We start from the raw sequence: 245,320 nt of genomic DNA on the forward strand, positions 1-245,320 counted from the left end.
GCGAACTGCTCGCCATCCGGTTAGCCCTAGGCGAATGGCGACAGTGGTTGGAGGGGGCGACCGTTCCTTTTGTCGTTTGGACTGACCATAGGAACCTTGAGTACATCCGTTCTGCCAAACGACTTAATGCGCGTCAGGCGCGTTGGGCGCTGTTTTTCGCTCGTTTCGAGTTCGTGATTTCTTATCGCCCGGGCTCTAAGAACACCAAGCCTGATGCTTTATCTCGTCTCTTCAGTTCTTCAGTAGCCTCCACTGACCCCGAGGGGATTCTCCCTGAGGGGCGTGTTGTCGGGTTGACTGTCTGGGGAATTGAGAGGCAGGTAAAGCAAGCGCTCACTCACACTCCGTCGCCGCGCGCTTGTCCTAGGAACCTTCTTTTCGTTCCCGTTCCTACTCGTCTGGCCGTTCTTCAGTGGGCTCACTCTGCCAAGTTAGCCGGCCACCCTGGCGTTCGGGGTACGCTTGCTTCCATTCGCCAGCGTTTTTGGTGGCCCACCCGGGAGCATGACACGCGTCGTTTCGTGGCTGCTTGTTCGGTCTGCGCGCAGACTAAGTCCGGTAACTCCCCTCCTGCCGGCCGTCTCAGGCCGCTTCCCATTCCCTCTCGACCGTGGTCTCACATCGCCTTAGATTTTGTCACCGGACTGCCTTCGTCAGCGGGGAAGACTGTTATTCTTACGGTTGTCGATAGGTTCTCTAAGGCGGCTCATTTCATTCCCCTTGCTAAGCTTCCTTCTGCTAAAGAGACGGCACAAATCATCATCGAGAATGTTTTCAGAATTCATGGCCTTCCGTCAGACGTCGTTTCGGACAGAGGTCCGCAATTCACGTCTCAATTTTGGAGGGAGTTTTGCCGTTTGATTGGGGCTTCCGTCAGTCTCTCTTCCGGCTTTCACCCCCAGTCTAACGGTCAAGCAGAACGGGCCAATCAGACTATTGGTCGCATCTTACGCAGTCTTTCTTTTCGCAACCCTGCGTCTTGGTCAGAACAGCTCCCCTGGGCAGAATACGCCCACAACTCGCTTCCTTCGTCTGCGACCGGGCTATCTCCTTTTCAGAGTAGCCTCGGGTACCAGCCTCCGCTGTTCTCATCTCAGTTCGCCGAGTCCAGCGTCCCCTCCGCTCAGGCTTTTGTCCAACGTTGCGAGCGCACCTGGAAGAGGGTCAGGTCTGCACTTTGCCGTTATAGGACGCAGACTGTGAGGGCTGCTAATAAGCGTAGAACTAAGAGTCCTAGATATTGTCGCGGTCAGAGAGTTTGGCTCTCCACTCAGAACCTTCCCCTTAAGACGGCTTCTCGCAAGTTGACCCCGCGGTTCATTGGTCCGTTCCGTATTTCTCGGGTCATTAATCCTGTCGCAGTTCGACTTCTTCTTCCACGATACCTTCGTCGCGTCCACCCGGTCTTCCATGTCTCCTGTATCAAGCCCGTTCTTCGCGCCCCCGCTCGTCTTCCCCCCCCCCCCCCCCCATCCTTGTCGAGGGCGCACCCATCTACAGGGTCCGTAGGATTTTGGACATGCGTCCTCGGGGCCGTGGTCACCAGTACCTCGTAGATTGGGAGGGGTACGGTCCTGAGGAGAGGAGTTGGGTTCCCTCTCGGGACGTGCTGGACCGTGCGCTGATCGATGATTTCCTCCGTTGCCGCCAGGCTTCCTCCTCGAGTGCGCCAGGAGGCGCTCGGTGAGTGGGGGGGTACTGTCATGTACTGTCATGTTGTGTCTTGTTTCTGTCCTTTCCTTTCACCCTGTCTCCCTCTGCTGGTCGTACTAGGTTACCGTTTCTGTCCCTCTTTCCCCCAGCTGTTCCTTGTCTTCTCTGACTACCTCATTCACCCCTTTTCCCACCTGTTCCCTTTTTCCCTCTGATTAGGTCCCTATATCTCTCTCTGTTTCTGCTCCTGTCTTTGTCGGATTCTTGTTTGTGTTGTTCATGCCTGAACCAGACTATCGTCATGTTTGCTGCAACCTTGTCCTGTCCTGTCGGAACCTGCCGGTCCATCTGAGCCTACGTTTTGTTTTGTTATTAAAGAAGCTCTGTTTACGTTAATTCGCTTTTGGGTCCTCATTCACGCACCGTAACACCCAGCCTCTTCTGCATGCGTCTCATGGCTCCCTGCACTTTGACCTCAATTTCCCCCACTGGCGCTTGTACTCTCACCTTGTCTACGGTCTTTATGTGGGCACGCAAAGCTCTTATGCCCCAAATGTCCACACTCAAAGCATTGTAGACTATCTGTGCTGGCAAATCCTGCGTAGAGCCCGTCCCCATGCCTCACTTTAAATGTGTCACATTGTGATGGAAATTCTACCTTTAACTAATAATGAGGAGAGTCAAAGTCAATAATCAATCAAGGTATCATTTTTATTAAAAACGTATTATAATAAGGAGGCTGGTCGCACCACCCACGCAGGTGAAATGGAGTGAGAGCCTCCTGTACAAAGATAACCCAAAGCCTTATATAGTCATGCTACCCCATGCAAGCATCTGCAAAACACGTGACCTTATATGTGTGTGTGTGTGTGTGTGTGTATGTGTGTGTGTGTGTGTGTGTGTGTGTGTGTGTGTGTGTGTGTGTGTGTGTGTGTGTGTGTGTGTGTGTGTGTGTGTGTGTGCGTGTGTGAGGGGAGACAACAGGATGAAAAGGTTACCTCAGTCTGTCTCAACTGAGTGAGCACAATAGGGGCCAGAATGACAGGAAGTCACTCTAGACATACTTCCTCTAACAATAGCTCAACGGTTCCCCCAAGTTGGGCAAGCAAGTGCCTTTGACTGTCGGTCCAGATGATGTATGGTCGTACTGGTCACACACACACACACACACACACACACACACACACACACACACACAAAACATTAATCTTTCACCCAGAAACAGGCTCCAAACAGAACGATAGCTCTATCATTGGTGTGCAGGATATAACCTTTACTATGTCTCCAGTTAACTTAAGAAGAACCAGTCTGTTTCTGTCAAGTCTTGGCTGAGTGCCTAGACATCATGGGGTCATTCTACACACACAGAACACTAAGAACAGACCTCTATTAATGCACACACACACTTTTCTATCTTATATGCGTTTGTTTATTTAACAAACTCAAGCCCAATGCCTAGGCTTAAAGACGGGTATTTTAGTGCAAAAGCATTAGTAAGGTTTAACAGTGCAGTCAAAATGATTCACTGGCCTACACACAATACTCCACAATGTCAAAGGGGAATTATGCTTTTTGTATTATTTTTTATTTTTTACCAATGACTTAAATTAAAATCTGAAATGTCTTGAGTCAAGTATTCAACCCCTTTCTTATGGCTATTTTAATTATGTTCAGGAGTAAAAATTGTGCACACATAAGTTGCATGGACTAACACTGTGTGCAATAATAGTGTTGAACATGAATGACTACTACTATTTATTTACCCCACACATACAATTATCTGTAAGGTCCCTCAGTCGAGCAGTGAATTTCAAACATTGATTCAACCATAAAGACCAGGGAGGTTTTCCAATGCCTCGCAAAGAAGGGCACCTATTGGTAGATGGGTAAAATGTTTACAAATCAGACGTTGAATATCCCTTTGAGCATGGTGAAGTTATTAATTACACTTTGGATGGTGTATCAATACACCCAGTCACTACAAAGATACAGGAGTCATTCCTAACTCAGAGGAAGAAGAACCTCTCAGGGATTTCACCATCAGGCCAATGGTGACTTTTAAAAAAAGTTAGAGTTTAATGGCTGTGATAGGAAAAAACTGAGGATGGATCAGCAACACTGTAGTTACTCCACAATACTAGCAGAATTGACGGAGTGAAAAGAAGGAAGCCTGTAAATAATACAAATACTTGTCTTATATAAAAGTGTTATGTTCAGGGCAAATGCAACACATTGCTGAGTATGGGTATGCTTGTAATCATTAAGGATTGGGGAGTTTTTTAGGATAAAAAATGGAATGGAATGGCACAGGCAAAATCCTGGAGGAAAAGCTGGTTCTGATGTTTTCCACATTGACACTGGGAGATGAATTCACCTTTCAGCAGGACAATAACCTAAAACTCAAGGCCAAATATACACTGGAGTTGCTTACCAAGAAGACCGTGAATGTTCCTGAGTGACTGAGTTACAGTTTGACTTAAATATACTTGAAAATCTATGACAAGACTTTAATGGTTGTGTAGCAATGGTCAAGAACCAATATGACAGAGCTTGAAAAATTTTGAAAATAATAATGGGTAGATGTTGCACAATCCAGGTGTGGAAAGCTCTTACAGACTTACCCGGAAAGACTCACAGCTCTAATTGCTGCCAAAGGTGCTTTGACAAAGTACTGACTCAGGGATGTGAATACACATGTAAATGAGATGTTTTTCATTTTCAATACTACATTTACAAAAATGTCTAAACATGTATTCATGAAAAAATATGGGGTATTGTGTGTAGATGGGGGGGGTACATTTAATCCATTTTGAGTTCTGGCTGTAACACAACAAAATGTGAAACAAGTCAAGGGGTATGAATACTTTCTGAAGGCACTGTAGAGTTGAAATATATTCCATTTTGAGTTTCCATCCCAATATTACACTTCGTATCCAGTTGAAGTCGGAAGTTTACATACACTTAGGTTGGAGTCATTGAAACTCGTTTTTAAACCACTCCACAAATTTCTTGTTAACAAACTATAGTTTTGGCAAGTCGGTTATGTCACGCCCTGGCCATAGAGAGGCCTTTATTCTCTATTTTTGTTAGGCCAAGGTGCGACTAGGGTGGGCATTCTATGTTCATTTTCTATGTTTTGGATTTCTTTGTTGTTTGGCCGGTGTGGTTCTCAATCAGAGGCAGCTGTCTATCGTTGTTTCTGATTGAGAACCATACTTAGGTAGCCTTTTCCCACCTGGGTTTTGTGGGTAGTTGCTTTTTGTTTTTGTGTCTGTACCAGACAGAACTGTTTCGGTTGTTCTCTTTGTTGTTTTACTATTCAGTGTGCAGTTCAGTGTTCAATTCAACTAATAAAGGATGAACACGTACCACGCTGCACCTTGGTCCTCACCTTCTTCCACCAACGGCTGTTACTGGTTAGGACATCTACTTTGGCAATGACACAAGTAATTTTTCCAACAATTACATAGACAGATTATTTCACTTATAATTCACTGTATCACAATTCCAGTGGTCAAAAGTTTACATACAGTGCCTTGCGAAAGTATTCGGCCCCCTTGAACTTTGCGACCTTTTGCCACATTTCAGGCTTCAAACATAAAGATATAAAACTGTATTTTTTTGTGAAGAATCAACAACAAGTGGGACACAATCATGAAGTGGAACGACATTTATTGGATATTTCAAATGTTTTTAACAAATCAAAAACTGAAAAATTGGGCGTGCAAAATTATTCAGCCCCTTTACTTTCAGTGCAGCAAACTCTCTCCAGAAGTTCAGTGAGGATCTCTGAATGATCCAATGTTGACCTAAATGACTAATGATGATAAATACAATCCACCTGTGTGTAATCAAGTCTCCGTATAAATGCACCTGCACTGTGATAGTCTCAGAGGTCCGTCAAAAGCGCAGAGAGCATCATGAAGAACAAGGAACACACCAGGCAGGTCCGAGATACTGTTGTGAAGAAGTTTAAAGCCGGATTTGGATACAAAAAGATTTCCCAAGCTTTAAACATCCCAATGAGCACTGTGCAAGCGATAATATTGAAATGGAAGGAGTATCAGACCACTGCAAATCTACCAAGACCTGGCCGTCCCTCTAAACTTTCAGCTCATACAAGGAGAAGACTGATCAGAGATGCAGCCAAGAGGCCCATGATCACTCTGGATGAACTGCAGAGATCTACAGCTGAGGTGGGAGACTCTGTCCATAGGACAACAATCAGTCGTATATTGCACAAATCTGGCCTTTATGGAAGAGTGGCAAGAAGAAAGCCATTTCTTAAAGATATCCATAAAAAGTGTCGTTTAAAGTTTGCCACAAGCCATCTGGGAGACACACCAAACATGTGGAAGAAGGTGCTCTGGTCAGATGAAACCAAAATTGAACTTTTTGGCAACAATGCAAAACGTTATGTTTGGCGTAAAAGCAACACAGCTCATCACCCTGAACACACGATACCCACTGTCAAACATGGTGGTGGCAGCATCATGGTTTGGGCCTGCTTTTCTTCAGCAGGGACAGGGAAGATGGTTAAAATTGATGGGAAGATGGATGGAGCCAAATACAGGACCATTCTGGAAGAATACCTGATGGAGTCTGCAAAAGACCTGAGACTGGGACGGAGATTTGTCTTCCAACAAGACAATGATCCAAAACATAAAGCAAAATCTACAATGGAATAGTTCAAAAATAAACATATCCAGGTGTTAGAATGGCCAAGTCAAAGTCCAGACCTGAATCCAATCGAGAATCTGTGGAAAGAACTGAAAACTGCTGTTCACAAATGCTCTCCATCCAACCTCACTGAGCTCGAGCTGTTTTGCAAGGAGGAATGGGAAAAAATGTCAGTCTCTCAATGTGCAAAACTGATAGAGACATACCCCAAGCGACTTACAGCTGTAATCGCAGCAAAAGGTGGCGCTACAAAGTATTAACTTAAGGGGGCTGAATAATTTTGCACGCCCAATTTTTCAGTTTTTGGTTTGTTAAAAAAGTTTGAAATATCCAATAAATGTCGTTCCACTTCATGATTGTGTCCCACTTGTTGTTGATTCTTCACAAAAAAATACAGTTTTATATCTTTATGTTTGAAGCCTGAAATGTGGCAAAAGGTCGCAAAGTTCAAGGGGGCCGAATACTTTCGCAAGGCACTGTACACTAAGTTGACAGTGCTTTTAAACAGCTTGGAAAATTCCAGAAAATTATGTCATGGCTCTGAATGATTCTGATAGGCTAATTGACATAATTTGAGTTAATTGGAGGTGTACCTGTGGATGTATTTCAAAGCCTACCTTCAAACTCAGTGCCTCTTTGCTTGACATCATGGGAAAATCTAAATAAATAAAAATTGGTTCATCCTTGGGAGCAATTTCCAAATGCCTGAAGGTACCATGTTCATCTGTACAAACAATAGTACGCAAGAATAAACACCATGGGACCACGCAGCCGTCATACCGCTCAGGAAGGAGACGCGTTCTGTCTCCCAGAGATGAACGTACTTTGGTGCGAAAAGTGCAACTCAATCCCAGAACAACAGCAAAGGACCTTGTGAAGATGCTGGAGGAAACAGGCACAAAAGTATCTATATCCACAGTAAAACGAGTCCTAAATCGACATAACCTGAAAGGTCGCTCAGCAAGGAAGAAGCCACTGCTCCAAAACCGCCATTAAAAAAGCCAGACTACAGTTTGCAACTGCACATGGGGACAAAGATTGTACTTTTTAGAGAAATGTCCTCTGGTCTGATGAAATAAAAATAGATCTGTTTGGCCATAATGACCATCGTTATGTTTGGAGGAAAAAGGGGCATGCTTGCAAGCCGAAGAACACCATCCCAACCGTGAAACACAGGGGTGGCAGCATCATGTTGTGGGGGTGCTTTGCTGCAGGAGGGACTGGTGCACTTCACAAAATAGATGGCATCATGAGGATGGAAAATTATGTGGATATATTGAAGCAATATCTCAAGACATCAGTCAGGAAGTGAAAGCTTGGTCGCAAATGGGTCTTCCAAATGACCCCAAGCGTACTTCCAAAGTTATGGCAAAATGGCTTAATGACAACAAAGTCAAGGTTTTGGAGTGGCCATCACAAAGCCCTGACCTCAATCCCATAGAAAATGTGTGGGCAGAACTGAAAAAGCGTGTGCGAGCAAGGAGGCCTACAAACCTGACTCAGTTACAACAGCTCTGTCAGGAGGAATGTGCCAAAATTCACACTTTGGCCATAATGACCATCGTTATGTTTGGAGGAAAAAGGGGCATGCTTGCAAGCCGAAGAACACCATCCCAACCGTGAAACACAGGGGTGGCAGCATCATGTTGTGGGGGTGCTTTGCTGCAGGAGGGACTGGTGCACTTCACAAAATAGATGGCATCATGAGGATGGAAAATTATGTGGATATATTGAAGCAATATCTCAAGACATCAGTCAGGAAGTGAAAGCTTGGTCGCAAATGGGTCTTCCAAGTGACCCCAAGCGTACTTCCAAAGTTGTGGCAAAATGGCTTAATGACAACAAAGTCAAGGTTTTGGAGTGGCCATCACAAAGCCCTGACCTCAATCCCATAGAAAATGTGTGGGCAGAACTGAAAAAGTGTGTGCGAGCAAGGAGGCCTACAAACCTGACTCAGTTACACCAGCTCTGTCAGGAGGAATGGGCCAAAATTCACACAACTTATTTTGGGACGCTTGTGGAAGCCTACCTGAAACGTTTGACCCAAGTTCAACAATTTAAAGGCAATGCTACCAAGTACTAATTGAGTGTATGTAAACTTCTGACCCACTGGGAATGTGATGAAAGAAATAAAAGCTCAAATAAATAATTCTCTCTACTATTATTCTTAAATTTTACATTCTTAAAATAAAGTGGTGATCCGAACTGACCTAAGAATGACCTAAGGGCATTTTTACTTAAATTAAATGTCAGGAATTGTGAAAAACTGAGTTTAAATGTATTTGGCTAAGGTGTATGTAAACTTCCGACTTCAACTGTTCATCACAGAAGACTGAAATATGTGACCCGTTTCAAGAAGCTACAGTATGCGTGTGTCGCATGTCACTACTTCACCAGGGACGCATTCTCTTTTTATGCGTTTTGGGGCAGAAATGCCTTCGGGTACATGTGAACTTTCATGTGACATAATAACAAATGTGTGTGCAATCATTTAAATTATGAATACAATTGTTAAGTTTCAAGCCTTGTTGGTTTAGCCACGGAAAAAGTAAGGAACCTTCCCGCTAGCCATAATTAGCTGAGATAATGGATGGGCTGGACATGCTGAGAGATAAGTTCGGATTGGTCTGCCATGTAGCGCGATTCTGTCTTTAACATGAGCTGCTCAGTATGCGTCGATAATCCTGGTTACCGCTTTAAAAAAAATAGACTTAACCTTAGTATGGAGAACTGCAAAAGTGTTGCAACTGCTCTTAACAACATTGCAGCCCAGAATTTAGCAGGCGCTATCGTCAAAGATCAGTATGAAAAAGTTGTGATGGACTATTTTCTGCACAAGGTCAGTGTGAACCCGATTGACTTGACACAACAACGGGCCAAACAAGATGTAGCTAGCAACAAAAACCAAATGGAAAAGGCACGCTGCCGTGAAGCTCATTAGGTAGAGCATGGAGCAAGCACCAGGGTTGTGGGTTCGATTCTAATGGGGGACCAATATGAGAAAAGTACTCAAATGTATGCACTCAGTCGCTCTGGGTAAGAGCGTCTGCTAAATGACAAAGAGTCTAGCTACATTTTCAGATACTATTGATTTCTAATTTTGTCAGTCATTTTCATTGCAAGTTAAAGTGTACGGTTAGCTAGCAAACGATAGCTTGCTGGCTCACTAGCTAATGTTAAGTGTATGGTCTGTGTATTAATATTATTAGCATCTCAGAAACACATGTGCATTGCTAGTTATAAGTTCATGTTAGCTAGCTAGCCAATGTTGAACCTAGTTGCTTAGCTTTAGCTACCTGCAGATTCATACTCCAGCATTTCATGCATGGTAGCTAACTACACATGTACACATGCATGGTAGCTAACTACACATGTACACATGCATGGTAGCTAACTACATTTGTACTGTAGCTATGGGTTGGGATTATGGTTAATTATTTATCTAGCTAGCTAGATGTCTACTCCAATTTGCAAGATAATGATTACATGACCCATCAAGTTAGCCAGGTGTATCTGGGGGTGATTACAGCCATCTATTGTATTTTATGAACATGTACATGTCTAGACAACAGTGACCCATCCACTTAGCTAGATGTGGTTGGGGCGTGGTTATAGCATTTCCTTCACATGACCCATCAATTTAGACAAGTGTCTGGGTAAGCATCATTTAATAATTATAAAATATTTATAAAATATTTTTATCTGGACACTTTCAAAGCCAGATTAGCATATAGGCCAAGGACTAGATAAAGTGTAGAGTTTTTCGTTATTGTAGGCTACTACTTAAACTCCTTTTAGTGTTGAAATCTTTGGTTGTTAACTACACTACCTTATTCACTCTGTTAAGCACATGGCCTCACATGTAAATCCTTAAAGAGATAGGTGGGGCAAGGCTTAAGAGGATGTGAATGATGCTGAATAGGTGTAGACAAAGAAGAGCTCTCCAGTAGGTGTACCAAAATATTCAAGGGCCCTTTTTCTCAAAAGCGGGGTTGATCAACTTTCAAGGCAGAATTACTTTCCCATTGTTCCTCAACTGCAGTGTATGATATACCATTTTGTAGCTCTGAGTCTACACTTTTTTCCAATGTTAAAAACACTCTGAAAAATGTTGCTACATATAACCGAATCGAGGCAGTCGGTCACATATAACAAAACCTTTTGACATAGAAACACAGAATTAATTATTAATATTAATTATGAACCATATAACATTCCACCCATGAGGCCACTAGAGGTGATTTGTTTATTTGACTACAAATTATTTTGACATGGCGTCAGTGAGATTCAAACCTATAATATTCTGTTCTTTATCCATGGAATTAGTCTACTGCACCACCAGGATGGAGCAGGCATGCCATGTTTTTTTTACACATTCAGAGCTGTTCATCTCGTCTATTCAAACAGACCCTATTTCAAAGAATACAAGCACTCATTTAGATCAGGTGTGGCCAATTAGTGGGCGAGCCAACAACACCTAACAAGCATAGAGTTTTGTTGATGCTGAGAACGGAATGTATATGTTTTTAAATAACATTCTTTGAACCTTCTCTGAACGTTAGTAAAGTTTATTTTGTTTTTTACGGAAAGTGTTCTTAACATTCTCGGAACAATTTGAGAACATTAATTTAAATAGAACAGCGAGGAAACCTTTAGGAAACGTTATGCTGAGGTACATAAATTCCCACAGAATGTTTCTTCACGTTCTTGGTAGAATTTGAGGATGACTTTAAATAGAAACATGAGGAACTCTGTAGGAAACGTTATGTTGAAGTAACGAAATTCCCACAAAAGAATGTTGTTTCTTAACATTCTCTGAACAATTAGAGAACATTCCCAATGTCAAACCAGTTCGAGAACATTACTAGAACATTAAAAAAATTGAAATGAAATATGACCATGTTCAGCTGTGCCATCAGAGTCTCTGGGTTCGCGCCCAGGCTCTGTCGTAACCGGCCGCGACCGGGAGGTCCGTGGGGCGACGCACAATTGGCCTAGCTTCGTCCGGGTTAGGGAGGGCTTGGTCGGTAGGGATGTCCTTGTCTCATCGCGCACCAGCGACTCCTGTGGCGGGCCAGGCGCAGTGCGCGCTAACCAAGGTTGCCAGGTGCACGGTGTAGCCTCCGACACATTGGTGCGGCTGGCTACCGGGTTGGATGCGCGCTGTGTTAAGAAGCAGTGCGGCTGGTTGGGTTGTGTATCGGAGGACGCATGACATTCAACCTTCGTCTCTCCCGAGCCCGTATGGGAGTTGTAGCGATGAGACAAGCTACTACAACAATTGGATACCATGAAATTGGGGAGAAAAAGGGGTAAAAACTTTAAAAAAAATATATATATATATATATATATATATATATAGAAATATGACCATGTTTGAACTTTTATGAAACGTTCTGTTAAAGTAATGAAATAACCAGGATTTTTTTTTTTTTGTTAAGTTACTTAAATGTGCTAATGTTCCAAAACCAAGCAACTATCCTTCACCGTTCCCAGAAGGTTGTGGGAAGGTAGTATGCAAAGTACCCATGGAAAAACCACGTGCTCACCAAGCTCTATAAAACACATGGTTCTCAGAATGTTATATGCCAGTTGGGTAACTTCTTACTGGAGGTTCTACTTACAGTAGATAGTGCAGGTGTAACAGTACCTTTTATTTTATTTGTACATACATTAGCTACTGAGGACAGTTGACAGAGGAATTACATTCAATCCATTTTTTTTTGTATTTTTATTCCACAACAGAAAGAAGAGAGAAACCTTGAACATGAAGTACTGTAGAACAAACAAATGGAGTCCATATGATAGAATGGTCTGTTCTAAAAGACTAGGAAGTGCTTTTAAATGATTTCATAAAGTAAATCCTATTGTAGGAGACTAAGTGTTGGTACAGTGTCAGAACAATCAAGACTTTAAACAAGACATCTCCAATCTCAGTGAAACTGAACAAGAATACACTTTGGACTCGTGTTTGTGAAATACATGTGTATGCTATTACTATGTATCCTCAAAGACAAATCATGATAAAAAAAATCAAATGATCTGTGTAATTTAAAAAGATAAATGAAAACAAATACAAATTCACAGAACTATGTCTAACGCAATAATTCTCTATTTTATAAAAAAGCATAAAATAATGCAGCTTACAGAGAGACATGAGGTACATTCGGAAATAGCATTGTCAACTCATCTCAACTCATCATTGTCAGAAGAAACAACAAAGAACTTCAAGAGAGGCAGAGTATCAAACATTGTGACTTGTGTGCTCTGATGCTTTGCAAATTTCAAAAAATGTAAATGACAAAATCCATAAATAAATACATTAAACTGTGGGGGTGTTAATTTGATTACACTTTTTATATGAAAGTATTCATCCCTGTATGTATGTCTGTATGTATGTACGTGCTAAGGCACGCTTGTTTGGTGCCAGATTCAATGTTTTGCACTTTCTGGACATTAAATATTTCAGAAAAGAAGAACATTGTTATTTATTCTTTCATTGGTTGGTTCAACACATAATGCTTAATGTACCATCCAGCCAGGACCCTGTAGTAGAATAACCATCCTGCACAAACCCATTACCAGGCTGTTATAGCCTCCAGTGTGACTTTGTCAAAACCATAATTCATTCTGAAAGTAACAAAACTCAAAGTTAAAGCTAAAGTATGTTTACATATCACAAAATATACCAATGAAAAACATTGGCCTCTGGTCAAATTGATAATTATTCATGACAAATACTTGGGAAGAAACATTTCAAGACATTATACACTGTTGGACACAAACAATCTGAAACAGTTAATGGCATGTTTTAAATTCTCAAGGCCAAGGGCTCTTACAATCTCACAAAGTCCCCTCAGAATTCCCATCCCTACACTTAGAAAGAAAAGGTGCTATCTACAACCTAAAATGGTTATTCAGCTTTCCATAGGTGAACCCTTTGTAGAACCCTTTTTGTTACCAGGTAGAACCCGTTTGGGTTACATGTAGAACCCTTTCCACAGAATGTTTTTACGTGGGAACCAAACAGGGTGCTCCTATGGGGACAGCAGAAGAACCCTTTTTTCTAAGAGTGCATATGCGTCTGGCCAGCTGTCTTTTATTAGAGAAGTTGAAAGGCACAGTCCCTTGAGTCTGTTTTGTCTTCAGGGTGTGCTGATGTCCCTTTGGGGTTACAGCTTTACATCAAATCATTGCACAGTGGAGGAGTAAGGGAGTGGGAGGCTGTGGTCTATGGAAGCTGTAAGAATGGTTAGTCATTGTGTATAGAGCTCTACATGAAGACGCATGACATCCTGACTATGTAGCTACACCACAACACACCCTCTTATCTAAGGCTTTTCCTTTTGAGTCCATGAGAGTGGATCATACATCACATATAACAGTGGGCAACAACACAATACTTAAGCAAGTTTTTGTCAATGAATCTAGTGAACTAGTGAACCCAAGGTTGGCATGGCATCCTACTTCCGCCATTACTGGAAGCGAAGTCCTGTAGTTTTACACAGCGGACAGGTCGATCCGATTGGCTGAGTAGGTGCTTTTGTCCCATGTGTTCATCTTTGTGGGGCTCACGCCTCCTCTGTTTCCATTCATCTGTGAGAGAAAAAGGAGAGTAAATGATTGATCTCACATTTAAAGTTCTAAGTTGAATTCACGTCTTTCTTCTTACCCAATTAGACCCCTCTACCTTGGTACTCACAACATCAGAGTTGAAGGGTTTCACATTGATATTGCGAATGGAGCTGCTGGTAAGTGACCACACCTTGGTTTTGTGCTTGAAGGCAGCTCTGACCTACAGCAAAACCATGAGAACGCACAATAACATAAACCTCCCCTGACATTAGAAACAAAACAGAAACTATACTGAACAAAAATCTAAACGCAACATGCAACAATTTCAATGATTTTACCGAGTTAAAACTCGTAAGGAATTCAGTAAATTTAAATAAATTCATTAGGCCCTAATCTATGGATTTCACATGACTGGGCAGGGGCGCAGCCATGGGTGGGCCTGGGAGGGCCTAGACCCATCCACTTGGGATCTAGGCACACCCACTGGGGAGCCAGGCCCAGCCAATCAGAATTAGTTTTTCCTCACAAAAGGGCTTTATTACAGACAGAAATACTCCTCAGTTCCATCAGCTGTCTGGGTGGAGGTCCTGTGCTGGCGTGGATACACTTGGATGTACCGCCAAATTCTCTAAAACAACGTTGGAGGTGGCTTATGGTAGAGAAATTAACATAAAAGTATTCTATGGCAACAGCTCTGGTGGACATTCCTGCAGTCAGCATGCCAATTGCACACTCCCTCAAAAGTTGAGACATCTGTGGCATTATGTTGTGGCATTATGTTGCGTGACAAAACGGCACTTTTTAGTGGCCTTTTATTGTCCCCCAGCACAAGGTGCACCTGTGTAATGATCATGCTGTTTAATCAACTTATTGATATGTCAGGTGGATGGATTATCTTGGCAAAGGAGAAATGCTCATTAACAGGGATGAAAACACATTTGTGCACAAAAGTTGAGAGAAATACGCTTTTCCTGCGTATGGAACATTTCTGGGATATTTTATTTCAGCCCATGAAACATGGAGCCAACACTTTATATGTTGCGTTTATATTTTTGTTCAGTATATATCAACACTATAACAACATGAAGGGTGTGCCTTACCTCAGAGTTGAGAAGACAGTGGAACAGGAAAATAAAGAATCCCTTTAGAAAGATCCACATATTTGCAGTCAATTACCGTAAATAAAGGCTATTAATAAAGACCAATTTGATGTACCGTATTAGATTGAATCATTTAAAGTAGGCAACTGACCTGTAATGAGTTGAACACAGCAAACATGTACTGGAACATCAGTGAGTGATCGTTGATGGCCAGTACCCCAAAGATCCAGGAGATGCCCAGAATAGGAAGGAGTACAGCCACTGCCTTTGCAGTCAGCCTATACACACAGAGAGGCACAAACACACTAAGTGTCAACTATCTACAAACAATGTAATAAATACTGTAATCATATCATTCTGACTGAGGGGGTCAGGATAGCATTATCACCATGAAGGTTTTAGGACAGAGATGATGACTCACTTGACTGCGTTGGCATCTCCATGAACCTTGTAATTCTCTGAACTAATACGAGAGATGATCCTCGTCACAGATATAAGAATCACAATATTCACCTGCGTCAGAGAGAAAACAACACACATCAGTTAATATCAAAAAATCACTTTTATGAATAAAAAGCTTGAGCTCAAGCACTTAACTAGTTGTTCAATAAGAACGGAAGTCAACTATAGTGGTGATTTCTCTTACCACAATGACAAACAGTGCTGGTGCCACAAAGGCCCAAACAGCCCCGATCTTCAAAGACAGCCAACAGCTGAGGGAGAGAGGTGAGATAAAACAAGCTTGGTTGACATCCCTCACATTATACTTCCCATTTCTGTTTCCCCTGTTGGTGTAAACTACTTATACATAAATGGCTGTTTCATGGCATCGTATCAATATTTTAACCCTATTCAATGGCACAAAGTGCTGCCAAGTGGTTTTGAATGTCCAGGTTAGAGTGTGTTGACAGTGTCTTACTTCCCAACCTCTCCGTAGCTGTCCAAGGCTGATGTCATAGAAACCACACAGATCACCAGTGGAGACCCTGGGTGAAGAGGGGAAATGTTAATCACCAGATATAGAGATATCACACACATCATGACATCTGTAACATTACATTGTCCAGTATGTGCATCCGTATATTGACTTCAGTCTAATGCTGTCCAAATCAAGTTTGGCAAAGAGTATTAGATGAAAGTTAGACAGACCGAGAGTAAAGGACACAGGATATTTTTTTTCTTCTGTGGTATTTTGTCATTGCTCATTTCCACCAACATGGTTATATTATTGGTAAAGCTTCTTTGTTTAATGTTGTAATGACTTACTGAGTCCACAGAGATTTCCAGACTTTTCCAGCACAGAACAATTAAACTGTTACACCAAAAGAGGAAATTAAGAATAAAGGATCAGAAGCCTTTTTTCACTGCTAATAACAGGAGCTGTAAACGACAAAACTCAGATGTCCTAACAGCTATATTTCCAGCTGCTGGAAACATCTATGTTACTTAATTTGTAGCTGGCCACAAATCGCAGCATTACTTCGGCCAACAACATAGGAAATGATAAAAATGGGATCTTATTTCCAATAATCACTCCAGCATGTGGAGGCTGTTCCCAGACAGCTACACACACACACACACACACACACACACACACACACACACACACACACACACACACACACACACGCGCACACACACACACACACACACACACACACACACACACACACACACACACACAATTCTGTCTGTCTGTCCACTCTGGCCCCCTGGCCCACAGAGACCAGGGCAGTCTCAAGGCCAAACCAGAGGTCTGCTAAAACCAGACCCAAAAGGTCATCCCAAAAGGTCATCCTTTCAATTGTGCCAAACATGGTAAAGTATCAATCGTTTGATGCAGAGCAGTAGGGTTGTAAAATTTCAATTACTTTCCCAAAATTCCCTGGTATTCCAGAAATCCCAGTTGGAAGATTCCTTGAGTTAGGTGGGGATGAGCAGGTAACCCTGGAATCCTCCAACCGGGATTTCTGGAGAACTTGAGAATTTTGGGAAAGTAACTGGAATGTTACAACCCTACAAAGCAGATTGTTGCATGTAGCTACAGGTGTAAGTGGAAACACAGATTGAGCCAGTTTGATCCGAATGGGAATCACATCATTGGCAGTAAGACATTTGTGCCTAAAAAGGTCAATTAATACAGTTACAAGATGTACCCCAGCCAATCCCGTAGTAGTAGAAATGCTTGCTGCCCTCGGAGCCGAAAACCTTGATGACCATGCTGTAGAGGTGCAGGCCCTCCACCAGCATCCAGGCAAACACACTCAGGAAGAAGAAGTGGAGCAGCACAGCCATCACCTTACAGGGCAGCTGGGAGAGGAAAGGGGTTAGGGTACATCATGATCACAGTTGTCATCATGCACGGTCTCATAATCATCATGCTTTGTTTCCTCTTCATCATCATACAGTAGGTACAAAATCCCTTCCTGGTTCTAGCCAGTGAGATACTCTGGCTGTGGTTATGAGGTGCTTACCGTGCCCGGATCAAAGCGGAAGCTGATGAGCAGCAGGATCTGGGCAACCAGAATGGCAAAGGACAGGTTGGCATGGATGTGGTAGCGTTGGTTACAGATAGTGCTCACTGTCCTGCAAGGCCACACAAATGATAACAAGTAATATTACAAGAAATGTATCAAATACGTTTGACATAACATTGAATCATAATGGGGTGAATACCACTTATAAAGAGCATGTGTGGCACACAACACATGTGAGATGCTTTGATATGTTTATTTTGACTGAGTCAGTGAACAATAAAGATGGAGGGATACTCACGACAGGATTGCAAACGTCACCAGAGTGATGGTCAGACAAAAGATGGAGATGGCACAGCCAACGTAACTGATGGTTGATAGCGCCACCTGGTGGGTCTTGGAAAGCTGTGCAATGGTGAGAATCACATCACGATTCAGTAAAACATTCCAGACACAAATTTGATGTTTAGATTCATGTTAGGGCTGATTCATTTCAAAAGGATGCAGACCAGAATATTTTGCATGGAACACATTACTATGGGAAATAACATAAAGCTGAAGTGAGAAGAGCATTAAACTAAAATATTGATTTTATAGGGAATCAGTGAGTGGAGCTTCACTATGAACCATCAATGCCCTCTGTGAGATGTTTAAAGTAAGTGACATTGTTAAATGCCCATACTCCTGACCATGCCACTATATAGGAGGTCATTGTGTTGCTTTTATTGCATGGTTAGACTCCATGGCAGGAAGTGACTCCAATATGTGTGACCCCCTCAGTGCTTTGAGTCCTGCCCAACATGCCTGGCCAGTATCAGAGCAAGTGCCAGCAGAGTGGTGTGGTACAGCATGATGTGCTGGGCTTTAACAGGGTGCAGTGACCCTCATTACTAGACCTCTGTGTCGGACTGGACTGGCTAACACTCTGTCACCATTGTAAAGCTGCTGTGGCATGAGACAACTACCAGCAAAGTAAAGAAAGAGCATGCCCCTGACCTTGTTTCTGAATGAGGTCCATTCTCAAACTATGCTGCTGCACATATTTTCTGTCCTTGTATGTCAAGGATGATTCCCCATTTCTCTTTCTGTGTGTGTGTCTGTATGTAAATGTGTCTTTTTCAAGTACATTGCCATGAAACATTATTTGCCCCCTTTCAGATTCTTTCTATTTTTGCATATTTTCGATACTGAATGTTATCAGATCTTCAACCAAAACCTAGTACTAGATAAAGGGAACCTGAGTTTACAAATAACCCAAAAAATGGATACTTGTTTAATTTATTTAATTAACAAAGTTATGGAACACCCAACTTGTATTTTTTTTTCACCTTTATTTAACCAGGTAGGCCAGTTGAGAAGAAATTCTCATTTACAACTGCTACCTGGCCAAGATAAAGCAAAGCAGTGAGACCCAAACAGAGTTACAGATGGGACAAACAAATGTACAGTCAATAACACAATAGAGAAGTCTATACACAGTGTGTGCAAATGTAGTAAGATTAGAGAGGTAATGCAATAAATAGGCCATAGTGGCGAAATCATTACAATTTAGCAATTAAACACTGGAGTGATATATGTGCAGAAGATGAATGTGCAAGTAGAAATACTGGGGTGCAAAAGAGCAAAAAATAAATTACAACATGGGGATGAGGTAGTTGGGTGGGCTATTTACAGATGGGCTGTGTACAGGTGCAATGATCGGTAAGTGGTTCTGACAGCTAATGCTTAAAGTTAGTGAGGGAGATATAAGACTCCAGGTTCAGTGATTTTTGCAATTCGTTCCAGTCATTGGCAGCAGAGAACTGGAAGGAAAGGCGGCCAAAGGAAGAGTTGGCTTTGGGGATGACCAGTGAAATATACCTGCTGGAGTGGGTGGGTGCTGCTATGGTGATCAGTGAACTGAAATAAGGTGGGGCTTTACCTAGCCAAGACTTATAGATGACCTGGAGTCAGTGAGTTTGGCGACGAATATGAAGCGAGGGCCAGACAACGAGCATACAGGTCGCAGTGGTGGGCAGGTGTGGGCAACGATCGGTTGAAGAGCATGCATTTAGTTTTACTTGCATTTAAGAACAGTTGGCTGCCACAGAAGGAGAGTTGTATGACATTGAAGCTCGTCTGGAGGTTTGTTAACACAGTGTCCAAAGAAAGGCCAGAAGTATACAGAATGGTGTCGTCTGCGTAGAGGTGGATCAGAGAATCACCAGCAGCAAGAGTGACATCATTAATGTAAACAGAGAAAATAGTCGGCCCGAGAATTGAACCCTGTGGCACCCCATAGAGACTGCCAGAGGTCCGGACAACAGGCCCTCCGATTTGACACACTGTGAACCAGGCGGGGCAGTCATTTGAGAAACCAAGGTTGTTGAGTCTGCCGATAAGAATACGGTGATTGACAGAGTCGAAGGCCTTGGCCAGGATGATGAAGACGGCTGCACAGTATTGTCTTTTATCGATGGCGGTTATGATATCGTTTAGGACCTTGAGCGTGGTTGAGGTGCACCCATGACCAGCTCGGAAACCAGAGTGCATAGCGGAGAAGGTACTGTGGGATTCTAAATGGTCGGTGATCTGTTTGTTAACTTGGCTTTCGAAGACTTCAGAAAGGCAGGGTAGGATAGATATAGGTCTGTAACAGTTTGGGTCTAGAGGTTCTCCCCCTTTGAAGAGGGGGATGACTGTGGCAGCTTTCCAATATTTAGGGATCTCAGACGATACGAGACAGAGGTTGAACAGGCTAGTAATAGGGGTTGCAACAATTGTAGTGGATAATTTAAGAAAGAGAGGGTCCAGATTGTCTAGCCCAGCGGATTTGCAGGGGTCCAGATTTTGCAGCTCTTTCAGAACATCAGCTATCTGGATTTGGGTGAAGGAGAAATGGGGGAGGCTTGGGCAAGTTGCTGTGCATGGTGTAGAGCTATTGACCGGGGTAGGGGTAGCCAGATGGAAAGCATGGCCAACCGTAGAAAAATACTTATTGAAATTCTCGATTATCATAGATTTATCGGTGGTGACAGTGTTTCCTAGCCTTAATGCAGTGGGCAGCCATTCTCCATGGACTTTACAGTGTCCCAGAACATTTTGGAATTTGTGCTACAGGATGAAAATTTCTGTTTGAAAAAGGTAGCCTTTGCTTTTCTAACTGCCTGTGTATAGTGGTTCCTAACTTCCCTGAAAAGTTGCATATTGCGGGGGCAATTCGTTGCTAATGCAGTACGGCACAGGATGTTTTTGCGCTGGTCAAGGGCAGTCAAGTCTGGAGTGAACCAAGGGCTATATCTGTTCTTAGTTCTACATGTTTGAATTGGGCATGCTTATTTTAGATGGTGAGGAAAGCACATTTAAAGAATAACCAGGCATCCTCTACTGACAGAATGAGGTCAATATCCTTCCAGGATACCCGGGCCAGGTCGATTAGAAAGGCCTGCTTGCTGAAGTGTTTTAGGGAGCGTTTGACAGTGATGAGGGGTTGTTGTTTGACCGCGGACCCATTACGGACGCAGGCAATGAGGCAGTGGTCGCTGAGAGCCTGGTTGAAGACAGCAGAGGTGTATTTAGAGGGCAGGTTTGTCAGGATGATATCTAAGAGGGTGCCCGTTGTTACGGATTTAGGGTTGTACCTGGTAGGTTCCTTGATAATTTGTGTGAGATTGAGGGCATCTAGCTTTGATTGTAGGAAGGACATCCCGTCCGTCCTACAAAAGCATATCCCAAAAGCATATCCCAGTTTAGGTCACCTAACAGTACACACTCTGAAGATAAATGGGGGGCAATTAATTCACATATGGTGTCCAGGGCACAGCTGGGGGATGAGGGGGGTCTATAATACGCGGCAACAGTGAGAGATTTATTTCTGGAAAGGTGTATTTTTAAAAGTAGAAGCTCAAACTGTTTGGGCACAGACCTGGATAGCATGACAGAACTCTGCAGGCTGTCTCTGCAGTAGATTGCAACTCCACCCCCTTTGGCAGTTCTATCTTGGCGGAAAATGTTGTAGTTGGGAATGGAAATATCTGCATTTTTGGTGGCCTTCCTAAACCAGGATTCAGACACGGCTAAGACATCTGGGTTGGCGGAGTGTGCTAAAGCAGTGAATAAAATAAACTTAGGGAGGAGGCTTTTGTTGTTTACATACATGAAACCAAGGCTTTTACGGTTACAGAAGTCAACAAATGATAGCGCCTGGGGAATAGGAGTGGAACTGGGGGCTACAGGGCCTGGGTTAACCTCTACATCACCAGAGGAACAGAGGAGGAGTAGGATAAGGGTACGGCTAAAGGCTATAAGAACTGGTCATCTAGTTGGGGACAGAGAATAAAAGGAGCAGATTTCTGGGTGTGGTAAAATAGATTCAAGGCTAATGTACAGACAAGGGTACTGTAGGATGTGAGTACGGTGGAGATAAACCTAGGCGTTGAGTGACGATGAGAGAGGTTTCATCTCTGGAGGCACCAGTTAAGCCAGGTGAGGTCTCCGCGTGTGTGTGGGGTGGGACAATAGAGCTATCTAAGGCATTTTGAGCAGGACTCTACAGTGAAATAAAACAATAAGAACTGGCCAAGACAGCAGTAGACAAGGCATTTTGACATTAGAGAGAGGCATAAAGCAATCACAGGTGTTGACAGGTGTTGACAACAACGGCGATGAATGGACAGAGTGTTAAAGTAATTTCCCCCTTACACTCAATAACTGGTTGTGCCACCTTTAGCTGCAATGACTGCAACCAAATGCTTCCTATAGTTGTTGATCAGTCTCTCACATAGCTGTGGAGGAATTTTAGCCAAGTATTGCATGCAGAACTGCTTTAAATAGGGACATTTGTGTTTTTCAAGCATGAACTGTTGGTTTCAAGTCCTGGCACAACATCTCAAATGGGATTAGGTCTGGAGCTCCAAAACTTAATGTTTCACTTTTTAACCATTTTCATGCAGACTTGCCTATTTTGGATCATTGTCTTGCTGCATGACTAAACTGTGATCAGCTTCAGCTCACAGTCAGATGGCCTGACATTCTCCTTCAGAATTCTCTGATATAGAGTAGAATTCATAGTTCCTTCTATTAACACCTACTTTAGAAAGGTAAACGCATGCCATTCCTACATGCTATCCGCCCTCGGGTTTTTGACAATCGTCACATTCAGCAGGAGCTTGCCATTGGCATCTCACAGCCCTCGATGAGCCAATGTTTTGGATGAAATCATAGGCTAAATGAACAGTATCATGCAATTTCCATACACCATTGCACAATAGGTTTAAATTAAGAGCGTTTTCTTTGCTATCAATGAATTCCCAAATACGAACAGAACAATAGACGGCACCCACAAGGCCATAAAAGCACCATCCTAAAACGAGTTCAACTATGTGAACAAAAAATACTTCCACTCTTAATGTGAAGGTGATAGGTTATGTTATGGGTAAAATAATCTGCTGAGTGTGGTGGCAAATTGGCTCGGTGGAATGCACGACTCGTTCATTCTGCAGAACAGCAATGTTGGCCTATACACCTACAAGAGGGAGCTGTTTAGGATGGGTGGCTTATTGGTGAGTGTTAGCTAATCATTTGAAGAATATTTGCCATTGCTAAATCTTATATTTTTGTGGTTGCGCGGTGGTATTTCATGGTAGGGCGTTGTATATTCCCCACCGGCTTTAAAGTGATGAGTTTGACCATATGTGGTCAATTATGTGCGTTTCGAAATGCAACTAGCCAAGGTCATGCACGAGCACAGAACAATCGGTAATGGTATCTACTAGTGTGTATATGATTGACGCTAGTATGGGGGATTGTTTGATAAATCACACTTTTTTATGCGTACGAACATTCTAAATTCCGTTCGTAATTATAGATATTGATAAATGAGGCCCCAGGAATATTCACCCTGTGAGTGTGGTGACCGACCATCCATCTTGAATGGATTGCCAAAATAGAAAAGGAAAACCGTCCTTTCTGCTCAGTAATGTAGGCCTATTGCAGCAGTCGTCTCCTTGATGCTACACTTTCCTCCAGTCACTACCTAATTAGTGGGCAGCAGCTTTATCCCTCAGCTGGATGGGAACATCCCACTCATTAATATTCTGGAACGCTGTGACTGCTCCACTGTCCTAATGACAAGGCGCACGCTAAAGTTAATGGAGAATCAAGCCTCAATGTCTGTAAATAACATCTGCTAAATAAAACAACAACAAGCCTTACGCCACACACATACATACAGTGCTGTGATAAAGTATTTGCCCCCTACTAATGTGTTCAAGACCGAATATCTACTTTTGCATATGTTTTTATACTGAATGTTATAAAATCTTCAACCAAAACCTAATATTAGGGGACCTGAGTGAACAAACAACAACAATTATGTATTTGTTTAATGAACAGTCATGCAACACACAATGCCCCTGTGTGAAAAATGAATTCCCCCTTACACTCAATAACTGGTTGTGCCACCTTTAGCTGCAATGACTCAAACAAAGCGCTTCCTGTAGTTGTTGACCAGTCTCTCACATCGCTGTGGAGGAATGTTGTCCCACTCTTCCATGCCGAACTGCTGTAACTCAGCAACATTTTGGGGTTTTCAAGCATTAACTGCTCATTTCAAGTCCTGCCACAACATCTCAATTGGGATTAGGTATGGACTTTGACTAGGCTACTCCAAAACTTCAAATGTGTTGCTTTTTAGGCATTTTCATGTAGACTTGATTGTGTGTTTTGGATTATTGTCTTGCTGCATGACCCAGCTGTCAGCTCACAGACAGATAGCCTGCCCTTCTCCTGTAGAATTATCTGATACAGAGCAGAATTCATGATTCCTTCTATTAAGGCGAGTCGTCCAGGTCCTGAGGCCGCAAAGCAACCTCAAACCATCACACTACCACCACCATGCTTGACCGTTGGTATGAGGTTCTTACTGTGGAATGGAGTGTTTGGTTTTCACCAGACATAATGGAACCCATGTCGTCCAAAAACTCACACTTTTGAATCATCTGTCCATAGAACATTCTTCCTAGAGTCTTGATGAAACTTTTTGGACGACATGGGTCCCATTATGCCTGGTAAAAACCAAACACTGCATTCCACAGTAAGAACCTCATACCAACGGTCAAGCATGATGGTGGTAGTGTGATGGTTTGAGGATGCTTTGCTGCCTCGGGACCTGGACGACTTGCCTTAAAACTTCTTATGGCTGGGGGGCAGTATTGAGTAGCTTGGATGAATAAGGTGCCCAGAGTAAACTGCCTGCTACTCAGGCCCAGAAGCGAAGATATGCATATTATTAGATTTGGATAGAAAACACTCTGAAGTTTCTAAAACTGTTTGAATTATGTCTGTGAGTATAACATAACTCATATGGCAAGCAAACACCAGAGAAAAAATCCAATCAGGAAGTGGGAAATCTGAGGTTTGTAGTTTTTCAACTCATTGCCTATCGAATATACAGTGTCTATGGGGTCATATTGCACTTCCTAAGGTTTCCACCAGATGTCAACAGTCTTTAGAACCTTGTTTCAGGCTTCTACTGGGAAGGAGGAGGGAATGAGAGCTCTTTCATTCAGGTGTCTGCCATGAGCTGATCATGCGCTCTCCCGTGAGAGGTAGCTACGTTCCTTTTCCTTTCTAAAGACAAAGGAATTCACCGGTTGAAACATTATTGAAGATTTATGTTAAAAACATCCTAAAGATTGATTCTATACATCGTTTGACATGTTTCTACGAACTGTAATGGAATTTTTTTGACATTTCGTCTGACCTGCGTGTCGTGAATTTGGATTGGTGAACTCAAGGCGCGAACAAAAAGGAAATATTTGGACATCAATGATGGACTTTATCGAACAAAACAAACATTTATTGTGGAACTGGCATTCCTGGGAGTGCATTCTGATGAAGATCATCAAAGGTAAGTGAATATTTATAATGCTATTTCTGACTTTTACTGACTCCACAACATGGCGGATATCTGTATGGCTTGTTTTTGTGTCTGAGCGCCGTACTCAGATTATTGCATGGTGTGCGTTTTCGGTAAAGCTTTTTTGAAATCTGACACAGCAGTTGCATTAAGGAGAAGTTTATCTAAAGTTCCATGCATAAAACTTATATTTTCATCAACATTTATGATGAGTATTTCTGTAAATTGATGTGGCTCTCTGCAAAATCACCGGATGTTTTGGAAGCAAAACATTACTGAACGTAGCGCGCCAATGTAAACTGAGATTTTTGGATGTAAATATTAACTTTATCGAACAAAACATACATGTATTGTGTAACATGAAGTCCTATGAGTGTCATCTGATGAAGATCATCAAAGGTTAGTGATTCGTTTTATCTCTATTTCTGCTTTTTGTGACTCCTCTCTTTGGCTGGAAAAATGGCTGTGTATTTCTGTGACTAGGTACTGACCTAACATAATCATTTGGTGTGCTTTCGTCGTAAAGCCTTTTTGAAATCGGACACTGTGGTGGGATTAACAACAAGTTTAACTTTAAAATGGTGTAAAATACTTGTATGTTTGAGGAATTTTAATTATGAGATTTCTGTTGTTTGAATTTGGCGCCCTGCACTTTCACTGGCTGTTGTAATATCGATCCCGGTAGCGGGATCTAAGCCATAAGAAGTTTTAAAATCCTCACAAAAATCCAATAAGATTGTTTTTGGGAAACAATATTTGACGAGCTAATCTGTACTTTCTTTAAAAAAAAGTCCCACCTGTAGCTATAAACCTTCTCTCTGCGAAATGCAGCATGTGCCAAAACTTCCAACAGAGCAAGATCAGCCATCTCTCATGAAATGTTCCATTATCTCTCCCCATTATCTCAATCTTTTACAGTACTTCAACAATGCTTTCACTTACACACGTGCCCCTAATTTAACAAATGACTGTACTTTATATGGGATATTACTGTAACAAATGCACTGATGTGGTCAAATTACTATATATGATATAGCCTGTCAAGATATGTTGCATGAATTCACAATGGAAATACAATGATATCGAAAAAATTATGTAATTATTACTCTCACAATTTCACTCCTCTTTAAATCTCCGTATTCCTCCAAAGCTCAGTTGTCCTGAGTCTGCACAACTCTGCCAGGACCTAGGATCAAGGGAGACACTCAACTGTTTCTCTTGACACAATGATGAAAATAATAATGACCTCTAAAACTTCAAGCTGCATACTGGACCCTATTCCAACTAAACTACTGAAAGAGCTGCTTCCTGTGCTTGGCCCTCCTATGTTGAAATAATAAACGGCTCTCTATCCACCGGATGTGTACCAAACTCACTAAAAGTGGCAGTAATAAAGCCTCTCTTGAAAAAGCCAAACCTTGACCCAGAAAATATAAAACCTATCGGCCTATATCGAATCTCCCATTCTTCTCAAACATTTTAGAAAAATCTGTTGCGCAGCAACTCACTGCCTTCCTGAAGACAAACAATGTATACAAAATGCTTCAGTCTGGTTTTAGACCCCATCATAGCACTGAGACTGCACTTTTGAAGGTGGTACATGACCTTTTAATGGCATCAGACCGAGGCTCCGCATCTGTCCTCGTGCTCCTAGACCTTAGTGCTGCTTTTGATACCATTGATCACCACATTCTTTTGGAGAGATTGGAAACCCAAATTGGTCTACACCACATATGTCAGAGTCAAGGCCCGCGGGCCACATCCGGCCCGCAAGAAGGTTTTTTACGGCCCCTGGGATGATCTTGATTTATTATTAGAACCGGCCCGCAGCAAGCCGGCAGCCCGCAGATCTTTTACACGCACCAATACTACATTTCCCACAATGCAAAGGTGACGCACCGAGCAGTAGGCTGCTTCATTTCAATATTTATTGGCACAGCAGTCGTCAGCATCACAGTAAAATTAACTTTCAGATACCCATCAAAAATGGCAAAACGGAAGGTGGATACTGAGAACCGGGGGTTTCAAACAAGGTGGGAGTCGGAGTATATGTTCACGAAGGTAGCTGGAAAACCTGTGTGTCTTCTGTGTGGAGAAAGTGTGGCGGTACTGAAAGAGTATAATCTGAGACGACATTATGAAACGAAACACGCGGACAAAAACAAGAATATGGACATGGAACAAAGGCTACAAAAGGCAGAGGAATTAAAACGAGGCCTCAAATCTCGACAGGCTCTGTTCAAAAAAGCCAAATCACAAGGCCAGGCTGCTGTCAAGGCCAGTTTTATTTTGGCAGAAGAGATCGCTAAATCAGCCCGGCCATTTACGGAGGGGGATTTCATCAAAAACTGCATGATTAAAGTTTGTGACGAAGTTTGCCCAGAAAAAAGGCAACTCTTTTTAAATGTGAGTCTGAGCAGAAACACCATTGCCAAGAGAGTAGACCAGTTGTCCATCAATCTAAAAGAGCAGCTTGTGAAAAAGGGAAAAGATTTTATTGCATATTCCTTGGCTGTGGATGAGAGCACCGACATTTCTGACATTGCCCAGTTGTCAATTTTCATCCGCGGAGTGGACTCCAACCTAAGCGTGACAGAGGAGTTTTTGGCTTTACGTCCTATGCATGGCACAACTACGGGGCATGATTTGTATGAAGAGGTGTCAAGATGTGTAAATGAGATGGAGCTGCCTTGGGAAAAACTCGTGGGTTTGACAACCGACGGAGCACCTGCGATGTGTGGACACAGGAGCGGACTGGTGGCGAAGATACGGGAAAAGATGCAAGAGGAAAACGCGACAGGTGAGCTGACAGCTTATCATTGTATCATACACCAGGAAGCGTTGTGCGGTAAAGCCTTGAAAATGGAGCATGTAATGAGCATCATCACGCGCACAGTTAACTTTATCAGAGCCAAAGGTTTGAATCACCGCCAGTTCAAGGCATTTCTGACGGAGTTAGAAACGGAGCATGGTGATTTGCCTTATCACACAGAGGTGCGATGGCTAAGCCAGGGAAAGGTGCTTCAAAGATGTTTCGAGCTTCGTGAGGAGATTTGTCTGTTCTTGGACAGCAAAGGGAAAGACACAACACAACTCCGAGACGAAATGTTTCTGTGTGAAATGGCTTTTCTGTGTGACATTACGAGTCATCTGAATGCAATAAACTTGCAGCTGCAGGGTCGGGATCGTGTCATCTCTGATATGTACAGTACAGTGAAGGCATTTAAAACCAAACTGACTCTGTGGGAGACGCAGATGCGGAAAGAAAATTTGAGCCACTTTCCCAGCTGCCAGACCATGAAAGAGAAGCTCTCTACCAGTGCGTTCCCGAGCACACAGTTGGCTGATAAAATAGGTATGCTTGCCGCTGACTTTCGACGCCGATTTGCTGACTTTGAAGCACAAAAAAGCAGGTTGGAACTGCTCGGTAACCCATTTGCTGTTGACGTGGAAAGCTCACCACCAAACCTCCAAATGGAGTTGATTGACCTCCAATGCAATGATGCACTGAGGGCAAAATATGCGGCAGTGGGTGCTGCGGAGTTCGCCCGTTTCCTCCCCGGCACAATGCCCCAGCTGCGCATCCAGGCTGCTCAAACGTTGTCTATGTTTGGCAGCACATACCTGTGTGAACAACTGTTTTCTTTGATGAACCTGAACAAAACATCACACAGAAGTCGACTTACTGCTGAACACCTCCACTCAATTCTGAGGATTTCTTCAGCTCAGAGCCTTACCCCGAACATTGATGAACTTGTGGAAAAGATGGGACACCACCAAGTATCACCCTCAACCTCAAACAAGTGAACATTACTGTGCAATCACATATTTAGAGTTTTTACTCAGTTCAAGTTTAAAAGTTAAAATTTAATATTTGTTTTCACTGCATGTTACTTCTCCTTAAACAAAGTGTTGTTTTTGATTAATAGATTTTTGCACTTTATTTTTTTGTATTTCAATCCAATTATATTTTAAAAATATTTCAGTTGAGTGGATGATAGAAAATTGCTATTATTGTTTTTTCTTTGAAGTAAATTTAGCCCACTTTTGCTAAAATAGAAAATATAGTCTACTGATGGTGCCTTGAATACCGGTTTCTTTCATTTAATGTTCATGTTATGGGGATATTTATATAAAGGAAATTTGTCTTTTGTGTCTGTTGAAAATTAAAGATTACTGACAGAGCCATAAGAAAATATTGCTTTATTTATCTGATCATATTGTAATATATTTGTTAGGTTTTCAGTAGGTTCAATTAGGTTCACTAGACTATATGCGTCATTTAAAAATTTTTCAATGAACATTCGAACAGTCCGGCCCTCGTCTTGTAGCTGATTTTTTTATTTGGCCCTCCGTCCATTTGACTTTGACACCCCTGGTCTACACGGACAAGTTCTGGCCTGGTTTAGATCTTATCTGTCAGAAAGATATCAGTTTGTTTCTGTGAATGGTTTGTCCTCTGACAATCAACTGTAAATTTCGGTGTTCCTCAAGGTTCCGTTTTAGGACCACTATTGTTTTTACTATATATTTTACCTCTTGGGGATGTCATTCGAAAACATAATGTTAACTTTCACTGCTATGCGGATGACACACAGCTGTACAATTAAACATGGTGAAGCCCCAAAATTGCCCTCGCTGGAAGCCTGTGTTTCAGTCATAAGGAAGTGGATGGCTGCAAACGTTCTACTTTTAAACTCGGACAAAACAGAGATGCTTGTTCTAGGTCCCAAGAAACAAAGAGATCTTCTGTTGAATCCGACAATTAATCTTGATGGTTGTACAGTCGTCTCAAATAAAACTGTGAAAGACCTCGGCGTTACTCTGGACTCTGATCTATCTTTTGACAAACATATCAAGACTGTTTCAAGGACAGCTTTTTTCCATTTACGTAACATTGCAAAAATCAGAAATGTTCTGTCCAAAAAGGATGCAGAAAAATCTATCCATGCTTTTGTTACTTCTAGGTTAGACTACTGCAATGCTCTACTTTCCGGCTACCCGGATAAAGCACTAAATACACTTCAGTTAGTGCTAAATACGGCTGCCGAATCCTGACTAGAACCCCAAAATTTGATCATATTACTCCAGTGCTAGCCTCCCTACACTGGCTTCCTGTTAAGGCAAGGGCTGATTTCAAGGTTTTACTGCTAACCTACAAAGCATTACATGAGCTTGCTTCTACCGATCTTTCCGATTTTGTCCTGCCGTACATACCTACACGTACGCTACGGTCACAAGACGCAGGCCTCCTAATTGTCCCTAGAATTTCTAAGCAAACAGCTGGAGGCAGGGCTTTCTCCTATAGAGCTCCATTTTTTGGAATGGTCTGCTTACCCATGTGAGTGACGCAGACTCGGTCTCAACCTTTAAGTCTTTATTGAAGACTCATCTCTTCAGTAGGTCCTATGATTGAGTGTAGTCTGGCCCAGGAGTGTGAAGGTGAACGGAAAGGCACTGGAGTAACGAACCGCCCTTGCTGTCTCTGCCTGGCCGGTTCCCCTCTCTCCACTGGGATTCTCTGCCTCTAACCCTATTACAGGGGCTAAGTCACTGGCTTACTAGTGCTCTTCCATGCCATCCCTAGGAGGGGTGCGTGACTTGAGTGGGCTGAGTCACATTGGGTCTTCCTGTCTGGGTTGGCGCCCCCCCTTGGGTTGTGTCGTGGCGGAGATCTTTTTGGGCTATACTCGGCCTTGTCTCAGGATGGTAAATTGGAGTTGAAGATATCCCTCTAGTGGTGTGGGGGCTGTGCTTTGGCAAAGTGGGTGGGGTTATAGGGCCTGTTTGGCCCTGTCCGGGGGTATCATCGGATGGGGCCTCAGTGTCTCCTGACCCCTCCTGTCTCAGCCTTCAGTATTTATGTTGCAGTAGTTTATGTGTCGGGGGGCTAGGGTCAGTCTGTTATATCTGGAGTATTTCTCCTGTCTTATCCGATGTCCTGTATGAATATAAGTATGCTCTCTCTAATTCTCTCTTTCTTTCTTTCTTTCTTTCTCTCTCTCGAAGGACCTAAGCCCTACGACCATGCCTCAGGACAATCTGGCATGATGACTCCTTTTTGTCCCCAGTCCACCTGGCCGTGCAGCTGCTCCAGTTTCAACCCTGACCTGTTCACTGTGATTACTATTATTTGACCATGCTGGTCATTTATGAACATTTGAACATCTTGACCATGTTCTGTTATAATCTCCACCCGGCACAGCCAGAAGAGGACTGGCCACCCCTCATAGCCTGGTTGCTCTCTAGGTTTCTTCCTAGGTTTTGGCCTTTCTAGTGAGATTGTCCTAGCCACTGTGCTTCTACACCTGCATCGATTGCTGTTTGGAGTTTTAGGCTGAGTTTCTGTACAACACTTTGATATATCAGCTGATGTTAGAAGGGCTATATAAATAAATTTGATTTGATGTCAAGGCCCAAAGTACCACACCTCATTATGGTAGTCCGCAGCATTGTCCTATTAAAGCACTAGTGAAACCAACATTGTTACTCTGGACCCAAAAATGACCTACAGGAGAGGAATGCTGAAAACTCTAACAGAACCAGGACCTCTGGAAGGGGAGGGGGAAGTTACTGTGTGGTGAACCACAGACCCCTGTCCAAATATACATAAATCACATACTGTGGTGCATTGATGGATAAACAAGAACAAAGAGGGACACACACACACAGCGAGCATCTGCATGGGACATGTTGTGGAGGAGAGGAGAGGGTATCTTACCTCCATGGGCACCACCTGCATGAGGATGGCGAAGTTGGTGAGATGATTACACAGACACACCGAGTAGGACATGTTCCCTTCGGACCGCACACAGCCCTCATTGGACCAAACACCCTCCTTTGAACTGACAGAAGATAGACAGGCAGCCAGCCAGTCAGTCAGGTAGAGGACGGTGACACAGGAGACAGCCAGTCAGGAAGAGGACGGAGACACAGAAGACAGCCAGTCAGGTAAAGGACGGAGACACAGGAGACAGCCAGTCAGGTAGAGGACGGAGATACAGGAGACAGCCAGTCAGGTAGAGGACGGAGATACAGGAGACAGCCAGTCAGGTAGAGGACAAAGATACAGGAGACAGCCAGTCAGGTAGAGGACGGAGATACAGGAGACAGCCAGTCAGGTAGAGGACGGAGATACAGGAGACAGCCAGTCAGGTAGAGGACAAAGATACAGGAGACAGCCAGTCAGGTAGAGGACGAAGACACAGGAGACAGCCAGTCAGGTAGAGGACGGAAATACAGGAAACAGCCAGTCAGGTAGAGGACGGAGACACAGGAGACAGCCAGTCAGGTAGAGGACGGAGATACAGGAGACAGCCAGTCAGATAGAGGACGGAGACACAGGAGACAGCCAGTCAGGTAGAGGACGGCGACACAGGAGACAGCCAGTCAGGTAGAGGACGGAAATACAGGAGACAGCCAGTCAGGTAAAGGACGGCGATAGAGGAGACAGCCAGTCAGGTAAAGGACAGAGATACAGGAGACAGCCAGTCAGGTAGAGGACGGAGACACAGGAGACAGCCAGTCAGGTAGAGGACGGAGATACAGGAGACAGCCAGTCAGGTAGAGGACGGAGATACAGGAGACAGCCAGTCAGGTAAAGGACGGCGATAGAGGAGACAGCCAGTCAGGTAAAGGACAGAGATACAGGAGATAGCCAGTCAGGTAGAGGACGGAGATACAGGAGACAGCCAGTCAGGTAGAGGACGGAGATACAGGAGACAGCCAGTCAGGTAGAGGACGGAGATACAGGAGACAGCCAGTCAGGTAGAGGACGGAGACACAGGAGACAGCCAGTCAGGTAGAGGACGGAGATACAGGAGACAGCCAGTCAGGTAGAGGACGGCGATATAGGAGACAGCCAGTCAGGTAGAGGACGGAGACACAGGAGACAGACAGTCAGGTAGAGGACGGAGACACAGGAGACAGACAGTCAGGTAGAGGACGGAGGCACAGGAGACAGACAGTCAGGTAGAGGACGGAGACACAGGAGACAGACAGTCAGGTAGAGGACGGAGGCACAGGACACAGACAGTCAGGCAGGGGACGGAGGCACAGGAGACAGACAGTCAGGTAGAGGACGGAGATACAGGAGACAGCCAGTCAGGTAGAGGACGGAGATACAGGAGACAGCCAGTCAGGTAGAGGACGGAGATACAGGAGACAGATAGTCAGGTAAAGGACGGCGATACAGGAGACAGCCAGTCAGGTAAAGGACGGAGATACAGGAGACAGCCAGTCAGGTAGAGGACGGAGATACAGGAGACAGACAGTCAGGTAGAGGACGGAGATACAGGAGACAGCCAGTCAGGTAGAGGACGGAGACACAGGAGACAGCCAGTCAGGTAGAGGACAGGGACACAGGAGACAGACAGTCAGGTAGAGGACAGAGATACAGGAGACAGCCAGTCAGGTAAAGGACGGCGACACAGGAGACAGCCAGTCAGGTAAAGGACGGAGATACAGGAGACAGCCAGTCAGGTAGAGAACAGAGATACAGGAGACAGCCAGTCAGGTAGAGGACGGAGATACAGGAGACAGCCAGTCAGGTAAAGGACGGCGACACAGGAGACAGCCAGTCAGGTAGAGGACAGAGATACAGGAGACAGCCAGTCAGGTAAAGGACGGCGATAGAGGAGACAGCCAGTCAGGTAAAGGACAGAGATACAGGAGACAGCCAGTCAGGTAGAGGACGGAGATACAGGAGACAGCCAGCCAGGTAGAGGACAGAGACACAGGAGACAGCCAGTCAGGTAGAGGACGGAGATACAGGAGACAGCCAGTCAGGTAGAGAACGGAGATACAGGAGACAGCCCGTCAGGTAAAGGACGGCGATAGAGGAGACAGCCAGTCAGGTAAAGGACAGAGATACAGGAGACAGCCAGTCAGGTAGAGGACGGAGACACAGGAGACAGACAGTCAGGTAGAGGACGGAGGCACAGGAGACAGACAGTCAGGTAGAGGACGGAGACACAGGAGACAGCCAGTCAGGTAGAGGACGGAGACACAGGAGACAGACAGTCAGGTAGAGGACGGAGGCACAGGAGACAGACAGTCAGGTAGGGGACGGAGACAAAGGAGACAGCCAGTCAGGTAGAGGACGGAGGCACAGGACACAGACAGTCAGGTAGAGGACGGAGACACAGGAGACAGACAGTCAGGTAGAAGACGGAGATACAGGAGACAGACAGTCAGGTAGAGGTCGGAGACACAGGAGACAGCCAGTCAGGTAGAGGACGGAGACACAGGAGACAGACAGTCAGGTAGAGGACGGAGACACAGGAGACAGCCAGTCAGGTAGAGGATGGAGACACAGGAGACAGCCAGTCAGGTAAAGGACGGCGACACACACAGTGACATATAGACGCACAATAAGCTCGGACAGAGATAGGCACACAAACATGCCTGTCACCATAATAGCAATAATAAATCTACAATCCACAATCCCTAAGCCTGATTATATTCTAAGTATAAAGGTTATGTGGGAGGCCCATTAACACATATGTTTTGCTGAATTTCATTTTTAAGAGGGCTGTTAAGTATTTCAATGTTTTTCATGAAGCACAAGGGGAGAGTAAGCAGTATGAGTCTAAATAAAACACTAACAATTCACACTGATTTATAGTTTTTAAATCAAATGTCAATGTTTTTAAAGAAGGTTGCTGCACCCCCTTGCTCAAGATATACTGTGCCAAATCTATTGATTCTATGCATCATGGATGTAATGTATATGATTATGATTCATACTCAAGACTAGACTATATATTTTCCTATTTATAGGACACATTATAGTAAAGCTCCTTATACATTTAGCATATGGCAACACAATCGTCTCCTTGCGATTCCTAATTCCCTAATATCCACATACCGTACTGTTACGTCACAATTTCATTAACATAGCTCTAGCCATATCTTAGTGTGAATATGTAAACCAACCTGTAGTCGAGGAAGGCACAGTAGAGGTACACTTTGTTGCTCTGGTTTAAGGCTTGACCCTGCTGATCCCTGTTCTGAAAAAAGAAAGCAAGGTCGTCATTTCACGGTTAACGCTCCCCAAACCTCTATTGTGAGGTACACTCTTAGAAAAAAGGGTTCTATAAGGGTTATGTGGCTGTCCCCATAGGATAACCCTTTTGGTTCCAGGTAGAAGCTTTTTTCCCACTGGGCACAAACGTTGATTCAACATAATTTCATTGGAATGACGTGGAAAACAAGTTTTGCCCAGAAGGTTGGTTCCAGGTAGAATCACTTTGTGTTCCATATAAAACCCTCTGTGGAAAGGGTTCTACATGGAACCAAAGGGGTTCTACCTGGAACCAAAAGTGGTTCTTTGTGGACTTTTTGGTTCTAGATAGAACCTTTTTTCCCCCTAAGAGAGTAGGCATGTGACATTTTGATATCCCTTCGGCATTTTTCTCGTCACAATATACTGCCAAAGAAGGCCATCATCTTATATTTCTAAACAGAAATGAACTTGAAGAAACACAGTTCCAGGTCTCCCTTGAAAAAGTGGTTATTTTATGAATGGGACAACCGGGTAAAAGAAAGGTTAAATAGAAAAGAATCGACTTGATTGTATTAGTAGTCTGTGCGACGGCCACACTAGTGTTTGTTTACCCCCATAACCCAGAGCAACCTGTTAGGAAAATGCATGTTACTGTAATCATCATGACAGTGGTGTGGAACCCTTTGGAAATGAGCAGCTCTCTCCAGCTGGCTTTCTGTGACTCCAGTTGGCTTCCCCTTCATCCATAAGCTTAACAAGACCATTAGAGCTGTCTCAGTGCGCTCCAAAAATAGCAATCTCTTTTGAATTTGGAAGAATGAACCACCTATTTTCTTTTTGTTTTGTGAAATCAAGTAACAATTCTCTCTCCACTCGTGCTGAGAAACCATTAAACATCCAAAGAAGACATCAGATGAACGAGCTAGAGCATAACAACGGCTCAGCCGCACAGCAAAGTTGATTATTGTATTGTGTGAGACTCCTTACTGTCTTAAAGCATTTTATTTTATTATAACTCACTTTTTCCATGTAATTCCTTAAATCAAATTTGGAGTCCCCAGAGACAGTGAGCTAATGGTTGAAGTAGTAGGAATGTGGTAATTAGGGCCTGGCCATGGTTTCAGGTTCAACTTAACACTCCGTCCAATCTTTCCTCAACACAAAGCAAAGCTTTCATAGGTTGGCGTGGTGTAACATCTACAGCAGACCCATCTCTCCTTATTCCCTGGGCCTTAATGGAGAAATTATATCAGAGTATGTTGAGATGGACCTTCTGGAAAAAGTGAGTGAGAGGGAGAGTGAAGCTGACAGTGAGGCTCGATGTCTTGTGCATGTGTCTCTTTCCTGGCCCTACAATAGGCTGTCTGCTTAATATTATGTTAGATATGGCCCAAATTCAGTGTGTTGCTCACCTAAACATTGTGCTAGGGATATGTACAGATAGGACAGTGTGTTCCATAGAGCAGCACACATGCACTCCATCAGCATGGGCAACGTCTGTCTTTGACAAGGTGCTAAATAACTCACTGGTTCTTGTCAGGAGTAAACAGAAGCAGATGGGAGAGTGAGGTACAACTAGGATCCATTCACAGCCCAGGAAGAGATAGAACAATTACAGACTGCCATCAGGCATCCCTTTAACTCTGGAACATTTGTTCTCTACTATCGCTGAAACTTTGATGATGCTATTATGTTACAGAGGGGACGGGGGACTCATTTTCCACATTGAGTGAATACAGGGAGGGAAAATGTTACACACTCTGACCAGACACACATTGAAGAGCACACTGACAAAATGGACAGTCACAGATGTGAGAAGTGGTATTATTCAGTGCCCTGCTCCCTCCCCGTCTCTCCCTGGTACCCTGCTCCCTCCCCGTCTCTCCCTGGTGCCCTGCTCCCTCCCCGTCTCTCCCTGGTGCCCTGCTCCCTCCCCGTCTCTCCCTGGTGCCCTGCTCCCTCCCCGTCTCTCCCTGGTGCCCTGCTCCCTCCCCGTCTCTCCCTTGTGCCCTGCTCCCTCCCTGTCTCTCCCTGGTGCTCTGCTCCCTCCCCGTCTCTCCCTGGTGCCCTGCCCCCTCCCTGTCTCTCCCTGGTGCCCTGCTCCCTCCCCGTCTCTCCCTGGTGCCCTGTGGCCTCCCGTTTCTCCCTTGTGCCCTGCGGCCTCCCGTCTCTCCCTGGTGCCCTGCTCCCTCCCCGTCTCTCCCTGGTGCCCTGCGGCCTCCCGTTTCTCCCTGGTACCCTGCAGCCTCACTGTCTCTCCCTGGTGCTCTGCTCCCTCCCCGTCTCTCCCTGGTGCCCTGCTCCCTCCCCGTCTCTCCCTGGTGCCCTGCTCCCTCCCCGTTTCTCCCTTGTGCCCTGCGGCCTCACTGTCTCTCCCTGGTGCCCTGCTCCCTCCCTGTCTCTCCCTGGTGCCCTGCTCCCTCCCCGTTTCTCCCTTGTGCCCTGCTCCCTCCCAGTCTCTCCCTGGTGCCCTGCTCCCTCCCCGTCTCTCCCTGGTGCCCTGCTCCCTCCCCGTTTCTCCATTGTGCTCTGCTCCCTCCCCGTCTCTCCCTGGTGCCCTGCTCCCTCCCTGTCTCTCCCTTGTGCCCTGCTCCCTCCCCGTCTCTCCCTGGTGCCCTGCTCCCTCCCCGTCTCTCCCTGGTGCCCTGCCCCCTCCCTGTCTCTCCCTGGTGCCCTGCTCCCTCCCCGTCTCTCCCTGGTGCCCTGCGGCCTCCCGTTTCTCCCTTGTGCCCTGCGGCCTCACTGTCTGCCAGGGAAGAGAGCTCCGCTCCAGCACTTTATTAACATAAGAGGGCCAGCTAAATGAGACTTGGAAATCACTTCAAACCTCATCTGAGGAAGAGACAGAGGGCAGACGACAGAGAGAAAGACAGAGACAGAGAGACAGTCAGAGGGAAAGAGGAAGAGAATGAGAGACTGACTGCCAGAGGGAGGCAGAGAATGAGCAACAGAGTGACCATTGAATCAGTTGTGAAGTAAGCAGTCCATCCTTTACTGTGTCTGTCAACTCACTACATCTCAATCAATGAGAGACCAGTGCCTATCATGACATCATGACTACATGCCTATCATGTGGCATCGTGTTGCATAAAAACATTAGGGGGAGATTCGGAGGTGTTGTGCCGTGGGGATGAGTGGCATAAGCTTATCATTAACAGCTAGCACACCCGCACAAAACATATATTTTCGATTTCCTGTAATATGTAGCATTCTTACTGAGGACATGGAAAGACAGGATGTAATGTAGGACTACTCGGAGGTGTGTGGTGTGGGACAGATGCAGTCTTCACCACTGAAAATTAGTCTAACAGCACGACTGCCTGCATCAGTGACACCATTCCACTGAAAAACAGGAATACATTTTCTTTGTTGCCTTATTGTTTGATTAATCAGGAGACAGAACTCTGTGTCTGGTTCCACTAAATAACATGTAGAAAGTGCAAACATATGCATATCTCCACAGAAACACTTAGTAGCTGAAATTAGCCATAAAAGGAAACACTTTATCTCTGAGACAGGCACACAGAGGTGTAGTGAAACACGATCCAGTCCAGCAGGCCAAATGGACCACAGCATAGCAGGTTAGTATCACAGTGACACATCACTGATCTGAGATCTGATATGAGATCCTTTCAGACTGGGACCCACTTTAAAATGATTGGTCTAAGCTAACCCCAGCACAGTTCGGGCTTAATGAACAGGTAATGTTGCTATGAAGGTCCATGGTGACAGACACACCATCTAATTTAGAGCATGTGGAGAAACCATCTGAGCAGCACTGGACAACACAACTGGCCCAGAGCAGAGTGAGGTCATGATGTCAGGGGAAATGTAAGGCTCGCAGCTGTGGTCTGGGCTGAGCCTCCGAGGTAGACACACAAAACAACTATGTAAGTGTTGATAAGTGTGAAGGGTGTGAAGAAAAGTGGAGTTACCATTTTATTTTGATGGGGCGGGATACCGAGATCTGGAAGTCTAACAAGATCACTCAAGTTATATTGAAATATCCTCGGTTGAAAAATAGTATGGCACGTTAATGAATTTCTAGGAAGTGTCTCAAGATACTAGGAATTGTATTCTAACTTTAAGAAATTACAAGTTGTATGAATATGGGGGAATGTTACTTCATTGTATGTGCCAAACCATCACTTTCTCTTTTGCACCAGGAAATTGAAAGGAAGTTCCATCTGAGTAACTCTGGGAAAGGGGAACAAGAAAGTGAGGCGGGGGGAGTGAGAGAGACCCTTAATGCAAAGCTCCTGGCAAGAGAAGGATAGCAATCGCCAGACCTCCATCTGCGATTGATCAGCGAGCTGGCCCAAATGTGTAAGTCTGTGTGTGAGGGAGGGAGGGAGAGAGAGATAGATAGAGAGAGACTCACCCACAGGGTTTGGATTGGGTGTGTACTGAGAGTTATTAAAAGACTCTGGCAATAAAGACTGCTTATTATAGTGGCAGAGACAACTGATACCAGCTTTGGCTTACTTAAAGAAATATTGGGTATCAGGGTTCTTAAAGGTTTTGGTGGGTTTATTTTCCCAGTTCTTGATGAATTAATCCACAGTTATTCAGCATTCCAGCCTTAATTGGAAGCTCCTGAAAGTCTACTAGACTTGCAATCACTAGCCTGCTCTCCCCTCCAAAGAAACACTCCCTCATTCTCTCATCCCCTTTTGTTTTAAAAGACATACAGTAGATGGATCAAAATGTGATCAATTATAATGCACAAGCTAGATATATAAAACAAAGTCAATATGAAAACAGAACATTCATTCTAGCCCTTTCTTTCCAGTACCTGCTAAAAGGGCCTGCTGTAGTACACTATGAATGTGTGGGTCAACTCTGGGAGAGACAGCAGCCACCACCGCTCCTACACTACTCCCTCTCCAGTCCTCCGCTGCCCACAGTCCCTCTCATGCAGCCACTGCCGCCTCTCCAACACACAGCTTTATTAGCCTGTAAACTCAAGTCCTGCCTGTCTAAACCTTTTTTCTATTCTTTCAATTTTGACACTGAACAACACCGGCATTCCTTGTGAAATCACTCTTTCCATTTCTTCACCTCATACCGTCAGTGTGATGCTTGAGTGACGAGGAGAATGGGGAGAGGGATGGGGAAGGGGGGGTAGGTTTTTTATGTATGTATTAATGTTTAACTACAGACCCCAGTGCCCCCTCTCCTCTCCGCTGGTCCACCCACGCCAGACCAACGTCGGACAGGACTAATAAATCACAGCTGGAGCCAGGGCCCAATCAGCACTAGTGCAGAATGGCGTGAGAAAGCTCACAGGCCTCCAAGAGACCCGATAACACTTTCACTCCGTATCGGAGCCGCTCCCCAGAACCCTATTGACTGGTGTGGCGTCACCTTGGACCGGACTGATACGGCACTGCCAGTTAGCTCTGGAAGGAAATGACCTCAGTAGATGTTTGGTGAGGGTCTGAGCATACAGGTGCAAGGCCAGATTCACTGACCATCCATTCAGACCTGTTTGGCCTCCCCTGTGAACGATGCTAATAGCCATAAGACAAAGTCATTATGGATCATTGCGACTGGTGACAGCGTCAATGAATGACCTATAGTTTAAGGCATTCACAGAAATAGGGTTCATGACATTGTTTTTCTTTTTCTGCTCATAAAACAGGCGTCCTCCATGTGAGGTAAATGGTCAAAGGTGTCTACTGTTGTTTTCGAGATCTGACAGTAAGTGACTGCTGTTCTACTACAGTGTTACTAATACACAAGACCTGTTGTTACCATGGCACCATGACCAGGACGGTGAAATGTGGGGGAGCTGACAGTACTATACTGCTGCTGACACAATTCCCCTTCTGAGACTTTAATCAGACTAGATGTCTCTCTCTCTCCTCTCGCTGGCTAAAACCGTTGGGAAAGCAGAAGGGTCAATCACAAATCATTTAGCTACCCCTGAGCAGTGGAGGCACGCCATTGGAGGCCATTTTTGGAGTGGAGTTAGACAGACAGTAAAGAGCAGAGTGAACAATGACGGGAAAGGTCTTCCACATACTGTTTGAGCAGTTTCCCTTTCTCCGAGTTTGGAAGGTGAAGTATCCACCAGCTCCCAAAGACATAAAAATTCCGAAAATAGTCAGTCACTTTTGGGCTGAATCTATCCTCAGGCTCACAACAGACCAGTAATAGCATATTTACCTCTTTTCTGGTAATGGTTACAGACAAAAAGTCATGTGTGAGGTATGCAACTTCTAAATATACAGTGCATTCGGAAAGTATTCAGACCCCTTGACTTTTTCCATATTTTGTTACATTACAGCCTTATTCTAAAATGGATTAACAGTTTTTTTCCCCTCACCAATCTACACACAATACCATATAATGACAAAAAAACATTACATTTACATAAGTATTCAGACCCTTTGCTCAATACTTTGTTGAAGCACCTTGGGCAGTGATTACAGCCTCGAGTCTTCTTCGGTATGATGCTACAAGCTTGGCACACCTACATTTGGGGATTTTCTCCCATTCTTCTCTGAAGATCCTCTCAAGCTCTGTCAGGTTGGATGGGGAGTGCTGAGTACCAGGCAGCTGCACAGCTATTTTCAGGTCTCTCCTAGGGCTGTTGCTGGGACCGTATTACCGCCACACCAGCGGTCTCGAGTCATGAAGTCAATCAAATACCATGTGACCATTTAGTCACGGTAATTAGGCTTCTCCATGCTGCTGATGGTCATTAGTAGTCTACCAAACATGCTAACTGCCTGGTACTCCGCACTCTATTGTCCCTCTAATCACTCTGACATCAATGCAAATGTGATCAAAAGTCGAATCAAACACTTCAAGAGAGCCCATGAGCTCATGTTGTGCAACATTTATATAGGCTATGCAATTGCGCAAGAAAACCGAGTGATGACCTCTATTAAAAAGAGGAGGATCGCATCAGCTTTCTATAGGCTAAGCCTACTATATTTATTTCTCAACTTTCCTAATATTAAGAAACTATTAAGCACAATGCTTATCTTTACAACAGGAGTATAGCCTACCTGGCTGGCATGAAAATGAACCACGGGAAAAGCGTCCTCCATTCACTGTTTAAGGGCAGAGACTACATGTTTTTTCCCCCTGCTCCTGTTTCGAGACAGATGCATGATAATGGTCCATTCTAAATCAAAATCAACTTCACAGATATATTATTTAGTATATGTAAAGACAAGATAAAATCAAGAATAGTCTGATGGGTGACAAAATTAGCCTATCACTTGTGAAACTAGCAACAGACAAACAGAAAACACAGGTACAAATACACATGGGATAATGGGACAGATGGGAGACACCTGGAGGGGGGTGGAGACAAGCACAAAGACAGGTGAAACAGATCAGGTTGTGATACATGCAGCCTTAGAATGTATTAAAAATCACAACATATAGCCCAACGTTTGTAGAACAACCAAAGTTACATTAATAACTCTAAATTAAGCATATAGGAGTACCTATTTCTTTGTTAACCACCCGAAACAGAATAGCTGCATGTTTGCACTCCCTCAAATCGTTTGGAGAAAATATCCTTTCTATTTAATTCAGCTTTGTTCAATTGTATTCTTCATACTATAAAATAATGCCACGGAAATCTAAGAAAATCTTATCTGCTAAATGAACTAGTGTAGTCCATATGGCATAGCCACATCAGTACCTAACATAAGGACAACTCAGAGTATGCTATTCTGTTCTTCTGAAATCGACAACATTTTCTTCATATCATGTTTCTTTAGACCTCTCTAAATTAAATAATGGATTTGTTGTGAAGGTGTAGGCTATTTTACATGGATTTATTATACTTTTTAAAATGTAGATGTTCCAAAGGTCTGAATCAGTGACTTGCCAGGAGATGCTAAATGTGGAAGCCAGAAGATGCTAAATGTGTTTATGTTAATTAACGGTCAATTACCCTTAGAACACTGCACCACTCGGGAGCAAGTGGCGCAGCGGTCTAAGGCACTACATCTCAATGCTAGAGGCATCACTACAGACCCTGGTTAGATTCCAGGCTGTGTCACAACCGTCCGTGATTGGGAGTACTATAGGGTGGCGCACAATTGGCCCAGCGTCATCCTGGTTAGGGTTTGGCCGGGGTAGGCTGTCATTGAAAATAAGCTCTGGCAGCTCTGCCAGGCTGACCATTGATTTCTTGGTCACCTTCTTATATAGACAGGTATGTGTCTTTCCAAATCATGTCCAATCAAATGAATTTACCACAGGTGGACTCAAGTTGTAGAAACATCTCAAGAATGATCAATGGAAACTGGATGTACATGAGCTCAATTTAGTGTCTCATAGCAAAGGGTCTGAATACTTACAGTTGAAGTCGGAAGTTTACATACACCTTAGCCAAATACATTTAAACTCAGTTTTTCACAATTCCTGACATTTAATCCAAGTAAAAATTCCCTGTTTTAGGTCAGTTAGGATCACCACTTTATTTTAAGAATGTGAAATGTTAGAATAATAGTAGAGAGAATTATTTATTTCAGTTTTATTTCTTTCATCACATTCCCAGTGGGTCAGAAGTTTACATACACTCAATTAGTATTTGGTAGCATTGCCTTTAAATTGTTTAACTTAGGTCAAACATTTCAGGTAGCCTTCCACAAGCTTCCCACAATAAGTTAAGTGAATTTTGGCCCATTCCTCCTGACAGAGCTGGTGTAATTGAGTCAGGATTGTAGGCCTCCTTGCTCGCACAAACTTTTTCAGTTCTGCCCACAAATTTTCTATGGGATTGAGGTCAGGGCTTTGTGATGGCCACTCCAGTACCATGACTTTGTTGTCCTTAAGCCATTTTGCCACAACCTTGGAAGTATGATTGGGGTCATTGTCCATTTGGAAGCCCCATTTGCGACAAAGCTTTAACTTCCTGACTGATGTCTTGAGATGTTGCTTCAATATATCCACATAATGTTCCTTCTCATGATGCCATCTATTTTGTGAAGTGCACCAGTCCCTCCTGCAGCAAAGCACCCCCACAACATGATGCTGCCACCCCCGTGCTTCACGGTTGGGATGGTGTTCTTCGGCTTGCAAGCCTCCCCCTTTTTCCTCCAACATAACGATGGTCGTTGCAGTTGCAAACCGTAGTCTGGCTTATTTATGGAGGTTTTGGAGCAGTGGCTTCTTCCTTGCTGAGCGGCCTTTCAGATTATGTTGATATAGGACTCGTTTTTACTGTGGATATAGATACTTTTTCCTCCAGCATCTTCACAGGGTCCTTTGCTGTTGATCTGGGATTGAGTTGCACTTTTCGCACCAAAGTACGTTAATCTCTAGGAGACAGAACGCGTCTCCTTCCAGAGTGGTATGACGGCTGCGTGGTCCCATGTGTTTATACTTGCGTACTATTATTTGTGCAGATGAACGAGGTACCCTCAGGCATTTGGAAATTCCTCCCAAGGATGAACAATACTTGTGGAGGTCTACACATTTTATTTCTGAGGTCTTGGCTGATTTCTCTTGATTTTCCCATGATGTCAAGCAAAGAGGCACTGAGTTTGAAGGTAGGCCTTGAAACACATCCACAGGTACACCTCCAATTGACTCAAATTATGTCAATTAGCCTACCAGAAGCTTCTAAAGCCATGACATCATTTTCTGGAATTTTCCAAGCTGTTTAAAGGCACAGTCAACTTAGTGTATGTAAACTTCTGAAACACTGGAATCGTGATACAGCGAATTATAAGTGAAATGATCTGTCTTAAATAAGCATGCCCCATTCAGAAAATGTAGAACCAGGAACAGATATAGCCCTTGGTTCACTCCAGACCTGACTGCCCTTGACCAGCACAAAAACGTCCTGTGGCGTACTGCATTAGAATCGAATTACCCCACGATATGCAACTTTTCAGGGAAGTTAGGAACCAATACACACAGGCAGTTAGGAAATCAAAAAGGCTAGCTTTTTCAAACAGAAATTTGCATCCTGTAGCACAAACTCCAAAAAGTTTTGGGACACTGTAAAGTCCATGGAGAATAAGAGCACCTCCTCCCAGCTGCCCACTGCACTGAGGCTAGGAAACACTGTCACCACCAATAAATCCATGATAATTGAGAATTTCAATAAGCATTTTTCTACGGTTGGCCATGCTTTCCACCTGGCCATCCCTACCCCGGTCAACAGCGCTGCAACCCCCCACAGCAACTTGCCCAAGCCTACCCATTTCTCCTTCACCCAAATCCAGATAGCTGATGTTCTGAAAGAGTTGCAAAATCTGGACCCATACAAATCAGCTGGACTAGACAATCTGGACCCTCTCTTTCTAAAATGATCAGCCGAAATTGTTGCAACCCCTATTACTAGCCTGTTCAACCTCTCTTTTTTGTCGTCTGAGATCCCCAAAGATTGGAAAGCTGCCGCGGTCAAACCCCTCTTCAAAGGGGGAGACACTCTAGACCCAAACTGCTACAGACCTATCCTACCCTGCCTTTCTAAGGTCTTTGAAATCCAAGTTAACAAACAGATCACCGACCATTTCGAATACCACACCGTACCTTCTCCGCTGTGCAATCCGTTTTCCGAGCTGGTCATGGGTGCACCTCAGCCACGCTCAAGGTACTAAACGATATCATGACCGCCATTGATAAAAGACAGTACTGTGCAGCTGTCTTCATCAACCTGGCCAAGGCTTTCGACTCTGTCAATCACTGTATTCTTATTGGCAGACTCAATAGCCTTGGTTTCTCAAATGACTGCCTCGCCTGGTTCACCAACTACTTTGCAGATAGAGTTCAGTGTGTCAAATCGGAGGGCCTGTTGTCCGGACTTTTGGCAGTCTCTATGGGGGTACCACAGGGTTCAATTCTCAGGCCGACTCTTTTCTCTGTATATATCAACGATGTCGCTATTGGTGTGGGTGATTCCCTGATCCACCTCTACGCAGACGACACCATTCTGTGTACATCTGGCCCTTCTTTGGACACTGTGCTAACTAACCTCCAAACCAGCTTCAATGCCATACAACACTCCTTACGTGGCCTCCAACTGCGCTTAAATGCAAGTAAAACTAAATGCATATTCTTCAACCGATTGCTACCAGCACCTGCCCGCCCGTCCAGCATCACTACTCTGGACGGTTCTAACTTAGAATATGTGGACATCTACAAATACCTAGGTGTCTGGTTAGACTGTAAACTCTCCTTCCAGACTCACATTAAGCATCTCCAATCCAAAATCAAATCTAGAATCGGCTTCCTATTTCACAACAATGCTGCCAAATATACCCCCGTAAAACTGACTATCCTACCGATCCTTGACTTCGGCACTCTACTCAGCAAATTGGATGCAGTCTATCACAGTACCATCAGTTTTGTCACCAAAGCCCCATATACTACCCACTACTGCGACCTGTATGCTCTCGTTGGCTGGCCCTCGCTTCATATTCATCGCCAAACTCACTGGCTCCGCCTTATCTCAGCTCACTGGTCACCATAGCAGCACCCACCCGTAGCACACGCTCCAGCAGGTATATTTGGTCACCCCCAAAGCCAATTCCTCCTTTGGCCGCCTTTCCTTCCAGTTCTCTGCTGCCAATGATTGGAACGAACTGCAAAAATCACTGAAGCTGGAGACTCATATCTCTCTCACTAACTTTAAGCACCAGCTGTCAGAGCAGCTCACAGATCACTGCACCTGTACATAGCCCATCTGTGAATAGCCCATTTAACTACCTCATCCCCATACTGTAATTTATTTATTTTTGCTCCTTTGCACCCCAGTATCTCTACTTGCACATTCATCTTATGCACATATATCACTCCAGTCTCTATCACTCCAGTGTTTAATTTCTCAATTGTAATTATTTTGCCACTATGGCCTATTTATTGCCTTAGCTCCCCTATCTTACCTCATTTGCACACATTGTATATAGACTTTTTTTCTATTGTGTTATTGATTGTATGTTTTGTTTATTCCATGTGTAACTGTGTTGTTGTTTGTGTTGCACTGCTTTGCTTTATCTTGGCCAGGTCGCAGTTGTAAATGAGAACTTGTTCTCAACTGGCCTACCTGGTTAAACAATTGTTGGAAAAATGACTTGTGTCATGCATAAAGTAGATGTCCTAACCGACTTGCCAAAACTATAGTTTGTTAACAAGACATGTGTGGAGTGGTTGATAAACGAGTTTCAATGACTCCAACCTAGGTGTATGGAAACTTCCGACTTCAACTGTATGTAAATAAGGAATTTGCAAAAATGTCTAAAAACCTGTTTTGAATTTGTCATTAATGGGCATTGTGTGTGGATTGATAATAACATTTGTTTTATTTAACACATTTTAGAATAAGGCTGTAACGTAACAAAATGTGGAAAAAGTCAAGGGGTCTGAACACTTTCCGTATCCACTATAAGTCTCAGATACTGTATATTGTCTTATGTTAGGTGTTGACAACAAGTTAAAAACCCAAATCACATACTGTACGGTAATTCGTCATAAAACTGATGAAAGCAGCAGTGGTGCATATTTGTTGTCACTGGAGTTGAGGTCCAAACTATTCCCGACACAAGACCAATGTTGATTGGGGGGAGTTGAGGTCCAAACTATTCCCGACACAAGACCAATGTTGATTGGGGGGGATTTCTGTGAAAACCATTGATTTATCACTATTTTATTTTGGCACCATAACAATGAGCACTAAGGCAGTCTCAGTGACTGTAAATAGAAACACCTTGAATCAAGATGAAAGAGCACTGGAACACATCTCCAGCACTTCATAAGGGAAAGACATTCTCCCCTCTCCCGTAGTGTCTGCTAAAACAAACACAGTAATCATGTCACAGGAACGTGGCCAGATCACTGCAGCATAAACATTTATTTCCAGGGGGAAAATGAAGGCAAACAACACCCATTGCCATGGTTTCACAAAGCCGCTTGGTTTTCATTTGTGCTCTTAAGAAAGATGGAAGAGAAAAAAACACCTTTGATGGCGATTCACTAGCAAGTGAATATTTTCTACTGAGCAGCTCACGTGGCAGGAGAAGCACATTCTCTCCAAGTGTAATGGACGGCTGCTTACGTTAGCTGTTGATGGAAAACTATCACATCTAATTTTTGGTAAAAAAAAATATTGGATAATATCTTGTGAGATCATTTGGTCCTTATGCAACAATTGAATGTTTATGGAAAAAAATGTTTTGAATAAGATGGATGGGATGACTCGATTATTCTTCCTCTTTCTGTGTGTTGAAGAAGACTGTTCTACGGATGGACTTTAGAGCTCTCCATTGCATTTCTGCATTTAGAGGGATAACAATTGCCATACACGTCTTCTAAGTTAACTTTCATTATGGGTTTCAAATATATTTCCCATGGAAAGCTGGCAACACCTTCTCCACTAAATCGCTGCCACAGCAGAAAGGCAAAAAATATGTTATTCATGAACTCAAATTATCGTTCCTTTAAAAGTACCCAAAGCCTACAGTTCAAATGTCTAGAATCACTTTTGTTTCAATAAAGAGGTTGGGACAAATGAAAACCCAAACATATTTCCTTTTACCCATCCTCTTTCCACAAGAAACACAGATCCTTTCACATACTGTGAGACAAAACAGCTGAGAATCGTCTAAAAATCACACCCTTATTCCTTCTGATAAGGTAAGAATACTTCCCCCAACAACTGTGCTGCTTATTTCAGGAAAACTATTGCTAAGCAATTTTTCAGCACAATTTCAAGTCCTTCACTAAGACAAATATGAAAGGTTTCTTATGGCCAGTAAAATGGTAATCCATTGACATCGCTTGGTAATTCAATACACTGTGGAGTAATACGTGATGTATTTGTGTTGGTGTAGTACTCTTACCAGGATGTGTGTGAGGACGATCTTGATGAGTACTCTTACCAGGATGTGTGTGAGGACGATCTTGATGAGTACTCTTACCAGGATGTGTGTGAGGATGATCTTGATGAGTACTCTTACCAGGATGTGTGTGAGGACGATCTTGATGAGTACTCTTACCAGGATGTGTGTGAGGACGATCTTGATGAGTACTCTTACCAGGATGTGTGTGAGGACGATCTTGATGAGTACTCTTACCAGGATGTGTGTGAGGACGATCTTGATGAGCGGAGACCCAGACAGGTTGACGGCCAGGGCAGGCGATGGCTCCACCTTCAGTGAGATGAGGAAACTGGCCACCTGGATCTTATGGTCTTTGAAATCAGCCGCCTCGTTGATCCTGAGAGAGAGAGAGATGACACAGAATGTCACTCGAACACCAATAAGAGCTCTGCTGGGGTGTTTATCTACACAGTAGTGTCACAGAGGGCTCAGAACAGTAGCATGGGAGTGGGACTCTGATACATCTGTCAACGTCATCAATCACAATGAAAACACAGCATCTCGTCAGGAGCTTTTCTAGGTCAACGTAAGTGACGGTAGAGGCAACACCCCCATATCATTGTGCAGACAGACATTCTCGCCCACTGGGGAGTGAAACACAACCATTATGAACTAACCTCACCATCAATTGTAAAAGGAGCGTGTTTATCATTATCATCCGCTTTACTGAGAAACTCGTTTAGAACAAAGTATATTGTTCTATATTGTTGCAGAAGCAGATTGATCCGAAGGGCCTTAAAACTTCTACATGTTATATTTAGAGCTGGATTTCTGAAGAGGCAGTCAAAGTTACATGCCGTATTGAGGGCCACAATATAGTCAGTCCAACTTATTGAGCAGAAAAGACACAATTATGCCATTGATAGGGTCTGCCAGTTACTACATGTTTTAAAGCAAACGAGATTGTTTAGGCCAAAAACACTTAATTACTTTAATCAAATTCCAAGTCATGCAAAGAATAAATGTCACAGCATTATCGAAATACGAATCCCCTATTGATGGGGAAAGAAGTATGGGGTCAAGTTCCTGTATGAAGTTAATGGCAGGGTGTATCAATCAGTGGAGGTTAAGTGGTGAGATGAGAGACAGCCTGGTGGGAGACTGATAAGGACTGGCCCCAGGCATGATCCGTTCTTGACGACAGGAAACAGGGGCGCCACTCCACCAGGGGAGACACACAGGAAGTGATCCTGGCTGACGCTCAGAGCGCTTAGTGCCGTAACATCCCTTAGATTATCTGAGATCATTTCTTCTCAATGGCGGTAATTCATAATTGCGCGGCGTGCAAAGTAAACAATTTTGTTCGTTGCGTACTTTTCGGACTAGTCTAATTCCAAACAGATGATTCGACAACCTCAAGCCTTTTCAACTAAATGCTTATAAATGACAATATGACATGACTTTTTGCAGGCCCTGAACAAAGTTTGCTGTCTACTGTACTGTGTTTCGTCAGGATAACTTTATATGATACTAGTAAATGGTTCATAATTCATACACAGAGAGCATTCCTGTTTGGTATGATCATGGCTCTTTATGTGTCCTCCCATCCCCCTTACCTGGTCCTGAGGGGGCTGATCCCTGTGTAGTAGTTGTGCATGTTGTGGTAGAACACACCCACAATGGTGGTTTGGGCTAAAAGGGAAAGAGGGAGAGAGAGGGGGGGTGGGGTTAAGGAGGGGGGAGGGAAGGAGAGGAGAGAGGGGTCAAAGGTGGAACACAGACCCACAGCAGGGCTGAGAATGTGATGAGGCGCTGCTAAAATGCTCACAGGGAGTGGAACTTAATTAACATGGCCTCGCTGCCGCAGGTTGGCATTCCCTGACTAATGGGAGAGCTGTATGCTCACACACGGGTGAGACGGAGGGTTACCACGGACCACATGTGTGTTGGGAAATGATGCAAGTCACAGTGCCATGACTGAAACAGTACAGCAGGAGGCCTGTGGCCTGCTCCTATGTACTACCCCCTACCTCCCAGTCCCACCTACAGTACAACGTGGTAAACAATAACAACTAGAGAGGGATGTGAAGTACTTGAGGGTGAAAGAACCCCTTTTTCATTAAATCAAATCCACCTCACTGAGTAAGAAAAAAAAGGTATTGAAAATACATAGGCCCATATCTGCATTCTAAATAGTAGGCATGCGAAAATATAAAGTTTAATAGTATGTTAAATTTAGAAAATTGCGTATGCTTTAAATGCCAGGATGTTATACTCATTTCAGCTTTTCATGTAGTAGAATTCGCTGCACACTTTTGAAGAAGAGAATTGTCTATCCAGACGTGTGTTTGACAACAGCTGATAATCAGCTGATAATGAGACAAGGGGAGGTGCTATAAACAAATGAACGAATGTCGGGAATCAATGCAATTGCGCATTAGATGAGGCATTCTCAGAATGGGGAGCCTAGTATGTTGATATTTTATACTAAACAGAACGTTCTAAATAGTATGTAGTTCGATTAGAACACATATCATTTCATGTTGTAGGCAAGATAGAGTTCAGACACGGCCATTGCATATGAAGGTAACCATTAAGTCAAGGTTTTTAATGTAATGCTCTTTGTATGTAATGTGTGTAATGCCCCTTACCAGACCCTTTGAGAGATCAGCTGGTGGCCAGTTTGCCTATATACATAATACATCTGCAACTTGTTATTAATACTTGGAAGTATCTCAGTCCAAGTGGATTTTTTAAAACTTTTTCTGCACTTAATTGGCTTATAAAGGCTCCACTTGGTGCCTTTAATACAGTATACCATGTGTCAGGATGCACAATGTTACATTAACTCAATCAAGGAGCTTAGGTTGTCAGCAGTAACATTTATATTCCATTTCTGATAATGGTGCTTTAATAGATTATTTAAATTATTGTTTTAAATGTTAGTGTAGCAACACAGTGCGTTTGGGGGCCAGGTGGAGCCAAGTGGATCTGACCCGAACACAAGTCAAACAAACACAGTTTTAACACTGCCATAATTACTGCCTAACCAGCACTCACAGCACAGATAAGAGTGAGTTAAGCAAATAAATGAGTTCACTGTGAGTTGAGGGATTTCTTTTTAATGGACAGTAAAGTGAATGACAAGTCTCCTTCTCTCTGACTCTCTCTGGTGTGTCTAAAGTAGTCACTGATACATCAATTCATAAAAGTCATACTGCACTGTAGCTGTACTCCTGTACTTTAAAGCATCACGAGCAGTCCCACGATGGCTCTCTCACACACTATCTTCTGTGTTATCTTTAATCCTATCATCATAAACAACTACTGCCCAATAACAAGGGCTTCCCAGCTGGGCAACTTTCTCTTGGCAGAAACAGTGTGCAGATCTAATGAGAAGTATTTATTAAATTCAATCCAAGGAAGCTGTGTACTGAGGAGGAGTAAGAGCCGGAAACAAAAGAAAGTTGAGCCTATGCTATATTCTAGCAGTGTAATATGCAAGACAAAATAGGAATTACTTTGAGAGAGTAAGTATGTAAATGTATTGTATGTTCGTAGGAAAATAGTGGAATGGGATGTAGGGAACTCACACTGCATGGTGAATGCCTCGCCAGGCACTGAGATGTAGTTCTTTCCTTGCGTGGGGAAGCGGTAGAGTGGAAGATTGTAGTTCTGTGGGATCTTCATTAGAGAGTAATCTGTTCGGGTCAGAGGTTAGAAACAGAGAGAGACCACTGCGAGTGGTTAACTAACTCCAACACCAGGCCTGGAGGGTTCTGACTGCGAGCCAAAGGCACAGTGTTATCTAGTGGTGATGATGATTTATGTGCAGATCAAAGATTTGACTTAGCCCCTGGGAGAGAGACGATGCAAGCTTGTTTACAGGCAAACAAAAATATTGTGCACAAATGGGGTCTGTTGAAAGGACCATGGTTATCTAAGCTTTTGGGGAACCCAGGAAATGCAAACTTGTAGTGTATTTAAGGGTTTAAAAACGCTTCTAACGTTTGTAATTTCCACTTTAAAATGTCAGACTTGATTTGCCCTAAAAAAATGTAACAACCCATACACAAATGTGTAATTAATAATACTCTACAAAACAATTCACATTTCCTGTTGCTACAGGATTATTTTCCTGCTGTAGCATACTGGCTCAAATTAAGATCCTACATCTGTAGGGTCTCTAACACTCTGTTTACAGTTAGACACTACAGTGTGTCAGTACAGTACAGTCACAACTGGAGAGAGTTGAGTCACCATGTTACTGACCTGCTACAAAGGACTTTCCTCCCAGTGAGATGAGAGAGTGAGGGCTGGGGCTGGACTCCAGGCTGGACACCATCTGGACCATCACTTTGTCCACTGTCTCAATCAGCCCACTGACCACAGGGGTGGACTCCTGCTCCGAACGGTCCAGTAACAACATTCACACTCACAGAGATACACTGACAGCTTACTGTATTTTGTTTTGCTTTTGAGAGTTGGTAAATTACCATTGATATAGACCATAAAACCAAGAAGTTACTGTGCATCCTTTAAGAGTGTTATCAGCTGGGAGTGGGACTATATATACACAGAGGTGGGACCAAGTCACTATTATTCGAGTCACAAGCAAGTCTCACGTCACAAGGTCTGAGTCTCAAGTCGAGTCCCAAATAGAATGGGTTGAGTCTCGAGTCAAGTACAAGTCGTGCATTCTAAGAGCAAGACAAGTCAAGCCGAGTCACATATACAGTGTAATAGATCTTTAGATGGTTATTCATATGTCTGTGTGTAATGAGCACAAGGGAGACAGAGAGCTGGTTTCAAGCGCAGGGCGCAGCAGGTGTTTAATGTAAAGGACCACAGGAGGAGGCAGGTAGCTGGGTCCAGGGGCAGGCTGCAGGTCAAACACAGGGGGTCCAAAAGGCAACAGTACAGGCAGGGAAAAGGCTAGTAACATCGTCCGGGAGATCAGGCAATAGGTGAATAACAGGAAATCCGGTACAGGCAGGGAATAGGCAAAAGGCGTAGTTAGTGAGGTAGGCAAAAACTATCGGGAAAAACAGAGCTTGGAAGAGAAGTGTGTCAAAAGCAAACAACACCTCAAAAAGATGGGGTGCAAAGAACTGAACTAAATGTCTGAGAGTGTCTGAGAGTGTGAGCTGGAAAGTGGGCTGGAGAATTAGCTGCATTCAGGGGATCTATGTGTCTGAGAGTGTGAGCTGGAAAGTGGGCTGGAGAATTAGCTGCATTCAGGGATCTATGTGTCTGAGAGTGTGAGCTGGAAAGTGGGCTGGAGAATTAGCTGCATTCAGGGGATCTATGTGTCTGAGAGTGTGAGCTGGAAAGTGGGCTGGAGAATTAGCTGCATTCAGGGGATCTATGTGTCTGAGAGTGTGAGTTGGAAGCAGACCGGGAAGTTAGATATTTAAAATAGTTAATTTTAAGTGAAAAACTTGAAAGTTCTATCTGCATAAACACATTTGAACTTGGTGCTATAAGGTTCTCTCTGCAATCCAATCACAAGCCTGAACAATATAGATGGACCAATCAGAACACGTCTTTTCCATCTCCCTCTTAGTATGGTATAGGCTAGTCTAGTCAGCAATAAATAATGGCACTCAGGCAACAACAAAAAAACCCTGTCAGAAAGCTTAAAGTAAATGATTGTTGTTCAGTAATGACAGTAATTGATGACCTTAATTCATTTCATAATGCATTTGATGATGAGTACTGACTATCTTGGTAGTGATATTTTATAATTGATGTATTCAAATAGCTACAGTCTTCTTAAACACTGAACATTTCTAATTCAGAAGTGTCAGATAGAACCTTTCAGAACATTCCAGAGCCATAAGGTACAAATGATTTACACATGTCTGAGGATTTTGATACTCTGTACTTTAGATACTTTTAAGGTGAGGACCTCAACGGATTATGAGAGAACAATTCTCAACAAAACAGTTCTGAGATCTGGTATGTGAAATCTTTGATGCTCAATATCTCAGGACTATACGTTGCGTAGATAGAACCTTATAGTCGCAAGGTCACGAAACCTTAGTTTATTTATTAAGGTTATCAGACAGCCCTTTTCATTATTTAGTCTACAACACATTTTGATGATGTAATAATACATTTTAAAAACAAATTCCAAATGCAAGTTTCATGAGTAAATTATATATTTCAAGCAATTTTGACATACCAAAAGACCAGTCGGCCTATGCCAGTAATTGTTGCTTGTTGCCATCAATGTGAAGGAGCCAAAACTTTAACTTTGCTGGAGTATTGAAACACATCATCTTGAGATGTTTTGAAAAATGACATGGTATGTTGTAACACCACTTAATCAAGTGTTCTGCAACACCTTGCCAGGGACTGGGAACCCTACCAGAAAAGGTTGAAAATACAATTTTGGTGTTTCGAGCTCTGTTCAGTGCAGAATTATACACCTTCTCTTTTGGTGTTGTTTCCTCTCGTTAAAGCTCCTAAACACGATTGTGGTGTTTAAAATCCTGTCTAGTTCAGAATTAGATCATTTCTTATTTTAATGTTCGACATTGATTTATGCATCTGATCATTTGCCAGTTTAACCCATTTTAGCAGGCATTGTTGAGCACAGTGCTCAATCCGTCAGCAGTAATTAGAGGTTTGACAGTAAACATTGCAGGATAACTGTATTTACCTCTACCATTAAAAGTTGGAAATGTGGGAATGGGTCGTCTCATCATTGAATGTCATTTTGCCTGATGGTTTTGAAAGCTGTTCATCATGATCCATTACAACTCATGGCATAACATGGCGCTTAATACTAACACTAATACCGGCCGATAGGTAGCCTAGTGGTTAGAGTGTTGGGTCAGTAACTGAAAAGTCGCTGGTTTGAATTCCTGAGCCGACAAGGTGAAAAATCTGTTGATGTGCCTTTGAAGGCACTTAACCCTAATTTTCTCCAGGGGTACGACCCTGTAAAACGACACATTTCACTGCAGCTATCCAGGTGTCTGTAACAATAGTATTTTTTTTACATAGAACTATACATGTTTCTTTCTTCAAACATGCATACAACATTGTGTAAAATAATCATGAAGTCAGAAATGTTTTAATTACTCACAATCCTGTCAAAATTGAGCTATGTGGCAAAATAGGAAGTGCAAGGAAATTAAAACCAGACTTCCAATTAGATCAGTAACAACATTTTCTCAATCTTTGCTTATCCTCATAAAATATATTTACATTTTGAGCAAAATGTTATGTTGGATTTATTCCCCCCCAAAATGGGTCAAATTAAATGAACAAATAATTGAAATGACTTGCATTAATTTATTAGGTTTACAGTATGTTATTTTTATAAAAAATATATATATTTCAATTCACCACAGAATATTTTTTTACAGTGTGGCTGTGTTGTTGAGTGTAAAATTCCAATGAAATTCCAAAGAAATGTCGTCGTACCATCTTACTAAGTCGGGGGTTCAATTCCCGCTTACGCCTGTTCCACTTCCACTCCTTCTCTGACTCCTCCTGTTTCTAAAAATCTATATTTAGGCAAAAAAAACATTTGCAGTTCTCCATTTGAGAACTTCTATTTGAATACTTCTATTCTGTTTTTAAAACTTTCTGTGTATCATAACACTGACATTGGGTTTAAATTCAAACACTCTGCAAACACCAGATCTCAGCTTAGGTGCACAACTTTTCATAGTTTCATTACACAATCATAGTGTTTTGAGTCTTTCTTTTTTTACAGTGTATAGGTAGCTGTACAGCAAATCAGCAATTTGTTCGCTAGTTCAGTGGTTCTCAAACATTTTGACCCGCAATCCCAAAAAGGAGTGGTTCAATGCTTGCGACCCCCGCACACGTGCACAATCGCTGAGCAAATGTAGCCTGTAATTACTGCCATAAACAGTGATACATTTTCAAAGTGCAAGATAAAGAAATAAAGTGTGTTTTACACCTGCATTTTTAGCTGAAAGTCATTCATGTTAGCAGTGAATATCAACTAGGGATATCATCAGACCCAGCTCGAGGATGACATGCCTGAGGGAGCAGTTTAAATCTATGGGGGGGGCACAACTAGTATTGCTTTGGAGCCCTAATAAAACAAGGTAGATTGGTCATACAGTTGTTCAAATGTATGAAAATGTATCTGAAATGTAGCCGTACACATCAATAACCATTGTTTTATATAATAACACAAGAAAGATATGTGCCCCACTATGAAATACTGTACAACTGTATCTGAAATGCAGCGTAGCTGCCATAGACCTACACATAATTTGCGCACAGAACAGCTCGAAGCAATGAGCACCACTAGGCTATCAAAGATTCTTACATGATAGCTTAAACTTCAACTTCAACTTCAATCAGGCTACATTTTATTTATTTATTTATTATTTTTTTTTACCCCTTTTTCTCCCCAATTTGCGCACAGAACAGCTCGAAGCTGTAGGCTATCAAAGATTCTTACATGATAGCTTAAACTTCAACTTCAACTTCAATCAGGCTACATTTTTTTTTTAAATTTAATTTTTTAATTTAATTTTTTTTACCCCTTTTTCATGGTATCCAATTGTTGTAGTAGCTACTATCTTGTCTCATCGCTAAAACTCCCGTACGGGCTCGGGAGAGACGAAGGTTGAAAGTCATGCGTCCTCCGATACACAACCCAACCAAGCCGCACTGCTTCTTAACACAGCACGCATCCAACCCGGAAGCCAGCCGCACCAATGCGCCGGAGGAAACACCCTGCGTGCACCTGGCCACCTTGGTTAGCGCACACTGCGCCCAACAGGAGTCGCTGGTGCGCGATGAGACAAGGACACCCCTACCGACCAAGCCCTCCCTAACCCGGGCGACGCTAGGCCAATTGTGCGTCGCCCCACGGACCTCCCGGTCGCGGCCGGTTACGACAGAGCCTGGGCGCGAACCCAGGAACTCTGATGGCACAGCTGGCGCTGCAGTACAGCGCCCTTAACCACTGCGCCACCCGGGAGGCCCTATAGGCTACATTTCTGTTGAATTTGTGACATTACGCAATGAGTAAGCAATATTTTCTGTGGGCGTGTTTCAGAAAAGCTAACTAAATCAAACAAAGTGCATATTTTATATTCATAGCTGATGTGAAATTTCCTACATGACAGCACCCAATTTGAATCTGCCATGAATAAGAGTAAATGCCCATTCAGAGGGCAACACACACACGCTACAGGAAGAGAGCAGAGCGATAAAGTAGGCTGTGTCGTTTTCATAGTATTGGCATCACTTTTACAGTAACCTATCACACAATGACTGTAATGCAAATGAATGATAACAGAGTGAACATTTGCCTTTTCTTTTAGTAGGCTACAGACGGTACTGGCCCTATACTACTGCGACATACAAAATGTACAAAAATGTAGGCCTATCTGAAATGCCGCCATATACACACCACCTGCCATTTAGCACAGAAGACAGCATGTGATGTTGAAAAGAAGCCCCATGAAGACTGATAGCCCAAGATGAGCTCATTAAAAAAGCACACACTTTAACCATCGATTCAGGACCATGGACAAAAGGCTACCTACCGCCAGTCAGTGAGATGAAATTATGCAATACCAATTTCAGCATCCCCGAAGTGGACAACAAGGACAATAGCAAAAAGCTTTGGAGCACCTTAAATTAAATTTGGGGCAAAAAGGCAAACTCAGCTCCATCAGTCATTGAGCCAGATGGCTCATTCATCACAAAACCCACTGACATTACTTTATTGACTTTTTTCATTGGCAAGATTAGCATACGCTGACACTACACATCCAAGCATAATTATGAAAGACAAGCATTGTAATTTTGAATTCCATAAAGTGAGTGTGGAAGAGGTAAAAAACTGTTGTCTATCAACAATGACAAGCCACCGGGGTCTGACAACTTGGATGGAAAATTACTGAGGATAACAGAGGATGATATTGCCACTCCTATTTGACATATGTTCAATCTAAGCCTACTAGAAAGTGTGTGCGCTCAGGCCTGGAGGGAAGCAAAATAAATTCCACTACCCAAGAATAGTAAAGACCACTTTACTGTTTAAAATATCCGACCAATCACCCTGTTACCAACCCTTAGTAAACGTTTGGAAAAAAATGTGTTTGATCTGAAACAATGGTATTTTACTGTAAACAAATTGACATCAGACTTTCAGCACGCTTATAGGGAAGGACATTCAACAAGCACTGAACTTAAACAAATGACTGATGATTGGATGAGAGAAAATTATGATAAAAAAGATTGTGGGAGCTGTTTTGTTAGACTTCAGTGCGTCTTTTGACATTATCGATCATAGTTCTGATGGAAAAACATGTGTTATGGCTTTACACCCCCTGCTATATTGTGGATAAAGAGTTACCAGTCGAATAGAACACAGAGGGTGTTCTTTAATGGAAGATAATAATCCAGGTTGAATCAGGAATTCCCCAGGGCAGCTGTGTAGGCCCCTTACATTTTTCAATATTTACTAATGACATGCCACTGGCTTTGAGTAAAGCCAGAGTGTCTATGTTAGTGGATGACTCAACACTATTCACGTCAGCTATTACAGCGAGTGAAATCACTGTAACACTTAAAGAGCTGCAGTTAGTTTCAGAATGGCTGGCAAGGAATAAGTAAGTCCTAAATATTAAAAAAACTAAAAGAATTGTATTTGGGACAAATCATTCACTAAACCCTAATCCTCAACTAAATCTTGTAATAAATCATGTGAAATTGAGCAAGTTGAAATGACTAAACTGCTTGGAGTAACCATGGATTGTAAACTGTCATAGCAAAACACATTGATTCAACAGTATGTCCATAATAAAGTGCTGCTCTGCCTTCTTAACAACACTATCAACAAGGCAGGTCCTACAGGCCCTAGTTTTGTCGCACCTGGACTGTTGTTCAGTCGTGTGGTCAGGTGCCACAAAGAGGGACCTCTGAAAATTACAATTGGCTCAGAATAGGGCAGCCCTTAAATGTACACAGAGAGCTAACATTAATAATATGCATGTAAATCTCTCATGGTTCAACGTGGAGGAGAGATTGACTTCATCACTACTTGTTTTTGTAAGAAGTGTTGACATGCTGAATGCACCGAGCTGTCTGTTTAAAAAACTAGCACACAGTTCCGACACCCATGCATACCCCACAAGACACCAAAAGTCTCTTCACAATCCCCAAGTAAAGAACAGACTATGGGAGGTGCAGGGTACTACATAGAGCCATGGCTACCTGGAACTCTATTCCCCATCAGGTAACTGATGAAAGCAGTAGAATCAGAAAAATACGTCTTATGAAACAGCGGGGACTGTGAAGAGACACACATACAGGTATAGACAGACAAACACATGATAAGATACGCACTCTACACACACGTACACATGGATTTTGTATTGCATATATGTGGTAGTAGAGTAGTGGCCTGAGAGAACACAATGTGTTGTGAAAAGTGTTATTTTTGTATTGCATATAACTGCCTTAATGTTGCTGGACCCCAGGATCCTTAATAAATACAAATATAAATAGGAGCACCATGCCAGGGCTCACCTCTGTGCACAACCAATAGGCTACATGGGTCATTGCCCCTATACCCATAAAATAACGCAAAGCTGTATATCTATCAATAGCAATTAGACCCCCAAAAGCAAGCACATATTAACCTCTTAGAGTCACAGGTAAATTTAATATGCATTGAAGTAAAAAGTGAAGGCCTAAAGTAACTACACATTACATTAAAAAAACTGCCAAACAACCAGGCATGAGGGAAAAACAATTAATTTAATATTCTGGCATGGTGTCCAGGGCCATAAAGATTGTAGCTTACCATTTAGAAGAGCTGCAGCTTCCTCAAAGATGTGTTGCACCTTATGAGAAGTTTCTGATTCCCTTCTCCTTCCTGGCGAAATGTACTTGTCAGGTCCCTCACAGCTGGACAAGCTGTGCTTTTGGTTGATGTAACATACTGCGTCTGTGTTCACTGAATACGTTCTTCAGGGTGGAGAAGGCCCCAAACGTAGATGCCACCAAATGTTAATCCATGTTTCAGTGCCAACAGCACAGTCAGCACTGCTGACAAAGGCCCGCCATGTCTTTGAAAAACACTGAGTGGGGTCCATTTGTTGTTCTTGGCTGCAGTTGCGATTTCACTTTGCAAGAATTTCTGATTCACAATAAACTCTGCTTCCACTGGTTCAGTTTTGGTTAGACACAACAATGTCTTGGTATTGCTCACATCCCAAACGTTTGGGCTCTTGAGATCAATGGCACACAGAGCTTCCACCCGTTGACTATTTTAATTGTGATGAAATTTCCCCCAGCACGGCATCCTATGAGCTGAAAAACAGTATTTTACACTCCCTTATTATGCTGGCCCACAGTGCTTTACAACTACTGTACATATTGTACTCTGGCAGAGATTTACTCATGAGTCTCAGTCGTTTACTTGGAGCTGGTGTGCGCGTGCCCTCCAGGCATGCCTCCCAAAGCTTTTCAAATTCACATCGCAGGTTTTCAATGCACCCATACGTACAGTGTGGACAAGTTTGGCACCGGTGTGTAGATCAGTAGCTTCAAACTGCAGTAACTTGTTAGGATTGAGGAACCCCAGCTATTTTGTGAGTCATGTTAGAAATAAACTTAAGCTTGGCTCTGTCACTGCTTTCAATAAGCCTGTGGCCTCAAGTCTCACATCTGTGCCATATGTGCAAGTAGATTCGATTTTACTGAGCACAATTTCAAAATGACTGACACTGTGGCGAGATGGCCAGTCCAAGTAATTTCAGTTTTTCCCCAGTGTACTATGCAGTACTATGGGCTCACGAGTGGCACAGCGGTCTAAGGAACTGCATCTCAGTGCTACAGGCGTCACTACAGACCCTGTTTTGAACCTGGGCTATTTCACAACTGGCCGTGATTGGGAGTCACATATGGCAGTGCACAATTGGCCCAGTGTCGTCCGGGTAGGCCGTCATTGAAAATAAGAATTTGTTCTTAACTGACTTGCCTAGTTAAATAAAACAATTAAATAAAAAGCTACTGTGTGTTTCCTAAAGAAGATACACATACTGAAAAAGTCCTCTATCAAATCCTCAGATGACATAAGGTGCACCACAACCAAACGCAGACCTTGAACCAGGCGCCTCAAAAGGCCCGCTTTCTCCCACTGAAAATGTATATCGGATAAGTGTCAAGACAAACCTGGCTCCTCATCACTAAGGTTGTCATGTGCTAGTGGCAGGGGTAACGGAGGTGCAGGTGTTTGTTGTGATATTACCCTTGTGCTGGTGCTAAGCCATTGCTCTTCTCCATCTAGTTGGTCAGCAGGCAGTGTAGGGGATGGGTGGGTACTGCATTTGCTTCTAGGCTCCTCAACCTCGGTGGTCGGGCTAGCAGGCTGCTCGGTGAGCTTGGCATCGGTCTCGACATGGTGGTCCCCAGTTTTTGTTGCTCTTGGCAGTGGCCAGCCATTTTCAGATATATATTCTAACCAAAGCTTAGCGAACTAGCTATAATTATTCAGTGTACCACTACCAAAACTTAATGAAGCTAGCTGTAGTTGTCTGCAATAGTGAACCACCTTTTTTCCTCTGTGAGAAAAGAAGCCCTGTGATCCATGAGCTTCCTAAACAAGGTAATTAAGGTGGTACCTTATGACATTGTATGGCTATATAGGTGCCCAATCAGAATGCCTTTTGGGATTTTAATTACAAAATATTACATTATAAAATGTCCCATTCCTCCCCCTTCCTCAGATCATGAGCACACATCGGCATATAGCCTCCATAGCCACGGGAAGTAGGGGTGCTAATGATGCTGCAGCAACCCCTGATAAAATACAAATGGTAGGCTATATGTAGCGTATTAAAATAATATTTTTCCCATTCATTTTCACACCCCCCAAAACCTTCTCACTGGGCTTGCTCACCTGACCTGCAATGATTGACCGCTTTCTGATCCAATCAGAGAGCCGAGTGTGTGTTTCACTAGCCAATCTATTTTCTTGCAAGTGCCATACCGTCTCTGGCTGCGTGGAGAATAGCCTAAGCCAAGAAGACTCTGTGCCACAAAATTAGTGACAAAATGTAACAAAAGCTGTCCAGATAATTTAAAGTCATCAGTCTCAAGTCAAAGTTGAGCCTCAAATCTTGAGGCTGCAAGTTTAAGTCAAGTCTCAAGTTATTTTATTTTCTATCAAGTCGAGTCTCAATTCATCAAATTTTTTACTCTGAGTCAAACTCAAGTCCAAGTCATGTGACTTGAGTCCACACCTCCAGCTTGGTCTCATAGTTAATGTATCTGACACTCAAATTAGTATGCTATGCTGTGTTTGGTACGGTTACATAAAACAGAAAGTTACTTAAGACAAAAAACGAAAGGAGGGAGACTGGACGGCGTGGATGGGTAGCATATAATGCAAACGTCTAGTAACCCAATGGTTGCGTGTTCAAATATCATCACGGACAATGTTATCATTTTAGCTAATTAGAAATTTTGCTACTAAACTCAGCAAAAAACAAAACATCCTCTCAGTGTCAACTGCGTTTATTTTCAGCAAACTTAGCATGTGTAAATATTTGTATGAACATAACAAGGTTCGACAACTGAGACATGAACTAAAGAAGTTCCACAGACATGTGACTAACAGAAATTGAATAATATGTCCCTGAACAAAGGGGGGGTCAAAATCAAAAGTAACAGTCAGTATCTGGTGTGGCCACCAGCTGCATTAAGTACTGCAGTGCATGTCCTCCTCATAGACTGCACCTGATTTGCCAGTTCTTGCTGTGAGATGTTACCCCACTCTTCCACCAAGGCACCTGCAAGTTCCCAGAAATGTCTGTGGGGAATGGCCCTAGCCCTCACCCTCCAGTTCAACAGGTCCCAGACATGCTCAATGGGATTGAGATCCGGGCTCTTCGCTGGCCATAGCAGAACACTGACATTCCTGTCTTGCAGGAAATCATGCACAGAACGAGCAATATGGCTGGTGGCATTGTCATGCCTGAGAGTCATATCAGGATGAGCCTGCAGGAAGGGTACCATGAGGGAGGAAGATGACTTCCCAGTAACGCACAGTGTTGAGATTGCCTGCAATGACAACAAGCTGTGCCGATCCTGTGCAGGTGTTGTTACACGTGGTCTGCCACTGCGAGGACAATCAGCTGTCCGTCCTGTCTCCCTGTAGTGCTGTCTTAGGCATCTCACAGTACGGACATTACAATTTATTGCCCTGGCCACATGTGCAGTCTTCATGCCTTCTTGCAGCATTGCTAAGGCATGTTCACGCAGATGAGCAGGGACCCTGGGCATCTTTCTTTTGGTGTTTTTCATTAGAAAGGCCTCTTTAGTGTCCTAAATTTTCATAACTGTGACCTGAATTGCCTACCGTTTGTAAGATGTTAGTGTCTTAACGACCGTTCCACAGGTGCATGTTCATGAATTGTTTATGGTTCAATGAACAAGAATGGGAAACAGTGTTTAAACTCTTCACAATGAAGATCTGTGAAGTTATTTGGATTTTTACAAATTATCTTTGAAAGACAGGGTCCTGAAAAAGGGACGTTTGTTTTTTTGCTGAGTTGACTTACTATTTTTTAGCTACTTTGCATGTTAGCTAATCCTTCCCCTAACTCTAACTTTAACCCTTTAACCTAACTCCTAACCATAATCTAGCCTAGCTAACTCTAGCCACCTAGCTATTGTTAGCATTAGCCAGCTAACCACCTAGCTAAAATTTGAAATTTCATAACATATTGTACATTTACTATGTTACATCTACCCCTAGGTCCAGGTTGCAGCTAGTACACCTCTGATATACACTGTATATAACTGGCGTCTGACTTAATGTTTATGATGCTCTACCACATCCAAGTCTATTGTTTTCATGCACTAAGACCATCTGGTTCAGCCTGCTTATATGAAAACAAGCGTGTTTGTTCAGTGTCTACAGAACATTGAAATCACAAACTCGCTCATTCCTGTGTTCGCACTTGTTAGTGTTGAAAGATTTAGAGCCAGAATGAATGTGATCATATTCACAATTTAGTATCATATAGCTGGTTTACTGTAAACCCGTATTTGCCTTTATCCTGTCAAATATTGACTTTCACAAAGTGATTTCACAGAGATATCATGAACTCATTTACCTCATCCTCTCGAGCCACTTCAGAAGACAGCACTTCCCCCACACTCTTCAGAAAGGCCTGGGTGGGACACAACATCATGGGTCTGTGACCTGATACAAACTATTACAATATACTTTGGTGTGTGTGTGTGTGTGTGTGTGTGTGTGTGTGTGTGTGTGTGTGTGTGTGTGTGTGTGTGTGTGTGTGTGTGTGTGTGTGTGTGTGTGTGTGTGTGTGTGTGTGTGTGTGTGTGCGTGTGTGTGTATATGACTGTATATACTTCTATCCTTGTTAAAGTACCTGTGTGAGGTTGTTGGCAGTGTCTTGGGGGATGGTCTTGTTGGGCAGGCTGAATGGCAGAAACTCCAGGAAGCCTTGCATGGGCAGAGGGTCCTGGGAGCTGTGGATCTCCTCACTCAGCCTGGTGTTGATAGAATAGGACACATCTGTGACTCCCTGGGGGGAAAAAAGCACCATGCATTAAAACAGATCTTATTCTCTAAAGATACTCTCCCAAGACCAGAATGGGACCAATATACACAGGACACGTTACTTAACCATTACCCTATCCAGTTAGACCTCTTTCTGGCTAATGTCTGCTGTAAAAGTATGCTGCTTATTATCTAACTTCATGCCCTACAGGGGCCCATTTTGTGCTGTTTTGAACAGCTGTCTCTGCTTTCGCCACTCTACGTCCAGAACTGCCGTTTAATAAACAGAAGAGGTTCATTCACATGTGCTCTTAATATCCCTTTTCCCATGCAATTCCTGTCTTAAAGGAAAACAATAGTTCCATAAGGAATGAAATGTTTGTTTGTGTTGGTGGCAGTTCAACCACCAGGCTTCTACCTCATTTCCTGTGAGGCTGCCGTGTGGCTGTTCTAGTTGTAAACCCTGAAAACCATTTCAAATATCCAAGACATGCACATTCCTATGGTGAGAGGTCTAGATGGGCACCAAATGTATTACCTGAATCTTACCTAAATCTCAAAAGTTGAGAACTCACCGGTGTTTGTGTCATAGAGGAGACTTCTTTAGGAACACTTGCTGTGGTAGGATAAGTCCAAGCATCACCTAGTTGGAGAAATATATGAGACCCATTCGCCCCTTCCACCTGTCATCTATGGGAACACTATCTACATGCCAAATGGATTGCTGAGAGAAGAGCTGGATTTGTTCAAACCCCAAAGATAGATGATTCCTTGCTACGTGTCTGATGATGGTTGGACCTCCCCCAGCCAGGGAATAATGAAAAGAAGTGCTGTGTGATGGTACCTGCTCTTTATATAATCAACCACCTAATACATCATATAGGTACTGTACAAGCCAAAGCTATGTTGGAAGGAAGTCATGAAATCATGCTGTCTGTAAATATCACTAGGTGCACTCAGCAACACTAAATGACCATATATGGTTTTACATTAGAACCATCCCTTCCAACAGTCAGCTCTTCTTTAGTCCCATTCATTCTCTACAGGTGTAAAATTATAAAATGCCTTCTATTACCATGACAACTTTGTTGTTTATGTCTGTTATGTCTGGGGGGAAAAACAGCACTGAGACCACCTGAGTCTTTCAACATAACCACCTGAATCCTTCACAATGGGTCTAGTTATTAGACAAAGCCTCAGGGAATTGGTGCCCACACCCACATTATTAGTATTTTCCATAAGCATGACTAGTGATTCATCAATTTTTACCAGCCGACACAGTTCACCATGATCTGAATAACACTTCTAGGACTATACAGAGGTCATTGTCCATTTCTTTTGAGTTTTTAGAACCACCCAAGATGAATCAAAGCAGCAATGAAAAAGGTAATGTATTATTTATATTTTTACATCAGTTTAGTCCCCTAATCTAAAACCCAAGTGTTTGGCCTCTATCCCCACTGGACACTTAGTAACAGTACAGGGCCCTTATCAGATGAAATGCTTATATATGGTAAAAATATGAGACCCTTATAAGGTGGAAGATTGTGAAACAATTTTATGGTAGACGTAAGTGAGATGATTTTAAGATGGGGAGGATTTGTACAGTTGAATATGTTGTCGTGTCTTCCATGCGTCAGTACTGTGGATGGAATGTCTATGACCAAGATGGAAATTGCTTTTGAACCCCTTTCTCCTCACATCCGTCCAGGGGAAATTGTGAACATAGCGAACATTTCACATCACGGAAAAAAAGAGTGGAACAAATTCAGACTGACAGTGACATGTGATCTTACCTATGGCAGCCTTGTAGTACATAAGGATCTCCTGTGGTGACAGAGCCCTCTCCCAGATGATAAACTCATCAAAGGCTCCTGTCAAATGGTGTCCATAGGACTGGTCTTTTCCTGTCCCAATGACCAGGTCAGGGTAAGGGTCTCCATAGTTCATAGACACGTTGCCAGTGGGGTCACTGGTGTTGAATGTCCCATTGATGTAGATGTTGAGACCATCCTTCAGGGTCCAGGTGAACAGAATGTGGGTCCAGAAGGGCCCTGAAAAGGAAGAGAGAAGCAGAGAAATCATAATCATGACAAGGTCAGACAACAGTGCTTTTCCACTAATATCCGCCCAAAATGTCCCTATGTTCCACTACACACTCTTAGAAAAAAAGATGCTATCTAGAACCTAAAAAGGGTTCTTTGGCTGTCCCCATAGGAAAACCCCTTGAAGGCCCCTTTTTAGTTCCATGTAGAACCATTTACACAGAGGGTTCTACATGGATCCCAAAAGAGTGCTACCTGGAGCCAAAAATGGTTATTCTATGGGGACAGATGAAGAACCTATTTGGAACCCTTTTTTCTGAGAGTGCAGCCATTCAGTCAGCACCTCCATTCTATCCCTCCAAATGGTTTCAATAGACTCCTCCAAGGAGGAAATAACATATCCAGTACTTCTAAAGGTAAACGGACAATAAAGAGAATCCCAAAATATATTCAATGTGAACAGTTCCACCAGTGGAGGCTGGCTCAGAGTGCCAACACCCAGCTATCCCTTTGGGATTGGTTTAAACACAAACCATATGTCCCACCAAGAAGTTCCCCATTCACTTGTTCAATCTCTCTTTCCTTTTGGTCTCTCCCTATATTTTAGATAGAGATGTTTCTGTTGAACACAGGTTAGGCTCAAACACATTGTGAAAAGGTCTACCAAACCAGTCATGTCTCCTGGTACTGGAAGAGGTCTCAAAACAGCTGGTTGAGTCATAGATCTAAGGCTTTACCTCTGTTATGAATCAAAGGCTAAACAACTGCATGGTAAAATGGTGACATATCGTCATGGCACATTATAAGAGCCAGATGATGTTTGATCTTCTGTAACTAATAATCAAATAAATCAAAAGTACACTGGAAGTCCTGTAATATAAACAAGATGACGGAAGACATTTGAGAATTTGTTCATTTTTCTCCTCTAATAAAGAATGGCTGGGAAATGTTCCTGCACCTGCAGTGCAGAGAGCGACATGATGTGCTTTTCTCCAGAAATAGCAGACCAGGTTTGAGATGGTAGAGGATGGAGAAATAGTTTTGCTATAGTAGAATATTCATGTTATTTAAATTACTTAATTTAGAGTCCACTTGGGCCTTCAAGTTTGAAATATATGACATTTTTAAGGATATGACTTTCATACATACTATGAAAGGTTACATAAGTATGCACTATTTAGCATGTGGTTCAGTATCTACTATAGTCACGCATAGTATAGTTACTATATATATATTTAGTTACTATAGTCAACAATATGGAAACAGGCATGCCAGTAAAATGTGACACATTTATAGTTTGAGATAAAGAATACATTTAATCCATCATTGAATCCATAAAATAATTCTGAGACCAACAGTATAGTCTGCTGATGATTGTAGCTCCATCTGCTTACAATCAATCATATTCAAGGCAAGAAATCTAAAATGATTGAAAACCACAATACATTCCTCATGTAGTAATATAAGAATCTTTTTTTTAACCCACCATCTACATCCAAAGATCGCTTTATAACATTATTTTAAATAATTATTTTGAATCTTAAAAAAAATTTACCTAGTATATTGATGTTAGCCCTCCACCTCTTGAAGTTTCCTCGTGTGTAGAACTCTACGTATCCAATGTAGGCATTGGCATAGACAGAGAAGCCATTGGAGATGACTTTCCCTCCAGAGACTATTGCAAAACGGGACTCTGCCTCCTGGTTCTTCCAAAAGAAGGAAAATGTAATCCCTGAAGAACATGAACATATATTTATCACAGATTCAAAAATAGGGAAATTGTTTCAGAACACAAATCATGCTAATTGTAATACATTTAGATCTACATGCAATGCCATCAACAAGATTTTGGAGTCTTACCCCATTAGATAATTACTTCAATTCACTTCAATTATTATACATTGTCAGTACTGTGCAGCTGTAGAATGTTGGTGAGAGGAGATCGAGACAGGCAGAACTCACCCTCAGGGCCACACAGAGTGGGGTCACTAATGCAGGTGTTCTGGTAGTTCCCAAAGTGGAGAAATGTGCCTCCATTATCTCCATTCAGATAGATCCCCTTGTTGACCATCCCTTCAACTATGTCTACAGGAGGATGAAAGGCCAACAACATTATTTTGCCTGATGAGAAAAGGAGGCAGTTTTTCCTCTGAACTAGGCTTTTCACAGGCAAACTAATAGGCAAGCAGTTGTCATAGATTTATGAACAAATTCTCTGTACTGCACCAAATATGGACTGTTCCCCACTGCATAATGACCTACATGGTAGTCAGCTATGACCAAAGTGCTTCCCTTTGTGTTTCTCCCCCTTTAAATCATGTAAGCAGACAAAACTAAATAGGCCCACCACGTTGAGGTTAAAAAGCAAAGCTCCACTTTACAGCACTCTAGATACAGATCTCTATACCTCTAGTCTCCAAGCTTGTGTAATCCCGATTTACACACTCCAGTCTCTGCTCTTTTTCCAGTGAAGAAAACAATTGTCTCTCCCTGACTACACACACCGTCTCACACACACAGACAAATCCAACATCCTCAGGTAACAGTGTGTGTGACACACTCATGTCAACTACTGGCTGAGCTGGTAGCCCATGCAAAAGACGATGGAGACTGAATAGCCTTAACATGACAGATAGCACCACAGTAACACCAACAGAGCAGGGTGACTGACTATACATACAAATGAATTTCGGTGAGCAGTGATGTTCCTCACCTACTGTTGCAGAAACATTAGTGTAGGCAGAGTCATTGGTATACACAGAGGAAGAGTTATGGGAGGAAGGGAGCACAGTGTGCTTGTGGATTTGAAGAGCTAGGTGAAACATAGAAAACAAACAGACAAAGGAGAAACAGGTGATTTACATATATACACACAAATAACACAAAACAGCCAGACAACACAACAGAACAGAGAGACAAGCACAGACACTAGGCATCGTGAGGGATGTGGTGCGTGAGGAGGGTTGAGATTAAGTGTGATGCTGGGCTCAGTACACAGTGCTCAAGCAGGAACAGATCAATAATTTCCCCTTAGGATCAAAGCACATTTTGTAAGGAAATATTTGAAATTCCGTTCTCAAGTCTAGATCTCATCCCTCACAATTGATATAATTGATTGTGAGCCCCAAGGTATTCCATTCAGAATCACTTTGATGTTTCAAACTAGCTTAAACTTATTCAAATGATCAAGATGTACAACTATGGTTGCATTTGGGAAAGTTCTTGCTGCTTCCATAGTTGGAAATCAGTTTTGCAAACAATAGTCTTAGCATTTATCTGGAAAGTCTGCATAAAATGTACCAGGGGATGAAGGATAACTTCTTATCCCATTTTGTTTATATTGAAACACAGTGCTTTGATGTACATTAGCAAGTAGCCTTTATACATTTCATTTTGACTCTCTACTTTGAAAGTTATTATAGCAAATGTTAGTGTAATCTTATTTGAACAATGCACACAGCTGCACCTTAAAAAGCAGGGTATTGGTGATTGTAAGACAGACAAAAGGTGAATTGAGCTATAGACCATGCGGACAGAGAATGGAAAAGACTGGGTATTCTATTCCTAAGAATATAGGTCAATGCACATACTTATATTACTGCCATTAACATGACCTGGTCTGTTTCCAATCTGGTCCCACAATCCATGGATCCCGTCCACCTTATCCAGCGGCCAATAGTGTGAGGCTGTGCCTAACACCTGGAGGCCTGGACAGAAAGTTATGTGTAAACAAAGCTCCAGATGGGACCTTTCTCTAATCACACTCAATCATGCTATTTCAATGGGTTATTTTCAATCATGCTATTTCAATGGGTTATTTTCAATCATGCTATTTCAATGGGTTATTTTCAATCATGCTATTTCAATGGGTTATTTTCAATCATGCTATTTCAATGGGTTATTTTCAATCATGCTATTTCAATGGGTTATTTTCAATCATGCTATTTCAATGGGTTATTTTCAATCATGCTATTTCAATGGGTTATTTTCAATCATGCTATTTCAATGGGTTATTTTCAATCATGCTATTTCAATGGGTTATTTTCCTGGCATTCCTCCATGTGTATTTTAGGATTACAATTATTGACAACTCTAAACAATACAGCTAATTTGTTGATGTTTGGGTATCTCATTCAATAAATGTCATTGCTTAATTAACCACTATTACTGAGTATTACACTTATGGTTAGTCACAAACTATAATTCATCATCCCATTATACAGTACCAGTCAAAAGTTTGGACACACCTACTCATTCAGGGGTTTTTCTTTATTTTTACTATTTTTATGAGGCAGCTTCATGAGGTAGTCACCTGCAATTCATTTCAATCAACAGGTGTTCCTTGTTAAAAGTTCATTTGTGGAATTTCTTTATTTCTTAATGCGTTTGAGCCAATCAGTTGTGTCGTGACAAGGAAAGGGGGATACCTAGACAGTTGTACAACTGAATGCCTTCAACGGAAATGTGTCTCTGCATTTAAGGTAGCGGTGGTAAACAGAAGATAGTCCTATTTGGTAAAAAAACAAGTACAAGATCAGCTCAAATAAGGAAAGAGAAATTACAGTCCATCATTATTTTAAGACATGAAGCTCAGTCAATACGGAACATTTCAAGAACTTTTAAAGTTTCTTCAAGTGCAGTTGCAAAACCCATCAAGCACTATGATAAAACTGGCTCTCATGAGGACCACCACAGGAAAGGAAAACCCAGAGTTACCTCTGCTGCAGAGGATAAGTTCATTAGAGTTAACTGCACCTCACAGAGTTCAAGTAACAGACACATCTCAACATCAACTGTTCAGAGGACACTGAACGGTCTAATTGCTGCAAAGAAATCACTACTAAAGGACACCAATTATAAGAACAGACTTGATTGGACTACGAAACACGAGCAAAGGACATTAGACTGGTGGAAATCTGTCCTTTGGTCTGATGAGTCTAAATTTGAGATATTTGGTTCCAACCGCTGTGTCTTTGTAAGACGCAAAGGAGGTGAACGGATGATCTCTGCATGTGTGGTTCCCACGATGAAGCATGGAGGAGGAGGTGTGGGGGTGCATTGCTGGTGACACTGTCTGTGATTTATTTAGAATTCAAGTCACACTTAACCTGCATGGCTACCACAGCATTCTGCAGCAATACACCATTACATCTGGTTTGCGATTAGTGGGACTATCATTTGTTTTTCAACAGGACAATGACCCAACACACCTCCAGGCTGTGTAAGGGCTATTTGACCAAGAAGGAGAGTGATGGAGTGCTGCATCAGAAGACCTGGACTCCACAATCATCCAACCTCAAACCAATTGAGATGGTTTCAGATGAGTTGGACCGCAGAGTGAAGGAAAAGCAGCCAACAAGTGCTCAGCATATGTGGGAACTCCTTCAAGACTGTTGGAAAAGCATTACAGGTGAAGCTGGTCGAGAGAATGCCAAGAGTGTGCAAAGCTGTCATCAAGGCAAAGGGTGGCTACTTTGAAGAATCTCAAATCTATTTGGATTTGTTTAAAACTTTTTGGGTTACTACATGATTCCATCTGTGTTATTTTCATAGTTTTGATGTTTTCACTTACATTATTCTACAATGTAGAAAATAGTCAAAATAAAGAAAACTCCTGGAATGAGTAGGTGTGTCCAAACTTATATTTTTCTCCATAATTTACCAGTAATATTCATTTTAAACTGTAGGCTAATTTCAGACACAACATGGAAAATCTCAAGAATTCAAGGAAAATGAATCCATATTCAAAATGAAGTATAATTAGATTTACCTGGATGCTTGGATGGCTTTGGCTTTACTACTTCGCCATGAACCTGTAAAGAAATCAAATAATCTCAACATTGCAACGTTGCAGTAGCCTACACATAATGGTGAAGGTCATATAAAAATAATTGCTGAAATTACCTGAATCAAAGTGACAAAAGCAGTTACAAACAGAATTTCAAATAATAGTTCCATGACTTGGCACTTAATTAAAACTACAAATAGACTACTACAAAAATACTGGTTAATTTAGTTTAAATCCCCAATACACGTTCAATCTCGGAATAAATCATTATTCCAAGACACTGAAAAAAATCACTCTTCTCTGCGTATTAGTCCATGTTTCCAATAAAAACAATTGTCACACAAAACTTAAATCCCTGACATTTTGTAAAACTGCATTAAAATTTAGCAGTGCAATTGGCACATCATAATATACTGCCAATGTGCGTATCCATTCAGAACTTCCCCAAAATTGGTAATCCTCGTCTCTCAATACAGAATAAGAAATATTGGACGATTCCAGCGACGGATTTTGCTCTTTCTTGCTTGATGTGGTCTGCTCTGTCTGTCCTAGGATTGCACCGAGCGGAGGAATTCTCCGGGCTGTTCGATTGGACGTGGTAATACAAAACGTGATGTCATTTTTGGAGCATCGGAACTCAAGGTGGGGCCTGCGTAAATAACGTATATCAAGTGCGTATTTGGTGATTATGACCCCCCCGCCCTCAGAACAGGCTCAATTCGTCCGGCATGGACTCTAAATGCTTTCGAAAGCGTTCCACAGGGACACTGGCCCATGTTGACTCCAATGCTTCCCACGGTTTTGTCAAATTGGCTGGATGTCCTTTGGGTGGCGGACCATTCTTGATACACACGGGAAACTGTTGAGAGTGAAAAACCCAGCAGCGTTGCAGTTCTTGACACTAACCGGTGCGCCTGGAACTTAGTACCATACCCCGTTCAAAGGCACTTACATCTTCACTCTCTGAATGGCACACATACACAATCCATGTCGCAATTATCTCAAGGCTTAAAAATCCTTCTTTAACCTGTCTCCCCTTCATCTACACTGATCGAAGTGGATTTAGCAAGTGACATCAATAAGGGATCAAAGCATTCACCTGAAAGTCTATGTCATGGAAAGAGCAGGTGTTCATTCTGTTTCGTGCAATCAGTGTATATTTTAATAAAAATATTTAAAAAAAAATATATATATATGAAATCTTCAAAATGACAATGTTGGTGTGTCCTTTTGACGTGTCAGAACAACACGGAGCATTGATGCGGATGGAGGGCGGTGGATGCTGATTTCTGACTGTTTTGCCAAGAGAGATTTGCATTTTAGCCTTTTTATTTGGACAGTCAACTTTATGAAGGGGATATAAAAGTCACATATTAAGGTGCACTGATGTAAGCGGATATGAAGGCCGATTGAATTCGTTAGATATGCCTACATTTGATTTAGTTAACTCATAGGCCGACATACCTGAACTAAAACCCATGGCTGCATGCTGCTTCCTACATCTCATTCCACAACGTGACTTCCACTCTTGTTTCATGTTCTTCATCTGTAGGCCGGCTACTGTAAACTAATGGGCTGGCCATATACATTGAATTTCTAGTACTAAAACCTAGAATCCTAGCCTGAAAATAAACTGTTCTGTGGAAATTGGAAGCCTAGAGATTTTGGAATGACCTGCTTCCACGTGAATCATGGGGGGAAAGGACACGAGAGGAGATTATGCAGCCACTCACAAGCGCACGGGAGGCTGTACGGTCAACAGCGCCGTTGTGTGGCTAATATCCAGAACGACAACTGAGGTCACAGGAGTAGTGCTAGGTGCGGGGCTACGAGCTTCCTCCGCGGAGGAGAGTCATGAGGCGTATCCTATTTCCCAACAAGCTCGTACATAGACGTAACGTTAGAAGGTGATGTGAAGTAACTTAATGTTGTCTGCCACAACCAGATAGCTAGCAGACCAACGGTGCATTTTGGTTGATACCTAATTTGAAGGAGTTGGACAACGCTTTCCTAGCTAATATTCATGATTGAAAGAGAAAACATCTCACCTATTGCATGACTATAGAAATGTATGTTGATTGTCAACAAACTCAGTATAACAGTTACCTAGTTAGCGTAGCTACTAGCTAGAAAAAGTTAGCTAGACACTTGTAGAGCTAATTTAGCTACTCGAGCTAGTTGCAATGGAGTTGAGAAGTGGTTGTTTAATTTATTATTAGCCAGTCAAAAACGCATCAAACGTGATGAAGGACCAGTTGGGTGAATTAACCGAAGTAAGTAGCCTACTATGATGTTACTGATCTCACCAGTCATAAATCCATGGCTGCAGGCTGAATAAATTATTCTATTCTTTAGTAGCTATTTCCTAGGACCTAAGGAATGCAGCTCTGGTCTATAGTATTTTGTTGTCATGATAATAATATGGTAAATGTAGGCCTGTTATTCACGCGGTACTTGAGCCTCAATTTTGACTCTCTAATAAATGACTGTCCGTTTGTCTTGACAGAGCAGGACACAAGCAGAGGAGGATGTCAGAGTCACAGTTGACAGTGATGGATTTATGGAAGGGTTTTTCAGAAGGGTAAGAACAGTGTTTCAGTCAGTACTGTTTGTTTTCAGATAAGCTAGATGGTTACTGTAAAATACTGTAAGTGTTTGTGTATTTAAATGATATTGAAAATACTGTATGTGCGTGAATCAGGTGGAAGAGGTTAGGGGGCTCATTGATAAGATATCTTCTGAAGTGGAGGAGGTGAGGAAGAACCACAGCATGATCCTGTCTGCACCCAATACAGATGAGAGTAAGTTGATGCCCATCAATCAAAACCATCTGTCATAAAGATAGTGTAATAACATTAGCCATACTGGTGACTACCTCCACTACGAAAAATATGCAATTTCAAGTCTTGAATTCAAAACTTTTGCATGACTAAATATAGGCTTGGTATTTGCGTCGTGACTTCTGAAGTTGTAATAACAATAATATAACAAACGCTCTTACTTCCTCTAACATCATTGTCCAGCGTCACAAACAACACACGACACAATACAAATAGATGGCTGGGTGTCCGGAAACCTGTGTAGGAAACCATGTCATGGCCCTGTGGGTGGGCTCTGACTAAACCTTCTAGAATGGTCATTTTACTGGGGGATAGGTTGTCTACCGCTGGGAGGTTATGCATTGGTAGGTAGCATGTGTCGTACAGTGACTGCCTTAACTTCAGCGCCTATGTCGAACCACCGGTTTTATACAAAATAGAATTTGGAAGTGTGAAAAGAGAGTGTGTGTGCGAGTGCATGTGGGTATGCTTCTCACACTGACGCTGTGTTGCTGCAGCTGTGCTTGTTCAGAGTTGATCCACTGTGGAGACTGAATAGGCACAAGGAGCTAATCAAGACCTGCATGGACAAAGGCCCTCAGTTGACTCTATAATGCCACAGAGCAGCATCAAGTATTACCAGCAGAGTAACACAGTATCAACCATCTGCTATATAATAATACTAACTGGGAATGGACAAAGAGTTTGGTGCAAATACTTGTTGGCCCACAAATCCAGTGATACGGTTGGTTACTACGGACAAAGGTAGGTGTAGGGTTTCTTACCGGAATAAATATGAAGAATAGTTTATTGTTATAGAAGAGTTGCCAAGTGATATGATTAATGCTAATATTTGTCCAGGTCAATGTTGGGGAAATTTGCAATAATACATTTATTTTCTGTCATTGTTATTTCCTGAAGAGATGAAAGATGAACTTGACCGGTTGACCAATGAGATCAAAAGCGATGCCAACTCTGTGCGAGTTAAGCTTAAATGTAAGTTTAACACCACGACGTACATTACATTAAAAAAAAATATTTGTGGTTGTCATTTTGTCATTGATATGACTGGATCAAATGCCTCATCCCAAATACTTCTAGATGTAGAGAGGTAGATGTGGGGAATTTGTCAGATGTGATGTTATAGCTACTGTAATCACTGTTCTTCCTGTTCTCTGTAGCTATGGAGCAGAGCCTGCCCAAGGATGATGTTTCTAACAGGGCCTCGGTTGATTTCCGCATTCAGAAAACCCAGGTCAGGAAACAGCCTTCCCGGGACTCATTCCTCACGTTTGCAACTGCTGACATGTTCTTACAGGTTGTGGTTAAGAACAGAGCTTGACAAGAGATACTCGGAGTCTAACTTAGAAGCCTGTATACAAAGTTGACCATGTTTTTTTGTGATGTTTGCTGCTATGTTTTGATGCAGCTGTTTGACATCTTAACCATTTCAAAAGTTTACTGAGTCTTTATCCACTTGACTTTTTTCCAGTGGTTGGAACTCTCATTCGTCTCTCCTCAGCTTATGTTTTCTCTAACCCCACAGCACACGGTGCTCTCCAGGAAGTTTGTGGAAGTCATGAGTCAGTACAACAAGACTCAAGTGTCGTTTAGGGAGAGAAGCAAAGGAAGGATCCAGAGACAGCTGGAGATAAGTGAGTGACAAACTGGGCCAGCAGCAGAGCAGACAGGAACATGGAAAGGAGTCCGACCACACCTAGGAGCTTTTCTCTCCCACCGTGATAACACATAGGCTACACTGCTCACAATTACCAACAACAAAAAAATCCTCATTATTGCCTATTTTCATTGTGGATAAGTCAGGTTGTTTTCCGGCTTCTTGACCTGGCACTGTATGTTATTATCTATAGTCGTGGCATGGTCAATGTGGCCATTAGACCTATTAGACTACGGCTACGGAAAATACGGGATGACAGTTAAGTGTTTGGCTTGAGATACCAAAGAGACTTGCTATAACAAAACCATATGGCAGACACCCATATATTGTTCGTATAGAGTATTTGTTTAGAATGAGAATAATTGATGATGACAGAAATAGCTGTAGCCCCTCCAGTCCCTTAGGATAGTTTTAATGAGGCTCTCTACTACAGCACACTCCAGAAGGAAGAGAGGAGTCTTACACAGGACACATACACCTCTCTGTTAGTGTTGCCAAGGAAACAGGGCTCAGAAGCCTGCGACACTCCTTTACAACTGTCTTTAGAAGAGCTGGTCACATGACCAGTTGTGGGCCCATGGCTGTGCTGTAAAGTCATTTTTATTTTACCTTTATTTAACTAGGCAAGTCAGTTAAGAACAAATTCTTATTTTCAATGACGGCCTAGGGACAGTGGGTTAACTGCCTTGTTCAGGGGCAGAACGACAGATTTTTACCTCAACTCTGGGATTTAATCTTGCAACCTTTCGGTTACTAGTTCAACTCTCTACCCACTAGGCTACCTGCCACTGTTAATCATGGGTAATCATAGGTTATATACATTCACTGGGGTGGAAGGGCTAATGTACATGATCCCAGGTTTGTAAGTTACAGTGGGTTTGATCATGTTAGGCAGTGAGAGTTGAGTCTCTCTAAGGAATAGCCTAGATCATAACACTGTGGTTGTGGCTACAGAGACTATTCTCCCCACGGAATGGAGGAGAGAGAACATATTTATTCGTTTTAGCACCTGTTTGGTAAAAGTATTTTCTTTCCTGGTTCTAGCTGGGAGAGTGACTAGCAATGAGGAACTGGAGGACATGCTGGAGAGTGGCAACCCATCCATTTTCACATCTGATGTAAGTTATCATAATAATAGTGAAGCTGGTTGAGCTGGTTGAGAGAATGCCAAGATTTCACCTTTATTTAACTAGGTAGGCCAGTTGAGAACAAGTTCTCAATTACAACTGGCCAAGATAAAGCAAAGCAGTGCGACAAAAACAACAACACAGAGTTACACATAAACGTACAGTCAATAACAATATATAAAAAATATATGTACAGCGTATGCAAATGTAAAAGAGTAGAGAGATAAGGCAATGAAAAGGTTGAAATAATTACAATTTAGCATTAACACTGGAGTGATAGATGTGCAGATGAAGATGTGCAAGTAGAGATACTGGGGTGCAAAAGAGCAAGAGAGTAAGTAATAATATGAGAATGAGGTAGTTTGGTGTGCTGTTTACAGATTGGCTGTATACAGGTACAGTGACCGGTAAGCTGCTCTAACAGCTGATGCTTAAAGTTAGAGAGGGAGATATAAGACTCCAGCTTCAGTGATTTTTGAAATTCGTTAAAGTCATTGGCAGCAGAGAACTGGAAGGAAAGGCGCCGAAGTAGATGTTGGCTTTGGGGATGACCAGTGAAATATACCTTCTGGAGCGCGTGCTACGGGTGGGTGTTGCTATGGTGACCAGTGAGCTGAGATAAGGCAGGGCTTTACCTAGCAAAGACTTATAGATGTCCTGGAGCCAGTGAGTTTGGCGACGAATATGTAGTGAGGGCCCGCCAACAAGAGCATACAGGTCGCAGTGGTGGGTAGTATATGGGGCTTTGGAGACAAAACGGATGGCACTGTGATAGACTACATCCAGTTTGCTGAGTAGTTTTTTGGGGCTATTTTGTAAATGACATCGCTGAAGTCAAGGATCGGTAGGGTAGTCAGTTTTACGAGGGTATGTTTGGCAGCATGAATGAAGGAGGCTTTGTTGTGAATCAAGGCAAAGGGTGGCTACTTTGAAGAATCTCAAATATAAAATATATTTTGATTTGTTTAACACTTTTTTGGTTATTACATGATTCCATATGTTATTTCATAGTTTTGATTATTATTCTACAATGTAGAAAATAGTAAAAATAAAGAAAAACCCTTGAATGAGTAGGTGTGTCCAAACTTTTGACTGGTACTGTATGTATTTGAATTAAATAGACTGTCTTACTGGCTGTCTTCCTGTCGTCCACTTCCTCTCTCAGATCATCTCTGACTCTCAGGTCACGCGGCAGGCCTTGAATGAGATTGTGTCACGACACCAGGATATCATCCGCCTGGAGTCCAGCATCAAGGAGCTCCATGCCATGTTTATGGACATGGCCATGCTGGTGGAGAATCAGGTACTGTAGTGCAGTACTGTAATGCTGTCTTGAATATTATTAGTTCTGTTTTTAGTCAAACCCTATGGAACTCATGTGGTGCTGTTTAAAAGGGGGATATGGTCAACAACATAGAGAACAACGTCTCCAATGCAGCTGAATACATAGGCCGTGCCAAAGAGGAGACCAAAAAAGCTGTGAGATACCAGAAAAAATCCCGGAGGGTAAGTCTCCTCTTCCCCAAACGAAAGGTCACATGGTGCATCTGCTAATAATACTGCTCAAGTTCGACTCTTTTAACTACTGCAACAGCTCTGAATGTTTTGGTCGTAAGAATAATATTATTTCAGTATCATATACTGATACCATTCTAAATGCCAGACAGAATGTTTAAATGCCATATCAAATGTCTAAATTGAATGTCAAAATGCCTCACTATCGCTAATGGGCAGTCATTTACATTGTCCGTTACCTGACTAATGTTTTCACTAAAATCACTGTAGTGTGTTTTGGGTCACGCATTATTAACCTAACCACTTTGTTTCTGTTCTTGGCAGAAACTCATCCTCCTTGCCTTTGCTCTATTGATCCTGCTTGCTGTCATTGCACTAATTGTTGGCCTGTCTGTTGGACTAACCAAATCCCCTGTATGAGCCCTGTCCTGCTATCTGTCTGGGGTAACTACTACTGTGCATTTTATCATGATCAACATAACATTCAACACCAATTCCTTCCATTCACATCCCGACGCCGGCGGGTTTTTGACTTCTAACCCTTTTTAAACATTGTGTGTTTGAGCTACAGACTTCTGCGTCGTACCATTGCATGTGTCTATTTCTTCTCCATGTGTTGGTTAACGGGGGCTGAGCTAGAGCGGTGTTTGTGAGATAAGGGCGGATCACGAAGGGGCCCGGGGCTGGGTGTTTTTACAAAAACGTCTGTAGACTGAATTGTTTGAGTTACAAACTATGAAAAGCTGCTCTACGATGCTCACTAGCTACACAAGAGTCGTTAGAAGGTAAGGGGTTCTTCTGCATAGAAGATCACACGAAATCCAAGGACATAGTGTCTATAATACTATAAGATCACATAGTTGCTGTCACAATCTCCAAACTCCACACGGGTGTCACTGAATAGTTGGATATTCATTTACCACTAAAAAAGCTATTTCTGTACTTACAGCATTCACATACATTTCATTTTTATCAGGGGTTTTGCTTTGGCAGACTTTTAAAAAAATGGACATTTGTCAATAAAACCCATGAATTTAACTGTTTATGTCAAGTTGTTTTGTTGTCCTGGTAAAACACTTCACTGTGAGGCTAAATATAAGGGCTGGACAAGCAGATAAATGAAAGTCAGATAGATGAAAAGCTGATTTTTGCTGGGCTCTTGGGAGTAATAGGGTTAACACATTGAGGTACTGTTCTTGATAGTGGTTGATATAGCAGTCCAGTTTTGATTTAGAGAATCTCACAATTTGAGAATCACAGTAATGGATAAATTGCCAAGTTAGGTTCATAGTAACTACATTCAAATAGATGAACACAGACGCAATTATTTCGGTTAAAATTGGTCATTTTGGTTTGTTATGTATTAAATGAACAGTGAACCAAATGTATCTTCCTCTCTCACAGAAATTGTTCTGGCTTGCCATTTGTGTGGCACTGGCTCTCCTCATAGTCATCATTATAGCAACAATATTTGACTGACCATTGAGAGGCCCCACTGTTCAGAACAGCAGATGAGTCTACAGCAGTTTCTCACACCTTTGGGGCCAAGTTCCAGTCATCATACCCTGCTCAATGTTCAACTCCTCCTCCAACACCAAGACGGGCATTTCACTTCTCAGAGGACAATAGATCCAGCTGTATCCACCATGTTATTACAATACTACACCTCTTGACTCCATATAATGGCTGAGTCAGTGGCCTTGGCTTACACAACTTCACAGAAGCCCCAGGGCTCCTAGGAAAACACTCCCTCTTGCTGCAATAATACAGGGTAGCCTTTTTTACTGTCTGTGCAAGTAACTACAATGAAGTCTCTACAGGACTGCCATAGGCTACATGTCAACAATGACTACCATTGCAAACTACATAGACACACAGACTCACCTCTACTGCTGCCATAAAGGCTAATAGCACGTTACATGGTAAGTAAAGAGATGTCACTTTCAAACTTTACTGAGCAGAATGATTTTTATCTACACCATAATTTAGACGCTTTAAAGCAAATCATTTCTAACTGTTAAAATATAACTTCAGTTTATGTGATTTTGTTCAATTTAGTGTAACGCCCAGAACAAGATGATTTCATACAGCTTAGGTGTAATGTTTTTTTTTCTTCTTGTGATGATCATGACTAAATGTGCCTTAAGAGAACCGAACACTATAATACTTATTAAGTGTACTAATTAATACACTCCCAATGAAAATGTTGATTGTAAACCATTTCACTGTTGGGATGCAATGTTTGTGTCTTGTTTTGACTACACCTATTACTTTGGTCTGCACTTAGATGTTTTATTTATTTATATGATTTATTTAAGTGTCATACACCTACTGGTGCCCAGCCCACATGGCCTTACAAGACACAACAGAACCAAATAACATTTGACAAATTATACATATCATTCGCATACAATAATCCTGGCCAGTATAGCTACCATCTAGCCACTCTACACAAAAAGTTGATATCTCCTTTCCTGGCATCGTGAACAAACTGAGCAATCTCAAACACCATGTCTGAAACAGAATTCAAGCCTCATCTCATCGCGTAACCAGAAAACTTCAGTTGTCGCCAAAATGTTACAAAAAAAGAACGCGTCTCAGATTGTCATACAGGTCAATAAAACACTAAATGGATTTTGTCTTTGATTTCCCCGAGATCACACAGTATGAAATCATCTGAGCAAATTCTCTCCTCTTCAGGCACTCTGTTAAATCTACCTGACTCTATAGCCAGAGGGAGAGTTTTGAGTTGTGCACAAACTGACCTTTGGCTTTTTGTTAGGTTTAGGCGGACAAATGATTCAGGGGTGTAGTTCTCTTTGATGAGAGTGTATGTTTAAACCAATCATCAACTGCCCATTTTTCCTTGTGGATCAGCAAAAGCTTGTCCTTGATTTGGTTAACACCACATGGTAATTTGTTCCTGATTTGTTCCTTTGTATGAACAGATTGTTTGTAATACACACTCCTGAGATCTTTGTCTCCTGAGTGTGGCGCTTTTGATACATAGGTCATTTTGTTGTAGTATCATTGAGTCAGATCAACATTGAGTCAGATCTTTCTGCAGTTGATACAGCTGGAATATTGTGTAGATAAACAATAAATATGTAAGTGAATTATCATCCGGATTCTTAGTGTTTCATTTCAGTTTGCGGTGCTCTGTTTGAGTACACGGTTAGGCAGTGCAATCAGATGCATCCCCCCTTAGATTTCTTCACATTGTATTGTGTTATAAAGTGGGATTAAAATGGATTTAATTGTATTTTATTTGTCAACGATCTACACTAAATACTCTGTAATGTCAAAGTGGAAGAAAAAATCGAACCTTTTTTTTAAAGATGAATGAAAAATGAAACAATATAACTTGATTAGGTAAGTATTCACCCCCGAGTCACTACATGTTAGAAAGGGAAAGGGGGATACCTAGCCAGCTGCACAACTGAATGCATTCAACCGAAATGTGTCTTCCTTATTTAACCCTACCCCTCTGAATCAGAGAGGTGCGGGGAGAGCTGCCTTAATGGAAGTCCACGTCATCGGCACCCAGGAGGAGTTGGGTTTAACTGACTTGCTCAAGGGCAGAACTGCAGATTTTTCTACTTTGCCGGCTTGGGGATTAGAACCAGCAACCTTTTGGTTACGGGCCCAAAGCTTTTAACCGTGTGTGTTTGAGTGCGTGTGAGATAGAGAGGGAGATTGCTGCATTGGACCTTTAAATCTTTCTTGCCAAGGATTCAAGAGGGCGAGCATGAAAAGCTCAACATTAAAAATGTCATGGCAAGAGCCAAAGGGAAAAGTTATATAATGCAGAAGTCCATTGTGCCAGGAGGAGCAGATCAGAAACAGGAAGAAACCAAAAGGAATTGAAAATGATACAGAGGCAATGGGCATTTCACTGTGAGTCACTGAAAGTCCTTATTATGAGAGAGTGAGTAATAATGAGATAGTAAATCAAAATTATGATATAATAAGTAGCTAGCTACCCACGAAGTTACCCATTAGTTTTAGGTCATTTTTTAAAAACTATCTGGTTAGTTATGTTATTACGATTCACATGTACAGTGCCTTCGGAAAGTATTCAGACCCCTTGACTTTTTCCACATATTGTTAGGTTACAGACTTATTCTGAAATGGATAAGAAAAAAAAAAAAATCCTCAGCAATCCCCACACAATATCCCATAATGACAAAGTGAAAACAGGTTTATAGACATTTTTAAAATGTATTACAAAAACAGAAAGACCTTATTTACATAATTATTCAGCCCCTTAGCTCTGAGACTCGAAATTGAGCTCAGGTGCATCCTGTTTCCATTGATAATCCTTAAGATGTTTCTACAACTTGATTTGAGTCTTTCTGTGGTAAATTCAATTGATTGCACATGATTTGGAAAGGCACACAACTGTCTATTTAAGGTCCCGCAGTTGACAGTGCATGTCAGAGCAAAAACCAAGCCATGAGGTCGAAGGAATTGTCCGTAGAGCTTTGATACAGGATTGTGTCGAGGCACAGATCTGGAAAAAAAATGTCTGCAGCATTGAAGGTCCCCAAGAACACAGTAGCCTCCATCATTCTTAAATGGAAGATATTTGGAAACACCAAGACTCTTCCTAGAGCAAAGTACAGAGAGGTCCTTGATGAAAACCTGCTCCAGAGTTCACCTTCCAACAGGACAACGACCCTAAGCACACAGCCAAGACAACGCAGGAGTGGCTTCGGAACAAGTCTCTGAACATCCCTGAGTGGCCCAACCAGATTGGACTTGAACCCGATTGAACATCTCTGGAGAGACCTGAAAATAGCTGTGCAGCAACGCTCCCCATCCAACCTGACCGAGCTTGAGAGGATCTGCAGAGAAGAATGGGAGAAACTCCCCAAATACAGGTGTGCCAAGCTTGTAGCGTCATACCCAAGAAGACTCGAGGCTGTAATCGCTGCCAAAGGTGCTTCAACAAAATACTGAGTAAAGGGTCTGAATACTTATGTAAATGTGATATTTCATTTTTTTTATTTTTTTTTATTAGCAAACATTTCTAAAAAAAACAGTTTTTGCTTTGTCCTTATAGGGTATTGTGTTTAGATTGACGGGGGAAAAAAACAATTTGATCAATTTTAGAATAACGTTTTAAAAAATGTGGGAAAAGTCGAGGATACTTTCTAAAGTCACTGTAGCTAGCTGATAGCAATGAAGTAAAACATTTGCTTTGTGTATATCTTGTTTCGTCTCTATTGCCATTGTCCTGGCTGGAAGAAATGTCAGTCAATAGTGCTTACTGGCTAGCTACCCACAAAAAAATGTAATCTACCTTGCATAACATTTGTTTTAGGTCATTTTTGCCTGTTTAACTAGCTGGCTAGCTAGATTATTAAAATTCACACATATCTAGCTGATAATTCTGAAGTAAAACGTTTGCTTGGTGTACATCTTGTTTTGTCTCTTGTTGCCATTGTCCTGGCTGGAAGAAGGTTCAGTGAACGGGAAGGTAGAGCATGAGGTAATACAACAGGGGGAGTGCGTGTGCTTCTCAAATGTAATGTTTTATGCGTTCTCCACACTCTCATCCTCACAAGAACGAACTCAAGAGAATGCCGGAGAATGCACTCTGAGCATGAGAGTGTGGAGCACGGTAGTATGCATATTCAGAAACACGTCATAATTATGAGATACTATGTCAAAATTATGAGATAGTAAGTCTGGATCATGGATATTGAATAGTCATGCAGATTGACCCCTTTTTAAAGTTATAGAATAGCTTTTACCCTGCCCTGAACCATATATACCTTTCATATACAGACCAAAATTCCACAAATGTTCCATGCCTGCATTTTTATACCAGGTTTTTCCTATATCTGAAAGGGGTAGAGGGTAAAAAAAACATGGAAAAATAAAAGCCACCTAAAGATCTAATCATGATTACTGAATTTTCACAGACCCTGTAACCAAAATACAGGTATCGTGTCTGTGTGAATTGTTCTCTGCTTTTTCGCAGGTAAATTCATTAACACTTCCATGTTCAATACCCTCCCCCCCAATTTGCCAGTCAACAACTGATATTTATATACCTGCAAATAACAGTTTGAAAGGGAGTCAAACATGTCCTTAAATTTTCTGCAGGTAACATACCACATATTCTGATACTCTACCCTGCACCTTAGAGACTGCTGCCCTATGTACATAGTCATTGGTCAACACTGATCACTTTAATAATGTCTACCCACTTTATATGTATATACTGTATTCTAGTCATGGCTCATCCTATGTAACTACTGCTGTACACACTTTTTCGATTTATATACTGTCCATACTGTCTTTACACACTATATGTATGTATATACAGTACGTTCAGAAAGTATTCAGACCCCTTCACTTTTTCCACATTGTTACATTACAGCCTTATTCTAAAATGGATTACATAGTTTTTTCCCCTCTACACACAATATTCCATAATGACAAAGAAAAAACAGTATTTTATTTACATTTTTGCAAATTTACATATAAAAAAAATGAAATATCACTTTTACATAAGTATTCAGACACTATTTTCCGTACTTTTTTGAAGCACCGTTGGCAGCGATTCCAGCCTAGAGTCTTCTTGGATATAACGCTACAAACTTGGCACATCTGTACTTGGGGAGTTTCTCCCATTCTTCTCTGCAGATCCTCTCAAGCTGTCAGGTTGGATGGGGAGCGTCGCTGCACAGCTATTTTCAAGTCTCTCCAGAGATGCTCGAGTGGGTTCAAGTCCGGGCTCTGGCTGGGCCACTCAAGGATATTCAGAGACTTGTACTGAAGCCACACCTGTGTTGTCTTGGCTGTGTGCTTCGGGTCATTGTCCTGGTGGAAGGTGAACCTTTGCCCCAGTCTGAGGTTCTGAATGCTCTGGAGGAGGTTTTTTATCAAGGAGCTCTCTGTACTTTGCTCCATTCATCTTTCCCTCGACCCTGACTCCCAGTCTATGCCACTGTAAAACATCTCCACCGCATGATGCTGCTACCACCATGCGTCACCGTAGGGATGGTATTAGCCAAGTGATGAGCGGTGCCTGGTTTCTTCCAGATGTGACACAAAGAGTTCAATATTGGTTTCATCCGACCAGAAAATCTTGTTTCTCATGGTCTGAGAGTCCTTTAGGTGCCTTTTGGCAAACTCCAAGTGAGCTGTCATGAGCCTTTTACTGAGGAGTGGCTTCCTTCTGGCCACTCTACCATAAAGGCCTGATTGGTGGAGTGCTAAAGAGATGATTGTCCTTCTGCAAGGTTCTCCCATCTCCAGAGAGAAACGGTGGGTCTAAAAAAGGGTCTGAACCCTTATGTAAATAAGGTATTTGTGTTTTTTTTTAATTTTTTATACATTTGCAAACATTTCTGAAAACCTGTTTTCACTTTCTCATTATGGGGTATTGTGTGTAAACTGATGAGGACGTTTTATTTATTTAATCGATTTTAGAATAAGGCTGTAACATAAAAAAATGGAGGGGGGAGGGTCAAGGCGTCTAAATACTTTCCAAATGCATTCTCTCCATATATACATTTATATACATTATGTATATATATTTATATTCCGGTCTCTGACATTGCCCGTTCTGATATTTAAGATTTTTTAATAAAAATAATTCTGGATTACGTGTGTATTTATTGCTAGGTATTGCTGCACTGTTGGAGCTAGAAACACAAGCATTTCGCTGCACCAGTGATAACATTTGCAAATCTATGTATATAGACTTTTTCCCCTACTGTATTATTGACTGTATGTTTTGTTCATTCCATGTGTAACTCTGTGTTGTTGTATGTGTCGAACTGCTATGCTTTATCTTGGCCAGGTCGCAGTTGCAAATGAGAACTTGTTTTCAACTAGCTTATCTGGTTAAATAAAGGTGAAATAAAATAAAATAAAAATGTACGCGACCAATAAAGATGGATTTGAATTCATCTTCGTTCACACGTCCCGATCTATCTTCCTACATGTGTGGCTGCGCCTGACTTGATTATTGTTCGCTGTTCGTGACCTTGATTATATACTCTTTTTTTATTTTTCTCACTTTTTTGAGAATTATATTTACATAGTACAATTTTATGTCCGTTTTTATATGTGTTGTTAGCTTTAGGATACTTGTTCCCGCGGTAAGATTTGGACTATGCCTATACAGGCTACCAAGCCTACCTGAGCGGCTCCTCCCTCCCGTAAAAAGCCCCTTCAGGCTGGTGGCCGCTTTCTCTGCACTGGGCATAACTATAAAGAGGAAAGAACTGTCAGTCCTAGTGATATGGTGCCGGTGGGTCCCGAACTGAGAGAATGGCGAGCGATAGGCCTACATGCGGTAGGCTACCTAGGCTGGAACGGCCTGGTTTGGTAGGCTATTCAGTGCTCAAACTGCAAGCTATGTTTGTCTTGACCATGAATGTACTGCTGAACCGCAGCCTAGTCGTAGCATCATGAGGCTTCAAGATACACATTTTAAACGTCTGTCTAAGTGGTGGGCCTATTCATTGTGTCAGTAGTTTCAATTCAATCTTTGGAAATGCTTTGGCTGGAATTGAATTGAATAAAAAAAGTCCTCATCGTTCTGGTAATATCCTAATAGTAATAACCATGGTAAATCAAAATGAAATCAAAGCTGCAGAGTCCAAAATTAATGAGTCCTCATACCTACTGACATCTAGTGTCCATAATCGAGCACTGGACTAATTGACACATTACCTTATTATACCAGATGCATAATGTACTGTTTTTTCATATTTCCTCCATGCAAATCAAAAGTTTAATTATTCTTTAGCTTCAAATCCTTTTCAATTATTCTAAAGTCATTGGCATACAATGAGAGTCCTATGATTGATTTGTGTGATATTGTAAGGATGGTACCATATTAGTGTTAGATACAGTAGCTGTTGACTATTATGTTTAGCATGGGTTGTGTTTTATGCACTGGTATCAGTTTGAAGTATATTTAAATTCTCACTGACTAAAACATTCATGATTTTTTTTTCAAGCTAAAACAAGCCTACCAGTATGTTTGGTTTGCCAATGAATAGCCTCAACCATCCAGAAATCCATATTTAAAGCTGTTGAAATGGCCTCTCACATGTTTATTTCTGTTGTATTTTTAAAGGCTTATGTCCGTGAGGCAGCAGGGTTGTGTCTGCAGTGTTTTGAATGCACTAACAAATAATCCAACATCCACCATTATGTAACTCCCCGGAAAACAGTTCTGAATAATCTCAGCATGCTATAGTGACATCATCAGTGGCTTCTGACCATGGCCAGAGCCCAGAGCTTTTGGGAAAACATGCGGACGGCACTGCCATGGTAGGTCATTGCGAAGATCACTGGGGATTCCTAATTCATATGCAATGTTACATTGATTACATGGACTTACTGCAGTCTGAGAGGACACACAATTGGGTTGTAAGAGCAGTTTTGAGTGTCCCTGTGGTTGTATTTGATTGTAGTGTGTGTGTGTGTGTGTGTGTGTGTGTGTGTGTGTGTGTGTGTGTGTGTGTGTGTGTGTGTGTGTGTGTGTGTGTGTGTGTGTGTGTGTGTGTGTGTGTGTGTGTGTGTGTGTGTGTGTGTTTGTGTTACACAGGAGACAATGGGTGGTCAGAAAGAGCAGAAGGCTTGTTGTGAAGTGGAGAAACTACTGAGAGTGTCCCAGTCCCAGAGGGAAGTGATGTGGAGCCAGAGACAGTGGTCAGACACAGCTAAGAACAACTCCACCCACATGAGGGACAAGGACAAGGTGAGTGGATCCTTCTCTGGCAACCAACCACTGACTGAGGTGGTGTATTTCCCCAGGTTGTAAGGTTTGCCCATATCTTTATGTGGGGATATTACACAGACGCTATGGTTATTGTTGCAGTCTGGTAGCTTAGAAAATGGAGCATGCTGCAAAAAGCATTGGTTTTATCAAGTGGGAAGTTGTAGTATGTCTTTAAAGGATTAGTAGTTGATGATGCTACGATTAGGATTTGACCTCACCCTGCACCATTCAGTCCCAAAGCTCTCCCAAAGCGCTCACCATTCACTCCCAAAGCTTAACAGTGCAGGGTCCTTACTATCCATATCACCATGTGAAACTTTCAGTTTATGAATCAACCAAGATGGGTTTAATTGTATTCATTTACAGCAGCAATACTCAGTTCTATACTGTATAATATATTATATTTAAATGATCGTTAAACAAATTAAAATAACTAGCTTGATATTATGTACTTTGAAAGTGTAGTACTATAATTATATAAGTATCTATTTGTATATGCATTTTCTTAAAAAAACATTATAGCTTCCCTTACAGAACCCACAGGGTGAAACATATTTATCAGTCTTCCTTAGCAGCTAAAGTGGCTTAACAGATCAATAGAAAGGGCCTTGTCCAAGGTCCCACTTTGGAGCACTCAGAGACATTCTCAGAGAAATGAGCTTTGTTTCTCCTCTTTGACCCTTTATTCCGACGTTGGGGTCTAAAGTGGGCTTTTAGCCCCCAGGTCGCTCTCAGGGCTGACATGAACTTTAAAAGCAAGCAGCAGTTTGACCCACATGGCTTTGATCTGCAGCATCAAGGCACACATCCTCACTACCTCTCAAATCCAAGCCACACAGGGGACGTCTATTCTATAAAGGTCCTCTCTCTCTCATAACTGCCTATTATCTCATATTTGTGCTCATGTGTTAGGGTATGGTGGCGTCGGGATCCAATCAGAGCTGTTTTTTTAATCAGGGGATATTACACAGTCATTGCTTGTGAATGTGTCTGTAATTTATCAAACAGGAAGGAATTTTATTTTATTTTTGCCAAGCATTAAATTAATTTGCCAAGATAGAGACACATTTTGGATTGGAGGTGGCCTAGCCTGTAATGTGTATATTAATGATCAAGTGTGTGTCTGCCTGCAGCTAGCCAGTGCTGAGCTCCTCCTTGCGTGTTTGCACTGAGAGTAGAGGACATGGGCGGGGAGCATTTGACATCAATCGTGTGTGATCTAGTGCCAAAGTGTTAAGCAGCAGTTGTGCAATGGAGGCTCTCAATTGGGATTGCAAAGAGGGTCCTGCTGGAGAGGGAGGGAGGGCACAAAACAGAGAGAGAGAAAAAGAGCTGCTGTGGTTGCTAGGCAGCCAAGCAGAGGAGAGCATATATGTTTTGGGCTCTGTTTATTCTCTCCCTCCCTCACCAGAGTGCACTACCACAGCCATCCAGAGAGAGCAGCCTCTGCATGTGTTTCCCCCCCCCCTCTTTCCTCTATCTCCCAATAGGGAAAAACCCAGGATGACACAAATAATCCCCTTTAATACCCATCTGCTTTTGATTTCCCGATCTAGGATTGGATGAGCAATGTTCTTGCCAGTGTTTGGCGTAGCTGATTGGTCGTACCCACTGTGCAATGGAAGAGGGTTTGTTGGGCTGGGCCTAGGGGGATCCTCTTTAGCATAATGACCCATGAGGAGGCTGAGCTACCCGATTAGACCAAGAAGCACTGCTACAGAGCAAGGAGGAAGGAGAAGAGGAGGCCACAGACAAACATAACCTAATTTGACCTTGTCAGCTTTAATCATGGCTTCTCATCAGCTGTGGGGAGGTGGGGTGGCGGTGTGGTGGGAGAAGGTACTAGGGCACATGGACATATCCATTCTCTGTAATTGGAGAGAGTGAAGACGAAGAGAGAAAAATAGCAACAGTGATTCAAGGCAGAGACTGAAGGAGAAGTCCTGGAGAGAGCGCTGCTTCAGTGCTGCACTCACGGCCTCTGCACCCCTGCGTGCCTGTGTCTGTGTGAGTAAGCGTGTGAGAGAGAGAGAGCAAAAAAGAGGGGGGAGAGGGGGGCGTGTAGATGTGTGTGTGTGCTTGCTACACAGCCATGGTAGTGTGAGCTGAATGATGCTCTCTGGCTGTCTCTCTCCGCGCTGCCTGGCTGTTCCTGCTTTCTGCCGCCGCGCGCTGATGAACCATTTTAAGCTGCAGCGGACACACACAGCCCCGAACAACCGCTTCTCTGCAACGGCCATCATCCTGGTTCTACTGTCAGCTGATGGTCTGACACAGTAGGACACTGCTGCCTCTGCACCGCTCCTACAACAGGGAAATACAGAGACAGGACTGCTGCTTGTGAGGTACTGTCAAACCCCCTCTGTTTTTCTCTACAGGCTGCACTGGACTGGCTTGTTTCTACTGCCGCTGCTGCAGAAGCACTGTGCTGCTGGGGGAATGATGATCATAACATGCCTCTGTGTCACGGCTCAGCTGCTCTGCAGTTCTCTGCATGGATCTCTCTCTAATGTACGTGGAGCAGAGAAGGAGAAAGATGCAGAATATTCCAGCAGGAACCGACAGAGAATGCCAGCAGCCAGAGGACCTACTGTAGAATAGCTTTAGCATGAATGAGAGGATCTGGAAGTATGTTGTATAGGAATCCTGTGCTCTGGAGTTGAAATTATTGGAGGACATTAGTATTTGTGTAGTGTGGTACTGAAGACTTTAGGGACTGTAGTGTGTTTGGGGAAATAAGAAGCCAAACTATGGTATTTGTGCTAGTAAAGTTTCATGCTAATACTGTATGCTAGTGAAGACACATTGTGTTTGTGTGTTGGGGAAATTGATCGTTAACGTTAGGGGAATTAATATGGGATATGGTAATTAGGGGAAAGCCTATTGGTCAGTTTTAATGGATAATTTGGGAACTGAGTGTTTTATTAGTGGTCAATGTGTTAGTGTACAACACTTGAGAAATTAGACGACTCTTGGTATTACAGTTTGTGTTAAGGGGGCTGAATCATTTAGGGAGGTCAGTGTTTCATTTGCAATGACTTGCTGAATTAGGGCACAACAGAGTGTGGTTTGTAAGTTGGTGGTTAGAGGACATTGTTTAACTGGGATGTCCCAGGGGCTGGCATTGGTGTGTCTTCTCAGGGATTCATTCAGCATTGAGCAACACTAAGTAATAGCAGAGATGAGATGAAGGAAAGAATAACTATATTTTAGTGTGTGTGTGAGACAGAGAATGTGTGTGTGTGTGTGTGCGTATGCTTTTATGTGTGTGAATGAGTTCTCTCTGCCTCCCAAGGTCGCTTCTCAGAAGTCCCATAATTAGGGCTGTCACCCTCCACCAATCACCTGTGCGTGAGAGAGTAGCCCTCCACCGCCTATCCCCATTCACAGCTCCACCTGCCCACCTTGACAAGGAAACATTCCCCATTCACAGCTCCACCTGCCCACCTTGACAAGGAAACATTCCCCATTCACAGCTCCACCTGCCCACCTAGACAAGGAAACATTCCCCATTCACAGCTCCACCTGCCCACCTAGACAAGGAAACATTCCCCATTCACAGCTCCACCTGCCCACCTTGACAAGGAAACATTCCCCATTCACAGCTCCACCTGCCCACCTAGACAAGGAAACATTCCCCATTCACAGCTCCACCTGCACACCTAGACAAGGAAACATTCCACATTCACAGCTCCACCTGCCCACCTAGACAAGGAAACATTCCCCATTCACAGCTCCACCTGCCCACCTAGACAAGGACACATTCCCCATTCACAGCTCCACCTGCCCACCTAGACAAGGAAACATTCCCCATTCACAGCTCCACCTGCCCACCTAGACAAGGAAACATTCCTAATTCACAGCTCCACCTGCCCACCTTGACAAGGAAACATTCCCCATTCACAGCTCCACCTGTCCACCTTGACATGGAAACATTCCCCATTCACAGCTCCACCTGCCCACCTTGACAAGGAAACATTCCTCATTCACAGCTCCACCTGCCCACCTTGACAAGGAAACATTCCTCATTCACAGCTCCACCTGCCCACCTAGACAAGGAAACATGGTAATTTATCATTCCAGTTACTATCCCTGAACAGACACCAAGCTGCTTTCCTCTTTACTATGTACTGTAGTACACTGGTAGCCATTTAACAGAAAGGACTTGTAATCACCAAGCTTGAAAATAAAATGACTCAAATAGAAGTTTCCTGTTCAGTGGAAGAAATGATAATTTTTATGCCATTTCATGCCAACAAAATTACATGACTCAATGATAATTTTAGGGGGAGGGTTTGTCGAGCTACAATCCTATTAAAATGCTCCATGTGCCCCTCCTTCAGTGATGAAACGACTGTATTGTGAGAGGCACTGTGGTGCTTCCAAGCTGAGTGAAATAAAATGGTTGACTGTGTCAGTCCTACAGTATATCATGGAGCCTAATGCAGGCAGTGAAGCCAGCAGCAGTACAGCAGCAGTACAGCACTCTACGTGTCAAGGTTTTGTCCTGCTTGCATCTTAACGATAGAAGCGTTATGTAAGCTAAGCGTGCGAGGGTCAGTGCTCCTCCTGTGCTAGCTAGGATGCTGTGGTGGTGTGGTGGACCGTACAGTGGGAGCAGCTGGAACAGTGCTGAATGACGCTGAGACTGATGCAGAGACGTAGGTCAAGGCTGGCCCCTCAGTGGAGGCGGGAGGATGGGTTATGTGAGAGGAGAGGAGCGTGGCCCTGTGCGCTCACTGCTTTCTCTGATGACTGAGCATAGGCTGTAGTAACAACTGGAGCCCTGTATTACTGCTGCTGTTGTGGGCTGGCCTGGCGGCAGCACGTGACCGGCCCTGGCTGCCATGGTGGGAGGTATTAGTGATATGAACAGAAGGGTCCGTGTCCAGGATTACGCAACAGCATCTTCTCTGCCTGGGAAAGCAGCTCTGTAAAGATGACGGCAGTAGACAGCCCAGTCAGTGAAAGTGCATCATCATCACCCCCGTCATTGTTGCTGTGAACCTGTCCGGCGCATGATAAAGCAAGCAAGTGATTTTTGTCCTCTTTTTTTCCCCAGCTGCTGAAAAGCGGCAGGGCTTTTCCTACGTATGCAAGCAGATTTAATTGTACCGTAGATTTGCAAACCCGGTTCATCCATGATTTGTAATTCCTATCTCTACACACTCGATCCTAAGCTACTGGATACACAAGTGTGTGTATGTGGGTCTGTTTTTGTGTGTGTACATTTACACAGCATATCAGTGTACACACACACAAAACCATATGTGCACATGTTTGCGTTATGCTCCCCTGAGCACATAACATGTAAATGCAATGTAAATGAGATGTAAGTGGATATGGGCAATTCCACGGAATCAGAATGACGTCGAGACGTTGATTCTTCACTTTAAAAGTACGCCAAACAAAAACCATTGCGAAGTTAAACAAACCATACAACTCTGTGCACAGGTACTACTTTTAACAATTTCCACTGAAAATGTTACAAAAAAACATTCAATGGAAGAACAGTGCAGATGTAAAGTTTGGTAACAGAATGACGGTAAAATCTCCCCCTGTGACCACCTTTTCCAAAAGGTCTCTTAAATATCTACTCAGAATGAAGATTCAAAGATGTCTGCAGAAAGAATGGGGTGTATTATTTGGGTATTATTCTACACACTGGCTATTATTTTAATGAGCTCTGCCACTAAACAAGACCACATTTTGTTGGCTTGGACCAGACTAAATCTGAACAAATCATAGACGTCTATGTTTCACAACTTTGGACATAAAAGTACAGTACAGCACAGTAGAGTACAGTACTACATTAAAGTTCAATACAGTATAGTAAAGTACAATAGAGTAGAGTTAAGTACAGTACAGTAAATTATAATGTACTGTGTGCGCTACTGTACTGTTCTCTACTGTACTAAACTCTACTCTAATGTACTGTACTGTTCTCTACTGTACTAAACTCTACTCTAATGTACTGTACTGTTCTCTACTGTACTAAACTCTACTCTAATGTACTGTACTGTTCTCTACTGTACTAAACTCTACTCTAATGTACTGTACTGTTCTCTACTGTACTAAACTCTACTCTAATGTACTGTACTGTTCTCTACTGTACTAAACTCTACTCTAATGTACTGTACTGTTCTCTACTGTACTAAACTCTACTCTAATGTACTGTACTGTTCTCTACTGTACTAAACTCTACTCTAATGTACTGTACTGTTCTCTACTGTACTAAACTCTACTCTAATGTACTGTACTGTTCTCTACTGTACTAAACTCTACTCTAATGTACTGTACTGTTCTCTACTGTACTAAACTCTACTCTAATGTACTGTACTGTTCTCTACTGTACTAAACTCTACTCTAATGTACTGTACTGTTCTCTACTGTACTAAACTCTACTCTAATGTACTGTACTGTTCTCTACTGTACTAAACTCTACTCTAATGTACTGTACTGTTCTCTACTGTACTAAACTCTACTCTAATGTACTGTACTGTTCTCTACTGTACTAAACTCTACTCTAATGTACTGTACTGTTCTCTACTGTACTAAACTCTACTCTAATGTACTGTACTGTTCTCTACTGTACTAAACTCTACTCTAATGTACTGTACTGTTCTCTACTGTACTAAACTCTACTCTAATGTACTGTACTGTTCTCTACTGTACTAAACTCTACTCTAATGTACTGTACTGTTCTCTACTGTACTAAACTCTACTCTAATGTACTGTACTGTTCTCTACTGTACTAAACTCTACTCTAATGTACTGTACTGTTCTCTACTGTACTAAACTCTACTCTAATGTACTGTACTGTTCTCTACTGTACTAAACTCTACTCTAATGTACTGTACTGTTCTCTACTGTACTAAACTCTACTCTAATGTACTGTACTGTTCTCTACTGTACTAAACTCTACTCTAATGTACTGTACTGTTCTCTACTGTACTAAACTCTACTCTAATGTACTGTACTGTTCTCTACTGTACTAAACTCTACTCTAATGTACTGTACTGTTCTCTACTGTACTAAACTCTACTCTAATGTACTGTACTGTTCTCTACTGTACTAAACTCTACTCTAATGTACTGTACTGTTCTCTACTGTACTAAACTCTACTCTAATGTACTGTACTGTTCTCTACTGTACTAAACTCTACTCTAATGTACTGTACTGTTCTCTACTGTACTAAACTCTACTCTATTGTACTGTACTGTTCTCTACTGTACTAAACTCTACTCTAATGTACTGTACTGTTCTCTACTGTACTAAACTCTACTCTAATGTACTGTACTGTTCTCTACTGTACTAAACTCTACTCTAATGTACTGTACTGTTCTCTACTGTACTAAACTCTACTCTAATGTACTGTACTGTTCTCTACTGTACTAAACTCTACTCTAATGTACTGTACTGTTCTCTACTGTACTAAACTCTACTCTAATGTACTGTACTGTTCTCTACTGTACTAAACTCTACTCTAATGTACTGTACTGTTCTCTACTGTACTAAACTCTACTCTAATGTACTGTACTGTTCTCTACTGTACTAAACTCTACTCTATTGTACTGTACTGTTCTCTACTGTACTAAACTCTACTCTAATGTACTGTACTGTTCTCTACTGTACTAAACTCTACTCTAATGTACTGTACTGTTCTCTACTGTACTAAACTCTACTCTAATGTACTGTACTGTTCTCTACTGTACTAAACTCTACTCTAATGTACTGTACTGTTCTCTACTGTACTAAACTCTACTCTAATGTACTGTACTGTTCTCTACTGTACTAAACTCTACTCTAATGTACTGTACTGTTCTCTACTGTACTAAACTCTACTCTAATGTACTGTACTGTTCTCTACTGTACTAAACTCTACTCTAATGTACTGTACTGTTCTCTACTGTACTAAACTCTACTCTAATGTACTGTACTGTTCTCTACTGTACTAAACTCTACTCTAATGTACTGTACTGTTCTCTACTGTACTAAACTCTACTCTAATGTACTGTACTGTTCTCTACTGTACTAAACTCTACTCTAATGTACTGTACTGTTCTCTACTGTACTAAACTCTACTCTAATGTACTGTACTGTTCTCTACTGTACTAAACTCTACTCTATTGTACTGTACTGTTCTCTACTGTACTAAACTCTACTCTAATGTACTGTACTGTTCTCTACTGTACTAAACTCTACTCTAATGTACTGTACTGTTCTCTACTGTACTAAACTCTACTCTAATGTACTGTACTGTTCTCTACTGTACTAAACTCTACTCTAATGTACTGTACTGTTCTCTACTGTACTAAACTCTACTCTAATGTACTGTACTGTTCTCTACTGTACTAAACTCTACTCTAATGTACTGTACTGTTCTCTACTGTACTAAACTCTACTCTAATGTACTGTACTGTTCTCTACTGTACTAAACTCTACTCTAATGTACTGTACTGTTCTCTACTGTACTAAACTCTACTCTATTGTACTGTACTGTTCTCTACTGTACTAAACTCTACTCTAATGTACTGTACTGTTCTCTACTGTACTAAACTCTACTCTAATGTACTGTACTGTTCTCTACTGTACTAAACTCTACTCTATTGTACTGTACTGTTCTCTACTGTACTAAACTCTACTCTAATGTACTGTACTGTTCTCTACTGTACTAAACTCTACTCTAATGTACTGTACTGTTCTCTACTGTACTAAACTCTACTCTAATGTACTGTACTGTTCTCTACTGTACTAAACTCTACTCTAATGTACTGTACTGTTCTCTACTGTACTAAACTCTACTCTAATGTACTGTACTGTTCTCTACTGTACTAAACTCTACTCTAATGTACTGTACTGTTCTCTACTGTACTAAACTCTACTCTAATGTACTGTACTGACCTATACTCTACTCTAATGTACTGTACTGTTCTCTACTGTACTAAACTCTACTCTAATGTACTGTACTGTTCTCTACTGTACTAAACTCTACTCTAATGTACTGTACTGTTCTCTACTGTACTAAACTCTACTCTAATGTACTGTACTGTTCTCTACTGTACTAAACTCTACTCTATTGTACTGTACTGTTCTCTACTGTACTAAACTCTACTCTAATGTACTGTACTGTTCTCTACTGTACTAAACTCTACTCTAATGTACTGTACTGACCTATACTCTACTTTTCTTTATTGTGCTGTACTGTGCTGTCCAAACTTGTGAAACAGACGTCTATGATTGGTTCAGATTTGGACTGACTAAATTTCAACTACTTTTCAAAGTCTATGGATGTCCGGTGTCGGATGGTGGAAACAGAGGGGGCTCATGGGTAGGTGTTACGGGGGAGAAGTTACACTACCGAGAGAGAGGGAGAGAGAGAGAGAGAGAGAGAGAGAGAGAGAGAGAGAGAGAGATGTTCCTGGGGCTGAGTTCACAAACTTGTTCTACTATTTGGAAGCACAAGCACAAAGCAAAATGCAGTGCTATCTGGCCCTAAATTGACAGTACACTTGGCTAACTATTTGACCATGATTACTGATCAAAACCTTGACAAAGTACAGGCTCAGTGAGCACAGCCTTGCCATTGAGAAGGGTCGACACAGGAAAACCTGGCTCCCTGTAGAGGAAAGGCTGTGCAACCACTGCACAGCAGCAGAACCTGTGTCGGAGCTACATTTCCTGACAAAATGTGAAATATATAAAACAATTAGATAGTGTCATTTCCCCAAATTTGAAATCCTTATTCAAGGTTTCAAATACCTCTCTGATGAGAGTAGGCTACCCGTTCTGTTGTGGGAGGACGCAGAGAGCTGTGGGTTGGCAGCGCTCTACATTGCTGCCTGCCAAGGGTTGAGGGACAGTGTCTGACAGACCAATCAACCTGCACATGTCCTCTACTGTATGCTTATTGTTATTGTTCAATGTATGGTTATTTTGACCCTTGGCTATTGTTGTTACTTCTGTCCCGTTGACAATTTTGATTCTTATTATTTTCATATTGTAAATGTCCAAAGTAAGCTTTGGCAATATGTACATTGTTACATCATGCCAATAAAGCAAATTGGAGAGAGAGAGAGCGAGATACAGTGAGAGAGCGAGGGAGAGACAGAGAGCGAGGGAGAGACAGAGTGAGGGAGAGACAAAGAGAGGGAGAGAGAGGGAGGGAGAGAGAGTCAGAGAGGGAGGGAGAGACAAAAACAGAGCGAGGGAGGAAGGGAGAGAGAGAGAGACAAAGAGACAGAGATGGAGAGACATAGAGAGAGGGAGGGAGAGACAGAGAGAGAGGGACGGAGAGACAGAGAGAGGGGGAGGGAGAGAGAGAGAAAGAGGGAGGGAGAGACAGAGGGAGGGAGAGACAGAGGGAGGGAGAGACGGAGACGGTGAGGGAGATGGAGAGAGAGAGATATTGTCCAGACTTTCACATAAACCAAATAAAACATCATATAAATGTTGATATTAGTTGTCAGGGGTTGTTACTTTAAAATTATTATGTTTTTATGTATTTCTAATACGTTTTAAGACTTTTTCTGCTAGATGTTTTCTAAGACCCTTTTTCCTATACGTCTTTGCGTATTCCCCATTTTTGGGATGGAGAATGGTTGAAACAAGTATATATGCCTTAATCTTTCAAAAATATAGACTCTTAGCTTTCATTTGACACCAAATTTGATGTGCTTCTATGAACTTCACATGTTAGTGCTCATGGGGCTTTTTACATGAAAATGTCCATATGTTGTGCCAGCTGTCGTTATGTTACGCAGCAGTTTAGCTGTGAGTAGGTCGTGGTATCCGCTAGCTGGCCGGTGTATGTGTGCTGCAGGCCAGAGCAGAGAAGAGCCGCTAGTAAATCACCTCAGGGATCGGGCCTGAACCAATTCATAATTGATTCATTTGGAGTCGAACTGGGGGTATCCACTCAGAGGGCTTGACTGATTGTGCTGTTGGGACAGAACATCTGATGGATGCTCTCTAAATGTTGTTACCCAGAAATCAGGGGTCCTATTCAATCAAACCTGGTGTCCTGAATAAGTCAAATATGATAATTATTGTGTTGCTAGAATGTTTTACATGCATATAAAAAAAGGTAAACAAAACAGTGTGATAGAAAAAGACACTCAAATGCATATCACTCGACTGCTACAAAGTTTTGGGTTGAATTGTTTGGACTTGTCTGTGGTGTGGTGTGGTGAGACTGCATGCATAGGCTTCTTCTGATGCTACTGCTCTATCAGTGTCACTGTCGTAGTTAGGCCAGTGATTGTCTTAATGAGAATGTAGTGCTGGCTGGGGAGAAGACTGACTGAGGAAGAGAGGAGAGGGGAGGGGATGGGAGGAGAGGAGTCTGCCTAGGGAGGAGAGGAAAGGAAAGGTGACTCTCCCTGAGGAGGAGGGTAGAGAAGAAGAGACTGACTGGGGAGGAGAGAAGAGGAGAGGAGACTGCCTAGGGAGGAGGAAGAGGGGACTCCTGAGGCAAGACTATGTGTGATAGCTGCAAGGGACCAGTGGGGTGAACACGGGTTCACTCTGAGAGGGAAAGTACAGGCAGTACCCAAATTCACAAGTGCAACAGTAAGATCAAAGGATGAACAAGAAAAAAACACATTTAAACCTAAGATAGGGTGGCACATGACTACATCTGACTCGAACTAGCAATTTAGTCAAAAAACAAGTATTGATTTGTCAATGAGCTGTGGCGTTTGGTCAGAGTCCGACCAATGGGTCGTGGAAGAAGTTGCGTATGTGCTGAGCCGTGGCCTGGCCCACGATGTGTTCCAGTTCCAGCTTTGTAAAAAGGTTGGGGTTCAGTTCCATAGAGCTTTTCTCAGTCAGCAGATTGTCACTGGGTTGGAGAAGTCAGGGTCTTCTGTCTGTTGCTCTATGTACATTGTCATTGAACACTGGTCACTAAGTATTTTTACACACTGTTTTATCCACTTCACATGTACAGTGCCTTCAGAAAGTATTCACACCCCTTGACTTTTCCAACATTTTGTTGTGTTACAGCCTGAATTTAAAATGGATTACATTTAGATGTTGTGTCACTGGCCTACACACAATACCCCATAATGTCAAAGTGGAATTATGTTTTTAGAAATATTTACAAATTAATAAAAAATGAAAAAGCTGAAATGTCTTAAATATTCAACCTCTTTGTTATGACAAGCCTAAATAATTCAGGAGTAAAAATGTGCTTCAGAAGTCACATAATACGTTGCATGGACTCTCTCTGTGTGCAATAATGGTGTTTAACATTATGTTTTAATGACTACCTCACTTCTGTACCCCACACATACAATTATCTGTACAGTCGATCTTGCAACAGGTAGCCTAGTGGTTAGAGCGTTGGACTAGTAACCGAAAGGTTGCAAGATCGACTCCCCGAGCTGACAAGATAAAAATCTGTCGTTCTGCCCCTGAACAAGGCAGTTAACCCACTGTTCCTAGGCAGTCATTGAAAATAAGAATTTGTTCTGACTTGCCTAGTTAAATAAAGGTTAAAAAAAAGAAAAAAAGAAGGGCACCTATTGGAAGATGGGCTAAGAAAATATCTCTTTGAGCATGTTGAAGTTATTAAGTCAACCTTGGATGGTGTATCAATAGACCCAGTCACCACAAAGATACAGGAGTCCTTCCTAACTCAGATGCTGGAGAGGAAGGAAACCAACCATTAAAGTGAGGCCAGTGGTGACTTTAAAACAGTTACAGAGTTTAATAGCTGTGATAGGAGAAAACTCAAGATGTATTGTAGTTACTCCACAATATTAACCTAAATGACAAATGAAAAGAAGGAAGCCTGTACAGAATTCCAAAATTCAAAAACATGCATCCTGTTTGCAATAAGGCACTAAAGTAATACTGCAAAGAATTGTACTTTTTGCCCTGAATACAAAGTGTTATGTTTGGGGCTTTCCATCAGACACTGGGTGGCAAATTCACCTTTCAGCAGGACAATAGCCTAGTTGCTTACCAACGCGACATTTCTGAGTGGCCAAGTTACATATTCGACTTGATCAACAACCAACTTTGGTTTTAGAAGTGTGGGAGACATTTAAAATGTTTTTATTTTATTTTATTCAGTCCACTCGTTACCTGTATTAATGGCACCTGTTTGAACTTGTTATCAGTATAAAAGACACCTGTCCACAACCTCAAACAGTCACACTCCAAACTCCACTATGGCCAAGACCAAAGAGCTGTCAAAGGACACCAGAAACAAAATTGTAGACCTGCACCAGGCTGGGAAGACTGAATCTGCAATAGGTAAGCAGCTTGGTTTGAAGAAATCAACTGTGGGAGCAATTATTAGGAAATGGAAGACATACAAGACCACTGATAATCTCCCTCGATCTGGGGCTCCACGCAAGATCTCACCCCGTGGGGTCAAAATGATCACAAGAAAGGTGTGCAAAAATCCCAGAACCACATGGGGGGACCTAGTGAATGACCTACAGAGAGCTGGGACCAAAGTAACAAAGCCTACCATCAGTAACACACTACGCCGCCAGGGACTCAAATCCTGCAGTGCCAGACGTGTCCCCCTGCTTAAGCCAGTACATGTCCAGGCCCGTCTGAAGTTTGCTAGAGAGCATTTGGATGATCCAGAAGAAGATTGGGAGAATGTCATATGGTCAGATGAAACCAAAAAATAACTTTTTGGTAAAAACTCAACTCGTCGTGTTTGGAGGACAAAGAATGCTGAGTTGCATTCAAAGAACACCGTACCTACTGTGAAGCATGGGGGTGGAAACATCATGCTTTGGGGCTGTTTTTCTGCAAAGGGACCAGGACGACTGATCCGTGTAAAGGAAAGAATGGGGCCATGTATCGTGAGATTTTGAGTGAAAACCTCCTTCCATCAGCAAGGGCATTGAAGATGAAACATGGCTGGGTCTTTCAGCATGACAATGATCCCAAACACACCGCCCGGGCAACGAAGGAGTGGCTTCGTAAGAAGCATTTCAAGGTCCTGGAGTGGCCTAGCCAGTCTCCAGATCTCAACACCATAGAAAATCTTTGGAGGGAGTTGAAAGTCTGTGTTGCCCAGCAACAGCCCCAAAACGTCACTGCTCTAGAGGAGATCTGCATGGAGGAATGGGCCAAAATACCAGCAACAGTGTGTGAAAACCTTGTGAAGACTTACAGAAAACGTTTGACCTCTGTCATTGCCAACAAAGGGTATATAACAAAGTATTGAGATAAACTTTTGTTATTGACCAAATACTTATTTTCCACCATAATTTGCAAATAAATTCATTAAAAATCCTACAATGTGATTTTCTGATTTTTTTTTCTCATTTTGTCTGTCATAGTTGAAGTGTACCTATGATGAAAATTACAGGCCTCTCTCATCTTTTTAAGTGGGAGAACTTGCACAATTGGTGGCTGACTAAATACTTTTTTCCCCCAAGTCGGAAGTTTACATACACCTTAGCCAAATACATTTACACTCAGTTTTTCACAATTCCTGACATTTAATCCTAGTAGAAATTCCCGGTCTTAGGTAAGTTAGGATCACCACTTTATTTTTAGAATGTGAAATGTCAGAATAATAGTAGAGAGAATTATTTATTTCAGTTTTTATTTCTTTCATCACATTCCCAGTGGGTCAGAAGTTTACATACATTCAATTAGTAGCATTGCCTTTATATGGTTTAACTTGGGTCAAACATTTTGGGTAGCCTTCCACAAGCTTCCCACAATAAATTGGGTGAATTTTGGCCCATTCCTCCTGACAGAGCTGGTGTAAGGACTCCTTGCTCTACCCACAAATGTTCTATATGATTGAGGTCAGGGCTTTGTGATGGCCACTCCAATGCCTTGACTTTGTTGTCCTTAAGCCATTTTGCCACAACTTTGGAAGTTGTTTGTTAACAAGAAATTTGTTGGAGTGGTTGAAAAAGGAGTTTTAATGACTCCAACCTAAGTGTATGTAAACTTCTGACTTCAACTGTATATACAGTACCAGTCAAAAGTTTGGACACATCTACTTATTCAATGGTTTTTCTTTATTTTTAAAAAACTATTTTCTACATTGTAGAATAATAGTGAAGACATCAAAACTATGGAATAACAGTAACCATGTTGTAGCCACCCTTTGATGGACTGTTATTTCTCTTTGCTTATTTCAGATGTTCTTCCCTTAATATGGACTTGGTCTTTTACCAAATAGGGCTATCTTCTGTGTACCACCCGAAGCCTTGTCACAACACAACTGATTGGCTCAAACGCGTTAAGAAGGAGAGAAATTCCACAAATTAACTTTTAACAAGGCACACCTGTTAATTGAAATGAATTCCAGGTGACTGCCTCATGAAACTGGTTGAGAGAATCCCAAGAGTGTGCAAAGCTGTCATCAAGGCAAAGGGTGGCTACTTTGAAGAATCTAAAATCTAAAATATATTTTAATTTGTTTAACACTTTTTTGGTTACTACATGACTCCTCTATATGTGTTATTTCATAGTTTTGATGTATTCACTATTATTCTAAAATGTAGAAAATAGTACAAATAAAGAAAAACCCTTGAATGAGTAGGTGTGTCCAAACTTTTGACTGGTACTGTATATATTCCGGACTCTGATATTGCTCGTTCTGTTAATTATTTGAAATATTTTGTGCGTATTGTTAGTTATTACTGCACTGTTGGAGCTAGAAACAAAAGCAATGCTTTTCCCTGCACCTGCGATAACATCTTCAAAATATGTGTATGCGACCAATAACATTTTATTTGATCTGATTCTTGATTTGGTCCAAAGGTATTGCATGTCTTTCCTGAGGCTCCAGTCACAACAGAGAGATGAGGGGGATAGCTTTAGTTTGAACAGTCTGTTAGTGTCCCCTAGAGGTGGCACGTCACGCCAGGCCAGTGGAGGTGCATGATTATGGTGGTCTCTGGGGTCTGGCCAGAGTCTAGCTGAGGCAGCGGCGATTAGAGACAGGATTTGCATTGTAATGAAAAAGCTTATCTCTGCAGGTTCAATCTCTATGTCTGCCTGTCCCCGGCCGGCTCAGTTTAGTTGATTTTCTGCCTGATCTGACCACTCTCTGCTAGAGTGTGCTGTGTTACTCCAACTATGAATGAAGCACATACGCATCCCTCTCATTGTCAAGTTAGCTTGGCATGTTTTGTTAGGCCTTTTTGATATGTGTAATGTAGCCTATAACAATGTCCTTGTTAGATGTTCCTCTCATATACTTACATTTGCACCAGGTGGAATTTCCAAACATATCAACCACACAGGTATTTTAGTTGCTGTTCAAATTTGGGTCTGGAGTCAGAAAGACTCTCTGAGATTCTTGTTGTGAGGTATGAGACAGATATCATTTTAATATTGGCTAGTGTAATTGATTGATAGACTACTCCTTGCTTCCAATGGCAACCCAGAAGGACATGATACTTTAGACTAGAGCAGGACGTGTGTGATGTGAGAGACACAGGATCCAGTGTATGTTATTGTTCCTCTGTCTGTCCATGGTGATGAGCTGCAGCGTTGCCCTGTCTGTGTAAGGTGAATGAGACTAACTGACCGTTGATTACAGCGTGGTATTGGCAGGGAGAGGAGCAGACACACACTCTGCCAGTTTGCTGTTTGTGACACAGGGTCGGTTCCACAGCACTTTTAATTCTGACTATGATAATTGCCTGCTAATGTGATGTGGTGTTAAATGCTTTGTGTTTGTGTGGAGGGATTCATTGATTTGCAGGCACCGATCAAGTGGAATTTCAAACATAATTAGGAAGAAAAGCTTCCCCCCCCCACTGTGCTACTGCGTGATCATTCTAATTTCTCAGCGGTTCATCCTAACACTTTGGTTGGTAGGCTGTCTTCAAGGCTGCAGTGTCTGTCTGTAAGGTGAAGTCTATGGGTTAGGTATAAGCCTTCTCTCCTCTCTACATTCTCCACTGTCCATGGACAAGTCACAATGAGCAGGGGCACTGGGTAATAGCATAACGAAGCTTCAATAAGCTGGATTGAATTAGCTTTGCCCTTGGCTAAAATTAATTAAAGAGGCAGACATGACATCCTAAATTGAGTCATTACACCTGCTGGACTCGAGCTACATATGACGTGTTCTTATTTCAGCAAGTAAATATTTCCTAACCCTGGGCCACAGTCCAGGATGAGCTCTGTACAAATGGTCCTCCACTGGAGCCTGCCTGAGCCAGAGATTCATACAAATATAGGTCTTGATATAGCGAGTCTATGACTTTATTCATTCTAATGAAGGTATATAGGGAGACCTACTCTTCAGTCCTGGCAATCACAGTTGATAGAATCATTTGTCCTTATGTTCCAGAAATACTATACTCTCACATCCTTTGCCTACATGCCTTGCTACTTACAGTGAGTCAGTGCTATTCTACCTTGCAACAAAATTGCACTCATGAATCATTCATGAACATATAATGTTCTAGACCACATTTCATGTTTACAGTGAATGTAGCCACTGACAAGCATACGTATCTGATGATGAAGAACCGACTTTGACTTTCAGTCATGAAGTCAGTGTTGCTCAAATTTATGGAGCATTTATAGAGCAGAAAGATTTATTCCCGAGGCAATTGCAGAGGAAAAAACAGAAAATGAGCAGCCGTGGGCTAAAACTGTACATGACTGATACACACTGTAAAGACGTGAGACTGAGGGGGAGGGGGGATGTTGAGCACCAGTCCCTATGGTGGTTGAGTAAGGCCTGTGTGGCCTATCGGACAGGGGGCATGGGGCAGGGTAAGAAAAGCCTGGGTGAAGATGTCTGTTTGTGTTGCGGAGGTAGGCAAGCTGCCTCCTGTCAGGAGAAATAAACACTAATTGCCCGTTGGCTTTGGGTTGGAGATGTGCAGCTGGGGACGAGCAGCTAAAAATATCCCTGTTCCCATGAGCAGAAGGCAAGCAGACAGACAAGCAGGCAGACATACAGACACACAGCAAAATGGAATTAGTATGAACTGCCAGAGGATGGCACCGACATGGACATCTTCCGGCCATTTTTACAAACGTCAGGGCGGGGGATGGAGTGACACCAACACTGGGGAAGGTGAACTGCCAGTAGCACCTTAGGGTGAGCTGCTCCACATGGACTAATCTCCCGTGGGCAGATTCTGCATGTAGCTGACCAAATTACGCCAGATTTTACTCCTGTGTTACAGAGATTACATATGGACTGCAGGGTTGGGCTCAATTCCATTTTAATTCCACTCAATTCAGAAAGTAAACCCAATTCTAATTCAAAATGTTCTACGCACACACACACACACACACACACACACACACACACACACACACACACACACACACACACACACACATACACATACAGACACACTCATGCTACACACACACATCATAACTGCTGCTACCAGACTCTGATTATTATTGCAAAATATGACACAATTTAACCACTTGCCCCCAATCCCCCTTCCCCAAAACGTGTGTAAATATTGGACCATAAATTGTGCCTTCCTGTATTATACTTACTGTATGCTAAAATGTTTATTCTATTCTACTGAGCCATTTACTTTAAGTTCGTATTCTTATCTTATCTTATTCCTTATTGTTGATGCATTGTCGAGAAAGAACCTGCAAGTAAGCATTTTGTTGTACGGTGTTATATACCATGTGTATCCTGTACACACGACAAATAAAACTTGACCCTTGAAACCTACAGAACCATCTGCTCTGAACACTGGGAGCGAATGTCACATATAAACACCAAAGCTGCTGTTGTCATGTCACAGTTGTACTGTGTTTCTGTCCCCAGCTAGCTAAAGCCAGGCTGTGTTCCCATAATGTTGGCAAGTCACCCTCTCCCATGCATAGAGGGCCTTTCCCCGCTGGCCTGCCAGTGATGTATGCACCCTGGATGACTGACAGGGGGGCTGTATTGAAACCACCGGGCAGCCATTTTGGTACTCCTCCTTCATTATAAAGATTTTGGAAGCTGTATAAAGAAACAACATTTATTGCTTTTGACAACATTATTCTATTACAGACACCTTAATGCATACTTATAAATTATATTATGTGAACTATATTATGTGATTCCTTAAAGTACTTTTTTTAGAGAACACCCAGAACAATAGTTTGTGTGGAGGTGCTGACTAACGGCAAATAAACTATAAACTATCAAAATAAAGAAAGTCGCACACTCCATGTGTAATCTCCCAGCAATTTAATGGGTATTTACCAACATTTCGGCATCACTGTGTCTTCCACAGGGTCATGTCATGAATACTTGAACCAGGTTATGTAGACGCACAGTGCCATTAGTGTAACCAATGACAGTGGTGAGGGGTGTGTCATAATGATTAAGTTCATTAAAATGAGTGAAGCTGTTAAAAAATAGTATATGGCATATTAAATATATTATGCTATTACCATATAGAAGCATAATGGAATATTATACATCATATTAGCATCAACATACATTATTGTTTCGTTCAATTTCACATAATAATTTCATATTTCATTTTTGTTACATGTAATATTGGTTTAACCTTAATATATAATGAGCATCAACAACAGAGGGAACACATTAGGTGTAAAAATATTTTTTACATTTATAAGACTTGTTCATAAGAAAATGTTGTTCATATGAAGGGCCTGAGATCAAAGTCAGTATTCAGACCACTAGGGGTCAATGTTTTTAGACAGGATATCCAGTTAACCCTCCCTTTGTTGTAGTAGGATCTCCATGTTACCTCCTCCCTTTGTAGTAGTAGGATCTCCATGTTACTTCCTCTCCTTGGTAGAGCAACATGCTCAATGCCTGTGCATTTGAGGGAGGAGATGGGATGGTTAGCTTCAACAATGTGAGCTGATACTGGATAGTCCATGTTCTTACACCTGATTGAGCTGTTCAGCTATGCGTTGTTTTAATTGTCTTTTCATTTGTCCTACATAGGCTTTTCCACATGAACAGGTGATGAGACAGACTACTCCCGTGGTCTTGCATGAGATGATCCCCCTAACAGGGATCTTTCAATCTGTATGTGGGTGTCTGAAGAAAGATGTTTTTATAGTGCTATTGCACTGTGCCATGAGCCACATTTGTAGTTCCCATTTGGGATATGTGTCAAGAGTGTCTGCGTGGGCTCAGGGGGCATGTCAGACCTCACCAAACTATCTCCAATATTGCGACCGTGCTTATAGACCACCAGTGGGGGTTTCTTGAAGAGATGTGCAATTTTTTTTGTCTGATTGCAGTATATGCCAGTGCTTTTTCAGGATTGCTTTCATTTTCTCCGAACCCTTGGTATACTTAGTGCAAAATACGGTTGCGTTGTTTTTAGTAATTCCCCTCTTGGTTGTTGAGATATTTTCATCATTGCAGCATTAAGAGTTTTGTCCTTGTAGCCTCTCATTTTGAATGTATCTGTCATTTTCTTAGCATTGCTGTCAAAATCTGACTGGTGGCCACAGATTCGTTTAACCCTGCATAACTGGCTATATGGTAGACCAAAAAATACTAAAAAACATGTTATTTTGTCCCTACATTTTTAATTGAAATTCTTTAGAATTCTATTCATTCCTATTTCTGGGGAGTACCAATATGGCCGACCAGTGGCTTCAAAGCCTCTAATTGACCAATACATAGCATCAGTAATCCAGGATTTATGTATACATCATCGGCCCTGGCTGAGTCGAGTTACAGCTCTTCCTCTAGTCTATGACACAGTAGCAGCATCTGGTTCCACCTGACTGAAGTCATGAATAATTAAAGCGGGCATTATTATTTCGAGCTAGCGCAACTGGCTTGGCAATAACAAGCAGTTTAGCTACAGCACCGCCTGCTAAGTGGTCCAACATGGAAAGAGGATGTTATTTTACCACGTTGGCAACTTATACTTGTGTGGGTTTGTAAGTATTAGGTTGAGTGAGTGTTGCGGTGTTACCTAGATGTATGTGGATGTTTCCTTTGCCTTGTGTTGGAATGGAGGGAACTGTATGTAAACATGACTTGGACCATCTGTGTGTATTTGTAGTTCGCTTTCCTAATTTCATATCTCTGCCCCTACGCTCTGTATTATACAGTATGTTGCAGTTCATGTTTTACGGACAATATCTGCATGACGTAGAAAGCATGGTACAGGCATGACCTAGTACTATTCATGATAAACAAATAGGATACTGTACTTAGCCTACAGTAGGTCTTCATTGACAACTTGTTTCACTTTTGTTTTGATTTCTCCTTCAGTGAACCTTTGCTTTTGCTTGTGTGTCTGTGTGCTCATGTGTGTTTGTACTTTGTGCTCTCTCCCCATGTGTGTGTATTTGCATGTCTAATCAGATCTCTGTAGAGCTGTGTGTTTACTCAAGGTAGCCGCAGCAGATGTGCAGGTGGGCCAGTCTATACGCCATCCTGTTTATGCTGTAACTGGAGCCTTACTGGAGAGTCAGGCTCATCATTAGCCTAGCATCAGCAGCAGGACAGGTTGTTTTTCAACCCTGACCACCTGCTATATAGTCCTGACCTGGGTTACTCTATAGCTCACTGGGCTGACATGTGGAAACTAACGTGGAGACTAGTCTAGCTATATGTCAGCGACACTCAACTTTAACATTAGTAAGGATTTGTCAAGGTTATACAGTATATGCCTATTTATAGGCAGGTCAGAGCCGTTTCTGGCCATTGAAAAGAGGTACATGATGACTGTGATATGACTAGCTGGAATAGTTCAGATGACCATGACAACGTTTTCAACTTATTTATTGTTTTCCTCCACAGCTCAGAAATGAAGTTGTGCCCCTCCACTTCCCAGATGTACCGCCCCAGTGTCAGTGTGTGGACAGACTACATCTTCTAGAGGACAACAACCGAGCCCTGAAACTCAAGCCTGGGACCTTCAGCCAACACAGGCTACAGCACAAACTCCTGGTGAGTCACTGACTCTCTAACTATCTGAGGCTGCAGTGGTGGATCATTATTTTGAAAGTGGCAAGAGGCTGGAGTCTTGGCAAGGAAGTCGCTCATAGCAGTCAAACACAGGTTCTTCCCCCCTTTGTTTCTCTGCTCTGGACTGTGAACCCTGAATTATTTTTCCTATTGCTAATTCTGCTAACGATTTAAATAAGTTGACTGCCTGCTCATCTGTCTGTTTGGAGAAGAAGGCTGGGGAATGAATTGGGGTCAGTCAGAGACACAGCTTGAATGGTCATTCCAGAAGTCACGGCTGCTGATGGACAAAGCTCTAAGATGTGCCTTTGTCTAAAATAAAAGAATCTCTGCAAAAACTATTTTCAAGAAAGTCAAGGGTATAGATGTACTGTATATCCATCTCCTTATTTAACCAACAGTTTCCTGCCCTGCCAAGTGGAAGCTGCAGTAGCCAACTACACTAACCATGCTACTGGCCTGGTATGCAGCCGAGCCATGAGGACTAAACCGGTTGTTAGGGGAGGGGGGCAGGCATGTTAGGTCTCCTCCAGGCCTCAAGCTGATCCTAGGCTGTGTCTTCACAGTGGAGACTGCTTGTAATTCCCCAGGCTTCCCCTGATGTCCTCCCGGGGTCCAATATGAGTGAGCTGCATCGATTAGCTCTCAGGGCGCTGCTTGTGTTGAGTGGATCGGGATGAGCCATTTGTGTGTGTGTGTGTGTGTGTGTGTGTGCGTGCACATGTGTGTGTAGGGAGTTTGGGATGAGATGTGCTGTGTGTGTAGAGGGTTGTCTCTCCTAGAATCTGAGCGGAAGACAGGAGGAAGACAGGATGGAAAGTAACCTCACGCTGAACTCAACAAGCTGCATGGCCTGCTTTGGGAGTAATCTGGTTGATGTTAACAACTGTTGCTGTACTGTTTCTTTGAAATATTGAACGACAGCTGGATTGAACGACAGCTGGATTGAACGACAGCCTGATTGAACGACAGCCTGATTGAACGACAGCTGGATTGAACGACAGCTGGATTGAACGACAGCCTGATTGAACGACAGCCTGATTGAACGACAGCTGGATTGAACGACAGCCTGATTGAACGACAGCCGGATTGAACGACAGCTGGATTGAACGACAGCCTGATTGAACGACAGCTGGATTGAACGACAGCCTGATTGAACGACAGCCTGATTGAACGACAGCCTGATTGAATGACAGCTGGATTGAACGACAGCTGGATTGAACGACAGCTGGATTGAACGACAGCTGGATTGAACGACAGCTGGATTGAACGACAGCTGGTTTGAACGACAGCCTGATTATTTCAAAGAAACAGTACAGCAACAGTTATTAACATCAACCAAATTACTCCCAAAGCAGGATGTTTGGATGTTTGTACTATCTAGGGTTGCAAAGGGGTTTGGTATATTACTGGAAACTTTCTAAGTTTACCAACAAACTACCATAAATTTGGTAACTTTCAAGGAATTTATATTATGTATCACAAGAAATCTATTGGCCCTTTTGGGTAATTCAGATTATCACAGGTGTCTGTAATTATCTCTGGCCCTCTGTGCGGCCGTATCACATGTAAAATATATAAAATAATCAAATAAGATGATTTTAAAATAAAAAATAGAATGACAAAGCTGTAAAACATCCTAAATATAAACCATCAACTTATAGTGAAGCCCTTTAGCGTTTAATATGAGGGTTTCAGCATAAAATATCCTTTAGAATTGTTTTTACTTGTCAAAATGTCTTTGTTTTAAATGACTTGGTGCCAAACTGGTGGCAGTTGTGAAACAGGTCAATAGTTGGAAGAGTTGCAGAGTTAATTGAAAATAATGCCATTGTTGATGAGATAATTTTTTTCATTAATTAGGCAATTTTCTCTTGAACCATATGGTCTATCCACAAGAAAATGATGGACAATATGGACACAGATATAAACAATGAATACTATATAAATCATTTTATTAAAGTATAAACTACCAAAGTTACCATAGATTGCAATAGTATTCCAGTTACATAAAAGTAGATAATATTCTGGTAACTTTGCAAGCGTAGTACTATCAGTCGGATTTCTCTGGTTGTAATATTCCACCACTTGGATGTCCTGAATGGAAATAGATAAAAGGTATGCACAGCTTTCAAGGTTATTTACAATCATGGATGGTGAATGTAATAGTGTTTGTATCACACATTGAATGATATCCTCATGGCTTGCAGTCGGAAAGCTTCAGGCTAAGGGTGTGAGGTTGAGGTTTCTGTAAGTGTTTGTTTGCAAAGACAGGAAGGCGTGAATTGTATGTATTATTGAATTGTAACTCTCAGCTAGTTCGTCACTGGGTTATATCTGATACTTAGCCTTTCAAATGAAGAGTCTGCCAGGCCTTTCCACCATTCTGCTGTCAGCTATCTAGTCCCACTGCTGAATCACTTAGGCCTAACCTGAATTAGTTTGAACTCATTCTTGGCCCAAGAATAATGTATGTTCACTTGAAAACTTATTTTCATCCTAGCGCCTCCCCAGCTAACACATTTGGTTCCTTAGAAGTTGTGGAAGCTTACGTTTTTGGTTTCCCATTGGTTCCATTTGAACGGAATGTATATGTTTTTAAATAACATTTTTAGAACGTACTTTGAACGTTACTATGGTTTTCTTGTGGTTTTGATGTAAATGTTTCTTCATGTTCTGAGAACATGACTTTAAATAGGAAAACCATGAGGAAACCTGCAGAAACTGTTATGATGAAGTACTGAAATTCCCACAGAAGAAAGTTGTTTCTTAATGTTCTCGGAACAATTTGAGAACATTACTTTAAATAGAACCATGAGGAAACCTGTAGGAAACCTTATGCTGAAGCACTGAAACTCCCACTTAAAAAACATATGGTTCTCAGAACATTATGTGCTAGCTGGGTATCCTGCACCATTCTCAGAATGTTGTGAGAAGGTTGTATGCAAAATAACCATAGGACAACCGTGCTCTAAGAAACATATGATTATCAGAATGCTAGCTGGGTCTAACAATGTAGATTTTTGGCCAATATTATAAAAGATGTGATGCTAAACACAACCTTTACCCACAATATATAGGCTACTGCTAGATCGAGGAAGAATAACCAGCAGGCTATTAGCTGCCAGCTGTTGTCTTATGTCCTGTCATGGAGATGTGGTCAGACGAGCTCTGGTCACACAAACCCCTGCCCCCTGTACCTGGCAGTTGCTTGGAAACGTGTGCTTCTAAAGTCAACTTACGTCCTATCATGCCATTAAGTTGTTGTTTTGCATTGCTCAGTCAACAGATAAATGGGATGGGAGGAACGGGAAGGTGACGGGGAGGGATGTTAGTCCCCTGAAGTGGAAAAAAAACGCAGATTATGGGTTCTGAAATGATTGTCTTGGCATCGGTAATTACTGATATATGATGCTCCCGTGGAAGACTGAGTGAATTGGTAATGAAAAACTGACAGAGCCTGAGGTACCTCCGTAGCAAGCCCCATTAGCCCTAAACTCTGTTATCTTCTGATGGAGATAGCCTACAACCAGCAAAGCCGCAGACGTCATGTAAGCCAAGGTACCACTATCACTCTTCATGTACATGGCTGTCTTACCACAAAACATTCCTGTCTTGCTAAATGAAAGCTCGATAAGGAAGGAGTACGTTTTCTCTTGGACCACTGGTGTTTCTGAACTCTGCATGCTATCAGTGGTCTCCTCCTTTTTGCAGTAAAGACAGTTGTTGTGAGTCCCCTTCCCTTCCACTGTTCCCCTAGTCTGCTGTGGCTGTATGATATGACTGCTAGGCTCTGTATCTATGTCCCTGTGGTTACTTCCTCCTCTCGGATTGGTCGGTCATCTATTCCACAGCGTTCTGATCCATAGCCCAAGACTGTCTCTTTCTCAGTCTCACTCTGATAGCACCACTGCTGCTCACAGTCACGTTCATCATCAACCTCTGAATAACTCCCCATGATAAAACAACAGTTAGGAACGCAACAACAATATATGACTCCTGTCTAAAGGGAATCCTGTTGTTTACAGTAGAGTTGCAAAGCTGTAGAATACGGGAACAGAGGATGGTGAAAGTGATGGCACCACTGCTCTACTCAGGCAGTGACACAGCCTGAAGGTAGGTGTGTGTGTGTGTGTGTTTCTGCTCTTCCTGTGCCATGCTGCTCTGCATTTATTCCCTCTGATCTTGTTTTATTGCTGCATCAGAACTTACACAAACACACACAGGAGGAAACCTGCAGAAAACAGGCATATTCCGATGGGGGTGAGGCGATGATGATTCTGCACAATCCTCACAAAAACAGACACCTACCTGTGTGTGTGTGTGTGTGTGTGTGTGTGTGTGTGTGAGAGTTTTTTGTTTTACTATCCTTGTGGGGACCAGAAACCCTGTGAATGTTTTTATTTATTTGATTTTATTTCACCTTTATTTAACCAGGTAGGCCAGTTGTGAACAAGTTCTCATTTACAACTGCGACCTGGCCAAGATAAAGCAAAGCAGTGTGACACAGACAACAACACAGAGTTACACATGGAATAACATGGAATAAACAATAAACAAGTCAATAACACAATAAACAAGTCAATGACAGTAGAAAAAAAGAAAGTCTATATACATTGTGTACAAAAGGCATGAGGAGGTATGGCAATAAATAGGCCATAGGAGCGAAGAATTACAATTTAGCAGATTAACACTGGAGTGATAAATGAGCAGATGATGATGTGCAAGTAGAAATACTGGTGTGTAAAATAGCAGAAAAGTCAATAAAACCAGTATGGGGATGAGGTAGGTAGATTGGGTGGGCTATTTACAGATGGACTATGTACAGCTGCAGCGATCGGTTAGCTGCTCAGATAGATGATGTTTAAAGTTGGTGAGGGAAATATAAGTCTCCAGCTTCAGCGATTTTTGCAATTCGTTCCAGTCACTGGCAGCAGAAAACTTGGAGGAAAGGCGGCCAAATGAGGTGTTGGCTTTGGGGATGATCAGTAAGATATACCTGCTGGATCGTGTGCTACTGTTGTTATCGTGACCAGTGAACTGAGATAAGGCAGAGCTTTACCTAGCATAGACTTATAGATGACCTGGAGCCAGTGGGTCTGGTGACGAATATGTAGTGAGGGCCAGCCGACTAGAGCATACAGGTCGCAGTGGTGGGTAATAAAACAAGGACATTTCACCGGTCCCCACAAGGAAAAAGGCTATTTTATGCTTGGAGGTTAGGTTTACGGTTGGGGTTTAAATTAGGGTTAGAATTAGGGTTAGGAGTTAGAATTAGGGTTAAGGTTAGATTGAGGGTTAGGGGTAGCTTTACCATTAGGGGTTAGGGAAAATAGGATTTTGAATGGGAATCAATTGTTTGATCACCACAAGGATAGTAAAACAAACGTGTGTGTGTGTGTGTGTGTGTGTTTGTGATGCAGCAGGGCAGGCTTCTGTACTGGGGGGCTGCCTCCCCATGCCCATGTTTACATGAGTAGTAATTCAATTAGAGCGGTGTGGCTCCCACACTACAAGCCTCCACCACTGCCATAATTCAATTATCCTTCTTATTACCGCTCTGGAGCAGCCGGCCCGGTACCCAGGACTGTGCTGCTCTGAGTCTGAAGATGGACACACCATCCACTCCGTAGTACCCCTCACCGCTCTGACACCACAACCCTCTGACTCTACAATCTTTACATTCCAGAGTCTTCTCAATCTAGAATGTTCACAATCCTGACTGCTTTGTATTCAGAAAGCACTGGAACCTAATGCTTTTTACACTCCACTGTGCAGTATAGCTATCGTAGTATGACTTTGGTTGGAACAAGGCACATTCTTGCATTTATTTTACATATTAAGTGCAGTGCAGGAGTTAACATGTCTGCCATACTTGTACTATACAGGGAGATACATGGAGAAGTTGGTGTTGACCCAGATAAAGAGTGCGCACGCACGCACGCACGCACACACACACGCACACGCACACAGTACATAGTCAGTGGGAGATCCTTTACCAAATTACAGTGAGGATGATGAGATAACACTTATCAGAGAGAGAGAGTCCTCTCCCATCTCCCCCAGGGTCAGTTACTTCCAGCCTGCTGACACTACAACACTTAGCCTGTCATGACCATACACCTTAATCATTTGCCTTCTGATACAACACATACCAGAATCTATGGTATAGCCAGTGGATGTGTGTAAGGTTCATGTAGATATCTGTGGGTTTTATATCCGTAGCGAGGTGTATGTGTTGTAGAGGGATCAGACAGTCACCACTGTACACATATAACAGGGTGGTACAGTTAAAGGTCTGCAAAGTTTCTCAATCACTGTATTTAAGGTTATTAAAATTCCAATCTGCTGGAGGCTCCCTTTCTCGCCGTTCAGAATGAATGTGCCCTTTTAATAATGTAACTGGTTTTAACAAGATCGTAAAACCTTCATCTAACTTTCATAAGCCTGTTAGCCCAGTGACAAATTCATGCCATGGTATCTGTGGTTCCTACAGTACGACACTTCGACAGAGAACAGAAACTATGAACAGTGTGAAACCCCTATGGAGGTTGGAAAGTTGCACTGTAAGTTTAGCCTGCAGTGAGAGAGAGAGAGGCAGGGAGAGGGAGAGAGAGAGAGAGAGAGAAGGACAGAGAGAGAGAGAGGACAGAGAAAGAGAGGAGGGCAGAGAGAAAGAGAGAGAGGACAGAGAGAGAGAGAGAGAGAGAGGAGGGCAGAGAGAAAAAGAAAGAGGCAGAGAGAGATAGAGAGAGAAGGACAGAGAGAGAGAGGACAGAGATAGAGAGGACAGAGAGAGAGGAGGGCAGAGAGAAAGAGAGGACAGAGAGAGAGAATGACAGAGATAAGGACAGAGAGAGAGGGGGCAGAGAGAAAGAGAGGCAGAGAGAGAGAGAGAGAGAGAGAGAGAGAGAGAGAGGAGGGCAGAGAGAAAGAGAGAGGCAGAGAGAGAGGGGGGCAGAGAGAAAGAGAGGCAGAGAGAGAGAGAGAGAGAGCCAGAGAGAGAGGGGGCAGAGAGAAAGAGTGGCAGAGAGAGAGAGAGAGAGAGAGAGACAGAGAGAGAGGAGGGCAGAGAGAAAGAGAGAGGCAGAGAGAGAGAGAGGACAGAGAGAGAGAGAGAGAGGGGGGCAGAGAGAAAGAGAGGCAGAGAGAGAGAGAGAGAGAGACAGAGAGAGAGGAGGGCAGAGAGAAAGAGAGAGGCAGAGAGAAGTCTAGTGGTACTGTAATTGATAGCATTCCACTGAACAGTCCCCCTCTCCTCTGCCTCATCTATAATACACGCGTTGCACAGGGATCTACTCTGAAAAGTCTTAGCATGGCAAGAGGGCCTGTCATGTTAGGTAAACAATGTATTTGTGGCTTGTTTTTACTAAAGTTTGGAATGGTGATAGAACATCAGTATCAGTCTGGGTTGAATGGAGCTGGTGCTGGGCCACTAAGGGAGCAGGTTGAATGAAAAGCTCCTGGGGGATTTAGCCTAGTGCATGCCTCATCCTCCCAGCCTCTGTCCCAGCATCATCCTCCCATCTCACCCTCCCAGCCTCATCCCCAGCCTCTGTCCCAGCCTCTGCAGGAGTAATGTGACCTTCATAATGAGATTAAAATATGTAGCAGGTGGTTGATTTTTGGACCAGTCACTAAGATTTATGGACTCAGCCAGTACATAAATATTGATACTTGCTCTCTCAAAGAAGATCCGACACTGTGTAACTGATTGTGTGTGTGTGTGTGTGTGTGTGTGTGTGTGTGTGTATGTGGGCAGTTATTTTATTTATAATCCCCCCCAATTTTGTGGTATCCAATCTTGTCTCATCGCTGCAACTCCCGTATGGACTCTGGAGAGGCGAAGGTTGAGAGCCGTGCGTCCTCCAAAACACAACCCAACCAAGCCGCACTGCTTCTTGACACAATGCCCAGAAGCCAGCCGCACAAATGTGTCGGAGGAAACACCTGGCGACAGTGTCAGTGGCACTGCGCCCAGCCCACCACAGGAGTCGCTAGTGCGTGATGGGACAAGCACAAACCTGCCGGCCAAACCCTCCCCTAACCCGGACGACACTGGGCCAATTGTGCGCCGCCCCATGGGTCTCCCAGTCGCGGCCGGCTGTGATAGAGCCTGGAATTGAACCCAGAATCTCTAGCACAGCTAGCACTGCGAGGCAGTGTCTTAGACCACTGCGCCATTCGGGAGGCAGTGTGTGCAGTTTCTTAAGACACAAAATAGTGTAACCACAGTAGGCACCTAAACAACTACTGGTACTAAATGAGAAGCCTGTTGGTAACCTAAATGTGCTTCTATAGCAGTAGCAGCAAAATAGGTCATTCACATTAAGTGGCGGCTAGTTACAGTGGGTTTTATTGTGGTCCCCAAGCTGGGTGGATGGCGAGTGATGTCTGTGATATGTTTTCCTTAGTTCTCCTTTGTCAGGTCAAGTCATACACACACATACACCCCTCCCCTATTCCAGACACCCTACACAATTCTCTATCGCCAGCAGACAGAGCACGACGTCACAGCTAGATTGCATTTCCAAATCTGTAACATCTAATTTAACGCCATCAGAAGGTGGGATGGGTTCAATCGAGCGTTCCTTAATTAGATTGCTGTCTGGGTGGAGGGAAAGGAGGAAGATGGCCGCTAGCGTTTCTCCAAGGCAGAGAGAGGAGCTGACTATTAGAAGCGTCACTCCAGGTATCAGAGGTGTTGTTGTGCTGACTGACACTCTGCTCACAGTCTGTGAGAAAGGTTGCAGAGTTGACTATTGTTCCAGTGTGTGACTCACCAAGCCATTCACTCAGAGCCGTTTAGATGACTGTTACCAATCTCACTGCTCTAGATGTTTATAGCCCTGTTGTTTCAGGGGTTGTGGGGAGCTGGCCCAATTTTCTTCCTTCCCAAGCTCTTGAAGTTGTGACTGTGAGGCTGCTCCCTCTGTAGTCTTTAGAAGTCAGTGGGTTCTGCACATTTTCTTTTGTGGCATTTTGGTATTTGGAAACGGCTGAGGAAGAGAGTGAGGACCGAGTGGTGACTCAGAGTACTGACGTGTCTTTTAGTTCCAGGAATTCACCAGAAACCTTTTTGTTTTGAGGGATGGGGGGGGGGGGGGGGGGTGATTTGCTTTGATTACACCAACAAAGACAAAAAAAAACATTTAATCAATGGGTTTAGATGGCAGCATGGCAGACTTCATCTGAACTTCAGTCCTCTGTGGGGTTTTCAAGCTGACATGAACAGGGGGGTGCAGTAGCAGCAATAACAATAACTGAGCTCTGTTGTACTGTAGCTAGCTGGCATGCCATGTCTGTCTGAGTAGGACATGAGGGAACTTGTCTTCCAGTCAGCAATTAAACACTGGAGTGATAGAGACTGGAGTGATAGATGTGCAGAAGATGAATGTGCAGGTAGAGATACGGGGGTGCAAAGGAGCAAAAAAAAATAACAGTATGGGAATGAGGTAGTTGGATGGGCTATTTACAGATGGACTATGTACAGGTGTAGTGATCTGTGAGCTGCGCTGACAGCTGGTGCTTAAAGTTAGTGAGGGAGATATGTTTCTCCAGCTTCAGTGATTTTTGCAGTTCGTTCACCAGCAGCAAGAGCGACATCATTGATGTATACAGATAAAAGAGTTGGTGAGGGAATTGAACTCTGTGGCACCCCCATAGAGACTGCCAGAGGTCCGAACAACAGGCCCTCCGATTTGACACACTGAACAGTCTGAGAAGTAGTTGGTGAACCAGGCGAGGCAGTCATTTGAGAAACCAATGCTGTTGAGTCTGCCAATAAAAATGTGGAGATTGACAGAGTCGAAAGCCTTGGCCAGGTCTATGAATACAGCTGCACAGTATTGCCTCTTATCGATGGAGGTTATGATTAAAGGTCGACCGATTATGATTTTTCAGTGCCGATACCGACCAAAAAAGCTGATACCGATTATTCGGCCGATTTTTATTTATTTATTTGTAAAAATGACAATTACAACAATACTGAATGACCACTTATTTTAACTTAACATAATACATCAATAAAATCAATTTAGCTTCAAGTAAATAATTAAACATGTTCAATTTGGTTTAAATAATGCAAAAACAAAGTGTTGGAGAAGAAAGTAAAAATGCAAAATATGTGCTATGTAAGAAAGCTAACGTTTCAGTTCCTTGCTCAGAACATGAGAACATATGAAAGCTGGTGGTTCCTTTAAACATGAGTCTTCAATATTCCCAGGTAAGAAGTTTTAGGTAGTAGTTATTATTGGAATTATAGGACTATTTCCCTCTATACCATTTGTATTTCATTAACCTTTGACTATTAGATGTTCTTATAGGCACTTTAGTACTGCCAGTGTAACAGTATAGCTTCCGTCCCTCTCCTCGCTCCTCCCTGGGCTCGAACCAGCAACACAACGACAACAGCCACCATCGAAGCAGCGTTACCCATGCAGAGCAAGGGAAACAATCACCCCAAGGCTCAGAGCGAGTGAAGTTTGAAACACTATTAACACGCGCTAACTAGCTAGCCATTTCACTTCGGTTACACCAGCGTCATCTCGGGAGTTGATAGGCTTGAAGTCATAAACAGCGCAATGCTTGATGCACAACGAAGAGCTGCTGGCAAAACGCACTAAAGTGCTGTTTGAATGAATGTTTATGCGCCTGCTTCTGCCTGCCTCTGCTCAGTCAGATACTTAGATACTTGTATGCTCAGTCAAATTATATGCAATGCAGGACACGCTAGATAATATCTAGTAATATCATCAACCATGTGTAGTTAACTAGTGATTATGATTGATTGTTTTTATAAGATAAGTTTAATGCTAGCTAGCAACTTACCTTGGCTTACTGCATTCGCGTAACAGGCAGTCTCCTTGTGGAGTGCAACGAGAGAGAGGCAGGTCGTTATTGCGTTGGGCTAGTTAAAGCTTTCCAATCTTTGGGGATCTCAGACTATACGGAAGAGAGGTTGAACAGGCTAGTAATAGGGGTTTCAACAATTTTGGCTGGTCATTTTAGAAAGAGAGGGTCCAGATTGTCTAGTCCTGCTGATTTGTAGCAATGTACTGGATAAGGAGATGTAGGAGGGTTATGGATATCATGTAAATGGAGGAGAGTTAGAAGGATAATGGGGGTGTCTAGCAGTCATGAACTTAAATGTAGTTTGAAACTAAACTACTTCACAATCCCTTTCAGAGGAGTCATTCCATTTTGATTACAAAATGGTTGCCAATCCATTCTGCACAATATTGCAAGTAACGCATTGTGATTGTTTGTATACTGTACTATGATCGCTTTATAAATTAATTGTGCTCACAGAGAAATCATCATAACACTTAAAGGCTACTTAGTATTACAGTACTTGTACCCTAAACAGTGTGTACCCAGTGAACCTGTGCGGTGGTGGTCACTGCCTGAGATCGCAATCTCTTACCAGGGCTGTCTTCATTACAGTCATCTGAGCACGGGCGTCAGTGGAAAGTCACATCGCGGTCTCATTCAGCTCAGCCCTGCCCTGGTGTCTAATGATGCTCTGATCACCCAATCCATACAGCTCTGGTGCCGGCCCTGAGCTGTTCCATAACTCTGAGCTTGCACATATTCTCATCTGGCAGGGCTCCGTTATTACTGTACCTGGCAACAGTCGTTTGATAAGGAAGGCTTCGCTCCTTTTTTTGTCTTTAAGATTGGGATTTTGGGTGTTTCCTTGCTGCATTGCTGCTCTGAGCTCCCTCTTGGAAGAATACATCTCCCTCTCTCTCTTGCTCTTTCTCTCTTTCTTTTTCTCTCTTTCTCCCTCTACTCCCTCTGCACTGCTGATGACTCACACTCTACACACCCCTGCAGAAATCTCTCTTCCAGCGCGCCAGAGAAAGAGGGGAGAAAGAGAAACGTGTTTTCTGCCGCTCTTCTAACACATTTTTTGTTGTACTTTTTACCCCTTTTCCTCCCCAATTTTGTGGTATCCAATTGGTATTTACAGTCTTGTCCCATCGCTGCAACTTCTGTAATGACTCGGGAGAGGCGAAGGTCGAGAGCCATGCATCCTCCTAAACACGACCCTGCCAAGCCACACATCTCGCTTAACCCGGAAGCTAGCCACACCAATGTGTCGGAGGAAACACTGTACAACTGGCGACGACGAGGTCAGCATGCATGTGCCCGGCCCGCCACAAGGAGTCGCTAGAGTGCGATGGGACAAGGACATCCTGGCCGGCCAAACCCACCCCTAACCCGGACAACGCTGGGCCAATTGTGCGGCGCCTCATGGGTCTCCTGGTCACGGCCGGCTGCAAAACAGCCTGGGATCGAACCCGGGTCTGTAGTGACGCCTTAGACCGCTGTGCCACATAGGATCTCTGGACATGCTCTGGTCTACCTGCTCTCTCTGTGTCTGTCTAACAGAATAGCAAACCACACACACACACACACACACACACACACACACACACACACGGGAGCAGATGCTCTTATCTGCAGTGGAGCACCTTACAAGGGCATTAACATTTATCAGGTACATTTGGTGCTTATGAGGAGGAAGAGTTAAGTGCAGAACAGCAATTAACGCATGAGGCTAATTCTCTGCCTTAGAAAAGTATGTGAAAGAATTAATCAGCATCACATACATTTAGAGAGTGGGATGCGATTACACTGATCCCATTCCACATCAACATTGAATTTAATTTATTTATTTCACCTTTATTTAACCAGGTAGGCCAGTTGAGAACAACTTCTCATTTACAACTGCGACCTGGCCAAAATAAAGCAAAGCAGTGCGACAAAAACAACAACACATAGTTACACATAAACAAACATACAGTCAATAAAACAATAGAAAAATCTATGTACAGTGTGTGCAAATGTGGAAGATTAGGGAGGTAAGGCAATAAATAGGCCATAGAGGCAAAATAATTACAATTTAGCATTAACACTGGAGTGATAGATGTGCAGATGAGGATGTGCAACTAGAGATACTGGGGTGCAAAGGAGCAAGAGAATAAGTAATAATATGGGGATGACGTAGTTGGGTGTGCTATTTACCGATTGGTTGTGTACAGGTACAGTGATCTGTAAGCTGCTCTGACAGCTGATGGTTAAAGTTAGAGAGGGAGATAAGACTCCAGTTTCAGAGATTTTTGCAATTTGTTCCAGTCAATGGCAGCATAGAACTTGAAGGAAAGGTGGCCAAAGTAAGTGTTGGCTTTGGGGATGACCAGTGCGATATATAAAGACCGTAGGGTCCCCTCCCCACCCTCCATTGGACTAGCTAGTTAACCTAACACAGTGACATTCACAGTGACTGCTAGCTGCCGCAGCCAGCCACACGGTCCTGACGTGCCCTTAGTGCCCTAGAGTAGTGCTGCTGTGTGGATTGTCAGTGCTCTACTGCCCTAGAGTAGAGCTGCTGTGTGGATTGTCAGTGCTCTACTGCCCTAGAGTAGTGCTGCTGTGTGGATTGTCAGTGCTCTACTGCCCTAGAGTAGTGCTGCTGTGTGGATTGTCAGTGCTCTACTGCCCTAGAGTAGTGCTGCTGTGTGGATTGTCAGCCCTCCTGCCACTGCACTGCCTCTCTCTCTGGAAAGAGAAAAAGAGCAGTGTCTGAGAGCGATTAATGGTCATGTATGTGCAGTAGAAAATACACCACCATGTCTGGCCAGGCAGCCATTTCCCCTTCCCTACCACACAACGTAGTCAGACCCAACAGGCTCCACATTACATTACATAAAATATAATATACAGTATCGACCTTAACTCATCCTGATTCTGAACCGCTTCACTTAATTTCTTTCCCCCATATGTGGATACCTGCTCGTCGAACATCTCATTCCAAAATCACGGGCATTAATATGGAGTTGGTCCTCCCTTTGCTGCCTCCACTCTTCTGGGAAGTCTTTCCACTAGATGTTGGAACATTGCTGCGGGGACTTGCTTCCATTCAGCCACAAGAGCATTAGTGAGGTTGGACACTGAGGTTGGGCGATTAGGCCTGGCTTGCAGTCGGCGTTCCAATTCATCCCAAAGGTGGGGTTGAGATCAGAGCTCTGTGCAGGCCAGTCAAGTTCTTCCACACTGATCTCGATAAACCATCACAAACCTCGCTTTGTGCACTGGGGCATTGTCATGCTGAAACAGGAAAGGGCCTTCCCCAAACTGTTGCCATGACGTTGGAAGCACAGAATCGTCTAGAATTTCATTGTATGCTGTAGCGTTAAGATGTCCCTTCACTGGAACTAAGGGGGCCTAGCCCGAACCATGAAAAACAGCCCCAGACCATTATTCCTCCTCCACCAAAGTTTACAGTTGGCACTATGCATTCAGGCAGGTAGCGTTCTCCTGGCATGCGCCAAACCCAGATTCATCCGTTGGTCTGCCAGTTGGTGAAGCGTGATTCATCATTCCAAAGAACGTGTTTCCACTGCTCTAGAGTCCAATGGCAATGAGCTTTACACCACTCCAGCTGACGCTTGGCATTGCGCATGGTGATCTTAGGCTTGTGTGCGGCTGCTCGGCCATGAAAACCCATTTCATGAAGCTCCCAACTAACGGTTTGTGCTGAATTGTTTCCAGAGGCAGTTTGGAACTCGGAAGTGAGTGTTGCAACTGAGGACAGACAATTTTTACGCGCTTCAGCACTCAGCGGTCCCGTTCTGTGAGCTTGTGTGGCCTACCACTTCTCGTCTGAGCTGTTGTTGCTCCTAAACGTTTCCACTTCACAATAACAGCACTTACAGTTGACCATGGCAGCTCTAGCAGGGCACAAATTTGATGAACTGACTTGTTGGAAAGGTGGCATCCTATGACGGTAAGGCCATTCCACTGCCAATGTTTGTCTATGGAGATTGCATGGCTGTGTGCTCGATTTTATACACCTGTCAGCAGCGGCTGTGGCTGAAATAGCCAAATCCACTAATTTGAAGAGGTGTCCACATACCTTTGTATACATAGTGCATATATCTCCAGCTCTCTCTTACACATTCTCTTTGTCTTTCTGTTCCCTCCACCTTCCAATCCCCATTTCCTCTCTCTCCCTCTCCTCTCCCCTGCTCCTCTTCCCATTTCAATCCCCATCTCCTCTCTCCCTCTCCTCTCCCCTGCTCCTCTCCCCTCCCCCAACACTGCTCAGTTATGTAGATTTAGCAGGAGATAGAGGGAGAGCATGGTACATTGATTTATGTGTTGCTTTGAAAAATGCAGCAAGGTAGTAGGGGACGTGAGGACTCACAGCATCTGAGGGTGCATGGTGTTAGGTGCTGTTAATATGCAGCTAGTCTTCTGGATTGTATTGTGGTGATAACACACTTGACTACCATACAAATGGCACGAGGACTGGTGATTCAACCAGAGGGCTGAAGGAACGATCCTGCATTTACCACATGATGTTGATTATTTTAGCTGTGGGTTCCTGTGGGATCTGTTCTGTGGCTGCAGCAGTACTCTGACTACATCCAGTACAGATCTGGGTCATTGGGGCCAGCAGATGATGATGACAGTCAAGTGTTTTTGCACTTCTCTTTTCTTACTCGCACTGACTTTGCTAATAGCTACTTTACTGAGGAAACATGTATTCACTATGACAGTGATATGTGTTTCTCACCTAGCTACCTTAAGATGAATGCACTAACTAACTGTCAGTCACTCTGGATAAGAGTGTCTGCTGAATGACTAAAATGTAAAAAAAAACTAAAAATATTTTCATGATGGAAGGGGATTCCAGCTTACAAGCAAAAACTAAAGCAGGAAGTACCAGTGACTCGCTCAATACGGAAGTGGTCAGATGACGCGGATGCTACGCTACAGGACTGTTTTGCTAGCACAGACTGGAATATGTTCCGGGATTCATCCAATGGCATTAAGGAATACACCACCTCAGTCATCGGCTTCATCAATAAGTGCATCGATGACGTCGTCCCCACAGTGACTGTATGTACTAGAGGCCAACCGATTCATCCGAATGGCCGATTAATTAGGGCCGATTTCAAGTTTTCACAACAATCGGAAATCGGTATTTTTGGGCCTTTATTTAACTAGGCAAGTCAGTTAAGAACACATTTTTATTTTCAATGACGGCCTTGGAATGGTGGGTTAACTGCCTCGTTCAGGGGCAGAACGACAGATTTTCACCTTGTCAGCTTGGGGGATCCAATCTTGCAACCTTACAGTTAACTAGTCCAACGCAATAATGACCTGCCTCTCTCTCGTTGCACTACACAAGGAGACTGCCTGTTACGCGAATGCAGTAAGCCAAGGTAAGTTGCTAGCTAGCATTAAACTTATAAAAAACAATCAATCATAATCACTAGTTAACTACACATGGTTGATGATATTACTAGATATTATCTAGCGTGTCCTGCGTTGCATAAAGTCTGACTGAGCATACAAGCATACAAGTTTCTAAGTATCTGACTGAGCGGTGGTAGGCAGAAGCAGGCGCGTAAACATTCATTCAAACAATACTTTTGTGCGTTTTGCTAGCAGCTCTTCGTTGTGTGTCAAGCATTGCGCTGTTTATGACTTCAAGCCTATCAACTCCCGAGATGAGGCTGGTGTAACCGAAGTGAAATGGCTAGCTAGTAAGCGCGTGTTAATAGCGTTTCAAACTTCACTCGCTCTGAACCTTGGGGTGATTGTTTCCCTTGCTCTGCATGGGTAACGCTGCTTCGATGGTGGCTGTTGTCGTTGTGTTGTTGGTTCGAGCCCAGGGAGGAGCGAGGCGAGGGACGGAAGCTATACTGTTACACTGGCAATACTAAAGTGCCTATAAGAACATCCAATAGTCAAAGGTTAATGAAATATAAATGGTATAGAGGGAAATAGTCCTATAATAACTACAACCTAAAACTTCTTACCTGGGAATATTGAAGACTCGTGTTAAAAGGAACCACCAGCTTTCATATGTTCTCATGTTCTGAGCAAGGAACTGATACGTTAGCTTTCTTACATAGCACACATTTTTGCATTATTTAAACCAAATTGAACAAGTTTAATTATTTAATTAAGGCTAAATTGATTTTATTGATGTATTATATTAAGTTAAAATAAGTGTTCATTCAGTATTGTTGTAATTGTCATTATTACAAATAAAAAAATAAAAAACAAAAAATTGTCTGATTAATCGGTATCGGCTTTTTTGGTCCTCCAATAATCGGTATCGGTATTGGCGTTGAAAAATCATAATCGGTCGACCTCTAATATGTACATAGCTCAACCAGAAGCCATGGATTACAGGAAACATCCGCATCGAGCTAAAGGCTAGAGCTGCCGCTTTCAAGGAGCAGGAGGCTAATCTGGATGCTTATAAGAAATCATGCTATGCCCTCAGACGAACCATCAAACAAGCAGGATTAAGATTGAATCGTACTACACCGGCTCTGACGCTCGTCGGATATGGCAGGGCTTGAAAACTATTACGGACTACAAAGGGAAACCCAGCCACGAGCTGCCCAGTGACGCGAGCCTACCAGACGAGCTAAATGCCTTTTATGCTCGCTTCGAGGCAAGCAACACTGAAGCATGCACGAGAGCACCCTCTGTTCTGGATGACTGTGTGATAACGCTCTCGGTAGCCGATGTGAACAAATCCATTAAACAGGTCAACATTCACAAAGCCCCTGGTACAGACGGATTACCAGAACGTGTACTCATGCGCGGACCAACTGTCAAGTGTCTTCACTGACATTTTCAACCTCTCCCTGACCGAGTCTGTAATACCTACATGTTTCAAGCAGACCACCATAGTCCCTGTGCCCAAGGAAGCGAAGGTAACCTGCCTAAATGATTACCGCCCCGTGGCACTCACATTGGTAGACATGAAGTGCTTTGAAAGGCTGGTCATGGCTCACATCAACAGCATCCTCCCGGACACCCTAGACCCACTCTAATTCGTATATACCGCCCCAACAGATCCACAGATGATGCAATCTCAATCGCACTCCACACCGCCCTTTCTCACCTGGACAAAAGGAACACCTATGTGAGAATGGTATTCATCGACTACAGCTCAGCGTTCAACACCATAGTGCCCACGAAGCTCATCACTAAGCTAGGACTAATCACATCCCTCTGCAACTGGATCCTGGACTTCCTGACGTGCCGCCCCCAGGTGGTAAGAGTAGGCAACAACACATCTGCCATGCTGATCCTTAACACTGGGGCCCTTCAGGGGTGTGTACTTATTCCCCTCCTGTATTCCCTGTTCACCCACGACTCCGTGGCCAAACACGACTCCAACACCATCATTAAGTTTGCTGATGACACAACAGTGGTAGGCCAGATCACCGACAACGATGAGACAGCCAATAGGGAGGAGGTTAGAGAACTGGCAGTGTGTTGCCAGGACAACAACCTCTCCCTCAATGTGAGCAAGACAAAGGAGCTGATCGTGGACTACAGGAAAAGGCCCCCATTAACATCGACGGGCTTGTAGTGGAGCGGGTCGAGAGTTTCAAGTTCCTTGGTGAACTATCATGGTCCAAACATACCAAGGCAGTCGTGAAGTGGGCACGACAAAGCCTTTTCCCCCAGGAGACTGAAAAGATTTGGCATGGGTCCCCAGATCCTCAAAAGGTTCTACAGCTGTACCATCGAGAGCATCACCGCCTGGTATGGCAACTGCTTGGCATCTGACCTTAAGGCGCTGCAGAGGATAGTGCGAATGGCCCAGCACATCACTGGGGCCAAGCTTCCTGCCATCCAGGACCTATATAATAGTTGGTGTCAGAGGAAAGCCTATATAATTGTCAGAGACTCCAGTCACCTGTGTTTATAGACTGTTTTCTCTGATACTGCACTGCAAACGGTACCGGAGCGCCAAGTCTAGGACCAAAAGGCTCCTCAACAGCTTCTACCCCCAAGCCATTAGACTGATGAACAATTCATAAAAATCACCACCGGACAATTTACATTGACACCCCCCCTCTTGTACGCTGCTACTACTGGATGTTTGTTTGTTACCTATGCATAGTCACTTCGCCCCCACCTACATGTACAGATTACCTCAACTAGCCTGTACCACTGCACACTGACTCGGTACCGGTGCCCCCTGTATATAGCCCCGCTATTGATATTCTTATTGTGTTACTTTTTATTATTACTTTTTATTTTAGCCTACTTGGTAAATATGTTCTTCTTCTTGAATTGCACTGCTGGTTAAGGGCTTGTAAGTAAGCATTTCACGGTTAGGTCTACACTTGTTGTATTCGGCGAATGTGGCAAATAAAGTTTGATTTGAGAAATGACTGGGCAGGTCCAGTATCTAGCAGCATTATGGACCTCCAGTCAGATCTCTGCATCTCGGCCATAATTGGCTCTCCTCAGCTAATCCCATCATCTGCCATGGCACAGCCAGCAATTATTTGGTTAAAACTAAATACATGTATCATACAAATTATAATGTGCTGTCTATTGGGTATCATAATGACATCAAATTAGATTATCAGGTTTAGAGGAAATGGTTTGGATATCAAAAATGGTTTGGATATCAATTCAATTTATGCATCCAATTGAGTCGTTTTTACTAGCCTAACACTATTTTGGTGACTGTTCACAATTAGTTCAGGTCTTTAGTGGGAGGATTGATGACCCTGACTGTGAGAGAGAGGATGGTACAGTGCACAGGGAGGCTTGGTTTGGGACTTCTCTCAGTTCATTCTACTCACAATGACAGTCCATTATTGTGCAGAAGATTCCTCTTTTGACATCTCACACTACCTCAGAGCTCAGCACGCAATTATTTAGCCTTTTTAGAGGGAAAGGATTTAATATCTCTTCCACTATCGTTACTTCCAGAGGTAGGACGATTCCAAGTGAAGGGCTTCAGAGTGCAGGCAGTGGGAGACATACACACTCCCATGCACATTCAGCTTCTCTGGCTCAGTGTCTGCTCTTGGGAAAGTCAGACAGATCAAAGGATGAGGGTCGTGTTCCGGTCACACAGTCACATCACATTGCGGACCAACTTTGAGAACACCTCTCTGTGAGGCTAAATGAGATCCTGTGGCTCTGGACTCTGACTTCACCCACAGAGACTCTGCCTTCACAATCTAAGGATTGGTACTAACAGAGTTTGTGCTTTTTCTTGTGAGAGAGCATTGCTTATGATGATGTAGGCTGTATATTGGTCAGTGTGGGTCTGGCTCCCCACCCCCTGAAAACACACACACACACACACTCACACATGCACACAAGCTGACGTGTAATCCTCTAATGTCCTCTGCATGATACAATGAGGCACGCTCCCCTGCTATCAACCAGATCTGTTGGGTCTCCAAACATGCTGTCTCCTCTTGTTACCGTCAACATTAAAACAAAGACCAATGCACAAAGTGTGCGAAAATCAGAGTGGGAAATCTATCTCAGATCTGTTGTTATTGTTTTTTCTCCCCTCATTCCTGAAAAGAAAAAAACAAGGACATAATGGCAATATTGTTAGTTTTGCTGCCTGTTTGGATCCAATCAAGTTAAGAGGGCCGACGAGGCAGGGCTCAAAGCCTTATCTAGTAAAGGTTAACACTGTCGCTCACCTGCTGCCCACAGTTATCTGCACCCTGCTCTCTTCTCCTCTCCCTCCCCTCTCTCTCTCCCTCTCCCCCCGCCCCCCCTCTCTATTTCTCATTTTGTTTCTCACTTCTCATTTTCTCTCTCAGCCCTCTCTTCTAAATCTACTTCTGTTTTTGAAACTGGATGTGACATGTGAATAGGGTTGTGAATGGAGTCCGTAGCTGAGTGAATGGCAGGCCAGGCTGGTCATGTTTTTCTATTGTTTATCCCCTCCCCAGTGTGCAGAAATCAAAGTTCTGTCAGCCCCTCTCTGACCTTTGGATAAGGACCAGTGAGCAAAATGACAATTGAGTCCTCAGCAGCAGCCATCCAGCCATCCACTAAGGCCTGTAGTTTATATGCTAATTCCGGAATGTGACATGCCTGCGTGACTGACTCTGCTTTTGCTCTCCTATTGGTCTAGCATACAAAGCATTGCCTCTTTATGTAAATCTCAAATCAGGATCCTATCTGTGCCGGACAGAAAAAAATGTCTCATGACAATCATAGTCTCTTTTATATGTCGTGAGATCATGAAGACTTGTTTCAATACCTGCTAAATTGAGTCGCCAGTTGAGGTCTTTTGATTGCAAATGTTGGTTCCCTGTGGCTTACGGAGAAAACACACAGGCCGAGAGAAAAACAGATTCCGATTTCAATCCTCAACCACCCTGGAGTCACAGGGCTCTGTGTTGTAGAAAACAAAGTCATTTGTTTTCAATTGAGCCTCAGCAGGGACGCCTCAGCGGGGACGCCTCCCTAGTTGTTCCAGTGTGTGTGTGTATTGCTCCTTAAATTTTTGTATGTTTCGCTCCATTAACTTAATGTTTTTGATGATGAATCACGCCATATGTACATACAGTATTATGCATATTGTGATTGTGATAGTTGTTCTATTGCATACAGTCCCCTCACAGACTGACTGACTCTCTCAGATGAAGTATTTGAAATTGTAATTAAGTCTGTATCTGCTGCCTGAGTAGCCAACTCTTGGGTTTGTCTGTCTATGTGGCTTGGCTCAGAGGAAGCAGTGTAATGTCTGTCCAGTAGTGTCCTGTTATAAATTGGCAATGAGGGAGCGGAGAGAGAGAGGGAGTGTTAGGGAGCATCTCAGTCTGTCCAGACCCAGATGGGCGGGCGGGCAGAGGGGGGAGGGGGGTGGCGTCTGTTTCTCCTGCTTCTGTGCCAGCCTGTGCCAGGCTCCAGAGGGGTGAAAGCATGGCTCTTTATCTCCTCCTGGGCACCACCTGGTTCCCATTACAGGTCACTACTACAGGGACTGTTCTCCTCCCAGACCACTCACCCAGTGCCCATTAACAGCCTGCTTCTAGCTGCGACACAGTAAATAAAGGATAGTTGAAATCAGTTAACTACCACTACCAGAGTCAGTTTATCTTAAAACTCAGAGTGATACGTTCCCTGGAGTTAGGGTTGATAACTGGAGTTCATTACCTTTAACTCCATTAAGAGTAACCAGAGACAGGGAGTTCAATCTATGGAGTTATCCACAGATGCAGGAGGGACCCATTGTCATATTTCCCAGCATGCTCTGTTGCAGGTTGATTTCCAAAATGGTTTGTTTCAATATCAATATACAGTTGAAGTCGGAAGTTTTCATACACCTTAGCCAAATACATTTAAACGTTTTTCACAATTCCTGACAATTAATCCTAGTAAAAATTCTGTGTCTTAGGTCAGTTAGGATCACTACTTTATTTTAAGAATGTGAAATGTCAGAATAATAGTAGAGAGAAAGATTTATTTCAGCTTTTATTTCTTTCATCACATTCCCAGTGGGTCAGACGTTTACATACACTCAATTAATATTTGGTAGCATTGCCATTAAATTGTTTAACTTGGGTCAAACGTTTCAGGTAGCCTTCCACAATCTTCCCACAATAAGTTGGTGTAAATTAGGGAAGTTTGTAGGCCTCCTTGCTCGCACACGCATTTTCAGTTCTGCCCACAAATATCCTATACGATTGAGGTCAGGGCTTTGTTATGGCCACTCCGATACCTTGACTTTGTTGTCCTTAAGCCATTTTGCCACAACTTTGGAAGTATGCTTGGGGTCATTATCCATTTGGAAGACCCATTTGCGACCAAGCTTTAACTTCCTGACTGATGTCTTGAGATGTTGCTTCAATATATCCACATAACATTTCTTCCCAATAATGCCATCTATTTTGTGAAGTGCACCAGTTCCTCCTGCAGCAAAGCACCCCCACAGCATGATGCTGCCACCCCCGTGCTTCACGGTTGGGATGGTGTTCTTCGGCTTGCAAGCCTCCGCCTTTTTCCCATGTGCAGTTGCAAACCGTAGTCTGTCTTTTTTATGGCGGTTTTGGAGCAGTGGCTTCTTACTTGCGGAGCGGCCTTTAAGGTTATATCGATATAGGACTCGTTTTACTGTGGATATAGATAATTTTGTACCGGTTTCCTCCAGCATCTTCACAAGGTCCTTTGCTGTTGTTCTGGGATTGATTTGCACTTTTCGCATGAAGGTACGTTAATCTCTAGGAGACAGAACGCGTCTCCTTCCTGAGCGGTATGATGGCTACGTGGTCCCATTTTGTTTATACTTGTGTACTATTGTTTGTACAGATGAACGTGGTACCTTCAGGCATTTGGAAATTGCTCCCAAGGATGAACCAGACTTGTGGAGGTCTGCAATTTTTTTCTGAAGTCTTGGCTGATTTCTTTTGATCGGCCTTGAAATAATTGACTCAAATTATGTCAATTAGCCTATCAGAAGCTTCTAAAGCCATGACATAATTTTCTGTAATTTTCCAAGCTATTTAAAGGCACAGTCAACTTAGTGTATGTAAACTTCTGACCCACTGGAATTGTGATACAGTTAATTATAAGTTAAATAATCTGTCTGTACACAATTGTTGGAAAAATTACTTGTGTTGTGTACAAAGTAGATGTCCTAACCGACTTGCCAAAACTATAGTTTGTTCACAAGAAATCTGTGGAGTAGTTGAAAAACGAGTTTTAATGACTCCAACCTAAGTGTATGTAATCTTCCGACTTTAACTGTAAATATACATGCGACAATATCTGTCTACACAAAGATAAGAAACATATATTTTTCTAAACTAATCCAACAAATATTGGATATCAAATGACAAACCACCATAATATGAAACATTAAGAAATAATCAAATAAGGCTTTACACCCTTATAATTCAAAGGAAGTAAACGGAAAGACAAATGTACTCTGCTGTAGTGGATTGTTAATTCAAAACAACACAGAAAAGTGTAAAATGGAAATTGGAGATCAATTTAAGCAACTCTTTGAGAGTTGGATATCTACTCCCATTTAGTGTAATTTTAACTCCAAAGTTGTGTTACAATTAACATCATATGACCTAAATGAACTCTTGCAGTTTTACTGTGCACCATCTTCTCTGATATTATACTTACCATAGGTAGGGCCTGGTGTTTTATCAGGTCACACTCTCTTTATCTCTCTTTATCTCTTTATCTCTTTCTCTGGTGTGTCATTGTTGATGGGTCCACTAATTGAGGACAGTATGTGGGGCCAGGCAGGCTGCAGAGTGGGTTGAGGGTTGAGGCAGGGATGAGAATGGGTTTTCCTCTGCCTATTCACTCCAGTCTTTAGTGGAAATTGACAAGTCACAAAATATGATTTAGTATGCCCAAAGCTGCAAGTTGATAAGCTGCTAAAAATGTACCATTTGACTTGCAGCTTTGGCACTGTAGTTTTTGTACTAATTCATGACAATACCCATGTGAAAACACCGAGAGCTGGCACTGCACGTCTGTACAGGTGATGGTTTTTAAAGACGGAAGGCTTAATGTACTGTTCTGTAGGCCTATGTGATGTTTGTTCAGCATTCTCCAGAGAGTGTCTTTCAAATACGCCGTAAAGAAATAGTGAATTGGGTATAAATGGGTATATTCAAATAAGATATTATTCCGCACATCTCTGTCTCCTCCCTGTAGAGTTGAACAGCAGACAGTCTGTAGATCTAACTGACTCAGGATCAAAGGGAGACACTGCCTGCCTCCTCCACCTCTGCTATGCAGTCAGAGTACCTCCGCTCCGCTTGGAAGAGTCCCGGGACCTTCTCACTGTCTGTCTGTCTCTGTCTCACTGTCTGTCTGGGAAGAGACCGCAGTCAATTAGCCTTTTGCTAGCAGTTAAGTGTTTTGTCCTGAGGAGCGGACCTTGATTTGACGCAGAGGAAGCACCAGCAGAGAGTCGTGCTAGTTAGAGCAGACTCCACATCAAAGGCTATAGCTGCCACTCTCCTGATGTGAATTTCAATACTACAGAATATTCTATCACAGGTCGAATCACATAGTGAGGTGGTTGAAAAGTGTAATAGTTCAATTTTCATTAATTGTGAATTAGTGTTAGCTAGCTCAATAAAGTTGAGGTTAATTAAGACTCTGTCTCATCTTCCTAGTTTCATGGGTCAATGATTTGACATTACCAGAGACATTGTGATAACACTGGATCAGAACAAATAGGACAGCATGTAATATTTTGTGTCATAATCAGCTTCTCTGGGCAGGGCCCAAGTGTCTAGCCAGACCAACAGGCCTGGATGTGAATGAATGTGTTCATGGCAGGGCTTGTAATGTTTCCTCTCTCTGAATCTCTCCACGGGCCTGTGATGAGAGAGAGGGACTCAGATGTAGAGACAGACCACACACATTCCTTGTCTGCAGAACAGAATGAAGGAGGCTGCCAATAATGGAGAACATGGACACTGTTATGTGAGTGATAGTGTGCCATTTGATCTTATTAAATGAATTTAGAATGTGGGTGTGTTATCTGGATGTAGTGGCAGCCTGGGAATGATTCAGTGACGTCACTCTCTAGGTCACTTGCGTTCCTCTGTGTTGAGATGCAGCCTTAGGCTCCTTCTGTCCCCTCACTCACACATCATCCACACGTGCATTATATACCTCGGCCATCATGAAGTGCTTTGAGAGGCTGGTCATGGCACACAGCAAGGCCAGCATGGCAGGTACACTGGACCCACTCTAATTTGCCTACCGCTTCAACAGATTCACTGAAGATGCCATTTCCATCGCTATTCAAACAGCTGTAACACATCTGGGCAAGAGGAACACCTATGTGAGAATGCTGTTCATTGACTACAGTTCAGCATTCAACACTATTGTTCCCTGAAAGCTCAACACCAAGCTCAGAGCCCTGGGTCTGGACACTGCCCTCTGCAACTGGATCCTGGACTTCCTGACAGTCAGACCACAGGCAACAAATCCTCCTCCACACTGACTCTTAACACAGAGGCCCCCCCAGGGGTGTGTCCTCCTCTGCTGTGCTCCCTGTTCACCCACAACTGCGTGGGTTTGCACGACACCAACTCCATCATCAAGTTTGCTGATGACCCCACGGCCTGATAAACAACAACGACAAGTCAGCCAATAGGGAGGAGGTAAGTGAACTGGCACTGTGGTGTCATGACAACAACCTCTCCCTCAACGTCAGTGAAACAAAGGAGTTGATTGTCGACTTCAGGAAGCAGAGGAGGACTGTAGTAGAGAGAGTCAGCAGTTTTAAGTCCCTCGGCGTCCACATCACAGAGGACTTGTCATGGACCAACACCACCACCACTCTTGTCAGGAGGGCGCAACAGTGTCTCTACTTCCTAAATAGCTCCAAATACTACCGCTGAGCCATTGAGAGGGTCCTGACCGGTGGCATCAAGTCCTGGTACAGTAATTACTCCGTCCACGACCATAAGGCCCTCCAGCGGAGGGTGAAGACGGTGCTTTAGAAAGGCCTGCAGCATCATCGCGGACCCCACACACCCCAGCTATGAGCTGTTCTCTCCCTTACCGCCAGGCAGACAGTATCAGAGCAGTGAGTCTGATACCAACAGGCTCAGAAACAGTTTCTATCTACAAGCCATCAGACTGCTGAACACTTGGACTGACCACCTGCTCTGATTATCCACACCTTAGCACACATCACAACAGCTGCTACCAACTTCTCAATTTATGCATTTACCCCCCCATTCCCCCCTTCCCCCAATACCCGTGTAAATGTTGGACTATAAATAGTTCCTTCCTGTATTATACTGATGCAAAACATTTATTATATTCTACTGCCGCTTACTTTATGTATTCTTATTCTTATTCTTTTTTTTACTACCTCTCCTCTCCTCTCCTCTCCTCTCCTCTCCTCTCCTCTCCTCTCCTCTCCTCTCCTCTCCTCTCCTCTCCTGGGGCTGGGCTGATGTGATGAACACAGTGTCCTTCCTACTCAGCGAGAGAACAGTGAGTCAATACCTACCAACCTCCCCTCAGCAGCTAACTCATCTACCTGGCTGGCTCGCTACTGCCCACTCTAATGCACTGCCCCGCTGGCACGATAACTGAGTCAGCCTCAGCTGGGGAGCTGTGAACACTGGAGAATGGAGATAGATCAGTGCTGTGGATTGGTTATGTGATTACTGGAGATGTTACTGTGCACAGAGAAATGACGAGCTGTTGTTGAACGTGTGTGTTTACCTTGTGAACAGACTGTGCGTCTGCAGAGGTTTAAATTGTCATGGTGTGATGGTGAGTAAGCCTCTGAGTGTCTGAGTAGGTTGTAGTGTTGGGAGGGAGTGGGAACAAGGCTATAATGAAGATCAGATGTTCTCTGTGTGAGCCTTAATCGACAAAACATGTTCCCATGTAAAAACACTCACACATTCCCAGTTGACCATGCTACCAACCTGAACCTAATCACATCTTGCTCTCTTAAAGAGCTGTTTTGTCTTGTAGCAGCATATCCTAGTCATTTGACCTCAGGTGTGATGAACAGCTAACTGTACACGTTGTAGTTAGTTGTACATTCTCCCTCTGCCTGTCTGCTCTTCAGTAGTCTCTGGTGGCTTTGTGACTCATTGTTTGCTTTCCATTAATATAAGGTCAAAGTCTCATCTGAATGCTTAGTGGTCATGTCCTGGGATTATCTGAATTTGAGCGTTCTCCCCAGAGGCAGCCACAGGTAAATGGCGTTCAGTCCCCTGTCACCATAATTTACCTCCTATTCCTCCCAGCCAGCCGGCCAGCCCTACTATAGCTTTGGCAGTGGTGGAAAAAGTACCCAACTCTCATACTTGAGTAAAACTAAAGATACCTTTAATAGAAAATGCCATAAGTAAAATTCACCCAGTAATATACTACTAGAGTAAAAGTCTGAACGTTTTTGATTTTAAATATACTTAAGTATCAAAAGTAAAAGTATAAATCAATTCAATTTCCTCATATTAAGCAAAACAGATGGCATCATTTTCTATTTGAATTTTTCCGGATAGTCAGGGGCACACTCCAACAGTCAGACATAATTTACAAACAAAGCATGTGTGTTTAGTGAGTCTGCCAGATCAGAGGCAGTCAGCCAGGCAGTAGGGATGACCAGGGGTGTTCTCTTGAGAAGTGTGTGAATTGGACCATTTTCCTGTCCTGCTAAGCATTTAAAATGTAACGAGTACTTTTGGGTGTCAGGAAAATTGTATTGAGTAAAATGTACATGATTTTCTTCAGGAAAATAGTGAAGTAAAAGTTATATAAATAGTAAAGTACATATAACCCAAAATACTACTTAAGTAGTAATTTAAAGTATTATTAAGTGTTTTACACCATTGAGCTTTGGCTATTGGTCTTATACTCCCTCCTAGCAATTTATATTGTTTTATTTCCTTTCTGTTCTCCTCCAATGCCCTACTCATCTCCCCTTCTCTCCTCTTTTCCAATACTGTGTCTGTTTATATCCGTCTCTAGATCATTTTTTCACCTTTCTCCCCACCCAGTTGCTCGTCATTGCTCCTCCCTTCACTTACAGTGTGTTATTTTCCTCTCTCCTCTCTCTCCTCCCTTGAGGTGGTGTCTGAGAACCCATCTGCAGGCAGGTAGTGTTCACTCAGTGGCTTGGAGAGGAGAGGTCAGACCCTGGTAAAAGTGGCTTCATTTGGATTCTGACTGCAGTATGCTGGGGCCGTTGGTTTCTAGTGTTGCTGTAAAACTGCTGCTACTGCTGCTTCTACTGGTGCTTCTGCTACTGCTGCTAATGCTTCTGCTAATGGTACTGCTACTGCTACTACTGCTTCTGCTACTGCTAATTGTACTGCTGCTGCTTCTGCTAATGCTGCTGCTGCTAATGCTGCTGCTACTACTACTACTACTTCTGCTACTGTTACTACTACTGCTTCTGCTACTACTACCACTACTGCTTCTGCTACTACTACCACTACAACTACTGTTACAGCTTCTGCTGCTTACCACTTCTGCTGCTACTACTACTACTACCACTACTGCTTCTGCTACTACTACTGTTACTACTACTGCTTATGCTACTACCACTACCACTACTGTTACTACTGCTTCTGCTGCTACTACTACCACTACTGCTTCTGCTACTACTACTGTTACTACTACTGCTACTACTGCTGGTCCTACCACTACTGCTACTAATGTTACTGCTGCTGCTACTGCTACTATCTCTACAACTGGTACTACTACTGCTGCTACTACTACTGCTACTACTACTACTGCTACTACTGCTGCTGCTGCTATTGCTACTACTGCTGCTGCTACTACTACAACTACTGCTACTGCTGCTGCTACTGCTACTAGTACTACTGCTACTACATGACGCTTAATACTGTACGTTCTCGATAAGGGCTAAAGCTATACTGATACCCAGGCTAAAATGCTGCAGAGTTGAGGGGCTTATACTGTAAATCGTGCCACCTTCCATGTGTCTATTTCTCCCATCTCTCTTTCTCTCCCTTTTATGCTTTACCCTGTTTGCTATCTTTCTCTCACTCTCTCATCCTTTCTTACACACACACACACACACACACACACACACACACACACACACACACACACACACACACACACACACACACACACACACACACACACACACACACACACACACACACTCACACTCACTCTCTTTCTGTCCCTCTTTCTGTCCTTCACTCGTTACCTGTATTAATGGCACCTGTTTGAACTTGTTATCAGTATAAAAGGCACCTGTTCACAACCTCAAACAGTCACACTCTAAACTCCACTATGGCCAAGACCAAAGAGCTGTCAAAGGACACCAGAAACAAAATTGTAGACCTGCACCAGGCTGGGAAGACTGAATCTGCAATAGGTAAGCAGCTTGGTTTGAAGAAATCAACTGTGGGAGCAATTATTAGGAAATGGAAGACATACAAGACCACTGATAATCTCCCTCGATCTGGGGCTCCACGCAAGATCTCACCCCGTGGGGTCAAAATGATCACAAGAACGGTGAGCAAAAATCCCAGAACCACACGGGGGGACCTAGTGAATGACCTGCAGAGAGCTGGGACCAAAGTAACAAAGCCTACCATCAGTAACACACTACCCCGCCAGGGACTCAAATCCTGCAGTGCCAGACGTGTCCCCCTGCTTAAGCCAGTACATGTCCAGGCCCGTCTGAAGTTTGCTAGAGAGCATTTGGATGATCCAGAAGAAGAATGGGAGAATGTCATATGGTCAAATGAAACCAAAATATAACTTTTTGGTAAAAACTCAACTCGTCGTGTTTGGAGGACAAAGAATGCTGAGTTGCATCCAAAGGACACCATACCTACTGTGAAGCATGGGGGTGGAAACATCATGCTTTGGGGCTGTTTTTCTGCAAAGGAACCAGGACGACTGATCCGTGTAAAGGAAAGAATGAATGGGGCCATGTATCGTGAGATTTTGAGTGAAAATCTCCTTCCATCAGCAAGGGCATTGAAGATGAAACGTGCCTGGGTCTTTCAGCATGACAATGATCCCAAACACACCGCCCGGGCAACGAAGGAGTGGCTTCGTAAGAAGCATTTCAAGGTCCTGGAGCACAATTGGTGGCAGACTAAATACTTTTTTGTCCGACTGTACATGGTAATAAAATAATGAAGAATAATAATATAAATGGTAGTAAATAATAATTCAAATATAAATAATAGAAATAACAACAAAATTGTAACAGTCAATAGTAGAAATATAATAAATAATATGGACAATTAAAGGCAAAAAATAGGCATGCTACTATTGTTATTATGATTCAGTGTCCCTCAGGCTATGGCAGACAAATACACACAGTATTTGGTTGCAAGACCGTTGCTCCTTCATCTATTAGTATTTTCTGTTTTTCCTCAGGGTTTAATAAGATAACGTAGTAATTTCTGCGAATAATGAATCTCTTGGTGAGGAATATTTCTCACAGTAAAGCTGAAAGTGCATCTCTGTCTCAAAATGTATTTTTATGTCTGCCAGTTTATATTGTCAATTGGTGGTCACTCAGCCTGTACTTGCTAAGCATCTGTCTCTGCTTCGCAATGGCGAATTTATCATGTAAATATTGGTGGGGCAAAAAAAATGCATGCCAGCAAAGCCACTACACAACACAATACTAAACAATACATTAATTGTACTATAACGGTGACAAATGGTGCCCATAAACTGTTTGGGCCTACATAAAGCTGTCCCAACAGCAGAGTCCCATCAGCAGTCCCAACACCTTACCACTATCAGCGGAACCTTGTCTGGCAGCGAAACAGTTCATTCATACTAATTAACTGCCTTTAAAAAAACATAGCTGATATGGCTGACTTGCTTAAACAAAGGTGGTTCTTAATGACAATTGAGATGGCTATAAGGGGACGACAAGCGTATGAGGCAATCCGTAATTTCGATTTAAGACATTAATGAGCGAGCCAGGACGGACGTAGCCAATATAACTATTTGTTCAGCACTTTTGAAATGTTCAGGGACAGAATTCAGAACATGGGTCGTTATTACAGTGTTCTCCCTGTATACCAAGTCAGAATCGTAGGATAAATAAAGGGGGCATATAAGCATACAATGAAAGCTCTTACAATATTCGATGATTACATTTCTCAAAAACAGGTTATAGGCTACACTGAGTCAGAACCGTAACTTTAGGCAAAATTAAATGAAATTAAATTAAAATTACTAACAGCTTACTACACAACATACACGTAGTGTTACTTTCTTAGCTACAGTATACATATATCCCTGGTATATTACATCATTTATGCAGCAGCATATAACACATTTTTAGACTCACCCACTTGAACAGGAAGGTGGCACGGCGGTCCTTTGTGGGCAAATTTTGTCAACAAAGAGAGAGAGGCCAGATTTACAATTCTGAATTGGATGAAAATCAATCCAAATGCATTTTCCCAGTGTGAGCTTGTTTATTCCAGACTTCACAGTTGCAATGCTTGCAATTAGCCACTGTCACCTATTCCTTCCAACCACTCATTGTTGAATTTGCAATTTCCAACTTGTTGTGCAATGTTTATGCCCAATGGCCGATGAGCACCGATACATTTTACCTATAATTTCTCTTCATATGACAAGGATTAAAAAGGATTTGCCAGTAGATTGTTGACTTGATTCATGATGATGACTGCTAGCTAAGATTTTGAAAGTAAGATGTTGACATCAATCAAAGCTAATGTGCATATAAATAGATTTGATGTCATTTTATCCGTGGCCAGTGACCTTGAGCCTTCTTGGAAGGGCACTACTAATGTAACTCTGTTAGGGCCCAAAGGCCTTGAATTTTCGATGTCTACCCCTACTAAGGACTTAGACTTGGTGGTGACAGATCACTGAGCCAATCACGGCGCAACGCTCCTATTTTCTGCTGGCTTGCCCCACCACCACAGGAAGCACTGAGCTAGGCTGAAACGCCTGCATTTTGGAGCTGCCTTACTCAAGAAAACAAAAAAGAGACCATAGCTGTGTTCGAGTACCCATACTAGCATACTGTATACTACATACTTAATGAGTATATACTACATACTATTAGTTCATTTTAGTACACTGTAAACGAACGGTATCCTTTCAGCATAGTATGCCTGTCTACCGGAAGTTCATGCTGTTGCTATGCAATCTCTTGCTAGCATAACAAATTACTTGCAAGACACTTCGAGTGTGTTCGTAAATTCAACATGGAGTGCCAGAGTGCGCTTTTGTAAATTCAGAGTGTTGCCAGATTGTCCTTTTTGTAAATTCAGAGCGTTTCCATCTAGGAGCGTTCAGAGGGCACACTGAATGCTCTGGCCGAGGAGTAAGGGTTGATCCGAGCGTTCTGCCAACCATAACGGCAGTGAAGCACACAAGCTGACTGGCTAGCTACTTCCAGACACAACTAAGAGAACACCTCACACTGACCATTTTACTCGCCCTAGCAGAGCTGGTTGAACTGTTTTCATGTTATCAAGAGCGTTGGTGACTGTACCTGTGCTGCTAGCAACAATTTAATTAAGTTTTTTTGCCGACGTTTACTGACACCGGCCATATTCGTAATTTCATCAGTTATTCTGCGCTCTGGCTCATTCGGTGCTCTTTAATCCGAGTAGATAGCCAGAACGAATATATGTCCATTTAGAACGCACACAACTATACCACTTAGCTGACGTGAATAATCAAGTCAATAAACGTTGGGTAGTTAGATAGCGTGTAGTTAATATATGGGCAAGTTCGATGTATTAGCAGCCAAACCTTAGGTAACTAGCTAAAATATCGGTACTGTAATGATATGCAATGAGATTTGTAAGGATAGCGTAGCCAACATAACGTGTAGCGTAACTTATTAGAAAAGTCATTACTTTATTACATTGCTCAACTTTTTCTTAACAGTTGTCATAATTAGTTAAAGCAATGAATTTGTATCGGCTTTCGTCAGACTTCGGCTGCATATTTTCCGCCATTTTCTTCAAATCGGGGCGGCAGGTAGCCTAGTGGTTAGTGAGCGTTAGCCCAGTAATCGAAAGGTTGTTAGATTGAATCCCCGAGCTGACAAAGTAAATATCTGTCGTTCTGTCCCTGAACATGGCAGTTAACCCACTGTTCCTAAACCGTCATTGTAAATAAGAATTTGTTCTTAACTGACTTGCCTAGTTAAATAAAGGTAAAATAAAAATGACTATACAGCACAGCCATGAGCCCACAACTGGTCATGTGACCAGCTCTTCTGACTTGCCTAGTTAAAAAAAAAATCTGAAAACGTTGTGAAACCACGCCCATTTTGGAAGAATTGCATTATGGGCCCTAAAAGCACAGAAATAGTGTCTACTGCTTGTATACTTTGTATTTTGGCGAATGTAGTAGTACGACATCCGGAAACTTTTGGCATTCTAACGCTATGCATACTATGACCAATAAGCATACTACATACTCAATTTACATTACAAATAGTATGGTTATTGCGGTTAGTATGAGTATTCGAACACAGCTCATGGTTTGTATGCGGCTTTATTAACTCAACTATATATTTTTTTACATTTGTTGGCAAACTGATATGTGACTCGTATTAATGCCAAAATAACATACCAAGCAAGCAAGCAAAAACTTTAATGTTTTTTTTGTTCCTAAAAATGTGGTGCTCAAAACAGTTGGCGCTTTGTCCTGAATGACTGGTCGCCACTGCTGCTTCGCATCTCTGACAGAGTAGAGATAATCAGACAATTCATATTCTCTGTATAGGGCCAGATAGCAATTTAGTCAGCTTTGAGATTTTGTTTGTTTGAATTCTTTCTTTTGAAGCAGTGCTGGTGTCAGCTTGGTTGGTTAGGTCCAACACCAGTTGACTGAGAGGGCTCTTTTCTGGGCTCAGCTCTTGGGTTTGAAGTTCTTTAAATTGGAGACTTGAATTTAGGTGTGGCCAAAATTGTGGTGAAAATTGTGATGCATTTCTTTGGATTTGTAGAATTTTCCAACATAATTCTGCATGTAGGTCTTCAATTGGATGTTTGTCCCACATTTTAAAGTCCACTTCCGTAAAGAGCTATTGGTAGGATTACACTGTCAAATATTTTGGTCCAAATTCTAATTGGGATGTTGATTTTTCAATAACGTTTTTTTCCCCCTTTTTTTTCTTCTTCTTTTTCTTTCTTTCTCTCTCGATGCTCCAGTCTGTGTGAGTATCACAGTGTGTGTGTGTCTCTGTGCAGCTGAGGTTCCTACAGGACTCACAGGGGAGCACATAGAAGCAGGGAGGGGTTGAGGGACACATACACAACACACACCAGTCAGACGAGTAGAGTATTAACAGAGCAGGCATCTGCGCCCACGCACGCAGACTTAAGCTGTGCAGTTATGTAACTTACTCTGCCATTTCAAATGATTTCTGATCATTACTGCTCGCTGGGCTGTGCTGGATTACTGTCTGTTTGGGCTGGGGGTATGAAACCTGTAGTCAGTGCTGCTGTGTGGATCCTGAGTGGAGCTGCCTGGGCTGTGGTGTTAGGTAACAGGGGGATCCTCTTTGAAGTGGTTTAGAGCGCAGTGCAGCGCAGTTGCAAGCTACTGCCAGGCTACGGCCTCCCATCAGAGCCAACTCTGTCTTCCATCTTCGCTGTGGAGTTAGCACATACAGAGCTTCCCGAACCCTCCTCTACCAGCTGCAGAGTGAAGGCAGGGATACAAAGAACAACAAGGAGAGTGTGTCTCCTAGCCACTTCTGTTGTGTGTGTACAATTTATCTTCGGCTGCAGCATTGGCATTTTGAGAGGCAACAAATTAGCTGAAAAGCTGTGCTCTCCTGTCATAGATGAAGTACTGTGTGATTCTGTGTGTTACTCCTTCAGTAAAGGTCAAATGTTCTGGCACTGTGTGTGACTACCTGCCTCAGTACATTTGAATGACTACCACTGAATGGTTCCAGTATTTTGACAGCATATTTGTTTATGTGATTAAAATTCAATGGCATAATTAGAGACAAGGTTAACCATGCCCATATCACATTGAGCACAGGAGGCAAAATGAATAATGTTTAATGGATCAGACTGATATTATCCAAGCATCTTTCATCCCTAAATGTGCCACAGTACTCCTCGAGACAAGGCTGAGAAAACAGATAACGCTCTCTCTCTTGCGCTCTCTCTCGCTCTCTTCTCTCTCTCAGGATTAGGAGCCATTATTATGCATGATGCATAGAGAGATTGTGAGGGTGAGATAGAAAGGAAACGTACCCCTGCACTCTCACACAGAAAATAAACATAGGCTTTTCTCATTTACATGGCAAGATAGCAGCAGATAAAAGGGCTGAGAATGGAAGGGAAGAGATTCACTAAATCAGTGTCTGAACTGTGCCGTTGATTATGCTAAGAGGACTGGTAGAGGACAAGGGGACAGGGGTGAGAGGTCCCAGCCACCCAGGAGGGACATCCTCTGTAAGATGCTTTGAGGCCACAGCAGCCCAACCAGAGGAGAGCCTGAGGAAACCACCACAGGATAGATGGCAAATCTCTACACTGAGTGTACAAAACATTATGAACACCTGCTCTTTCCATGACATAGACCAGGTGAATCAAGTGTCAAGTTTGTCAAATTTAAAGTTTCTATGTCACATGCACAAGTAAAATGAAATGGCTGTCTTGCAAACTCAAAACCCAACAATGCAATAATCAGGTGAAAGCTTTGATCCCGTATGATCCCTCAGGTGAAAGCTATTATCCCTTATGATCCCTTATTGATGTAACTTAAATCCACTTCAATCAGTATAGATGAAGGGGAAGAGACAGCTTTTAAGCCTTGAGACAGTTGAGGCATGTATTGTGTATGTATGCCATTCAGAGGGTGAATGGGCAACTCAATATTAGGAAGGTGTTCTTAATGTTTTGTAAATTCAGTGACTATCTCTGATCTGTCAACATGAGTGCTCTCCATGGTGCTGAACTACAGATCATTACGACAGGTCACTGTTGTGGCATCATGCACTGTTGTTATGAGTGCTCTGCTCTGATACAACCCTACTTGCCACAATGCTCTTCATACTGTGTAGGAACGTCCTATACAATATGATTCAAGTTATGACCCCTGCTAAAACCAGTTTACTAGTGCTGTTGTTATTTTGCTTGCCTGTACTGTATTGTGTTTCTATAGAGATCACAGTGCCTCTCTCTCCTCCCCCTTGTCTCTCAGATGTTGGAGTGCTACCATATCTTGCACAATTAAGACATATGGTGCCTGATTACAACAGGAGACTCACATACCGGGAACCCATCCATGTCTATTTTTTCCCTGGCTCCATAGTAACCTACACACACAGTCACACACTAACACACGGTCACACACGGTCACACAGTCTGGAAAACACATAGTACATGTGGGCGGACACGGAATAAATATTTCACTATACTGTTTATCCTCTGTTGTGTATGAATTTATATTAATGTCATTGTGGCCTCAACAATAGATCCAGCTTAAGGGGGTCCGTCTCCCTCATCTGTCTTCATTTAATGTGCAGTAAACGCCTATACACTTTATCTTGGAGCTCATTACTCAGAACGGCAGCCATTTGAGTCTTTTATTGGAGGGATGTTTAATTGAACATTGGCTGGTGTGTTCCAAACAAATGGGCCTGAGCTGCGTGTGTGTGTGAAATATTCCTAGCGCTTAGCCCGATGTCAAGCCGTCTGGTTATAAAAACTGCACACATTATAGTGGCAGTCCAGGGACACAGAGACAGAGCTGATTGCGGTGGGCGTGTGTGATTCACTCATAGTTAATAATGTAGATGGAAATGAAAGAATGCAACCCTCTCTACTCATAACCACATACAGTATGCACACACATACACATACACACACACAGACACACACTTACGTACACACATACACACTCATGCATGCATGCACACATGCATAATTAAACTTGGTAGACTGGTTGTGACGGATAAGGGTGGTTAAGGATGCAGTCATAGCAACTCTCAGTTGCCTGGGGTAAGCAACACAAGGTTAAAGAGCATGTATGGGTCAAAGCAGTGGCACTCTATAAAAAATGTTTTGGTCTAGACTAAAATATCATTAAGTCTTAGTCACATTTTTGTCATTTTAATAATGATTTAGTCAAAAAGAGTGGGCCACTTTATCCAACTAAATGCCCTTTAATTTTAGTCACATCACATTTGTATTGCCTCATTAAGATACAGTGCCTTCAGAAAGTATTCATACCCCTTGCCTTATTCTACATTTTGTTGTGTTACAGCGTGAATTCAAAATGAATTACCCCATAATGACAAAGTGAAAGCATGTTTTTACACATTTTTGCAAATGTATTAAAAATGAACAGAAATATCAAATTTACATAAGTATTCACACCCCTGAGTCAATACTTTGTAGAAGCACCTTTGGTGGTGATTACAGCTTTGAGTCGGCTTTTCTCCCATTCTTCCTTGCAGATTTTCTCAAGCTCTGTTAAGTTAAATGGGGAGCGGTGGTGAACAGCAATCTTCAAGTCTTTCCACAGATTTTCAATGGGATTCAAGTCTGGGCTACTCAAGGACTTTCACATTCTTGTTCTGAAGCAATTCCAGCGTTGCTTTGGCTGAAATGCTACTAGTAGTGTTACCAGGGCCAGGTTCAGTTGCAAAACGTTCTTGAATGTTGCAGATAGAAAATTCCATGAATAGAGACAATGTTATTCCATATTATAAACTGGGTGGTTCGAGCCCTGAATGTTGATTGGCTGACAGCCGTGGTATATCAGACCCTATATATCAAGGGTATGACTAAATGTTTATTTTTACTGCTCTAATTACGTAACCAGTTTATAATAGCAATAAGGCAGCTCGTGGGTTTGTGGTATATGGCCAATATACCACGGCTAATGGGCTGTGTCCAGGCACTCCGCCGATGCGTTATGCATAAGAACAGCCCTTAGCCATGGTATATTGGCCATATACCACACCCCCTCGTGCCTTATTGCTTAATTGAACATGTCAGAGGCATTTTTGTTCTATATAGCATATTTCTATCTGAAAGTTCAAAAACGTTGCGTCCTGCCAAACGTGCCCCTGGTTGTTAGCTAGTATCCTAGTTTTAGAATGGCCCGCGATATGCTTGATGAATGAAAAATGCCTCCCGGCAATGCGCGATAGATATAAATGATGGGTCATATCTTTTGAACAGTAATCTCTCAAGCCATTTTCTCAGAGGAAAAGATGGAGAATTGGCTACAGAACCTGGCTATGAATTGCAGTGGGGAAAGTGGGAGGGTTGAGTGAGACTACAAATTCAAAGACGGGCTACTTTTCTGCTTTACTATTAAACTCAATGCAGCTATTGTTTTTAATTTAATCGACCAGCTTGTGTTTCTTAACCAGGCAAAGGGTAGCTAACTAGAAGGCTGGGGGTGACTGGTTAGCTACGGAGAAGCATGAGAGTTGCCCGCACGATGTGTATAATGGGAGGCGAAGCAGGACACCTGTCTGCCCACACATCACTTGCTCCCACGCAGCTGATGAGTGCCGGGGTCTGGTGCGACCTTTCCACTGCTACACAGAACGCCGCTGCTAATATTAATGGGTTTATCACTGAAAAACTCTCAATCTCTCCAAAAACTATTTTCCAGTCCATTTAGTAGTCAGATTGTGTCTTGTCTCATTTAAGTCAAATGAAATGAAAAATAATTTGTTTTAAATTCAGGGTATATTTAGTCAATTATAGGCTCATCAACTGCCACTGAAAAATAGGTGTTTAAGACAAATATTGTAGTCACTACTTTTTGGAACCCTTCTTCTCTGCCTCAGACATGTGCCAACTCAAAAGCACAACCAACATAGAATCCTATTCCATAAAAATCACTTTTTTTTTAGATAACCATTCATACAAACCAGGTAGATTAAACAAGTAACTTTCTATTACAAAATGACAGTATATGCATTTTTCTGTAATATAGGGAAATCTCAGGTTGAAATGAATGATGTGCAAATGAATGTGTTTTCGTATGCTTCATGTGCTGTGATCTTCTGGGGGCTATACTAATGTTTATTGTAGTCCTGTCTAGGGATCTCGCTCCATTCCACCAGGGAGTGTACAGTAGTGGAACACATTGACACAGTTCAAATCCATTTTAGTTCTACACTCTAATCTTAGAATATCCAGCTGCACTTCCTCTGTACCCTTTCAATCCCAGCATGCCTACAGTAACAAGCACATTCCTCATTAACACTTCACAGCAATCAGTTAGCTGGAGCTCAATCTACTGAAGACCAGAAGGAAACAGTATTGACGTAGGCCATCAGCTGTTCACAGTTAGGACATGAGGTTTGATGTGTTCAAGCCTGTCAAATGTGTCGACACATTGAAAAGGAAGCTCTGGAATGTATTAACGTTGCCGCTAGAAATAACAACACTAGGGCTTTCAATTTGCCCTTGTTTGTTTGATGGGGACTTATTTTAAGGTGACACCTGGACCTAGTAAAAGGTCAATGCTGATATAAAGATGTTATATTGTACCAGGCAGTCCACCTGAGAATGAATCCATTGCTTATGCCTGGCACCTACTACCATACCCTAGAAGGTGCCAGGCAGAAGCAATGGATTAATTCTCACTTCAATATTTTGTCTTGCCCATTCACCCTCTGAATGGCACACGTATGTACAGTGCATTCGGAAAGTATTCAGACCCCTTGACTTTTACCACATTTTGTTACGTTACAGCCTTATTCTAAAATGGAAGAAAATGTCATCGTCCCCCCATCCGTCTACACACAATACCCCATAATGACAAAGCAAAAATAGGTTTTTATACATTTTTGCAAATGTATAAAAAAAATACATAACTGAAATATCACATTTACATAAGTATTTAAACCCTTTACTCAGTACTTTGTTGAAGCACCTTTAGCAGCGATTACAGCCTCGAGTCTTGTGGGTATGACGCTACAAGCTTGGTACACCTGTATTTGGGGAGTTTCTCCAATTTTTCTCTGCAGATCCTCTCAAGCTCTGTCATGGTTGGATGGGGAGCGCCGCTGCACAGCTATTTTCACATCTCTCCAAGGATATACAATTGGGTTCATGTCCGGCCTCTGGCTTGGCCACTCAATGACATTCAGAGACCGAAGCCACTCCTGCATTGTCTTGTCTGTGTACTTAGTGTCATTGTCCTGTTGGAAGGTGAACCTTCGCCCCAGTCTGAGGTTCATCAAGGATCTCTCTGTACTTTGCTCCGTTCATCCCTTGATCCTGACCAGTCTCCCAGTCCCTGCTGCTGAAAAACATTCCCCCAGTATGATGCCACCACCACCATGCATCGCCGTAAAGATGGTGCCAGGTTTTCTCCAGATGTGACGCTTGGCATTCAGGCCAAAGAGTTCAATCTTCGTTTCAACAGACCAGAGAATCTTGTTTCTCATGGTCTGAGAGCCTTTCTGTGCCTTTTGGCAAACTCCAAGCGGGCTGTCATGTGCCTTTTACTGTCTGGCCGCTCTACCATAAAGGCCTGATTGGTGGAGCGATGCAGAGATGGTTGTCCTTCTGGAAGTTCTCCCATCTCCGCAGAGGACTCTGGAGCTCTGTCAGAGTGACCATCAGGTTCTTGGTCACCTCCCTGACCAAGGCCCTTCTCCCCCGATTGCTCAGTTTGGCCGGCCAGCTCTAGAAAGAGTCTTGGTGATTCTAAACTTCTTCCATTTAAGATTGATGGAGGCCACTGGGTTCTTGGGGACCTTCAATGCTGCAGAATGTTTTGGTACCCTTCCCCAGATCTGTGCCTCGACACAATCCTGCCATTTGAACATCTTGGCCATGTTCTGTTATAATCTCCACCCGGCACAGCCAGAAGAGGACTGGCCATCCCACATATGCTCTCTCTAATTCTCTCTTTCTTTCTCTCTCTCGGAGGACCTGAGCCCTAGGACCATGCCCCAGGAATACCTGACATGATGACTCCTTGCTGTCCCCAGTCCACCTGACTGTGCTGCTGCTCCAGTTTCAACTGTTCTGCCTTATTATTATTCGACCATGCTGGTCATTTATGAACATTTGAACATCTTGACCATGTTTTGTTATAATCTCCACCCGGCACAGCCAGAAGAGGACTGGCCACCCCACATAGCCTGGTTCCTCTCTAGGTTTCTTCCTAGGTTTTGGCCTTTCTAGGGAGTTTTTCCTAGCCACCGTGCTTCTACACCTGCATTGCTTGCTGTTTGGGGTTTTAGGCTGGGTTTCTGTACAGCACTTTGAGATATCAGCTGATGTACGAAGGGCTATATAAATAAATTTGATTTGATTTGATTTGATTTTGCCTCTGAGCTCTACGGACAATTCTTAGACCTCACGGCTTGGTTTTTGCTCTGACATGCACTGTCAACTGTGGGACCTTATATAGACAGGAGTATGCATTTCCAAATCATTTCCAATCAATTGAATTTACCACAGGTGGATTCCAATCAAGATGTAGAAACATCTCAAGGATGATAAATGAAAACAGGATGCACCTGAGCTCAATTTCGAGTCTCATAACAAAGGGTCTGAATACTTATGTAAATAAGGTATTTCTGTTTTTTATAATTTTTTGGGGGTATTGTGTGTAGATTGATGAGGGAAAAACATTTTTTAAATCCATTTTAGAATAACGCTGTAACGAAACAAAATGTGGAAAAGGTCAATGGGTCTGAATACTTTCAGAATGCACTGTATGCAACATTGCAGCATATTTTCCCACTGTGAATCATGGGACCACTTATGGGAAGCTGGCTTTCACGCCACCTGTTCTCTGTAACTACGTATTGTTGTTCTCTGTAACTACGTGTTGTTGTTCTCTGTAACTACGTGTTGTTATTCTCTAACTACATATTGTTATTCTCTGTAACAACGTATTGTTATTCTCTAACTACGTATTGTTGTTCTGTGTAACTACGTATTGTTGTTCTCTGTAACTACGTGTTGTTGTTCTCTGTAACTACGTGTTGTTATTCTCTAACTACATATTGTTATTCTCTGTAACTACGTGTTGTTATTCTCTAACTACGTATTGTTGTTCTCTGTAACTACATATTGTTATTCTCTGTAACTACGTGTTGTTGTTCTCTGTAACTACGTATTGTTGTTCTGTGTAACTACGTATTGTTGTTCTCTGTAACTACGTGTTGTTGTTCTCTGTAACTACGTAATGTTGTTCTCTGTAACTACGTAATGTTGTTCTCTGTAACTACGTGTTGTTGTTCTCTGTAACTACGCAATGTTGTTCTCTGTAACTTAAGTGTTGTTGTTCTCTGTAACTACGTAATGTTGTTCTCTGTAACTACGTGTTGTTGTTCTCTGTAACTACGTAATGTTGTTCTCTGTAACTACGTGTTGTTGTTCTCTGTAACTACGTAATGTTGTTCTCTGTAACTACGTAATGTTGTTCTCTGTAACTACGTGTTGTTGTTCTCTGTAACTACGTGTTGTTGTTCTCTGTAACTACATATTGTTATTCTCTGTAACTACGTGTTGTTATTCTCTGTAACTGCGTGTTGTTGTTCCCTGTAACTACGTAATGTTATTCTCTGTAACTACGTAATGTTGTTCTCTGTAACTACGTATTGTTGTTCTCTGTAACTACGTGTTGTTGTTCTGTGTAACTACGTATTGTTGTTCTCTGTAACTACGTAATGTTGTTCTCTGTAACTACGTATTGTCATTCTCTGTAACTACATATTGTTGATCTCTGTAACTACGTGTTGTTGTTCTCTGTAACTACGTAATGTTGTTCTCTGTAACTACGTATTGTTGTTCTCTGTAACTACGTGTTGTTATTCTCTGTAACTACGTGTTGTTGTTCTCTGTAACTACGTGTTGTTGTTCTCTGTAACTACGTGTTGTTATTCTCTGTAACTATGTGTTGTTGTTCCCTGTAACTACGTATTGTTATTCTCTGTAACTACGTAATGTTGTTCTCTGTAACTACGTATTGTTGTTCTCTGTAAATACGTAATGTTGTTCTCTGTAACTACGTGTTGTTATTCTCTGTAACTATGTGTTGTTGTTCTCTGTAACTACATATTGTTATTCTCTGTAACTACGTGTTGTTGTTCTCTGTAACTACATATTGTTATTCTCTGTAACTACGTATTGTTGTTCTCTGTAACTACGTATCATTGTTCTCTGTAACTACGTATTGTTGTTCTCTGTAACTACGTATTGTTGTTCTCTGTAACTACGTAATGTTGTTCTCTGTAACTATGTGTTGTTGTTCTCTGTAACTACGTAATGTTGTTCTCTGTAACTACGTGTTGTTGTTCTCTGTAAATACGTAATGTTGTTCTCTGTAACTACGTGTTGTTGTTCTCTGTAACTACGTAATGTTGTTCTCTGTAACTACGTAATGTTGTTCTCTGTAACTACGTGTTGTTATTCTCTGTAACTACGTAATGTTGTTCTCTGTAACTATGTGTTGTTGTTCTCTGTAACTACGTATTGTCATTCTCTGTAACTACATATTGTTGTTCTCTGTAACTATGTGTTGTTGTTCCCTGTAACTACGTATTGTTATTCTCTGTAACTACGTAATGTTGTTCTCTGTAACTACGTATTGTTGTTCTCTGTAAATACGTAATGTTGTTCTCTGTAACTACGTGTTGTTATTCTCTGTAACTATGTGTTGTTGTTCTCTGTAACTACATATTGTTATTCTCTGTAACTACGTGTTGTTGTTCTCTGTAACTACATATTGTTATTCTCTGTAACTACGTATTGTTGTTCTCTGTAACTACGTATCATTGTTCTCTGTAACTACGTATTGTTGTTCTCTGTAACTACGTATTGTTGTTCTCTGTAACTACGTAATGTTGTTCTCTGTAACTATGTGTTGTTGTTCTCTGTAACTACGTAATGTTGTTCTCTGTAACTACGTGTTGTTGTTCTCTGTAAATACGTAATGTTGTTCTCTGTAACTACGTGTTGTTGTTCTCTGTAACTACGTAATGTTGTTCTCTGTAACTACGTAATGTTGTTCTCTGTAACTACGTGTTGTTATTCTCTGTAACTACGTAATGTTGTTCTCTGTAACTATGTGTTGTTGTTCTCTGTAACTACGTATTGTCATTCTCTGTAACTACATATTGTTGTTCTCTGTAACTACGTGTTGTTGTTCTCTGTAACTACGTAATGTTGTTCTCTGTAACTACGTACTGTTGTTCTCTGTAACTACGTGTTGTTGTTCTCTGTAACTACGTGTTGTTATTCTCTGTAACTACGTGTTGTTATTCTCTAACTACGTATTGTTGTTCTGTGTAACTACGTATTGTTGTTCTCTGTAACTACGTGTTGTTGTTCTCTGTAACTACGTGTTGTTATTCTCTAACTACATATTGTTATTCTCTGTAACTACGTGTTGTTATTCTCTAACTACGTATTGTTGTTCTCTGTAACTACATATTGTTATTCTCTGTAACTACGTGTTGTTGTTCTCTGTAACTACGTATTGTTGTTCTGTGTAACTACGTATTGTTGTTCTCTGTAACTACGTAATGTTGTTCTCTGTAACTACGTAATGTTGTTCTCTGTAACTATGTGTTGTTGTTCTCTGTAACTACGTAATGTTGTTCTCTGTAACTACGTGTTGTTGTTCTCTGTAAATACGTAATGTTGTTCTCTGTAACTACGTGTTGTTGTTCTCTGTAACTACGTAATGTTGTTCTCTGTAACTACGTAATGTTGTTCTCTGTAACTATATGTTGTTGTTCTCTGTAACTACGTAATGTTGTTCTCTGTAACTAAGTGTTGTTGTTCTCTGTAACTACGTAATGTTGTTCTCTGTAACTACGTGTTGTTGTTCTCTGTAACTACGTAATGTTGTTCTCTGTAACTACGTGTTGTTGTTCTCTGTAACTACGTAATGTTGTTCTCTGTAACTACGTAATGTTGTTCTCTGTAACTACGTGTTGTTGTTCTCTGTAACTACGTGTTGTTGTTCTCTGTAACTACGTATTGTTATTCTCTGTAACTACGTGTTGTTATTCTCTGTAACTACGTGTTGTTGTTCCCTGTAACTACGTGTTGTTATTCTCTAGCTACATATTGTTATTCTCTGTAACTACGTGTTTTTATTCTCTAACTACGTATTGTTGTTCAATGTAACTACATATTGTTATTCTCTGTAACTACGTGTTGTTGTTCTCTGTAACTACGTATTGTTGTTCTGTGTAACTACGTATTGTTGTTCTCTGTAACTACGTAATGTTGTTCTCTGTAACTACGTATTGTCATTCTCTGTAACTACATATTGTTGTTCTCTGTAACTACGTGTTGTTGTTCTCTGTAACTACGTAATGTTGTTCTCTGTAACTACGTATTGTTGTTCTCTGTAACTACGTGTTGTTGTTCTCTGTAACTACGTGTTGTTATTCTCTAACTACATATTGTTATTCTCTGTAACTACGTATTGTTATTATCTAACTACGTATTGTTGTTCTGTGTAACTACGTATTGTTGTTCTCTGTAACTACGTGTTGTTGTTCTCTGTAACTACGTGTTGTTATTCTCTAACTACATATTGTTATTCTCTGTAACTACGTGTTGTTATTCTCTAACTACGTATTGTTGTTCTCTGTAACTACATATTGTTATTCTCTGTAACTATGTGTTGTTGTTCTCTGTAACTACGTATTGTTGTTCTGTTTAAGTACGTATTGTTGTTCTCTGTAACTACGTAATGTTGTTCTCTGTAACTACGTATTGTCATTCTCTGTAACTACATATTGTTGTTCTCTGTAACTACGTGTTGTTGTTCTCTGTAACTACGTAATGTTGTTCTCTGTAACTACGTATTGTTGTTCTCTGTAACTACGTGTTGTTGTTCTCTGTAACTACGTGTTGTTATTCTCTGTAACTACGTGTTGTTGTTCCCTGTAACTACGTATTGTTATTCTCTGTAACTACGTAATGTTGTTCTCTGTAACTACGTATTGTTGTTCTCTGTAAATACGTAATGTTGTTCTCTGTAACTACGTGTTGTTATTCTCTGTAACTACGTGTTGTTGTTCTCTGTAACTACATATTGTTATTCTCTGTAACTACGTGTTGTTGTTCTCTGTAACTACATATTGTTATTCTCTGTAACTATGTATTGTTGTTCTCTGTAACTACGTATCATTGTTCTCTGTAACTACGTATTGTTGTTCTCTGTAAATACGTAATGTTGTTCTCTGTAACTACGTATTGTTGTTCTCTGTAACTACGTATTGTTGTTCTCTGTAACTACGTAATGTTGTTCTCTGTAACTATGTGTTGTTGTTCTCTGTAACTACGTAATGTTGTTCTCTGTAACTACGTGTTGTTGTTCTCTGTAAATACGTAATGTTGTTCTCTGTAACTACGTGTTGTTGTTCTCTGTAACTACGTAATGTTGTTCTCTGTAACTACGCAATGTTGTTCTCTGTAACTACGTGTTGTTGTTCTCTGTAACTACGCAATGTTGTTCTCTGTAACTAAGTGTTGTTGTTCTCTGTAACTACGTAATGTTGTTCTCTGTAACTACGTGTTGTTGTTCTCTGTAACTACGTAATGTTGTTCTCTGTAACTACGTGTTGTTGTTCTCTGTAACTACGTAATGTTGTTCTCTGTAACTACGTAATGTTGTTCTCTGTAACTACGTGTTGTTGTTCTCTGTAACTACGTGTTGTTGTTCTCTGTAACTACATATTGTTATTCTCTGTAACTACGTGTTGTTATTCTCTGTAACTGCGTGTTGTTGTTCCCTGTAACTACGTAATGTTATTCTCTGTAACTACGTAATGTTGTTCTCTGTAACTACGTATTGTTGTTCTCTGTAACTACGTGTTGTTGTTCTCTGTAACTACGCAATGTTGTTCTCTGTAACTACGTATTGTTGTTCTCTGTAACTACGTGTTGTTGTTCTCTGTAACTACGTGTTGTTATTCTCTGTAACTACGTGTTGTTGTTCCCTGTAACTACGTATTGTTGTTCTCTGTAACTACGTAATGTTGTTCTCTGTAACTACGTATTGTTGTTCTCTGTAAATACGTAATGTTGTTCTCTGTAACTACGTGTTGTTATTCTCTGTAACTCCGTGTTGTTGTTCTCTGTAACTACATATTGTTATTCTCTGTAACTACGTGTTGTTGTTCTCTGTAACTACATATTGTTATTCTCTGTAACTACGTATTGTTGTTCTCTGTAACTACGTATCATTGTTCTCTGTAACTACGTATTGTTGTTCTCTGTAAATACGTAATGTTGTTCTCTGTAACTACGTATTGTTGTTCTCTGTAACTACGTATTGTTGTTCTCTGTAACTACGTAATGTTGTTCTCTGTAACTATGTGTTGTTGTTCTCTGTAACTACGTAATGTTGTTCTCTGTAACTACGTGTTGTTGTTCTCTGTAAATACGTAATGTTGTTCTCTGTAACTACGTGTTGTTGTTCTCTGTAACTACGTAATGTTGTTCTCTGTAACTACGTAATGTTGTTCTCTGTAACTACGTGTTGTTGTTCTCTGTAACTACGTAATGTTGTTCTCTGTAACTATGTGTTGTTGTTCTCTGTAACTACGTAATGTTGTTCTCTGTAACTACGTGTTGTTGTTCTCTGTAAATACGTAATGTTGTTCTCTGTAACTAAGTGTTGTTGTTCTCTGTAACTACGTAATGTTGTTCTCTGTAACTACGTGTTGTTGTTCTCTGTGACTACGTAATGTTGTTCTCTGTAACTACGTGTTGTTGTTCTCTGTAACTATGTGTTGTTGTTCTCTGTAACTACATATTGTTATTCTCTGTAACTACGTGTTGTTATTCTCTAACTACGTGTTGTTATTCTCTGTAACTACGTATTGTCATTCTCTGTAACTACGTATTGTCATTCTCTGTAACTACGTATTGTCATTCTCTGTAACTACATATTGTCATTCTCTGTAACTACATATTGTTATTCTCTGTAACTACGTGTTGTTATTCTCTAACTACGTGTTGTTATTCTCTGTAACTACGTATTGTCATTCTCTGTAACTACGTATTGTTGTCTCTGTAACTACATTTTGTTGTTCTCTGTAACTACGCAATGTTGTTCTCTGTAACTACGTGTTGTTGTTCTCTGTAACTACGTATTGTTGTTCTCTGTAACTACATAATGTTGTTCTCTGTAACTACGTGTTGTTGTTCTCTGTAACTATGTATTGTTGTTCTCTGTAACTACGTGTTGTTGTTCTCTGTAACTACGTATTGTTGTTCTCTGTAACTACGTGTTGCTGTTCTCTGTAACTACGTGTTGTTGTTCTCTGTAACTACGTATTGTTGTTCTCTGTAACTACGTGTTGTTGTTCTCTGTAACTACGTATTGTTGTTCTCTGTAACTACGTGTTGTTGTTCTCTGTAACTACGTATTGTTGTTCTCTGTAACTACGTATTGTTGTTCTCTGTAACTACGTGTTGTTGTTCTCTGTAACTACGTGTTGTTGTTCTCTGTAACTACGTATCGTTGTTCTCTGTAACTACGTATCATTGTTCTCTGTAACTACGTATTGTTGTTCTCTGTAAATACGTAATGTTGTTTTCTGTAACTACGTATTGTCGTTCTCTGTAACTACGTATTGTTGTCTCTGTAACTACGTATTGTTATTCTCTGTAACTACGTAATGTTGTTCTCTGTAACTATGTGTTGTTGTTCTCTGTAACTACGTAATGTTGTTCTCTGTAACTACGTGTTGTTGTTCTCTGTAACTACGTAATGTTGTTCTCTGTAACTACGTGTTGTTGTTCTCTGTAACTACGTATTGTTGTTCTCTGTAACTACGTAATCTGGTTCTCTGTAACTACGTGTTGTTGTTCTCTGTAACTACGTATTGTTGTTCTCTGTAACTACGTATTGTTGTTCTCTGTAAATACGTATTGTTGTTCTCTGTAACTACGTGTTGTTGTTCTCTGTAACTACGTGTTGTTGTTCTCTGTAACTACGTATTGTTGTTCTCTGTAACTACGTGTTGTTGTTCTCTGTAACTACGTGTTGTTGTTCTCTGTAACTAAGTATTGTTGTTCTCTGTAACTACGTGTTGTTGTTCTCTGTAACTACGTATTGTTGTTCTCTGTAACTACGTGTTGTTGTTCTCTGTAACTACGTATTGTTGTTCTCTGTAACTACGTGTTGTTGTTCTCTGTAACTACGTATTGTTGTTCTCTGTAACTACGTGTTGTTGTTCTCTGTAACTACGTATTGTTGTTCTCTGTAACTACATATTGTTGTTCTCTGTAACTACGTGTTGTTGTTCTCTGTAACTATGTATTGTTGTTCTCTGTAACTACGTATTGTTGTTCTCTGTAACTACGTATTGTTGTTCTCTGTAACTACGTAATGTTGTTCTCTGTAACTACGTAATGTTATTCTCTGTAACTACGTGTTGTTGTTCTCTGTAACTACGTGTTGTTGTTCTCTGTAACTACGTGTTGTTCTCTGTAACTACGTATTGTTGTTCTCTGTAACTACGTATTGTTGTTCTCTGTAACTACGTGTTGTTGTTCTCTGTAACTACGCGTTGTCGTTCAATTGACAACTCAATTATACAGCTGATCGATATATGGATGGTGTGAAAACCAGCTTTGAAAGACCCCAGGGGCTTGACTGGGAAACACACCTCATGTGGGGAAGGAGTATCAGCAGCTATCAGGTGGATGCTGCCTGGCCTGGTGGAAGAGGGGCTGCTGGAAATGGAGGCTTTGTCTGAGCTTGTGTCTCACTGTGTTTCAAAGAAGGGACTCTGCAGAGAGCATGTTATTATAACCCAGACCTCTCTGAAGGGCCAAGCTAATTCATGTCTTTCCTTGCTTATGTTGGACATTCGGTGTAAAGGTTGAGTCTCACAGACTTGAGAGGCAGGTGGTTGACACCTTTATGATGGCATGTGGATGAAGAAGAAAGGAGTTGAATGGACTCTTCCTCCCTCTATCTCTCTTGCCCCCCCTCTCACATACACACACACACTCTGAGACAGCACTGAATAAATGAAAGTCTCTGTCCTCCACTGACTAGTCTCACTGTCAGTCGGTTTTCTCTCAGGACACTGTTGTCATACCGTGGCATGACTAAATTAAAGTCATTGTCCCTGACAAAACAGAGAAGCCACACACAGCAAGTATTTTATTATTCTCAGGAGACTGAGATCAGCAGGAAAAGGGAGGAGTGTGAAGCTCTGAGGGGGTGAAGAAACAGAATCAAACATGTCAGGCTTTGGTAAGTGCTCTAAAAATACCTCTGGCTCTCACTCGCTGAAATGCCAAGAGTCTCAGTCCAATTGATTTGTACCTGAGAGAGGGAGCGCGAGACAGCTTTGCCCCATGTCATCACGTACACACAGAGCTCCCCAGAGAAAATGAGCTGTGCTGTACTGTGGTGTGTGTCACACTGCTGGCATTCTAGCGGTGATTATAGAAATGAAAAAATAGGCTCACATTAATGGGATTTGCATGTGTAGCATAACAAAATTAACACTGTGCTGCATTCTGACTATGCGAGGATGTACGCTATGCATTTGTGTTTATTCTGCTCTTTGCACAGATGACAATTTCCACACTGTTTCTATATTGTACTAGCTATAATATATTATAGAGATACACTGTACACTTAGCTAGTAAGATGGGCCCTGGATATGTTGGCACTGATGTATACAGTATAGTTCATGCTGTGTAGATGTCATGGTTGTTCACAGGAGGAGGTCAGTGGTGTGTTACACAAGCCCTCTGCTCCTATGTGCTGCTCTCTGCCTCTCTCCTCTGCCTCTCTCTCTGCCTCTCTCCTCTTCCTCCCTCTATGCCTCTCTCTCTGCCTCTCTCCTCTTCCTCTCTCCTCTTCCTCTCTCTCTGCCTCTCTCCTCTTCCTCTCTCTCTGCCTCTATTTCTGCCTCTCTCCTCTTCCTCCCTCTATGCCTCTCTCTGCCTCTCTCCTCTTCCTCTCTCTCTGCACCTCTCCTCTTCCTCTCTCTCTGCCTCTCTCTCTCTGCCTTTCTCCTCTGCTGCCTCTCTGCTGCCTCTGCACCCCCAGGAACGTTTCTCAGAAAGTAGCAGAAATGTCAGTGTGCCTTCTGGGCTGGCCTTGACTCTATACAAAGAGTCAGGGAGGGAAGAAAGGACAAAGCAGAAAGCAGCCAGTGCTGAGAGAGTAATCCACTCTGACTACTCTGGAAGGCATTTAAAGAGGAGCCTTCCTCCCTACCCTTGACATTTTAAAACATATACAGTATTTCATCAGGATGGATAGTGGGGTCTTTTGCTGGGGCTATTTAAAACGGTTTCTCTCTCTCTATTTTCTCTCTCTTTCTTTCTTTTTCTCTTTTTCTTTCTCTCTTTCGCTCTCTCTCTCTTTATTTCTCTTTCTCTCTTTTTCTTTCTCTCGCTCTCTCATATAATTCATGGAACAGTTCCTTCTGCATATTTCACATGTAATAACATAGTAGGTTTTTGTGCTTTAGAATAAGCTGTGAAATCTAGATATAGCGCATTAACATTTTCTAGAGATGTATCTATGTGTCTTTGTTGTATTGTTTGAAATTGCTTGAGTCTAACACATATCTCAGATATGAAGGAAGCCATGAGGAGCAGTCAGTATGTCCCCGACCCATCCTGCCCTTCACTGCAGGAGAACAGTGCGTCACAGCACAGCTATTGGTATGTGTGTGGCGGTGGGGTTTCCCCATCAGAACTACAGGGGAGCCTAGATGGATCTACAGTATGTAATCACTCCAACTGAGCCCAGTCCCCTTTCAGCCCCAATATCCAACATAGTGGAATTGAAATTAGCAATCTGCCAGTTTTAAAGGGCCTGTTACGAGGAGGGAAGCTTGAGTGTTGAATATTCTCATTCAATAGAGAACATACTGTATACAGAAATACTTATTTCAGCTGTTGTCAGGTGCAACAGGGTGCATGACTGACTACAGCTCATGTCTCATCATATCAGTTTAAGCATCATTTCTTAACCCAGAACCCACTGTTGTGTGCGCTAGCTAGCTACTCGATTTGATGACATTTGTTTACGTTTCTGTTAAGTCTGTCACAGGAGACTAGTTTAAGCATGACATTTGTACTGTCGTTGTGTTTGTTATTCATATTATTCTATAGTTTTTGTCATTGCCGGATGTATTATTCATGCCAACCTGTTTAGAAAGTAAGCCCAGAATAATGTAGATGGACTGATTTAAGCAACACTTGTGTGCATTATTTTCCCGTGGAGGTCTGCAGAGTGCTGTAGGGTAAAGTTCCATCAGTAAGCTAAATGGTGCTGCCTGTTTGCAGCTGGACCATTAGAATTCACTGCTCGCTGCCCCAAGGCCCTCCTCTTTAGTGGGCCTGACTTTGTGTGTGGTGCTCTGCCCCAAATAAACACTCCATTAAGGCTGTGTGCTCTGCGTGCTCCTACTTACAGTATGTTCCCTCCCCACAGCACAGCTGCACTCCACTCCACCACACTGCTCCCCCTGTCCTGTCTGCCCCCAATGTCAACCTCCTCAGTCCCCGGGAATTACCCAGAGGAGAAACTGTCCTCAAATGACGTACATAAATGGAAGGCAGGCTAGCCTTTACAGAGACTTCAGAGCTGCTCTTATCTCCTCATAGACTAAGTTTACAGAGTAACAGAAACACAGCCAGGCAGCTGGGCAGACACAGAGACACGACCAGAGGCAAGCAGTCCATGTGAGAGTAGAGGAGATGGGGGGGCAGGCATTAGTGTCAGTCTGTTTGGTCTATGCTGGCCAACCTCTCTGTGTTCTTCAGTGCACTCGTCAGACCATGCCAGACTCGCTTCTCTTTATCTGGGATCTGACAAATATTGTTTTTGTATTGCTGAGTATCAGTTTGATAAGATACCGTATCTCTCTGGTGGTTTTTTACTGGGATGGTAGCATATCCCAGTATGAAATTAAAGACTGCCTAAACTATATTTTGCTATTAACATAACACACATTTGAGTAAAAATCAAACACTCGATGTTGGAGTGTGTATTAGAATGTGTAGTATTGTGAGTAACAGTGTTTAGTGGCAGGGCCATCTGGCACCTCATCCTACCCAGTAGTACCCAGGGACAGAGTATTTTACTGCTGCCCTGTTCACTGATGTGGAATAAAGCATGTCACAGCCAATAAGGACAGTCACCTTGGTAATGGTCATTAGCCATACTAACACCACCCCAATATTAATCTCTGCACACACAGTACAGAAGGCTGTTAAAACAACATGATCTATGAGGCAGCTTGTCTTATCAACTACTGGATAACCAAGTCAAAACACTAGACTTAATTTAGTTCAACTGAAATAAACAATAATATAGCTATTTGCTCAGTAAACTAAGGGAATGTGTGAGGTATCAGGCTGACAGTGTGGTGAAGAAGGCGCAACAGCGCTGTATCACCGCCTGGTACGGCAACTGCACCACCCACAGCCGCAAAGCTCTCCAGAGGGTGGTGCGGTCTGCCCAACGCATTACCAGGGGCAAACTTCCCGCCTTCCTGGACACCTACAGCATCCGATGCTATAGGAAGGCCAAAAAGATCATCAAGGACATCAACCACCCTAAGCCACGGCCTGTTCACCCTGCTATCATCCAGAAGGCGAGGTTAGTACAGGTGCATCAAAGCTGGGACCGAGAGACTGAAAAACAGCTTCTATCTCCAGGCCATCAGACTGCTAAACAGCCATCACTAGCACATCAGAGGCTGCTGCCTATAGACATAGATTAGGAATCACTGGCCACTTTTAGAAATGGATTGTTAGCCACTTTAATAATGTTTCCGTATCTGGCATTACTCATCTCATATGTATAAACTGCACTCTACACTATTCTACGGTATCTTAGTCACTTTTAAATTGTGTTTACATATTTCATCACCCATTTCATATGTACAGTATTGTATTGTATTCTATACTATGTCTCTGTCCCGAAGCAAGCACCAGTTAGCCTGGAACTAGCCTAGTGCTAGGCCCATCTCCCATCTAGCTGAAGAAGTCTATCAGCCACTCCTTCGGCTACAATACCTATTTTGCCAATTGACCTGGACCCCTTTTACTGCCGACTCGGAGCCCCACCGATCTATCACGACTGGTCTACTGACGTAATCCGCCCGAGGGGGTTTCAACAGGCTCCTCCGTCGCGACGTCCCCTGAAGGCCCATTTGCTAGCCGCGGCCCGCTAGCTGTCTAGAGCATATGGGACTGTTAGCTGAAAAGGTCCATCTGCCAATTTATTGGCTACAATACCTATTTTGCCAATTGGCTTGGACTCTTTTACTGCCTACACGGAGTCCTGCCAATCTATCATGACTGGTTTGCCGACGTAACCGTCCGAGGGGGCTACAACAGACTCTTCCGTCGCGACGTCCTCCTAAGGCCCTTCTGCTAGCCTGCTAGCCCCGGCCCGCTAGCTGTCTGAATCGCTGTGTCTCCAGCCCAACTAGCTACTCACTGGACCCTATGATCACTCGGTTACTCATGCCTCTCCCTAATGTCAATATGCCTTGTACATTGCTGTTTTGGTTAGTGATTGTCTTATTTCCCTGTAGAGCCTCCAGCCCTGCTCAATATGCCTTAGCTAGCCCTTTTGTTCCACTTCCCACACACGCAGTGACCTCACCTAGTTTAAAGGGTGTCTCTAGAGACAAAAGCTCTCTCATCGTCACTCAATGCCTAGGTTTATCTCCACTGTATTCACATCCTACCATACCATTGTCTGTACATTAAGCCTTGAATCTATTCTTCCGCGCCCAGAAACCTGCTCCTTTTACTCTCTGTTTTGAACGCACTAGACGACCAGTTCGTATAGCCTTTAGCCATACCCTTATCCTACTCCTCATCGGTTCCTCTGGTGATGTAGAGGTTAATCCAGGCCCTGCAGCGCCTAGCTCCACTCCCATTCCCCAGGCACTCTCATTTGTTGACTTCTGTAACCATAAAAGCCTTGGTTTCATGCATGTTAACATTAGAAGCCTCCTCCCTAAGTTTGTTTTATTCACTGCTTTAGCACACTCTGCCAACCCGGATTTCCTAGCCGTGTCTGATTCCTGGCTTAGGAAGGCCACCAAAAATCCTGACATTTCTATCCCTAACTATAACATTTTCTGACAAGATAGAACTGCCAAACGGGGCGGAGTTGCAATCTACTGCAGAGATAGCCTGCAGAGTTCTGTCATACTATCCAGGTCTGTGCCCAAACAATTCGAGCTTCTACATTTAAAAATCCACCTTTCCAGAAACAAGTCTCTCACTGTTGACGCATGTTATAGACCACCTTCAGCCCTCAGTTGTGCTCTGGACATCATATGTGAATTGATTGCCTCCCATCTATCTTCAGAGCTCGTACTGTTAGGTGACCTAAACTGGGACATGCTTAACACCCTGGCCATCCTACAATCTGAGCTAGATGCCCTCAATCTCACACAAATAATAAATGAACCTACCAGGTACAACCCCAAATCCGTAAACACGGGCACCCTCATAGATATCATCCTGACGAACCTGCCCTCCAAATACACCTCTGCTGTCTTCAACCTGGATCTCAGCGATCACTGCCTCATTGCCTGCGTCCGTAATGGGTTTGCGGTCAAACGACCACCCCTTATCACTGTCAAACGCTCCCTAAAACACTTCAGCGAGCAGGCCTTTCTAATCAACCTGGCCTGGGTATCCTGGAAGGATATTGACCTCATTCTGTCAGTAGAGGATGCCTGGTTATTCTTTAAAAGTGCTAGCTTTTTCAAACAGAGATTTGCCTCCTGTAGCACAAACTCCAAAAAGTTCTGGGACTCTGTAAAGTCCATGGAGAATAAGAGCACCTCCTCCCAGCTGCCCACTGCACTGAGGTTATGAAACACTGTCACCACCGATAAATGCACAATATTAGAGAATTTCAATAAGCATTTTTCTACAGCTGGCCATGCTTTCCACCTGGCTACCCATACCTCGGTCAATAGCCCTGCATTCCCCACAGCAACTTGGCCAAGCTTCCCCCGTTTCTCCTTCACCCAAATCCAGATAGCAGATGTTCTGAAAGAGCTGCAAAATCTAGATCACTACAAATCAGCTGGGCTAGAGACAATCTGGACCCTCTCTTTCTATAATTATCCGCCGCAATTGTTGCAACCCCTATCACTAACCCCTATTACTCTTTTGTATCGTCTGAGATCCCCAAAGATTGGAAAGCTGCCACGGTCATCCCCCTCTTCAAAGGGGGAGACACTCTAGACCTATATCTATCATACCCTGCGGAGTAAAAATCATAAAAATCCTACAATGTGATTTTCTGGATTGTTTTTCTTCTCATTTTGTCTGTCATAGTTGAAGTGTACCTGTGATGAAAATTACAGGCCTCTCTCATCTTTTTAAGTGGGAGAACTTGCACATTTGGTGGCTGACTAAATTATTTTTTTGCCCCACTGTATGTAAATTCTTAATCCATTCCTTACTTAGATTTGTATTGGGGTATATGTTGTGAAACTGTTGGATATTACTTCGATATTACTGCACTGTTGGCGCTAGAAGCACAAGCATTACGCTACACCCGCAATAACATCTACTAAACACGCGTATGTGACCAATAACATTTGATTTGATTTAATAATGCCACTTGAATAATATCACTTTAATGTTTACATATCTTGCATTACTCATCTCATATGTATATACTGTATTTTATACCATCTATTCCATCTTGCCTATGTCTCACAGTCATTGCTCATCAATATATTTATATGTATATATTCTTATTCCATTCCTTTACTTAGATGTGTGTGTATTATGTATTTGTTGTGGAATTGTTAGATTAGTTGTTAGATATTGCTGCACTATCAGAACTAGAAGCACAAGCATTTCGTTACACTCGCAATAACATCTGCTAACCATGTGTATGTGACTAATACAAGTTGATCATTTTACTTAATCCAGCTATTGGCCTCATAGTAATCTTCTTGGTAAGGGTTTGTAATGTCACCATGGTTTGGCATACAGCATACAGATGGGAAACAGAGGAATTTGTTAGCAGCATGGTTGTTGATATGGTTTCTCCCACGGGTGTGTGTTTATTTCTCTCTCACAGATAAACTGATATGTTGGTGTGTGTATTTGTCTTTCACAGATGAGCTGATATGTTGATGTGTGTATTTCTCTCTCACAGATTAACTGATATGTTGATATGTGAAATGCAGCATGTTTCTGTGGTCATGAAGGCTATTTTACATCTGAACACTCCACTATTCAGGAATTGTTTACAAACACAAAGAACAATGTTTGTGCAGTAAGCTATAAGCCCAATACATTATCACCGCATATTGGCTTTGCTTGAATTGCCCTGTCAATGCATTGCTGTTTGGGCCATTAAAAAAAAATGTATTTCACAATTAGAGGTAGGCTATATGATCACACTGGTAATACATCCATTGTTGTTTTACTTGTGAGGCACAGCTGAGTGAGCATACATTTAAATAATCTGCTTTTTATTTGTATTTTACTGGGCTGATGGAGCCTGCATCTGATGGTCAGTCTCAGCGGAGGGAGAGAGCAGCAGACTGAGGGTCCGCCTCTCAACATCCCTCCGTTCTCCCTTTCCTCCACTGACACTGAACAAAAAGGGACACGGTGATGGCAAAACTCACGTCGCACTGCATTATTTCTGTCTCATAAACACATTCATTTTGTTACTCCTATGAACAGAGAAAGTGAAACATTCCTTGATGTTAAAAAGACCCAAGCCACTAATAATAAGAACAACGCAAGCCAATGGATACACTTTCTTGTTCATTCATAACAGCCAATTACTTGTATGCTTGATCCGACTGTGTTCGGTGGCGCCGTATGGATGGTGTGACGCAATAGCCTCCGGAGGCACGTAGAGGCCAATTTGAGCTCTGTACCGCGTCGCTGTGCGGCTCTCAAATGTTGTAACAATGCAGAGTGCTCCAAATACAGGGGCAAGAAAAAGTATGTGAACCCTTTGGAATTACCTGGATTTCTGCATAAATGTGACAGAATTTGATCTGATCTTTATCTAAGTCACAACAATAGACAAACACAGTGTGCTTAAACTAATAACACAAATAATTGTATTTTTCTTGTCTATATTGAATGCATCATTTAAACATTCACAGTGTGGTTGGAAAAAGTATGTGAACCCCTGGGCTAATGACTTCTTCAAAAGCTAATTGAAGTCAGGAGTCAACTAACCTGGAGTCGAATCAATGAGACGAGATTGGAGTTTTTGGTTAGAGCTGCCTTGCCCCATAAAAAACACTCACAAAATTTGAGTTTGCTTTTCACAAGAAGCATTGTCTGATCTGAACCATGCCTCAAACAAATAGATCTCAGAAGACATAAGATTAATTGTTGCCTTGCATAAAGCTAGAAAGGGTTACAAAAATATCTCTTAAAGTCAGTCCACGGTAAGACAAATTGTCTATAAATTGTGAAATTTCAGCACTGTTGCTACTCTCCCTAGGAGTGTCCATCCTGCAAAGATGACTGCAAGAGCACAGCGCAGAATGCTCAATGAGGTTAAGAAGAATCCTAGAGTGTCAGCTAAAGACTTACAGAAATCTCTGGAAGATGCTAACATCTCTGCTGACGAGTCGACAATACGTAAAACACTAAACAAGAATGGTGATCATTGTAGGACAACACCGAAGAAGTCACTGCTGTCCAAAAAAACATTGCTGCACATCTGAAGTTTGCAAAATAGCACCTGGATGTTCCACAGAGCTACTGGCAGAATATTCTGTGGACAGATGAAACTAAAGTTGTGTTGTTTCGAAGGAACACAACACTATGTGTGGAGAAAAAAAGGCACAGCACACCAACATCAAAACCTCATCCCAACTGTAAAGTATGGTGGGGGAGCGTCATGGTTTGGGGCTGCTTTGCTGCCTCAGGGCCTGGACAGCTTGTTACCATCGGCGGGAAAATTAATTCCCAAGTTTATCAAGACATTTTGCAGAAGAATTCTGTTAGCCAATTGAAGCTCAACAGAAGTTAGGTGATGCAACAGGACAACAACCCAAATGACAGAAGTAAATCATCAGAATGGCTTGAAGAGAAGAAAGTACGCCTTCTGGAGTGGCCCAGTTTGTCCTGACCTCAACCCCGATTGAGATGCTGTGCATGACCTCAATAGAGCAGTTCACACCAGACATCCCAAGAATATTGTGTAACTGAAACGGTTTTATAAAGAGGAATGGTCCAAAATTCCTCCTGACCGTTGTGCAGGTCTGATCCGCAACTACGGAAAACGTTTGGTTGAGGTTATTGCTGCCAAAGGAGGGTCAACCTGTTATTAAATCCAAGGGTTCACATACTTTTTACATCCTGCACTGTTTACACAGTGTGTTCATTAAAGACATGAACAATTATAATTGTTTGTGTGTTATTAGTTTAAGCAGACTATTTGTCTATTGTTGTCACTTAGATGAAGATCAGATAATGTTTTATGACCAATTTACATACGTTTTCTTCCCACTGTAGCTCCGCATTGTCATGATTGGTTGACGGTAGGTGAGGGCGGGAAGTCCTGTATAAACTCACTTCCTTTGACAACCTCCCTTCACAACAGCTTTGCGCTGCTCGGTGAAGCGCTAGAAGTATGAATGCCCTGACGTCTGCAGAGGCCGTATCATCATATATGCTGCACGGATAAAGGCAGACGTCAGAGTGACCAGGCAGCACCTTTTACTGCTGCAGTGCTGAGGGAAAATAGGAAGAACGGGAATTTTATGGCTTATAAAAGTGTTGAATACAAAGTGTTGACAGTGCTGAGTAAGAATTTAAACATGAAAACAGCAGCTCTTCGCTTTCTTTTATGCCTGCTACATTACTGCCGACACGGTAATCTGAGCCATCCGATTGGCCAGCGGTAGGCCTAAAGTGCACTTGATATGCTCTCTGGGCCTGCCGGGAAGGTAGAGTTTACCTTCAGACATATGAAATAGTTAGAAATGGCAGCAGTTCGCCTGCCCTGGTGCGCAGGGAAGCTTAATCGGGTGCACCTAAGGATTTATTGATGTTTTTTTTTACTGAAATGTTTGTCGATCGACGAGGAATGCCTTGGAGATCGACCAGTTGATCGCGATTGACTGGTTGGTGACCACAGCTCTAGAAAGTTGAGTGATGTTCAAACTTGTGCTTATTTATGTGGGCTGTTATGTCTTCTGTGCGGCTGTTTGGGGAGCTGCGCGGTAATCTGCGCCTCCGCCTGCAGTTTAGAGGGAAAGTTGGTCTCAGCTAATTCCGTTACCATGGAATTGCCCATGAACAGTCATCTGACTGAGAACACAGGAGAAGGACAGTGCCCCTCTTAGAAAGGTCAGTGTTGGCTGCTTGGTGGAGAGACAGAAAAAGAGAATCCATTCCTCAGCCCTGGTCTAATTAGCCACCCAGAACAGTGTCCACCCAGCCTAGATCCAGCCTCAGCCCAGATCCAGCCACTGTCTTTGTCTGGTTACACACATGGTCGGCTGGATGGCTGGCTCCTCTCTGATAGTCTTTTAACAGTAGGGCAGATTCAGTTATTCCGTACATGTGCCTAATTACCCTCTGAGCCTTAGTCTAAATACATTATTCACAAGGCTTCCTTGAATCCACCCTGAAGAATTAATATAATACATTTTTATGACCTCCCCATTTGCAAAGCTTCAAATACACAATTTATTTTGTGGCACAGATATACCCGGCGTCATTGTCTTCATTTGCTCTTTGTCATTTTATATAGTTATTAGTCAAGCCAAAGTTTATGGAAGATTGATAACTAGTCGGCCTGCCCATTGCAAATTACATCCAAACATTGTGAGAAGACTGGGAATTCCAGCTATTGTCTGGTTTGCCTGTTCACTACGGTATTTTTCAGACAATCTACAAGCATTACAAATCATTCAGTGAAATGAATAATCAGAGTATTGGGTGTAGAACATCTCACTCTGCCAACCTCTCTGGTGTTGCTAGCCTCAGCTTGTCAGAGATGGAGCTAGTGCATGTTGTGCATTCAGAGCATACAGTGTCTCTTATTGTTATGATGACTCCTCACTCAGCATTAACGATGCAGCAGCATCTCTGTTTTGTTTTCAGTTGTTCTCTGTTGGTCTCACTTCATACACATGTACACTTGGACCTGTGTCCTTCAAAAAGCCAACCTACACCAGCTCTGAGTTGAAGGGATCGATATACGTGTTTTGAAATACCAATGCAAACGTGCTTATACAGGAAAGATTGGAATTGACTTGAATGAATTGATGCAGTTTGAGACACCAATGTTTTTTGATGAGAGAGAATTGAAATGAATGGAAGTACAACCGGACTTCTGCAGAACACAGTGGTGTCACATGTCTCTTTAAAGTGTGCCCCCTCTGCACTCAGATGGCCATTTCCCCTGTCTTATGTGTTATGTTCTAGGGCAGGGGTATTCAACTCTTACCATACGAGGTCCGAAGCCTGCTGGTTTTCTGTTCTACTTGATAATTAATTGCACCCACCTGGTATCCCAGGTCTAAATCAGTCCCTGGTTAGAGGGGTAGAATGAAAAAACATTGCGGAACTGGCTTCGAGGTCCAGAGTTGAGTTTGAGAGCTCTAGGGTGTGATATATCTCTGTTTGTGTGTGTGTGTGTGTGTGTGTGTGTGTGTGTGTGTGTGTGTGTGTGTGTGTGTGTGTGTGTGTGTGTGTGTGTGTGTGTGTGTGTGTGTGTGTGTGTGTGTGTGTGTGTGTGTGTGTGTGTGTGTGTGTGTACGCGTTTGTGCCTCTGTGCTGGTATGTGAGTGTCTTTACAGTTCACATGTGTCCTCTATACCAACATGTCTGACCTTCATAAGTAAAACACCAGAAGATTCCAGAACAACACCGTGCACTGTCAATAGCCATTTAAAGACACACTGTACTTAAAGTTCATCTATCGTGCATGAGCGGTGAAGGATTCTTAGATCCTTGGAAAACAACACTGCCTTTGCTTTGCCTGCCGCTGTAGTTAAAGTGAACTGCACATCACAAAAGAGAGAAGTTCTTCAGTTGACACTCCAAATTGCATCTGCGGCACCCTCATGGCTGTTGATTGAATCTAATTACGTTTTCCTCCTCTGCAATGAATGGATGTTTTTTAATCTCCCCCTGACACACTTAGTGGGAAGAAGGGTGGGGGAGGATGCCATGAGTGTCTAGAGTGGGTATAAAAATGCTAATCTTATTTGCATTCGGTGTCAGTGGAAACATTACTTGGTTAAATATGCTATTTTTTTCTATCTGTTTCTCTTCCGACCAACTACATCTAACGCATTGCAGTAAGATCTGGCATTTGTGTTTTTATGTCAACTGCCATGAAAATGTTGGTTTTTCATGAAGGCATGTTGTTCCTTTAGTCATCCCACTGGGCACAGGCGTCAGTTCAATGTCTATTCCATGCTGGTTCTACGTCATTTCATTTAAATAACGTGGACGCAACGTTGATTCAACCAGTGCGTGCCCAGTGGGATGCTTCCTAGGACAGATGAGCAAACCACCAGTGGAGGATCAATGCAGCACCTATGGCTGAAACACGTCTGCTCTGTTGAGTACAGCAGCAGCTTACTCTACTGGCATAATCAGGAGCTCCTCTCCTCTGAGGTCTAAACACTGTTCTCTATCTGCTCTCTCTTCCCTCTCTGTCCAGGAGAATGAGCTTCAAGATGTTCTCAAGGAGAAAAAGCACTTGAGTCACCACTTGTTCAACAATAGCAAAAAGGCAGTCCAGAATGAGCAGGTAGGTACTGTAGGAGAGAAAGCCACACCACAGATGGTTGCCATGGTGCTGTAGTAATGGCAGCGTAGTTTGAGAGCTCCTGTAAACATTGTACATATTTAGCTGATTTAAGTGTTTTTATTTAATTATTTGTTTGATAACTCATTGAATTTTGATTTAATATATTTAGTTGCCTTGACCAACAGAGTAGCAGAATGTATGGCAGATGGATTTGTTTGGTTTGCTAAACTAGCTCTATAGCTAACTGTCCACTGCATTCAAGTGATGCACAGCACTGGCTTCTATTTTCAACCAAAGTGAGAGAACTGCAGTGTGGAGATGGCAGAGAGTGTTCCCTCATAGTATGAGGGTGACTTTATATACTGGACTGATGTTTGGTGAGCTTTTAGTGCCTGTATCAGCATCAGAAGAAGAGGCATCACCCAAGTTGGTGCTACACATTGCTAGTAGAGGAGTCGTACAGTTGCTATAGAGCGCTGAGGACTGCAAACAACATCAGGACCAGCAAGCTTAACTCAAGCACCACCATCATCATCAAACCTGTCCCTCCTTTGTACCATCCAACTGGGCTGCCAGCAGAATGACCTTAACCAAGAGCAGGCACGATCTGAACCTGTCAAGACTAGAGACATCACCAAAAGCAGGCACCATCTGAACCTGTCAAGACTAGAGACATCACCAAGAGCAGGCACCATCTGAACCTGTCAAGAGGAGAGACATTACCAATAGCAGGCACCATCTGAACCTGTCAAGAGAGAGACATTACCAATAGCAGGCACCATCTGAACCTGTCAAGAGGAGAGACATCACCAAAAGCAGGCACCATCTGAACCTGTCAAGACTAGAGACATCACCAAGAGCAGGCACCATCTGAACCTGTCATCACCAAGAGCAGGCACCATCTGAACCTGTCAAGAGTAGAGACATCACCAAGAGCAGGCACCATCTGAAACTGTCATCACCAAGAGCAGGCATCATCTGAACTTGTCAAGAGTAGAGACATCACCAAGAGCAGGCACCATCTGAACCTGTCATCACCAAGAGCAGGCACCATCTGAACCTGTCAAGAGTAGAGACCACCAAGAGCAGGCACCATCTGAAACTGTCATCACCAAGAGCAGGCATCATCTGAACCTGTCAAGAGTAGAGACATCACCAAGAGCAGGCACCATCTGAACCTGTCATCACCAAGAGCAGGCACCATCTGAACCTGTCATCACCAAGAGCAGGCACCATCTGAACCTGTCATCACCAAGAGCAGGCACCATCTGAACCTGTCATCACCAAGAGCAGGCACCATCTGAACCTGTCAAGACTAGACTTCAATCTACACTTTTTTCACCTTTTTTATTTTTGTCTGTATACTGCAATTCTGCTTTTAGCTGTGAATGTGTACAAGACAGTCTAACTAATAATAAAAAGACAATAACTAACCCAATATAAACCACAGCCTGTCGTTTCCAACGAAGCAAATGAATCATAGCGGGCAGAACAAGGAAGGATTTGGGCAGAGCACAGCATGAGCTAGTGAGATCATATTTTCTGTGTTCTGCATATATTTGTATATTTCCATTAGGGAACACTTACTCTGTGATTTGCGCATGTGCAATAACTCAATCCGCCCTAGCACTCCTTCCAAACAACACCATTTTTTACTTTGGCGAAGGGTAAAGTCTGCAAAACTTAGCCCACTCTGTTCTTAACATTCTAGTTTTGGGAACAGAAAACTATATTGAGGTCAAATGTTTAATCTTCTTTCACTGCCGGCCACTCGTCTTCCTCTCATCACCATATTTGGTGGTGAGGGGAAATGCCAACCGGATGCTTTAGATTTATACATTCAGTGAAATATCTGTCTCTTTGTTCTATCTGTGGCTACAATGTGCTGCTATGATTTATGACTACACAATGAAACCTCTGCACACACCGTCTCAGGGGTTCACTCCATTCCACTCTCTGGGACTGGGACTAAATGTGACTGGGACTAAATCAGGGTTCCCCAGCTGGCGACCCCCGCGGGTGGTTTTATTTGGCCCCCAAGTTTTCTGTAGCCCTCCCATTTTTCCCCCCATTTATTTATTTGTCTGTTCTTTTCTTTCATTAATGGAAAGACCAGGAAATCAGCTCCAAGTCCTTTTAATTTAAGAAATCTATTCGCAAGTAGAGAGACATGACGTGATCATATATACAGTTGAAGTCAGAGGTTTACATACACTTAGGTTGAAGTCATTAAAACTTGTTTTTCAACCACTCCACAAATTTCTTGTTAACAAACTATAGTTTTGGCAAGTCGGTTAGTACATTTACTTGGCGCATGACACAAGTAATTTTTCCAACAATTGTTTACAGAAAGATTATTTCCCTTATAGTTCACTGTATCACAATTATAGTGGGTGAGAAGTTTACATACACTAAGTTGACTGTGCCTTTAACCAGATTGGAAAATGACAGAAAATGATGTCATGGCTTTAGAAGCTTCTGATAGGCTAATTGACATAATTTGAGTCAATTGGAGGTGTACCTGTGGATGTATTTCAAGGCCTACCTTCAAAGTCAGTGCCTCTGCTTGACATCATAGGAAAATCAAAAGAAATCAGCCATGACCTCAGAAAAAAAATTGTAGACCTCCATAAGTCTGGTTCATCCTTGGGAGCAATTTCCAAATGCCTGAAGGTACCACGTTCATCTGTACAAACAATAGTACACAAGTATAAACACCATGGGACCACGCAGCCATCATACCAATCAAGAAGGAGACGCTTTCTGTCTCCTAGAGATGAATGTACTGCGAAAAGTGCAACTCAATCCCAGAACAATAGCAAATGACCTTGTGAAGATGCTGGAGGAAACAGGTACAAAAGTATCTATATCATCAGTAAAACGAGTCCTATATTGACATAACCTGAAAGGCCGCTCAGCAAGGAAGAAGCCACTACTCCAAAACTGCCATAAAAAGCCAGACTACGGTTTAAAACTAAACATGGGGACAAAGATCGTACTTTTTGGAGAAATGTCCTCTGGTCTGATGAAACAAAAATATAACTGTTTGGCCATAATGACCATCGTTATGTTTGGAGGAAAAAGGGGGAGGTTTGCAAGCCAAAGAACACCATCCCAACCTTGAAACACAGGGGTGGCAGCATCATGTTGTGGGGGTGCTTTGCTGCAGGAGGCACTGGTGCACTTCACAAAATAGATGGATTCATGAGGGAGGAAAATTATGTGGATATATTGAAGCAACATCTCAAGACATCAGTCAGGAAGTTAAAGCTTGGTCGCAAATGGGTCTTCCAAATGGGCAATGACCCCAAGCATACTTCCAAAGTTGTGGCAAAATGGCTTATTGACAACAAAGTCAAGGTTTTGGGATGGCCATCCCACAAAGCCCTGACCTCAATCCTATAGAAAATGTGTGGGCAGAACTGAAAAAGCGTGTGCGAGCAAGGAGGCTTACAAACCTGACTCAGTTACACAAGCTCTGTAAGGAGTAATGGGCCGAAATCCACCCAACCAATGGTCCGAAATCCATCCCTAACCCTAACCCTAACCCTAACCCTAACCCCTGATTATGTTTTAGTCAAACATGTCTGTTTGGCCTTCTTGCGGTCAAATTTGCAGTCTACAAATGATTTGTAATTATGTTCCGGTCCCATGACCATCCGCTCTAGACAAAGTTGATGATCCCTGGACTAAATGATCAGGGGTTTTCATAATAAAAGGCGGTGGGCTTGGGCTCTGTCTTCCTGTCTTATCAGAGGGCTGTTTGCATCACAGTGGCATGCTGCCAGAGCTGCCCTGGCCTCTCTCTCTCCTGTTATATAAATTCATGTGTTTATTTTCCATAAGCGTAGTGCTGATGTTGAAGCTGCTAGTGTCTCCAGTCTCATCTGTAACATGGCTAGAACCCTGAGCCTCTAATAGTATTAGAACACTTCCTGTGAGCTCCTCACACCTCAGACCTTCGTTCCTGCCCAGCTGATAACACCAAGACAGGGGTCCTCTGTATCAATCATCGTAAGTCCTCTGTATCGACACTAAGGCAATTTCCTGGAGGAGTTGATTGTCAGGTAGCTGTTGGGTGTGGAGGGAGTTGAGGAGGGAGATGCTGGTTATTAATGTCTTATCAGGACTAGGCTGTCCTGACAAGACAGCCATCCGTCAGAGTTATCACTGAGGCGGATATGAGGGGAGCACTCTGCAGGGTGCATGGGCGGATATTAGACCTTCCATCGCCTCGCCTGCACCTTTGTGTTCCTTATCATCATCTCTTAGAGTGACGAGAAGACTACTGAGAAGGGGCGGAGCATGGTAATATAATGGCACCTCCCATCTGCACTCCCACCATACTGTTCAGTCCTATCTGGCCAACTTAGCTGAGACACAACAATGCCTTTTATCCTTCTACAGACATACCCCCCCCCCCACCCCCCACCACTGTGTGGAGATGGACCAATGACTCTGAAGTAGTTCTGTGTGTTGTTGTTGGTGTTACAGCCTCCTTCCGTGTGTGAGTCATATTATAAATGTTGTGATTACATGGCAGCCATCCTATTTCTAATTGTATTTTACAGTAGCAGTAGCTATAGTAGTGCATTACAAAATACAACTTCATTCACTTAACTACTTACAGCCAGCCAGTCAGCCAGCCAGCCAGTCAGCCAGCCAGCCAGCCAGTCAGCCAGCCAGCCAGTCAGCCAGCCAGCCAGCCAGCCAGCCAGCCAGCCAGTCAGCCATTCAGAAAAATGTTCTGTGTAATTGCGGGCTATTCTTTGAGTGCTGAAATCAGTCGTTTTGCTGTGCTCTCTGTGTGCAGGTGAAGTCAGAGTATGAGCAGCTCAAAGAGACCCTCGGTGCTGTGACTCAGGAGAGAGATTCAGCCCTGCGGGAGAAGATCCAGCTCCAAGGCAAACTGGAGAACCTAGAGCAGGTGCTAAAGGTGAGAGTCTGGAGACACACTGTAGATAACCTTATTTTATATCTGCTGTATCTCTACTGTATGTCTACTGCATCTACTGCATCTCTACTGCATCTCTACTGTATCTCTACTGTATCTCTACTGTATGTCTGTGATTAATAAGAATCATAGCCCTAGCTCAGGTTGTTTAACAGAGCCTGACCCTATGCCAGCCTCTACCCTTCCCTCACCAACTCTCTATCTTTCTCTCTCTCCCTCTCCTCTCTCTCTCATATATAATATCCATGACCTGTCTGTTGCCTTCCAGTGCCGATGTGGGAGGAAGCTTGACCAGAACAGCTTGACCAGCTGTGAAAGACTAGGAAGCTTGGAGCAGTCTGTCCTCCCACGCTTACCCCTCCATCCCCTACCCCTCCATCCCCTACCACCTACCCATCCATCCCCTACCACCTACCCCTCCATCCCCTACCCCTCCATCCCCTACCCCTCCATCCCCTACCACCTACCCCTCCATCCCCTACCACCTACCCCTCCACCCCCTACCCCTCCATCCCCTACCACCTACCCATCCATCCCCTACCACCTACCCCTCCATCCCCTACCACCTACCCCTCCATCCCCTACCACCTACCCCTCCATCCCCTACCACCTACCCATCCATCCCCTACCACCTACCCCTCCATCCCCTACCACCTATCCCTCCATCCCCTACCACCTACCCCTCACCCCTAAAACCTACCACTCACCCCTACCACCTATCCCTCCATCCCCTACCCCTCCATATCCTACCACCTACCCCTCCATATCCTACCACCTACCCCTCCATCCCCTACCACCTACCCATCCATCCCCTACCACCTATCCCTCCATCCCCTACCACCTACCCCTCACCCCTACCCCTCACCCCTACCAACTACCCATTCCACCACCACCTACCCCTCCATTCCTTACCCCTCACCCCTACCACCTACCCCTCCATCCCCTACCCCTCACCCCTACCAACTACCCATCCCCCCACCACCTACCCCTCCATCCCCTACCCCTCACCCCTACCACCTACCCCTCCTTCCCCTACCCCTCACCCCTACCAACTACCCATCCCCCCACCACCTACCCCTCCATCCCCTACCCCTCACCCCTACCACCTACCCCTCCATCCCCTAACCCTCTATCCCCTACCCCTCCATCCCCTACCCCTCCATTCCCTTCCCCATCCTACCACCTACCCCTCCATCCCCTACCCCTCCATCCCCTTCCCCATCCTACCACCTACCCCTCCAACCCCTACCCCTCCATCCCCTCACCCCTACCCCTCACCCCTACCACCTATCCCTCCATCCCCTACCCCTCCATCCCCTTCCCCATCCTACCACCTACCCCTCCATCCCCTACCCCTTCATCCCCTCACCCCTACCCCTCACCCCTACCACATACCCATCCATTCCCTACCCCTCCATCCCCTACCCCTCACCCCTACCCCCTACCACTCCATCTCCTTCCCCTCCACCCCCCCTCTCTCCCGCTAGATTGATTAGGTATCACTGCTATGTCCATTTGTATGGGGAGCAGACCACTCTAGTCCCATTTTGAATGCTTTTCTTCACCCCACTGCCCATGCTAGCTCTCCCTATTTGTCTGGGCTGCTTTCCTATGACACGAAAGGCCACCTGGCTAGGACCAGTCCAGTATGAATGGGCACCTGGCTCGGACCAGTCCAGTATGAATGGGCACCTGGCTAGGACCAGTCCAGTATGAATGGGCACCTGGCTAGGACCAGTCCAGTATGAATGGGCACCTGGCTAGGGCCAGTCCAGTATGAATGGGCACCTGGCTAGGACCAGTCCAGTATGAATGGGCACCTGGCTAGGACCAGTCCAGTACGAATGGGAACTTGGCTTGGACCAGCCCAGTACGAATGGGCACCTGGCTAAGACCAGCCCTGTACGAATGGGCACCTGGCTAAGACCAGTCCTGTACGAATGGGCACCTGGCTAAGACCAGTCCAGTAGGAATGGGCACCTGGCTCGGACCAGCCCAGTATGAATGGGCACCTGGCTAAGACCAGTCCAGTATGAATGGGCACCTGGCTCGGACCAGCCCAGTACGAATGAGCACCTGGCTCGGACCAGCCCAGTACGAATGGGCACCTGGCTAAGACCAGCCCTGTACGAATGGGCACCTGGCTAAGACCAGTCCAGTACGAATGGGCACCTGGCTAAGACCAGTCCTGTACGAATGGGCACCTGGCTAAGACCAGTCCAGTACGAATGGGCACCTGGCTAAGACCAGTCCTGTACGAATGGGCACCTGGCTAAGACCAGTCCAGTACGAATGGGCACCTGGCCAAGACCAGTCCTGTACGAATGGGCACCTGGCTAAGACCAGTCCTGTACGAATGGGCACCTGGCTAAGACCAGTCCAGTAGGAATGGGCACCTGGCTCGGACCAGCCCAGTATGAATGGGCACCTGGCTAAGACCAGTCCAGTATGAATGGGCACCTGGCTCGGACCAGCCCAGTACAAATGGGCACCTGGCTAAGACCAGCCCTGTACGAATGGGCACCTGGCTAAGACCAGTCCAGTACGAATGGGCACCTGGCTAAGACCAGTCCAGTACGAATGAGCACCTGGCTCGGACCAGCCCAGTACGAGTGGGCACCTGGCTAAGACCAGCCCTGTACGAATGGGCACCTGGCTAAGACCAGTCCAGTACGAATGGGCACCTGGCTAAGACCAGTCCAGTATGAATGGGCACCTGGCTTGGACCATCCTGTACGAATGGGCACCTGGCTAGGACCATCCTGTACGAATGGGCACCTGGCTAGGACCAGTCCAGGAGGAGTGGGCACCTGGCTAGGACCAGTCCAGTATGAATGGGCACCTGGCTTGGACCATCCTGTACGAATGGGAACCTGGCTAGGACCATCCTGTACGAATGGGCACCTGTCTAAGACCAGTCCAGGAGGAATGGGCACCTGGCTTGGATCAGTCCAGGAGGAATGGGCACCTGGCTTGGACCATCCTGTACGAATGGGCACCTGGCTTGGACCATCCTGTACGAATGGGCACCTGGCTTGGACCACTCCAGCGCGCTGTGGAATGTGATTGTGCATGATGAGGCGCGTCTATGAGTTCAGTGAATATGTGGAAGGGGTGGGAGAGGGGAGAGCTGAGGTTGGGTATCACTGTTCATGATGACAATATCACACACAGGCTTGATGACATGAAATAACCCAGGGGATAGATGTGTATTGGACGGCATGAAAATGTAATGAAAATGTTTTCTGATTCTTACCATTTAAACGAAAGCAATAAGATGACTAGATGGCACTTTGACATAATGGCTGAGGAAGGCCGTGCATTTAGCCTTTGTTTTGTATGGCTTCTTTTGTTAATGATGACCACGGACAAGTGAGCACGCCTTGGAGTTTGCGCACCCTTTTCATGTAACTTAAAACCCTGTATTGATCATGCAAATACATCATTGCTTAGGACAGCTCTTCTGTAGTGACATCACACACAGGTATTGTTTCCCAAAGGGTGCAGCAAACTGAGAAGAGTTGATTGATGATTGGTTGATCATGCACAGCAAAGCTTCTCCAGTTCTCATCCAAACATGTTCAAACATTCCTTCTAGTATGGATTCTGACGTTAAGATCCAGGCTTTTGGAGGGGGGGATCTCTCTCATTTAGATCATTTGATACAAACTGTAAATTGACATTGGTCATTGACATTGGTCACATGGGTGTTTTGACATAACCTATGCCTAAAGTTTGGAAGACTTGGAGGCCCAATAACTGTCATCAAGCTCAGTATTTGTAACATATAAGCCAGGAGTTTGTTGAGGACAGATGACTGGAGACTTGCCTGATGTCATGAGTTTTTACTTCTACTAACAGCAGCCCTCTCTATGCCCCAAACCACCCTCCTTCTGTCTCCCACCTCCCCCCGCCCTCTGAGGACAGCATATGCGTGAGGCTGCAGAGCGGAGGCAGCAGCTAGAGTTGGAGCATGAACAAGCCTTGGCTGTACTCAATGCAAAGCAGCAGGAGATTGACCTTCTGCAGCAGGTAAGGTCACCATGTCAGCGCTAGCTGCACAGGGAGGGCCGCCACTCTTGTTAGCCCAGACCAGTGCTGGGTCAGAGGTCAAAGAGCTTTGTGTTGAGCACTGCTACAGCTTCGCCGTATCCTCTTAAATCCTTCAGCTGTCTGTCTGTCTGTCTGCCAGCCCCCCAGGCTGTGGGGCGAGAGAGAGAGAGAGAGAGTGCTGGAACCAAGTAACTCAGTAACAAGCTCTTACCCTGCTACAGGGAGCAGTTTAGCACAATAAAACTTTAAAGTTGGATCAGACTTGATGTTTTTTGTTGGCTTGATAAAAGGCTGGTCCGGATGATTTGACATAGTCCCTGCCGCCTCTGAGGAGAGGGGCTGATGTCAAGCAACACATCATCTGGAATCATCAGCCTCTCTCTCTCTCTCTCTCTCTCTCTCTCTCTCTCTCTCTCTCTCTCTCGCTCTCGCTCTCTCGCTTGCGCTCTCTCGCTCTCTCTCGCGCTCTCTCTCGCGCGCTCTCTCGCTCTCTCGCTCTCTCTCTCTCACACTCTCACACTCTCTCTCTCTCTCTCTCTCTCTCACACTCTCTCTCTCTCACACTCTCTGTCTCGCTCTCTCTCTCTCACACTCTCGCTCTCTCTCGCTCTCGCGCTCTCGCTCTCTCTCTCACACTCTCTCACACTTTCTCACACTCTCACACTCTTTCTCTCGCCCTCTCTCGCTCTCTCTCTCTCTCTCTCACTCTCTCTCCATTTCTCTCTGTCTCTCTCTGTTTAACTCTCTCTCTCTCACTGCCTGTGCTACTTATTTTAGAGTTGGCCATAAATACGCTCTGTTTTCTCTCATTAGCAAAAGGAGCTCATTACAGCGTTATCGTTCTATAGAGACCCTGGCTGCTTTCTGCGTTCTCTACAATTAATTGCCTCCGAAGTGGATTCATGAAATTGGAAAGTCTGCAGATGTTTTCCTATTCATGTGGAACGTTAGTTTTCTCAACAGATGTTCCCAGTCACATGAAGTAAACTAGCATGCATTATTTTATGTTTATTATACACTGCAGTGGGTTTATATCAAACAAAGATGAATCTTCTAGAAGAGCCCCTCAATCTAGTTTCAAGAGAGCACTACAGAAGTATATGAAGATACATTATTAATTGTTTGTTATAATTGTTTTAATGTTTACACACCATTGTTTTCATAGATGGCCTTCATAACAGCTCAAACAGCATTTTGTTGAGTGTTTTTTTGCGTGCTGTCCAGCCAGTTCCCAATGATCCAGTTGTTGAGGTAATAATGGGTTGTATGTGTTTTGAATGTAACACAGATGTTATGTTTTACAGGCTCAGGTTGAGGCTAAGAAGGAGCATGAGGGAGCTGTCCATCTGTTAGAGGTGAGTGTCTGGGCACTGGGGGGGTGACAGGAGGTTGGCCTGCCATGTTGTGTGTGCGTGTGTTTGTGTGTGTCTGCGTGTGTGTCTGCTTTTGGAGTGTGTGTGTGTGTGTACGGCTCAGCCTGCCAGTCGGACATGTGTGAGCCCAGGGTCATTTTCTACTGGCTCTGTCTGTGAGACCCTGTTCACTCTGTTGAAGGTTGTGAATGTGGCATGCATAAAGACTAAGGCCAAATGGAATAATAGATTCTTGCCCATGACGACTTTATTTTGATGATTTTGAAAGTCTAAACTGTAACTAGCAGTGCAGAAATAAGAACGGAAGAGTGCTTTTGATATGACACATTAGCTATTGTGTTTTTGTAAATGTGTATTCAGTATATACAAACAGTATTATATCGACATACATCGTTATTGATCATTATATTATTTAAAATGTGTGGTTGTTTATTATTATTATTAACAAATAATTTTGCATGAGTGCCACGGAAAATCTTCTGTTTTGATTTGAAGGTGTGTATGAGTGTTCATATGTGTAATTGTGCTTCATTTCTTTCCTACATCTTCTTTTTCACTGTGTTATTGGTGTGTGTTTTATGCATATACAGAACCACTTGGACAGCATGCAGGTATTTCAGAATTGTTTTTGTTTACTTGATATTTCCATCTCTGCCTGTACAATACAATATACATCAGGCATATATCCCCCTAGTTTTTGGCTCTTTCAAAGTAAATCATGATGGAATGACATTTCAGAATTGGAAGGGCAATGTTTTGGGGATTCAATTGATAGTCACATTTTAAGCATACACCACACCAAAGTGGCAGTCCATCAAGAGGTCACTTTCATAATCAGATTTTGGCGGGAGATATTGTGTTAGATTTACGGTGCATTCGGAAAGTATTCAGACCCCTTGACTTTTTCCACATTTTGTTACATTACAGCCTTATTCTGAAATGGATTAAATAAAAAACCTCCTCATGAATCTACACAATTTTAGCAAATTTGTAAAAAAATAAAAAAACATAAATAGCTTATTTACAAGTATTCAGTCCCTTTGCGATGAGACTCGAAATTGAGCTCAGGTGCGTCTGTTTCCATTGATCATCCTTGAGATGTTTCTTCAACTTGATTGGAATCCACCTGTGGTAAATTCAATTGATTGGACATGATTTGGAAAGTCACACACCTGTCTGTATAAGGTCCCACAGTTGACCTATGAGGTTGAAGGAATTGTCCGTAGAGCTCAGAGGCAGGATTGTGTCGAGGCACAGATCTGGGGAAGGGTACCTAAAAATGTCAGCAGCATTGAAGGTCCCCAAGAACACACACTCCATCATTCTTAAATGGAAGAAGTTTGGAACCACCAAGACTCTTCCTAGATCCGCCAGGCCAAACTGAGCAATCGGGGGAGAAGAGCCTTGGTCAGGGAGGTGACCAAGAACCTGATGGAGTTCCAATGTGGAGATGGGAGAACCTTCCAGTAGGACAACCATCTCTGCAGCACTCCACCAATCAGGCCTTTATGGTAGAGTGGCCAGATGCTAGCCACTCCTCAGTAAAAGGCACATGAAAGCCCACTTGGAGTTTGCCAAAAGGCACCTAAAGGACTCTCAGACCATGAGAAAAAGATTCTCTGGTCTGATGAAACTCAGATTGAACTCTTTGGCCTGAATGCCAAGCGTCACGTCTGGAGGAAACCTTGCACCATCACTACGGTGAAGCATGGTGGTGGCAGAATCATGCTGTGGGGATGTTTTTCAGCGGCAGGCACTGGGATACTAGTCAGGATCAAGGGACAGATGAAGGGAGCAAAGTACAGAAAGATCCTTGATGAAAACCTGCTCCAGAGCACTCAGGACTTCAGACTGGACAACAGGACAACGACCCTAAGCACACAGCCAAGACAACCCAGGAGTGGCTTCGGGACAAGTCTCTGAATGTCCTTGAGTGGCCCGAACATCCCTGAAGAGACCTGAAAATAGCTGTGCAGTAATGCTAGCCATCCAACCTGACAGAGCTTGAGAGGATCTGCAGAGAATAATGGGAGAAACTCCCCAAATACATGTGTGCCAAGCTTGTAGTGTCATACCCAAAAAGAGGTGTGAATACTTATGTAAATGTAATATTTCATTTTTATTTATTTTTTATAAACTTGCAAACATTTCTAAAAGCCTGTTTTTGCTTCGTTGTTATGGGGTATTGTGTGTAGATTGATGAGGGGGAAAAAACAATTTAATCCATTTTAGAATAAGGTTGTGACGTAACAACATTTGGAAATTGTGAACTGGTCTGATTACTTTCCAAATGCCCTGTATTTTCATTTTGAAACATAAGATTCAAGAGCTGAACAAGTCATATACTGAGGTGAAACAATGGCTACTCAATAATTCATTGCTACAGTTTTGTTGTTGTAGCTAGCTGCTGTTCATGATTTTATTTTGATTTAACGTTTATTTAACCCGTCAAGTCAATTAAGAACAAATGATTGTTTACAAAAAGATGCATAGTTGTATTGTTGTATCTGTGCAGACAGAAACATGTTTCAGTTGTTGAATGTTTGCTTTCCAAAAGCAAGGCTGTCCTAGCCACACAATGAATGTTCACACTCGCATCCTCCATTCAGCTTGTCATCAATGCATGTGTAGGCATCCACACTCCACTAGGCTCAGAGCCTGCTCTGTTACCGGACAGTCACTGGGGAAGGGGTTGTCACAGGACACAACAAGACAGAAGGCCTGACTGGGACATAGGAGAGGCCATCAGACAATCGCTCTCATCATCACTAATTTGAGTTATGCCTCCATTTTAGTTATGGCATCATTCTAATGTCTGAGGAATTGTGTTTAGATGCTGGCATAATGGAAACAATTGATGTTATGAGGACATTGTAACCGTTCATTCTGGTTGGAGTTGCATGCAGGGCAGCATGTTTCACAAGGCTACTACAGGACTGGTCATACACCCAGGGGAGGGCTTTAAGATGGTGAAAGGCTAACCACCCTCTGTGTTAATGCATCAACCCATTGAATCATATGCAGTGATTGCGAATGCTAATCCTCCTCTAACAGCATGTTCACGTGCTGACAAACAATAACTTGTCTGCATGAAAGTCATGAATAAAACGCCACAGACATTAGGCATCACTGCTTTGGGGAAAGTGTGCAGCAAATGACAACATGGTAGCTTCAGCAATGCTCTCAGGGTGGTCTGATGAAGGGGCTGATTTGGGTTTATGTGAAGAGGGGTTGTCTGTCTCCATTTGATGCTTACCACTCAATACTTACTCCTGCCCAAGGGAAGATCTTGAGCTGGATACCCCTGGGGTTTCTGCTAGGCCTGCCTATTCTCCCACTGTACCGTAGTCTCCGGACCAGTGTGGAGAACAGACAGTATTTCACTGTAGAAAGCCAAGGATTTGATTGCATGGTTCTATGATGTTTTAATTGCTGTTGCCCCTCTTTTGTCGGCTTCGTAACTCATGATGATGACTCTTGCCTTTATTTTACTATCTCTGTGCAATGAAGTTGAGGAGCATTCCCCGCGCTTTGAACACAGTGCAGTTTTTGGTATGCATACTTCCTCTTAACAAGAGGCTGCTCTATAGAATAATGTGCATTAACTGTAGTCCTGCATGTGATCTGCGTACTGTGACTAGATTAGGTGTTTATGACTGGACTGTATTTTACCTGATAGGAAATTTAAGGTGTCAACTCCCTTTTCTCTGTAATTTAAAGTCCAATATCTCATCCTACCTAATTTTGTGTGTGTATTTATACAAATATACAGTTTTGGGTTTCAGATTTTCTCTTTCTTTCACTTTATTTCCTTCTGTTACTTTCTTCTCTTTTGTCTCTCTACTTCTTCCTTCCTTTTTTCCCCCTCTCTGTCTTTCTCTCTCACTCGCTATCTGTCGCCAGGCCAAAGTCAGAGAGCTGGAGGAGAAATGTCGGACACAAAGTGAGCAGTTCAACCTCCTGTCCAAAGAGCTGGAGAAGTTCCGGCTACAGACCGGAAAGTTTGATACCCTTGGCAGTGGCACCGATCCCTTAACTGTGTGTGAATCCCCTGGATCGCCAAACAAATCCCTCTCCCAGCTCTTCAACGGGCTGGCCGCCCCCACAGGGAAAGGTTAGACGAATCGCAGAAGAGCTTTGTTTTAGCTTGTCTGTGTACATTATGTACGCCATAGACCACAGCCATAGACCATAATAATGTGATTTCAGTCATCTGTGAGCTGTATGTGGATGTTTGATCTGTTAAATCAGACAGTGGAAGCGGCGGAAAGCTTTAGTCTCGCAAAATGACGCCAAAATACATTTGAAATAAACAATTCAGTATTATGAGGATGGAAAGACAAACGTGCAGCTGCTCCTGAAATTGGAGGTCTGGGAGGCCGTGCTTGTGACGTACGTGGCTCAACATAGAGCAAGTAGCCTAATGAAATAATCAATCAGGGTACTGGATGACATAGCCTTTACCACTGCTTGGCACATTCTTGTTGTTGACTTAAATAATAATACTGACGTTTACATTGGGCCTGTGCCTGGAATCTAACTCTCCTTCTGATTACATAAGGATCTGTATGTTTTTTAATACTAATGCAATTAGGATGATTATTTTCCTAATTGTTAATGGGTTGTATCCATCTGTTGTTTGTGCTGTTGGTTCTTACAATGTTATCTATTACTTTTAATGGTATCTAATCAAATGAGGTATGGAGGATAATGAAGATGATGATGATGATGAATGGTGATAATAACGATGAATGACGATCACATGATGAAATGGATAAATAATTGTATGTGATATATTGCACTCCATTTTGGACATTAGTGCTACGCACAGATATAAATATGATTTCAGCAGGCGCAGTCATATTTCAGATCTTAGCTCTTCCTTTGTTTTGCCCGCAGGCAATGAGAGTCCGCTGAGCAGATCTGTGATCTCTGAGTTCATCCGACCGCTCCAGATCTGTGGGGACAAGCCGGAGCTCGTGTCTGTAAAGCCAACATTCCTCACCCGCAGCAGCAGCCGGACTGGCAGCTCTCAACGGGCCCTCCTCACTGAGGTGAGTCCTACTAGGTTCCTCCCTCCCCCTCCCTCCCTCCCTCCCTCCCTCCCTCCCTCCCTCCCTCCCTCCCCTCTAGCCCTGATTATATAAGCCTAATCAAGATGGACCTAAATAGCTTGATTGCCCTTTCAAAAAACTCCTCAGAAGATGGTAAAGCATTAATTACACTGTTACATAATTACAGCATTTATTACATGATTTCAAAATTGCTTCCTGTTTTGAAAGTATAAGCTGAAGTCCCACTCAGGTGGAGATAGAGGACTGAGGAAACACAGTGATGCAGAAAGGCCTTTTCACACCCCATCCTATCTGTTTCCTTTTACTCTCCTCTGCTGGGAGGTTTGGCAGGTTTACCAAGTGTGTATAGGATATGTTTATAGGCTCTGCTATCATCCCACTGATTTCCACCATAGAAATGTCCACCATGAAAACAAAAATAAATGTAATTTGGTTGTTACATCTCTCAAGGTTGGTTCTCTCTTATCAGATGGACAAAGAACTAAGCTCAACGACTAGGACCAAGAAGAGGTTCACAGGCAAGGTCCGTCTGTGCATCGCCCGGTACAGGTGAGAGGAGTGAGCAGCTTTGAGATGCCTTACACTACAGTGTTATATTAAAAATGCATCCCTGCACAGCACTTTTCAGAAGTGTTTTCCACCTACATTGTCCCACTGTGGTTTGAACTCACCTCTTAATAATGATGCAGTGCTATGCTCTCACCAAATAAAATGAACTGTCAGCTGAAATAATTGGAATCCCCTAGAACAAAGGCAAATACATGAATGGAACCCAGTGCTGTCCACCCCCACTGTTTTTTTCTATCTCATTTAGCCTGTTGGAAAATTTAGTCTGTTGGAAAATGTTATATTTTATATTAGTTTTTTATTGCAGCACTCAGCAATTCCCCTATCACAGAGTTACACAAGGGTACTGCTACTGCAGTGTTTGTGGCAAAAATGTAACTGTGCTTGGATTTGTTTGGAATTGCTCGGATACTATTTAGCTAGGCTACTCTGCTTTCCCATCACAATGTCATCAAGTTTTGACAGAAGCTAATTGTCCATACACAGTTCCTAATATTGTGCTTAATAATTGTCTCATTTTGATCCTAGGTTTTGAACCTTTTTGAACCTGAATTCATCATCTAGCCTGAGATAATTGGACACATATCCACTTGTGTTTGGTTCAGAGGAGCAACGCAGCGAGTTCATCAGCTTGATTCTATTGTACTTTACTCTTTCTTTCCCCCAGTTATAACCCCTGTAATGGGCCCAATGAGCATCCTGAGGCAGAGCTCCCCCTGGTGGCAGGGAAGTACCTCTACGTGTATGGGACCATGGATGATGACGGCTTCTATGAAGGTCTGATATCTCACTGTGTTTTACCCTCTCTCTCTTAAAAACCAATTCACATGATTTAAAAATTATTATAATTTCAGAGCAGAATGATTGTTGCTGCTAAGAGACAGCATGGATTATGGGATGTATTTACTGTATGGGCATTCGAAGAGACGAGAATTAGGCAGTTGTGGATCAATCAGTGCTAATGTGGCTTTTACGATTGTCCTCTCTAGTCTTCACTGTACTTGGAGAGTTGTTGTTTATACTACTTACTACTCGTCACTGTGAGAGTTGTTGTTTATACTACTTACTACTCGTCACTGTGAGAGTTGTTGTTTATACTACTTACTACTCGTCACTGTGAGAGTTGTTGTTTATACTACTTACTGCTCTTCACTGTGAGAGTTGTTGTTTATACTACTTACTGCTCGTCACTGTGAGAGTTGTTGTTTATACTACTTACTACTCGTCACTGTGAGAGTTGTTGTTTATACTACTTACTGCTCGTCACTGTGAGAGTTGTTGTTTATACTACTTACTACTCGTCACTGTGAGAGTTGTTAATACTACTTACTGCTCGTCACTGTGAGAGTTGTTAATACTACTTACTGCTCATCCATGTGAGAGTTGTTGTTAATACTACTTACTGCTCTTCACTGTGAGTTGTTGTTAATACCACTTACTGCTCTTCACTATGAGTTGTTGTTAATACTACTTACTGCTCATCACTATGAGTTGTTGTTAATACTACTTACTGCTCTTCACTGTGAGTTGTTGTTAATACCACTTACTGCTCTTCACTATGAGTTGTTGTTAATACTACTTACTGCTCATCACTATGAGTTGTTGTTAATACTACTTACTGCTCTTCACTATGAGTTGTTGTTAATACTACTTACTGCTCATCCATGTGAGAGTTGTTAATACTACTTACTGCTCGTCACTGTGAGTGTTGTTGTTAATGCTACTTACTGCTCTTCACTGTGAGTATTGTTGTTAATGTCACTTACTGCTCGTCACTGTGAGAGTTGTTTATACTACTTACTAGAGGTCGACCGATTAATCGGAATGGACGATTAATTAGTGCCAATTTCAAGTTTTCATAGCAATCGGAAATCAGTGTTTTTGGACACAGATTTGGCAGATAAAAACAAATAAAATGTACACCTTTATTTAATCTTTATTTAAGTAGGAAAGTCAGTTAAGAACACAAACTGCCTCATTCAGGGGCAGAACGACAGATTTTTACCTTGTCAGCCTTACAGTTAACTAGTCCAACTAGTCCAACAGCTCGTCACTGTGAGAGTTGTTAATACTACTTACTGCTCGTCACTGTGAGTGTTGTTAATACTACTTACTGCTCGTCATTGTGAGAGTTGTTGTTTATACTACTTACTGCTCGTCACTGTGAGTGTTGTTAATACTACTTACTGCTCATCACTGTGAGAGTTGTTAATACTACTTACTGCTCGTCACTGTGAGAGTTGTTTATACTACTTACTACTCGTCACTGTGAGCGTTGTTAATACTACTTACTGCTCGTCACTGTGAGAGTTGTTGTTTATACTACTTACTGCTCGTCACTGTGAGAGTTGTTAATACTACTTACTGCTCTTCACTGTGAGAGTTGTTAATACTACTTACTGCTCGTCACTGTTAGAGTTGTTAATACTACTTACTGCTCGTCACTGTGAGTGTTGTTAATACTACTTACTGCTCGTCACTGTGAGTATTGTTAATACTACTTACAGCTCGTCACTGTGAAAGTTGTTAATACTACTTACTGCTCGTCACTGTTAGAGTTGTTAATACTACTTACTGCTCGTCACTGTGAGAGTTGTTAATACTACTTACTGCTCGTCACTGTGAGTGTTGTTAATACTACTTACTGCTCTTCACTGTTAGAGTTGTTAATACTACTTACTGCTCGTCACTGTTAGAGTTGTTAATACTACTTACAGCTCGTCACTGTGAGTGTTGTTAATACTACTTACTGCTCGTCACTGTGAGTGTTGTTAATACTACTTACAGCTCGTCACTGTGAGAGTTGTTAATACTACTTACTGCTCGTCACTGTTAGAGTTGTTAATACTACTTACTGCTCGTCACTGTGAGAGTTGTTAATACTACTTACTGCTCGTCACTGTGAGAGTTGTTAATACTACTTACTGCTCGTCACTGTGAGAGTTGTTAATACTACTTACAGCTCTAACCACCTGATTACATTGCACTCCACGAGGAGCCTGCCTGTTACGCGAATGCAATAGAAGCCAAGGTAAGTTGCTAGCTAGCATTAAACTTATCTTATAAAAAACAATCAATCAATCAATAGTTAACTCCACATGGTTGATGATATTACTAGTTTATCTAGCGTGTCCTGCGTTGCATATAATCGATGCTGTGCGTATCGTTGCTCCAATGTGTACCTAACCATAAACATCAATGCCTTTCTTAAAATCAATACACAGAAGTATATATTTTTAAACCTGCATATTTAGCTAAAATAAATCTAGGTTAGCAGGCAATATTAACCAGGTGAAATTGTGTCACTTCTCTTGCGTTCATTGCACTCAGAGTCAGTGTATATGCAACAGTTTGGGCTGCCTAATTTGCCAGAATTTTACGTAATTATGACATAACATTGAAGGTTGTGCAATGTAACAGGAATATTTAGACTTATGGATGCCATCCGTTAGATAAAATATGGAACAGTTCCATATTTCACTGAAAGAATAAACGTCTTGTTTTCGAGATGATTATTTCCGGATTCGACAATATTAATGATCTAAGGCTCGAATTTCTGTGTGTTATTATGTTATAACAAAGTCTATGATTTGATAGAGCAGTCTGACTGAGCGATGGTAGGCACCAGCAGGCTCATAAGCATTCATTCAAACAGCACTTTAGTGCGTTTTGCCAGCAGCTCTTTGCAATGCTTCAAGCATTGAGCTGTTTATGACTTCAAGCCCATTAACTACTGAGATTAGGCTGGTGTAACCGATGTGAAATGGCTAGCGGGGTGCACGCTAATAGTGTTTCAAACGTCACTCGCTCTGAGACTTGGAGTGGTTGTTCCCCTTGCTCTGCAAGGGCCGCGGATTTTGTGGATAGATGGGTAACTCTGCTTCGAGGGTGGCTGCTGTCGATGTGTTCCTGGTTCGAGCCCAGGTAGGGTCGAGGAGAGGGACGGAAGCTATACTGTTACACTGGCAATACTAAAGTGCCTATAAGAACATCCAATAGTCAAAGGTTAATGAAATACAAATGGTATAGAGGGAAAATAGTTCTATAATTCCTATAATAACTACAACCTAAAACTTCTTACCTGGGAATATTGAAGACTCATGTTAAAAGGAACCACCAGCTTTCATATGTTCTCATGTTCTGAGCAAGGAACTTAAACGTTAGCTTTTTTACCTGGCACATATTGCACTTTTACTTTCTTCTCCAACACTTTGCTTTTGCATTATTTAAACCAAATTGAACATGTTTCATTATTTATTTGAGGCTAAATTGATTTTATTGATGTATTATATTAAGTTAAAATAAGTGTTCATTCAGTATTGTTGTAATTGTCATTATTACAAATACATTTTAAGAATCGTCCGATTAATCGGTATCGGCTTTTTTTGGTCCTCCAATAATCGTTATCGGCGTTGAAAAATCATAATCGGTCAACCTCTACTACTTACTGCTCATCACTGTGATAGTTGTTAATACTACTTACTGCTCGTCACTGTTAGAGTTGTTAATACTACTTACTGCTCGTCACTGTTAGAGTTGTTAATACTACTTACTGCTCGTCACTGTTAGAGTTGTTAATACTACTTACTGCTCGTCACTGTGAGTGTTGTTAATACTACTTCATGCTCGTCACTGTGAGAGTTGTTTATACTACTTAATGCTCGTTACTGTGAGAGTTGTTAATACCACTTACTGCTCTTCACTGTGACAGTTGTAGTTAATACTACTTACTGCTCTTCACTGTGACAGTTGTTTATACTACTTAATGCTCGTTACTGTGAGAGTTGTTAATACTACTTACTGCTCTTCACTGTGAGTGTTGTTGTTAATACTACTTACTGCTCTTCATTGTGAGTGTTGTTAATACTAGTTACTGCTCTTCACTGTGAGAGTTGTTAATACTACTTACTGCTCTTCACTGTGAGTGTTGTTGTTAATAGTAATACTTACTGCTTTCTCTCTGTTCCTCAGGAGAGCTGCTGGATGGACAGCAGGGACTTGTCCCTTCCAACTTTGTGGACTTTGTTAAGGATGAGAAGATGCCCTCTGCTCAGCACAGGGACGGGGCCAAAGAGTCAGGCTACCTCAGTAGTAACCACAGCAGCCTGGGCTCCACAGGGCTTGGCAGCATGGGCCTGAGCAGCATCAGCAGCCTGCTATCTGACAGTAAACTGGACCTGGGGCCTAGCCTAGATAGAAACCTGGAGAGAAACCTTGAGAGAAACCTGGGGAGCAACCTCAGTTCCACTCTGGGTTCCACTCACGGTTCCACTCTGGGTAGCCACATGGGTTCCACTCTGGGTTCCACTCACGGTTCCAGTCACGGTTCCACTGGACTGGGTTCCAGTCTGAGCAGCACTCTGACCAGCCTGGGCAGCAGTAGTCTGGGCATGGACTTCCTGGGCTCCATGGGTTCCTGCAGCAATGGGACAGGGACCCTGGATGTCAGCATTGACGAGATTGGTGAAAATATTGTGCCTTACCCTCGCCGTATCAATCTGATCAAACAGCTGGCCAAGAGTGTGATCGTGTGCTGGGACCCTCCGGTGGTGCCGCCCGGCTGGGGCTCCATCAGTGGCTACAACGTCCTGGTGGACAAGGAGGTGAGGATGAGCGTGCCCTTTGGGGGCAAGACGAAGTCGCTTATCGAGAAACTTAACCTGGCCACCAATACCTACCGCATCTCGGTACAGAGCATCACAGAGCGGGGCCCATCTGACGAGCTGCGCTGCACTCTACTAGTGGGGAAGGATGTGGTGGTGGCTCCTTACTATCTGAGGGTGGACAACATCACACAGGTCTCTGCTGAGCTCTCCTGGCAGCCTAGCAACAGCAACTACAGCCACACCATCTTCCTGAACGAGGCTGAGTATGACATGGTGAAGGCAGGGGCCTACAAGTACCAGTTCTTCCAACTGAAGCCCATGACCGTTTACAAGGTGAAGGCCGTGGCGCGGACACACCAGATACCTTGGCAGATGCCCCTGGAGCACAGGGACAAGAGGGAGATCTCTGTGGAGTTCTGCACCCAGCCTGCAGGTCAGCCCACCTACTATCTCTCCCTTTCTCCCATCATTAAAACCAGTGGAGGCTGCTGAAGGGAGGACGGCTCATAATAATGGCTGGAATGCAGTGAATGGTTATCAAACCAAAGTAAATCACATGTTCGATGTGTTTGATATCATTCCATTTTTGTTCCATCCATTACTATGAGCCGTCCTCCTCTCAGCAGCCTCCACTGGTTAAAACACACACTTAGTCATCTTTCCAGTCTCCCAAAGAGGTGTACTCAGCATAACTGGCCTGGTTGTTTGTCTCTTCAGGGTGCATTGAGCATGCAGTGCAATTGTAGTTAGTTCCTGCTGCTTCTGCTGCCTCTTGTATATCCAGCCTGCACAGCCGTATACTTTCACTGTGTTCTCCTGCTTTCAAAACCATTTCTGGCTAAAAAGCCTTTGGCAATTTGGCGTAAACACAGCAATCTATTTACTTTAGCTCTGACAAGCTTTGAGCCCATTATATTTACAACCTTGTACCTGACAGACATCTAAAGGCTTGTTTTCATATTTCTCAGTCACTTTTTTTGATTGCCTTCAAGGATTTGTGTGTGCTGGCTTTGATAAGAGAGGCGCACGCTAAAGATGGAGGGGAAAAAGAAGTGTGATGAATAGACATCCAGGGAGCGTTTGCTGCAGAAGGCTGCATATTATCAGAGGACGAGAGTGAAAACTGAGTCGGTAGGGGAGAAAGAGAGAAACTCTAGATGCCTAATGTGTGTAAATAGTGTATGTTCTGTAGCTCTGTGTGACTGGTCTCCCCTGAGACCCAATACAGCTCTACACGCCACGAGACAGAGAGAGAGAGAGAGAGAGAGAGAAAGAGAGAGAGAGAGAGAGAGAGAGAGAGAAGGGAGTGAAGAGAGAGAAAGAGACCGCACAGTCATTACTATACATACAGTCTGCCAGCGCCCTTAAACCCACTGGCTGCTAGGTTTAACTTTTCAACCACTTATAAAGAACACTACCAATTATTTCCCTCTGTTGTCTGGACATTAGTAATAAGTGTTAATAAAAAAAAGAAAATGAATTTGTGTTTAAAATAATGACTTAAGAACAAGCTTGCGAACTCTCAACTGTACATTTACGCAACCTTGAAATGAATTGAGCTGACCTGAATGTACTGACTAGCCCTGCTGTGTGTGAGTGACTGCTTGAGTCTAATGGAAGGGCAGAGGTCAGGAAGAGGTGAGAGGGAGGAGACAGGACAGAACAGGACAGGAAGGACAGCTGTACTGGGAGCTTTATGTGTTTAGGCAGCAGCAACAGGGAACACACTGGGCATTTATCTTATCAAGCTCCACCATCACATTGTGAGGTTAAGACAGCATTTGAGATGCTTTCAATTATTGGAAATTTACCTTGTTCCTGTGGATGAAGTCACCAATTACATGACCCACTTCGTGCCCTCCGCCTAGCCAGTCCAGTTGACTGGAATATGTTGCTCATGTTGAGAACAAAGATGGTTAGAAATAACTGGATGTATCATGCAACCAAAACATCATACAAGGGTTCATACAAGGGTTCATACAAGGGTTCATACAAGGGTTCGTACAAGTTCCTACTGGTTTTTCTCTGCATGAATTTTAATAGATGGAAGGGTTTCACTGAGATGATTTAAATGCACATTTGAGCCCTCACTGACACTCATGCTTTATAATATTCATAGTTGAATGACTAAAACAGCTGAGTGCTCAGAATGCTCAGAATGTCTACTGCTGAATCCTCCTCTTCAGAAAGGAGTAGCTATATCTCTGCTGACACTCATCTAGTGGTGAAATGTGATTTAAGATGTATTGATGCACATTCTCAGACTGCTCTGCTCTGGGTGTCTTCTGCTCTGAACTTCGCTGCTCTGCTTTGATTTTCACTGCTCTGATCTCCACTGCTCTGCTCTGATCTCCACTGTTCTGCTTTGAATTTCACTGCTCTGCTCTGATTTTCACTGCTCTGCTCTGATCTCCACTGCTCTGCTCTGATCTCCACTGCTCTGCTCTGATTTTCACTGCTCTGCTCTGATCTCCACTGCTCTGCTCTGATCTTCACTGCTCTGCTCTGATCTCCACTGCTCTGCTCTGATCTTCACTGCTCTGCTCTGATCTCCACTGCTCTGCTCTGATCTCCACTGCTCTGCTTTGAATTTCACTGCTCTGCTCTGATTTTCACTGCTCTGCTCTGATCTCCACTGCTCTGCTCTGATCTCCACTGCTCTGCTCTGATCTCCACTGCTCTGCTTTGAATTTCACTGCTCTGCTCTGATTTTCACTGCTCTGCTCTGATCTCCACTGCTCTGCTCTGATCTTCACTGCTCTGCTCTGATCTCCACTGCTCTGCTCTGATTTTCACTGCTCTGCTCTGATCTTCACTGCTCTGCTCTGATCTTCACTGCTCTGCTCTGATCTCCACTGCTCTGCTCTGATCTCCACTGCTCTGCTTTGAATTTCACTGCTCTGCTCTGATTTTCACTGCTCTGCTCTGATCTCCACTGCTCTGCTCTGATCTTCACTGCTCTGCTCTGATCTCCACTGCTCTGCTCTGATTTTCACTGCTCTGCTCTGATTTTCACTGCTCTGCTCTGATCTCCACTGCTCTGCTCTGATCTTCACTGCTCTGCTCTGATCTCCACTGCTCTGCTCTGATCTCCACTGCTCTGCTCTGATCTCCACTGCTCTGCTTTGAATTTCACTGCTCTGCTCTGATTTTCACTGCTCTGCTCTGACCTTCACTGCTCTGCTCTGATCTTCACTGCTCTGCTCTGCTCTTCACTGCTCTGTTCTGCTCTTCACTGCTCTGCTCTGACCTTCACTGCTTTGCTCTGATCTTCACTGCTCTGCTCTGCTCTTCACTGCTCTGTTCTGCTCTTCACTGCTCTGCTCTGACCTTCACTGCTCTGCTCTGCTCTTCACTGCTCTACTCTGCTCTTCACTGCTCTGCTCTGAATTTCACTGCTTTGCTCTGATCTTCACTGCTCTGCTCTGATCTTCACTGCTCTGCTCTGCTCTTCACTGCTCAGTTCTGCTTTTCACTGCTCTGCTCTGAACTTCACTGCTTTGCTCTGATCTTCTCTGCTCTGCACTTCACTGCTCTGATCTTCTCTGATTTTCTCTGATTTTCACTGCTCTGCTCTGATCTTCACTGCTCTGCTCTGATTTTCACTGCTCTGATCTTCACTGCTCTGCTCTGCTCTGGTCTTCACTGCTCTGCTCTGATTTTCACTGCTCTGCCTTTCACTGCTCTGCTTTGAACTTCTCTGCTCTGCTCTTCACTGCTCTACTATGACCTTCACTGCTCTGCTCTGATTTTCACTGCTCTGCTATGACCTTCACTGCTCTGCTCTGCTCTGCTCTTCACTGCTCTGCTCTGACTTTCACTGCTTTACTCTGATATTCTCTGTTCTGCTCTGCTCTTCACTGCTCTGCTCTGATTTTCACTGCTCTTCACTGCTCTGCTCCGCTCTACTCTACTGTGCCCTCTACTCTGCTCAACTCTGCTCTGTTCTCTACTCTGCTCTACTCCACTCTTTACTGCTCTGCTCTTTACTGCTCTGCTCAGAGATAATGCTGAATGGGTGTGTGTATGTGTGTGTGTGTGTGTGTGTGTGTGTGTGTGTGTGTGTGTGTGTGTGTGTGTGTGTGTGTGTGTGTGTGTGTGTGTGTGTGTGTGTGTGTGTGTGTGTGTGTGCGTGCGTGCGTGTGTGTGTCTCTCTGCGGGGCACTGGCAGCTCAGCACAGATGGGTCCTGTTGATTTAGCATGCAGCAGAGCAGAGGTAGAGGGACTGTGAAAACCAACCTGACTGTCTCTGGCTGTTCTGAGGAATATTTGGACAGAAATCCTGACAGCATGATAATGTTACACCCATAGACATACATGCTGTAGTGGACACAAACATACACACCATGGGCTATGGTACGTACGGTACCCACACCTGAAGCATTACTTACATACATACATACATGCATACATACATACATTTAAAAAAATATATATATATATATTTCACCTTTATTTAACCAGGTAGGCCAGTTCTCATTTACAACTGCGACCTGGCCAAGATAAAGCAAAGCAGTGTGACACAACACACCAACACATAAACAAATGTACAGTCAATAACACAATAGAAAATTCTATATACAGTGTGTGCAAATGGCGTAAGGAGGTAAGGCAATAAATAAGCCATAGTAGAGAAGTAATTACAATTTAGCAAGTTAACACTGGAGTGATAGATGTGCAGATGATGATGTGCAAGTAGAAATACTGGAAATACTGGTGTGCAAGAGCAAAAAAGTAAATAAAACAATATGGGGATGAGGTAGGTAGTTGGATGGGCTATTTACAGATGGGTTGTGTACAGCTGCAGCGATCGGTAAGCTGCACAGATAGCGGATGCTTGAAGTTAGTGAGGGAGATATAAGTCTCCAACGTCAGTGATTTTTGCAATTCTTTCCAGTCATTGGCAGTATAGAACTGGAAGAAAAGGCGGCCAAAGGAAGTGCTGGCTTTGAGGATGACCAGTGAGATATACCTGCTGGAGCGCCTGCTACGCGTGGGTGTTGTTATAGTGACCAGTGAGCTGAGATAAGGCGGAGCTTTACCTAGCAGAGACTTATAGATGACATGGAGCCAGTGGGTCTGGCGGCGAATATGTAGCGAGGGCCAGCCGACGAGAGCATATAGGTCGCAGTAGTGGGTGGTATATGGGGCTTTGGTGACAAAACAGATGGCACTGTGATAGACTGCATCCAGTTTGCTGAGTAGAGTGTTGGAGGCTATTTTGTAAATGACATCGCCAAAGTTGAGGATTGGTAGGATAGTCAGTTTTACGAGGGTATGTTTGGCAGCGTGAGTGAAGGAGGCTTTGTTGCGAAATAGGAAGCCAATTCTAGATTTCATTTTGGATCGGAGATGTTTAATGTGAGTCTGGAAGGAGAGTTTCCAGTCTAGCCAGACACCTAGGTATTTGTAGTTGTCTACATATTCTAAGTCAGAACCGTCCAGAGTAGTGATGCGGGCGGGTGTGGCCAGCGATCGGTTGAAGAGCATGCATTTAGTTTGTGGTGTTGTATGGTATTGAACTTGTTAGGAGGTTTGTTAACACCGTGAAGGGCCAGAAGTATACAGAATGGTGTCGTCTGTGTAGAGGTGGATCAAGGAATCACCTGCAGCAAGAGCGACATCGTTGATATTTACAGAAAAAGAGTCGGCCCGAGAATTGAACCCTGTGGTACCACCATAGAGACTGACAGAGGTCTGGACAACAGGCCTTCCGATTTGACACACTGAACTATGTCTGAGAGGTAGTTGGTGAACCAGGCGAGGCAGTCATTTGAGAAACCAAGGCTGTTCAGTCTGCCGATAAGAATGTCGAAAGCCTTTTATCGACGGCGGTTATGATATCGTTTAGTACCTTGAGCGTGGCTGAGGTGCACCCGTGACCAGCTCGGAAACCGGATTGCACAGCGGAGAAGGTACGGTGGGATTCGAAATGGTCAGTGATCTGTTTGTTAACTTGGCTTTCGAAGACTTTAGAAAGGCAGGGCAGGATGGATATAGTTCTATAACAGTTTGGGTCTAGAGTGTCTCCCTCTTTGAAGAGGGGGATGACCGTGGCAGCTTTCCAATCTTTAGGAATCTCAGACGAAACGAAAGAGAGGTTGAACAGACTGGTAATAGGGGTTGCAACAATGGCGGCGGATAATTTTAGAAAGAGAGGGTCCAGATTGTCTAGCCCAGCTGATTTGTACAGGTCCAGGTTTTGCAGCTCTTTCAGAACATCTACTATCTGGCTTTGGGAGAAGGAGAAGCTGGGGAGGCTTGGGCAAGTAGCTGTAGGGCAAGTAGCTGCAGGGGATGCAGAGCAGTTGGCTGGGGTTGGGGTAATCAGGAGAAAACATGGCCAGCCGTAGAGAAATGCTTTTTTAAATTCTAGATTTTCGTGGATTTATCAGTGGTGACAGTGTTTCCCAACCTCAGTGCAGTGGGCAGCTGGGAGGAGGTGCTCCTATTCTCCATGGACTTTACAGTGTCCCAAAACTTTTTGGAGTTACAGGATGCACATTTCTGTTTGAAAAAGGTAGCCTTTGCTTTCCTAACTGACTGCGTGTATTGGTTCCTGACTTCCCTAAAAAGTTGCATATCGCGGGGACTATTCGATGCTAGTGCAGTCCGCCACAGGATGTTTTTGTGCTGGTGTAACAGTATAGCTTCTGTCCCTCTCCTCTCCTCGAACCAGGGACCCTCTGCACACAGACAACAGTCAACCTCAAAGCACCGTTACCCATTTCGCCACAAAAGCCACGGCCCTTGCAGAGCAAGGGGAACAACTACTTCAAGGTCTCAGAGCGAGTGACAGCACCAATTGAAACGCTATTAGCGCGCACTCCGCTAACTAGCTAGCCATTTTACATCAGTTACACTGGTCAAGGCCAGTCAGGTCTGGAGTGAACCAAGGGCTATATCTGTTCTTAGTTCTACATTTTTTGAAAGGGTCATGCTTATTTAAGATGGTGAGGAAATTACTTTTAAAGAACGACCAGGCATCCTCTACTGACGGGATGAGGTTAATATCCTTCCAGGATACCCGGGCCAGGTCGATTAGAAAGGCCTGCTCGCAGAAGTGTTTTAGGGAGAACCCAATCGAACAAGGGAGAAACCATGTACATACATACACGCATACATACATACATACATACATACATACATACATACTGTACAAGCCCATCCTCTCCAATTAAGGTGCCACCAACCTCCTGTGACACACACACATCCCTCGCTTATGTGTAGTACTTGTCCATCATGAGGTTGCTACAACCTAGCCTATGAATTAAAGTTTACAGCGTAGTTGCACAGGTCGAGAGAAATTTGAGTAATCAAGGTAACAGACATTGACACATTGAATACCGCCTTGCACATGCTTGCCTGCGTCTAGCTGATCAAGGGTGTAATCGTTAGTCCAACAGTTGTAAATGAGATTTTCTATTGGACAAATTCAGGTATGTTTATCCCCGTTTCGTTCCATTTACTTCCATTAAAGAAACATTTTTCAACAGAATCGTCAGAATGTATACACACCTGATCCCACGCAAACACGGTTAACTTTCATTGCATCCATATACAAACAACATGATCCCTTTGATCGTTGTATAATTCCTTGCATCTACGCACTCTCCTCCTCTCACCTTTTCCCTTCACTTGTGGACTTCAGTGTACAACACATCAGCTGTCTATGGCCTGGCGAAAACACCTTTCCAAGCAAAAATCTTCATATCATACCTGCTAACTGCTATACACAGCCTACATTGTTGTCACCATATTAGCTAAAGTCATAGTCAACATAGCTACTAGAACTGACATATTAGTAAACCCGCTACAATCATGTTGTACAGGGTACAGTTAGCAAGCAGTTTAGCAGTTACACCGGCGAGCCCCGGTGGCAATAAATCAATTAAACCAAAAGCTTACCTCGACTTAGAAGAGTTTGTGTTGGATAGCCAGCTAACTAACCCAGCATCCCTATCTGTTTGAGCCAGGTGTTTGACTAGGCTAAACTAGCTAGCTGCATTCGCTCGCTAAGTAAGTGAAAAGAAAATACAACGAAATATAGCTCTCTCTCCTTCTCTCTCTTGCTTCTCCTTCATTTTTGAAGAAATGAATTTGTTCAAAACTATTCACTATGGTCTTTCTCTCTCATTCAGCTACTCACCACATTTTATGCTCTGTGGTGCTAGCTTATGCTTTCAGTACTAGATTAATTATCTGATCCTTTGAGTGGACAACATGTCAGTTCATGCTACAAGAGCGTTGATAGGTTGGAGGACGTCCTCCGAATGTGGTCATAATTACTGTGTAAGTCTATAGAAGGGTACCACAAGCCTCGTAGGTTTTGTATTGAAGTCAATGTCCCCAGAGGAGGATGGAAACTAGCTGTCCTCCGGCTACACCATGGGGAGCGTAGCTGCATCTCTATTGTCAGGCCTCTCCAAAGATGTGTAATTGGGTTTGGGCTCTGGGCCACTCAAGGACATTCAGAGACTTGTCCCAAAGCCCCTCCTGCGTTGTCTTGGCTGTGTGCTTTGGGTCATTGTCCTGTTGGAAGGTGACCCTTCGCCGCAGTCTGAGGTCCTGAGCGCTTTGGAGCAGGTTTTCATCAAGTATCTCTATGTACTTTCCTCCGTTAATCTTTCCCTCGATCCTGACTAGTCTCCCAGTCCCTACTGCTGAAAAACATCCCCACGGCATGATGCTGCCACCACCATGCTTCACTGTAGGGATGGTGCCTGGTTTCCTCCATACTTGGCATTAAGGCCGAAGAGTTCAATCTTGGTTTAATCAGACCAGAAGTCTGAGAGTCCTTTAGGTGCCTTTTGTCAAACTCCAAGTGATGATGGAGCCCACTGTGTTCTTGGGGACCTTCAATGCTGCAGACATTTTTGATACCCTTCACCAGATCTGTGCCTCGACACAATCCTGTTTCGGAGCTCTACGGACAGTTCTTTCGACCTCATGGCTTGGTTTTTGCTCTGACATGCACTGTCAACTGTGAGACCATTATATAGACAGGTGTGTGCCTTTCCAAATCATGTCCAATCAATTGAATTTACCACAGGTGGACTCAAATCAGGTTGTAGAAACATCTCAAGGATGATCAATGGAAATAGGATGCACCTGAGCTCAATTTCGAGTCTCATAGCAAAGGGTCTGAATACTTATGTAATTTTTGCTAACCGGTTTTCTCTTTGTCATTATGGGGTTTTGTGTGTTGATTGATGAGGGGGAAAAATTATGTAATACATTTTAGAATAAGGCTGTAACGTAACAAAATGTGGAAAAAGTCAAGGGGTCTGAATACTTTCCGAATGCGCTGTATTTAGTATAGTTTTATCTAAAAAGGGTCACTTTTGAATGTTTCACTATTTTTATTTTGATGAAATTCACTGAGGAGGATGGTCCTCCCCTTCCTCCTCTGAGGAGCCTCCACTGACATACATACAGGACAAATCATACTGTTTTCTTATTACCTCATTACACACATTTTTGATTGCATAAAAACATCTAATGCAACATGAACTATCTGAGTGCCTCTCTGGTATTGTATGGAATCAGGTCAAGACATTATTTTCCTTTGAAGGAACATACAAACTGTTCAGCTGATAGTGTATTGTTTTCCAAATGTTGTAGTGTATTGTGTTGATATCCTTACACTCCCGTGTGTCTGCTGTCCTCCGTAGGTCCTCCCTTTCCTCCCCAGGAGGTGCAGGTCCAGTTGGGTCAGAACCCCGGGGTTCTGCAGGTGCGATGGAAACCCCCCATCCTCACCCCCACTGGAACCTCCAACGGAGCCAACGTGATTGGCTATGCCGTGTGCACAAAGGGACAAAAGGTGCATTAGAATGATGTATTATGCAGAACCTGATGTTTAATGCTGTGAAAGTGAGGAGTGTGTGGTGTAACAGCTAACCCTCAATGCTGTGATCCGTGTGTAACACTCTACCGCCGTCTGCTGGAGAGTGGTGATGTAACGGTGACGTTCAGTCCATGGTTTCTGTAGGCCTTATGTAATGCAGTGGTTTGAAAACACAGGTTTACCAGGCCCTATTTTGCGTGAAATTCAGAAATAATATATTGGGTTTGTTACTTAAGACATGTGAATTGAAGTGTCTTGTCCCTGTCCCTGTGTGTGTCCAGATAGCGGAGGTGATGTACCCAACAGCTGACTATGTGACAGTGGAGCTGAATAGGATCCAGTGTCTGGAGGCCAGGGAGGTCATTGTCAGGACGTTATCAGCACAAGGAGAGTCTCAGGACTCCCCCGTGGCCACCATACCCCACAATATCCTGAGGCCTCCCCATCACTCACCCCACCACCGCTCCCCTGCACACCCGCATCCTATGCCTCAACCCCAGCACCATCAGCCACACACACAAACACACCCGCCATACCCCCAGACCTACCCCCCATCCCACCCCCAACCTCAGGTCCACCCTCTGCCTCGATCCCAGCCCCACACCCTGCCTCATGGTCAGCCTCTGCGCCACCCAACCCCTCACCCCCAGCCCCAACACCAGCCCTACCCCATGTCTAAGCCCAATTTAGTAAGTGCCAGAGAGTCAGAAACCAAAGAGTATGAGGCGGGCCTGCGGCCTGGTCCGCCCTGGGAGCGCTCCCCTTCGCCCCTCCCTCCTACCATGCGTGGACACACTTTGGAGCCGCCCCACTTCCAGGGGCGTCGTTCACCCTCTCCTCAGAGGATCCTGCCCCAGCCTCAGGGAGCCCCCATCCCCAACACCATCGCCAAGGCCATGGCCAGGGAAGCTGCACAGAGAGTGTTCGCTGAGAACAACCGGGTAAGCATGCCTATGACATGACGACACACAGTACAGCGCAAACAGAGTTTGGTTTGTGTACCAAGTGCCTCATAGACTCCCAGGGTACTATTGAGTCAATACTATAGAGAACTAATATCATGTATCATTGTGATAGTGTGATGCATCTGCAGCTATATACATGTATAAGGTTTGCTTGTCTGTGTTTTCGTGTGTCAGATGGAGAAGAGGAACATCTTCAGTGAGCGGAGTGTGAACTCTGATGAGGAGGAGGATGGTTATGTCTCTCCCCACACCAGGAGGAGAGGGGCTTCTGTGGACGAATTCCTCAGAGGCTCTGAACTGGGGAGACATGTACGGGTAAAACAACAACTCTGTCAGCTTAAATACAGAATAATACAGTTTGTTTCTGTTCCAATCATCGCTCTGGGAAAATGAAGAAAAATATATGATTGTAACCTGTAACTCCATGTTAAATCGAATCAAATCACATTTTATTTGTCACATGTGCCGAATAAAACAGGTGTAGACCTTACCGTGAAATGCTTACTTACAAGCCCTTAACCAACAATGCAGTTTTAAGAAAATATTTACTAAATAAACTAAAGTAAAACATTTAAAAATTACAATAACGAGGCAATATACAGGGGGTACCGGTACCGAGTCAATGTGCAGGGTAACAGGTTAGTCGAGGTAATTGAGGTAATATGTGCATGTAGGTAGGGGTAAAGTGACTATGTGTAGATAATAAACAGCGAGTAGTAGCAGCGTAAAAAAGAGGGTGGGGGGGGGGGGGTCAATGCAAATAGTCTGGGTATCCATTTGCTTAGCTTTTCAGGATTCTTATGGCTTGGAGGTAGAAGCTGATAAGAAGCCTTTTGGACCTAGACTTGGCGCTCCGGTACCACTTGCCATGCGGTAGCAGAGAGAACAATCTATGACTAGGGTGGTTGGAGTCTTTGGCAATATGAAATGCCTTTCTCTGATGGCAGGAAGGTTGGCCACAGTGATGTACTGGGCCATACGCACAACCCTCTGTAGCGCATTGCGGTCAGAGGCCGAGCAGTTGCCATCCCAGACAGGTCCTCTCCCCCGACTCCTAGTTTAGCCAGTCAGACACAGGCTTGTTGTTCCTGTGGTTCCATGTTAAAGCCGGTCCTCTCCCCCGACTCCTAGTTCAGCCAGTCAGACACAGGCTTGTTGTTCCTGTGGTTCCATGTTAACGCCGGTCCTCTCCCCCGACTCCTAGTTCAGCCAGTCAGACACAGGCTTGTTGTTCCTGTGGTTCCATGTTAAAGCCGGTCCTCTCCCCCGACTCCTAGTTCAGCCAGTCAGACACAGGCTTGTTGTTCCTGTGGTTCCATGTTAAAGCCGGTCCTCTCCCCCGACTCCTAGTTCAGCCAGTCAGACACAGGCTTGTTGTTCCTGTGGTTCCATGTTAAAGCCGGTCCTCTCCCCCGACTCCTAGTTCAGCCAGTCAGACACAGGCTTGTTGTTTCTGTGGTTCCATGTTAAAGCCGGTCCTCTCCCCCGACTCCTAGTTCAGCCAGTCAGACACAGGCTTGTTGTTTCTGTGGTTCCATGTTAAAGCCGGTCCTCTCCCCCGACTCCTAGTTCAGCCAGTCAGACACAGGCTTGTTGTTTCTGTGGTTCCATGTTAAAGCCGGTCCTCTCCCCTGTCTCCCAGCACCACTACAGCCACAGTGAGGAGTACCAGACAGAGAGCAGCCGCGGCTCAGACCTGTCTGACATCATGGAGGAGGACGAGGATGACCTGTACTCTGAGATGCAGCTGGAGGAGGGCCGTCGGCGCAGCATCAACTCTCACAACACTCTCAAGGTACAGCACACATATACCTCATCTAGTGGGGGTCCAGGGGAGGCGGGTAGGGAGGGGGGTAGGGGAGGTAGGGAGGGGGGTTGGGAGGCGGGTAGGGGGGCTGGGGAGGGAGGGAGGGCCCTCCTATCTACTGTGGCCCCGGCTGCCTTCTCTCACTGTCTGGCTCTACATGCAGGCCCACTGTGGCTTTGCCTGCTGAGCGCTCCATCCTGTTCTGAGCTGAACAACACACTGCATATCAGCTTCATCATCCAAGTCTTAACTAACCCATCTGAATGGCTGTACTATACACACCCAGCATGGACTGTAAAAGGAGAGGTGAACAATCATGTTTAAAATGAGCTTGGTATTGATAGAAACATGGAATGTTGTTTTGTCTCAATATGCATTTTATTATACAGTTTAATTAAGACTGTCCATATTTTGTAAAAACTGGATAATTAGTAGACTTACTGTTCATGAATAATCTGTTAAAAATGTGTTGTAAAGGAATATGTCAATGACCAAACATTGATATTTTAAAATGTACTGTATCATCATCTAGAAGGGTCATGGCATATCGAATGCATATGGGAATCTCATTTAAGTGAGTTTAGGCTACTTAAATGGAGTAATTCACTTTGGGTTGTGTCCGTCTCATGTTGTACCTTTTTGTGTTTGAGTTCTTTTCTGGACGTTGATGGTGGTTACCTTTGAGGATGTCTCCATTGATGTGGATGTGTGGTCAATAATCATTATGTAACAAGTTCTCCTGAGTGACATTATTATTAGCAGTGAAACATAGGTTATATTTACTGTGTTGATGATAAACAACAAGTTCAATTGTCTTCTGTATTCACTGGGAGTGTTGATATGAAAGGTCCCCAGGTAATTTCCATAGAAACATGTTTACAGTCATGCAATGCTGTGGGAATACGTGTGAAATGTTTAACTTATCAAGGTGATAAGAGTAAGCAGGACGTGATCCCTCACACTGTACGGTACTCAACAGAACTGTCTTTTTAGATGTATTGATCTGCTGCATTTGCCTATGTTTTCCATAGTACCTCGTCATGTCACCAATCAGTATGTCTCATTCATGTTCTGTATGTATTTGTGTCTTTTTACTATGCTCTGGAAAGGGTGTTCTATGCAGTAGTGCATGCAATCAGGGTCAAATATCAGAAGCAACACAGCTGAGATTCGGTCTATAGTCATTATTGATGGAAACTCTAAATGTGTCAAAAGAACAGCCCTCGGGTCATGTCTGAAAATGTTAGAACAGACTGAGACACTTTTTGAATGTCTTATTTTGCTTATGCAAGTGCTTTGCTGCCGCATTCCTCTTGGTTAATGTGTACACTGTAGGTCTTATTCACTTGCCCAGACTGTGCTTAGTGCAATGTGTTTCAAGTCTTTTCTTTATGAGTTCATTCACTTCTATGTTTGGTGAGTTTGTCACCTGTGTCATTTATCTGTGAGTATTTCTCCCTTGGCAGATTTGTTGCACCCTTTTCTAATCTGTCCCAGACCCATCCTCAGTGTTACTGTCTATGACTCCCTTTGCTTTTGTCCCACGTATTCCCGTTCAGAGCATGCTATTTCCCCCAGCTCACGGAATGACACTGCATGCCTTACATCTGGCCATTCTGCCACAAATAACTAATTCTGTTCTTATTTTGTCTTTTTTCCCATTTAATTTGTTATTCACACACTGTGTTGTTTCCTGCCTGTTCTAACACCTTCAAAAACTACATTTTAAACAAAACTCTTAATTGAAATGCCAAACCAATCCACCCTGCTCTCTGCACCGTGGCTGTCCCATCCTGGTCTTCCAGGCGTATTACAGGCGTCAAGACCTAGGGGAGGAGAGGGACTGCTGGGACCTACAGAGGGAGGTGGTGAGACAGAAGTCCCTGCGTAGTAAACGCCTCCACAGCATCCCTGAGGTTGCCGAGGACGAGCCCGACGGAGTGGATGGGATGGGTCATCATCATCAGCGCCTGCGCTTTGACGACGAAGGCAGGCCTGGTACACCCTGCATGCATCGCAGGAGCCCCCGTATCTACCAGCAGGACCCCCACCAGCACAACCACCTCTCCCCCAGCAAGAACCACCGTCGCCTGCTGCAGCGCCAGCATTCCTCTCCCCGCTATGGCTGTAATTTCGAGGAGCGCAGTCTGAACCGGCCCAGCCGCCAGACCACCAAGAGCCCTGACAGCGGCCTGGACTGTGGCAGTGAGGAGGAGGGCTCTTTGGGGTACCGAGGTTACCCCCACGGCAGCCCCATGCGGGGTCCTGTCCACTACATCCACTGTGAGGGGCCGGTAGAGCGACGGGCCCTGGCTGCAGGCAGGAAGAGGCAGCTGACACGGCAGTGCAGCATGGATGAGGACCACTGTGACAGCCCTAAGTCGGGCCACATGTCTGACCTGAGGTACAGGGAGGTGCACTACGGGCCAGGCCGGGAGTGGGAGAGGGAACCAGGGCACAGCCCCAGACGCTACCCCAGGGACGGAGCCCTGAGCGAGGGCAGGCTCCACCAGCTGGACAGGCCTTATCAAAGGGACCTTAGGGCCAGCTATGTGAACAGGCTCAACAGGGTCTCGGACCAGCCACCGGTGTGTGTGACTCAGACTCTTACCTGCTGTACATTCCATCAGCAAGCAGTAAAACCATACCTTTTTTCTTGGTGTTTTTTCTCTCTATGGGTCTCCCACCTTTACATTGATTTATTTTTGTTTTGTCCAATATTCTGGCAAGTTATTAGTACATGTTCATGGTGATTCTTATTTGTAGTTTTTCATGTGTGTAGTTTGCTCGTTCTTAGAACGTCCAGTGAGTTTTTAAGTGAAGCTTTTTTGATTATCTAAAGGCCATTTCAGAAAGTTTTTGTTTCTGATGTGTCTGAGGAGAAAGATTCCTTTTTTAAACAAAATGGCAGCTCAGCCATTATAGTGTGCATGGGGATGCGCTATCCCTATTCTGCTCCGCCTTCCCCCTCTCTCTACCAGCCAATGGGTTTGATATGCAGCTATGACAGACGTCTTGCCCATCCTATCCCACCTCTGACTTTACCCTGATTGCACTGCCTTCCACAGGGGGACCTCTATTCCAGCATGTCCTGCTTCTCATTGCGCGTAAAGGCTGTAGTCCTTGACAGATAAAGCCTTTTCTAGTAGGACCACATGGAGGATAGTCTCTCATAGTCTTATAGCTGATTTAGCCTTCAGTCCATCTGCATTATGTTAGTGCTCTGCAGACAATATGCTCTCCCCTCTTCATGCTCTTCCATAATCTTTTCAACAGAATCTCCTCTCCTCCTCCTATACTACACACAGCAGTGGTCATCTTATTGCTCGATCCCCCTCCCCCCATCTCTGTCCCATATATCCTGTATGACTAACCGGATGAGAAGCCTTTGGGCCTCAGTTTCTCTCTCTCTGGTTTGGGCCCCAGGCTGAAGCCATTATGGTTGTGCTCAGCTAACTATGCCTTTCTCCATTCTATTCTCTTTCCTCTACTCGCTCACTCACTCTTCTCATCAAGGAGCTGACATGAGCAGAACAAAAAACAAATGGTCTTTAGCTAAACATCTGATCCTGTTGTCGTGTCTGGAGTTGATTTACTTTGATTCTGTTGATGGTTTTTTGGTTTGTTTGGTCTCTTTATTTTATGGGTTTATTTATTACTCTTCTTTTGCCTCCTTAAGGACAAATGGAAGTGATATAATTTGCTCTTATGGTTTTGTGATCCTTTTGAATGGCTGGTTTGTTATGTCAGAGAGGCAGTGTAAAAGGCAGCTTGTTTTAACTTACGCTGTGTTTTTCTCGCCCTCTAAAGATTATAGGGAACTCCCCCTCCCATGGATGCTCCCATGGCGACCGGCTGGACCATTCAGGGAGGAGGCCTGTCCATGGCGGCAACCCCCCACAGCGACGACCCATGATGGTTCCTTCCATTGGTTAGTGTGGTCAATACATGGTGGGATGCCCCGTCCTCCCCTGAGCTGAACATCTCTCCCATAGACACATGACCTTAAACAACCATGTAGTTCTCTGTAGTTGTGGTGTGCTCCTACACCTGTAGTTCTGACCAACCTCATACCTCTTTACGGTGTCTCTGACTTGGCTTTTTAAATGTGCATAAGCAGTTAAGGGGGAGGGGCTGCTACTGTTTACTATCGACTTTATATACTGTGTGCATAAAGGGCTCACCTGCTCTTACCCTTCCCTCTGTCTCACACAGTGCAAAGCATTGCTGTTTTACATTGAAGAACTCCAGATTACAACCTGTTGCCTTATCCCACCCCCTGTTCCCCATGACCCCTGATCCCTCCAGCAGCATGTCCAGCCAGGCATTGGCCGGTCTGTGAAGTAGAGCAGTGTGGGGGGGGGGTCCCTGACAGTAACGCTGTGATCTGATTGGTGTCTTCTGTAGAGATCACCATGATGGAGAGTAACAGTGAGGGAAGTGAGGGAAACCTCTCACCTGGCAAGGAGGATGTTTACTATCATGGCAGTGTAGCTCGGCGGAGGATATGGCATGACGATGGTATGTGGCCCAGCTTCTCTCTAGAACAACATGAATAAACCATGAAAAGTACATAGAAGACCGTGTTAAGAACCTTACTTGATATTAGAAAGGAATAGTAGTCTCAAGCTTAAGTGTGAATTACACACTCGGCTGCCGGGAAAGACAAGATGGCCACTTTTTCTGTAGCTGAAGAATGAGTGTCCCCTCCCCTCCCTGTATAGCTCTCTGCAGCCTTAATCCCAGGCCTCCCTTGGAGACCCCTCTTCCTTCCTTCCTTCCTTCCCTCTCACCCATCCCTTCTTTTCACCCTTCCTCTTCTCCTCCCAGGGCATATAGTCCCCCTGTTGACTGTTGATTTTGCATGACTGATTGTTTACAGTCCAGTGACAAGGAAAACCATTGGATGAGTAAGTGCACTCAAGTCTTGTTGGTATCACTCCATTGCACCTTGATGAAACTGCTGTCATCTAAACCGAACAATAGTATTGTCTCATTAAAAGATAATTGAACAGACATTCTCCCTGAATTGTGATATTGAAACGTGGTTTGTTTGGACATGGAGTTCCAGGAAATCCACTAGTGAATGAATATAAGGTGGATTCCTTTCCTTTTCCCTTACTGTCCCTGATGCCCCAGATGAGTCAGGTTTCTGCTATGACATTTGATGTTATAATTTCCTGCAGGAATATTCATTTGCCCTTTTAGCTTAATGCTGTATTTCTAATGTGAGCATGGTTTTACCCCTCTTGTATTGATATTGAAGCATACTTCCTCATTTTGAAGAGTGGAACGCATGAATGCCTGTTTACGCTCCGTGAGACAGTGAAGTAAAACAGCAATGAACAGTCTGAGTCTGTTTCCATTCTTTCTTTGTTATGTGCATGGTCGTGTAGTTCCACCTGCATCCCATCGTCTGGCTTGACATGTGCTGCTGTCTGTCCTACTTGACCTCTGTCTAACTGTATCTATGAGTGTTATAAAGGTACTCTGTCCTTTTGGTGTCTGTCCTACCAGCATTCAGATGTGTGAAAAAACATCCAATATGTGCTATCTGTCAATCATAGATAGCTTAGACTTTTTTTTTTTAACTCTAAAAACAGTGTCCTGCTTACATGTTCTAATAAATTGGGAATCATAAATGTTGCTACAGTATGTAATTACAGTAGGGTCTTATCGACATTTTTAGAGGCGTGCCCTTTGAGAGGATCAAATCAAATGTATTTATATAGCCCTTCTTACATCAGCTGATGTATCAAAGTGCTGTACAGAAACCCAGACTAAAACCCCAAACAGCAAGCAATACAGGTGTAGAAGCACGGTGGCTAGGATGATGGACACAATAGTACAGACTGACCATTCTATCTTAAAACCTCTTTAAATCCCCCTTGAAATCTTGGGCTCTTTTTCACACACGTGTTTCATGGCCCTCTCCCCTGTCTGTCAGCTCTGACAAAGTGACATCTTCTCGTTCCGCTGCCCTCTACTCCACTCTGCACCCCAGCCTATCCTGTGCTGGGGGCTGGCAGTAGCAAGGCTGGCAGTTGCAGCAGTGCCTTCTGTGTTTCAGATGAGTACGGTGGGCAAGGCCGCGGACATGGCCGAGGGCGGCGGTCGCCAGTGTACTACGAGGAGTCGGAGCCAGAGGACCTGGCGCGTATATTTGTGGCCCTGTTTGACTACGACCCCCTGTCCATGTCCCCCAACCCTGATGCTGCTGACGAGGAGCTGCCCTTCAAAGAGGGCCAGATCATCAAGGTGGGAGCCTGATCCACACAGTGCTGTAGTCCAATCTGCTTTCCTCATCCTAACAACAAAAGGGCCTCGTGTTGACTTACATTCGTGGGTTAGATGTAGTTGTGCATGTGAAGCTGCTATTAAACAACTGTAGTGGTGGTGGCTGTCTCTCTTTCTCCCTCCTGCTAACATTGTTCTCTGTGCTGGTCAGGTGTTTGGAGATAAGGACACGGATGGGTTCTACAGGGCAGAGATCCGTGACCGCCCGGGTCTGATCCCCTGTAACATGGTGTCAGAGATCCAGACTGAGGATGATGGGATGATGGACCAGCTACTCAAACAGGGCTTCCTCCCACTCAACACTCCTGTAGAGAAATTAGGTAGGGCGGCATCTGGACTCCCACTTGCTCTCTGTCTTTTCTCCACTACTCTTTCTTACTCTAATTTGGGCCTGATTTTCTCTTCCCCTTCCTCTTTTCCTGTCTCGCTTGCTTTCATTACACACTGATGTCTAATGCTGATGATACTCTCATTTCTCTGTCTCTACAATCGTTTCCCTCGTTCTTTTTCTTTTCTCTCTACTTTCCCGTGAAGTGATCTGCAACCGCTTCAAAGATGGTCGCTCAATAAACCGCAGGTCCCGAAAATCCAAGCGAGGTCTGTGTTCTCTTTAGATGCACTCTTTCTGCACAATTTGTTCATCTTCACGCTTTGCTTCTTCCACCATTTCTTCACTTTTCTTATGCGTTTAGTTGGGAATTATGGGTATTTTCTGTCAGAATTGTCACTAACATGCTCATCTTCAGTAAATCCATGGGGGTGTTCATTATGGCTTTCACCTTCATGTACCATGTTCATTCAGCCTTTGCCTGGTTTAGACGGTCATTCATGAGAGATCATAAGGCATTGCATACTGTCATTTTAGTGTGTGATTTTACAACTGAGATTATTACGGTGATTATCTCGTTTAGTGTGTTACTTGTCATTCTTATTGATTGATGACTGTCTGTGTGTCTCTGTCCAGAGAGGAACAGGCGGAGTGGGCGTCAGCACCCCTCGTCCACACGTAGAATGGTGGCACTGTATGACTACGACCCCAGGGAGAGCTCCCCCAACGTGGATGTGGAGGTACTGCTAGAGTCAGGTGTAGAGGTAGTTCTACCCTGTTACTACTAACGATGTACCTGCTTGCCTTGCCAACATTGCAGCAATACACCAGCCAGTCTTACTCCCCATCTTTACCATTACCTGGTCGCCATTAGTAGCTTAACCTTTTCCTGTTGTTCTTATGGCCCTTCCCCCCTGGTTTCACTCACTCTCACCTTTCTATTGGCACGGCCCCAGACACAGTATGGGAGAGACAGGCTGAATGAGGTGAGTGAGAGGAGCGTCCGCTCTCTGTGTGTTTTTCTCCCAGACTGTTGTTGGAGTGTTCAGAGGTGGACACATGGTAGAGGGGGCTACAGTATACCCCTCTCATGAACACAGCCCCTCACCCATTGCCTGCACTGGCATCCTTCCTCAGTTTGGTCTGTGTGTTGAGCCATCTCCTACTTTTGGTTTGTGTGTTTTGGAGAGGCCTGGAAAAGTGGATAGTAGATAGTAGTATGGTATGCCTATTGTCTGTGCTGCAATCAATGATGTATACAAACCTTGGATTTCTGATGCTATGTGTTGGTCATTGAGAGGCTTTGAAGCCACCGGTCAGCCAAATTGGCACTACCCAGAAGGAGCAGTCCTCCATAGGAATTAATGGAATTCTACAGTATCTCAATGAAATGTTTCAAGGACAAAATTACATGTATTTAAGTATTTTTGTTGTTGTAGTAGGGACAATAACATTAGTACAAAAAATGAAAATGTTTATATATTTTTTCATGTTTTATATGTATGTTTAGTTCACATAATATAATTTAAAAGTATGTATTAAGGTGTCTGTCATATAATAAACCTGTCAATAAATGCATTTCTATTGCCTCCAAAATCTTTTTTTACAATGGAGGATGAGTACCAAGATGGCTGGACGGTGGCTTCATTACAGCGCCCCCTGTCAGTCATCCAGGGTTTATATACATCACTGGTTGCAATCCTGTCTTCAAATATCCAACACTTGATGCATTTGATAGCTGCAGCAGTCTGCCAAGATTGTACCGACACTTCTAGATTCACAATGCATCACAGTGATTGGAATAGGAAGTACAGCATTTCACACAAATTAAACCCTAACAGTATCCCACGTGGTTGGGTTATAGAGAGAATCTTCAACAGATGCAAGCTGCTTTGATGTAGAGAAAGCAGGTCAAACTGAACTCAAACCTGTTTTGACAGGCTGAACTGACATTCTGTGCTGGTGACGTCATAACAGTATTTGGTGAAATTGATGAAGATGGGTTTCATTATGTAAGTATGTGAGATGTGACTTACACTTGATATAAAGTTCATGATATAAAGTTCGTAGTTCATATTTCTTCAACCAGCCTAGTGCAAATAAACACAGTGGAAATGACAGTGATAGTAATAGTAGCCGTAAGATAAACAATTTAAAATGATAATTTGATATCCCTTTTGTCTAGTTTCCTATATTGTGGAGTCCAATGTACATTCTCTGCCAGTCACCCTGTGTGTTTGTGATCCCTCAGGGCGAGCTCAATGGACACAAAGGTCTTGTTCCCTCCAACTTTCTAGAAGAAGTGCCTGATGATGTTGAGGTTTTTCTCACTGACACTCAGTCTCGAGATTCTCGATACCCGCAGGACGCTGCAGCGTGGATAAAGACCAAAAGGGTACATGCTCTCTCGCAGTACTAGCCCTCTGTCATCCATTCTCTCCTTTCCGTTCCCTTAACCTCCTTACTCCTTTAGTTCTCCGTCTGTGCTTGTGTTTCATTCCTGAACATATGATGGGAATTCAGACTTTGGAGCATTATGCTGTAAACGTTGTTGATGTCTCAGAAATATAAAGAAAACTATTAATACTTGACATAGGAACTTTTATGTTGACTGCCGTGGGGGTGGGGGGGGACATGCATTGTAAAATATGTGGACATATTCATAAAGCGTTCTCAAAGAGAATAGACTGAAATAATAAAAGAAAAGCAGAATTGTCATGTAATGTCTTGAAAAATAGCAGTCAACAACATGCAATGTTTTTTTTGCACATGCATATTTAGCTTTGTAATAAATGCTTTATGAATATTACCTGTGTTTCTAATAGAGGAAATAGTTTATGTACTGGAGGATGAAATATCTAGACTGTAGCACTGCATGTTCTCTCTTTAAAATGCATGATTTCCCTTTCAACCTTTTTATAGTGAACAATAAGTCTAGTACAGTAGAACTTTTGTATTTGCTCCTGAAAACCTTGTTTTTGTATATTGCTTACTTGTATAATAGCACCAAGAAGCTTATGTTGCTCTTTGAGAGTATAATTTAAAATGTCATTATAATTATAACTAGTTGTAAAATAATGTTACAATAATTCTGTATTTAACAAATAATTGCAAGTTAATGTTTGAATATGAGCAGATTTCATCTCAAGTTTCTTGGTTTGTTTTATAATTTGTCATTCTCATAGTGCAGACTATTGAAACGCCATCACTGCATTTTTTATTTGATTTCTTTTCCTCACCCGCTTGGCAAACAGAAGAAGAGTGTTCATTTCACACCTTAAAGGCTGTTTCCATCACGTAAGTGAGCAACTGAGGATACCAAGGTAACGCAGCCCTCGTCTAATGCAGATGACATGGGTTCCCCTTAGTTTCCGGTACGCAACACACACTCCGTTTATATGACCATTATTTTGCCAGTTTAAATTTCAGTTAATTCCCTTTTCAATGGATGTAAATATTTATAGAATACTGTGGTACACACCAGGATGATCCCAGTGTACATGCTTTTATTTGACGTGAGTTTATTGTAAAAGCATTCAGGTTGTGTTAACTTAAGGACGACCACTCTAGTCAATGCATTAGACAAGAAGCATGGTATCTTCAGTTGTTTCTCTGGGTGTTGTACATTACAATGTCCTTCTCTCAAGATAAGTCTCCTGCTGTAACTCATGGTAAGCTAAAAGGCCATTGTTGCACGCCTAGGTTGCCTCCCTGTAGTACCAGTGGTAACATTCAGACTCTATAGCTAACATTCTGATAGAACCTCCCCTCTCTTTGAAGTAGTGCACCCTGCCACGCTTAATCTAATCAAACTCCGCTAGAAACAATGAACTGTCTGCCAGACAGGCAACTCCCTCTTGTTGAGGTTTCCAATCAATCAGATAAACATTTCATTGGCATTACTTTACCCATAGATACCCGAGATAGTGGTCTGCTCCGCATGCCTTTAAGTTGTTAGTGGGGTGCACTTTTTCTCTCACATAAGGAATGATGCAAAATGGCAAAAATAGCTACTAACATTATTTCCTCATAGAAAGTGTCATCAATTCGATTTCAAAAAGTTATTTTAATTAACATGAGAAATGGAAAATCACTTTTTTATTTAGTTTGTATAAATATTAAGTGGCTTGTGATCAGATTTGTAAATACAACTTTTTTTAAAGCAGGTTAAATTGGTTCCAACAACCTTGATGAAGTTACCTTGATGAAAAGTGATTAATTGCTTCAAAAACTGGTAAATTGAAACGCTTATCCCCTCTCGACGTATGATAAATTATGAACATTCAATGTGCAGAATAATATGACCCTCTTATTGATCTGGATGTGTCTATATGTAGCTATATACTATATCTACTGTAGAGACTAGTGCTAGAGACTATACTATATCTACTGTAGAGACTAGTGCTAGAGACTATACTATATCTACCGTAGAGACTAGTGCCAGAGACTATACTATATCTACCGTAGACTAGTGCCAGAGACTATACTATATCTACTGTAGAGACTAGTGCTAGAGACTATACTATATCTACAGTAGAGACTAGTGCCAGAGACTATACTATATCTACTGTAGAGACTAGTGCTAGAGACTATACAATATATACTGTAGAGACTAGTGCCAGAGACTATACTAAATCTACTGTAGAGACTAGTGCCAGAGACTATACAATATCTACAGTAGAGACTAGTGCTAGAGACTAGTCTCATGTTAATAGGATCTTAAGGATACATCTTTCCTAAGTGCAATTGAAAAGAAGCCTTTTAGCTCATGATTACAATGAAGGAATATTTAGATATTAGATGTTTACTGTAACCCAGTTGTATATGAATGCCCTTTATATTTAAAAAGAAAATCTGTCATATGTTGTCCCATAATGTTAATACAATATTGTATCTCTTGTTTTGTGTGTGTGAAAGACATGGCTTATGCCATTGATAGCCATTCTGGAGAATTCCAGCATAGACATGTGTGATTGGTAAAGAGTATGTGGACATTCTTTGACATTGAAGTCTATCATTTAAACCAGCTTGATGAAAGACTACCTAAATGGCAGTGGGGGAGGGGGGTATACAGCACCTCAGTACACTCAAGATACAATATCCTAACATTTACAAGTTGAACTGGGCTACGCTATGAGGGAGATAGACTGATGAAGCCAAAGGTATGGTGGCCCTGCTGAGACAGAAAGGACTAAGTGGAAGGGAGTAGTGACTGGGGTGCAAGAGGGTTGGCTTTTTAACCCCGCTGAACTGTCCCTTACGGGTCTCCCATTAGGTTCCATTGGAAAAATCGGGTCCGCCCAGAAGAGCCGCCTCCCCCACAGTGCGCCAACACATCCCTGGCTCTGGCCCTGCTACAGTGGGGCCTGGCAGTCCCATCAGGGGCCCCTGCGACTTGTCCTCCAAAAAGAAAAAGGGACTGCTCTCCAAAGGGAAGAAACTATTGAAAAGACTTGGCGCTGTAAAATAACCCCTTCAAATACTTGAAGTATATTATCAACCACATAATTCATCTCCAACACTTCCATTACTGTAAATTCAGTCCTGTGAGAAGAAAAAAGTGGTCAAAATGTACAAATGTTGTATTCTAGAAACCATATTTTCTTATTTAAATTGCAGTATGTATTTTGAATATGGTTCAGGGACCTCATAGTTTGACATTTAGTGTCATAAGCCAACCTCTGGTCATTTATGTTTTGCTATCTGAAGCAGAAGACGGCAACACGATGGATGATTTGAAATATTCTCAATTTTGAAGGCCAATAGGTACGTAGGTGTGTTTGATGACGCTGTAGACCACAATGTTCCTCAGAGTAAGAGGGGTTTATACCAGAGTCTCTTTAGGGCTGAGATCAAAGGATAGGGCTCAGAATGGCCAGTCAACATCATACTTGATAATACTGGTGGCTCACCTTAACCAAACCTTCACATTGTAGTACCCATATTGATGCAAGGAAAACAGCAGTTTTAGGATCAGGCAGCTGAGGTCATTTGAACTGTATAGGTTTGCATGTTTTACCTAAACCACATCCAGAATAATAATTCCCATCCAACCTTTGAAAGCACATGCTAACTAATGGCCTTTTCTATCAGAACTCAAGGCTCAATTTGCATGCTTTGTCAGTGCATTTTTATGATATCGTGTATGAGCAATATTTGCTAAATGAATAGTAAAAACAAATATTAACTTAAAACAGAATATTCAATACAAACCGAATTGTCACATTCGTATTCAGTTCAATTCAAGCCCAGGTACACATTTGTCTAGTCACCACCTTAGCACCTGAAGTCACGATATGTGCAGTGGTAAAATATGAAAAATCTCCAGAAAGACTTATCAGATTGGTCTGGAGAGAATTTGATCAGCAAGTATCAATTCTTAACAGCAAGTGTCAGTTCTTCAGGCACACTGAAATAACTCTGGACAAGGACATTAGATAGGACAGGGTTTCAAGATCAGTATATTTTTGTTGTTGAATTGTCATGAAATGCCTAGTTGAAACCAACCTCCCATGTATTTGCCTTATAAATGCACAATGGTTTGTATTTTGTCCAGTGAGTGGAGTGTTATGTCCTGTATGCATTCAAGTCATTGCATTACTTTTTAAATGTATTTGTAAATTATGTTGATCAAGACTAGTGATGTGCAGTTTATTACTTGTAGGAATGTTTTTTGGAGGACCTGCGCATTAAAATGACATTCAAACGAAATTCAATACAAAAAAATAAGGGGGAAATGTAAATGTGTATTTACGTTTTAATGTTTCACACTATTTTTGCACAAAAAGACTAATGAAAAAAATAAGGCACTTTATTTTGTTCTTCATGTTATACATGCAATGTATTTACTGCATTCACAATCCCATTTTGACACGTTTGTGTACAAGACAATGGATGTGAAAGAAATGCAATTGAAGGCCAGTTTAATTAACTGTTTCCAAGATAAGTTGCAATCAGCAGTTGGTATTATTTTTGTTTCAAACTAAGTTTTGTAGAGTACACTCCAAACTTGCAATTCTTGGAAGCAGGAAAATGTTTGACTTATGACAGAGACTAGGTTTGATTGAATAACCATCAGATAAAAGCCCTAAATATCAAGTTGTTGTTACATAGAAATTGTGATTTAAACAAGACAAGTCTACCTCCATAATGACCCCTATAAAGTTCAACTAATTTGACTACAGGTTCACAGACGTCAACTCTCCATTTCATATATTTGCAAAGGGTAGAAGTACTGTATTTGTGTCAGCACCCAACTAGCACAAAGTAGTGAATGTATGATTAATTGAAAGCCAATGTATTTTATTTATCAAAACTATCCATTAGGAGTATGCAGATGTCCAGCGTTCTCTGGTCCAGTTTGTATGTGAAATGAAACCTTCCATCTGTTAACTCCTTACACTATTTTGTTAATCATTTCATCCTTCCATTCACTTTATATCACAGCTTTTTCTGGACTACACTACTTTCATGAGATTTGAACTGAGACTGCCAAAAAAGAATGTACGAAAAGCATTCTGTACAACTTTCTGTACAATTGTCGGTCATTGCTTCTATATATATTGTTTTGACTGTTGCTCTTTTTGTACTTTGTCCATTTGTAAATTGTTTTTAAATGTTTATACTTGATTTTCAGACTGCCTTTTTTGTACATTAAAATTTATAATCAAACAGTGCAAAGCTTTCCCCATGGTGTCTTCAAAACCATAATGTTTTAAAAGTCTGCAATTGTGTGCTAGCTTTATGACAAAAAATATCAGCCTATATTGGTGGTTACAAAATATTGTGTGGGTGTGCATGTGCAAAAAATTTTATCAAATAAATTTCATATTTTGTAATGCTGTTTGCGCTGTGTTTTATTCACCAAATGCCATGGTGCAACAGCAAAGTCAAAGGATTAAGGACTCGATTCAATCCAAATCGTTCAGCGCTGTACCACAATTTGAAATGTAAAGGTAATTTCTGATTGAGCGGACAGAGTATTTTACCGTGAATGTGGTCTCAGCGAACATTGCCTTAATTTCTATTGCGCTGTATGTAGTGGAGGTCTACAGCACTACGGATTAAATTAAGCCATAAACGTTAATATCAAGTCCTGAGTATTGACAGAATCGAACTTCTCTAAAAGGGCATAGGCCTGAAAAAGAAACGGGAAGTGTAATTATCACAACTTCAAATACTAATTGCTAGACCAGGGGTATTCAACTCTTGCCCTACGAGTTGCAGAGCCTGCTGGTTTTCTGTTATACCTGATAATTAATTGCACCCACCTGGTGTAACAGGTCTAAAACAGTCCCTGATTAAAGAGGAACAATGAAAAAAACACAGTGGAACTGGCTTTGAGGTCCAGGGTTGAGTTTGAGCATGCTAGACAGTAACGCAATAACAGTACTACAAAGTTAACTATTACTGAAGGGTAATCAAATTAAACAAAACTTGATCCACAATTATTTTAATCAATTGATTTAACTGCATTTTTTCCCCCTAAACAACATGTCATAAGTGCAACTTTGCGCCAAAGTTGAAACAATAATTTTTCAACCCAGGCAATAACCTTAATTTTCACTGTGATATTGAACAAAGAGGTACGGTGCGTTCGGAAAGTAATCAAGTTTTTCTTGAGTTTTTCCACATTTTGTTATGTTATGTTATGTTTCCATTGATCATCCTTCAGATGTTTCTACAACTTGATTGGAGTCCACCTGTGGTAAATTCAATTGATTGGACATGATTCGGAAAGGCACACACCTGTCTCTATAAAAAAGTCCCACAGTTGACAGTGTGGGACCTTTTAGTTTGGAACCACCAAGACACTTCCTAGAGCTGGCCGGACAAACTGAGCAATCAGGGGAGAAGGGCCTTGGTCACGGAGGTGACCAAGAACCCGATGGAGCTCTGTCAGAGTGACCAGAGTTCCTCTGTGGAGATGGGAGAACCTTCCAGAAGGACAACCCTCTCTGCAGCACTCCACCAATTAGGTCTTTATGGTATGCCAGATGGAAGCCACTCCTCAGTAAAAGGCAGCAGCCGCTTGGAGTTTGCCAAAAGACACCTAAAGGACTCGGGGACCATGAGAAATAACATTTTCGGGTCTGATGATACCAAGATTTAACTATTTGGCCTGAATGCCAAGCTTCACGTCTGGAGGAAACCTGGCACCATCCCTACGGTGAAGCATGGTGGAGGCAGCATCATGCTGTGGGGATGTTTTTCAGAGGCAGGGACTGGGAGACTAGTCAGGATCGAGGCAAAGATTAACAGAGATCCTCAATAAAAACTTGCTCCAGAGCGCTCAGGACCTCAGACTAGGGCGAAGGTTCATCTTCCAAATGGACAACAGCCCTAAGCACACAGCCAAGACAATGCAGGTGTGGCTTCGGGACAAGTCTCTGATTGTCTTTGAGTGGCCCAGCCAGAGCCCAGACTTGAACCTGGTTGAACATCTCTGGAGACCTGAAAATAGCTGTGCAGTAACGCTCCCCATCCAACCTGACAGAGCTTGAGTGGATCTGCAGAGATTGGGAGAAACTCCCCAAATACAGGTGTGCCAAGCTTGTAACGTCATACCCAAGCAGTCTTGAGGTTGTACTCGCTGCCAAAGGTGCTTCCACAAAGTACTCCGTAAAGAGTCTGAATACTTATATATTTTTGCTTGGTCATTATTAGGTATTGAGTGTAAATTGTTGAGAAAAACAGCAATTTAATCATTTTTTTTAATATGGCTGTAACGTAACAATGTGGAGAAAGTCAAGGGGTCTGAATACTTTCCAAATGCACTGTACAGCCAAAATAAAAGCTGAGGTAGCAAACTTCTCAAAACAGTCTCATACCATGTCACACAAATAAAACACTTTGCAATGACCATCTACAAATATTTTTTCAAATAAAACAGCATAAAACAGAAGATAATCAAATTGCTGAAGTATAAAAAAATAAAAATGGTTTCACTCTCCTGTAAATTGGGGAATATCCTAACCACTTTACCCCTAAGTAAATTCAGTCAATTTCCTGAACAAAAATCAAACAGTTTCAAGGAAACCAAGTTCTCCAATGTGCTCTTTAGTTAGCTTGTGCTCTCTTACAGGTAGTAAAGGAAGTCATCCAGGTTCATGTTGGGCTCTCTGTGAATGCTTTGGCCCACCAGGAAGGCCAATTTGTGGGCGTATTGACAGGGTGCAGGCACTCGGATGATTCCCTGGAGATAAGCACACAGAAAACCAATGACATGCATACCCACAATATACTACTTACCATCGTGTCCAAAATATACAATACTCAACAATATAGCAATCAATAACCAATATCATAAAGCAGTTGTCTTCAGCTAGGAATGTTTGCAATACAACTAGCTACGAGAATCCAGCCTACCTGCCAGTTGTAGTACATGTGGCAAAGTTTGTAGGTCAGTCGCTGCATGTGGTCAGGCTTCAGTCCACTGCTGTCGTACACCACATTGTAGTGGGTTGGGGAGACACTGCCCATGCGGACGGCCTGGCTGACAATGAAGAAGTCGTACCTGAAAAGGAAAGACAGACAATAAGGATACGTAGTCACACATGATTACATTTCCATGATTGAAAAATCAGTCATCGTCGGTGATCGTACCATTCTGGGCGGGTGACCTCAGTATCGATGCATGTTCCAGGGGGAGGGTTGGTCAGCTTGCCATCGATGCGGGCAAAGAACCTGGAACTGATGCGCTTCTTCACAACCACCAAGGTTAGTTTGGGTCTAGGAGGGGGGTAACACAGGACAGAACAATATCAGCAATAGAATGACTGGTGATTGAAATGGAGTCAATACAGTGGCGAGTTTCTAGAATAGATTGTCTCTTACGCATAGTCGTGTCCCATGGTCTTGATGGACTCCATGATCTGTGGCACCTCGTAGTTGACCACACTCTGCAGCATCCCGTCTCCCACTCCGTCTCTGTACACAATGATACGTGACGGCAGGCAGTTGTTGTGCTTCAGCCACGCCTTCAGGGCACCTGGAAAAGAGCCTGCTGTCAGGATACTGGGGATCATGGTCAAACTTCAATAGGGATAAAACCCTTTCAGCCCTAGACTTTGAAAAAGCTGTCACAAATGTGACACACTAAATTGGCTCAAATGAATCATAGAAAAACACTTGGAAGTGAGCTTTTAATAGTTCCTTTTATGTAACAAGTGTTTGATTTGACTGAACATGCCTTGCAGCGCCACCTTGAGTCCGTCCATGATCTCCTGTCCACGGTTCTGCAGCACACACTTTGAGAACCACCTGGGAAATCAGAGGTATGTCCCGTTAGTTTAATTGTTAACTCATTCATCATAATATCAGCTTCTGCCATCACACTCTTAGCTTGGCAAAAAACCCTGATGGGAAAGTGTCCATGCATGCCTCCTGGCCATAAGGACACATACCTGGACATGCCCTGGTTAAGACTGGCCACCAGAGCTCCAATTGATCTCTTGCCAGCAGCCGTGTCGTGGTAGCAGTCAATACCCACAATCATCAGCTGCTTCAGCTGTAAAACAGGGAGGTAAGGTGGTTATGTCTTTCAAGTGTAACACCTTAGCATAGGCACATTCTTCCATTGAAATACATGGGATGCATTTGATTTGTGCGTGTGTCTTACTGGGATCTCCACGCTCCACAGCTCTCCTCCCATCTTGCAATTAATCTGCAGGGCGATCTTGGTGGCCACGGTCATGAGGGCCTGTTGTTTGGCGAGGGTGCGGGCCACCACACACTGGCTGGGTGTGGGGCAGTCCACACACAGATACTTCTTCACACTGTCGTACTTGTCCTTTCTGTTGCTGGGCAGGACCACCACCACCTTAGGAAGGAACCCAACACAACTGACATAGATTCCTGCAACATGTTTGTAATAACACCATGACAGTCATGTTAAGCCAGACTTTAGCTGAGTGACTACTGACCATCTGGGTTTCTTTCTTAACATTCTGCTGCAGGGCCCTGAGCAGAGACTCCTGACGGTCCTCGTACTCCACCCTGGAAGAATGCAATGTTATGTCAACTCTGGGACATCAAGTCATTTCTCTGGTGAGAAAGGCTTCACTTGGTATTCCATACAACTGGGTAGTGCAGTTCTCTGTATCTAAATCTCTGTGTGTGTGTGTACTCACATGATGGCCCTCTGCATGCGGATGCCCAGGGGTGTGGAGACCTTGTTGAGGGTCTGCAGGAGGGCCTGGGCCACATCATTGTTTCTGCGGGTGAAGAACATTAACCAGTTCTCCAGTGGTCGGCAACTGATCAGTGGGATGCCTCTCATTTCCTTGGACCAGTCTGCTTGCCAGGGGTTGTACTCATACTAGGAGAAAATACAAGAACTAGCAGTTACATTACATCTGCTGAAAATACCATACTTCAAACATTGAATGTTAACATGTTAAATCAGGAAAGTGCAGGAAGACGCCCCACCCCCATATTCTAATACAAACAACACTAAAACTTTGATTTTGTGTTGGATTATATACCGTTCTAGATCCCTGCACAATCCTTTCCGAAGGGAGGACCCTGCCTGTGAGGCTCAGGAGTTTGTTGTCAAAGTTGAGTCCCCAGGTATTCAGCTCTGTCTGGGCCTCCGTGTTCCTGCAAAATAAAGAGATGATCAGTATTGTAATCAATCAAAACTGGGGAATAGAAACCACAGACATTAAACTTACTGGTGGATGTTCCCAACGAAGCGGTTGAGCCGCCCCTCCCTCTGCTCTGGGGTCAGTCTGGTGTGGGTGGACAGGTCTTTCATGATGTTGAAGTCAGCACGCATCTTGTCAGTCAGGCCTTTTAAATAAGACACAAAAAAGCCAAAAGTTGTAATACCTGGCACGACAGTACATTTAACACTTAAAAAACATTTGCGGTGTTTTGTTATAGTCAGTGGTACCTGTGAGGTAGCAGAACTCTGGGACAAGCATGGCTGGCCCTTGGGGCGGTCCTCCAGAAGGACCAATTTTCTTCATATGGCTGATCAGAAGCACCTGGTTGCCGTCGGTGATGTCCAGACCATATTGCTGAAGAGACATTAAACCACCATTAGTTCAGTCAAGGTTCCATTAAGTGACAACAGCTCATACGTGTGTGTGTGGGACAAAACCTACTGCCTTGTAGTAGTCTTTGAAAGAAATCTCAGAGTCTCCCCTCTTGAATGTGTTGTTGGGAGTATGGTCCCACGCAATGTCATCAATCCTGTAGGTTTTGTTGTTGTACCTAAGGGAAATTATGCATTTACATTAGGATGAAGCCTAATTTTCCATTGTTAATTCATGTCATTGTTACCCATGGCAGAATCTTAACATGTTATCAATAGTGAAATACATGGAAGCAAAGACCATAGCCCTTTACACTCATACTCGGGGTTGAAAAATGGCAGAGTTGGCCACTAACATGCTATACATGACGTCAGACCAGCATTTTTTTGTTGTTTGAGTGAGGGAAATGCTGTAAATTGATGACTACGTATTTTGAAAGATGAGACGTTGAGGATGATATCAAACACAGCTAGCCAAACAACTGAGTCCAAATGTGCATATATAGTGTTAATGTTTAACATCACTGTGTTTGATGTAAGTTACAAGATGACATGGCTTCATACACTGGGTTGTTTTGAACAGAATGTGCTGGTTTGTTAATTGTGAAGAACACGCACCTGAATGCACTCAGGGAACTGAGTGGAAAACTGTAAAATAAATACATTTTCAATGAACAGAAATGGAACCTGTAACCATACTGTAATCCATACTGTTCCGGAACAGAACCGTTATTTTAAAAGCATGGGAAGCAGTTAACGTTCTTTTATGTTCCAGACTTTTTTCTAGTCCCACAACAAAATGCCTATTCAAAGCCCTCATGCTGTCCCTTAGAAACGGATTCCAGTGTCTGCCTTCAAGCTGAAAATCTTTGCCTGTGTGTATTTAGGCTACCTGCCCCTCCCACCTCCAAAGCCTAGACTACTGTATTGAGGTAATAAGCTTGATTCAGAAGATAGGGAGATAGATTTTGAATTAGCTAGAGAAGAATGGACCTAGTTATGACGTTTCACGTGGGATTTACAAAGACGTGTTTTTAATTCTGGTGTCACTCAGTGCACACACAAGCTTGTTAGCTAGCAAGGTCAAGCGTGTTAGCGCATTAGCTCGAAGGACACTCAAAGTTCCCCCATAGAAGCCACTCACAGGTATAATTCTGTGGACCTAATATCATGCCATAAGATGCCTAGCGAGTCAAGCGTCCTCCTCAACACGCTCTCTACCTACCCGCAAAATGTGGCATCTTGCACCAGGCTACACTTGTCTGTTCATCACACATGTAAACAGCTAGCTTGCATTCTTCATCTGTACGGATTGAAGTAATTTAAGGAACTGTAAATGTAAAAAATAATTAAACGGTGAAAAAAATATAAAGGAACGCTATAAATTCAGGGCCCTGTGCAACTGAGTCCTGGACTTCATGACGGGCAGCCGCCAGGTGGTGAAGGTAGGCAACAACATCTCCACTACTCTTTAACACAAAGGCCCTACAAGGGTACATGCTCAGCCCTGTACTCCCTGTTCACCCATGACTGTGTGGCCACGCAAGCCTTCAACTCAATCATGGAGTTCGCAGACGACAACAGTGGTAGGTAGGCCTGACTACCAACAACGACGAGAAAGCCTACAGGGAGGTGAAGGCCCTGGCGGAGCGTTGCCAGGAAAATAACCTCTCCCTCAACAAAATGAAGGAGCTGATTGTGGATGGTGTCGACCCCCGTCCATTCTTCTGCATATACATCACTGACAATCTGAAGAAATTTGGCTTGCCCATTAACATACAAACACCACTCGGGTTAAGTGCGCGTTGCAAAATAAATGTACACATACATGTTATTCAATCATTGCACCGTCAACGAACATCTGCGTAGCCAGGCGTTAAAATAGAACTTGGTTCTATTTATGAAGCTTAACACGCAGGAAGTCCCGGCTCTCCCATCTCCTCATTGGTTTTTAGGAGCATATACCTACGTGGATGATTGAACTATTAACTAAGGTCCACACTCCAGTCCAGATGGTGGTGGTAATGCACCTTAAAGTTGGTTGCCAACTGTTATAAAGTTCAAAGACTGGAGGAGAGATTACTAGAAACTAACTCGCTTTACCCTTTTATCTGTGGATTAATTGTCAGAGTAGAGGACCTTGTGCATTTCAGGTAAAATAACAACCCAGCTAGCAACAGCAAGCTAGCGAACTAAAGAACCTTGATTGTTTAATGCTTTTCAACCTGTCCCCAAATTAATATGGTTGGTACATAGTTAGTTTTGATATTTCAACCTGCGTGTCCTGATCGCATCTAGTGTGGATGGACAAAATCAACATCACCGGGGGCACACTGCCCGCCCTCCAGGACATCTACAGCACCCATTTATCTACATTTTTGTTATGTTACAGCCTTATTCTAAAATGTATAAAATAATTGTTTTCCCTCAATCTACATGCAAACCTCGTAAAGCGAAAACAGAAGTTTACATTAACTCGTTTTTCAACCACTCCAAATGTTTTGTTAACAAACTATAGTTCTGGCAAGTCAGTTAGGACATCTACTTTGTGCATAAATAACACAAGTAATTTTTTCCAACAATTGTTTGCAGACAGATTATTTCACTTATTCACTGCATCACAATTCCAGTGGGTCAACAGTTTACATACACGAAGTTGACTGTGCCTTTAAACAGCTTGGAAAATTCCAGAAAATTATGTCATGGCTTTAGAAGCTTCTGATAGGCTAATTGACATCATTTGAGTCAATTGGAGGTGTACCTGTGGATGTATTTCAAAGCCTACCTTCCAACTCAAGTGCCTCTTTGCTTGACATCATGGGAAAATCAAAAGAAAATCAGCCAAGACCTCAGAAAAAAAGAATTGTAGACCTCCACAAGTCTGGTTCATCCTTGGGAGCAATTTCCAAACGCCTGAAGGTACCACGTTCATCTGTACAAACAATAGTACGCAAGTATAAACACCATGGGACCATGCAGCCATCATACCGCTCAGGAAGGAGAGGCGTTCTCCATTAAAAAAAGCCAGACTACGGTTTGCAACTGCAAATGGGGACAAAGATCATACTTTTTGGAAAAATGTCCTCTGGTCTGATGAAACAAAAATAGAACGGTTTGGCCATAATGACCATCGTTATGTTTGGAAGAAAAAGGGGGAGGCTTGCAAGCCAAAGAACACCATCCCAACCGTAAAACACGGGGGTGGCAGCCTCATGTTGTGGGGGTGCTTTGCTGCAGAAGGGACTGGTGCACGTCACAAAATACATGGAACCATGAGGTAGGAAAATTATGTGGATATATTGAAGCAACATCTCAAGACATCAGGAGGTTAACTTCTTGAGTGTAGGGGGTAGGATTTTCGTTTTTGGCTAAAAAAAAACGTACCCATTTGAAACTGCCTATTTCTCAGGCCTAGAAACTAGAATATGCATATAATAGTCAGATTAGGGTAGAAAATACTCTAAAGTTTCCAAAACTGTCAAAATAGAAAAAAAATATTAATTTTCCTATGGCTTCCTCAAGGTGTCAAGTCTTTAGACATAATTTCAGGCTTTTATTTTGAAAAATGAGCGAGAAAGATAACATCGCGTGAGTGGATAGCTGGGTGTTCGCAGAGTTTTGCTTGCGCAACAGAGTGGGGCAGCCATCGTCTCTCCCTCTTCTATTGAAAAAGTGACAGTCCCAGTTGGTATATTATCGATTATATATTTAAAAAACAACCTGAGGATTGATTATAAAAAAATGTTTGACATGTTTCTGTGGACATTACGGATACTATTTGGAATTTTCGTCTGCGATGTCGTGACCGCTCGAGCCTGAACATAACGCGCCAAACAAATGGAGGTATTTTGGATATTCAAATAATCTTTGGAACATTTGTGTAACTGGGAGTTTCGTGAATGAAAACATCCGAAGATCATCTAAGGTAAGCGATTTAATCTATTGATCTTCTGACTTTCGTGGCCAATCTACTTGGCGGCTAGTGTTTGTAATATTTTGTCTACTGAGAGAGATGTTCTTACATAAACGCTTGTTATGCTTTCGCCGAAAAGCTGTATTGAAATCTGACACGCCAGGTGGATTAACAACAAGCTAAACTGTGTTATGCTATATTGCACTTGTGATTTCATGAAAATTAAATATTTTTAGTAATTTAATTTGAAGCGCTGCAATTCAGCGGGTGTTGATGAAAATGATCCCGCTAAAGGGATGGGTGCATCAATAAATTAAAGCTTGGTCGCAAATGGGTCTTCCAAATGGACAATGACCCCAAGCATACTTCCAAAGTTGTGGCAAAATGCCTTAACGACAACAAAGTCAAGGTATTGGAGTGGCCATCACAAAGCCCTGAACTCAATCCCATAGAAAATGTGTGGGCAGAACAGAAAAAGCTTGTGCGAGCAAGGAGGCCTACAAACCTGACTCAGTTACACCAGCTCTGTCAGGAGGAATGGGCCAAAATTCACCCAACTTATTGTAGGAAGCTAGTGGAAGGCTACCAGAAAACCTTGACCCAAGTTAAACCATTTAAAAGCAATGCAACCAAATACTAATTGAGTGTATGTAAACTTCTGACCCACTGGGAATGTGATGAAATAAATAAAAGCTGAAATAAATCAATCACTCAACTATTATTCTGACATTTCACATTCTTAAAAATAAAATGATCCTAACTGACCTAAAACAGGGAATATTTACTAGGATTAAATGTCAGGAATTGTGAAAAACTGAGTTTAAATGTATTTTGGCTACGGTGTATGTAAACTTCCGACTTCAACTGTACATAAGTATTTAGACCCTTTGCTATGAGACTCAACTGAGCTCGGGTGCATCGTGTTTCCATTGATCATCCTTGATATGTTTCTACAACTTAATTTGAGTCTTTGTGGTAAATTAAATTGATTGGACATGATTTGGAAAGGCACACACTTGTCTATAGAAGGTCCCACAGTTGACCGTGCATGTCAGAGTAAAAAACAAATTAATGAGGTCTAAGGAATTGTCCATCGAGCTCTGAGACAGGATTGTGTCGAGTCACAGATCTGAGGAAGGGTACAAAAAACGTCAGCAACATTGAAGGTCCCCAAGAACACAAGGGCCTCCATCATTCAGGGAAGGCGGGTAGCCTAGTGGTTAGAGCGTCGCGCCATTAACCGAAAGGTTGCTAGATCGTATCCCCGAGCTGACAAGGTAAAAATCTGTCGTTCTATCCCTGAACAAGGCAGTTAACCCACTGTTCCTAGGTCGTCATTGTAAATACAAATATGTTCTTAACTGACTTGCCAAGTTAAATAAAATAAAAAAATGCTTAAATGGAATATGTTTGGAACCAGAGGCCGGACTTGAACCTGATCTAACATCTCTGGAGAGACCTGAAAATAGCTGTGCAGTGACGCTCCCCATTCAACCTGACAGCGTGTGAGAGAATCTGCAGAGAAGAATGGAACAAACTCCCCAAATACAGGTGTGCCGAGCTTGTAGCGTCCTACCCAAGAAGACTCAAGGCTGTAATCGCTGCCAAAGGTGCGTCAACAAAGTACTGAGTAAAGGGTCTGAACACTTATGTAAATGTGAGTTAAAAAATAAAAAAAAAATTCCTTTGTCATGTTGGGGTATTGTGTGTAGATTAAAAATATATATTTAAAAATATATCTTTTATTTTTGAATTGCCTTGCGAAAGCGTAACACTAAGATCCTATTTTATAACTTTGCTAGTAATGTTGTAAATAGAACAAGCTTTCAAATCATGCCCACCTGACCTAGATTGCAATTTATAATGCACTGTTTTTGGATTGCGTAAACAGTAACTGCGTGATGGTGGGGATGCAGAGTTGTGTTCCAAAGTAAACTACAAATGTGAATGCTCCAGTTTGTCAACGGCACAGCTATGAGAGTTCAAAAATGTACATTATTGTTGAATGTAGGCAACATCTCCACTACCCTGCTCTTGAACACAAAGGCCCCACAAGGGTACATGCTTAGCACCCTCCTGTACTCCCTGTTCACCCATGACTTTTAAGTCCTAAAAGGTGCATTGAAACTGCTTATAAACTGTACACACTTTGGAAAGGTGTGTGGCTACTTGGAGACACCAGTTAGTCCTCTCACTCAAACCCTTGTAATTTGTTGGTCATATGTCGCACCTACCCCACATTTTCCAGGAATAGTCTTATGTTACTGAATGTATCCAGAGTATTTTCAGATTGTTATCAACAAATGTGAAAAGTACAGAAATTGTCAAATCAACAGTGTAATGTTTGGATTTAGTCTTGTGTCAGTTGAACTGTTGTGTACTCACCTTCGGTCTAATAATTTCCCCATTATCTATAAACTGTTCCCTTTCAAATACTACCATGGCTATGCATGTTATCCATATTTATTCTGTAAGACAATTTTCAATTTAGCCCTATCCATATAGGCCAATTCCCAGAAGTGTAAAGAGAACACTTTTCAAGCAGTTGTTCCCTATGCCAAGATTCACAGATTTAGGATTTCAGCCAATTAGATTCCTGTAGTTCAGTATTGAAGGCACTATAGTAATGGGTCTTACTTGGTGAGGACGATGAGTCCCACCAGCTCCTTGGTGCAGGCCTCTGGGAAGCGCTGATCTCCACTCTGCTGCCTGAGGCCCATCATGAAGCTGAGCACCGTTTCACTGCGCAGCACCTTGTGGCTCACGTCCGTGCACAGCATGATGCTGGACTCGTACTGCAGGATGGTGGAAGTAAAGCCGGGCCAGATGGTCAGCCTGAAGAACACGCACAGCACACAGTGAAAAACAACAAAAGACATCATATTGCTTAATTCTGGTTCTCTAGTCTCCATAGATTCCACTGTTGAGGCTAGTGAAATACAGACCTGTGCTGTGGGATATTGAGTGGGTCTGTTGGGTTGTAGTAATGGCGTCCAATCTGCTGCATGTTCAGCATCCTCAGTACTCTGAAAACAAGAACAGACAACTGGTAGGCAATGATGGAGTAGAGCCGTGGCTAGGGTTTTCATGTTAACATGTCACTGTCCCCTATTTTATAGATATGGAATATTATTTTCAGAATTTTGAAACTCAAAGCTGTGAACACGACAATGACCCTTTAGTGGGTGTTCTGACCTTCTGAAGATGATGTTGTAGAACTGCAGGCACACTGGAGAAGTGGGGGGCAGCTCATTGGTCAGAGTGACAGTGATCTGGACTTTCTCACCCATTCTGGTCTCACTGTAAAGCACAGTCTCCTATAAACAAAAAAGGTGTATCTAAAGACCCAGAAGATTTAGAATAATGTATTAATTTAAGTCTAAAAAGCACCTAGGTGCCAAACAGCCTGTTTTTTAACAGAAACCTAAAGCTGCAATATGCAACTTTTTGGGCGCCCCCAACCAAATTCACATAGAAAGTTTGAGTCTTAGTTTCGGTTTTGTACAATACAATATTTTGGGATTTTAAAATATTTCAAAGTGGTTTCGATGGTACAATGATTATTGTTTTGTCAAACTGAAATTAAGCAAACGATTAGAATTTTAGCAATCGGGAAATGGCAGAGCGATTTCTGCATATTGCACCTGTAAACTGTAAATCCCACGTTACACAAGAAGTTAGTACTAAATTACATAACTATATAAAGCCACCAGAGGAATAGTGCCCTCCAGTGTACTGTACCGTGTTGTGCAGTTTGTGAGGCAGGAAGAGGAGAGCTCCATCAAAGGTGCGAGCTTTGCCTAGTGTCTCCTCATGCTGATACATGAGGGCAGAACGTAGGCGCCGTGACTCCATGACGGGCTTGAAGTCCACATGGTACTGGTACAGCACCCACTGAGGGCGGGACAGGATCTTGAAGAAGTTGGCTTTCAGCTCAATGGGAGAGCCAGAGAAACCTGAGGAAATATCAAAGGTTACCGTTAAACCTGACTGCAGCCAGGGCAATTTGAATTTTGAAATATTTACTAAATGATTTAGCTCAGTAACACTTTGGGGGTTTTTAAATAAGGATGTATCATGGCAAATCCTGTCAAACCATGTAGTCATAAGCCATTTGCACACCAGACTTGGACTCTCTCACATGCTCCATGGCCTGCCTGGTGTTGATTCCTGCATCATGAAAGTCACGTCGCCGTCCACCTCTCTCTCCAATCTTCACCTGCTGAAACCCTGCAGATATCTGAATAACGGCTGTGAAAAAACAAAACACAAATTATTTAAGTCAGCCTTCTATCGTTCATTGCAAATGTATGCAAAGCATTTTTTTCATTTTCATTAAATTCAGCTATCCATAGTCAATTGTTTTGGGAGTTAATGTCATATTAGATGATCCAGAGGGAAAGCGCACTGCACCTTCGGAGGACACAGCCCCTGGGGCAGTTCTCTGTCTTCCTCGACCCACAAGCTCACCCTCAGAGGGGGGAGCTTCTCGTGCTGTCTCCTGAAAGGGTGTCTGCAGGTAAGATCAGACTCATATCAGATAAGACAACTGTGATTTCTTACATTTGATTAACAAACACCTTAAGATTCAAGTACTTTAATTATTTCGTCAAAACGAAAATGTTCAAATGGACTACTCCAGGCCCTAGTTAACAGATAGCATATTAACTAGTTGCTCATGCAGACTAACCACGCCAGGTGCCGCGGTCTCTTGACCGCGCGCTCGGCCCCTTGATCGTGCTCGTGCACGGCCAGTCATTTTCAGTTTCTAAAACCTGGAGAAGACAGTGTTATTGCAAAGAATTTACTAAAATATTTTGATAATTATGTTGCTTGTAAGATAGCTGGTTTAGGTCGCTAATAGTGTCAACCAAGTTTGAGCACATACATTAAAGTCACTTGCAACACAAGCACTTTACTTGCCAAAGCCTAGCTAGGCCAACAAAAACAGGACCTGTAGCCAACTATTAGAATGATTTCAACCGCAAATAGTGAAAAGAGAAATTGGTTGACAAAGTTAAAAGCACGCGCTGGGAAGTGGCTGGCTAGCTATTTTCACAACGAAGTAAAAAAATGCATGGCAGGCACATGTTCCCTTAAAGCTAGTTTAGCTAGCTAGCACCGGAGTGACAGCTAACTATCTTTGCACATTAACTTGACGAAAAAAAACCACGTTCCATTACAACTTATTTTCAACAAGCTAACACGATAAGTTTTCGTGATGTCTAAAAAAGCCCAGCAAGAATGTTGTTTAGCCAGCCAACATTTTCTAGCTAACTAACGTTAGCGCGCTAACATTAGTTGACAGCATTTAACGTACAAAATTCAATTCATGTAAATTAACAGATTCCATTCTTCACATGACGTTAATGTATACACTTAATGTCTATCAGAATCTTTGGTGATTTATGTAAATATGATATCAATATTTCTACCTACTTACAAACTCAACCTAGTCAAAGAACGAATCAGCAGCAGCGATTAAACTTTTGTCTTGCTTGAACGCAGTATGTGTTGGTCTTCTCACTTCAAAGTATTACTACGCTCGTCAAATTTGCGAATGAAATGAACAACAGTTCAACGCGAAACATCTTATTTTAATACATATTTTACTAATTGGATAAAAATGTGTTTGTTTTTAAGAAAAAAATGGATCCCAAAATTCTATCTATACATATGTTCAAAACGGAGGAGAGAAAGATATCTATTTTTGGAATAGAAAGATAATAAGCGGAGTGATCTTCATGACCTTGAACGTTTTCAGTATTCCTCTCGCACCTGACAGCTGCAACCTTACAAATATCCACCAGATGGAGATAAAGTACAGGCCTGGCAGCTACACAAACCGACATAAACCCATGTCTATACATCGGCCTAGTAGACTACCTGATTATAATCTAGACATCATTTTATAATTTCTAGAAAATAAACTCTTATCTTGTTGACATCATAAAACACATTTTTGTCATCATAATACACATGATGGTGTCATTCAAAAGCCCAAGGAACACATATCATCTTAAATTATATCAGGCCTACTCACTACTCATGCCCTATAATTAATAACATAAGAATTGTCTTGTGTTTGGATGTGTTGTGCTATTCAAAATTAAGTATCCAACATAGTCCAATAATCTGGAATTATAATTTATTCCATAGCTAATGCCTAATTTATTTATCCGAATCTAGCCTTAAACTCAGAGATGTGTTTTGATACTGTCAGAGATTATACTTTGTAGAAGTCCCCCTACTGTGCCACTTTGGTCTGTTTCATCACCATGATTTGTTTTGATGTTGACTAGATCAATGGGAAATGCCTGTTTCGGGGGGAGCACATTGCTCAACATGGATTCTGGATGGACATGTATCTAATTTCCTCTGGATGTTCAAAGGAAAAGTGATCTAGGGGTTGTGCGATTTTCCCGATAAATTGCTGCTGATGTTAGTGTTGTGCTTGCATCATCTCAGTTTTTGATGAGCTGTTTTCGTAAGCAAAGAATAATGAGGAAGCATGGATAGTGAAACTTTTAACAGAGCCTGAAGTTTTTTTCCTTGCAGCCCAGCCTCTCCAATCATCTAGCTGTGATACCTCAACTTTGCCACTGTCATCCCTCCTAATTCTCTATGCCCACTGTTCTTTTCATAGGAACAATCTCTCTTGCTTCTATCAAACATTACTGTGCATCATTTGTTTAATGACTTCCTTCTTACATTGGTTTTTACATGCACTAGTGGGTAAACAGACCATCATGTACTAAGTACTCACCCATAGTTACTGGAGGCCAGAACTGTCCTAAAGACTGGGATGGACCATTCCTTTTCTTCTTTCGGAGCGCCTCTTGACATTGATAAAATATGTTAATGATTCTGTGACAGTCTCTTTTATTTCTCTTTCACGTTCTTTCAAGGGGGCTAAAATAAATGTCAACATTTCTTCTCCCACCCTTCCTCCCCTTTCCCGTCTCACCCTTTATCCATTAGAAAATAAGTTGCCATTTTGAGGAAGATGTACACAAGTCTTTCATGTCTGAGATCTAAGAGTGATTACTGATTCAGACCTGAGGGACCAGTCTGAGAGGAATCGCTCCAGTCACTGTTTACCTGCCTGACAAAAGGGAGAGAGATGATTTTATTTGTTTTAATTAACCTTTATTTAACTAGGCATGTCAGTTAAAATCTAATTCGTATTTACAATGACGGCTTACCCCGGCCAAACCCTCCCCTAACTTAGACGACACTAGGCCAATTGTGCGCCGCCCTATGGTACTCCCGATCACGGCCGGTTGTGATACAGCCCGGGATCGAACCAGGGTCTGTTGTGACGCCTCTAGCACTAATGAGAGAGAAAGGAGAGAGAGGATAGACAGAAGAGGGGGAGGGGGTGTCAGTGTCATCAACATTAATTTAGTGCTTTATCCTACGTAAGTATCATAACTTGTTTTCGTCAATCCCTTATTGTAAATAAATAAAAAAGCCACTGGACCACTTAATGGACAACAAACAAGGGAAAAACAACACACAAACATAACTCTGTATAGTGTTTGTCTTTTAAAAGACAATGTGTAAAACGTTGATGATGGGCCAGTTAAATGCAAATGAGAGGTAAATGCTCCATATAAAGTGCTAATTGAACATCTGGAAACGTAAAGCGGGCCCCTCTGGGAAGATGTCATAAAACTCCCTTCTCCTTTGAGCAACAAAACCCTTTTCTTTTATAGGACAGTTCGGCAGTTTTTTTGTCTTTAGAACTTCTTCACTTGGAGTAACAAAGTAAATTATTACAAGATCAGAATCACACCCATCTTACATCTGAAGGGAGTAATGCCCTTCTTCTCAATGAGCATTAGGCTATACAAGCAAATACAGATTTCCCTCAAATTCTATTTGGTATTTGGGGTAGCTAGATTGGCCAACCATGAGACAGAAAAAACTACTTCAAATTGAAGCTGGAATGTATTTTAACAGTAGCTCCAAATGATAAACAGTGGTGTGGCTTCTGAAAATATTTGTATCTATCATATCACCTTTCACTCCAATGATAAGACATCAGACACATACTTTTAAGGGCTTCTTTGGGAAGAAAACGTTTCCTTCAAACACCACCCCTTCCCTTAAACAACAACAACAAAGGACAAAGCCAAAAAGGAAACGAAAATTAAAGGTAAATAATGAAAAGCAAGGATGAGAGCGAGCTGCAAGATGAGCAGTGCCTGGCTGAGAGTGAGCTGCAAGATGAGCAGTGCAAGGCAGAGAGCAAGCTGCAAGATGAGCGGTGCGAGGCTGAGAGTGAGCTGCAAGATGAGCAGTGCCTGGCTGAGAGTGAGCTGCAAGATGAGCAGTGCGAGGCAGAGAGCAAGCTGCAAGATGAGCAGTGCGAGGATGAGAGTGAGCTGCAAGATGAGCAGTGCCTGGCTGAGAGCGAGCTGCAAGATGAGCAGTGCCTGGCTGAGAGCGAGCTGCAAGATGAGCAGTGCGAGGCAGAGAGCGAGCTGCAAGATGAGCAGTGCCTGGCTGAGAGAGAGCTGCAAGATGAGCAGTGCCTGGCTGAGAGAGAGTAACAAGATGAGCAATGCCTGGCTGAGAGCGAGTTGCAAGATGAGCAGTGCGAGGCAGAGAGCGAGCTGCAAGATGAGCAGTGCGAGGCAGAGAGCGAGCTGCAAGATGAGCAGTGCGAGGCAGAGAGCGAGCTGCAAGATGAGCAGTGCGAGGCAGAGAAAGGTACCCCCTGCCAGGGACGATGATAAATGTGCTTCAGGCTTCAAACTGGTCCAGCAGTGTGGATCCCACACTTACACTAATCAACCACTGAGAGACTATCCAGGACCAACGCAAATGAGTAGGTGCCTTCCTCCAAGAGAAGCACGGAATGTACAGTACATTAGGACTGCATTCCAAATTGGTTTTGTTGTTTGAAAATTAATGATCATAGTGATCATTATCATCATTGTGATAGTTATTTTGGGTGTTTCTGACTCAAAACATGTAATAGCTGTGTGTCTGTCCAAACATCATGGCTAGCACTATTTCTCCCTGACTTACTGTCCCCATTTGGACAAAAATATGCTAACAAAGCAGGGTCACAGCCTTAGTAGGAATAGCAGTGGACCTATTGAGCTCCTACACTTGATTGGAAATGTAGAACAAGAGGGGATTCTGAATAATAAGGATACAGTGGCATGATATCAGTAAGCGGGCTAGGAAATTAGATTACTCTATTGCCTGCTGTGGAACTTAATCTGCTCAGCATCAATGCGTTCCCTCTGCAAAATGGTACGCACTCACATACGCATGCACACACACGCACGCACGCACGCACGCACGCACACACACACACACACACACACACACACACACACACACACACACACACACACACACACACACACACACACACACACACACACACACACACACACACACACACACACACACACACACTGTTTACCTGACTTGACCGCACTTCCTTTGCCCACACACCCATGTCCTCTAAACAAATGGATTAATCAAATAGCACCATATAGTATGTATACCGCACCACCAAAGGTACTATAACCAGCTCAATATAAGGCTTTACATATGTCTTGAATCCTCCATCCTTCCTTATCTCTGTTCTTCTACAAAGCCACAGTCAAGCTGAGTCATCATGTAGAAGACTGCTGAAAGATGGTTTCTTCCCCCAAAATAGTTAAATCCATGGAAAGGGTTCTTGCTCTCTGATAGATTGAAATGTTTCTGCCTTTAATCTTTAATTTGACTAAACTACACCATTATCTCCATTAAATGCAGCTTTGACCAAAAAGTAGGAACGTTCTTTGAACTCCAGTAAGTGGAAACAAATGGAGAGTAAGATAGAGATCCCCTAGAGGATGATGACTGTGATGGACATTCTTTCCACATTTCCCCCTCAACACATTTAGTTTGAAGTTGTCCCATTCAGAAACCGTGCCACACATCGCAACCGATGGAACAGTAAATCAAAATATCAAAGGCAAATATATCAACTGTAAAACAAAGAGAACAAGCATGAGGGCGTCAAAGAGAAGTGGGAAGAAGCAGACTGTCTTTTCCCTAGCAGTCAGAGATTAGTAAAAGCAGCACCACTATTACTACTTGCTGTAATCTTATCCTATCCATCATCTTGTGATGATAAACATCTCTGAGTTGTTCTCACCAATATATATACTCAAAGGGATCACAGATGAATTCTAATACAGTTTCTGACGCATGCGATCATTATGACTGAGGGCCATGGAGATGCCCAGAGTTATATTTAATCATTAAATACAGTATGACACACTTACAAAGAGTCAAATTCTATTAACTTTTTTCTAGATGAAGAGGGGCTTTGAAGTGATTGAATGAATGTGGAAATAGGGGCAATTTCTTCTGTTGTGACATGGTGCTGCTGTTAATCATACTTAACATGGCATAAGAGCCACAAGGGCAAGACTCATGTCTAATAACAGGGCAGTTTATGAGGGGTTGATATTGAGTCCAGTGTTTACCATGCAAGTTGGAAGGCTAGGATGACACTCAACTGTCATGACAGAATTCAGCTTTCAGCACACACTCAGGGTGACATGCTGATTGGCTATGCAATGAGTAGAAAGGTTGGTTGGAGCTCACATGCATCCTCATATTATCCCTAACTTCGAAATGGTTCAGGAATGAGGAAATAGAAGAAAATAGACCATGACTGTTTAATTGGCTGGGAAATTGTGTGTCTCTGTCTTTTGTTGTTAACCGGTTGCAGCGAGCACACACACTATAGCTCCACCCTTTAAGATTTGTGCACTAGCTTGGTGTGAGAGCCAGGTCAGAGAGAAGGAGTCTGCTACTTGACTTCAATGGATATTCCCCTTCCAGAACATCATTGTGTGTTAAGCATGTAGGTTAAACACTTGAATTGCACAAATTATAGGGATTACAACTATTGGAGACATATTGGTCTTGGAAATGGGCTAACCTGGACAAATAATTCATAAACGGGGTACAGGTGTAATTCTTAAAATGGGAAGGGCAGCATGTATACTGTCTACAGACAATTGTAGGAAAGTATAGTACTGAAATTGGGTGTTTACATTATATATGGCAAGACACTTAACAAAACCCCCGCCATGGCCTTGATAATTCCTTCTCTTCTGTTTGTTGAAATAATGACTCTTACCCATACTTCCCCTAACCCAGATTAGTACAGAGGAAACTCTCCCCTTCAAATTCAAATTCCTTCTTATTTGGCAAATGTTGCTTCCTCTGGGTTTGATAACAAAGATCTCATTCAGCCTAGAGGCTTGACTCTTTTCAGGACTGAACAACATGTTTTGAAGGTTGTTTGTTGATGGAGAAAGAGTGCGATCCTCAGTTCAGTGAATGGAAATACATTTGTATCATTAGATAATTGCCATCTGTCTGCGAAGATGTGAAATGTAAACATCACACACTTCTGTAATTTAGTTTGTCCCACCAGTCATGCTACTAGTCAGACACCAAAGACAAGGAAGTATCTGACTCATTTCATAGATACCAAACAACAGATAGTAACAGGAGCTATATGCTGTAGTGAACCTTGTGTTTTTGGCTTAACTCCACATGTGTAAACTTTAGCCAGCTTGGCAGTAGGAGGAGGGGGCACATGCTGACCAGCCCATGCTGACCAGAGCAGTGTCCTACAGAGGTTGTGCCCCTTGGAGCCCCTTGGAGTGAGCCTCAGAGACATGTGATCTTTCAAAAGTCAACAAAGTGCTGGGCCACAGCTGGGCTTCAGGGGAACAGAGAGCAGACGCTTAGCAACACCCTCCTGCTGGGCTCTGGAAGAGGAGAGGGTTGGTGGATTCACATGGCCTGCCTGCCTGCCTGCCTGCCTGCCTGCCTGCCTGCCTGCCTGCCTGCCTGCCTGCCTGCCTGCCTGCCTGCCTGCCTGCCTGCCAGGGGTGTCTCAACTCACTAGATTCTCACTAGGTTCTTTGTTCATAAAGAACCGTATCACTAGGTTCTTACTAACCAGTTGGATTTTTGGGCTATTTTTAGTGATATTGTTTTTTGTTAATTGCATGTTACATGCTGACATTACTAGGAAGCAATCATCTTTTT

At 42.9% G+C, this 245,320-nt stretch overlaps 4 protein-coding genes across 19 annotated transcripts; 2 read left to right on the forward strand and 2 right to left on the reverse strand.

Moving 5' to 3' along the window:
* Positions 1-12,049: 12,049 nt before the first annotated feature.
* Positions 12,050-74,149, reverse strand: LOC139411994 (adhesion G-protein coupled receptor D1-like). Of its 4 annotated transcripts, none has more exons than XM_071158766.1 (26): positions 73,683-73,738; positions 73,549-73,591; positions 71,369-71,485; positions 70,492-70,590; positions 69,741-69,863; positions 69,334-69,510; positions 67,530-67,787; positions 66,309-66,376; positions 65,603-65,758; positions 65,324-65,380; positions 53,457-53,586; positions 52,778-52,885; positions 50,801-50,876; positions 49,440-49,581; positions 35,316-35,389; positions 32,101-32,224; positions 17,784-17,887; positions 17,483-17,594; positions 17,165-17,318; positions 15,928-15,994; positions 15,655-15,721; positions 15,430-15,521; positions 15,160-15,286; positions 15,009-15,050; positions 14,036-14,128; positions 12,050-13,929 (listed from the first exon to the last, which is right to left on the reverse strand). In XM_071158766.1, exons 1-26 carry the CDS (start codon positions 73,734-73,736, stop codon positions 13,834-13,836), a joined length of 2,760 nt encoding a protein of 919 aa, XP_071014867.1. In that variant the 5' UTR covers positions 73,737-73,738; the 3' UTR covers positions 12,050-13,833. The 4 variants fall into 4 exon arrangements, with proteins under 4 accessions (XP_071014867.1, XP_071014869.1, XP_071014868.1 ...); XM_071158765.1 differs by having other exon boundaries at positions 13,745-13,929; positions 14,024-14,128; XM_071158768.1 differs by lacking the exon at positions 70,492-70,590 and having other exon boundaries at positions 73,683-74,149.
* A 1,274-nt stretch (positions 74,150-75,423) lies between these two features.
* LOC139411995 (syntaxin 2b) lies at positions 75,424-83,827 on the forward strand. The gene is made up of 10 exons (XM_071158769.1): positions 75,424-75,839; positions 76,073-76,147; positions 76,268-76,367; positions 77,307-77,381; positions 77,567-77,640; positions 77,932-78,040; positions 79,108-79,181; positions 80,356-80,493; positions 80,586-80,696; positions 82,110-83,827. The coding sequence occupies exons 1-10, from the start codon at positions 75,810-75,812 to the stop codon at positions 82,182-82,184; spliced, it is 861 nt and encodes a 286-aa protein (XP_071014870.1). The 5' UTR covers positions 75,424-75,809; the 3' UTR covers positions 82,185-83,827.
* Positions 83,828-89,976: 6,149 nt separating this feature from the next.
* LOC139410860 (RIMS-binding protein 2-like) lies at positions 89,977-224,063 on the forward strand. 11 transcript variants are annotated; one of them, XM_071156460.1, is made up of 29 exons: positions 89,977-90,008; positions 90,286-90,438; positions 112,187-112,336; positions 175,313-175,402; positions 180,216-180,338; positions 184,284-184,388; positions 185,714-185,764; positions 186,373-186,393; positions 189,293-189,334; positions 189,686-189,896; positions 190,682-190,836; positions 191,327-191,406; positions 192,092-192,201; positions 196,396-197,463; positions 206,706-206,857; positions 207,163-207,822; positions 208,021-208,161; positions 209,489-209,641; positions 211,459-212,241; positions 213,464-213,584; positions 214,061-214,174; positions 215,724-215,911; positions 216,102-216,270; positions 216,485-216,547; positions 216,915-217,018; positions 217,235-217,264; positions 218,219-218,290; positions 218,530-218,673; positions 221,554-224,063. In XM_071156460.1, the coding sequence occupies exons 1-29, from the start codon at positions 90,006-90,008 to the stop codon at positions 221,746-221,748; spliced, it is 5,451 nt and encodes a 1,816-aa protein (XP_071012561.1). In that variant the 5' UTR covers positions 89,977-90,005; the 3' UTR covers positions 221,749-224,063. The 11 variants fall into 11 exon arrangements, 10 of the variants coding, with proteins under 10 accessions (XP_071012561.1, XP_071012551.1, XP_071012552.1 ...); XR_011634541.1 differs by lacking the exons at positions 211,459-212,241; positions 214,061-214,174 and adding an exon at positions 219,533-220,512 and having other exon boundaries at positions 221,554-221,637; XM_071156450.1 differs by lacking the exons at positions 211,459-212,241; positions 214,061-214,174 and adding an exon at positions 219,533-219,575 and having other exon boundaries at positions 220,442-221,674.
* Positions 224,064-224,669: 606 nt separating this feature from the next.
* Positions 224,670-238,741, reverse strand: LOC139411997 (piwi-like RNA-mediated gene silencing 1). 3 transcript variants are annotated; one of them, XM_071158770.1, is made up of 21 exons: positions 238,674-238,741; positions 237,921-238,005; positions 237,644-237,743; positions 237,353-237,481; positions 236,972-237,186; positions 236,426-236,547; positions 236,176-236,256; positions 235,868-236,065; positions 229,388-229,496; positions 229,174-229,300; positions 228,953-229,070; positions 228,764-228,878; positions 228,410-228,597; positions 228,203-228,275; positions 227,899-228,099; positions 227,684-227,787; positions 227,470-227,540; positions 227,115-227,268; positions 226,884-227,009; positions 226,647-226,794; positions 224,670-226,473 (listed from the first exon to the last, which is right to left on the reverse strand). In XM_071158770.1, exons 2-21 carry the CDS (start codon positions 237,987-237,989, stop codon positions 226,357-226,359), a joined length of 2,565 nt encoding a protein of 854 aa, XP_071014871.1. In that variant the 5' UTR covers positions 237,990-238,005; positions 238,674-238,741; the 3' UTR covers positions 224,670-226,356. The 3 variants fall into 3 exon arrangements, with proteins under 3 accessions (XP_071014871.1, XP_071014872.1, XP_071014873.1); XM_071158771.1 differs by having other exon boundaries at positions 226,232-226,473; positions 238,670-238,729; XM_071158772.1 differs by lacking the exons at positions 237,353-237,481; positions 237,644-237,743; positions 237,921-238,005; positions 238,674-238,741 and having other exon boundaries at positions 226,232-226,473; positions 236,426-236,530; positions 236,972-237,121.
* Between the last annotated feature and the right edge of the window lie 6,579 nt (positions 238,742-245,320).

The sequence above is a fragment of the Oncorhynchus clarkii genome, chromosome 6, assembly GCF_045791955.1.
Source record: "Oncorhynchus clarkii lewisi isolate Uvic-CL-2024 chromosome 6, UVic_Ocla_1.0, whole genome shotgun sequence".
In the NCBI taxonomy this organism is placed as follows: domain Eukaryota; kingdom Metazoa; phylum Chordata; class Actinopteri; order Salmoniformes; family Salmonidae; genus Oncorhynchus; species Oncorhynchus clarkii.

What these genes read in the sequence shown, in the direction of transcription:
- LOC139411994 (XM_071158765.1), bottom strand. Translation starts at nt 73,736, where the DNA reads ATGGAACTATTATTTGAAATTCTGTTTGTAACTGCTTTTGTCACTTTG. An exon ending in CTACTACGGGATTGGCTGGG is followed by an intron (nt 15,995 to 17,164) that starts GTACATCTTGTA and finishes CTCTTCACCCAG; the next exon opens with GGTCTCCACTGGTGATCTGT. An exon ending in GGAGATGCCAACGCAGTCAA is followed by an intron (nt 15,287 to 15,429) that starts GTGAGTCATCAT and finishes CTGTGTGTATAG; the next exon opens with GCTGACTGCAAAGGCAGTGG.
- LOC139411995 (XM_071158769.1), top strand. Translation starts at nt 75,810, where the DNA reads ATGAAGGACCAGTTGGGTGAATTAACCGAA. An exon ending in AGTTGGGTGAATTAACCGAA is followed by an intron (nt 75,840 to 76,072) that starts GTAAGTAGCCTA and finishes TTGTCTTGACAG; the next exon opens with AGCAGGACACAAGCAGAGGA. An exon ending in TGTGCGAGTTAAGCTTAAAT is followed by an intron (nt 77,382 to 77,566) that starts GTAAGTTTAACA and finishes TGTTCTCTGTAG; the next exon opens with CTATGGAGCAGAGCCTGCCC.
- LOC139410860 (XM_071156460.1), top strand. An exon ending in GGCTACAGCACAAACTCCTG is followed by an intron (nt 112,337 to 175,312) that starts GTGAGTCACTGA and finishes CTCTCTGTCCAG; the next exon opens with GAGAATGAGCTTCAAGATGT. An exon ending in TGATGACGGCTTCTATGAAG is followed by an intron (nt 192,202 to 196,395) that starts GTCTGATATCTC and finishes TCTGTTCCTCAG; the next exon opens with GAGAGCTGCTGGATGGACAG.
- LOC139411997 (XM_071158770.1), bottom strand. Translation starts at nt 237,989, where the DNA reads ATGACTGGCCGTGCACGAGCACGATCAAGGGGCCGAGCGCGCGGTCAA. An exon ending in AGAGTTCTGCTACCTCACAG is followed by an intron (nt 229,071 to 229,173) that starts GTACCACTGACT and finishes CTTATTTAAAAG; the next exon opens with GCCTGACTGACAAGATGCGT. An exon ending in ACTCAAGGTGGCGCTGCAAG is followed by an intron (nt 227,269 to 227,469) that starts GCATGTTCAGTC and finishes GCTCTTTTCCAG; the next exon opens with GTGCCCTGAAGGCGTGGCTG.